Source organism: Scaptodrosophila lebanonensis, unplaced genomic scaffold (assembly GCF_003285725.1).
Source record: "Scaptodrosophila lebanonensis strain 11010-0011.00,11010-0021.00 unplaced genomic scaffold, SlebRS2 tig00000122-arrow-arrow-pilon, whole genome shotgun sequence".
In the NCBI taxonomy this organism is placed as follows: domain Eukaryota; kingdom Metazoa; phylum Arthropoda; class Insecta; order Diptera; family Drosophilidae; genus Scaptodrosophila; species Scaptodrosophila lebanonensis.
In genome coordinates this window covers 7297-295654 of record NW_022060580.1, presented here as the reverse complement: position 1 = coordinate 295654, position 288358 = coordinate 7297, and the positions used below count along the sequence as shown (strand labels likewise).

The 288358-nt window shown below is 41.1% G+C and overlaps 1 protein-coding gene across 3 annotated transcripts; it reads right to left on the bottom strand.

Moving 5' to 3' along the window:
- Window positions 1-123334: 123334 nt before the first annotated feature.
- LOC115628660 (eIF-2-alpha kinase activator GCN1) lies at window positions 123335-240768 on the bottom strand. 3 transcript variants are annotated; one of them, XM_030524827.1, is made up of 4 exons: window positions 240715-240768; window positions 240554-240656; window positions 143398-144365; window positions 123335-130315 (listed from the first exon to the last, which is right to left on the bottom strand). In XM_030524827.1, the coding sequence occupies exons 1-4, from the start codon at window positions 240727-240729 to the stop codon at window positions 123452-123454; spliced, it is 7950 nt and encodes a 2649-aa protein (XP_030380687.1). In that variant the 5' UTR covers window positions 240730-240768; the 3' UTR covers window positions 123335-123451. The 3 variants fall into 3 exon arrangements, with proteins under 3 accessions (XP_030380687.1, XP_030380689.1, XP_030380688.1); XM_030524828.1 differs by lacking the exon at window positions 123335-130315 and adding an exon at window positions 142762-142890; XM_030524829.1 differs by lacking the exon at window positions 143398-144365 and having other exon boundaries at window positions 130141-130315.
- Between the last annotated feature and the right edge of the window lie 47590 nt (window positions 240769-288358).

Genomic DNA, 288358 nt, shown 5'->3' with positions numbered 1-288358 from the left:
GTCTACCAGAATTTGAATACTGGTGGATAAATGGAGTCAGCGCTTGAAAGCCTGGCTGAAGAAGATGACCCTTCTTTAATTTTGCAAACACTTCTGAAAATTCAGAGCGCTGCACCAGCTCGAATAATTTAAGCGTTGCGAAGTTTAACTCCTTAACGCTTAGTTGCAAAGTACTGCGTTTCTCAGCTGACCGAATAATGAATCTATATACATAAGCGAACACTCTGACAAGTTTGCGATGCGAGGAAAAACGATTGAGTACATACGAAAAGTCATCCTGGCTGGAAGCTAAGAAGACTTGAGCAGATTTTTTCGTCTCGCTATTTTTAATTTCCTGAGATAATGAAAAATTAGCATTTTGAGGCCAAACTGACTCATCTTCATACAAAAACTTAGGCCCTTCAAGCCAAATTGAATTAACCAGCTCTCTTATATCAGAGCCACGCGACGCAATGTCTGCGGGATTCGAAAGAGAAGGAACATGACGCCATAGAACATTTTCAGACATTTCTTGAATTCCAGCTACTCGATTTGCCACAAACGTTGTAAGCGTGGAAGGAGACGAATTTATCCAATGTAGTGTGATTTCAGAGTCGGTCCAAAAATACACACTCTCGATTCTGCATTTGGCAAGCATTTCTTTAACTTGAGACCATAGTTGGGTCAGTAAGTATGCTGCGCACAATTCGACCCTGGGTATGGATTTTGTCTTTAACGGTGCAACCTTTGCCTTTTCTGTAAGCAAACGGCAGGAAATGTTGTCATTGTGGATAGCCCGAATATAGAGGCAACATCCATATGCGTGACTAGACGCATCAGCGAGACCATGCACTTGAGCTGCCACAGGCAAAAGAATATCGAGGGATGGAGACCCACGCTTCCCATTTGGTAGCCAATTCCATTGGGACTGCCTTATCCCAAATCAAGCTTATTGCGCCAAAGCTCTTGCAGAATAATTTTCGCCTTTATGCTTATTGGACATAAAAGGCCAAGGGGATCAAACATACGTGCTGTCACTAACAAAATGTTGAGTTTGGTAGGACTTAGATCAGCGAAACTGTCATCCAAATGATATCGAAACTGATCTGTATTTGGCGTCCACCTCATACCCAAGGTCTTAGTTGAATCGGTATCATTGAAGGTCAGCGACTTTTCAGATTCTTTAGCATTTGTAATGTTTGGATGGTTTGTGTACCATTTTGCTAACTGAAAACCGCCTTATTCTAAAATTTGAGACACCTGAGTGCAAATCGTCTTTACCGTGTCTGAATCGTCGGCTCCAGTGAGCATATCGTCGACATAGAAGTCGTTGCAAACAACTTCGGCACCTATTGGGAGAGCGTCTTTGCGTGCAGAAGCTGTGCCGTAGGTGACCATGTTCAACCGAAAAACTTTAAGCTCATCAGATGGGCTTTCACGCCAAACAATAAGTTGGAACCAGCGGTCTTTTTTGGATATGCTCACTTGTCTATACATTTTGGTTATATCTGCCGTAATGGCAAAGCGATTTAAACGAAATCGAATGAGCGACAAAAATAATTCCCTCTGTATAGTCGTTCCCACCATAAGAACATCATTTAGTGAATTGCCAGAAGTTGTTTTGCACGAAGCGTCAAAAACAACTCTCAGTTTGGTGGAACTACTATCAGGCCTCAGAACACACTGATTCCTATGGCAGTCATATGGCCAAGCTCGATGTATTCGTTCATAAAATCGACATACATCTTTTGGAGAGAGGGGGATTTTAGAATTCTGCGTTCTAGCGATAGAAATCGTCGTTTGGCAATGTCAAATGGTGAGCTTACGACCTGAGGATCGGTCTTAAATGGCAAACTGACTTCCAAACGACCTGATGGCAACGTGTGTCAATTCTTTAGGGCTTGTAAAACTCGGGGTTGGCTAGTTCGAGATTGGCTGGGATTTTCCACTGATTGCTTGACAAATCGCAATCGGGCTGCTTTTAGAAATTTAACTAAGCACCTGCTTTACCTGTCCCTAAGGCTTCATCGGACAGACAAGAGAGAAGATGGTTAAACTTCTCAATATTTGATAGTGAGCGGTCAGAATCTACCAAAAATTTAAAAAGGCTTATAAACTGTTTATAGTCTGCATGTTTGCCACTAAATCTTGATAGTTCATTTTTGGTAAATGAGAATGTTGCACAGCAGGAGGCAATGTGTCAACTGCCGGCGGTGCCTTGGTCACTAAGGCAGCCAGGAGTTGACAAAGTGTCGTCTACTTTTTGGTCGACATATTTGCGAAGTAATTATTTAAAGTTTAATTAATTATGTTGCGAGTTTTCTAATGGCACAGCCCACTGTGCATATATAAGAGCAAATGCAGCTCGAACATGTTTCAGCTATCAGCTGAGTTTATTATCTAGTTCGTCGAAGAGAGTTTTCAAAACAGAGTCGGCTTGCCTATCGTACGCGATAAGCGACGGCCAATTTAAGCAATGCAAGCAAGGGAAGCAATTACCTTACTCTTACGCAAGCCGAATTGTTGCAGAAAAAACAACTAACGAAGAGAATCACTGCACTCAGCGTTTAAGTGTAAAGATAAAACGACAAGAGGGCAAAGGGCACGAAATGAGCGGTCTAAGTGTGTACTGGCGCGCACCCACGCATAAGCCGTTGCTGTAAGCGTAGGCTGTACGAACGAAATCGAAAGGGGAATGTAGGAGCACGCACAGCACTAACTCGATACCGCGGTCAGCAAAGAATCATGAGCAGAAACTGGTGGTCGGTCAATGAACTTGGGAACGAACAATTTTCAATTTCCGATTTTTAATCACAATTAATAATTGCTTCAAATTGCCGTTTTACACTTGACACAAATATTTCCTGTGCCAAACCAGATGCATGCGCCACTATATGCGAAAATTGATTGTATGTGCTGAGAACTGTATGTATGTAATTAGCAGCAGATTAATGTGCATACATATGTGTATCTTGAGCAGTTCTAACAATGCACATATATGTCCGTATGCATAGGCTATGACACGGTTACCTGGTCATCAGATGGAGATTCATCGACTTTCCTTGTATCCATTCCAGGTCCAGCGGCGTTCACAAGCGAATAACCAAAGCGAGCAGCCAACTAATTGTCGCGAAAATATGTTTAAATTATATCAAAATATTGTATTTAAACCGAAACCAAACTTTCCCTAAGTCCCTGCTCGGGCGCCATGTAAATTTTATAAACAAAACGAAATAAATGCAGCTATCAATTTACGTTAAATAACTTGCATACAAATGGAACTGCGGAAAAGTAGAAAAAAAACGTCCGCTGTGGTGGTCACAAGAGAAGAAGCTCATGTTTATTTTCGGCAACATGAAAGCGCGATTGCTTAGGTTAACAGCTGGATTAATACCGTTTTACATTAAACCACTCATTTGTACAGTGGCGCAAGCTACGACAACATTGACTTCAATTACTTAAGCTTAAATTAACAATTTAATTTTACATCTATTAACTTAAATAACTAACAATTCAATTTCAACAATTCATATATGACAACTTAAATATAACAAGATAGAACGCTACAGTCGAGCAAGCCCGACAGTAAAATAGCCTGTACTCTCCACAAAAAGGAAAAATTAAAAAAAAAAAAATTAAAAAAAAATTAAATTATTAAAAAAAATGAATGAATTAATTAATTAAAATAATTAATTAAATTAAATTAGAATACATGTTTATGTGCAGTTTAAACAGCATACATTTACATCACGTACCTATGCGTGTTCATATGCGTGTATGTATGCAGCACAAAGTTGAACAAAAGCAGCAACAACAACAACAGCTGCGGGCAGCGCTGCCGACAGAGCTGCAGGCAGCGCATGAGCAGCATTTTACTTATGGCTATAACTTTCTTCAGAATTGACCTATCATGATGAAATTTGGCACACGGACACATTAGTACTAACTGGATGTACCTACCAAAATTGATTTTTAAATTCCGAGAATTACGGAAGTTATAAGAAAAAATACGAATTGCGGGGGAGTGGGGGGGTGTATCAGAAAAAATAAACAAACTCGTTCTGCCTAGGGCTTATAGGAACCTTGATACCAATTTTGGTTATCCTAGCTCTTGTACTTACTGAGATCCTTGCGCTCATACAGACAGACGGACAGACGGTCAGACGGACAGACGGACATGGCTATATCGACTCGTCTTCTCATCCTGATCAAGAATATATATACTTTGTGGGGTCTGCCACGCCTCCTTCTGTGTGTTACATACATGCGCACAAAACTAGTATAGCCTTTCACCCTTTGGGTACAGGCTATAAAAATACAAAATATAATAATATAAACAAACAGATTCCATTCTTTTTTGCAAATATATCCAGTAGATTCGGAGCATTTTCAATTCAAACAAACAAACAGACATACAAACAAACAATTAAGTCTTTCCTCTTTATAATATTAGTATAGATTGATCAGGATGACAAGGTGAGCCGATATAGCTATGTCCGTCTGTCGGTCCGTCAATCCGACCGTCCGTCCGTCTGTCTGTATGAGCGCAACGATCTCAGCAAGTACAATAGCTCGGATAACCAAACTTGGCATTCAGGTTCCCCTAAGCCCTAGGCAGATCGAGTTTGCGTTTTTTTCTGATACACCCACACATGAAGAAATTATAGCCATAAATAAAATCGCTGCCCATCCTCTGCTTGCAGCTGTTGTTGTTGTTGCTGCTTTGGTTCAACTTTATGCTGCATACATACACGCATATAAACACGCAGAGACAAGATTCTGATGTAAATCTATGCTGTTGAAACTGTACATGAACATGTCTCCACTATCGTATATATGTATTGAATAATTTGTATTTAATTTAATTAAATAATTTAATTAATATAATTTTAAAATTTTTTCCGTTGAGCTCGCTCGACTTCAGCATTGCTTTCTTGTTGCTTTTGGTTTATCACCTTCCAAACGTTTCTGTGCTCTAGTAGTTACTCTGTTTATCTTGGCTTTGGTAATGTTTTTATACTCTGTACATAAAATGTACAAGAGTATATTAGGTTTGCGGGAGCATAAAATTTAAGGTAGAAGGAGGCGTGGCAGGCCCCAGCATGACGAGACGAGTCGATCTAGCCCTGTCTGTCTGTCTGTCTGTCAGTCTGTCCGTCTGTCCGTATGAACACCTGGATCTCAGAGACTATAAGAGGTAGAGACACCAAACTTTGCACAAAGATGCGTTATGTGTGTACGCTGTGCAAGTTTGTTTTATTTTTTTTTTCCTGATTATCCCCCACTTTCCCCTATGGGGGTTTTCACGATTTTCTATTCGTATAATCGCCTATATCTCGGACACTATAAGACCTAGGGACACCAAATTTTAGTCCAAGATGCCTTATATGAATACGCCCACATTATATGAATTTCCCTCTCTCCCCCCTCTTCCCAGCAAATCGTAACTCCCGTAATTCTTGGTTTTTCGAACTTAAACTTGGCAAATACATCCAATAGTTATTATAAGTCCAAGTTTCATCATGATAGACCGATTTAACAGGAAGTTATAGCCATATATGTACATAAGACCAAGTAGTGCCCGCAGCTGTTGTTGTTGTTACTGCTTTGCTCAGGCACACAAGACATACACAGACACACACAAATACACAAATACACGCATAATTATTCTACACATATGTACAGAGTATTTCAAAGTCGGGATACCCGACTTTAGCGCCTCTACTTGTTTATATCTTCAAACTCTACTCTAGACAATGCATCGGCTACCTTGTTGTCTTTACCCTTAATGTATTCAATCACAAAGTCACACTCCTCTAAATCTAACCGAATTCTAGTTAACCTTGATGAGGGATATTTTAGTGCAAACAGATGTGATAATGGTTTATGGTCACTTTGGACTATTAATTTTCTACCGTACACGTGCTCGCGTAATTATTGGGCACAGCAGACCAAGTGGTTGGTATAGTTTCGAAATAAACGACAGTATCGCACGTTTAGTAGGCGATATCTGAACAGAAAGGTTTTCGACAAAGTACTTAAACGCATCATCACGAGGACTCCAAACTAGTCCTAGCGTTTTGGTATCCTCCTGATGGCCTAGAACAAGGTCATCAGAAGGCTGAATTTGAAACTGTGCGCAATTTGATGACCATTTGGTGAGCATAAATCCAAATGGCTTTAAAACTGAGTTTTGTTCAATATATAGCAACTGCAACTCCTCCACAGTTTCTGCACCAGAGACTTAGACGCCAATGGATGCGAATCTGCGTGCAGCTCACTTAAGTATTTAAGGCATCGAATAGCCAAAAACGGTGCCGAACTGGTACCATATGTTACGTGTTCAAACGGTATTTTTTAAGTTGTTCTGTGGTATCTTTTCTCCAAATAATCAATTGGAAGATGCGTTGTGATTCCATGACTTCGATTTGCCAATAGATTTTGGCAATGTCAGCGGATAAAGCAAATGGTCGAAGTCGGAACCGCAACAAAGTTGAATATACGCATGGCTGGATAGTCGGTCCAACCATGAGTGTGTCATTTAACGACACTTGGGACGACGTCGACGCGTCGAATACAACTCGCAACTTTGTTGAGGTGCTTTGCGGTCTTAGCACGCACTGATACGGAATAAAATAGTGCGGCTCTCTCGGGACCGTGTTGTCGATTGCGTTCATATGTCCCAAAGATATGTATTCAGTCATGAGACCTATGTACATGGCATGTACGTCTGGCTGCTTGGAAAATCTCCTTTCTAAGTATAACAAAGTACAGATGAGTCAGCAGATCGGGCTGATATGACGAAATAGTGCTCAGTACACCGAACTCAGTCATCAAATCAAAATTGCTACTACGAGACGCAATTGACGTCTGCACAATGTGACGCACTGCAGACTTGCGTTTACCAATGCCAAGCAAATTAATATATTTTTTTTTAAGTTGCAAAGTTTTGGTTAGCTCCTCTGTCATAAAATTGATTTGGGACCCTGAGTCGAGCAAAGCCCTAGCAAATTGGTAGGAGCCCGATTGATCCATTACACGGACCACTGCCGTAGCCAATATCACTTGGTCAGAAACGCTCGTGGCGTGATTAACAGCCGAAGTTTGGGCTGGCGTTTCAGCTTGCGCCACAAATGATTGACTGGCAGTTGCAGCTTGCGCTGAGTCGACAGAATATTTATGCAAAAGTGTGTGATGTGGTTTCGAACACACTTTGCATGTAGTCGATTTGCATGCCTTTGTTGTGTGACCTTTCCTTAGGCAGTTTATGCACAAAGGGCACATTTTCACGAACTTAAATCGTTCGACGCGGTTAAGTGCTGCGAATTGAGTACACGAATGTATAAAATGGTCAATCGCTTGGCAGAACAAACACTTCGGACTAGGTGGCGGACTGGCTTGCGCAACTGCCAGTGCTATTTTTCCACCTTTCTTTGACGCATCAATTTTGTTTTTGAGTCCGGGAGCGACTAGAAGATGATTCCTCAGCAGATAAGTGCTGGTAGCGTCTGTTGAGAGATGCCTCGCAGTCTTCCCAAGACGGAAGTTTGCTATAGTCGAGGCTCTCTTCCCACTTTGAAAGAGTATTGGAATCAACTTTACTCATGGTTTGTCATTGCCTAAGGATAGCAGTGATTCGTAGCTAGCGCAAACGTTATCAATCAACGAACGCAAAGAACTAGCAGACGAGCTTTGCATTTTCGGAAAGTCAAATAGTTTGGCAATGCTATCAAATACGATAAGACAGCTGTTATCGTAAACGCACTTCAAAGCTGCCAGTGCCTTTGGATAGTTCCTCGGTAACTTGATAAGCCTTGACCGTTCCTAGTGCTTCTTTCTCTAAGCATGACAGCAAATGATTAAACTTTTCAATATTTGAAAGTAATGCGTCATTGTCCACTAGATTTTCAAACAGCCCAATGAAGTTCTTATAGTCCGAATAGCTACCACCAAACCGCGGCAACTTCATTGAGGGCAACTGTTTCCTATGCGAGGATGCAAATATTGTGGAATTTACTACGCTGTCCCTATGAGGCTTTGGCCGTCCGCCTCATCAATAGCGCTTTAGTTGAGACGCAGAGAATCTCCAAGTCTGCCCCTGACACTAAGGCCGGATCAATTCTGTCTAATCCTTCCTGCAGGGCAAAGGCTTTATCAATGTACCGGGACAAAATTTCCAATCGGCACTCAACTTCAAAAGGCTCGATGCTGCCAGAAGTTGTCTGGAACTTTTTATTCGTTCGATATCGCGAACGACATTGGCATGTGACTGAAGCACGCAGTCAAATTTATTTGAGACAGAGTCGTCTAATGCCCTGCTTCGGTTTTGCTTGCTTCTTTTGCCAGGCATATTTACAAATAAAAGGTATGCAAAAGGCTGTAATAAAGTATTTAATTGTAGTACAGTGGTACTAAATTGCTAGCCTTTACTGTTCTGCTAAGCAAAAGTGTGTTTATGTTGTTGTTTACGTGTACACTGCAGCTGGCGCGCACAAAACGTACCAAACGCTAAAGTTACCAAACAGCGAACTGTTCAGCTGATTTCTACCAACGCCGACAGCGCAGTCGACGACGAATGCAAGCTACAAGATAGCAGCGAGCCAGTAGTGCACCAACGATATGGCACCGAAGCAAAGAGAGCGGGAGAGAATCAGCAATATGCGGACGAGCCAACGCTGCTGCAGTGTGATAGCAGCACAACAACAATAAAGAAACGAACAAATTAGCAGAACGGCAAGGCAAACCAAAACTGCCAAAATCATTGCACGCAAACGCAGTCTCGCCTGTTGCTTATGTACAACTGTAATTCTCCTACTGCACTTGTACCTAAGTATGTACCTATGTACAACGGACGCTAACGACGGCTTGACCAGTGCAGCAAGAAAGCAAGAACAGAAGAAATTAAGCAACGGCGACTTAGCGCAGTGCAGTGACCTTTTCCATACACTGATTTGGCGCGACAAATTTCTAGCTGTAAGGGGGTGTCAGGGGTCCCAATACAATATGCACACAATACAATGTATAATAAACGGTGTCTTCTTCTTTTCAATAGTAATACACTTTATTTCAACGGACTTTATTTATACATACTTTTTTGAACTACTTTTTGATCGCACGTCTGGCTTCTTACGCTGCTGAACCTAAGACTGAATACATCCTCTTTCTGACGCTATTCTTTTTAAACATGTGTGTTGCCAGATATCTCTTATTCTTTTAAGGATGCCATATAGGGTATTTTATGATTAGATTTAAATATTAACGTTCGCTTATGAATATTCGATATTTACATGTACGTATATACAGCTAATAGTAAGTAATTACATATATGCATCTTAAGTAGCTATTTACATATATACACATCTTACAGTTCGGCCTATCCTGACTCATAATCGTCCCGATTATAGAGTATGCTTTGTTTACTTCGGGTCTTATCTTTTTGTTTCGTTGTTTCATTCTCAACTTTGCAACTAGCAGTTCGTCCTCGATGTCTGAACTTATAATTTCACTGTCATTGTCTGAATTTTCAGCCTCAGTATTCAACCACTTTTTCATAAATGCAGCTTCCCAAATTCCTTTGTAGGGTGTTTGTAATAATTGAAAGCCTTCCACATCTACCACGAGGTATCTGTCATTTGGTAAAACTTTTTCTATTTTATAGGGTCCTTTAAACTTAGGTATAACTTTTTTACACACTCCTGGAGTACTAACAAAGTTTTTCAAAACAAAAAATCGCCTTCCTTGTACTTCATTTCAATTCTTCCTCTGTTTTTAATCCGTTGGCTATATCTCTGACTTTTCACAATAGCTTCTACCGCTTTTGATCTTATTTCTTGCAAATCATTTCTTTGTTCCATTTATTTTAAATTTTCTTTCAGATAGTCAATAACGGTACCTCTTTGATTTATACCAAACAATAGGTCACTCGGTGAAGTTCCTGTACTACTGTGGGAAGTATTATTGATGGCAAATTCTATCTCGGGCAAAATCGCGTCTAAAGACTTTTCTGTTCCGCCGCTAGTCAGTTTTGCTACCATTGGGCCGAGGCATCTGTTAACCCGTTCCACTTGACCGTTAGCCTGCGGTGATCCTGTCGCTACCTTAACATGTTTTACATTGTTGTTCTTTAAAAATTCCTCAAACTCCTTCGATGTAAATGCACTACCCCGATCGGATACTATTACCTCTGGTCTGCTATATGAAGTGAAATAATATTTTAAACAGTTTATCGAACTCTTTGTGTCTGTCGAGCTCGTTGCATATAATTTAATAAATTTCATAAATCCATCCACTGCTAGTAAAACATATTTTTTCTTAGCTTTCTTAAGTGTTATAGGGCCAAAATGATCGATGTAAACTGTCCGAAATGGTTTGTCTCCCTTTGGAATGCTATGCAGCAATCCCTCGTGCTTGCCGTGTTTCGGCGCAAAAGCTATACACTTCAAACAATTTGATATGTGTTTTTTAATTTTGTCTGTCATATTCGGAAACCAGTACGACTTTATAATAGCGTTATACACCTTCTCACAACCTCGGTGACCCATATCATCGTGGTATAACCGTAAAATATTGCTTTCCATAGATTTAGGTACATAAAATAAAATATTCCCCTTATGTTTTCTATAGACTAGTCCATTCCTCAATTCATAAAAACTGTCTTCCGTTTCTTCTAACTGCTTACGTTTCTTACATATATTTTCGTCCATATTTTGACACAACGAGAGATTTTGTTCAAATGTATTTTCTTCCAAAACTAAAATGTGTGGTATCCTACTTAATGCATCCACGTGCTGCATGCGGCTTCCTGGTCTTTGCTCGGCTACGTAATCATAATTCTCTAACTCTAACGACCATCGTGCAATTCTCGGACTCAGTGTTTTCTTACTCAATGTCAGTGCAAGTGAATTACAGTCTGTTACCCATTTGAATTTTTTTCCGTGTAAATATAATCTAAACCGTTCCAATGCATAAATCAAAGCAAGTGTTTCTAACTCGTAACCATCATATCTGGACTCACAATCGGTAGCTCTCCTTGAAAAATAGAAAATAGGGTGCATATGTCCGTTCTCTTTTTTTGTAATAATACAGCGCCGAATCCGCGTGCGCTCCCATCGGTATGTAGCTCAATTTCGGCCTTCGGATCATAAATTGCTAAAATTGGAGCACTTGTTAATTTTTTTTTTATCATTTCAAAGCACTGCATTTCTTCCTCATTAAACTGAAATTTCGCATTTTTTCTTACTAGGTTGTAAAGTGGTTTTGCTAACATTGAAAATTGCATTATAAACTTTCTAAAGTACGAACACAGACCTAAAAAACTTTGCACTTCCTTAACATTTTTGGGAACTGGGAAATTGGAAATTGACTCTATATTCTTTTGATCTGGTTGTATACCCTCCTTAGTTACATGATATCCTAAATATTGAACTTTGTCTTCCATAAATTTACATTTATCTAACCTCAGTTCTAATTTATTCCTTGTCAACCTTTGAAATACTTCCTTCAGAATTGCTAAATGCTCATCTACAGATTTTGTTGCAATCATAATGTCGTCCAGATATATCGCCAAACTGCCTTTCCTGTCATCAAAAACAGAATTCACAAACCGCTGAAATGTTGACGGTGCATTCCTCAGACCAAATGGCATTTTGCAAAACTCAAACTGACCCATTGGCGTTACAAATGACGTATATTTTATGGACTTCTAGTTAACGTCCACATGATAAAACGCACTTTTCAGATCTAATAACGTAAAAACTTCTTTGTTAGCTAATCTATCAATTAAATCTTCAATCAACGGTAATGGATAATTGTCCTTTAGCGTAACTTTATTTAATGTTCTGTAGTCGACGCATAATCGTATATCTCCTGTCTTTTTATAGCCTGTACCCAAAGGGTGAAAGGCTATACTAGTTTTGTGCGCATGTATGTAACACACAGAAGGAGGCGTGGCAGACCCCACAAAGTATATATATTCTTGATCAGGATGAGAAGACGAGTCGATATAGCCATGTCCGTCTGTCCGTCTGACCGTCTGTCCGTCTGTCTGTATGAGCGCAAGGATCTCAGTAAGTACAAGAGCTAGGATAACCAAAATTGGTATCAAGGTTCCTATAAGCCCTAGGCAGAACGAGTTTGTTTATTTTTTCTGGGGGGTGTCCACTCCCCCGCAATTCGTATTTTTTCTTATAACTTCCGTAATTCTCGGAATTTTAAAATCAATTTTGGTAGGTACATCCAGGTACATCCATTAGTTAGTACTAATGTGTCCGTGTGCCAAATTTCATCATGATAGGTCAATTCTGAAGAAAGTTATAGCCATAAGTAAAATCGCTGCCCATGCTCTGCTTGCAGCGCTGCCCGCAGCTGTTGTTGTTGTTGCTGCTTTTGTTCAACTTTGTGCTGCATACATACACGCATAGGTACGTGATGTAAATGTATGCTGTTTAAACTGAACATAAACATGTATTCTAATTTAATTTAATTAATTATTTTAATTAATTCATTCATTCATTTTTTTTAATAATTTAATTTTTTTTTTTAATTTTTCCTTTTTGTGGAGAGTACAGGCTATTTTACTTTCGGGCTTGCTCGACTGTAGCGTTCTCTCTTGTTTCTTACTTAAACAATGGGTGATGCGTACTCGGACTGACTTGGTCTAATTATTTTTTTTACTAAGAAGTTCATCCAAAATTACATGTACTTGCTCTTTTTCGTGAAATGATAACCTGCGAGGCGAACAGTGGAAGGGTTTTTCGGAATTCAAACTCAGCTTAATTTGACATTTCGTTTCAGGTTTATCGGAACGAACGCTGTACATATAATGTTGCTTAAATATGTTTTTGAATTTTGTTTTATCTGTTATCGAAATGTTAGTATTGTTAATAAATGGAAACTGATCAACATCGGTTGCATCTATAGCCATTAATTCTGAAATTTGTTCATCCATTTCATTTAATTCGCATTTAGGAGGACTTAAATTTATGCTTTCGTTCCTTATTTCTTCTGTTTGGCTTCCACATTCCTGACTTATTATTTTAGTTTGGTTTACTTTAATTAGTTCATAGTTAGCTTTTTCCAAAAAATCTGTTCCTAATATAGCTGCAAAACACATTGTGCTGTTGGGTACAACATAAAATTCTAGATTTATTTCTTCTTTTTCAAAATTAACATTACAGGTGATTTTTCCAATAATAATCAATTTGCTTCTGTTTATGCCGTAAACTTCCTGAACAAAAACTGGCGCTTCAATGCAGTTTAGTGGTACAAATTCTTCTTTTATCAACGAGACTGGACTTCCAGTGTCAATTAGGGTGTCTAATAAAATTGGGTCATTAGTATTGTTAGTTGAGAAATTACATAAAATTGATCTTACAAATTTATTCTGCTTCCTTTCGCTTGACGCAGTTGATTGCGATATGACCCATTTCAGCGCAAATAAAACAGGAACCCGGCTCCCGCTTTGCTTTACAGCAGTCTGCCGCAAAGTGCCCTTTGGAGTTGCAATTGTAGTATCAGATCACGGTATCTTCATTAAGTTTGCGGCTCCCGTAAATTGTGTATGTCTTAGTATTACTGCCGTTGCTGGTATTAGGTGTGATGCTGCCTTTGTAGTTGCTGCCTCTGATGACCTCTGGTTCTAAACAGATATCTTTAAACGCATCCAAAAGATCATCCGTCTTTTCGAACCGCTGCATCTGTGCCTGCGTACGCAGAATAGGGTTTGGTATTCCATTTATAAGATGTTCCAACAGCTCGACATTAGAAAAGCTTAGGTGACTCGACAATATCAATTTTTCATAAAAATATTCTCGAAACGACTCATTGGTGTGCCACTTTCTATTGGTGAATTCCTCTTTTTGAATAAGCTGACTCTTCGTGTTGTTAAATAAAGCTGACATTTCCATCAAGAGGTCGTCCACCGCAATAGTCATCAAATCTGGGCGATTTTGCAACCACTTCAATGCCTTGCCCTTTAATCGGTTTGCAATGATTGCACGAACACTGTGGTCATCCAATTCATATGCATTCTGCACGGACTTTATCTGCTTATGGAAGTGTGAGAAATTATTTTTATCTTCGTTAGGATCAAACTCAGTAATTAATTCTTTCAGGTGGGCGAACGATATCGAGTTCTTCGTAGGCGGACTGTTGTTTTTAACAAACTGCATTTTCTCTCTGTGCTCTAACTGTAGCTCTCTTTTTAGTAGATCTACTTCACGACGTAAAATTTGAATTTCTTTAAGATACAATTCTTCCATATGGTCATTTAAATGATTTATTTTATTGTTATTAGTGATGTCACTACTCACGCTGCTTCTGTTTTCGTTGTCCATAATTATGCTGCTGCTGTGCGCATCTCTGCCATTGCTGCCGCTGTAAATTTCTTTGCCGTTGTCAATCTCGCTGTCGCCGCTCACATCTCTGTCGTTGCTGCCGCTTTTACTGTCTCTGCCGCTGTTCACATTTCTGCCGTTGCTGCCGCTTATAATGTCTCTGCCGCTGTAAACTTTTCTGCCGGTGTTAAGATCTATGTCGTTGCTGCCACTGTAAACTTCTCTGCCGCTGTCAATCTCGCTGTCGCCGCTCACATCTCTGTCGTTGCTGCCGCTTTTACTGTCTCTGCCGCTGTTCACATTTCTGCCGTTGCTGCCGCTTATAATGTCTCTGCCGCTGTTAAGATCTATGTCGTTGCTGCCACTGTAAACTTCTCTGCCGCTGTTCACATTTCTGCCGTTGTTGCCGCTTATAATGTCTCTGCCGCTGTTAAGATCTATGTTGTTGCTGCCACTGTAAACTTCTCTGCCGCTGTTAATCTCGCTGTCGTTGCTGCCACTGTTAATTTCTCTGCCACTGTTAAGATCTATGTCGTTGCTGCCACTGTTCTCCAGGTTTACGACGCTATCCTCATATTCTTGTTTTTCCATAGTGCGTAGTAACTGAATTCCGTTTTCTGTCTTGCTCATACTTGCGTTTACCGTTAGTTGTGGCATCTGTATGACGGCGTCGTCTGCTGACATTGAAATTTCATCAATTCTTGTAAGGTAGCTCTTTCTATGGTTACTCAACTTTTGCATATCTAACAATCGTTTTATAAGTTGGTGTTTATGACCACTTGTTGGCTGATTTTTCTGTTTCAGCAATCGCTTCAAAGAATCCACTGTCAGTTTTTCAAATTGTTCCTCGTTCATTGTCCACTTTATAATTGTAGGCGCTTCCGAGCCACTTCTGATTATTGTAAGGGGGGTCAGGGGTCCCAATACAATATGCACACAATACAATGTATAATAAACGGTGTCTTCTTCTTTTCAATAGTAATACACTTTATTTCAACAGAATTTATTTAGACATACTTTTTCGAACTACTTTTTGATCGCACGTCTGGCTTCTTACGCTGCTGAACCTAAGACTGAATACATCCTCTTTCTGACGCTATTCTTTTTAAACATGTGTGTTGCCAGATATCTCTTATTCTTTTAAGGATGCCATATAGGGTATTTTATGATTAGATTTAAATATTAACGTTCGCTTATGAATATTCGATATTTACATGTACGCATATACAGCTAATAGTAAGTAATTACATATATGCATCTTAAATAGCTATTTACATATATACACATCTTACATAGCCAACGTTTGGTTATGTGCTTATGTATTCTGTATGTAAATTAAGAAGTTCCTGACGTTGGTGATTATTATGTTCGACCGACTAAGGATTTATCATTCAATTAACACAGTGCATTGTTGCACTAATAAAAGACAAGAGCTCGTGTATTCCAAACGGTTTAATATCCAAAAGTCAACTAACTGCTAAGAACATTTTTTCTTATAACTAAAGCTAGCCCTGTACCTCAAACATGCTGACACCGCGCCTCGTGCATCACGGAGCGTTGCACTCTGCAATGACGGTTTTCGGTGTGCAATATCCGCGGACGTTGCTGATATTGCACTATAATCACGCCAGCTCTGCTATGTCGATTTGGCAACTTCTTTGTCGCTGAGTGGTCGTGTTAACTCCTCCCCCACTTAAGTGAAGGACGTCCTCGAACTTCTTATAACCATCAATGACAGCCAGGATGTCTTGTTGACTTCGAAACGCCTGACGCTTCTTGTATAATTTGAAAGAGGCGTAGCAACAAACCAAAAAGGTAGTCACAGTCAATCCAGATATTATGGGCTGCTTTATCGATTTCGCCAATGTAATGCGTGTTTTCGAGACTCAGCCTTTGTAAGTATGGTAGGCTTAATATCTCCTGGTGGGCTGTTATGTTGACCAACGTTGACGCTGCTGGGCCAGGAGACTTGTTCACATAACTCTTCAGGTTACGGTATAAAGAACCATTCAAAAAGAAGGTAAGGAGGAACGTGCCGGTTACAATTTGCACTTCGTTCGTGATAGCCGCTGTTTCGTCGTTGATGATGATGACGCCGTCGTCGATGACCGTGAATGGCTCGAGATGGCTGGGTCGAGTGGTGCAATGGGCCGTGCCACCAGAGTGTAGTTGTTGAGCGCACGTAGCATAGGGCAATCTTCTACAGAAAGTTGTTGTGAGCGCAGCGCTGCAGTTTCCGATTGGAAATATTTCATTCCCGCAATCGGCTATGATGTTTTCGTCAGCTATGTTAAGGATGGTGTTATTGTGTTGTACAGGGTACAAGAGAATCTTCTTACATATTAAACTTGGCTTAGGGTATTTAATTAGAAAATGTAAAAAATCATTACTTAGTATAACTCTGATTTGGGCTACCTCCATCAAGTCAGTAATGGTTATGTTCGTAGAACGCTCATTGATTATGTTATTTAAATCGTTAGTGTCTAATATTGCTAGGTTAATAATTCCAATCTTTGGGAGTGTAACAGATAACATTAAAGTTTCAGTTTTATATTATATTTTTTGAGAGCAAAGTTTCGTATAAGTGTTCTGTGTTTATATGGCTATTCTTTGAATTCTTTATTAGCATGTTTACTGTGTCTGTTAACTTATTTAGCTGTCGTTGCGTTTTTGTATTAATATTTACCTGCCTATTTGCTAATTCAATGAGCTCCTGTTGTGTCAGTTTCAATTTTTGAAAGTCGTCAAAATCTGGAGTCCCAGCTACTACCTTTAAAACAGTGCCTAACATATTAATGCTTCTGGCGTGCCGATGGTGAATGACTATTGTTGCTAGGAGTGTTCTCGTGTGTCGTATGTCCGAGTCTAGTATCTGTCTCATGTGTGATTGAGGAAAATGATTCCTCAACTTCTCTGTTTCGCCCATCATTTCCGCGTACATTGTTAGATTAGTCGAGTGTTTTAAATATTGGAAATCTTTCCAAATTGTCGTGTCTCCGTCCACGATTGGTATGTAGTCCGCGTTCGAGTAGTCAGTCAGTTTAGCGTTTGTCATTGTGACAAGAAGTAGCATAGTCCAGATCCTAAGTAAGAAAGGAAACCCATATTATAGTTACCTTATATGTGGTCCCCAAGTCTGCTTCTACCGTTTCTTCGTTGTATAAGGATGTTAGTTTATTTCCCAGTCTCCCATTTGATCTTACGAGAACTCTGTCTCCCACTTGAAAATTTATATTTTGTCTTACTTCATTTAACCTTTGCATTTGTATATTCTGTGCTTTAAGGACTTTTTCTCTCATTTCTGCGTCAAGCTCTGGAGGAGAAGAATGAGTCACATCAATAGGTCGTTTGTCGGTAACTGAATGTATTGTCCGGTTGTATTCTATAGTTGCCTGAAGTATTAGTTCGGTTGTATCGGCAATATTTTTTCCAGCTCTCAGACATCTTGCGATTTCAACAAGAGTACTATGGAATCTCTCTACCTGTCCATTCGAAGTGCTATGAAGCGGTGGTGCGTTTACAACCTGAACGTTAAATCGATTATTTAGAAGTGATTTTATTGTTTCTGATTTTATGGAAGGTTCGTTATCGTAATATCCTGTTTAGTGTACTTATAGAAGTTCATGAGCCGCAAGATTGCCGACTGTATGTCTATTATTGTTCTGGAAGCGATAGGTTGGACAATCGAAAACTTTGAAAGCCTGTCTATACAAGTGAGGAAATATTTCTTGTCAGTTGAAAATATGTCGACGTGCAATATCTCGCCCACACGCAATGGAATAGGTGTCTCTCCAAGTACCTGCTTCTGAGGGTGCCGATCAAAATATCGGTTACCATATGTTTTGCATAACGGAATGTCGTCGTAGGGTATGTTTCTATTAGTTTATGTTGAATGAATGCTAGTGTTGGTAGTTCACAGAAAATTGCGTTTACTACGTCCTTCTTGACCACGTCACATACCCTCTGAATTAACGTTTCTCTACTTGAGAAATGTATGAGGTGACGAGTTTTCTTACCAAACATAATAACAGTCCTATTTGAGGCAGATCCACCTTCTTCTATTAATATTTGATTTCGAAAGCAGTTGACTGGTTTGTCTGTTGATTCAACAGTGAGTGACAACTCGCTATGCATCGTTGCAATATCGGACTGTGCATCTTCCTCCAAAGCGTGGATGCCTTGTCTTGACAATGCATCTGCAATGCAATTTTCCTTCCCTGGCTTGTAAAATATTTGAACATTATGCTCGTCTCGGTAGCAGGGAGTTGTGCCTAAAAAATTAACTTGGTCGTACACTACAAGGTCATCATTAATGTCATCTGCCTCTTGGTTTGCGTCAGTCTGGTATTCAAAAGTGTCTGGGTCCGACAGAGAGTCATCTTGGGTCAAATGATTCATTCTTTGGTGTTTTGGTCCATAAACCTTGCAGTTCCACTGTTTGGTCTTTTGTCAGCCTGTCCCTGAGTGTTAGTATTACCCTGGTTGTGATACTGCATGACTTGTCTAAACCTTGATGAATTATCTACTTCCATTGGTTGAGGTTGTTCTTGTCTCTGAGGAGGTCCGTTAGGAGGTGCCTGTCGTTTACTAAAATGGGGGTTTTTCCAATATGTGTTATTACCGTTTTCCCCTGCCGGCATTCTGTCTCTGGCTTGTTGCCTATGTTCGTTCCTTTGGGCCCTTTCCTCAATACTTCGAGCATAATTACTAATTAACGTGTAGCGTTCGTGATTAGATTCAACCTCTTGGGCCAGAGCCAAAGCGGAAAACAGAACGTTGCTCAATGATTTCTTAGTTCCTGAAATGAACACTCGTAAAGCGTCCATTCTATACTTTTCATTCAGTGCGACAGCTATGGTGCTGTCGTAAGTCATGATCGTTTTGTTCGTTAATAAGGTGAGTTTCTTTTCTACTTCGTCGTAGTACTGTAGAAGTGTCAAATTTCCCTAATGGAGTGTCGACATTTCTTGTACTATTAAATATATGGGGCGTTTGTCCGCATACGTAAAGTCGAGTCTATTTATAATCGCTTTAAAATTCAGGGGCGTGTCGAATGATGCAAGCACCATGTCCGCTGGTCCCTTAATCTTGTTCCTCATAATACCTAAAGCCTGGTAGTGCGTTGAACTACCGTCATATTTCTCGTAAGTGTTATAAGCGGTGTGTGTCGCTTTCCTCCATGAGACGTACGTCTCATGTTTTCCTTCGAAGTCCGGCAAAGATTTCACAATGTCTAATGTTTCACTGCACTTGATCATTGCACGAATTGTCGCGTCCCTGTATTTTTCTACTTCTGGAGCCCCAACACAGACACTGCCTAAACGTTGGTTCAGATCTTGTATCTGTGCATCAAAACTTCTTTTTTGAGCGGCAAGTGCATTGTTGACTGCCGCTTCTATTACTGTATGTAATTGCTCTGAAGACATAGCCATACCTAACTCTATTTCGTTTTGGTTTCTTACACGGACTTTACTATCAAGTTTTTTAAATTGGTCCAGAAAATCTTCTATGTCGCTATCACACATAAGTTCTGTCACTACGCAAAGATTGGTATTTTAACTTTCAATAGCGTTCACATTTCAAATGCTACCTAAACCAAACTTTGCACATAATTTATATACAATTGTCTACTGTTGTTCAAATATTTATTCCATTCGGTCAATTCTAAGAAAAGTTATTAGCAAAACAAATTCTCGCCAGAACAACCCCCCAAACTGCAGCAACAAGTTCGCTCTTCTTCTTCCTCTTTTTGCTGCTGCTTTGGGCGCATATAAGTCAGTGACGGAAGTTTACCTGGGTACAGGGTATTACACTGTCGGGCTTGCTCGACTGTAGCGTTCTCTTTGGCTTTCTTTTGCTGCTGCTGTCGATGGTGACGTTTTATGCTGGCGCAATTTGAGTGACTTTTGGGTTTTTTCACGTTGGGCGCCAATGAAGAAGTTCCTGACGTTGGTGATTATTATGTTCGACCGACTAAGGATTTATCATTCAACTAGCAGGTATTGCCCGTCTTAACCCGGCTCAATATAATGTTTCCAATTGTATTTATTTTGTGTGTGCATAACCTACCCATATGTTTTCACCTTATAAGTTACCAGTAGGAAGGCATTTAAGGTATTTTCTGTTCTTGAAAAAAAAATTATTCAGTAGTCCGTTACATTTTGGTTCTTGCCAAACTATTTCGTTAAACGAACATGACCACTATAACTAATATTTTTTTAAAGCTCGTTTTCCCCCCTTTGGAGCTAGAATTTTCCAAAAGCCTTTCTTAGTGTGCTGGCCGTCAGCCAATGGGTATCACAAGGGGATTCCGTGTAACCTCCAAGCCAGGGGTACGCGCCGTAATTGTGATACACCACTGGTAGTGCGACTATACTCTCCTCGCGAGGGCGGCTGGAAGCAGGCCCTTGGCAAGGTCATGTCTCTGTCAAGTGGTGCTGACGAATGGTAGTCGGGCGAGAGCTGAAAACTCTATAAAATTTTCCCCAGTCCAAGGCGGAACAGCTTAGGCCGATGGATGCGTGGCTGAGGGGGTGCTCAGTCTCTACTATGCGAACTCTGGATACCTGCCGACCTCCAGTTTTAACCAGGCTTCCCGTGGTACACGGGCTATGCCACGGGTGACCCACCCCTTCCCGCCTACCCGTGGGAACAAAAACTATGAAACCTTTTACAAACAAAAACAATAAAACAAAAATTGAGACCGGAACTCGCCATAAGCCGGACGGGACAACAAATCCCTCTTTACTATCGGTCATAGACCTGACCGTCAATAGGATGGGAGCCTCCAGCGCTCATCCCATCGCTGTCAGTGCAGGTGGAGACAATCCGACATGCCAATCGGTTGTCTCAGAATCTGCGGATAGTCAGACCCCCTCCACTTCGAAGGCAAAGCAGCTAAGCCAAGCTGCCAAGCCAGCAAGCGAAGTGGAGGTGGCTGGCAAACCCGTAGAGCCAGGCACTTCGGTGATGAAGCCACCAAAAATTAAAACAAAGTTTCAAGACAAGAAACGCGCAGCAGCCATACTGCAGAAGCACCATACCACTCCGGAGACGTCGCCAGACGGTCGAAGGATGGTAGAATGGGCCAAAGGAATTTTACCGGAATTCAAGCCAGCAATTCCGATAAAACGATATAGGAATGCCCCGAAAAGGCAGAGGTCGGCAGAAGAGACGCCGCCACAGCCAGCCAAACGAACGCGACCACAGCTCATGCATCGAACCTTCGCAGAAGTGGCGAAGGACAAGATCCTCATTGGCGTCCTAGACAAGGGCAACAAGGAGGGTCTGATCCCAAGGCACAGATGGTCAGGGGTTGAAAATGAGCTGCAAGGCCGCTTTTTGATGGACTTGGCCTCAAATGGTGGACCCCCACCGATCTGCGACGATGCAGGATGGCATCAAGGCAGGATAAAGGCCATCGCTTGCTACGATAAACGGTCGGCCGAGGCTTACAAAAAGTCAATTGCTGCACTTGGTGAGGTGTACCCAGGTGCCAAGCTAGTTGCAGTGGATTGGTGCGACGAACCCAATAGACCGCGAGCCAGGGTCAGGGTGTCGGCTAAGCCTGAAAAACCGGAGGAAATCCTGAAGGTTTTTCAGATATGCAATCCACAGCTAAAAACGGACGACTGGAGTGTGGCCAAGGTAGAGGAGGCAGAAGGTACCACACGCCAGGTCGTCCTCACAATAAACGAGGAATCTGCTGATGAACTTACAAGGATCGGTGGGCTGGTCAGGTATGGCTATAAGTCAGTAGCCATACGGGTCTACCGGTCCGACGCAGCACGTGGCAAGACAAACACGCAAGAAGCTGAGCTTAGCGATGCGGAGCCAGTCGTTTCAGAGACGGAAACGATGACTGACGAAGAGGATATCCTTGAGGGGTATTCCTCCGAGACATCAGAGCTTGTACGAGGGCTCGCCACGCTCGGCCAAGCGGATGAAGATTCCATCCTTGACGATGACGACGCCGACAAGACAGTGGTGGATATAGATGTAGATGCCTCTGAGGTTTCTACAAATTAATCTCTACTACTGCAAAGCAGCATCTGCTGCTCTACAACTTCGTCTAAGCCAGGACGAAGTCGATGTAGTCCTCATCCAGGAACCTTGGATCTGTAGAGGTAAAGTTTCTGGATTGAGGACGTCGGACTATAAGCTAATAATAGCGAACAACACAGGCAAGACCCGCACCTGCATTCTAACCAAGAAAAACATAAATATTTTTCTGCTACCCAATTTTAGCGATGGGGATAACACAGCAGCGTGCATAGAGGCAAAGCCAAAGTCTCTAAGAGTATGCTCGACCTATATGGCTTACGAAGAGGCGTATCCCCCTCCTCTGCTGACAAGACAAGTCATAGAAGATAGCCAATAGAAGAAAATTGATCTGCTCATCGGATGCGATGCCAACGCTCATCACACTCAGTGGGGAAGCACTGACACAAATATACGGGGTGAGTCACTTTTCAACTTCATCCTATCTACTAACATACTCTTATGTAACGTGGGATCAGATCCCACTTTCGTAATAAAGAATCGAAGCCAGGTTCTTGACCTCACACTGGCGTCAGATACGCTCCACAACCGAATTTCCAAGTGGAGAGTTCTATCGGAACACTCCTTTTCTGACCATAGATACATTCAATTCGAAGTATCTCTAAAGAATGAGCGATCAGTTACGACTAGAAACCCTAGACGTACAAACTGGTCCGCGTACACAAATCTTATTGGTAATTTATTATCAGACTATCCACCTCAGGGTCCTAACACAGTCGAGTTCACCTCGGCTCTAATAAAAAAGTTCACTGCAGCATGCGATATCGCGCTACAGAAGTCATGCCCCATTGGGAAACCAAGGGGTAAACTCAAACCCTCCTGGTGGACTCCACAAGTCAGTGAGTCAAGAAAAAAGGCCAGGACACTCTTCAAAGCAGCCAGATCCGAAGGAGGGGAGCAACACTGGTGTGCATACAAACAAGGTCTGTCAGAGTACAAGAAAGTACTCAGGCAAGCCAAAAGATCTTCTTGGCAGAACTTCTGCTCTGAGATCGAAAGCACTACCGATGCCGCAAAGCTACGAAAGGTGCTCTCTAAAACTCCGTCAACGCTAGGCTATCTACAGAAGCCGGATAAGTCATGGACGACTTCAAGCGAAGAGGCACTTGGTCTGCTTCTATGCACCCACTTCCCCAGCTCCACAAGCACTAAACCAACCAATGACACGTCAAGCGCTGGTCTATCTCAAACGCTCCCTGACTTATTATCTGAAAATAATATTAGATGGGCGATAAAAAGCTTCAAGCCCTACAAATCAGCAGGGCCGGATAATATCATCCCGGCGCAGCTACTGCACGCAGGAGATATTGCCATCAGATGGCTGGCAGATATCTTTAATAAGATTTTCTTAACAGGAAATATCTCAGAAACGTTGCTTAGATCAAAAGTGGTCTTCATACCCAAAGCGGGTAAAGCCTCGCATATCAACCCGAAGGACTTCCGACCTATTAGTCTCTCGTCCTTTCTACTAAAAACGTTTGAGAGACTATTAGGTCTCTATTTAAGAAGCAAAATCCCGCTCTCTGAGCTCTCACGCTCTCAACATGCCTATTGCAAAGGCAGATCGACAGAAACGGCACTTCACGCTGTTACTTCGAGTATTGAGAAATCTCTCAGTACCAAACACTACACCCTCACCGCCTTCTTAGACATAGAAGGCGCTTTCAACAATGTGTCCCCTGACGCTATTACCAACTCACTGATAGACCTGGGAGTGGACAGCTCCATCGTTGAACTGATAAGACAGCTTCTAACCAAGCGGTCCATCAAGCCAACGCTGGGGTCGTCCACGATTTCCAGATTCGTACGCTGCGGAACACCTCAGGGCGGCGTTCTTTCACCCTTCCTATGGAACGTAGCGGTAAACTCACTTCTACGATCCTTGGACGGAATAGGAGGATGCCGAGCTGTGGCCTACGCAGATGATGTGACTATCTCCTTCTCGGGTAAATTCCCCCAAACTCTGTGCGAACGCATGACCGATGCCTTAAGCACATTATCAACTTGGGCCAGTTTAAGTGGCCTGAGTGTAAACCCCAGCAAAACAAAGCTGGTGCTATTCACGCGGAAATATAAAATTCCGCCTCTTCGTCCCCCATTACTTAATCGGGTACCGTTATCATTCAGCAGCTCAGCCAAATATCTAGGTCTGATACTGGATAGGAAGCTGGACTGGAACCTGAACATTGAGGATAGGGTGAGGAAAGCCACAATCGCACTCTATACCTGCAGGAAATCCATTGGACTGAAATGGGGCATGGCCCCCTACGTGGTCCACTGGCTATACACCGCAATAATCAGACCCATACTCTTATATGGGGTCTCTATATGGTGGCCATCACTAACAAAAAACTCGTCTCTTCAGAGACTAAAGAAAGTTCAACGACAGGCTGAACTAACGATTTCGGGTGCACTACGCACTACTCCAACCGCCGCTCTAGATGCCATCCTGGGGAAGATGAATGCCACGCTAACGGCTCTTCGCATGAGAGAAACCAATCAATGGTCAGAGGAACACTTCGGCCATGCCAAAATTCTGAGACGAAACAACATCATCCCCTCAGTCACGGACTATTGCACCCCCAAGGAGTACCTCCATACTCCTTTTCACACCATCATTCCCTCAAGGGATGATTGGAATTATGGCCCACCGGGTCCCAGCAACTCCATAAAAATATACACAGACGGCTCTAAGCTAGAGAATCGCGTAGGCGGTCTACTGCGAAGAACTAGGTATCGAAAAATCGTTCAGACTTCCAGACCACTGCAGTGTGTTCCAGGCAGAAATCATAGCCATTCAAGAAGCCCTCCTTATGCCGTCATGTTCAGCCATAGGCATCAGAGAAACCTGCATATACACGGATAGCCAGGCGGCAATAAAATCCCTAAATGCCATTACATCGAACTCGATGTCAGTGCAGAACTGTCGCAAATCTCTTCACGAGATGGCTTCACAGTTCTCTATTTACCTCATCTGGGTCCCAGGCCATAGGGACATTGAGGGAAATTGTATAGCAGACGAGCTGGCAAGACACGGTACCACTACCTCTCTCCTTCCAGACAAGGAAAGTGTCGGTATACCGATGGCCAGCTGCAAACTCTCAGTTAGTAACCACTTTGAATTGATAGCAAATCAAATGTGGACCAACGAAACAGATTCCCACAAAATTACGCGTTTGACGTGGCCCTCTCGTGGCCCTCTGCAAACTCAGCAGAAATCAATGCTCAACTGTAATAAGAGCCATCACTGGGCACTGGTTGGTTGGCACCCATGCCACCAGACTAGGGCTCTATCATAACGACTTCTGCAGAAGTTGCAAAGACGTAGAAGTGGAGGAAACTGTAACCCACCTCTTCTGCGAATGCCCAGCCCTATTAAGGACAAGATATCGCTTTCTAGGGGCATGTTTCCTCCCAAACTTATCGGCACTATCCAAAAGGAAGCCGAGGGACATTTTTAAATTCATCCAGGCATCTGGATGGAGCTAGCAGATGCGAAGACCTGCAGATTACCACGGGACATGGCAAGTGGAACAGTCCACACGGTGCCACAATGGGCCAACTTCTAAGGCCTAAGTGAGCCAGGGTTCTGCACCCTGGCTGCCGCATCTACCTAACCTAACCTTCTTAGTGTGCTCCTACACTATGATGGATATTATGAAAGGATACTTGAGTCCAAATTTCATCTTTTACCGTTTGGGCTGTGCGTTGATCACCAATTAGTCAGGACAAACTGTTTTATATATAGAGATAACGCAACGTTTTAAGATAGGCTATGTACAAAAAAGGGGAATAATTATAAGGGTATATCCTAATTTTAAATTCATATTTGAGTCAATACGGTCACGCACAACCTCGGAATATGAAACACGGAACTCGTGTCAATGCCGTGCAGCGATGAGCCACGATCAAAAAGCACTGACAATTCTCATCTCAATTTGCTAGAGTAAAACTTTCGATAGTTGAAGCCACCGATACCATCAAAATATCGAAGTTTGAATGCAATAAGCAGAATATTTAAATAATAAAATCTAATTATTTATTGAGATCAATAAGAACAAAACATATACATACATACATCTGCCCGCAATGCGAAGCTACATGCTACATACATATACAGGCATACATACATATGCATGTACATATGTATGTATGCATGGGCACACATAGACACGAACTGTTGCTTGTTGTATGTATGTGTGAGTGTGTATATGTGATGTCCCCAACTATTTGATATTTGATATATGGTAAGTAAAAAACATATTGCTATATTTTAATCGTTGAATGCCAATTTGTGATATAGTTATATTGATTACGTTACCCAAATTTGAAATCGATCGGACAAAATTTATAACACAAACCAATAATAAAATTAAATGCGATATATCGAAAATATCGATACTTGTGTTGATATATCGTAATACATGTCGAATACAAATACATCGAAAAACATCGTTTGAGAGTTATTGATTATAATACTGTATTCGATTGTTCACGGTACACATACATACATACATACAAATGTATTTGTATGTGTACTGTAACTGTAAACTTTTGGCATTTTGCGTATGCAATTAACAGACGTAAATGATCAAAACGAAATAAGATTTGCGAGCCAATAACTTGAAGTTGTTGTTTTAAAAATTTTGATGTGAAACCATAGAACACTATTTATTACAATTAAACAACAGTGTTCGATGACCCACTGTTGTATATATGTATATAGGAATGTATGAACGTACATACATACTTATTGATACTATACATACAGACGTATGTACATATGTATGTACGTATGTAATACATATGGTGCTGGTGTAATTTATAATGCGAAATTCTTTCTAGGGGAAGCAATGTCCCCCCTGCCCAACCTGCGTACGCCCTTGTAGTCCGTTGTCCTAAAAACTCCTTATGCCAAATGTACTAAACAAAGAAAAAATAACATCAAAATGTTTATGTTATAATGTTAATAATTTTTAATTAATTAACATTTCTTGCCCTGTCAGTGCAAGACGAATGTACTTTTGTACATATGTATGTACATATGTATGTATGTATGTACATACATGTGTACAAATGAACATTCACACATTAGTGTCTCACATTTTGCTTTGGCTACTTCAACCGTTTGCACGCAACTACACGAACAGCTGCTTGTATGTATGTTTGTGTGTGTGTGTGTGTATGTATACTTAGTTGTCCCCAACTGTTTGATATTTTGTATTGTTTGTTCTGCCTGCATTTGTAAAATGCATATTTTAAAAATCGTTAAATGCAAAGTTGTAATTTTAGTTACGTAGGTTATATTACCCAAATTTGAAATCGATCGGACAAAATTTATAACACAAACTTTTCATTTGAAATAGTGAATAAATATTAAAACCCAAATAATTCAATCTCCAACACAGATTTCGAAAATCTAAGTATGCAGTTTTGTTTGTATTCTTTAATTGATTTTAGAAACTAAGTTTTAAGTCGATCGGTTGAAAAATGCGGATTTTTCATGCCTCAGGAAAAATGGTCAAAAACCATGTAGACAAGTACAGTTTTTCTTGTATTCTTTTTGAGAGTATACAAACTAAGTTTGAAGTTAATTGGATGAAAATTGTAGATTTTTCATACAAACGTTGGAGCCCGTTTTCCCCCCTTTGGCGTTCGAATTTTCCAAAACCGCTTCTTAGTGCTCACCTACACCACTGAAGACAACATGTGTCCAATTTTCAGCCTGATTGCAAATAGCTTTTCGTTTACCGAATTTTCCACCGGAAATTCATTATTATTCAGGCCGCAGGAAAAATATTGAAAATCCAAGTATACAGTTTTTTTTTTTATTCTTTGTGAGAGTATACAAACTAAGTTTGAAGTTAATCGGATAAAAATTGTAGATTTTTCATACAAACGTTGGAGCTCATTTTCCCCCCTTTGGAGCTCGAATTTTCCGAAACCCCTTCTTAGTGCTCACTTTCACTATAAGAGGGATCTTGTGTCCAAATTTCAGCTTCCTAGCTCTTACCGTTTGGGCTGTGCGTTGATTGCCAATCAGTCAGTCAGTCAGTCAGGACAAACTGTTTTATATATATAGAGATTAACACAGTGCATTGTTGCACTAATAAAAGACAAGAGCTCGTGTATTCCGAACGGTTTAATATCCAAAAGTCAACTAACTGCTAAGAACATTATTTCTTATAACTAAAGCTAGCCCTGTACCTCAAACATGCTGACACCGCGCCTCGTGCATGGTGTCTCATATCAGCTGCTTACATCACGGAGCGTTACACTCTGCAATGACGGTTTTCGGTGTGCAATATCCGCGGACGTTGCTGATCTTGCACTACAAGTATAATCACGCCAGCTCTGCTATGTCGATTTGGCAACTTCTTTGTCGCTGAGTGGTCGTGTTAACTTGTACATATGTATGTATGTATAAGATAGCAATAAATTCAATTCTCTACGCAAATATATGTATATGTACAAAAGCAAACCGCGTCAACAGCCCACAGCCCACACGGTAAAAGCTAGGATGCTGAAATTTGGGCTCAAGTATCCTATCATGGTGTAGATGCGCACTAAGAAGGGATTTTGGAAAATTCGAGCTCCAGAGGGGGGAAAAGTAGCTCCAAAGTTTGTTTGAAAAATCCGCATTTTTCAACCGATCGACTTAAAACTTAGTTTCTAAAATCAGTTAAAGAATACAAACAAAACTGCATACTCGGTTTTTTAAATTTTTTGTTGGAGCTTGAATTATTGGGGTTTTCTTGGGGCACAAAAGGAAACCGCGTCAACAGCCCACAGCCCAAACGGTAAGAGCTAGAAAGGTGAAATTTGGAATTAAGTATCCCTTTGAAAAATCCGCATTTTTCAACCGATCGACTTAAAACTGACTTTCTAAAATCAATTAAAGAATACAAACAAAACTGCATACTCGGATTTTCGAAATTTGTGTTGGACCTTGAATTATTGGGGTTTTAATATTTATTCACTATTTCAAATGAAAAGTTTGTGTTATAAATTTAGTCCGATCGATTTAAAATTTGGATAATGTAATCTACGTAACTAAATCTACAACTTTGCATTCAAGGATTTTCAAAATATGCATTTTACAAAAGCAGGCAGAACAAACAATACAAAATATCAAACAGTTGGGGACAACTAAGTATACATACACACACACACACACACATGCAAACAGCTGTTCGTGTAGTTGCGTGCAAACGATTGAAATAGCCAAAGCAAAATGTGAGACACTAATGTGTGAATGTCCATACATATCTATCTATGTCCATACATATCTATACATCTATGTATGTACATATGTATGTATGTACATTCGTCTTGCACTGACAGAGCAAGAAATGTTAATTAATTGAAAATTATATAACATTTTTAAAAGTAATTTTTTCTTTGTTTAGTGCATTTGGCATTCGGGTTTTCATTAATAACTTTATGCAGCAACAACAAATATCAAATAGTTGGGGACATCACATACACACACTCACACACACAACAAGCAACAGTTCGTGTCTATGTGTGCGGTTCTCTACGTACGGTTGAAAAAGTAAAGAGAAACATCCATATGTATGCCTGTGTATGAATATAGCATGTATGTTCATTCGTATTAATGTATACATTGGGCAATCGAGCACAGTTGTTTGATTGTAAAAAAAAAATAATGCTCTAAAAACAACAACAACTGAAAGTCATTAGCTCGCTCTTCTTCTTTCGTTTTTACCATTTTATGTTAATTGCAAAGGCAAAACGCCAAAAGTTTACAGTTACCGTCGCTAGGCAACGACTGCGTAAGCGATAGTAAAGCAGAAACCGAATAACGGAGCTACGCATATTCTGCTTCGCATTGCGGGCAGATGTATGTATGTATGTATATGATTTGTTCTTATTGATCTCAATAAATAATTCGATTTCATTATTTAAATATTCTGCTTATTGCATTCAAACTTCGATATTTTGATGGTATCGGTGCCAGTGCTTTTTGATCGTGGCTCATCGCTGCACGGCATTGACACGAGTGCCGTGTTTCATATTCCGAGTTTGTGCGTGGCCATATTGACTCAATATGGCACGAAAAGACTCAAATGTGAATTTAAATTTGGACTCCAGTATCGTTTCATAATATCCATCATAGTGTAGGAGCACAATAAGAAAGGCTTTTCGAAAATTCTAGCTCCAAAGGGGGGAAAACGAGCTTTAAAAAATATTAGTTATAGTGGTCATGTTCGTTTAACGAAATAGTTTGTCAAGAACAAAAATGTAACGGACTACTGAACAATTTTTTGTCAAGAACAGAAAATGTTCATTTAAATACCTTAAATGCCTTCCTACTGGTAACCTGTAAGGTGAAAACATATGGGTAGGTTATGCACACACAAAATAAATACAATTGGAAACATATTGAGCCGGGTTATATATATATATATTAGGTTTGCGGGAGCTGAAAAATGTAACAGTCAGAAGGGGGCGTGGCAGACCCCACAAAGTATATACACTGATAAATAATATCAGCATGACAAGACGAGTCGATCTAGCCCTGTCTGTCTGTCTACCCGTCTGTCCGCCCGTATGAACACCTGGATCTCAGAGACTATAAGAGATAGACACACCAAATTTTGCACAAAGATGCCTTATGTGTGTACGCTATACGAGTTTCTTTTAGTTTTTTGTTTTGTTGGATCACATGTACCGGCGTTTTGTCGGCAAATGTGAAATCCAATCTTGCAATTATGGCCTCAAAATTTAGCACGGTGTTGAAGGATGCAAGTACTGCATCTGCAGGTCCCCTTTTATTTCTAATAATAGCAACTGCCTGGTAATGCCTAAAGCTCCCGTTGTAGGGCTCGAAAACCTTATATGCCGAGGCAGCAGCTTGTCTCCAAGAGACGTAATTGTCCTGCTTCCCATCAAACTCGGGGATAGACTCGTCGCACCTTTGTCCTGGTACAATTTCTGTGGCCAGGTATACTTTCACCTCTGGCACGGTCCCCCTAAGGTTATTTAACTGATCTGTAACTACCGCGAGGTTTTGCTCGAAAAGCTGCGCCTGTTGTTCAAAGCAGCTTTTTGTTGCGCTCATACAGACAGACGGACAGACGGTCAGACGGACAGACGAACATGGCTATATCGACTCGTCTTCTCATCCTGATCAAGAATATATATACTTTGTGGGGTCTGCCACGCCTCCTTCTATGTGTTACATACATGCGCACAAAACTAGTATAGCCTTTCACCCTTTGGGTACAGGCTATAAAAACAGCGGTGAATTGAGGTTTTCAAAAATCTAAAAGTAAAAGGAATACCACTGCAAAATTGATTATCGTCCAGTTTCTTCTCTGTTTGTATTTTCATTAATAATTGCTTTGTAGACAAACGTCACTTAACGGGCACATTACGGGCGATGCTTCTATTAAAATATAATATTGGCAGTTAATGATATTATAAATAACAGTGTATCCAGACTAACTTCCGGCACTGAGCTTATGCGTCCCTAGCAAGCGCAAACTTGATGCTGCAGTTTGCCGATGTAGCACTGGAGTAAAATTGTTTCGGTAACTTTTCTTAGAATTGAACGATTTGCATAGAATTGGGAAAAACAAGAGAGAATGCTACAGTCGAGCAAGCCCGACAGTAAAATAGCCTGTACTCTCCACAAAAAAGGAAAATTAAAAAAAAATTAAATGATTAAAAAAAATTTAATTAATTAATTCAATTAAATTAGAAGACATGTTTATGTTCAGTTTTAACAGCATACATTTACATCACGTGCCTATGCGTGTATGTATGCAGCACAAAGTTGAACCAAAGCAGCAATAATAACAACAGCTGCGGGCAGCGCTGCAAGCAGAGCATGGGCAGCGATTTTACTTATGGCTATAACTTTCTTTATAATTGACCTATCATGATGACACTTGGCATACGGACAAATAACCACGAACTGGATGTATAAGTTAACCAACAACGCTCAGCCCCCCAACCAGCAAATGCTTGAGCAAATTCACCGCCAGACATTTGCACCCAAGTAGCTGACCCAGCATTCCCATGGGCAGCAGCTTGGTCAAAGACATCCGCCGCGGTAATGTGACACGCTGCACGCGGCGCAAGCTCAGCACATCGGCGGCGTAGGCAGCCGCATTTGGACTTTAGCTTGTAAGATTTATATTTTGTAATTTAGTTCTTAATATTCGCTTTTGACTGCCGCATCACTGCGCAGTAATAAATTCCGAAATAAAACTCACTCCGTGTTTATACTCTGTACATGAAATGTACAAGAGTATATTAGGTTTGCGGGAGCTGAAAAATGTAACAGGCAGAAGGAGGCGTGGCAGACCCCACAAAGTATATATATTCTTGATCAGCGTGACAAGACGAGTCGATCTAGCCCTGTCTGTCTGTCTGTCCGTCTGTCCGTCCGTATGAACCCCTGGATCTCAGAGACTATAAGAGATAGAGACACCAAATTTTGCACGAAGATGCGTTATGTGTGTATTCTATACGAGTTTGTTTTATTTTTTTGATTTTCCCACCAACTTCCCCCCTATGGGGGTTTTCCCGATTTTCCATTCGTATAATCGCCTATATCTCGGAGACCATAAGACCTAGGAACACCAAATTTTAGTCCAAGGTGCCTTGTGTGAATACGCAGAAAATGTATATTTTGGAATTTCCCTCCCTCCCCCCTCTTCCGTGCAAATCGCGATTTGTCTAACTCCCGTAATTCGTAGAATTTTGCAAATACCCCCAGTTAGTAATTATGCGTCCGTATACCAAGTTTCATCATGATAGACCGATTTAACAAGAAGTTATAGCCATAAATATATTTGCTGCTCAAGCGCTGCCCGCAGCTCTTGTTGATGTTGGTGCTTTGGTTGAGTGCAAAAATGTTTACACAGACACGAATAGATTCGCATAGGCATTCATACACTCACATAGATGCAATTGCTTTGTATAAGTAAACAAATCTCGGTTGGAGTAGGTTTCGATTAAATCTTTATTTAGCTCAACTGAGCATAGTGAGTTCCAAATTATAACTAACTTAAAATAAATATTCAGCGCCGGAGCACAGCCCATGGGCCGCGGCAGCGCAGGCAACAGAACGCTGACTTGGGGCATGCGGGTGTCAGGTTCCGCCGGCCGCTGTGTTGCAACGGCGTCCGGTCTGATGACTTGGTCAGCAGATATTGTCTTGCGCGTGTGGATTTGCATCTGTGTTGCAACGGCGTCCGGTCTAATGACTTGGCCAGCAGATTCTGCCTTACGCGTGTTAACTCCTCCCGGGGTTAAGTGAAAGCCGTCCTCGGGTTTTCCCAGATGTGCTGCGAGTTCAATTCGGCGTTTAAGGGCTCGATGTCGTCGGACCCTCAGGATGCCAACGTAACAAAGCAGGACAAGTGCGAGAGTAAGGCAGCTGCTTAGTAACGGCCTTGACTGTAGTTCGGATTGAAGGTCGCCAATGTGTTGAAGATTCTACAAGCTCAGATCGTGGAGGAAGGGCAAACTTAGGTGCTCTCGGTGGCTGGTCACGTCGATTTGTGACGAGGCGGACACCGCAGGTTTTTTCCCCAAGACGCCTCGATGGCATAGCGTCATATCTCAGACGACATATCTCCGCCGAACTGAAAGCGACATATCTCCGCGCGGAGATGGTTCTTGTTGAACGTTTAAACACAGATATATTTTTAGGTCCTTCCTACATAAATAATTGAAAAATATGCGATTTAAAACACAAATTAAAAGTAAATGATTTAAAAGTAATACAAACATAAAATAAAAACATACCTTTTTAAGCTATTGCTTTTTAAAATATGTCAAAAAGGAAGAAAATAGTTTTTCATCTATAGCAGTTGCTTGGCATTTCAAAAGATTAAAACCTTCGACAATTTTGTTGGCTGGCAAGAGCGGTAAATGCAGGAATTTCATAAAAACCATATATGCTAGTTTGTTGCTTTTTAGCATATGCTCAAAACCAATCATTTTTTTTGCATTTTTCTTGCATGCTTGGGTAAAATGAAACCAGCAAGCATAGAAATCCATGTTGGGATGTATGGTTTTCAAAGCGTTACGCATTTCCTTTTCATAATCCGAAATGAAAGATGCCCCATTTAGACAGCAAAGATTGGAGTCAATGTATGTGAACAAATGCTGATAGCAAAGCTCCGTTTTTTGCGTCATCAAAACAAATATAAATGGAATTATCTAAAAAGGAGTTTTTAATTATTAAATATTATTTGAAAAAAAAAAAACTTACCTTTTGCATATGTTTGATATAAATAATCAAAAGTTGCTTGAAGTCTCCAAAAGGGCATATTTTAAATGTAGCATCAATTAAAAAATTTCGAACTTGCTCCTGAATATTGCTTGCATCAAGGCGATTATCTTGTCATATGCAAAAATGCAGTATGCAAATGTGCTTGAAGAATAAACTTTTTTGAAAAAACGTTTCTGAGGATTTCCTTTCGTCATGCCAAAAAGCCTCATTATATTTTCATCGTCAAATGCCACGCGTACATTTTCTGGAGTAGTTGGAGATTTTGGCAGGAAAGGCTGACTCTTTCTTTGCAGGGTGCGTTTGACAGTGTCGTAGTTTATTTCAATCTCCGATTCTCCCTTTGTTTTCCTGAAGAATTAGAAAAACAATATAGAAAATCAAAGTGAATTGTTAATGCGTGTTTCTATGCACATATCAATGCATGTATGTATGTACATTTTATATTTGCACACACAAATTTATATGTATATATTATGTCTCTACTTACAGCATTCTCTTTTGTCTTTGACACCAAATTTGTTGAACATTGGGTCACTACCCAGGGTTTGAAAAAAATTTCAAAAATTTCACGCATAAGCAAACATATAGTATAGCCTTTCATTATTCATGTGCGTCAATTTTTGTAATTGTTATTTATACATACTAATTTGTTAAATTAGTGTTTAATATTTAAACTTGACAAAACCCCAATCCCTTACAATTGCTTCGTCCCACTGCATTCTAGAAGTTACTGCACTGACACGCGCCAAAAGTGCGCTTCTTTGGTTTTTCCCTTATTCCTTTATTTCGTCACCTCATTCTTTGTTTTCGGCGCCTCATAAATTGTAAATACACTGTGAGAAAAATGTATAAAATCTATTTGGATCCATTTCTTTATTTATTCAGAGCATCAACTTGAGTGCTTACAAATGAGGACTGTAACGCTTGTCTATCTAGGAAAGTTGTAAAATAGGGCTCTAGTATAAATCATGGTTGCACAGATCCTACCAGATAAACTACATAGCTCATTTGTTTGCCTTTCTTGCACATTGATTTAATCAGGTGGCTTTTGTCATGTTGCTTTCTCTAACATACATATAAATATACAATTTTTACTGTGTATTTGGCGAATAGCTGACATTCGCGCGCCAAATATGTATGTATGTGATGCAATGAACTGATCTTTAGTTCTGCATAGCAATTATCATTTGATTTCGAGACCTCAAAATGCCCAGTTGGTTTAGCTTAAATTTAAAGAATGGAAAAGATAGAATTTGAGTTAAGAGAAGGCAGTCGCGCCGGTCGCTCACTCCTGCTATTTTCACTAAGTGAGCAACAAATTTATTTAAAAAATAAGGAACTTAAATGTGGTCATACGGCATATGTATGCCGTATGGCCGGTTGTAAAGCCAGAGTGTATTTGAGCTCAGACCAAGCTGAAGCCTATTCAAAACCAGAAAACATAATGCATAGCCATGGTTCCCAGATTGTTGAAATGGAAAAGTTAATTGCCTTAAGTGAAATGAAAAAAAAGTGCCAAAATAATGAAAACACCGACACTAAACAAATATTCAATGATGTCCTTGCTGAGTAAGTAGCCATATTCAATTGAAATACACGTACATACATATGTATGTATGTGCATATACATATGTACATAACGCAATTTTAGGCGCGCATATGCATACATATGTACATATAAAACTACATATGTACATAACGCAATTTTAGGCGCGCATATGCCTACATATGTACATATAAATATATGTACATACATACTATATGCTCATTGCATGTATGTATGTATGTAGATGTATAGGGAGACTATTTGATACATATGTACAATGTGCGCGCCTAAAATTGTTGTTTTATTCAGTTGTGACATGTGCATGTGTGCATGTGTGCAAATATAAAATGTACATACATACATGCATTGATATGTGCATAGAAACACGCATTAACAATTCACTTTGATTTTCTATATTGTTTTTCTAATTCTTCAGGAAAACAAAGGGAGAATCGGAGATTGAAATAAACTACGACACTGTCAAACGCACCCTGCAAAGAAAGAGTCAGCCTTTCCTGCCAAAATCTCCAACTACTCCAGAAAATGTACGCGTGGCATTTGACGATGAAAATATAATGAGGCTTTTTGGCATGACGAAAGGAAATCCTCAGAAACGTTTTTTCAAAAAAGTTTATTCTTCAAGCACATTTGCATACTGCATTTTTGCATATGACAAGATAATCGCCTTGATGCAAGCAATATTCAGGAGCAAGTTCGAAATTTTTTAATTGATGCTACATTTAAAATATGCCCTTTTGGAGACTTCAAGCAACTTTTGATTATTTATATCAAACATATGCAAAAGGTAAGTTTTTTTTTTTCAAATAATATTTAATAATTAAAAACTCCTTTTTAGATAATTCCATTTATATTTGTTTTGATGACGCGAAAAACGGAGCTTTGCTATCAGCATTTGTTCACATACATTGACTCCAATCTTTGCTGTCTAAATAGGGCATCTTTCATTTCGGATTATGAAAAGGAAATGCGTAACGCTTTGAAAACCATACATCCCAACATGGATTTCTATGCTTGCTGGTTTCATTTTACCCAAGCATGCAAGAAAAATGCAAAAAAAATGATTGGTTTTGAGCATATGCTAAAAAGCAACAAACTAGCATATATGGTTTTTATGAAATTCCTGCATTTACCGCTCTTGCCAGCCAACAAAATTGTCGAAGGTTTTAATCTTTTGAAATGCCAAGCAACTGCTATAGATGAAAAACTATTTTCTTCCTTTTTGACATATTTTAAAAAGCAATAGCTTAAAAAGATATGTTTTTATTTTATGTTTGTATTACTTTTAAATCATTTACTTTTAATTTGTGTTTTAAATCGCATATTTTTCAATTATTTATGTAGGAAGGACCTAAAAATATATCTGTGTTTAAACGTTCAACAAGAACCATCTCCGCGCGGAGATATGTCGCTTTCAGTTCGGCGGAGATATGTCGTCTGAGATATGACGCTATGCCATCGAGGCGTCTTGGGGAAAAAACCTGCGGTGTCCGCCTCGTCACAAATCGACGTGACCAGCCACCGAGAGCACCTAAGTTTGCCCTTCCTCCACGATCTGAGCTTGTAGAATCTTCAACACATTGGCGACCTTCAATCCGAACTACAGTCAAGGCCGTTACTAAGCAGCTGCCTTACTCTCGCACTTGTCCTGCTTTGTTACGTTGGCATCCTGAGGGTCCGACGACATCGAGCCCTTAAACGCCGAATTGAACTCGCAGCACATCTGGGAAAACCCGAGGACGGCTTTCACTTAACCCCGGGAGGAGTTAACACGCGTAAGGCAGAATCTGCTGGCCAAGTCATTAGACCGGACGCCGTTGCAACACAGATGCAAATCCACACGCGCAAGACAATATCTGCTGACCAAGTCATCAGACCGGACGCCGTTGCAACACAGCGGCCGGCGGAACCTGACACCCGCATGCCCCAAGTCAGCGTTCTGTTGCCTGCGCTGCCGCGGCCCATGGGCTGTGCTCCGGCGCTGCCTCGGGCCATAGGCTATGTGGCCTGCCTTGAATATTTATTTTAAGTTAGTTATAATTTGGAACTCACTATGCTCAGTTGAGCTAAATAAAGATTTAATCGAAACCTACTCCAACCGAGATTTGTTTACTTATACAAAGCAATTGCATCTATGTGAGTGTATGAATGCCTATGCGCATCTATTCGTGTCTGTGTAAACATTTTTGCACTCAACCAAAGCACCAACTTCAACAAGAGCTGCGGGCAGCGCTTGAGCAGCAAATATATTTATGGCTATAACTTCTTGGTATATCGGTCTATCATAGTGAAACTTGGCATACGGACACATAATTACTAACTGGGGGTATTTGCGATTTGCACGGAAGAGGGGGGAGGGAGGGAAATTCCAAAATATACATTTTCTGCGTATTTACACACCTTGGACTAAAATTTGGTGTTCCTAGGTCTTATGGTCTCCCAGATATAGGCGATTATACGAATGGAAAATCGGGAAAACCCCCATAGGGGGGAAGTGGGGGGGGAAAATCAAAAAAATAAAACAAACTCGTATAGAATACACACATAACGCATCTTTGTGCAAAATTTGGTGTCTCTATCTCTTATAGTCTCTGAGATCCAGGTGTTCATACGGACGGACAGACGGACAGACAGGGCTAGATCGACTCGTCTTGTCACGCTGATCAAGAATATATATACTTTGTGGGGTCTGCCACGCCTCCTTCTGCCTGTTACATTTTTCAGCTCCCGCAAACCTAATATACTCTTGTACATTTCATGTACAGAGTATAAAAACCCCAGCAATTATTGCTGAGCGAGTAAAAATAACAAAGAAGGAAAAAAAACAACTCTGAAGTTCACAACAGTGCTAAACCAAGCAGCAGCCCCAGCAACTACACGAAGAAGATTCTGCATTCTACAGACACATCGCTACACGCATCGGCCACCAGCAACTGTAGTTTCGTAGCAATATGAAGTTCATGTAAGTGAAGTGTTTATATTGCCTTGTTTTAAATAAAGGAAAATAAAAGAAAAACGAAACCGCTTGTCCGGAATTAGGGTGAGCCAAGAAGGCTCTCTCGCTTGGCCGGAAATTTGTGTTGCGTAAAATTTTGAAAATAAAACAAGTAAAAAAGCTAAAGTCGGGTGTCCCGACTTTGAAATACTCTGTACATATGTTTACAATAATTATAGAAAATAAAAAAAATTAAGAAAATAAAAAAAAAAATTTGATCGATTTTACCTCTCTCGGTATTCGAACTCACGTAAAGGGTGTATAATTGCACATTTACATAGCAATTGCGTCTGTGTGAGTGTATGTATGCCTATGCGCATCAATTCGTGTCTGTGTAAGCATTTTCGCAGTCAACCAAACAGCAACATCAACAACAGCCGCGGGCAGCGCTTGAGCAGCGCTGCAGCAGCGCTGCATCAGCAAATATATTTATGGCTATAACTTCTTGTTAAATCGGTCTATCATAATGAAATTTGGCATACGGACACATAATAACTAACTGGGGGTATTTCCAAAATTTTAGTTCGAAATTCCAAGAATTACGGGAGTTACGATTTGCGGGGTAGAGGGGGGAGGGAGGGGAATTCCAAAATATACATTTTCTGCGTATTCACATAAGGCATCTGGGACTAAAATTTGGTGTTCCTAGGTCTTATAGTCTCCGAGATATAGGCGATTATACGAATGGAAAATCGGGAAAACCCCCATAGGGGGGAAGTGGGGGGGAAAATCAAAAAAATAAAACAAACTCGTATAGAATACACACATAACGCATCTTCGTGCAAAATTTGGTGTCTCTATCTCTTATAGTCTCTGAGATCCAGGTGTTCATACGGACGGACAGACGGACAGACAGACAGACAGGGCTAGATCGACTCGTCTTGTCACGCTGATCAAGAATATATATACTTTGTGGGGTCTGCCACGCCTCCTTCTGCCTGTTACATTTTTCAGCTCCCGCAAACCTAATATACTCTTGTACATTTCATGTACAGAGTATAAAACAAGATAGAACGCTACAGTCGAGCAAGCCCGACAGTAAAATAGCCTGTACTCTCCACAAAAAAAGAAAAATTAAAAAAAAAAAAATTAAAAAAAAAATTAAATTATTAAAAAAAATTAATGAATTAATTAATTAAATTAAATTAGAATATATGTTTATGTTTAGTTTTAACAGCATACATTTACATCACGTACCTATGCGTGTTTATATGCGTGTATGTATGCAGCACAAAGTTGAACCAAAGCAGCAACAACAACAACAGCTGCGGGCAGCGCTGCCGACAGAGCTGCAGGCAGCGCATGAGCAGCGATTTTACTTATGGCTATAACTTTCTTCAGAATTGACCTATCATGATGAAATTTGGCACACGGACACATTAGTACTAACTGGATGTACCTACCAAAATTGATTTCAAAATTCCGAGAATTACGGAAGTTATAAGAAAAAACACGAATTGCGGGGGAGTGGGGGGGTGCATCGAAAAAAAACTCAAACTCGTACTTTCTCGGTCTTAGGAGAATATGGAAACCAAGTTTGGTTATTCTAGCTCTTATACTTTCTGAGATCCTTGCGTTCATACGGACAGACGGACAGACAGACGGACAGACGGACAGACGGACAGACGGACGGACGGACAAGGCTATATCGACTCGGCTTCTCATCCTGATCAAGAATATATATACTTTGTGGGGTCTGCCACGCCTCCTTCTGTGTGTTACATACATGCGCACAAAACTAGTATAGCCTTTCACCCTTTGGGTACAGGCTATAAAAAAAGGGTGAAAAATATCTTTTTTTATTTTTTCACACAAATTTTTGCAGTAGAATTTTTTTTTCACTTGCCGGAGGTTTGTGCTGCTGAGGTTTAAAATTTTTTCATATTCTTCTATGCAAGTTGTGACAACAAATTGACCGTTGTCGAATATAAAATTTTTTATATTATTTTTATTATATATTTTTTTTATATTATTAAAACAAACCCCTATACAATTTTTATAAACTTACCACAAATTCATTCTACGGAGATTTGTGTCATAATTGTTCCATTTTTCTATTTAAATTGTTATATGCAAGTTTTGTTACTAACAAATCCAAAAGGAGTAGATTAGAGACTCATATCTCGATGTACAGAACCGATAAACGAACGGACAGTAGTGACGAAGAGTTAATACCTTCATACAGGGCTATAAGTACAATTAACAGCATGAGTGAACAACAAGTGGCAAATCGAGCAAAAGCTCGCGGTAGTTACAGATCAGTTAAATAACCTTAGGGGGACCGTGCCAGAGATGAAAGTATACCTGGCCACAGAAATTGTACCAGGACAAAGGTGCGACGAGCCCTTAGATATAATGAAGTCTATCCCCGAGTTTGATGGGAAGCAGGACAATTACGTCTCTTGGAGACAAGCTGCTGCCTCGGCATATAAGGTTTTCGAGCCCTACAACGGGAGCTTTAGGCATTACCAGGCAGTTGCTATTATTAGAAATAAAAGGGGACCTGCAGATGCAGTACTTGCATCCTTCAACACCGTGCTAAATTTTGAGGCCATAATTGCAAGATTGGATTTCACATTTGCCGACAAAACGCCGGTACATGTGATCCAACAAAACCTGAATATTCTGAGACAGGGCGACTTGCCCTTGTTAAAATACTACGATGAAGTAGAGAAAAACTTGACACTAATTATAAATAAAACTCTTATGACTTATGATTCGGCTGCAGCAGCCGTTTTGAATGAAAAATATAGTGCTGACGCGCTTCACACTTTCGTTTCTTGATTGAAAAAATCAATCAAATGGGCTGTTTTCCCAGCTCAGCCGCGTGATCTGCCAACCGCCCTGGCACTTGCACAGGAGGCAGAATCAAGCAATGAAGGGGGCATTTTCATGGCAAATTTTTCCAAAGATACTGAGGAAAAAACTCAGAAGCCTATTGGTCGGCGGCCTGAAAGCTGGCGCCAAAGCGGCCAGCCGGAAAATGAGGGCAATTTTCAACAAAAGAGCCCATTCTTCCAAAAGGGGCATAGGGAACATCAGGGACAGCCAAAGGTGGATAGTTCGAAGCAACGCTTCCAGACCCAAAAGCCACAAGGGCAGCGTCCCGAGCCGATGGAAGTTGATACTTCATCGCGTTTTAGGCAAAACACGCAATCACAGGGAAATGGGAGGTTTCAAAGTTATGGCGACCAATCAATGCGAAGCCGCCAAAGATTGAACCACTTGCCTCACGAACATGACGGAGAAAATTATGAAGCCCGATCACAATCGGAAGCAGCAGCGTTTGAAGACGAATTGTCGGAAGCTGAAAACTGCAATTTTTTAGGGGTAGCTCCCTGCTCCTCTACGTCACATGTACAGTAGCGGGGCAAACTATCAAGTTGCTTATTAACACGGGAGCATCCAAAAGTTTTATTAAACCTCTTTCAGTACTGAAGTACTTTGTGCCTGTTGAAAAAACATTTCAAGTAAGGTCAATACATGGGCACACAAAAATCGAGCAGAAATGCCCGATTCATTTATTCAATATAAAAACATATTTCTTTGTTTTGGAAAACCTTGGGAAATTCGATGGCATAATTGGTTTCGACCTGTTAAGGCAGGTCAATGAAAAATTAGACTTCACAAAAAATTTTATCAAATATAATGACGGCTCAGAACCGATTCACGTTGTTAAATGCCAGAATGGAAATTACATACAAATCGATGACGCGGATGTTCCCACCGTAGTAAAAAAAACTTTTGATAAAATGATTGACCAAACGGTCAAAGCATTTGCGGACGTGAACTTGTCACTACCTTACAACATCAACACTGTTGCCACTATTCGCACAACAGATGGAGAACCTGTGTACTCCAAGTTGTATCCCTATCCGATGGGCGTGTCCGAATTTGTCAACGCAGAGGTTAAACAACTTCTAGCGAATGGCATCATAAGACCGTCAAAATCGCCCTATAATAACCCTATATGGGTCGTCGACAAAAAAGGTGTCCACGAATCAGGGCACAAATTAAAGCGGTTGGTTATCGACTTTCGAAAACTAAACCAGAAGACGATTGATGATAAGTACCCGATCCCAACTATTTCTGCAATATTAGCAAATATGGGAGAGGCACAATATTTTACAACATTGGACCTCAAATCGGGCTTCTACCAAATAGAATTGGCGGAAAAGGACAGAGAAAAAACTACTTTTTCTGTCAATAACGGAAAGTATGAATTTTGCAGACTTCCCTTTGGGCTGAAAAATGCTCCAAGCATGTTCCAGAGGGCAATTGATGATGTTCTCCGGGATCAAATAGGAAGGACTTGTTACGTGTATGTAGATGACGTGATAATTTTTTCCAAGACCAAGGAAGATCATGTCAAGCATATTGAATGGGTTTTAAAAAGCCTTCGAGCCCCTGGAAGACTCTGCGCATTCTGATGCTGCCACAGTGCATAGTGAGGAATCCCTCACTTACACTGTGGAGGCGACAGAAAAACCGGTAAACTGTTACCGAAATCAGATAGTTATTGAGGAGAATAGCACCCCTTCGGTGAGAACTTTCATTTTCTTTAAAGAAAAAGTTAGGCACATTGTCCGGTTCTCTGACCGAAACACTCTCTTGCAAACTTTGCAAGACGTGGTAAGAGCGGACTTAGTCAACGCAATACATTGCGATTTGCCTATTTTGGCCTTTATTCAGCACAAGTTGGTAGAAGCTTTCCCCTCAACCGTGTTCAGATATTCCAAGAATATTGTAACGGACATAACTATTCATTCACGTGCAATCGTGGACATAAAAGCTCCGATTTTACAGCTTATAAACCTGTTTCCAAAAACAAAAACAATTTATTGCGATAACGAGAAGTCCATAAGATCATTCTCCTTGCAACCGTACAGTACAATAGATCAATTCATTCAGTGACAGACAGAAAGCCTATAGTAGTTATTCATTCAATTCCGGTGGAACTTGCAACGCAAGTTGAAAACAGAATTAACGAAACGAAACGAAAAGACCTTAGACCTATTTACTAAAGACCATATGAGGAATTTACTCAGCACGGACACAGAATAATTATCAATAATCTTGAGGATCTAATATTTTCCATAACCCTAGCAAAAATCAATTTAATAAGCCCTCTAATTCTAGACAGCGTCGATATTAATGAACTAGCAAATGAACACTTCACAAATGTTAGCATATCAGACATTTTGTCAGTATCTAGTATTAAGGCATTTTAAAATATCAATATGTTATATTTTCTCATTAAACATCCAAAACCAAAATTAGTTTGTAAAAAAAATAATGTTTTTCCAGTTCAAAAGAACAACCTAATTTTAGATTTGGAAGACAGTAGCACGGTGGCCGATTGCGGATATATATATATACTAGCAGGTATTGCCCGTCTTAACCCGGCTCAATATAATGTTTCCAATTGTATTTATTTTGTGTGTGCATAACCTACCCATATGTTTTCACCTTATAAGTTACCAGTAGGAAGGCATTTAAGGTATTTAAATGAACATTTTCTGTTCTTGACAAAAAATTGTTCAGTAGTCCGTTACATTTTTGTTCTTGCCAAACTATTTCGTTCAACGAACATGACCACTATAACTAATATTTTTTAAAGCTCGTTTTCCCCCCGTTGGAGCTAGAATTTTCCAAAAGCCTTTCTTAGTGTGCTCCTACACTATGATGGATACTATGAAAAGATACTTGAGTCCAAATTTCATCTTTTACCGTTTGGGCTGTGCGTTGATCACCAATTAGTCAGGACAAACTGTTTTATATATAGAGATAACGCAACGTTTTAAGATAGACGATTTGCAAAAAAGGGGGAATAATTATAAGGGTATATCCTAATTTGAAATTCACATTTGAGCCTTTTCGTGTCATATTGAGTCAATACGGTCACGCACAAACTCGGAATATGAAACACGGCACTCGTGTCAATGCCGTGCAGCGATGAGCCACGATCAAAAAGCACTGACAATTCTCATCTCAATTTGCTAGAGTAAAACTTTCGATAGTTGAAGCCACCGATACCATCAAAATATCGAAGTTTGAATGCAATAAGCAGAATATTTAAATAATAAAATCTAATTATTTATTGAGATCAATAAGAACAAATCATATACATACATACATACATCTGCCCGCAATGCGAAGCAGAATATGCGTAGCTCCGTTATTCGGTTTCTGCTTTACTATCGCTTACGCAGTCGTTGCTTAGCGACGGTAACTGTAAACTTTTGGCGTTTTGCCTTTGCAATTAACATTAAATGGTCAAAACGAAAGAAGATGAGCGAGCCAACAACTTGAAGTTGTTGTTGTTGTTTTGTATTTACATGCTTCATACATATACAGGCATAGATACATATGCTTGTACATATGTATGTATGCATGGGCACACATAGACACGAACTGTTCCCAACTATTTGATATATGGCAAGTAAAAAACATATTGCTATATTTTAATCGTTCAATGCCAATTTGTTGATATAGTTATGTTGATTACATTACCCAAATTTGAAATCGATCGGACAAAATTTATAACACAAACTATTCATTTGAAAAAGTGAATAAATATTAAAACCCCAATAATAAAATTAAATGCGATATATCGAAAATATCGATACTTGTGTTGATATATCGTAATACATGTCGAATACAAATACATCGAAAAACATCGTTTGAGAGTTATTGATTATAATACTGTATTCGATTGTTCACTGTACACATATGTACATACATACATACAAATGTATTTGTATGTGTACGGTAACTGTAAACTTTTGGCATTTTTCGTATGCAATTAACAGCCGTAAATTATCAAAACGAAAGAAGTTTTGCGAGCCAATAACTTGTTGTTGTTGTTTTAAAAATTTTGATTTGTTCGATGGCCCACTGCATACATACAAACCTATATATGTATATAAGAATGTATGTACGTACATACATACTTATTGATGTACATATGTACATACTATACATACAGACGTATGTATATATGTATGTACGTATGTAATACATATGGTGCTGGTGTAATTCATAATGCGAAATTCTTTCTAAGGGGAGCAATGTCCCCCCTGCCCAACCTGCGTACGCCCTTGTAGTCCGTTGTCCTAAAATCCCTTATGCCAAATGTACTAAACAAAGAAAAAATAACATAAAAATGTTTATGTTATAATGTTAATAATTTTTAATTAATTAACATTTCTTGCCCTGTCAGTGCAAGACGAATGTACTTTTATACATATGTATGTATGTATATATGTACATACATTTGTACAAATGAACATTCACACATTAGTGTCTCACATTTTGCTTTGGCTACTTCAACCGTTTGCACGCAACTACACGAACAGCTGCTTGTATATATGTATGTCTGTGTGTATGTATACTTAGTTGTCCCCAACTGTTTGATATTTTGTATTGTTTGTTCTGCCTGCATTTGTAAAATGCATATTTTAAAAATCGTTAAATGCAAATTTGTATATATATATATATATATATATATATATATATATATACATATATGGGTATGTGCCTTAGTTGTTATTTCAAATTTATCATTTCAAAGCTGGGCACAGCGTATTTTGTTTTTTTACCTTTCTTTCAAATTTTTTAATCAAATCAAAGTAGTTCTTATTTCAAATTTATCATTTCAAAACTGGGCACAGCGTATTTTGTTTTTTACCTTTCTTTCAAATTTTTTAATCAAATCAAAGTACAAAGCTAATTAACATATATTTTATTTATTAATATACTTCCAATATACCTGTTTTTTTTTTGTTTTAGGTATATTTACTCAAATACATTTTTATGTATAAATGAAAAGATTGCGAATTGCTTCATTTACTTCTTGTTTACATGTTGGACATTTAAGCTTAGGATTTTCATTATCTTGTTCATGGTGGGCAACAATTTGATCCCAACAAGAACCACAAATATTTACATGGTTACATGGCCGCAATAAAACGGTCTTTGGTTTCATAAGGCATACATTGCAGGGATTTGATAATACGAATTCATTATTAGATAGCTGGATTAAATTAGAATCGTCCGACGAAAGCGATGATGTCGATGACTTCATTTCAGGCGACATTCCAGACAAATTTGTCACACTGTCGAGCAAGTCCTGTTTTGAAAATCGATCGTTAAGGGAAATAGTACGTGTTAAAAGTCCCTGTATGTCGATTTCTCCCTTGTCGAAGAGTTCCATAGCGTCCATGATTTTACGAGCGTGGTCCTGAGTATAATAATAATTGTTTTAATATTTCATATAAATAAATTGAATTTTCAATTATCTTACCCGTATTTTTTTCGACTGTGGTTGGTATCCAACACCACCGTTTTGAAACAGCAGAGCAAATTCGCGACTTTTTTCATATTCGGCATCTATACGACATTGGACAAATTTAAAAAAATGCCCTTTTGTCCGAATTTTATTTCCCAAATTCAAGTTATATGCCTCAACAGAGCTCGTGGTTCTTGTTGAACGTTTAAACACAGATATGTTTTTAGGTCCTTCCTACATAAATAATTGAAAAATATGCGATTTAAAACACAAATTAAAAGTAAATGATTTAAAAGTAATACAAACATAAAATAAAAACATACTTTTTTAAGCTATTGCTTTTTAAAATATGTCAAAAACGAAGAAAATAGTTTTTCATCTATAGCAGTTGCTTGGCATTTCAAAAGATTAAAACCTTCGACAATTTTGTTGGCTGGCAAGAGCGGTAAATGCAGGAATTTCATAAAAACCATATATGCTAGTTTGTTGCTTTTTAGCATATGCTCAAAACCAATCATTTTTTTTGCATTTTTCTTGCATGCTTGGGTAAAATGAAACCAGCAAGCATAGAAATCCATGTTGGGATGTATGGTTTTCAAAGCGTTACGCATTTCCTTTTCATAATCCGAAATGAAAGATGCCCCATTTAGACAGCAAAGATTGGAGTCAATGTATGTGAACAAATGCTGATAGCAAAGCTCCGTTTTTCGCGTCATCAAAACAAATATAAATGGAATTATCTAAAAAGGAGTTTTTAATTATTAAATATTATTTGAAAAAAAAAAACTTACCTTTTGCATATGTTTGATATAAATAATCAAAAGTTGCTTGAAGTCTCCAAAAGGGCATATTTTAAATGTAGCATCAATTAAAAAATTTCGAACTTGCTCCTGAATATTGCTTGCATCAAGGCGATTATCTTGTCATATGCAAAAATGCAGTATGCAAATGTGCTTGAAGAATAAACTTTTTTGAAAAAACGTTTCTGAGGATTTCCTTTCGTCATGCCAAAAAGCCTCATTATATTTTCATCGTCAAATGCCACGCGTACATTTTCTGGAGTAGTTGGAGATTTTGGCAGGAAAGGCTGACTCTTTCTTTGCAGGGTGCGTTTGACAGTGTCGTAGTTTATTTCAATCTTTCATACATATGCCGTATGACCACATTTAAGTTCCTTATTTTTTAAATAAATTTGTTGCTCACTTAGTGAAAATAGCAGGAGTGAGCGACCGGCGCGACTGCCTTCTCTTAACTCAAATTCCATCTTTTCCATTCTTTAAATTTAAGCTAAACCAACTGGGCATTTTGAGGTCTCGAAATCAAATGATAATTGCTATGCAGAACTAAAGATCAGTTCATTGCATCACATACATACATATTTGGCGCGCGAATGTCAGCTATTCGCCAAATACACAGTAAAAATTGTATATTTATATGTATGTTAGAGAAAGCAACATGACAAAAGCCACCTGATTAAATCAATGTGCAAGAAAGGCAAACAAATGATCTATGTAGTTTATCTGGTAGGATCTGTGCAACCATGATTTATACTAGAGCCCTATTTTACAACTTTCCTAGATAGACAAGCGTTACAGTCCTCATTTGTAAGCACTCAAGTTGATGCTCTGAATAAATAAAGAAATGGATCCAAATAGATTTTATACATTTTTCTCACAGTGTATTTACAATTTATGAGGCGCCGAAAACAAAGAATGAGGTGACGAAATAAAGGAATAAGGGAAAAACCAAAGAAGCGCACTTTTGGCGCGTGTCAGTGCAGTAACTTCTAGAATGCAGTGGGACGAAACAATTGTAAGGGATTGGGGTTTTGTCAAGTTTAAATATTAAACACTAATTTAACAAATTAGTATGTATAAGTCGTTGCTTTCACAAAGGAAATTTTTCTTTGCTTAATGAACTTATTTTAGCAACTAATTGGTCTTTTCTGTATAGTGCGGTTGATATCAACATAGCCGTTAAGTTTTTCTATGACACTATTAACGCTCTTTTTGATGTCTGTATCCCAAATTGTGTCATATCGTCTGCGTCATCAAAACCTCCGTGGTTTTCGCCAAGACTTTCAAACTTAAAAAATGTTAAATCTAGATGCTTTAAAAAGTATAAGCGGTCGGGCCTATCTATTGACTTCTATAAATACTCTATAGCGAAATCCAATTTTGTCCTTCTTAATATATATCTTAATGTCCTTCTTATAATAATTACCTTGCCCGATGTAAGATACAATTTGCACAGGACCCTAAAAAGTTCTATAAGTTCGTTAACTCTAAACGTAAAACTGCTTCGCTACCTTCATCATTTTTCCTTGGTGACAAGAAAGCCAGCAATGATTCTGAAGCTGCTGACTTGTTCGCCAACTTCTTCCAATCAACATATTCCTCTGTCTCTATTAGTAATACCTCTTATCCTTATAGCATTTCATCTTCCCACACTATTTACGCTCCCATAATTACTGATAGTTGTCTACTTTCTGCTATCAAATCCTTGAAGTCTTCGTACTCTCCTGGAGCAGACAACATTCCTAGTTGTGTACTCAAGGAATGTTCTAGTTCTCTTTTACAACCATTGCTTAAACTTTTTAATCTGTCGCTTAGTTCTTCAATCTTTCCAGCTATTTGGAGAGAATCTTTTATAATTCCTTTATATAAAAAGGGTGGTAAGTCTGATATTTCGAATTACAGAGGTATTGCAAAGTTGTCCGCTATACCAAAATTATTTGAAAAAATAGTTTGCGGCACTTTGCAGCATCTCTGCAAATCTGTCATATCTCCTGCTCAACATGGTTTTATTAAGAGACGGTCTACTACGACCAATTTGCTGGAATTTACTTCTTTGGTAAATGAGGCATTTATTCTAAAAATGCAGACTGATGTCGTTTACACTGACTTCAGTAAAGCATTTGACTCTGTTAACCATGACCTTCTGCTCTTTAAGCTTAGCCGCATAGGATTTCCTGCCGATTTGTTGCGTTGGATTTCGTCCTATTTAAAAAATAGGACCCAACGAATTTTGCTCAGGTCGCATATCTCTAAGCCCGTTTATGCATCATCAGGTGTGCCTCAAGGTAGTCATCTTGGCCCTTTACTTTTTACATTATTTATTAATGACCTCCCCTCTATCTTGTCACACTCTTATATACTTATGTATGCTGATGATGTGAAACTTATTCTATCTTACAAAAACCCTCTTCATTTTCAACGCCTGCAGGATGATCTGAACTGCATGCAATCTTGGTGCATAGTAAACCGCTTGTACCTCAATTGCTCTAAATGTAAGTTCATGACCTTTCATCGAACTTTGCCCCTCTTAGTCACATATACGATTGACAATGTGCCATTGCAGCGTATATCGACTGTTGAAGACCTTGGGGTTCTTTTTGATTCCAAATTGAACTTCAATCTTCACATTTCTAGCATTGTAAATAAAGCTAAGGGTGTACTTGGATTCATTAAACGATGGTCCAAGGAATTTACTGATCCTTATACTACCAAACTTCTGTACACGTCTCTAGTACGCCCTGTGCTTGAATACTGCTCTTGTGTCTGGTGTCCACAGTATAGAAAGTATCAGGAGCGTATTGAATCTGTTCAGAAGCAATTCTTGCTTTTTGCTTTACGCGGACTTAACTGGGATCCTAATGTTTTGATGCCATCGTATTCAAGTAGACTATTACTTATAAACCTTCCATCTTTAGAAAATCGTAGGACTGTTCTTGGAATAGTTTTTCTCCACAAGTTAGTTATCGGTGAGGTTGACTCCTCTGCCCTCTTAGGTCGCCTTAATTTTTCAGTTCCTTGTAGACCAACAAGGAATTATTTGCCGTTCATATTGGCTAGAAGCACAACCGATTACGCTTTGCACAATCGTTTTCGGGTCATTTGCAGTAATTATAATGATCTTTCACATTTACTTTCGACAGAACTCTCTCTCTGTTCGGTAAAGATTATTCTTTATAATTATCTTCGGGAAAATCTCTGACTACTTCTGCTGTGAGTCGGGGCATAGCTAGCCGGACTGGCATTTAAATTTTCCCCCACCGGGTTGGAGATTTACCTCTTTCTCTTTCTCTGTCTTTGTATCTCTCTTTCCCTCTTATTTTTTTCTTTTTCCTCTTCCTCTTTCTACACCTTACTTTTTCTAATTAGTTCTTAAGTAGAATTAATTCTTCTCTTCTACTTGCTATTTGTTTAGTTTGTTAGGTCTATAATGTCTCTGACCACATTTGGCTGTGAATCGGGGCATAGCTGGCCAACTGGCAAATAAAATTCCCCCAACGTGTCGGAGGCATTAATAGACGTCATTGTATAGCTCTCCCTTAGGCTTTCTTATCTTTTAAGTTTAACTTATAATGTAATACTATAAATATTTTTATTTTACTTTCTAATATTACCAATTATTTATTGACAGTAAATTTGTTGATTTTTATAAATAAATAAATAAATAAATTACACACAAATAACAATTACAAAAATTGACGCACATGAATAATGAAAGGCTATACTATATGTTTGCTTATGCGTGAAATTTTTGAAATTTTTTTCAAACCCTGGGTAGTGACCCAATGTTCAACAAATTTGGTGTCAAAGACAAAAGAGAATGCTGTAAGTAGAGACATAATATATACATATAAATTTGTGTGTGCAAATATAAAATGTACATACATACATGCATTGATATGTGCATAGAAACACGCATTAACAATTCACTTTGATGTTCTATATTGTTTTTCTAATTCTTCAGGAAAACAAAGGGAGAATCGGAGATTGAAATAAACTACGACACTGTCAAACGCACCCTGCAAAGAAAGAGACAACCTTTCCTGCCAAAATCTCCAACTACTCCAGAAAATGTACGCGTGGCATTTGACGATGAAAATATAATGAGGCGCTGCCGCGGGCCATAGGCTATGTGGCCTGCCTTGAATATTTATTTTAAGTTAGTTATAATTTGGATCTCACTATGCTCAGTTGAGCTAAATAAAGATTTAATCGAAACCTACTCCAACCGAGATTTGTTTACTTATACAAAGCAATTGCATCTATGTGAGTGTATGAATGCCTATGCGCATCTATTCGTGTCTGTGTAAACATTTTTGCACTCAACCAAAGCACCAACTTCAACAACAGCTGCGGGCAGCGCTTGAGCAGCAAATATATTTATGGCTATAACTTCTTGTTAAATCAGTCTATCATGATGAAACTTGGTATACGGACGCATAATTACTAACTGGGGGTATTTGCAAAATTCTAAGAATTACGGGACTTAGTCACATCGCGATTTGCACGGAAGAGGGGGGAGAGAGGGAAATTCCAAAATACACATTTTCTGGGTATTCACGCAAGGCATCTTGGACTAAAATTTGGTGTCCCTAGGTCTTATAGTCGCCGAGATATAGGCGATTATACGAATGGAAAATCGGGAAAACCCCCATAGGGGGGAAGTGGGAGGAAAATCAAAAAAATAAAACAAACTCGTATAGCGTACACACATAAGGCATCTTTGTGCAAAATTTTGTGCCTCTATCTCTTATAGTCTCCGAGATCCAAGTCTTCATACAGACTGACAGACGAACAGACAGGGCTATATCGACTCGTCTCGTCTGCTGATCAAGAATATATATAGTTTGTGAGGTCTGTCGCTCCTGCTTTCAAGTTCAGGTTTTGGTCAGCTTCGTATATTTTAAGAGCATTTTATCTTTTCCATTTACGGTTCTAAGAGTTAAGTGCAACTGCGATTTTTTGCAAAAAGCTACCTACAACAACAACAAACCTTCAGATAAATGCAGTCGGGCAAACCAATATCAATCAACGGTCAAATTTTTTATTTTAACGTCACGTCGGAAAAATAAGTATAAGTAAATATGTATTCTCATTATCTCTATGCTGATGATCGCAAGTGCGTGAAAATTTGAAATTAAACAAAGTTTAATACAGTTTATTAGTTGTAATAAAAATATCAGCAGTTAAGCAAATAAGTACTTTTATTGTGATTTTCAAAAGTGTATAAAGTCACGTCAGATGGTAAATAATTTCATTGCATGGTATTTTCCATTTACTTTAAATTGCGACTTAAGCAGGTGGAATCATCAAATAAAAGCAAAATTATTTAAGTATAAGTTAATTGCACAAAATTTTCCTGATTTTGCTTAATTTTTTTTTTTTTTTTTTTGTTTTGCAAGGTTTTTGACTGGAATTACTTTCCACGGCAAAAATGAGTTCAAATGGGTAATGTGGCATAGCCACGGTTCACCAATACCCACTATCACAAGCGACGAACGCGAAAGAAAGGTTTAGGATTACAGCCCGCTGACCTACTGACAAGGCAAGTGTCAACGCTCTAAGTGCGCCACATAACTTGCAGCGTCAGCGCTGGCTCTGACCCAACAACCAATCATAGTAGCGAACGAAACAGACCTATTGACGATCGGTGCATAGGGAAAAGAATAGGAACAACCAAGGGTCGTGTGCCACTCCACTTACACAGTTTATCTACTTACACACATTAGACATTAAGCAAATATTGTTAATATATAAGACATTATACAAGGTGTGTTCCAAAGTAAACAGGACTTAAAAAAAAAACAGAACAAATGGTTTTTTTGGCAAAATCAATTTATTTTATTCAAAATAGTCTCCTTCTGCTTCAATATAGCTTTTTGCACGATCCAAAAGCATGTCGAACGAGTATTTTAGCTCGTTGGCCGGTATGGCCGCCAGTATACCGGTGCAAGCCTTTTGAATGGCCTCAACGTCTGCATAACGCTTTCCTTTCATGGGCAAATGCATTTTTCCGAAAAGATAGAAGTCGCACGGTGCCATATCAGGTGAATATGGCGAGTGGTTAATGGTTAAAATGTGATTTTTGGTCAAATAATCGGTCACAAGCGTCGATTGTCTGAGAAATTTTTGGTCGTCAGTCAATTTGTGCAGAACAAACCGTGCACACACCTTTCGTAATCCCAAATGTTCGGTCAAAATGCGATAAATCGATGTTTTGGAGACGGTCAATTCCATTTCCATCAATTTCAATGATGATTTCGGCTGATTTTTGATGAATTCACGCACAGTTTCGATGGAATTTTCGGTGATCACGAATTTTGATTGGCCCACATGTTGATCGTCATTTATGTCCTCACGACCACTTTGAAAACGTTGAAACCACTCCTGCACTCTGCTACGGGATAGGCAATTATCGTCATAGACTTGTTCCATCAATTGAAACGTTTCGGTAAAAGTTTTACCAATTTTAAAACAAAATTTAATGGTTGCTCTTTGTTCGAAACTAATTTTCGCACCGATAACACAAACATACTGACACTTAAAACGCAATTGGAAGTGAAGTCCAATCGATGAAATGTCATGAAATTCTCACTGGACAATCGATAAAGATAGCAGATTCTAACGCACCAGTCGACATATAGGTAGCGCAACCAGTGGACGCTAGATTCAAAAAGTCCTGTTAATTTGGAACGCACCTTGTATACATAATTAGTACATAAGCCGCATTTTATATAAAAAGAGCTAAATAATGTAATGACGCGTTGCGTAGCGGGCAGCCGCGCGTCATTACGATGCTAAGTAGTTGTAAGTTAAGAAGTAATTGTAAGTAGCAGTAAGCCATGAAGGCGAGTAATTTTAAGTTCTGTTTTAGTTTTAGTTTTCCCCTGCCCAACACGCACTGAAGCGCTCTTTGTTATTTTGTATAGAAAACTCTATGAATTAAAGACACGTGGAGAAGATTTTTGGCATACCGCCCTCTTTATTTTGGTGGACACCTCGGCACTTTGGGGTGCCTAATTTATTCCAGCAAACTCTGGCCGGCGAGCATACCCGCGGCAGAGTAACAACGTTACAAGTGGCGCCCGAGCAGGGACTCCAAAGAAGTTTGAGGTTAGATCCGACCAAGTAGGGAAGAGAGCGTGGACCTACGATGCTACGAACAAGCTGGATACGTGTGCTGCGGAAGGAAGAGCTCAGCGCGGTGCTGCCGAGTTCGAAATCGAGGAGACCGGCAACGTGGAGGCGTTGCGGTCGCGGCTGTCCACGTTCGTGAAGTCGGCCAAAGAAGAGTACCGACCCCACCTGGAAGAACTAGCGGCATATTACGAAAACATGTCGTCGCGTACCGCGGCGACAGGCCAGTTGAGCCCGGTGCCCGGCGGACGGCTGGGAGTCCGGAGGGGCTGCTCGTCGTGACAGAGGAAAACACGACACCAGCCGTGGTCCCGGTGCGAGCTGCATCGCCGACCCCGGCGTGGACGACACCGCTAACTCCTGCGACAGTGCCGACCATTTCGGTAGCGGTCGCGGCCTCGCACCACAACCGAGCCCACGGCAGCCTCAGCGACGCCAACAGTGGCTCCAGTGCTCTCAACGGCGGACCTGGCACAAGCGATTGCCGATTCGGTGACAGTTGCGTTGGCACAGTACACCCACCGGTTGGCCCAGGCTATGGAGGATGGTTTCCAGAAACTGTCGAGCCAGGTCTGCGCTTCCACCGCGTCTGCTGCGCCTGCTGGTAATGCGCCTGACGAAGATGACCCAACAGCACCGACTCCAGCGCCGCCGCTCGCGAGCACTCAGGCGGTGGCAGAACAACAGGCGCCAACATCAGCCGAACGAGACAGACGAGCCCCGCTGCGGACACAGGTAGCCCAGTGGGGCGTCCGATTTGACGGCAGCGGGGACCCAAGAACGTTCCTCCGGGATCTGGAAGATAAGGCAGAGATGAGCAACGTGCGATTAGATGAGTTGGTGACCGTGTTACCGGAAGTCTTGGTTGGCGAGGCGAAGGAGTGGGAGTGGTCAAGGCGCAATTTGGCACAACGGTGGGTCGAGTTCCGCCAAGACCTACTAAAGGAGTATCCAGCGGGTCCCCACATAGAAGAGCGCCAGCGGGAAGCATACAGCCGGGTCCAGGGCGCATCAGAGGGCCCTATCGAGTATGTCCGAGCGATGCAACGACTGATGCGCGGCGCGGAGATGACTGCAGAGGTGCAGCTGAGACTTGTCCACGCCAACGGGCTACCTGAAATACGCGCCAATCTCCGCCTGGCGGGCGAAGAAGTGAGCTCACTCGATGGGTACGTACAGGCGGCACAGGGAGTGTACCAAGCAGTCTTAGCACGGTCACAGGCGGCCGGCAACGATGAGACGAACGCCACACACCCTACGCTGATCCCACAGCCGGTGGCGGTTGGCCCAGCGGACACGCATCGTCGCCCACCCATCTGCAGACGTTGCGGGATGGGAGGGCACAGTATGGACGCGTTCCCAAACTCTCAACAGCTCTACTGTTGGGACTGTGGTAAGATGGGGGTGCGTGCGAACGAATGCTGCCGACGCGCGACGGGAAACGCCAGGGGGGCTCGTCCCACCTCAACAGCCGACGAGCCCACGCAGGCAAATTCCAATTAATAACGACACGCAAGGTAGCGGCCGCGCTATCAGTAGACTGTGATGGTGTACTGGTAGAGGCGGTCGTGGACACCGGAGCGACACGCAGCTCCGCGAGTCCGAGGCTGGCGCAACGCCTGCGGGCGCCAGACGGAGAAAATGTACGGTCCGTGAGCGTGACTGTGTCCATGGCTGACGGGACACAGAAGACGGTCCGTGAAGAAACGAAGGCAACGGTCACGGTGGGCGACAGTCGCGTAGTACTGCCGCTGCTCACACTCCCCGGATGCATAGATGAGCTCACATTGGGACTGGATTACGTCCAAATGGCCAACGGGGCGGTGACTGTGGGCGGCCAAACTGTAGAACTGCGAATGAACGATCAACGGCCACGCAGGCGGCGGAGGCGAAATCGCAGAGCCCGACATGCAGCCTTGGTGACAAGCGAACAGGTGGGGCTCACTATAGCCGCCCACCTAACGGAGCAGCAGACCCAGACGGCCGCCAGGTTCTTCGAGGGGGAACTGGCAAGCTTCGAGAGCATCACAGGAGTCTCGTCGGCGGCGGTGCACACAATCCGGATGAAAGACGAGCGTCCCATCAAACAGCGGTACTACCCCCGGAATCCGGCCATGCAGGCAGTGATCAATCAAGAAGTCGACGAATTGCTGGCAAAGGGCTGCATCGAGCGCTCCGATAGTGCCTACAGCGCACCCATCGTGTTGGTGCGCAAGAAGACAGGCGCCTGGAGGATGTGCATCGACTATCGACAGCTGAACGAACGCTCAGAACCAGATGCGTACCCAATTCCGCGGATCCAGCACATTTTGGAGCAGCTGCGCCAGGCTAAATACATAAGCAGCATCGATTTGCGGAATGGGTACTGGCAGATTCCGATGGAGCGCGAAAGCCAGCGATATACAGCGTTCACGGTGCCAAGACGCGGGCTGTTCCAGTGGCGTGTGATGCCGTTCGGCCTGCACTCTGCGCCTGCGACATTCCAGAGGGCGTTGAGCAGCGTCATCGGCCCGGACATGGCACCGCACGCGTTTGCATACCTTGATGACATAGTGGTGGTCGGCAGGACGTTCGAGGAACACATGAGCAACTTGCGCGAGGTGTTCCGGCGACTGCGAGCGGCCAATCTGCGAATAAATCGAGATAAGTGCGAATTCTTTCGTAAATCCATTAGGTACCTGGGGCATCTAGTGACGGAGGCGGGCATCCAAACGGATCCGGAGAAGGTAGCGGCCATCCACGAGCTGAAGCCGCCAGCAAATCTAAAACAATTGCGGCAGTACATTGGAATGGCCTCGTGGTATCGACGCTACGTACCGAATTTTGCCACAACGGTTGGGCCCCTCACCGAACTGTTGAAGAAAGGCCACAAGTGGAGTTGGGGAATGCAGCAGCAGGAGGCATTCGAGTGTATCCAGAGACAGTTGATGGAAGCTCCGGTGTTGGCGTGCCCCGATTTCTCTCGACGTTTCTGCCTACAGACGGACGCCAGCGAGTGTGGGCTGGGCGCGGTTCTGACGCAAGACATAGACGGCCACGAACACGTAATTTCCTACGCCAGTAGGAAGCTGTAGAAAGCGGAGGTCAACTACAGCGCCACGGAGAAGGAGTGCCTCGCAATTGTTTGGGGAATCCGAAAGCTGCGACACTATCTGGAAGGCTACCATTTCACTGTCGTGACGGATCACTTGGCGTTGCGTTGGCTCAACTCGATCGAGAGTCCCACCGGCCGCATCGCACGCTGGGCTTTGGAGCTACAGCAGTACACCTTCGATGTCCAGTACCGGAAAGGATCCTTGAACGTGGTGGCCGACGCGCTGTCACGACAGCCGCGCGAGGTGGCCGGCCGTGCACACGTGGAGTCAGAGGCAGCGCCAACTTGTAAATGGTTACAGCGGCTGACGGCAGCGGTGTTGGAGAGTCCCAGCAAGTACCCAGATTACGCCATACAGAATGACAGGCTGTACCGCCGCATCGCCCACGTGCTCGGAGAAGATGAGGTGTCACCATGGAGGCTATGCGTGGCCGCGCCTCTACGACAGGAGGTGTTGAGAGAATGCCACGACGACGCAACGGCGGGCCATATGGTAGTACGCCGAACCTGTGCACGCGTTGCAGACCGATACCACTGGCCTGGTCTGTATCGCGACGTAGCGAAGTATGTGCACCAGTGCCTGGTGTGCCAACGCTACAAAGCCCAACAGCAACTGACGGCAGGCAAGATGCATTTTAAACCGGCGGAGGCAGCGTGGGACGTCGTATGTGCCGATTTTGTGGGGCCGCTGCCGCGGTCCAAACGAGGCAACGTGTATCTACTGGTCCTGGTGGACAAGTTCAGCAAATGGGCAGAATTGGTCCCCATCCGCAAAGCGACGGCAGCGGCGGTGAAGCTGGCCTTACGGGAACGGATTCTGGCACGTTTTGGTACACCGAAAAAGCTCATTACGGACAACGGAGCCCAGTTCACGAGCCGCGCGTTGAAACAGTTCCTCGCCGAAGCAGGCATACAACAACAGCTGACGGCACCATATACGCCGCAGGAGAATCCCACGGAGCGGACCAATAGAACCAACAAAACGCTGATCGCGCAGCTGGCAAACGGGCAACACAACATGTGGGACGAGCATCTGCCGGAAGCACAATTGGCCATTAATACAGTACAGCGGCCCCACAAAGCCCCTCGCCTGGGAGATGTTCTCGCAGGCGGAGGCGCATGGCTTGCGGCGGATGGCAGAAGAGGGAAGGCTCCCGATGGTGGCGTTGGCGGCCACCCACGCCAACCGGATCGTGCTCCGCTCAGGAAGGGGGGACGTGTAATGACGCGTTGCGTAGCGGGCAGCCGCGCGTCATTACGATGCTAAGTAGTTGTAAGTTAAGAAGTAATTGTAAGTAGCAGTAAGCCATGAAGGCGAGTAATTTTAAGTTCTGTTTTAGTTTTAGTTTTCCCCTGCCCAACACGCACTGAAGCGCTCTTTGTTATTTTGTATAGAAAACTCTATGAATTAAAAACACGTGGAGAAGATTTTTGGCATACCGCCCTCTTTATTTTGGTGGACACCTCGGCACTTTGGGGTGCCTAATTTATTTCAGCAAACTCTGGCCGGCGAGCATACCCGCGGCAGAGTAACAACGTTACAAGTGGCGCCCGAGCAGGGACTCCAAAGAAGTTTGAGGTTAGATCCGACCAAGTAGGGAAGAGAGCGTGGACCTACGATGCTACGAACGAGCTGGATACGTGTGCTGCGGAAGGAAGAGCTCAGCGCGGTGCTGCCGAGTTCGAAATCGAGGAGACCGGCAACGTGGAGGCGTTGCGGTCGCGGCTGTCCACGTTCGTGAAGTCGGCCAAAGAAGAGTACCGACCCCACCTGGAAGAACTAGCGGCATATCACGAAAATATGTCGTCGCGTACCGCGGCGGCAGGCCAGTTGAGCCCGGTGCCCGGCGGACGGCTGGGAGTCCGGAGGGGCTGCTCGTCGTGACAGAGGAAAACACGACACCAGCCGTGGTCCCGGTGCGAGCTGCATCGCCGACCCCGGCGTGGACGACACCGCTAACTCCTGCGACAGTGCCGACCATTTCGGTAGCGGTCGCGGCCTCGCACCACAACCGAGCCCACGGCAGCCTCAGCGACGCCAACAGTGGCTCCAGTGCTCTCAACGGCGGACCTGGCACAAGCGATTGCCGATTCGGTGACAGTTGCGTTGGCACAGTACACCCACCGGTTGGCCCAGGCTATGGAGGATGGTTTCCAGAAACTGTCGAGCCAGGTCTGCGCTTCCACCGCGTCTGCTGCGCCTGCTGGTAATGCGCCTGACGAAGATGACCCAACAGCACCGACTCCAGCGCCGCCGCTCGCGAGCACGCAGGCGGTGGCAGAACAACAGGCGCCAACATCAGCCGAACGAGACAGACGAGCCCCGCTGCGGACACAGGTAGCCCAGTGGAGCGTCCGATTTGACGGCAGCGGGGACCCAAGAACGTTCCTCCGGGATCTGGAAGATGAGGCAGAGATGAGCAACGTGCGATTAGATGAGTTGGTGACCGTGTTACCGGAAGTCTTGGTTGGCGAGGCGAAGGAGTGGGAGTGGTCAAGGCGCAATTTGGCACAACGGTGGGTCGAGTTCCGCCAAGACCTACTAAAGGAGTATCCAGCGGGTCCCCACATAGAAGAGCGCCAGCGGGAAGCATACAGCCGGATCCAGGGCGCATCAGAGGGCCCTGTCGAGTATGTCCGAGCGATGCCCAAACACTCAACAGCTCTACTGTTGCGACTGTGGTAAGATGGGGGTGCGTGCGAACGAATGCTGCCGACGCACGACGGGAAATGCCCCCAGGCTCGTCCCACATCAACAGCCGGCGAGCCCACGCAGGCAAATTCCAATTAACAACGACACGCAGGTTAGCGGCCGCGCTATCAGTAGACTGCGGTGGTGTACTAGTAGAGGCGGTCGAGGACACCGGAGCGACACGCAGCTTCGCGAGTCCGAGGCTGGCGCAACGCCTGCGGGCGCCAGACGGAGAAAATGTACGGTCCGTGAGCGTGACTGTGTCCATGGCTGACAGGACACAGAAGACGGTCCGTGAAGAAACGAAGGCAACGGTCACGGTGGGCGACAGTCGCGTAGTACTGCCGCTGCTCACACTCCCCGGATGCATAGATGAGCTCACATTGGGACTGGATTACGTCCAAATGGCCAACGGGGCGGTGACTGTGGGCGGCCAAACTGTAGAACTGCGAATGAACGATCAACGGCCACGCAGGCGGCGGAGGCGAAATCGCAGAGCCCGACATGCAGCCTTGGTGACAAGCGAACAGGCGGGGCTCACTATAGCCGCCCACCTAACGGAGCAGCAGACCCAGACGGCCGCCAGGTTCTTCGAGGGGGAACTGGCAAGCTTCGAGAGCATCACAGGAGTCTCGTCGGCGGCGGTGCACACAATCCGGATGAAAGACGAGCGTCCCATCAAACAGCGGTACTACCCCCGGAATCCGGCCATGCAGGCAGTGATCAATCAAGAAGTCGACGAATTGCTGGCAAAGGGCTGCATCGAGCGCTCCGATAGTGCCTACAGCGCACCCATCGTGTTGGTGCGCAAGAAGACAGGCGCCTGGAGGATGTGCATCGACTATCGACAGCTGAACGAACGCTCAGAACCAGATGCGTACCCAATTCCGCGGATCCAGCACATTTTGGAGCAGCTGCGCCAGGCTAAATACATAAGCAGCATCGATTTGCGGAATGGGTACTGGCAGATTCCGATGGAGCGCGAAAGCCAGCGATATACAGCGTTCACGGTGCCAGGACGCGGGCTGTTTCAGTGGCGTGTGATGCCGTTCGGCCTGCACTCTGCGCCCGCGACATTCCAGAGGGCGTTGAGCAGCGTCATCGGCCCGGACATGGCACCGCACGCGTTTGCATACCTTGATGACATAGTGGTGGTCGGCAGGACGTTCGAGGAACACTTGAGCAACTTGCGCGAGGTGTTCCGGCGACTGCGAGCGGCCAATCTGCGAATAAATCGAGATAAGTGCGAATTCTTTCGTAAATCCATTAGGTACCTGGGGCATCTAGTGACGGAGGCGGGCATCCAAACGGATCCGGAGAAGGTAGCGGCCATCCACGAGCTGAAGCCGCCAGCAAATCTAAAACAATTGCGGCAGTACATTGGAATGGCCTCGTGGTATCGACGCTACGTACCGAATTTTGCCACAACGGTTGGGCCCCTCACCGAACTGTTGAAGAAAGGCCACAAGTGGAATTGGGGAATGCAGCAGCAGGAGGCATTCGAGTGTATCCAGAGACAGTTGATGGAAGCTCCGGTGTTGGCGTGCCCCGATTTCTCTCGACGTTTCTGCCTACAGACGGACGCCAGCGAGTGTGGGCTGGGCGCGGTTCTGACGCAAGACATAGACGGCCACGAACACGTAATTTCCTACGCCAGTAGGAAGCTGCAGAAAGCGGAGGTCAACTACAGCGCCACGGAGAAGGAGTGCCTCGCAATTGTTTGGGGAATCCGAAAGCTGCGACACTATCTGGAAGGCTACCATTTCACTGTCGTGACGGATCACTTGGCGTTGCGTTGGCTCAACTCGATCGAGAGTCCCACCGGCCGCATCGCACGCTGGGCTTTGGAGCTACAGCAGTACACCTTCGATGTCCAGTACCGGAAAGGATCCTTGAACGTGGTGGCCGACGCGCTGTCACGACAGCCGCGCGAGGTGGCCGGCCGTGCACACGTGGAGCCAGAGGCAGCGCCAACTTGTAAATGGTTACAGCGGCTGACGGCAGCGGTGTTGGAGAGTCCCAGCAAGTACCCAGATTACGCCATACAGAATGACAGGCTGTACCGCCGCATCGCCCACGTGCTCGGAGAAGATGAGGTGTCACCATGGAGGCTATGCGTGGCCGCGCCTCTACGACAGGAGGTGTTGAGAGAATGCCACGACGACGCAACGGCGGGCCATATGGTAGTACGCCGAACCTGTGCACGCGTTGCAGACCGATACCACTGGCCTGGTCTGTATCGCGACGTAGCGAAGTATGTGCACCAGTGCCTGGTGTGCCAACGCTACAAAGCCCAACAGCAACTGACGGCAGGCAAGATGCATTTTAAACCGGCGGAGGCAGCGTGGGACGTCGTATGTGCCGATTTTGTGGGGCCGCTGCCGCGGTCCAAACGAGGCAACGTGTATCTACTGGTCCTGGTGGACAAGTTCAGCAAATGGGCAGAATTGGTCCCCATCCGCAAAGCGACGGCAGCGGCGGTGAAGCTGGCCTTACGGGAACGGATTCTGGCACGTTTTGGTACACCGAAAAAGCTCATTACGGACAACGGAGCCCAGTTCACGAGCCGCGCGTTGAAACAGTTCCTCGTCGAAGCAGGCATACAACAACAGCTGACGGCACCATATACGCCGCAGGAGAATCCCACGGAGCGGACCAATAGAACCAACAAAACGCTGATCGCGTAGCTGGCAAACGGGCAACACAACATGTGGGACGAGCATCTGCCGGAAGTACAATTGGCCATTAATACAGCACGGTCAGACGCGACAGGCTACTCACCTGCTTTCGTCCTATTTGGGAGAGAACCAAGGCGGCCACGCACACTGTTCGGCGAAGACCCGGACGGCCCCGAGGCAACACCAGGTAGCCCAGATTCACACGCGGCGCTGCTACAGTTCGTTGCCCGAGTCGCAAAAAGGAACCAAGCGATGGCCAGCGAGGATCAGGCACGCCAGTACAACCTGCGAAGACGCGAGTGGCGACCCAAACTGGGCGACAGCAAGGCGGCCGTTCTGGCCGAAGAAGATGCCCATGTAAGCCTAAAACATAATTAGACGAAGCTTGTTGTTACGTTTCAGGCCTCATGAAGCGACATAAATTACCACACCAGCCGAGATACCCAAACAGCGCTGGACAAACGCGACAAGAAGGAGGTTGGGCACAACGCAGGAAAATAGCCCAGGACCGGAAGCCAATCACAACATAAACATGTGGGCGGTGATGTCGAGTTGCCAGAGCGGCAGGTGGCCGTCGATAATGTGTTATCGTGGGGATTCGATAAGTGGCAGCACCGGCCACTATCGCATAAGTCTGCGAGTGGTAACACCGACGATAGACCGCCAGGCATGGGTAGCACTGGCGGACCGCGAGAGTGAGAGGTGGCAGCGCTAACAAAACAGCTGGCACAACCATAATACACGTGGAAACCGGCGCGTCGCAAATTTTTGGGGAAAAAAAAAAAATTCAAAAAAGTGACAAGACATGGCTACGTGGACCTGGCGGAGTGGCGCCGGACCCAGAAGCAGATCAAATTCGATCGGGCAGGCAGGCAACCGACGTCGCCGCCGTGGGCACCGCGGGGGCCGTCGAGCGCAAGAGCGGCGCCAACGGGCGCAACAGGCGCGGCTGGAGGAGCAGCAGCGAAATGAGAGGCTGCGGCGTCAGGAGCAGCGACAACACGAGCGGCAGGAGAAGGAGCGGGAGCGGCGCGAAGGGCAGCAGCGGCTGGAAGGGGCCCTGCGGAGCGTGGAGGCGCGCCTGGCGTACGCCAGATGCCTGCAGGAGCTGCATAGGTGGTCGCAAGTGGTACAGCCGCGGGTCCCCTGGCCAGTGTTTGTGGCGTGGGGCAGAGAGCCCGATGGCACGGTTAGCGAGCAGCCAATGGTCGTGCTGGAGAGGTGCGGCGGCCCCACAAAGCCCCTCGCCTGGGCGATGTTCTCGCAGACGGAGGCGCATGGCTTGCGGCGGATGGCAGAAGAGGGAAGGCTCCCGATGGTGGCGTTGGCGGCCACCCACGCCAACCGGATCGTGCTCCGCTCAGGAAGGGGGGACGTGTAATGACGCGTTGCGTAGCGGGCAGCCGCGCGTCATTACGATGCTAAGTAGTTGTAAGTTAAGAAGTAATTGTAAGTAGCAGTAAGCCATGAAGCCATGAAGTAATTTTAAGTTCTGTTTTAGTTTTCCCTTGGCTTCTGCCCAACACGCACTGAAGCGCTCTTTGTTATTTTGTATAGAAAACTCTATGAATTAAAGACACATGGAGAAGATTTTTGGCATACCGCCCTCTTTATTTTGGTGGACACCTCGGCACTTTGGGGTGCCTAATTTATTCCAGCAAACTCTGGCCGGCGAGCATACCCGGGGCAGAATAACAACGTTACAATAAAACACGTGAGATACAGTTCTGATTTGAAGCTAAACGAACCAGCTCCTTTCATTTATTACATGGCGATCCTGCCAGGAATCTATGTCTTTTTGCATATGTTTCCAATAATAGTATTTTTTAATCTTTCTATATAGACGTGTGCTACCCATGTGTCCTCCTAATAAGGGTTCGTTATGAAATTTACTAATAATTTTCATTTTTTCTGATCATCACAAAAATAATTTTGTTACTTGTGCTATTGCTATTTTTAAATGCATTAAACATTTGTTGCCCATTTCTTTAAATTCACTGATTGCAATCTTTTTGAATATTTTCTCACAAAGTTACATTTTTAATTTATTTATTTTGTAATCACCGGCTATTTTTTCAAACCTAGGAAAGAACTGTCCTAAGTAAATTTTTCCTTTAGTGACTAAGTCCTTTAATGGGATGTCAACAATTACATTTTTCCCTTTTATAGTTGCTTGCTCATTTGGCCACCTGAGGGTTGCATATTTTACAGTTTCTTCAACTGTTAGGACTTCGTATACATTGGGCTCCTTGATGTTAGCTTTCTGGGTGCTTTCGTTGCTTATTTTTATAGCCTGTACCCAAAGGGTAAAACGCTATATTAGTTATGTGCTAATGTATGTAACACATAGAAGGAGGCTTGGCAGACCCCACTAAGAATATATATTCTTGATCAGGAAAACAAGGCGAGTCGATATAGCCATGTCCGTCTGTCCGTCCATCCGACCGTCTGTATGAACGCAAGGATCTCAGGAAGTACAAGAGCATGAATAATTAGCTCTGCACGCAGCGCTGCCCGCAGCTGTTGTTGTTGTTGCTGCTTTGGTTCAATTTTTTGCTGCATACATACACGCATAGGCACTTGATGTAAATGTATACTGTTAATACTGAACCATAAATAAAATCGCTGTATGCTGTATGTATTAAACAAGTAAAAAAAATACATGCAAAGTTACTAGCATGTATCGATGTAAAAAGGATTAGAGAAATCGGGATATTGCAACAAAGTTGGCTTGATTAGTGTTTTCTTTAAGTATTGGAAGGCTTCTTCGCATGCATCAGTCCATTTAAATTTTGTATTTTTCTTACATAATTGTTGACATGGCAGCACTGCTAGTAGCCTGCATGGCAGGCTGGCAACGTTTGCTAGCAACATTCGCTAGCAACATCTGCTAGCACAGCGCGGCTGACGTCAGCGCCCTCTCTCTCCCACACGCTAGTTAAGGACCAGAGCACTGTAACTAGGTTAAGTTAGTTCGAAATTGTCTTTATATGAAGCGAATACATACGTGCAGAAGAGCACTTTGACAAGTGAAAATCCCGCCATCTTGTTCTTTTTTCTGGAGTTTGGATTATTTTATCCCCGACGCCCCCCGACTTTTACATGGTCCTTCGAGCCGGATCTTGCTGACGCACCTCCATCCATACGCACCCTCGTTTTGTGCCAGCCATCCGTTCGCCCCAGCTTGTTCCTGGCGTTGGACTCCTATAAGGGAAAACAGCTAAGTAAAAAGTTACTTTTGGCTCAGTACTTACGCCATATTGGTTTTTTCTGTCGGTCTGTCCGCCGACTTCCAAAAACGGAATCCGCATCCCGCTTTCCGTCCCTGATCCAAGGGCCCCATTCGTATACGGCTGATACCGCGCCGGTCAGCTCAACCAAAAATACATAAAGTGCACGAATTAGCAGTATAGAACCAATCTGTCCGTACGCGATTGCATACCGGCATACTTGGGACGTGTTCATTCATATGTGCAACAAGTGTCCAGTGAAAAACACAACTGGACTTGCCGCCCTAACGCACTATCACTGCATAATCACCGTCGCTTACAACAAACGTATTTGTTAATGCTTGCATTTTCCACATCCGACAAACATATTTGTTTTGATGCTTGCATATTCCACAAACATACATATTTCCTAATGCTTGCAGATTCCACAAACATACATATTTGTTAATGCTTGTATGTCCCACAAACCACAAACATATTTTCTAAGCGCTTGCATGTTTCCGCGCACAATAAATATACGTTTTTATACATCTGCTTAAATATTTATACACTTGCACTCTACACATCATCCATATACTTGCACATATATATTCCGAATCTACCCAATAACCATAGTTCCACACATGCTTATATACAAATATACATATTAAATCCATATTAAACATACATTCACAATCATATGTTTACATTTATTTCGATAATTAAGGGAAAACCGATTGCTACTGGCAGCAGTGATTTTGTCACAACAAAGATTTAATAAAATTAAAAATAAATTAAATATCGGTGGCATTTGTTTCCTTTGGAGTCACATTGCATATTTCAGCGCTTCCAGCTGTCTCGTCTCGTCGTTAAGTGCATATATATTTTGTGGCTGCGCTTTCCCTTCAACTTTAGTCAAACGAAGATTGGATTCTTTATTTTTCTCTGGCTGGCTGCGTTTGATCCTTCTGGCTTTCATCGCAATATTTCAGCGCATCCTGAGGAGTTATTAACAATTTAATAAGGATTTATTGTCGCCGTTGAACTGCCGCCGTCTAATTGTCGCCGTTGCTGCCATTATTATTATTGCTGTTACCTCGCAATTGTTCAGCGTATCCAGCTGTATTATCGGAATTTACTAAGAGCCAAACCATACTTCCAGGTGCTTTTTGTTACGAGCCATTCGGTTCGTAAGCCACATTGGGACACACAGCGAAGCCGAATATATGTATATAGATTCTGCCGCCTCCTCCTCTTTTCTTTGGTCGTGTCCTGTTTTATATTGCCAACAAGCAAGGCGCAGTCCTAAACGCCACTTGTTGCTTTCGGCGCGCATCCGTCCGTGTCCATCCGAAACGCCTATAGCGCGCCCACTTCTACTTCTTGCTTGTCAGGCCTGTGTGGAAGCTCAAAATGCCGAGCGACAATGAGAAGGACTCATTGGAAGTTCCCGTTGTAACGAGAACTAGTCCAGGTACACGTTCAGCTGTTCATATCGCGGCTCAGAAAATCCAAATGGCATTAGAGAACTTTATTTCCGTTAGCGATAGCCTGTGCCAATTCGAGGCGCTTTTGGCCTCCTCATCCGCCTCAGATCCGCTTGTCATGCTCAAGACTCGTTTAGACCAAGTCAAGGTCCTTTGGGAAAGGGTTGAGCAAGAACAGCGGTCGTGTTCCAGGGCTCTAACCCAGTTAGAGGCCGGTGTTCCTGACAAGCAGGCGATGCAATCTAGACACGAAAATTGCTATCGCGTCTACGAGCGGTGTGTTTGTCTGGTATCCGGGCAGATTGAACAGGCATCCGCCTCACACGATCCCTCGGCGCCTGCTGTCGAAGCTCGGGGCTTCAATGTTCCACCAGTGGATACCGAGGTGTTGTCTGGCGATTATTTGAAATGGCCTACGTTCCGGGATCTCTTTACGGCCGTGTACATTCGCAATTCGCGTCTGTCCGAGGTCGAGAAAATGTTCCACCTTAACGAGAAAACTAGTGGAGAAGCGAAGGCTATCGTTTCGAGATCGCCACTCACTAATAGCGGTTTCGCTACTGCGTGGAAGGACCTGACTGACCGTTTTGAAAACAAACGGCTCCTCGTCAATAGTCAATTAAAGGTCCTTGCCAACATACAACCAATTTCGTCAGAGTGTGGCGCCTCCATTAATTAACTTCAGAGCACCATTCAAGGTTGCTTAACAGCTGTGGAAAACGCGAAGATTGGGATTGCGGCTTAGTCTTTTTCTGCGCCACCAGACTCCCACAGCAGACCTTTTCTTTATGGGGACAGTCCGTTAAAGACAAGACTGAGATTCCTCCCTGGTCCGCGTGCCAAAGTCAGCTCAAAAGGAGCCGGCTGCGAGGAGAGTCAACTCGTTTGAGGCAAAGGTCAGAGTAAAGACGCAGACCTGCAACCTCTGTTCCAGAGAAAACCACCCAATTCGTCTGTGCCCGCGTTTCCTCGCAATGACGGTCAAGGAGCGTTCCGGTGTTATTAAGAAGCAAAAGCTGTGCCTGAACTGCTTCGCCAGAGGGCACCAGCTGAAAGACTGCACGAGTCAGTATTCGTGCTCCACGTGTAAGGGACGCCATCACACGTTATTGCACCGCGGTGCCCCAACTCCACTCGTGCCTCCCACATCAGCTCCCCAGTCGTCACTCCACGATATACAGTCCACTCCTCATAATGTACAGACATACTTTTCCTCGCACACCCGAGGCGTGCTTTTAAGCACAGCCATGGTCAACATTCGTCACGTGGGCACAATTTACACAGCGCGTGCTCTGATTGATTCAGGTTCCGAGGGAACATTTATTTCAGAGCGCTTACGCAGCAGGCTCCAGCTGCCTTTCAAGAGAATTCGTGCCCAGGTTTCCGGGCTCAATAGAACGGTCTCAGGCCATACCACCAAAGTATGCGCCTTCAAGTTGGTCTCGCCCACTCAGCCGATGGTCGAGATAGAGACATCGGCTTTTGTCTTACCACACTTGGCTGGGGATATCCCATCGTGCTCGTTCCCTCAAGAGGCACTGAGAAATCTGCCAGATTTGCCATTGGCGGACCCCACGTTCTACATCAGTTCGCCGGTAGACATGCTCATCAGGGCTGATATATTTCCGGCTATATTTTTGGCTGGATCCAAGTCCAATATATGTGGCTCCCTACGCGCTCAGGAGACCGTGTTCGGCTGGATCCTGACTGGTCCGGTGGCAGCCGCTGAACAAACTTCCATCTCATCGTTTGCGACCCGTGTGACTGTGGACAATGAGCCAGCGATTGAGCAATTGCTCAACAAGTTTTGGAAGGTGGAGGATGTCCCAGCCAGCCGGTCCAAGGCAGAAGATCTGGTGTGCTGTTCCAGAGCACGACCAAGAGACAGGCGGATGGAAGATACGTAGTCTCGCTTCCTTTCAAGGATCCGCAAAACATCGAATTGGGCCATTCGAGGTCGATCGCGTTGGCGCAGCTCTTGAGGAACGAGGCGCGTTTACAGCGGAATGCGCCATTGAAGGCGCAATATGACGCGGTCATTAATGAGTACCTGGATTTGGGCCACATGCACCAAGTCCCTCCGCCCACGAGCCGCTGCAATTATTATCTCCCTCACCACGCAGTCATCAAGCCAGACAGCAGCACGACCAAGCTCCGCGTGGTGTTTAATGCTTCCAGTCCCTCATCTAATGGGAAAAGTTTAAACGATGTCCTACATCCTGGACCGGTCCTTCAGTCTGACCTGATCCTGCAGGTACTGAAGTGGCGGTTCTTTCGTTATGTGTTCAGTAGCGACATCACCAAAATGTATCGGCAAATACGAGTCGATCCTGAACACACTCCGTTTCAAAGAATCCTGTTTCGCAATCCAGACGGGGTTTTATGCGATTACGAATTAGGAACAGTCACTGTACAATCATAAGCCTTTTTATGATTCCAAATATGCGAAATTATGTTGGCGAAATAATTGCAAAATAAGCGAAAACGAAATTGTTCAATTTAAAAGAGGTTCATAAATGTTTATTTTGCATAGGTAGCGATCGCCGAGATTTACAAAGTTTATGCTGGTAGACGGAAAGCTAAGCTTCTCCATACCAGATGCGATAACGAAAACGAACTTGACTTGCAGAGTTAGCGACAATAACTAGTACATATGTGGCGGCTGCGCAGCAGCCTATGCAAATTTATGGCAAGCAACAAAAGGAAACGTTAAGTGCTCAGCTTGCTATGCAAAGCAAATGACAAGAAAACGAGCACTTTGTATTGAGTTATTTACGTTACTTATTAACTATGATGTGCTGCTGGTTTTGGCTGTTTTTGGCCGGATGACCAAACAGTCACCTTTGGGGTAAACTGTGCGCCTTTCCTGGCCATCCGAGTCCTTCAGCAGCTCGCAGAAGACTCACAAGCGCAGTACCCATTAGCCAGCCAAATCATGAAGGAGTTCATGTACGTGGACGATGTCCTGGCTGGAGCGCATTCAAGGCAGGACACGCTGGCGTCGATTGGGGAACTCCAAAAGGCTTTCGAAGCTGCCGGTTTTTAGGATTGGGGGGTTAGAAGCTTGGCTTTGCTACTAACCCAGAAGCTAAGGCAACCGATGGGCTTTTCGGATTACCTCCGCATAATAGCAATGGTCAGGTCAATGACCATTTAATTTGAGGGATTTCGTCCCATCCGGAAGTGGGCGAGCTCCGGTCTCTAGGATTGGGGGATTAGCAGCTTGGCTTTGCTGCTAACCCAGAAGCTGATGCAACCGATGGGCTTGTCGGATTACTTCTACCTGTTCCGATAGCAATGGTCAGATGTAAAAGTCGGGGGGCGTCGGGGATAAAATAATCCAAACTCCAGAAAAAAGAACAAGATGGCGGGATTTTCACTTGTCAAAGTGCTCTTCTGCACGTATGTATTCGCTTCATATAAAGACAATTTCGAACTAACTTAACCTAGTTACAGTGCTCTGGTCCTTAACTAGCGTGTGGGAGAGAGAGGGCGCTGACGTCAGCCGCGCGTTGCCAGCCTGCCATGCAGGCTACTAGCAGTGCTGCCACGTCAACATCCTCCCCCCCCCTGCAGGATGCAAATTAGTGCCTCCTAGGGTAGCGCGCCAGCGAGGACCCAGCCCAGCTGGGTCTGGAAAGCTGCGGGGACTCCGTGGCTTGCCGGCAGAACGCCCAGCAAGAGGTCCTCTTGGTAGATCTCTGCCCCGAGCACGATGGATACCGTGCTTGGGGTGTGCCAGCGCTCGTCCGCCAGGCGCACATTGCCGTATTGGCCATCTACTGGCTCTGTGATGCGCCGCTGGGGGGTGCGATGTGCAAGGTCCGTCACGACTGCTAGCGCTAAGTCATGACGCCAGCTGGATGCCCTGGATTGGATCTCGGCACGGCACACCTCGGTCCCGTCCGAGGAGAATGACGTCCAGCCGAGTGCCCGTATGAGTGACCGGCAGATGGTGCTGGTCGGGGAGCAGGCGTTGAGCAGAGCCTTCACCTCCCATCGCTTACTCCTGCTCGTCATAAAAACCGTGGCGGTGGGCAGGACACTGGTGCCCCATAAGGTTGGGCGCGGGACCTGCGCTTGAACGCGTCGCGGGGCGCGATCCAGTGATGGCGTGCGGGGATGAGCCAAAGCGCGTGGAGGCGACGGCGAGCTGGAGTAAGCCAAAGCACGTGGAGGCGACGGCGAGCTGGTGTATGGTGACGCTGCCCCACAGATCTTGCACCGGGCTCCACTGCGACAGACGCTGCCCGCGTGCTCGTGTGCGAGGCAGTTCGAGCAGTACTGGTTAATGCCTACTGCACGCGCACGTTTGACGGGAGGCAGGTTCAGGAACCGCGGGCACTTCTTTAGGGCGTGCACACCACGACACATCCTGCACCGGTAGGAGTTCAGCCCCCTTGGCTGACGAGTGGCAGAGGAACGGACTAGGCGATGAGATGGCATATTGAGATCCTATGGAAATAAATAACTTGTGAGTGCTTTGTCAGAAACGGGAAGGAAAGTGGCAAGCAGTGTGTTAGTGGGATTTAGGAGAGCATAGGGAGTAGGACGAGTTTGGCGACGGGTCGTTGGATGACGCCGCGCGCAGTTCGGACGTCGACCACCCGGACCTTGCCATCCGGACCTGGGTGCGCCGCTTGAATCCTACCAAGGCGGCATTCATTTGCAGGGATATTGTCCTCCTTGACAATGACCATGGCGCCCGGTTTGAGGTCCTCCTGTGGCTGCTGCCATTTGTGGCGCTTCTGCAATTCCTCCTGTACTCCTCCTTCCAGCGGAGGCATAGCTGCTGGTTGAGCGCTTTAAGGCGCTGCCACCGATTAATAATGGATGGCGCACTCTGCGTTATTTCCGGCTCAGCAATGGAGAGGAGAGGCCCGCCGGTGAGAAAGTGGTCTGGCGTTAGCGCCTGGACGTCTTCGGCATCTTCTGACATGGGCGCGATTGGACGTGAATTAAGAACCGCCTCTTTTTTGCACAGGAGCGTGGAGAGCTCTTCAAATGTGTACTTGAAGTTTAAGGCGGCCTTGTAAAAAAGCGCCTTGAAACTTTTTACGCCGGCTTCCCATAAGCCGCCCATGTGGGGTGCACCTGGCGGGATAAAACGCCATGACACTATTTGGTGGCCGTAGGATCCGACTATCCGCGCCCGGGCTGCTTCCAGAAAATCGCGCTCCAACGCTTTTGCTGCTCCAACGAATGTTGTCCCATTGTCAGAATGAATTTGTTGGGGACACCGCCGCCGGGCGACGAAGCGCGCGAAAGCCGCCAGAAACTTCTCGGTGGTCAAGTCGAAAGTTGCTTCTAAGTGGATAGCCTTCGTGCTGAAACACACGAAGACACACACGTAGCCCTTCGTGATGAGGCAGGCGCGGCCCGTATAATTTTTAATTTCAAACGGGCCCGCGTAATCAACGCCTGTATGAGTGAACGGAGGAGAAAAGGTACTACGTGTAGCCGGATCAGCTGAGTCTGCAGCCGCTTTTTAAACACGACGCAGACCTTGCATGAGTTGATGGTGGCTTTGACCAAATTCCGCAGTTTGGGGATCCAAAACTTCGCTCGGACGAGGCTGACGGTCAGCTGGTTCCCGCTGTGAAGGGATAGCCAATGGACGAAACGGACTAGGAGCCGCGAATAGGCACAGCTGTAAGGCAGGACGATTGGATGTCGCTCGTCGTAGGTGAGCGAGTCGGAGGAAGACAATCGTCCGCATGCCCGGATGACACCTAGATCATCCATAAACGGATTCAAGTTTTGGAGGGAGCTGCCGGAGTATATCCTCTTCTGATTCGACAAGGCGCCGTATTCCTGGGGATACTCCTTCTTTTGGGCGCAAATCGTCAAGATCCGCTGGGTCCGGACCAGTTCCTGGTGTGTCAGCTCCTTGGTCGACGGAGTGGGGGCCTTCTGGCAGCGCTGCACAAAACGCTGGATATACGCCATGACCCTGAGCGCTCTCCCAAAGTCGGAGAACCGCTCAAGAAAGTCTGGAGCTGAAGGCAGTGTGGCGACATGCGTTTGGACGCGGCGTTGTTCCATGTCCGTCTCCTGTGGGGGCTGCTCTTGAGCAGGCCAATTCTCTTTCGGGGTCACGAGCCAGGCCGGCCCATACCACCACAAGTCGCTGTCTCTTAAGTCCTGCGGAGAGACTCCTCGGCTCGCGAGGTCGGCGGGGTTATGCTCAGAGCGAACGTGGAGCCAATCATCTTTGTTTGTGGCTTGGACAATTTTAGCCACTCGATTGGCCACAAAGGTGGTCCAGTTGCACGCGGGCTTGCGCAACCAGGCTAGCACAATGGTGGAATCAGTCCAACACTGAATCGGAAGGCTACTGAGCGGAAGGTGTGGCAGGATTGAAGCGCACATATCAGCTAGTAGGACTGCGCCACATAACTCCAGGCGTGGCAGCGACACTGTTTTGGGTGGAGCCACTCTTGTTTTGGCTGTAAGGAGGTGGACTCGGATTTCCTGGCGAAACTCTACTCGGACGTAGAGTGCGGCTCCGTACGCCCGCTGTGACGCGTCGCAGAAACCATGGTACTGGAAGAGGCATTCAGGGCGGAAATCTACCCATCTCGGAATCCGGATCTGGTCAAGCTCTGGGTAGCTCTGTAGAAACTCGTACCACCGTTGCAGGAGTTCAGAGGGGAGCGGATCGTCCCATCCTATTCCGCTTAACCAAATCTCCTGCATGAATATTTTTGACTGTAAGATGAACGGGGCCAGCCAGCCTGCCGGATCGAACAGTTTTGAAATTTGCGACAGGACTTTGCGCTTCGTAAAAAGGACCTCCTTCTCCATGCCATTCACAACGAATAGGAAATCGTCGGTGGTGGCCTTCCAGCGAATGCCCAGTGTTTTTGTCAAGCTGGCTTCTTCCAGGTCCAAAAAGTCGGCCCGCAACAGGTGCTCTGCCGGGAGACTCCGCAAAAGCCCCTTCTCGTTCGCCGTCCATTTCCGTAGCGGAAAACCGTATGTAATGTATGTAATGAATATTTGGCAAAGTTTTTTATAAATCTCCTATAATATTTGCAAAATGCTATGAAACGTTTTGCTTCCTCTGCGTCTTTGGGTTTGGGATAATCCCTAACATATTTGCGATACCTTTGTCTGTGCATTTGGGACCAAGGTATGTAACCTCCTGACTAAAGAATGTGCACTTATCTGAGTGTAGCTTTACATTTTCTGCATAAGTTCATCTGTAAGATTATTAATCATGTGCGACTCAGAGCCTCAGAGTCGTTCATGTAGAGGAAAGCTTGAGAGGGTTTTAGGCCAGCAAACGCTAGCGTCATCATTCGTTGGAATGAATTGGGTGCTATCTTTAACCCATAAGATAATCGTTTGAATTGATATGCTCCCTTGTCTGTCGAGAATGAAGTTGAATGTCTTGAGTCTTTATCTAGTTCAATCTGGTGGAATCCGGACATAAGGTCGAGTATCGACAAAAATTTCGCCCTTCCTAGCTGATCAAGAATATCGTCTATGCGTGGTAATGGGAATTTATATGCCATTAATTTTTTGTTTAACTGTCTACAAGTATAGTCTATTACCAACCTCCATCTTTTTCCCTCTTTCCCTGGCAAGGATTTTTTCGGTACTAGTAAGATTGGACTGTTGTATTTTGATAGTGACGGTTCTATTATCTTATCCTTTATTAATTTGTCGATTTGTTTATTAATTTCCTGTTTGTGTACTTCTGGTATTCTATAGTTTTTTATGTATACCGGTTCTTTTTCGTGGAGATAAAGTTTTTATTTGTAAAAATTGTTGTGTTATCGTTTCTTCTTCTTCTCCCGAATATATCTGTGTACTTTTTACATAATTTAATTAGTTTATCTTTGTAGGCTTCGGGGAAATTCTGTTTTAATCTATTTATAATTTTTGTTTTTCTAGCTTCTTTATCCGAATTGTGCTGTAGAATGTTGTAATTTTTTAATGATTCGAATGGTATGCGCTCTGTAGGTTGAAAGGTTCTCTATTTCGTTGGCATATGCGGAAACTGTCTTATGGGCTTGCTTGAAAGCTTTTACCCTGGCGTCGATTGCAAATTATGTCTCTGTTTTGATGTTTTTCTTTAATGTGTCTCTTATTGCTGTTATGGAGCTCTCATCGGTTATGAGTTCTCTTGCATGGCCTTTAAGCTTTATTTTTATTATCTCTATTGCGGTTTCCTTGAATTCTCCTTTTATTTTGTCTAGGAAAGTTAAAGAATCGAGAAAGCGTTTTAGTTCATCAGGTGGCCCTGAGAAGTCTGGCAAAATTTTTAGTGCTGTGTTTATTAATTTGTCTACGTCTTCCATTTTAATGTTTATTTTTCCTTGTTAACTGCCTTATCAGACTTTCTGCTTGTTGATTCTGTTCCCTGGTGAACGAAGTTTTGTACCTATTTATTATTTTAATTATTTTATTCTGTTCCGTCCTTAGTATTTCTAGATGGTTTTCTATTGTTTCTGTCTTAGTACGTCTACTCGTGCTTAAACATTTGTATGATTTGTCGAAATTCTCTTTTCTTTTCTTCAATTCTTTGTACATACGTGGTATGCCAGTCCAATTATGTGATTAATTAATATGATTTTTTTTTATTATTCATTTTTCCAAGATTATTATTATTATTATTTTTTCATTCATTTTTCTAAGAGACAATTTGGTTAAGGTATTTTTTCTAAGATCTACGTGTGGGCATATTGTAAGCCTTAATTACTACTAGAATTATGCTAACAATTGTTATTATATATAGTAACTAGCAGGTATTGCCCGTCTTAACCCGGCTCAATATAATGTTTCCAATTGTATTTATTTTGTGTGTGCATAACCTACCCATATGTTTTCACCTTATAAGTTACCAGTAGGAAGGCATTTAAGGTATTTAAATGAACATTTTCTGTTCTTGACAAAAAATTGTTCAGTAGTCCGTTACATTTTTGTTCTTGCCAAACTATTTCGTTAAACGAACATGACCACTATAACTAATATTTTTTTAAACCTCCCCCCTTTGGAGTTAGAATTTTCCAAAAGCCTTTCTTAGTGTGCTCCTACACTATGATGGATACTATGAAAGGATACTTGAGTCCAAATTTCATCTTTTACCGTTTGGGCTGTGCGTTGATCACCAATTAGTCAGGACAAACTGTTTTATATATAGAGATAACGCAACGTTTTAAGATAGACTATGTGCAAAAAAGGGGAATAATTATAAGGGTATATCCTAATTTTAAATTCACATTTGAGTCAATACGGTCACACACAAACTCGGAATATGAAACACGGCACTCGTGTCAATGCCGTGCAGCGATGAGCCACGATCAAAAAGCACTGACAATTCTCATCTCAATTTGCTAGAGTAAAACTTTCGATAGTTGAAGCCACCGATACCATCAAAATATCGAAGTTTGAATGCAATAAGCAGAATATTTAAATAATAAAATCTAATTATTTATTGAGATCGATAAGAACAAATCATATACATACATACATCTGCCCGCAATGCGAAGCAGAATATGCGTAGCTCCGTTATTCGGTTTCTGCTTTACTATCGCATACGCAGTCGTTGCTTAGCGACGGTAACTGTAAACTTTTGGCGTTTTGCCTTTGCAATTAACATTAAATGGTCAAAACGAAAGAAGATGAGCGAGCCAACAACTTGAAGTTGTTGTTGTTGTTTTGTATTTACATGCTTCATACATATACAGGCATAGATACATATGCTTGTACATATGTATGTATGCATGGGCACACATAGACACGAACTGTTCCCAACTATTTGATATTTGATATATGGGAAGTAAAAAACATATTGCTATATTTTAATCGTTGAATGCCAATTTGTTGATATAGTTATGTTGATTACATTACCCAAATTTGAAATCGATCGGACAAAATTTATAACACAAACTATTCATTTGAAAAAGTGAATAAATATTAAAACCCCAATAATAAAATTAAATGCGATATATCGAAAATATCGATACTTGTGTTGATATATCGTAATACATGTCGAATACAAATACATCGAAAAACATCGTTTGAGAGTTATTGATTATAATACTGTACTCGATTGTACACTGTACACATACATACATACAAATTTATTTGTATGTGTACTGTAACTGTAAACTTTTGGCATTTTGCGTATGTAATGAACAGGCGTAAATGATCAAAACGAAAGAAGATTTGCGAGCCAATAACTTGAAGTTGTTGTTGTTGTTTTAAAAATTTTGATTTGAAACCATAGAAAACTATTTTTTACAATTAAACAACAGTGTTCGATAGCCCACTGCATACTTGTACATACAAACCTATATATGTATATAGGAATGTATGAACGTACATACATACTTATTGATGTACATACATACATATGTACATGCTATACATACAGACGTATGTACGTATGTAATGCATATGGTGCTGGCGTAATTCATAATGCGAAATTCTTTCTAAGGGGAGAAATGTCCCCCCTGCCCAACCTGCGTACGCCCTTGTAGTCCGTTGTCCTAAAAACTCCTTATGCCAAATGTACTAAACAAAGAAAAAATAGCATAAAAATGTTTATGTTATAATGTTAATAATTTTTAATTAATTAACATTTCTTGCCCTGTCAGTGCAAGACGAATGTACTTTTGTACATACATATGTGTGTATGTATGTACATACATGTGTACAAATTAACATTCACACATTAGTGTCTCACATTTTGCTTTGGCTACTTCAACCGTTTGCACGCAACTACACGAACAGCTGCTTGTATGTATGTTTGTGTGTGTGTATGTATACTTAGTTGTCCCCAACTGTTTGATATTTTGTATTGTTTGTTCTACCTGCATTTGTAAAATGCATATTTTAAAAATCGTTAAATGCAAAGTTGTAATTTTAGTTACGTAGGTTATATTACCCAAATTTGAAATCGATCTGACAAAATTTATAACACAAACTTTTCATTTGAAAAAATGAATAAATATTAAAACCCCAATAATTCAAGCTCCAACACAAATTTTGAAAAACCGAGTATGCAGTTTTGTTTGTATTCTTTTATAGATTATAAAACCTAAATTTAAAGTTGATCGATTCAAAAATGCAGAATTTTCAAACAAACTTTGGAGCTACTTTTCCCCCCTTTGGAGCTCGAATTTTCCAAAATCCCTTCTTAGTGCGCATCTACACCATGATAGGATACTTGAGCCCAAATTTCAGTTTCCTAGCTTTTACCGTTTGGGCTGTGGGGTGTTGATTGTGTTTCAATTTTTCCACGGAAAACCCCCCTTTTTTCATGCCCCAGGAAAAATGGTGAAAAACCAAGTATACAGTTTTTCTTGTATTCTTTTTGAGAGTATACAAACTAAGTTTGAAGTTAATTGGATGAAAATTGTAGATTTTTCATACAAACGTTGGAGCCCGTTTTCCCCACTTTGGCGTTCGAATTTACCAAAACCGCTTCTTAGTGCTCACCTACACCACTGAAGACAACATGTGTCCAATTTTCAACCTCTTAGCTCTTACCGTTTGGGCTGTGCGTTGATTGCACATAGCTTTTCGTTTACCGAATTTTCCACCGGAAAATCATTATTATTCAGGCCGCAGGAAAAATATTGAAAATCCAAGTATACAGTTTTTTTTGTATTCTTTTTGAGAATATACAAACTAAGTTTGAAGTTAATCGGATAAAAATTGTAGATTTTTCATACAAACGTTGGAGCTCGTTTTCCCCCCTTTGGAGCTCGAATTTTCCGAAACCCCTTCTTAGTGCTCACTTTCACTATAAGAGGGATCTTGTGTCCAAATTTCAGCTTCCTAGCTCTTACCGTTTGGGCTGTGCGTTGATTGCCAATCAGTCAGTCAGTCAGTCAGTCAGTCAGTCAGGACAAACTGTTTTATATATATAGAGATATTTTAATGTCTTCTATTGTATTTTGGTTCCCGTTTACTATTTCGTTATCTACTATTACGTTAGCTTGGGTGTGCTCTATCTTCTCCTCGTTTTTGCTGAGCCCATTTTAGTTGTGTTTTCTATCCACTATTTCTATATGTATATATATATAATTATACCCTGTACCCGTAGGGTAAAAAGGGTATATTAGGTTTGTGCAAAGTATGTAACATGCAGAAGGAAGCATCTCCGACCCCATAAAGTATATATATTCTTGATCAGCATGACGAGAGAAATCGATCTAGACATGTTCGTCCGTCTGTCCGTCTGTCCGTCCGTCTGTCCGTCCGTCTGAATGAACGCGAGGATCTCAGAAACTATAAAAGCTAGAATAACCAAAGTTGGCATCCAGATTCTCCTAGGTCCGAGTAAGGACGAGTTTATGTTTTTTTTTTAATTTTCCCCCCCTTCCCCCGCTACAGAATTTCGTCAATAGTGTCCACATTTCAAATGCTACCTAAACCAAACTTTGCACACATAATTTATATATAATTGTCTACTGTTGTATAAAATTTTATTCAATTCGGTTAATTCTAAGAAAAGTTATTAGCAAAACAAATTCTCGCCAGTACAACCCCCACAAACTGCAGCAACAAGCTCACTCTTCTTCTTCCTCTTTTTGCTGCTGCTATGGGCGCATATAACTCAGTGACGGAAGTTTACCTGGGTACAGGGTATTACACTGTCGGGCTTGCTCGACTGTAGCGTTCTCTCTTGTTTTATATATATATTTTCATGTGGCATTGGCGAATATCGCTGTGTTGCCGAGGTGCTTGAAAGCACTCTCTTTTAGTTATTTTATTTGGTTATTATTTATTGCTGCTGCTGTCGCCTCCTCTGGTCACGCCGTTGCTTATCCAGTTCCAGCTCTTCTTCGATGTTGTCGATTTCTATTCAAATTTTCGATGCTTCGGCCCAGGTTGGCGGCTTCTCCCTGTTTAAGATTTCTAGGAGTGCAGCTCGTTCCCGCAGCAGTTTAACCCGACGTCCTCCACGTCGTTTCGGTATACTTACTACTGGGATCCTAGTGAGGTCTTCCTCCGTGCAGTCCTTCTTTGGGGCTTTAGCTCGTCTAGCCTTGTACTGCTCGATGGACAGAGGCTTTGGTCCTGCTGCAGGACATGCAGCGATGGCCAGGATGGTTAGGGGCATCTGACGTTGCTGCTGTTTTTATAAGCAGGACTTCGTGTTCGGAGGCGTGATCTTGCTGTTGATAAGCAGGATTTTCCAAGACTGGCCAATATTTTACGAGCTGTTCAAGGAGGTCATACACGAAAGGAAAGATCTCAGCAACGCAAGGAAACTTAATTAAAGACTTGGCTCAAGGGAGAGGCGAAGATGGTAGTTGGCCACCTGCTGAACGGATCAGCAGCAAACTATGATTCAGCATGGGAGCTAATTTGCAAGCGATATGAAAATAACCGCAAAGTATTCGCTGATCGTCGACGCACTATTTTAGAGCTGGAACCCCTGAATCACGAGTCTGATGAAAGCATACGCAAGTTTTTTGATACAGCAATGGAAAGTATCCATATTATCAAAGAAAATGGTAATATTGGGCAGGACGCAGACGTAATTTTTGCCCAAATATTTGTAACGTTGTTGCTCTGCCGCGGGTATGCTCGCCGGCCAGAGTATGCTGTAATAAATTAGGCACCACAAAGTGCCGAGGTGTCCAACAAATAAAAGCGGGCGGTGCGCCAAAACTTCTCCACGTGTTTCTTTTATTCCTAAAAAAAACCAACAAAATTCAAACTGCCCGCGCTTCAGTGCGTGTGGGCCGAAAGCCAAGAACAAACTAAACTTAGAAAGAACTTAAAATTACTTGCCTTCATGGCTTACTGTACTTATAATTACTTGTACTTAACTACTCGTAATGACGCGCGGCTGCCCGCTATGCAACGCGTCATTACACGTCCCCCCTTCCTGAGCGGGGCACGTTCCTCCTTCCTGCGCGGAACACGATCCGGTCGAGGGGGGTGGCTGCCAACGCCACCATCGGAAGCCTTCCTTCTTCCGTCATCCGTCGTAAGCCATGCGCCTCCGCCGGTGTAAACAACGCCCACGCAAGGGACTTGGTGGAGCCGTCGCACCTCTCCAGCACCACCATCGGCTGCTCGCACGCTGTGCCATCGGGCTCTCGGCTCCACGCCATGAACACTGGCCAATGGACATGCGACTGTACCACCTGCGGCCCCACTGCATGCAGCCGTTTCAGCTCCTGCAAGCATCTGGCGTACATTAGACGCGCCTCCACAGCTCGCATGGCTACTTCCACCCGCGGCTGCTCCTCGCGCTGCTCGCGTTGTCGCTGTTCCCGCCGCCGCAGCCTCTCAACGCGCTGCTGCTCCTCCAGCCGCGCCTGTTGTGCCCGTTGGCGTTGCTCTCGCTGCTGTTCATCTAGTTGTGCCTGCTGCATCCGTTGGCGTCGCTCTCTCACTCGACGGCCCCCCCGGTGCCCACGGCGGCGACGTCGGTTGTCTGCCGGCGTTGGTGAGCTTGCGGGCGCCCGAAACTGGCAGTTCCGGGGGTCCCGGTCGAATGCCATCTGCTCCTGCAGCCTACACCACTCTTCCAGGTCCTCATAACCCTTTGTCGCGTCCATGTTTCGTTTCTTTTTTCTTTTAGCCTTATGTTGTTTTCTCCATATTTTGTCGTTCGACACGCCGGTCCCCTCGTGCAATGCTGTTGTGCCAGCTGTTTGATTAGCGCTGCCACCTCTCGCGGTTTGCCAGTGCTACCCATGCCCGACGGTCTATCGTCGGTGTTACCACTCGCAGCGATAGTGGTCAGTGCTGCCACTTATCGCATCTCCACGATAACTCGTTATCGACGGCCACCTGTCGCTCTGGTAACTCGACATAACCGCCATGCTTATGCTATGCTTGATTTCCGGTCCTGGGCTATTTCAGGCCTGAAACGTAACAACAAGTTTTGTCTAATTATGTCTTATGCTCACATGGGTGTCCTCCTCGGCCAGAACGGCCACTTTGCCGCTCCCGCTTAAGTGGACGCCCGTTGCATTGCTGTTGTTGCTGTCTGTGTGACCAATAGGGCCCTGGCTGCTGTAACTGCTGTCTTGGCTGTCGTGCGGCTGTTGCGACCGCGGCTGCTTTCGTCGTGTTCGTTGACATGGCCGATCTAGTTGCCCGGACTGCCGCTGCGTCTGCGGAGATTGGTGTTGGGGCTGCTGCGAAGCTGTCGGTGGCGTGGTCCCGGTGACCATACTAACGCTGCCTCTGTCGTCGCTGCCCTCGTCGGCTTCGCTGTCTTCTGCATTCACCGCTTTTAGATCCCGCACGTGTGCCGTTCTACCTCTGCCGCCCGCTACTGGTCGCACACGCACTATAACTGGGGATATGAATGCCCGCACTGTGAATGGTCCATCGAAGCGAGGCGCCAGCTTGGCCGCAAACTGCTCGGCTGCATTGGACAGGTGATGTTGTCGCACAAGCACCTCGTCGCCCAGTTTGGGTCGCCACTCGCGTCTCCGCAGATTGTACTGACGCGCCTGATCTTCGCTGGCCACCCCTTGGTTTCTTCTTGCTATGCGGGCAACAAACTGCAACAGCGTTGCGAGTGTTTCTGGGCTACCTGGTGCTGCCTCAGGGGCATCAGGATCCCTGCCGTACAGTGTGTGTGGACGCCGTGGTTCTCTCCCAAATAGGATGAAAGCCCGTTGCGTCTGAAATTGCTGTATTAATGGCCAATTGTGCTTCCGGCAGTTGTTCGTCCCACGTGTTGTGCTGCCCGTCCGGCAGCTGAGCAATCAATGTTTTGACCGTTCTATTGGTCCGCTCAGTGGGATTCTCCTGAGGTGTGTATGGCGCCGTGAGCTGTTGCTGTATGCCTGCCTCGGCGAGGAACTGTTTCAGCGCGCGGCTCGTAAACTGGGCTCCGTTGTCTGCAATGAGCTTTCTTGGTGTGCCAAACCGTGCCAGAATCCGCTCTCGCAAGGCCAGCTTCACTGACGCTGCCGTCGCCTTGCGGATGGGGACCAGTTCTGCCCATTTACTGAACTTATCGACCAGGACCAGTAGATACGCGTTGCCTCGTTTGGACCGCGGCAGCGGCCCCACAAAATCGGCGCAGACGACGTCCCACGCAGCCTCCGCTGGTTTGAAGTGCATCTTGCCTGCCGTCAGCTGTTGCTGGGCCTTATAGCGTTGGCACAACAGGCACTGGTGCACATACTTCGCTACGTCGCGATACAGACCAGGCCAGTGGTATCGGTCTGCAACGCGTGCACAGGTTCGGCGTACTCCCATATGGCCCGCTGTTGCGTCGTCGTGGCATTCTCTCAACACCTCCAGTCATAGAGGCGCGGCCACGCATAGCCTCCATGGTGACACCTCATCTTCTCCTAGCACTTGGGCGATGCGGCGGTACAGCCTGTCGTTCTGTATGGCGTAATCTGGGTACTTGCTGGGACTCTCCAACACCGCTGCCGTCAGCCGCTGTAACCATTTACAAGTTGGTGCTGCCCCTGACTCCACGTGTGCACGGCCGATCACCTCGCGTGGTTGTCGTGACAGTGCGTCGGCCACCACATTCAAGGCTCCTTTTCGGTACTGGACATCGAAAGTGTACTGCTGCAGCTCCAAAGCCCAGCGTGCGATGCGGCCGGTGGGGCTCTCAATCGAGTTGAGCCAACGCAACGCCAAGTGATCAGTCACGACAGTGAAATGGTAGCCTTCCAAATAGTGTCGCAGTTTTCGGATTCCCCACACAATTGCGAGGCACTCCTTCTCCGTGGCGCTGTAGTTGACCTCCGCTTTCTGCAGCTTCCTACTGGCGTAGGAAATTACGTGTTCGTGGCCGTCTATGTATTGCGTCAGAACCGCGCCCAGCCCACACTCGCTGGCGTCCGTCTGTAGGCAGAAACGTCGAGAGAAATCGGGGCACGCCAACACCGGAGCTTCCATCAGCTGCTTCTGGATACACTGGAATGCCCCCTGCTGCTGCTTTCCCCAACTCCACTTGTGGCCCTTCTTCAACAGTTCGGTAAGGGGCCCAACCGTTGTGGCGAAATTTGGTACGAAGCGTCGATACCACGAGGCCATTCCAATGTACTGCCGCAATTGTTTTAGATTTGATGGCGGCTTCAGCTCGTGGATGGCTGCTACCTTCTCCGGATCCGTCTGGATGCCCGCCTCCGTCACCAGATGCCCCAGGTACCTAATGGATTTACGAAAGAATTCGCACTTATCTCGATTTATTCGCAGATTGGCCGCTCGCAGTCGCCGGAACACCTCGCGCAAGTTGCTCAAGTGCTCCTCGAACGTCCTACCGACCACCACTATGTCGTCGAGGTATGCAAACGCATGCGGTGCCATGTCCGGGCCAATGACGCTGTCCAACGCCCTCTGGAATGTTGCGGGCGCAGAATGCAGGCCGAACGGCATCACACGCCACTGGAACAGCCCGCGTCCTGGCACCGTGAACGCTGTATATCGCTGGCTTTCCGCAAATCGATGCTACTTATGTATTTGGCCTGGCGCAGCTGCTCCAAAATGTGCTGGATCCGCGGAATTGGGTACGCATCTGGTTCTGAGCGTTCGTTCAGCTGCCGATAGTCGATGCACATCCTCCAGGCGCCTGTCTTCTTGCGCACCAACACGATGGGTGCGCTGTAGGCACTGTCGGATTGCTCGATGCAGCCCTTTGCCAGCAATTCGTCGACTTCTTGGTTGATCACTGCCTGCATGGCCGGATTCCGGGGGTAGTACCGCTGTTTGATGGGACGCTCGTCTTTCATCCGGATTGTGTGCACCGCCGCCGACGAGACTCCTGTGATGCTCTCAAAGCTTGCCAGCTCTCCCTCGAGGAATCTGGCGGCCGTCTGGGTCTGCTGCTCCGTTAGGTGGGCGGCTATAGTGAGCCCCGCCTGTTCGCCTGTCACCAAGGCTGCATGTCGGGCTCTGCGATTTCGCCTCCGCCGCCTGCGTGGCCGTGGATCGTTCGTTCGCAATTCTACAGCTTGGCCGCCCACAGTCACCGCCCCGTTGGCCATTTGGACATAATCCAGTCCCAAAGTGAGCTCATCTATGCATCCGGGGAGTGTGAGTAGCGGCAGTACTACGCGACTGTCGCCCACCGTGACCGTCGCCTTCGTTTCTTCACGGACCGTCTTCTGTGTCCCGTCAGCCATGGACACAGTCACGCTCACGGACCGTACATTTCCTCCGTCTGGCGCCCGCAGGCGCTGCGCCAGCCTCGGACTCACGAAGCTGCGTGTCGCTCCGGTGTCCACGACCGCCTCTACCAGTACACCATCACAGTCTACTGGTAGCGCGGCCGCTACCCTGCGTGTCGTTGTTAGTTGGAATTTGCCAGCGTGGGCTCGCCGACTGTTGATGTGGGACGAGCCCCCCTGGCGTTTCCCGTCGCGCGTCGGCAGCATTCGTTCGCACGCACCCCCATCTTACCACAGTCCCAACAGTAGAGCTGTTGAGAGTTTGGGCACGCGTCCATACTGTGCCCTCCCATCCCGCAACGTCTGCAGATGGATGGGCGACGATGCGTGTCCGCTGGGCCAACTGCCACCGGCTGTGGGATCGGCGTAGGGTGTGGGGTGTTCGTCTCATCATTGCCGGCCGCCTGCGACCGTGCTAAGATTGCTTGGTGCACGCCCTGTGCCGCCTGTACATACCCATCGATTGAGCTCACTTCTTCGCCTGCCAGGCGGAGATTGGCGCGTATTTCTGGTAGCCCGTTGGCGTGGACAAGTCTCAGCTGCTCCTCTGCAGTCATCCCCGCGCCGCGCATCAGTCGTTGCATCGCTCGGACATACTCGATAGGGCCCTCTGATGCGCCCTGGACCCGGCTGTATGCTTCCCGCCGGCGCTCTTCTATGTGGGGACCCGCTGGATACTCTTTTAGTAGGTCTTGGCGGAACTCGGCCCACCGTTGTACCAAATTGCGCCTTGACCACTCCCACTCCTTCGCCTCGCCAACCAGGACTTCCGGTAACACGGTCACCAACTCATCTAATCGCACGTTCCTCATCTCTGCCCTATCTTCCAAATCCCGGAGGAACGTTCTTGGGTCCCCGCTGCCGTCAAATCGGACGCCCCACTGGGCTACCTGTGTCGACAGTGCGGCTCGTCTGTCTCGTTCGGCTGATGTTGGCGCCTGTGGTTCTGCCACCGCCTGCGCGCTTGCGAGCGGTGACGCTGGAGTCGGTGCTGTTGGGTCATCTTCGTTAGGCGCATTACCAGCAGGCGCGGTGGAACCGCAGACCTGGCTCGACAGCTTCTGGAAACCATCCTCCATAGCCTGGGCCAACCGGTGGGTGTACTGAGCCAACTCGGCAATCGCTTGTGTCAGGTCCGCCGTTGAGAGCACTGGAGCCACTGTTGGCGTCGCTGAGGCTGCCGTGGGCTCGGTTGTGGTAGCTCCCGGCGAGGCCGCGACCGCTACCGAAATGGTCGGCACTGTCGCAGGAGTTAGCGGTGTCGTGTTTGCCTCTGTCACGACGAGCAGCCCCTCCGGTACGTCCTCTTGTTTCGGGACTCCCAGCCGTCCGCCAGGCACCGGGCTCAACTGACCTGTCGCCGCGGTACGCGATGACATGTTCTCGTAATATGCCGCTAGTTCTTCAAGGCGGGGTCGGTACTCTTCTTGGGCCGACTTCACGAACGTTGCCAGCCGTACCCGCAACGCCTCCACGGTGCCGGTCTCCTCGATGTCGAACTCGCGCAGCACCGTGCTGAGCTCTTCCTTCCGCAGCACACGTATCCAGCTCGTTCGTAGCATTGTAGGTCCACGCTCTCTTCCCTACTTGGTCGGATCTAACCTCAAACTTCTTTGGGGTCCCTGCTCGGGCGCCACTTGTAACGTTGTTGCTCTGCCGCGGGTATGCTCGCCGGCCAGAGTATGCTGTAATAAATTAGGCACCCCAAAGTGCCGAGGTGTCCAACAAATAAAAGCGGGCGGTGCGCCAAAACTTCTCCACGTGTTTCTTTTATTCCTAAAAAAAACCAACAAAATTCAAACTGCCCGCGCTTCAGTGCGTGTGGGCCGAAAGCCAAGAACAAACTAAACTTAGAAAGAACTTAAAATTACTTGCCTTCATGGCTTACTGTACTTATAATTACTTGTACTTAACTACTCGTAATGACGCGCGGCTGCCCGCTATGCAACGCGTCATTACATATTGCTGGGCCGATTTTCACAAGAGTCGTTACAATTATATGAACACAAAAGGACGTCAAAAAAGCGATGTCAAGCCAGCAACAAAAGGAATGCCGCTACTGTGGCATTACTGGACACGACATAGCAATATGTCAACCGTTTAAGGCAAGGATGGAGCTTACCTCAAATCAACATCTTTGCTTCCGATGCTTTGGGAATCATAATATCAGGAATTGTGAGAAAGAATGGAAATGTCAATTCTGTGATAAAGGTCACAACACCTTGTTGCATGAAGAAGTGAAGAAGGAATGTGTCAACTACATGACCAAAACAAATGGTCAAGAGACAATTTTTGCCACAGCTCTAATGAAAGTAAATGCAAGGGGAAACTATGAACTGCTTAGAGCTCTTATGGATGGATGATCGCAAAGAACTTTCATCGCCAAAGAAGCAGCACGACTCCTACGACTTCCAAGAGTAAAGCAAGTTGTAGAAATAGAAGAAATTTGTACAGGTGGCACGGAAATATTGAGAAACACCATACAGTTAAAGATAAAACCCACATTTGAAAGAAAATTCGAGACACGAACTAAGGCATTGGTAATGCCAAAGTTACAGAGAGTGCTACCAGAATAAGGTTTTGATATGGGCATAGGAAAATAGATAGACTGGAAGAAGTGCATTCTGGCATATCCAAACTTGAACAAGCCAAAATTGACATGATTATAGGAGCAGACCTATTTCCATTTATAATTATGGGAAATGTGAAAACCGTCAAACGAATATTAGGTCAAAAGACAAAGTTCGGTTGGATAATGTCTGGAAATATAACTGTAAAACCGCGCAGTAAAGTAATCACTGCCGCAACAACAGTACGTCAGCATGAACTGGAACACTTTTTGGGACAGTAAATCACCTGATCCAAAGATATATATGCAACGCAAAATGGCTAAATTCTCAGAAGCGGAAGCTATTCAGAAGGGCTTAATCGCATCTTATAAAACCGCTGACAACGAGATCGAGCTGGAAGAGTCACGCCTATTCATTCAGCAATCCAATTCTGATGTTATTCAGATTTTCATTGACAACAACACAGACCAGGTAAAGACTGATACAACGCACAGCATGGTTGCTACAAACATTAAGGTTCGCCGACAGAGCGATTTGGAAAATGTGTGGCATAAGGGCGGCTGACTGGAGAGAGAGAAGCGAAAGCCTCGGAGGAAATCAGTCATATTGGACCAGCAGCTCACTGGAAAAGAGTCCAATTAAAACAAAGACCAGGACCAATTTGGATTGACTTCCACGATGTGGACAAAGCTGATAATGTCGTGAATCGGAGCCTGAAGCGGAGCCAGAAGCCACCCATGCTCAACAAAGTAGCTGCTGGCGACTATAATAAATGATGGGCCGTCTATCATTAATTATAGTAATAATACTATAATTATAACAATTTATGCTAGAATAAGATGTATGCAATATAGGCAATGTTTAGCAGATACTATTTTTGCCCCCCGAAGAATGTTCAGGCATGAACATACGGCATCGTTGAAGGACTAGCTCAAGTGTCCCAAGACTGCCTATTATTCAATTCAAGGTGTAAAAGTATCTACAACAATACTAACTACAAATTTTCCATCGGAAATTATGTAACGTCACGTCAGACCATAATTAAAATTTAAAAAAAAAGAGCACCGGATTATAAATTATATAACTTGAATAATAAATGCAATTTTGTAGTTCGGGTCACGCCAGGGCCTTGGAGATCGAATCCTAAAGTTTTTAAAACTGTTACTTTTTTATTTATTTATTTAATATTTTCTCGTACGAATGTCACATCACGTCAGATTGGAAATGCCCATATGCAAAATATTTCTGATGTAGATTGTTCAGATAAACTATAAGGTTTATCTTCCAATCCTTTTTTTTGTTGAAAAATGTTGTTGTTAGTGTTTTTAATCAAATCTCCAGGCAAAACATACGAAAAATCCTCTGAAACCTCCCAGAGGAATCACCGAGAATTGGTTTTGAGGCGAAACTTGGGTGGAAGAGATTTCTGTGGCGAGCTGGGGTAAAGCATACCAGCTCGTGATTAAGAGGATCGGCCGCAGCGCCTCAACGCTACCATCAGATGCTCCGTCCGTAACACACATAGTGGAGGTGCTCTCCCCACTCTGGCCAAGTGTTACATCAAGTGCGGCCCTGTATGGATGCGGTGGCCCACCCTTCTCCATCGAAATGATAACGTCTCATGAACTGCTAGCAATTGCCCGCAACCTTAAGTCGTCCAAAGCGCCAGGCTCAGACTCGATACCCAACTGGCCTAAGACTAGCCATGGCACTCCACCCAGCCGTATTCGTGGAACTGTACAACCAGTGACTTAGGGAAGGAGTGTTCCCAGACAAGTGGAAGCGGCAGAGGCTTATTCTACTGCCAAATGCCTTCAACAAAGTAGTAAACATCGCTACTGAAGCGGGATCGCACTAAAGGGATGGCTTAAAAAGGTATTATCTAGTAACAACGTTGGACATCCGCAGCGAATTCAATAGAGCAGATTGGAACCGCATCTTAATGCCGCTAAAAGGTTTTTCCGTCCTTGGATATGCTGGACCCAGAGTCAGCGTTCGGGAGTTACTATAGTACGCCAACCGGAAGGCAGCTGAGTCTTGAATAGCGCTCGCACGGATAATGCTGAATTCAAGAAGTCCAAAACAAAACTACAGAGCACTGCTTACAAGGGTAATGAGCTCTGTCATGCTTTACGCAATCTGGGCCCACGCAATGGACGTGGCCCCGATGCCACATACCGCCTAAGCGCAATAAGGATTTTCAGTGGATTCAGTACAATCTCGGACGAAGAAGCACTTGTGCTAGCAGTCATGATACCTCTCGAGGAGCTATATATATATAAAAATATATATGTTTGTGTGTGCCTGTGTATGTCTCGTATGCCTGTGCAAAGCAGTAAGAACAACAAAAGTTGCGGGCACTGATTGGTCATGTATACATACTTGTATATGGCTATAACTTCCTATTAAATCGGTATATCATGTGAGTTATGGAATAGCTAATTGCGGGGGAGGGAAATACCAAAATACACATTTTCTGCCTATTCATATAAGGCATCTGGGACTAATATTTTGCGTTCCTAGCTTTTATAGTCTCTGAGATATAGGCGATTATACGGATGGAAAATCGGGAAATCCCCCATAGGGGAAAGTGGGGGATAATCAGGAAAAAAATAAAACAAACTTGCACAGCATACATAAGGCATCTTTGTGCAAAATGTGGTGTCTCTAGCTCTTATAGTATCTAAGACGAGCAGGTATTGCCCGTCTTAACCCTGCTCAATATAATGTTTCCAATTGTATTTATTTTGTGTGTGCATAACCTACCCATATGTTTTCACCTTATAAGTTATCAGTAGGAAGGCATTTAAGGTATTTAAATGAACATTTTCTGTTCTTGACAAAAAATTGTTCAGTAGTCCGTACATTTTTGTTCTTGCCAAACTATTTCGTTAAACGAACATGACCACTATAACTAATATTTTTTAAAGCTCCTTTTCCCCCCTTTGGAGCTGGAATTTTCCAAAAGCCTTTCTTAGTGTGCTCCTACACTATGATGGATACTATGAAAGGATACTTGAGTCCAAATTTCATCTTTTACCGTTTGGGCTGTGCGTTAATCACCAATTAGTCAGGACAAACTGTTTTATATATAGAGATAACGCAACGTTTTAAAATAGACTATGTGCAAAAAAGGGGAATAATTATAAGGGTATATCCTAATTTTAAATTCACATTTGAGTCTTTTCGTGCCAATTGAGTCAATACGGTCACGCACAAACTCGGAATATGAAACACGGCACTCGTGTCAATGCCGTGCAGCGATGAGCCACGATCAAAAAGCACTGACAATTCTCATCTCAATTTGCTAGAGTAAAACTATTCGGTTTCTGCTTTACTATCGCTTACGCAGTCGTTGCCTAGCGACGGTAACTGTAAACTTTTGGCGTTTTGCCTTTGCAATTAACATTAAATGGTCAAAACGAAAGAAGAAGAGCGAGCCAATGACTTGCAGTTGTTGTTGTTTTTAGAGCATTATTTTTTTTACAATCAAACAACTGTGTTCGATAGCTCAATGTATACATTAATACGAATGTACATACATGATATATTCATACACAGGCATACATATGTATGTATGTGATGTCCCCAACTATTTGATATTTGTTGTTGCTGCATAAAGCTATTAATGAAAACCCTAATGCCAAATGCACTAAACAAAGAAAAAATTACTTTTAAAAATGTTATATAATTTTCAATTAATTAACATTGCTTGCTCTGTCAGTGCAAGACGAATGTACATACATACATATGTAGATACATATGTACATACATAGATGTGCACATATGACATTCACACATTAGTGTCTCACATGTTGCTTTGGCTATTTCAATCGTTTGCACGCAACTACACGAACAGCTGCTTGTATGTATGTTTGTGTGTGTGTATGTATACTTAGTTGTCCCCAACTGTTTGATATTTTGTATTGTTTGTTCTACCTGCATTTGTAAAATGCATATTTTAAAAATCGTTAAATGCAAAGTTGTAATTTTAGTTACGTAGGTTATATTACCCAAATTTGAAATCGATCTGACAAAATTTATAACACAAACTTTTCATTTGAAAAAATGAATAAATATTAAAACCCCAATAATTCAAGCTCCAACACAAATTTTGAAAAACCGAGTATGCAGTTTTGTTTGTATTCTTTTATAGATTATAAAACCTAAATTTAAAGTTGATCGATTCAAAAATGCAGAATTTTCAAACAAACTTTGGAGCTACTTTTCCCCCCTTTGGAGCTCGAATTTTCCAAAATCCCTTCTTAGTGCGCATCTACACCATGATAGGATACTTGAGCCCAAATTTCAGTTTCCTAGCTTTTACCGTTTGGGCTGTGGGGTGTTGATTGTGTTTCAATTTTTCCACGGAAAACCCCCCTTTTTTCATGCCCCAGGAAAAATGGTGAAAAACCAAGTATACAGTTTTTCTTGTATTCTTTTTGAGAGTATACAAACTAAGTTTGAAGTTAATTGGATGAAAATTGTAGATTTTTCATACAAACGTTGGAGCCCGTTTTCCCCACTTTGGCGTTCGAATTTACCAAAACCGCTTCTTAGTGCTCACCTACACCACTGAAGACAACATGTGTCCAATTTTCAACCTCTTAGCTCTTACCGTTTGGGCTGTGCGTTGATTGCACATAGCTTTTCGTTTACCGAATTTTCCACCGGAAAATCATTATTATTCAGGCCGCAGGAAAAATATTGAAAATCCAAGTATACAGTTTTTTTTGTATTCTTTTTGAGAATATACAAACTAAGTTTGAAGTTAATCGGATAAAAATTGTAGATTTTTCATACAAACGTTGGAGCTCGTTTTCCCCCCTTTGGAGCTCGAATTTTCCGAAACCCCTTCTTAGTGCTCACTTTCACTATAAGAGGGATCTTGTGTCCAAATTTCAGCTTCCTAGCTCTTACCGTTTGGGCTGTGCGTTGATTGCCAATCAGTCAGTCAGTCAGTCAGTCAGTCAGTCAGTCAGTCAGGACAAACTGTTTTATATATATAGAGATATTTTAATGTCTTCTATTGTATTTTGGTTCCCGTTTACTATTTCGTTATCTACTATTACGTTAGCTTGGGTGTGCTCTATCTTCTCCTCGTTTTTGCTGAGCCCATTTTAGTTGTGTTTTCTATCCACTATTTCTATATGTATATATATATAATTATACCCTGTACCCGTAGGGTAAAAAGGGTATATTAGGTTTGTGCAAAGTATGTAACATGCAGAAGGAAGCATCTCCGACCCCATAAAGTATATATATTCTTGATCAGCATGACGAGAGAAATCGATCTAGACATGTTCGTCCGTCTGTCCGTCTGTCCGTCCGTCTGTCCGTCCGTCTGAATGAACGCGAGGATCTCAGAAACTATAAAAGCTAGAATAACCAAAGTTGGCATCCAGATTCTCCTAGGTCCGAGTAAGGACGAGTTTATGTTTTTTTTTTAATTTTCCCCCCCTTCCCCCGCTACAGAATTTCGTCAATAGTGTCCACATTTCAAATGCTACCTAAACCAAACTTTGCACACATAATTTATATATAATTGTCTACTGTTGTATAAAATTTTATTCAATTCGGTTAATTCTAAGAAAAGTTATTAGCAAAACAAATTCTCGCCAGTACAACCCCCACAAACTGCAGCAACAAGCTCACTCTTCTTCTTCCTCTTTTTGCTGCTGCTATGGGCGCATATAACTCAGTGACGGAAGTTTACCTGGGTACAGGGTATTACACTGTCGGGCTTGCTCGACTGTAGCGTTCTCTCTTGTTTTATATATATATTTTCATGTGGCATTGGCGAATATCGCTGTGTTGCCGAGGTGCTTGAAAGCACTCTCTTTTAGTTATTTTATTTGGTTATTATTTATTGCTGCTGCTGTCGCCTCCTCTGGTCACGCCGTTGCTTATCCAGTTCCAGCTCTTCTTCGATGTTGTCGATTTCTATTCAAATTTTCGATGCTTCGGCCCAGGTTGGCGGCTTCTCCCTGTTTAAGATTTCTAGGAGTGCAGCTCGTTCCCGCAGCAGTTTAACCCGACGTCCTCCACGTCGTTTCGGTATACTTACTACTGGGATCCTAGTGAGGTCTTCCTCCGTGCAGTCCTTCTTTGGGGCTTTAGCTCGTCTAGCCTTGTACTGCTCGATGGACAGAGGCTTTGGTCCTGCTGCAGGACATGCAGCGATGGCCAGGATGGTTAGGGGCATCTGACGTTGCTGCTGTTTTTATAAGCAGGACTTCGTGTTCGGAGGCGTGATCTTGCTGTTGATAAGCAGGATTTTCCAAGACTGGCCAATATTTTACGAGCTGTTCAAGGAGGTCATACACGAAAGGAAAGATCTCAGCAACGCAAGGAAACTTAATTAAAGACTTGGCTCAAGGGAGAGGCGAAGATGGTAGTTGGCCACCTGCTGAACGGATCAGCAGCAAACTATGATTCAGCATGGGAGCTAATTTGCAAGCGATATGAAAATAACCGCAAAGTATTCGCTGATCGTCGACGCACTATTTTAGAGCTGGAACCCCTGAATCACGAGTCTGATGAAAGCATACGCAAGTTTTTTGATACAGCAATGGAAAGTATCCATATTATCAAAGAAAATGGTAATATTGGGCAGGACGCAGACGTAATTTTTGCCCAAATATTTGTAACGTTGTTGCTCTGCCGCGGGTATGCTCGCCGGCCAGAGTATGCTGTAATAAATTAGGCACCACAAAGTGCCGAGGTGTCCAACAAATAAAAGCGGGCGGTGCGCCAAAACTTCTCCACGTGTTTCTTTTATTCCTAAAAAAAACCAACAAAATTCAAACTGCCCGCGCTTCAGTGCGTGTGGGCCGAAAGCCAAGAACAAACTAAACTTAGAAAGAACTTAAAATTACTTGCCTTCATGGCTTACTGTACTTATAATTACTTGTACTTAACTACTCGTAATGACGCGCGGCTGCCCGCTATGCAACGCGTCATTACACGTCCCCCCTTCCTGAGCGGGGCACGTTCCTCCTTCCTGCGCGGAACACGATCCGGTCGAGGGGGGTGGCTGCCAACGCCACCATCGGAAGCCTTCCTTCTTCCGTCATCCGTCGTAAGCCATGCGCCTCCGCCGGTGTAAACAACGCCCACGCAAGGGACTTGGTGGAGCCGTCGCACCTCTCCAGCACCACCATCGGCTGCTCGCACGCTGTGCCATCGGGCTCTCGGCTCCACGCCATGAACACTGGCCAATGGACATGCGACTGTACCACCTGCGGCCCCACTGCATGCAGCCGTTTCAGCTCCTGCAAGCATCTGGCGTACATTAGACGCGCCTCCACAGCTCGCATGGCTACTTCCACCCGCGGCTGCTCCTCGCGCTGCTCGCGTTGTCGCTGTTCCCGCCGCCGCAGCCTCTCAACGCGCTGCTGCTCCTCCAGCCGCGCCTGTTGTGCCCGTTGGCGTTGCTCTCGCTGCTGTTCATCTAGTTGTGCCTGCTGCATCCGTTGGCGTCGCTCTCTCACTCGACGGCCCCCCCGGTGCCCACGGCGGCGACGTCGGTTGTCTGCCGGCGTTGGTGAGCTTGCGGGCGCCCGAAACTGGCAGTTCCGGGGGTCCCGGTCGAATGCCATCTGCTCCTGCAGCCTACACCACTCTTCCAGGTCCTCATAACCCTTTGTCGCGTCCATGTTTCGTTTCTTTTTTCTTTTAGCCTTATGTTGTTTTCTCCATATTTTGTCGTTCGACACGCCGGTCCCCTCGTGCAATGCTGTTGTGCCAGCTGTTTGATTAGCGCTGCCACCTCTCGCGGTTTGCCAGTGCTACCCATGCCCGACGGTCTATCGTCGGTGTTACCACTCGCAGCGATAGTGGTCAGTGCTGCCACTTATCGCATCTCCACGATAACTCGTTATCGACGGCCACCTGTCGCTCTGGTAACTCGACATAACCGCCATGCTTATGCTATGCTTGATTTCCGGTCCTGGGCTATTTCAGGCCTGAAACGTAACAACAAGTTTTGTCTAATTATGTCTTATGCTCACATGGGTGTCCTCCTCGGCCAGAACGGCCACTTTGCCGCTCCCGCTTAAGTGGACGCCCGTTGCATTGCTGTTGTTGCTGTCTGTGTGACCAATAGGGCCCTGGCTGCTGTAACTGCTGTCTTGGCTGTCGTGCGGCTGTTGCGACCGCGGCTGCTTTCGTCGTGTTCGTTGACATGGCCGATCTAGTTGCCCGGACTGCCGCTGCGTCTGCGGAGATTGGTGTTGGGGCTGCTGCGAAGCTGTCGGTGGCGTGGTCCCGGTGACCATACTAACGCTGCCTCTGTCGTCGCTGCCCTCGTCGGCTTCGCTGTCTTCTGCATTCACCGCTTTTAGATCCCGCACGTGTGCCGTTCTACCTCTGCCGCCCGCTACTGGTCGCACACGCACTATAACTGGGGATATGAATGCCCGCACTGTGAATGGTCCATCGAAGCGAGGCGCCAGCTTGGCCGCAAACTGCTCGGCTGCATTGGACAGGTGATGTTGTCGCACAAGCACCTCGTCGCCCAGTTTGGGTCGCCACTCGCGTCTCCGCAGATTGTACTGACGCGCCTGATCTTCGCTGGCCACCCCTTGGTTTCTTCTTGCTATGCGGGCAACAAACTGCAACAGCGTTGCGAGTGTTTCTGGGCTACCTGGTGCTGCCTCAGGGGCATCAGGATCCCTGCCGTACAGTGTGTGTGGACGCCGTGGTTCTCTCCCAAATAGGATGAAAGCCCGTTGCGTCTGAAATTGCTGTATTAATGGCCAATTGTGCTTCCGGCAGTTGTTCGTCCCACGTGTTGTGCTGCCCGTCCGGCAGCTGAGCAATCAATGTTTTGACCGTTCTATTGGTCCGCTCAGTGGGATTCTCCTGAGGTGTGTATGGCGCCGTGAGCTGTTGCTGTATGCCTGCCTCGGCGAGGAACTGTTTCAGCGCGCGGCTCGTAAACTGGGCTCCGTTGTCTGCAATGAGCTTTCTTGGTGTGCCAAACCGTGCCAGAATCCGCTCTCGCAAGGCCAGCTTCACTGACGCTGCCGTCGCCTTGCGGATGGGGACCAGTTCTGCCCATTTACTGAACTTATCGACCAGGACCAGTAGATACGCGTTGCCTCGTTTGGACCGCGGCAGCGGCCCCACAAAATCGGCGCAGACGACGTCCCACGCAGCCTCCGCTGGTTTGAAGTGCATCTTGCCTGCCGTCAGCTGTTGCTGGGCCTTATAGCGTTGGCACAACAGGCACTGGTGCACATACTTCGCTACGTCGCGATACAGACCAGGCCAGTGGTATCGGTCTGCAACGCGTGCACAGGTTCGGCGTACTCCCATATGGCCCGCTGTTGCGTCGTCGTGGCATTCTCTCAACACCTCCAGTCATAGAGGCGCGGCCACGCATAGCCTCCATGGTGACACCTCATCTTCTCCTAGCACTTGGGCGATGCGGCGGTACAGCCTGTCGTTCTGTATGGCGTAATCTGGGTACTTGCTGGGACTCTCCAACACCGCTGCCGTCAGCCGCTGTAACCATTTACAAGTTGGTGCTGCCCCTGACTCCACGTGTGCACGGCCGATCACCTCGCGTGGTTGTCGTGACAGTGCGTCGGCCACCACATTCAAGGCTCCTTTTCGGTACTGGACATCGAAAGTGTACTGCTGCAGCTCCAAAGCCCAGCGTGCGATGCGGCCGGTGGGGCTCTCAATCGAGTTGAGCCAACGCAACGCCAAGTGATCAGTCACGACAGTGAAATGGTAGCCTTCCAAATAGTGTCGCAGTTTTCGGATTCCCCACACAATTGCGAGGCACTCCTTCTCCGTGGCGCTGTAGTTGACCTCCGCTTTCTGCAGCTTCCTACTGGCGTAGGAAATTACGTGTTCGTGGCCGTCTATGTATTGCGTCAGAACCGCGCCCAGCCCACACTCGCTGGCGTCCGTCTGTAGGCAGAAACGTCGAGAGAAATCGGGGCACGCCAACACCGGAGCTTCCATCAGCTGCTTCTGGATACACTGGAATGCCCCCTGCTGCTGCTTTCCCCAACTCCACTTGTGGCCCTTCTTCAACAGTTCGGTAAGGGGCCCAACCGTTGTGGCGAAATTTGGTACGAAGCGTCGATACCACGAGGCCATTCCAATGTACTGCCGCAATTGTTTTAGATTTGATGGCGGCTTCAGCTCGTGGATGGCTGCTACCTTCTCCGGATCCGTCTGGATGCCCGCCTCCGTCACCAGATGCCCCAGGTACCTAATGGATTTACGAAAGAATTCGCACTTATCTCGATTTATTCGCAGATTGGCCGCTCGCAGTCGCCGGAACACCTCGCGCAAGTTGCTCAAGTGCTCCTCGAACGTCCTACCGACCACCACTATGTCGTCGAGGTATGCAAACGCATGCGGTGCCATGTCCGGGCCAATGACGCTGTCCAACGCCCTCTGGAATGTTGCGGGCGCAGAATGCAGGCCGAACGGCATCACACGCCACTGGAACAGCCCGCGTCCTGGCACCGTGAACGCTGTATATCGCTGGCTTTCGCGCTCTATCGGAATCTGCCAGTACCCATTCCGCAAATCGATGCTACTTATGTATTTGGCCTGGCGCAGCTGCTCCAAAATGTGCTGGATCCGCGGAATTGGGTACGCATCTGGTTCTGAGCGTTCGTTCAGCTGCCGATAGTCGATGCACATCCTCCAGGCGCCTGTCTTCTTGCGCACCAACACGATGGGTGCGCTGTAGGCACTGTCGGATTGCTCGATGCAGCCCTTTGCCAGCAATTCGTCGACTTCTTGGTTGATCACTGCCTGCATGGCCGGATTCCGGGGGTAGTACCGCTGTTTGATGGGACGCTCGTCTTTCATCCGGATTGTGTGCACCGCCGCCGACGAGACTCCTGTGATGCTCTCAAAGCTTGCCAGCTCTCCCTCGAGGAATCTGGCGGCCGTCTGGGTCTGCTGCTCCGTTAGGTGGGCGGCTATAGTGAGCCCCGCCTGTTCGCCTGTCACCAAGGCTGCATGTCGGGCTCTGCGATTTCGCCTCCGCCGCCTGCGTGGCCGTGGATCGTTCGTTCGCAATTCTACAGCTTGGCCGCCCACAGTCACCGCCCCGTTGGCCATTTGGACATAATCCAGTCCCAAAGTGAGCTCATCTATGCATCCGGGGAGTGTGAGTAGCGGCAGTACTACGCGACTGTCGCCCACCGTGACCGTCGCCTTCGTTTCTTCACGGACCGTCTTCTGTGTCCCGTCAGCCATGGACACAGTCACGCTCACGGACCGTACATTTCCTCCGTCTGGCGCCCGCAGGCGCTGCGCCAGCCTCGGACTCACGAAGCTGCGTGTCGCTCCGGTGTCCACGACCGCCTCTACCAGTACACCATCACAGTCTACTGGTAGCGCGGCCGCTACCCTGCGTGTCGTTGTTAGTTGGAATTTGCCAGCGTGGGCTCGCCGACTGTTGATGTGGGACGAGCCCCCCTGGCGTTTCCCGTCGCGCGTCGGCAGCATTCGTTCGCACGCACCCCCATCTTACCACAGTCCCAACAGTAGAGCTGTTGAGAGTTTGGGCACGCGTCCATACTGTGCCCTCCCATCCCGCAACGTCTGCAGATGGATGGGCGACGATGCGTGTCCGCTGGGCCAACTGCCACCGGCTGTGGGATCGGCGTAGGGTGTGGGGTGTTCGTCTCATCATTGCCGGCCGCCTGCGACCGTGCTAAGATTGCTTGGTGCACGCCCTGTGCCGCCTGTACATACCCATCGATTGAGCTCACTTCTTCGCCTGCCAGGCGGAGATTGGCGCGTATTTCTGGTAGCCCGTTGGCGTGGACAAGTCTCAGCTGCTCCTCTGCAGTCATCCCCGCGCCGCGCATCAGTCGTTGCATCGCTCGGACATACTCGATAGGGCCCTCTGATGCGCCCTGGACCCGGCTGTATGCTTCCCGCCGGCGCTCTTCTATGTGGGGACCCGCTGGATACTCTTTTAGTAGGTCTTGGCGGAACTCGGCCCACCGTTGTACCAAATTGCGCCTTGACCACTCCCACTCCTTCGCCTCGCCAACCAGGACTTCCGGTAACACGGTCACCAACTCATCTAATCGCACGTTCCTCATCTCTGCCCTATCTTCCAAATCCCGGAGGAACGTTCTTGGGTCCCCGCTGCCGTCAAATCGGACGCCCCACTGGGCTACCTGTGTCGACAGTGCGGCTCGTCTGTCTCGTTCGGCTGATGTTGGCGCCTGTGGTTCTGCCACCGCCTGCGCGCTTGCGAGCGGTGACGCTGGAGTCGGTGCTGTTGGGTCATCTTCGTTAGGCGCATTACCAGCAGGCGCGGTGGAACCGCAGACCTGGCTCGACAGCTTCTGGAAACCATCCTCCATAGCCTGGGCCAACCGGTGGGTGTACTGAGCCAACTCGGCAATCGCTTGTGTCAGGTCCGCCGTTGAGAGCACTGGAGCCACTGTTGGCGTCGCTGAGGCTGCCGTGGGCTCGGTTGTGGTAGCTCCCGGCGAGGCCGCGACCGCTACCGAAATGGTCGGCACTGTCGCAGGAGTTAGCGGTGTCGTGTTTGCCTCTGTCACGACGAGCAGCCCCTCCGGTACGTCCTCTTGTTTCGGGACTCCCAGCCGTCCGCCAGGCACCGGGCTCAACTGACCTGTCGCCGCGGTACGCGATGACATGTTCTCGTAATATGCCGCTAGTTCTTCAAGGCGGGGTCGGTACTCTTCTTGGGCCGACTTCACGAACGTTGCCAGCCGTACCCGCAACGCCTCCACGGTGCCGGTCTCCTCGATGTCGAACTCGCGCAGCACCGTGCTGAGCTCTTCCTTCCGCAGCACACGTATCCAGCTCGTTCGTAGCATTGTAGGTCCACGCTCTCTTCCCTACTTGGTCGGATCTAACCTCAAACTTCTTTGGGGTCCCTGCTCGGGCGCCACTTGTAACGTTGTTGCTCTGCCGCGGGTATGCTCGCCGGCCAGAGTATGCTGTAATAAATTAGGCACCCCAAAGTGCCGAGGTGTCCAACAAATAAAAGCGGGCGGTGCGCCAAAACTTCTCCACGTGTTTCTTTTATTCCTAAAAAAAACCAACAAAATTCAAACTGCCCGCGCTTCAGTGCGTGTGGGCCGAAAGCCAAGAACAAACTAAACTTAGAAAGAACTTAAAATTACTTGCCTTCATGGCTTACTGTACTTATAATTACTTGTACTTAACTACTCGTAATGACGCGCGGCTGCCCGCTATGCAACGCGTCATTACATATTGCTGGGCCGATTTTCACAAGAGTCGTTACAATTATATGAACACAAAAGGACGTCAAAAAAGCGATGTCAAGCCAGCAACAAAAGGAATGCCGCTACTGTGGCATTACTGGACACGACATAGCAATATGTCAACCGTTTAAGGCAAGGATGGAGCTTACCTCAAATCAACATCTTTGCTTCCGATGCTTTGGGAATCATAATATCAGGAATTGTGAGAAAGAATGGAAATGTCAATTCTGTGATAAAGGTCACAACACCTTGTTGCATGAAGAAGTGAAGAAGGAATGTGTCAACTACATGACCAAAACAAATGGTCAAGAGACAATTTTTGCCACAGCTCTAATGAAAGTAAATGCAAGGGGAAACTATGAACTGCTTAGAGCTCTTATGGATGGATGATCGCAAAGAACTTTCATCGCCAAAGAAGCAGCACGACTCCTACGACTTCCAAGAGTAAAGCAAGTTGTAGAAATAGAAGAAATTTGTACAGGTGGCACGGAAATATTGAGAAACACCATACAGTTAAAGATAAAACCCACATTTGAAAGAAAATTCGAGACACGAACTAAGGCATTGGTAATGCCAAAGTTACAGAGAGTGCTACCAGAATAAGGTTTTGATATGGGCATAGGAAAATAGATAGACTGGAAGAAGTGCATTCTGGCATATCCAAACTTGAACAAGCCAAAATTGACATGATTATAGGAGCAGACCTATTTCCATTTATAATTATGGGAAATGTGAAAACCGTCAAACGAATATTAGGTCAAAAGACAAAGTTCGGTTGGATAATGTCTGGAAATATAACTGTAAAACCGCGCAGTAAAGTAATCACTGCCGCAACAACAGTACGTCAGCATGAACTGGAACACTTTTTGGGACAGTAAATCACCTGATCCAAAGATATATATGCAACGCAAAATGGCTAAATTCTCAGAAGCGGAAGCTATTCAGAAGGGCTTAATCGCATCTTATAAAACCGCTGACAACGAGATCGAGCTGGAAGAGTCACGCCTATTCATTCAGCAATCCAATTCTGATGTTATTCAGATTTTCATTGACAACAACACAGACCAGGTAAAGACTGATACAACGCACAGCATGGTTGCTACAAACATTAAGGTTCGCCGACAGAGCGATTTGGAAAATGTGTGGCATAAGGGCGGCTGACTGGAGAGAGAGAAGCGAAAGCCTCGGAGGAAATCAGTCATATTGGACCAGCAGCTCACTGGAAAAGAGTCCAATTAAAACAAAGACCAGGACCAATTTGGATTGACTTCCACGATGTGGACAAAGCTGATAATGTCGTGAATCGGAGCCTGAAGCGGAGCCAGAAGCCACCCATGCTCAACAAAGTAGCTGCTGGCGACTATAATAAATGATGGGCCGTCTATCATTAATTATAGTAATAATACTATAATTATAACAATTTATGCTAGAATAAGATGTATGCAATATAGGCAATGTTTAGCAGATACTATTTTTGCCCCCCGAAGAATGTTCAGGCATGAACATACGGCATCGTTGAAGGACTAGCTCAAGTGTCCCAAGACTGCCTATTATTCAATTCAAGGTGTAAAAGTATCTACAACAATACTAACTACAAATTTTCCATCGGAAATTATGTAACGTCACGTCAGACCATAATTAAAATTTAAAAAAAAAGAGCACCGGATTATAAATTATATAACTTGAATAATAAATGCAATTTTGTAGTTCGGGTCACGCCAGGGCCTTGGAGATCGAATCCTAAAGTTTTTAAAACTGTTACTTTTTTATTTATTTATTTAATATTTTCTCGTACGAATGTCACATCACGTCAGATTGGAAATGCCCATATGCAAAATATTTCTGATGTAGATTGTTCAGATAAACTATAAGGTTTATCTTCCAATCCTTTTTTTTGTTGAAAAATGTTGTTGTTAGTGTTTTTAATCAAATCTCCAGGCAAAACATACGAAAAATCCTCTGAAACCTCCCAGAGGAATCACCGAGAATTGGTTTTGAGGCGAAACTTGGGTGGAAGAGATTTCTGTGGCGAGCTGGGGTAAAGCATACCAGCTCGTGATTAAGAGGATCGGCCGCAGCGCCTCAACGCTACCATCAGATGCTCCGTCCGTAACACACATAGTGGAGGTGCTCTCCCCACTCTGGCCAAGTGTTACATCAAGTGCGGCCCTGTATGGATGCGGTGGCCCACCCTTCTCCATCGAAATGATAACGTCTCATGAACTGCTAGCAATTGCCCGCAACCTTAAGTCGTCCAAAGCGCCAGGCTCAGACTCGATACCCAACTGGCCTAAGACTAGCCATGGCACTCCACCCAGCCGTATTCGTGGAACTGTACAACCAGTGACTTAGGGAAGGAGTGTTCCCAGACAAGTGGAAGCGGCAGAGGCTTATTCTACTGCCAAATGCCTTCAACAAAGTAGTAAACATCGCTACTGAAGCGGGATCGCACTAAAGGGATGGCTTAAAAAGGTATTATCTAGTAACAACGTTGGACATCCGCAGCGAATTCAATAGAGCAGATTGGAACCGCATCTTAATGCCGCTAAAAGGTTTTTCCGTCCTTGGATATGCTGGACCCAGAGTCAGCGTTCGGGAGTTACTATAGTACGCCAACCGGAAGGCAGCTGAGTCTTGAATAGCGCTCGCACGGATAATGCTGAATTCAAGAAGTCCAAAACAAAACTACAGAGCACTGCTTACAAGGGTAATGAGCTCTGTCATGCTTTACGCAATCTGGGCCCACGCAATGGACGTGGCCCCGATGCCACATACCGCCTAAGCGCAATAAGGATTTTCAGTGGATTCAGTACAATCTCGGACGAAGAAGCACTTGTGCTAGCAGTCATGATACCTCTCGAGGAGCTATATATATATAAAAATATATATGTTTGTGTGTGCCTGTGTATGTCTCGTATGCCTGTGCAAAGCAGTAAGAACAACAAAAGTTGCGGGCACTGATTGGTCATGTATACATACTTGTATATGGCTATAACTTCCTATTAAATCGGTATATCATGTGAGTTATGGAATAGCTAATTGCGGGGGAGGGAAATACCAAAATACACATTTTCTGCCTATTCATATAAGGCATCTGGGACTAATATTTTGCGTTCCTAGCTTTTATAGTCTCTGAGATATAGGCGATTATACGGATGGAAAATCGGGAAATCCCCCATAGGGGAAAGTGGGGGATAATCAGGAAAAAAATAAAACAAACTTGCACAGCATACATAAGGCATCTTTGTGCAAAATGTGGTGTCTCTAGCTCTTATAGTATCTAAGACGAGCAGGTATTGCCCGTCTTAACCCTGCTCAATATAATGTTTCCAATTGTATTTATTTTGTGTGTGCATAACCTACCCATATGTTTTCACCTTATAAGTTATCAGTAGGAAGGCATTTAAGGTATTTAAATGAACATTTTCTGTTCTTGACAAAAAATTGTTCAGTAGTCCGTACATTTTTGTTCTTGCCAAACTATTTCGTTAAACGAACATGACCACTATAACTAATATTTTTTAAAGCTCGTTTTCCCCCCTTTGGAGCTGGAATTTTCCAAAAGCCTTTCTTAGTGTGCTCCTACACTATGATGGATACTATGAAAGGATACTTGAGTCCAAATTTCATCTTTTACCGTTTGGGCTGTGCGTTAATCACCAATTAGTCAGGACAAACTGTTTTATATATAGAGATAACGCAACGTTTTAAAATAGACTATGTGCAAAAAAGGGGAATAATTATAAGGGTATATCCTAATTTTAAATTCACATTTGAGTCTTTTCGTGCCAATTGAGTCAATACGGTCACGCACAAACTCGGAATATGAAACACGGCACTCGTGTCAATGCCGTGCAGCGATGAGCCACGATCAAAAAGCACTGACAATTCTCATCTCAATTTGCTAGAGTAAAACTATTCGGTTTCTGCTTTACTATCGCTTACGCAGTCGTTGCCTAGCGACGGTAACTGTAAACTTTTGGCGTTTTGCCTTTGCAATTAACATTAAATGGTCAAAACGAAAGAAGAAGAGCGAGCCAATGACTTGCAGTTGTTGTTGTTTTTAGAGCATTATTTTTTTTACAATCAAACAACTGTGTTCGATAGCTCAATGTATACATTAATACGAATGTACATACATGATATATTCATACACAGGCATACATATGTATGTATGTGATGTCCCCAACTATTTGATATTTGTTGTTGCTGCATAAAGCTATTAATGAAAACCCTAATGCCAAATGCACTAAACAAAGAAAAAATTACTTTTAAAAATGTTATATAATTTTCAATTAATTAACATTGCTTGCTCTGTCAGTGCAAGACGAATGTACATACATACATATGTAGATACATATGTACATACATAGATGTGCACATATGACATTCACACATTAGTGTCTCACATGTTGCTTTGGCTATTTCAATCGTTTGCACGCAACTACACGAACAGCTGTTTGCATGTGTGTGTGTGTGTATGTATACTTAGTTGTCCCCAACTGTTTGATATTTTGTATTGTTTGTTCTGCCTGCTTTTGTAAAATGCATATTTTGAAAATCCTTGAATGCAAAGTTGTAGATTTAGTTACGTAGATTACATTACCCAAATTTTAAATCGATCGGACTAAATTTATAACACAAACTTTTAATTTGAAATAGTGAATAAATATTAAAACCCTAATAATTCAAGCTCCAACAAAAAATGTAAAAAACCGAGTATGCAGTTTTCTTTATATTCCTTTATTGATTTTAGAAACTAAGTTTTAAGTCGATCGGTTGAAAAATGCGGATTTTTCAAACAAACTTTGGAGCTAGAGTTTTCCAAAATCCCTTCTTAGTGGAGACCTAGACTTCGAAAGGATACTTGAGTCCAAATTTCAGCTTCCTAGCCTTTACCGTTTGGGCTGTGCGTTGATCACCAATCAGTCAGTCAGTCAATCAGTCAGTCAGTCAGTCAGTCAGTCAGGACAAACTGTTTTATATATATAGATTGTCCGGTATAGGTGAGGGAACAACCAATTCCAAAGGATCGGCAATGATAGAACTCCTATCAACATGCTATGACTTTCATATAGTAGATTCAGACTTTCCGATTCCATGTGATGGAATAATAGGTTTAGATTTTATGAAGAAATATAATTGTCAAATAGACTTAAATCAGGAGAGTGCTTGGCTCATACTGAGACCTAATAATATTGATCACTCAATAAAAATCATACACTTCAAAATAGTTTCACAATGCCAGCAAGATCCGAAGTCGTCCGAAAAATGTCCATAAAGACTACAAGCAAGTATATATTCATACCAAATCAAGAAATTCAAAACGGAGTATACATTGGAAACTCCATTGCAGACTCTAAAAATATTTTTGTTCGAATTTTGAATACCACAGATAAAAATGCAATCATTCAGTTAAACGAAGTAAATTTTGAACCATTGAGTGATTATGAAATAATAGAAACAAATACGAACAGCAGTCATATTGAGGTCTTGGATAGACTAAGTAAAAATTTCACATCACAGTTTGAACACGCTCTTACGGAGTTATGCACCAAGTACATTGACGTATTCGGAATAGAAACCGAATCGATATCAACCAATAATTTATACAAACAAAAGATAAGAATGAAAGATGATGAACCAGTTTATATTAAGAACTATAGAATTCCACATAGCCAAAAAGAAGAGGTAGAAAAGCAAGTCGAGAATAATAAGAATAATAAGAGACAAAATAGTAGAACCGTCAGTCTCAGAATATAAAAGCCCATTATTGATAGTTCCAAAGAAGTCATTGCCGGGTTCTGATAGTAAAAGATGGCGTTTGGTGATTGACTATCGCCAGATCAATAAATAATCTTGTCCGACAAATTTCCATTGCCCAGAATTGATGATATTCTCGATCAATTGGGTAGAGCTAAGTACTTCTCATGTTTGGATCTGATGTCAGGATTTCATCAGATAGAGCTTGAGGAAAGCTCCAGAAACATTATGTTTCTTTTTCTTCTTTTTCCACGAGCAATGGCTCTTATCGCTTCACGCGATTACCATATGGCTTAAAGATAGCACCAAATTCCTTTCAAAGAATGATGACAATCGCATTTTCGGGTATAGAACCCACTCAGGCATTCTTATATATGGATGACCTGATTGTCATCGGGTGTTCAGAAAAACATATGATTAAGAATCTTACAAGCGTTTTTGATTTGTGTAGAAAACACCAAACCTTAAATTGCACCCCGAAAAGTGCTCATTCTTTAGGCACGAGGTAACCTTTTTGGGCCATAAGTGTACTGATAAGGGTATTTTGCCAGACAGCAAGAAATATGATGTCATAGAAAGGTTCCCAGTCCCAACGGACGCTGATAGCGCTAGAAGATTCGTTGCATTCTGCAATTATTATAAACGTTTTATAAAAAATTTCGCCGAATATTCGCGGCACATAACAAGATTATGTAGAAAGAATGTTAAGTTTGAGTGGACAGATGAATGCCAAAAAGCATTCGAATATTTGAAAGTCCAGTTGATGAAGCCTACGTTATTGCAGTACCCAGATTTAAGCAAAGAATTTTGCATAACGACAGATGCGAGTAAACAAGCTTGTGGAGCTGTATTGACCCAAAATCATAATGGGACACAGCTGCCAGTAGCGTATGCATCAAGATCGTTTACAAAAGGGGAAAGTAACAAAAATACAACAGAGCAAGAACTGGCAGCCATCCATTGGGCAATAAACCATTTTCGACCATATATTTATGGCAGACACTTTACAGTCAGAACCGATCATAGGCCCTTAACTTACTTGTTTTCAATGACGAACCCGAGCTCAAAACTGACGAGCATGAGACTTGACTTAGAGGAGTATGATTTCACAGTTGAATACCTCAAGGGGAAAGACAACCATATAGCAGATGCGTTGTCGAGAATAACTATAACAGACTTAAAAGATATACATAAAGGAAACAAAATACTAAAAGTCACTACAAGAAATCAAAGTAAACAGAAAAATCTCTGCATAGAGAAAGATAAAGTAGATTTGCATAAGCACACTAAAAATAAAGCTTCAAAGCCCAACGTATACGAAGTCATTATAAATGACGAGGTACGAAAAGTAGTGACCTTGCGTACGACAGATTGTTATGTGCGGCGCGGCAGTATTGGGAAACCACAAATGTCGTCGGACAAAAGGAGTGGCAACTCGCGCGATTGACAGCTGGAGCGGGCCGATAACAAGTACTCGTGCGTGAGGGGTGAGGACCAGTGCTACCAATTAGGAGGGTTGCAAAGTGGGGAAAGTAGCATCGGGTAGAAGGGAAATTATCGGTTCCTTGGGAATGGCAATAAGTAGTTTCCGGCAAGGGCAAAGGCACAGTTTTGGCAAGTGAAAAAAGAGACGTGCACGTGGTAGTGGGAACGCAGAGGAAGGTGACTAAAAACGCTAATCATATAACAGAGTGACGAAAAGGGGACTGGAGAGTACACTAGCGGGATTTCGTATGCTGAGGTAAGGGTTTTAGAAGAGGCCAGTATGCCAATGGCTAATCTCTTACCGTTTGTGATAGGAGTAGCAGTATCAAAGAGCGGCCGGTAAAGTGGGCTGTGCGCGGGTTGGCGCCGAGCGTCGGAGGAAATTTTTATACCTGCTGCGGAAGGCACCGACCGTCGATACTGTCTCCTGGGAAGGACCTCGGCCATAGCGGGAGCCAGACCATCTGTCATTTCTTTGGAATCCGGGCTAAGTACCCCTTTTTGACGCACCGTCTACATATAAGCACAATTTAAGCACAGACACAATAATTATATACAGCCCACACACATACATCCGTCATTTTCATAGTACAATTTAAACACATACACAATAATTATATACAGCCCACACACATACATCCGTCATTTTCATAGTACAATTTAAACACATACACAAAATTTATATACAGCCCACACACATACATAATCCATTTAAACATACACCACAGAAGTTATATGCACCACACACTCCTTTATATACACTCCATACATGTTCACATACACCATATTCAAACACACACCGAATTTCCATAGCACTCACATTCATCCCATAGCCACATAATATAAAATACAAAACAAAAAGCAACACCCAAACAAGTAACCATATTGTAAACAAAAATTCAAATGTATACTTAAGAAAAAAGAACATAAAAAAAAAAAGTAAAAGAAAAATGTATAAAATCTAATATAAGCAAAGGAGGTTGTAATGTGTATTGGAGCGGCGCAGTTTTTTTTATTTATCTCCTGTTAATTATATCCCTCATAACCACATACTCGAGTATAGGTAGGTTAGGAGGTTGGGAATTCAAATAAGTTAAATAGGCACAAAGAGCCAACGAACTGCAGCGTCCCAAAACTCAATGGCTTGAATATTAAAGTTTATTTTTATTGTAATAAAATTTAAAATTTGAAAATGAATCTGGAGTAGAATCCATTTATGGGGTGAGATGGGGTGACTAAAGTCCCGGAGCAGAAGGAAAACCAAACCAAGCATGTTGAAGGGAGCCGGCAACAAAATGCCAAAACTGGCTCAAGGTAGGGAGGGCCACGCGGCTACATGACACCAAAGTAGCCACAACTCCACCCAAATTCCACAGGCGTCCCTCAGCCGACAATATGAGTAGGTGTGTTTGATAAAAATATAAATTCATTGTTGGTCTGCCGCACCCCTGTCGCGGTCGAATCTGACCCTGAGCCGATGGCTAGCCGGCGTAACGACAGGGGATGCACTGGCAAAGGCAGACATAACAAGATTCAACATGTTTACTAAAGCATGGAAAAAAAGTCATAGCAAGAATTGATGTTAGCGATATGTACTCCAATGGAATTCTCGACTTAGGTCAGTTCTTCCAAAGGCTTGAAAGGCAAGCCGGTGTGCTTAATATCAGCCGACTCAAAGTGGCACCGAGCGAAAAGATCTTTGAAACAACTTCAATAGAATCTTTTAAAGAAATGGGCAATAAAATATTGAAATCATTAAGAGTAGCGCTACTCAAGCCGGTGACCCAAATAAATAAAGAAAAAGAAGCAATACTGTTTACATTCCATGACGATCCAATACAAGGAGGCCATACGGGTATAGCCAGAACAATGGCAAAAATAAAAAGGCATTATTACTGGAAAAATATAACAAGAGACATTACAAATTATATAAAAAAATGTCCAAAATGCCAAAAGTCGAAATCGACTAAACATACCAGAGCCCCATTAATAATAACAGATACGCCAATAAAGGCTTTCGATAGGGTAATTGTGGATACGATCGGTCCACTACCTAGGTCCGAAAAAGGAAATGAATACGCAGTAACTTTAATCTGCGATTTAACAAAATACCTTGTAGCCATACCAATAGAGAACAAAAGTGCAAAGACAGTAGCCAAGGCTATATTTGAAAATTGTTTTCTGAAGTACGGTCCAATGAAGACGTTCATTACGGACATGGGAACAGAGTATAAGAATTCAATAATTGAAGATTTATGTAAAAATCTAAATATTAAAAACATAACATCTACTGCACATCATCACCAGACTGTAGGAACCGTGGAGCGAAGCCACAGAACATTTAATGAGTTCATCAGGTCATACTTGTACATCTCAGTCGACAAATCAGATTGGGATGTGTGGTTACAGTACTTCGTATATTCTTTTAATACTACACCCTCAATGGCACATGATTATTGTCCATATGAGCTAGTTTTTGGTAGAACCTCAAATTTACCAGAGTATTTCAATAGCATAGATAGAATAGAACCACTTTACAATATAGAAGATTATGCTAAGGAATCTAAGTTTAGGATAGAACAAGCTTTGAAAAGAGCAAGATTAATGCTAGAGTCAAATAAACATAAACAGAAAATTAGTTATGACAAGAATAGTTTAGATCTGAAGTTAAAAATAGGAGACCAGGTTCTATTAAAAAATGAAACAGGTCACAAGATAGATTTTAAATATAAAAGACCATATAAGGTAGAAAAAGTAGAAGAAAATAATAACATAACAATATCAAATAATAAAGACAAAAAACAAACAGTACATAAGGATAGGTTAAAGATTTTTAATTCGTAACTTGAAGTATGGCCATACACAAGCATAAATATATATAAATATCAATAAATAAATAAAAAGAAAATATACATAAATTTTCTATGATTCCATCGAAAAAAAAAAATTATATATATATTTATAAATCAATAAAATAAAAATAAGATAAAAATAAAAATTTATACATACAAATAAGTATATACATACATATATCAATTTTCTCTTTGGAAACATTATTAAACAAACAAAACAAATAGATTAATAAGAAACGAATCATAAACATATAAACATATTTCATAACTAGATATACATGAAATTAATAGATAAATAATTTAGAAAATAACTTCATAATATTACGTTATTTTTCAAAAGGAGGGAGATGTAGTGTGCATACATAAGGAGTACACACTGTACGCAGTGCACTCTTAAGAACACACACTGTAACACTTTATTGCAGTGAATAAATTAATTCAAAAAGCCAAGCATAATTCGGACGCGATGTAATATGATCGCACATGCATTGGGCGACATAAGTGCAGCGTCAGTGCAACTAGTGTCAGCCACCTCAAGTGCACAAAACATTCTCCCTCGCGCTCTCGCTGCCAACAGCGCTGAGTACAAGTACATAAGTAAAATACATAATGCGGCCGCTCCGCTGCCGGCGTCTCTGGCAGCGCAGCTACGAGGCCTTAGCTAAATTCACTTTAAGTCAAAATGTATGAATTCAGTCTAAGTTTTCAGTTTTTAAGTTTGAGTGTTGGAACAAAGCAATAAAAAGAATAAAAACCAAATTGGAAACAGCGCATATTATTACAATAGGACCAGAAGCGGTGAAATCAATCCGCAGTCAGATTAGGTCTGCTTTGATGGCCAATTACGTGCGTGAGATGACTTAACTCAATACAAATGATATATTATACAAATAAGTTTCTTTATTGTATATTATATATTTATACCCTGTACCCAAAGGGTACAAGGGTATATTAGTTTTGTGCGAGTGCACATGGAACACACAGAAGGAGGCTTGGTAGACCCCACAAAGTATATATATTCTTGATCAGCATGACAAGCCGAGTCGATATAGCCATGTCCGTCTGTCTGTCCGTCTGTCTGTCTGTATGAACGCAAGGATCTCCGAAAGTATAAGAGCTAGAATAACCAAACTTGGTATACAGATTCTCCTGAGACCGAGAAAGGACGAGTTTGTTCATTTTTTCTGATCCGACCCCCCACTCCCCCCCTATTAAGGATTGTCTATAACTCCCGTAATTCTTGGAATTTGAAACTAACTAATTTTGGTTGACACATTCAGTTAGTGATTATATATCCGTATACCAAGTTTCATTATGATAGAATGATCGGAAAGAAAGTTATAGCCATAGCCATCAAGCGCTGCTGCAGCGCTGCCCGCGGCTGTTGTTGATGTTGCTGTTTGGTTGACTGCGAAAATGCTTACACAGACACGAATAGATGCGCATAGTCATACATACACTCACACAGACGCAATTGCTATGTAAACTTTAGCTTTTTTACTAGTTTAGTTTAGCTTTAGCTTTTTTACTTGTTTAGTTTCGTTTTGTTTGTGATACATCATTATTTAATATAGTCTTACGCATGTACGATATTAGAAAATAATGTTTACCTTAGAAAATGTAATCATGTCAGCAATGTATCATCTAACTCTTCTTCTTTAATAACTGATTGTACTATACAACCACTTTTTTTGAAATTTTCATAATAACTTCATTTAATGAATCTTTAGCTCCAGATTCTAAAGCTTCAGAAGTCTTTATATAAGTTGTATCGTCAGTTCTTAATCTTAACAAAGAAATCAGAGCCAATTCTGAATTCGATTTTACGTATCCATTCTTTTCTTTGGTGCCGTTAACCTACATGGGTATTAAATATTTCATTACATCAAGATTTATTTGATAAGCCGTTAAATTTTTTGACAAATGACTGCAACTTTTTGCTACTAATTGTTTTACATCATTGCTACTATGATTCATTGCTCTAGCAAGTGCTACAATAATATTATTAGGGGTTTCATTTTCATTTTTTAGGCTATATTCCAAAAAGTATGTTGCTGCTCTTATTGCATTACAAGCAATTGGGACTTTCTCAGATGTAATATTATTTAAAATGTAAGTTTTTACCTTATCATAAAAAAGTGATGAAAGTATTTCTTTTGGACTTTCTTTGAGTGCAACAAAAATAACTACTGTGCGACCATGTTTTAGAAGATAATCTTCAGAATCTTCCGTAAAAATGTGATTATTGAGCAATTCATTAATTTGCTCAGGTAGCAAGTATTTTAACATTGCTCCTAAACATCCGCCTGCAGCATTTCGAGTAACATCTTCTTGGTGGCTAACCAAGCAGAGCAAGGTAACTAAGATTTGTTTTTTTATTACTTGAGACATTTTTTCTCCAGAAGGGCCAAGTATACTACGAAGGGCATGTAGCATTGTTTCTTGTACTGCAGATTCATCAGAGTTTTTAATACCATTGTGAATATCATTAAACAAAGGATCGGCTCTCGAGTGTATAGATACCAGTTCAGATAGTGCGTGTCCTGCTTTCATGCGGACATTTCTATTTTGGTCATGCAACGCCTTCAGAAATGTTGTTTGGAGCTGAGGTAAAAATTGTTTTAATAGGACACCAACTTTATGAAGCAAAATTGCTAATGTTTCTAAAACTGCAGCCTTTACTCCAGAGTTGAACCGGTCCCCTAATATCCGAATCAGTGGACCAGTAATATGTACAACAGATGGTTGTAAGGATTGAGTACTTGTTAAAAAAATCACCTCACCAAGACCTTGAGCTGCATTTTCTTTTTCATCGGGCAAACCATTTAAAATAGCCTCCCGAAAAACGGGTAATAAGGGAGTTATTCCCTTAGGTAAACAAAAGCCTGGAAGTTCAGACTCTTTTAATTCACTAGCAGCAAATCTAACAGCTTGTCGAACATCAGCTACGTGGGCAATTTGTTGAGTTGGATTCAATCCTTTTATCACTGCGTTTAGTGCCTCCCAAGACTTTTGTAAAATATCTTTGTCATTCTCAGCCATTAATCTTAGCAAGCACCGAAGAAGTTGAGGAACATATTGTGAATAGTCTCCCGGCGAATGAATACAGAAAGCACAAAGCAAATTTGCTGAAGATTTCCGCGTGCTCAAATTATCATTTCTCGCAGAACTCATTAATATGTTCATAATTGTTCTAATGTCCACTTCATCGGTGACTGATAATATAACAGTTTGACAATATTCGAGCTCGCGATGTTCATTAACCGTACCTTGGGACTGTGATAAAGCTTCTAGCAATGCCGATAATATTTTAGGCAAATATTTGGTTAAGGCTTCACCAGCCACTGAGACTAAAATGGAGAGAGCTTTTGTATTTACTGGTGGTGACGTTAATTGCGGCACAAGGTACGGCAGCACAACTTTAGATTTGATAGTCATAACTTGCCGCAATCCATCCAAAGTGTTTTCAGCCACTAAAGGATCGGGATTGGATAGTTCTTCTAACATAAAAGGAAGGATATCATCAAGGGCCCGATGACCAACTGTACTGTGTAAAGATTCAAATGTTTTAGCTGCTGCTTCTCTTACTTCAGGTAAAGGATCCGACAAGGCTTTACGTACAGTCGGAACCAAACTATGAACAAATGTGAGAACCATTTCCTTTGAGGTAGATGCCATTATCTCTGACAAACCAATACAAACGCCTTGTCTTTGATCAGAGTGGTTTGAATCTAATCCCTTTTTAAGTATAGGTATTATTTCAGGCAATACTCTTTCACCTAGTTTGCGTACTAAATCACCTAAAGTACGAGCTGCAACTTGCCGTTTATCGTAGCTCGTACTAGCCAAACAGCCTAGTAACAATCCAAATAGAGTCGGCAAAATTTCCCGCAAAGTTCTGGGAGTATTAGTAACAACAACTTTCCACACATGTAAAGCTGCTTGTCTTACCATTAAAGACACATCACTACGCCCCATATAAAGTCCTGACAAAACTCGGTTTCTACGTTCATCACCCAGGAACCGAATTATTGCTGTATGTGACTGCTCTGTACCAAAGTTGTCATCCTCACTAGCGGTTTCTGTAGTCATTTTTCCGGACACTCCAGATATGCGATATAGCAAGTCTCCCAGTAGTTGCACTGAACTATATCTTATTCGCCAATTGTCATGAAATAAACCCTTTTCAAGCTCTGGAAGTAGAAGAGCAACTGCTGATTCTGCATATAAGTTGACAATTCGTTGATCTGCTGTGAGTGCTGTATCACGTACATATTCACTTTCGTCTGCTAATGCTTTTAGTATTGGATTAATGATTTGGCCGATATACGGTGTAAATTCATCTGGAAAAGCACCAGGCATATATATAAACATCATTATATATCCGTCTTTTACATGCGGTGCAATATCATTTCTTTCAACTCCAAGACCTCCAACTACTTCAGAAAATCCTTGCGCTGCACCACTGCGATCAACACTACTTGACTCTGATGTTAAAGTTTCCAGCAACCATGGAAGTAAGTCTTCGAATGAAGTCTCACCCATGCCTTTAACCATGGCACCTAAAGCACGGGCAGATACAGCCCTTACATCAGGAACTGGGTCGAGCAATGATGACTTTAAGCCAGGTATTATGTTTGGAAGATAAGGAGTTAAGTGTTTTTGATCTGTTAGAGAATACATATTTCCAATAATTTGTTTTATGTCGATCGGCTAAAAAATGCGGATTTTTCAAACAAACTTTGGAGCTCGAATTTTCCAAAATCCCTTCTTAGTGCGCATCTACACCATGATAGGATACTTGAGCCCAAATTTCAGCATCCTAGCTTTTACCGTGTGGGCTGTGGGCTGTTGACGCGGTTTGCTTTTGTGCCCCAATATTTTTTTACAGGAAAACTCCCATATTTTAGGCCCCAAAAAAATATCAAAAAACCAAGTATACAGTTTTTCTGAGAGTTCTGAGAGTATACAAACTAAGTTTGAAGTTAATCAGATGAAAACTGTAGATTTTTCATACAAACGTTGGAGCCTGTTTTCCCCCTTTGGAGCTGGAGTTTTCCAAAATCCCTTCTTAGTGGGCACCTAGACTATGAAAGGATACTTGAGTCCAAATTTCAGCTTCCTAGCCTTTACCGTTTGAGCTGTGCGTTGATCACCAATCAGTCAGTTAGTCAATCAGTCAGGACAAACTGTTTTATATACATATATAGATTTAGGTATTCATACGGACAGACAGACAGGCATAGATCGACTCGTCTTGCCATGCTGATCAAAAAACTATACAAGTATATTGTACTTTGTGAGGTCTGCAATGCCTCCTTTTGCCTGTTTGCCTCTCGCAAACCTCTCGTATAAAAAAAACACATACACAGATAACAGCATTGGTCAAGCAATGGAAAGAAGCCCTGGCCAAAACCATCTAACCACCCCAAAATGGGCACCCCTAAAAGGCTCAGAGACCCCAAGAACAACCAACGCCAATCACGCCACCAAAAAACCTAAAACACACGACCAACGACCGCAATCGCACTGCAAAGACCGCGGGATCTGGTCCCTGACACCCAGCCACAGACTTTGCGCAGGTAGTGATTGGATATCCGTGACCTGGATGAGCTGGCCTCCAAGGAGTAGATACTCAACGCAATAAGATCGAGCGTTAATGATCTGAAAATAGGACCAGAAGCGGTGAAATCAATCCGCAGTCAGATTAGGTCTGCTTTGATGGCCAATTACGTGCGTGAGATGACTTAACTCAATACAAATGAAATATTATACAAATAAGTTTCTTTATTGTATATTATATATTTTTTAGTTTCGTTTTGTTTGTGATACATCATTATTTAATATAGTCTTACGCATGTACGATATTAGAAACCTTAGAAAATGTAATCATGTCAGCAATGTATCATCTAACTCTTCTTCTTTAATAACTGATTGTACTATACAACCACTTTTTTTGAAATTTTCATAATAACTTCATTTAATGAATCTTTAGCTCCAGATTCTAAAGCTTCAGAAGTCTTTATATAAGTTGTATCGTCAGTTCTTAATCTTAACAAAGAAATCAGAGCCAATTCTGAATTCGATTTTACGTATCCATTCTTTTCTTTGGTGCCGTTAGCTAACATGGGTATTAAATATTTCATTACATCAAGATTTATTTGATAAGCCGTTAAATTTTTTGACAAATGACTGCAACTTTTTGCTACTAATTGTTTTACATCATTGCTACTATGATTCATTGCTCTAGCAAGTGCTACAATAATATTATTAGGGGTTTCATTTTCATTTTTTAGGCTATATTCCAAAAAGTATGTTGCTGCTCTTATTGCATTACAAGCAATTGGGACTTTCTCAGATGTAATATTATTTAAAATGTAAGTTTTTACCTTATCATAAAAAAGTGATGAAAGTATTTCTTTTGGACTTTCTTTGAGTGCAACAAAAATAACTACTGTGCGACCATGTTTTAGAAGATAATCTTCAGAATCTTCCGTAAAAATGTGATTATTGAGCAATTCATTAATTTGCTCAGGTAGCAAGTATTTTAACATTGCTCCTAAACATCCGCCTGCAGCATTTCGAGTAACATCTTCTTAGTGGCTAACCAAGCAGAGCAAGGTAACTAAGATTTGTTTTTTATAACCTGTACTCAAAGGGTACAAGGGTATATTAGTTTTGTGCGAGTGCACATGGAACACACAGAAGGAGGCTTGGTAGACCCCACAAAGTATATATATTCTTGATCAGCATGACAAGCCGAGTCGATATAGCCATGTCCGTCTGTCTGTCCGTCTGTGCGTCTGTCTGTCTGTCTGTATGAACGCAAGGATTTCCGAAAGTATAAGAGCTAGAATAACCAAACTTGGTATACAGATTTTCCTGAGACCGAGAAAGGACGAGTTTGTTCATTTTTTCTGATCCACCCCCCCACTCCCCCCCTATTAACGATTTTCTATAACTCCCGTAATTTTTGGAATTTTGAACTAAAATTTGGTAGTCACATTAGTAATTATATATCCGTATACCAAGTTTCATTATGATAGAATGATCGGAAAGAAAGTTATAGCCATATAACCAGGCCCAATGCACACATACATACATATGTACAAGTACACAAACACGCATAAGGCACGATTCTGATTTAAATGTAAATGTATGTATGCATGCATGGAATATTTTATATTTAATTTAGTTAATTAATTAAATTAATTTAGTTAAGAGTTGAGCCTGCTCGACTTTAGCATTCCTTTCTTGTTTATTACTTGAGACATTTTTTCTCCAGAAGGGCCAAGTATACTACGAAGGGCATGTAGCATTGTTTCTCGTACTGCAGATTCATCAGAGTTTTTAATACCATTGTGAATATCATTAAACAAAGGATCGGCTCTCGAGTGTATAGCTACCAGTTCAGATAGTGCGCGTCCTGCTTTCATGCGGACATTTCTATTTTGGTCATGCAACGCCTTCAGAAATGTTGTTTGGAGCTGAGGTAAAAATTGTTTTAATAGGACACCAACTTTATGAAGCAAAATTGCTAATGTTTCTAAAACTGCAGCCTTTACTCCAGAGTTGAACCGGTCCCCTAATATCAGAATCAGTGGACCAGTAATATGTACAACAGATGATTGTAAGGATTGAGTACTTGTTAAAAAAATCACCTCACCAAAACCTTGAGCTGCATTTTCTTTTTCATCGGGCAGGGAGTTATTCCCTTAGGTAAACAAAAGCCTGGAAGTTCAGACTCTTTTAATTCACTAGCAGCAAATCTAACAGCTTGTCGAACATCAGCTACGTGGGCAATTTGTTGAGTTGGATTCAATCCTTTTATCACTGCGTTTAGTGCCTCCCAAGACTTTTGTAAAATATCTTTGTCATTCTCAGCCATTAATCTTAGCAAGCACCGAAGAAGTTGAGGAACATATTGTGAATAGTTTCCCGGCGAATGAATACAGAAAGCACAAAGCAAATTTGCTGAAGATTTCCGCGTGCTCAAATTATCATTTCTCGCAGAACTCATTAATATGTCCATAATTGTTCTAATGCCCACTTCATAGGTGACTGATAATATAACAGTTTGACAATATTCGAGCTCGCGATGTTCATTAACCGTACCTTGGGACTGTGATAAAGCTTCTAGCAATGCCGATAATATTTTAGGCAAATATTTGGTTAAGGCTTCACCAGCCACTGAGACTAAAATGGAGAGAGCTTTTGTATTTACTGATGGTGACGTTAATTGCGGCACGAGGTACGGCAGCACAACTTTAGATTTGATAGTCATAACTTGCCGCAATCCATCTAAAGTGTTTTCAGCCACTAAAGGATCGGGATTGGATAGTTCTTCTAACATAAAAGGAAGGATATCATCAAGGGCCCGAAGACCAACTGTACTGTGTAAAGATTCAAATGTTTTAGCTGCTGCTTCTCTTACTTCAGGTAAAGGATCCGACAAGGCTTTACGTACAGTCGGAACCAAACTATGAACAAATGTGAGAACCATTTCCTTTGAGGTAGATGCCATTATCTCTGACAAACCAATACAAACGCCTTGTCTTTGATCAGAGTGGTTTGAATCTAATCCCTTTTTAAGTATAGGTATTATTTCAGGCAATACTCTTTCACCTAGTTTGCGTACTAAATCACCTAAAGTACGAGCTGCAACTTGCCGTTTATCGTAGCTCGTACTAGCCAAACAGCCTAGTAACAATCCAAATAGAGTCGGCAAAATTTCCCGCAAAGTTCTGGGAGTATTGGTAACAACAACTTTCCACACATGTAAAGCTGCTTGTCTTACCATTAAAGACACATCACTACGCCCCATGTAAAGTCCTGACAAAACTCGGTTTCTACGTTCATCACCCAGGAACCGAATTATTGCTGTATGTGACTGCTCTGTACCAAAGTTGTCATCCTCACTAGCGGTTTCTGTAGTCATTTTTCCGGACACTCCAGATATGCGATATAGTCTCCCAGTCTCCCAGTAGTTGCACTGAACTATATCTTATTCGCCAATTGTCATGAAATAAACCCTTTTCAAGCTCTGGAAGTAGAAGAGCAACTGCTGATTCTGCATATAAGTTGACAATTCGTTGACCTGCTTTGAGTGCTGTATCACGTACATATTCACTTTCGTCTGCTAATGCTTTTAGTATTGGATTAATGATTTGGCCGATATACGGTGTAAATTCATCTGGAAAAGCACCAGGCATATATATATAAACATCATTATATATCCGTCTTTTACATGCGGTGCAATATCATTTCTTTCTGCTGTGGCAATTATTTCTGGCATAAGTTTGTGCATTTTTTCAACTCCAAGACCTCCAACTACTTCAGAAAGTCCTTGCGCTGCACCACTGCGATCAACACTACTTGACTCTGATGTTAAAGTTTCCATCAACCATGGAAGTAAGTCTACGAATGAAGTCTCACCCATGCCTTTAACCATGGCACCTAAAGCACGGGCAGATACAGCCCTTACATCAGGAACTGGGTCGAGCAATGATGACTTTAAACCAGGTATTATGTTTGGAAGATAAGGAGTTAAGTCTTTTTGATCTGTTAGAGAATACATATTTCCAATAATTTGTTTTATGTCGATCGGCTAAAAAATGCGGATTTTTCAAACAAACTTTGGAGCTCGAATTTTCCAAAATCCCTTCTTAGTGCGCATCTACACCATGATAGGATACTTGAGCCCAAATTTCAGCATCCTAGCTTTTACCGTGTGGGCTGTGGGCTGTTGACGCGGTTTGCTTTTGTGCCCCAATATTTTTTTACAGGAAAACTCCCATATTTTAGGCCCCAAAAAAATATCAAAAAACCAAGTATACAGTTTTTCTGAGAGTTCTGAGAGTATACAAACTAAGTTTGAAGTTAATCAGATGAAAACTGTAGATTTTTCATACAAACGTTGGAGCCTGTTTTCCCCCCTTTGGAGCTGGAGTTTTCCAAAATCCCTTCTTAGTGGGCACCTAGACTATGAAAGGATACTTGAGTCCAAATTTCAGCTTCCTAGCCTTTACCGTTAGGGCTGTGCGTTGATCACCAATCAGTCAGTCAGTCAATCAGTCAGGACAAACTGTTTTATATACATATATAGATTTAGGTATTCATACGGACAGACAGACAGGCATAGATCGACTCGTCTTGTCATGCTGATCAAAAATCTATACAAGTATATTGTACATTGTGAGGTCTGCAATGCCTCCTTTTGCCTGTTTGCCTCTCGCAAACCTCTCGTATAAAAAAAACACATACACACATAACAGCTCGATATGCAGCAAGCTGGAGTGGTCAAGCAATGGAAAGAAGCCCTGGCCAAAACCATCTAACCACCCCAAAATGGGCACCCCTAAAAGGCTCAGAGACCCCAAGAACAACCAACGCCAATCACGCCACCAAAAATCCTAAAACACACGACCAACGATCGCAATCGCACTGCAAAGACCGCGGGATCTGGTCCCTGACACCCAGCCACAGACTTTGCGCAGGTAGTGATTGGATATCCGTGACCTGGATGAGCTGGCCTCCAAGGAGTAGATACTCAACGCAATAAGATCGAGTGTTAATGATCTGAAAATAGGACCAGAAGCGGTGAAATCAATCCGCAGTCAGATTAGGTCTGCTTTGATGGCCAATTACGTGCGTGAGATGACTTAACACAATACAAATGAAATATTATACAAATAAGTTTCTTTATTGTATATTATATATTTTTTAGTTTCGTTTTGTTTGTGATACATCATTATTTAATATAGTCTTACGCATGTACGATATTAGAAAATAATGTTTACCTTAGAAAATGTAATCATGTCAGCAATGTATCATCTAACTCTTCTTCTTTAATAACTGATTGTACAACCACTTTTTTTGAAATTTTCATAATAACTTCATTTAATGAATCTTTAGCTCCAGATTCTAAAGCTTCAGAAGTCTTTATATAAGTTGTATCATCAGTTCTTAATCTTAACAAAGAAATCAGAGCCAATTCTGAATTCGATTTTACGTATCCATTCTTTTCTTTGGTGCCGTTAACTAACATGGGTATTAAATATTTCATTACATCAAGATTTATTTGATAAGCCGTTAAATTTTTTGACAAATGACTGCAACTTTTTGCTACTAATTGTTTTACATCATTGCTACTATGATTCATTGCTCTAGCAAGTGCTACAATAATATTATTAGGGGTTTCATTTTCATTTTTTAGGCTATATTCCAAAAAGTATGTTGCTGCTCTTATTGCATTACAAGCAATTGGGACTTTCTCAGATGTAATATTATTTAAAATGTAAGTTTTTACCTTATCATAAAAAAGTGATGAAAGTATTTCTTTTGGACTTTCTTTGAGTGCAACAAAAATAACTACTGTGCGACCATGTTTTAGAAGATAATCTTCAGAATCTTCCGTAAAAATGTGATTATTGAGCAATTCATTAATTTGCTCAGGTAGCAAGTATTTTAACATTGCTCCTAAACATCCGCCTGCAGCATTTCGAGTAACATCTTCTTGGTGGCTAACCAAGCAGAGCAAGGTAACTAAGATTTGTTTTTTTATTACTTGAGACATTTTTTCTCCAGAAGGGCCAAGTATACTACGAAGGGCATGTAGCATTGTTTCTCGTACTGCAGATTCATCAGAGTTTTTAATACCATTGTGAATATCATTAAACAAAGGATCGGCTCTCGAGTGTATAGCTACCAGTTCAGATAGTGCGCGTCCTGCTTTCATGCGGACATTTCTATTTTGGTCATGCAACGCCTTCAGAAATGTTGTTTGGAGCTGAGGTAAAAATTGTTTTAATAGGACACCAACTTTATGAAGCAAAATTGCTAATGTTTCTAAAACTGCAGCCTTTACTCCAGAGTTGAACCGGTCCCCTAATATCCGAATCAGTGGACCAGTAATATGTACAACAGATGGTTGTAAGGATTGAGTACTTGTTAAAAAAATCACCTCACCAAGACCTTGAGCTGCATTTTCTTTTTCATCGGGCAAACCATTTAAAATAGCCTCCCGAAAAACGGGTAATAAGGGAGTTATTCCCTTAGGTAAACAAAAGCCTGGAAGTTCAGACTCTTTTAATTCACTAGCAGCAAATCTAACAGCTTGTCGAACATCAGCTACGTGGGCAATTTGTTGAGTTGGATTCAATCCTTTTATCACTGCGTTTAGTGCCTCCCAAGACTTTTGTAAAATATCTTTGTCATTCTCAGCCATTAATCTTAGCAAGCACCGAAGAAGTTGAGGAACATATTGTGAATAGTCTCCCGGCGAATGAATACAGAAAGCACAAAGCAAATTTGCTGAAGATTTCCGCGTGCTCAAATTATCATTTCTCGCAGAACTCATTAATATGTCCATAATTGTTCTAATGCCCACTTCATCGGTGACTGATAATATAACAGTTTGACAATATTCGAGCTCGCGATGTTCATTAACCGTACCTTGGGACTGTGATAAAGCTTCTAGCAATGCCGATAATATTTTAGGCAAATATTTGGTTAAGGCTTCACCAGCCACTGAGACTAAAATGGAGAGAGCTTTTGTATTTACTGGTGGTGACGTTAATTGCGGCACGAGGTACGGCAGCACAACTTTAGATTTGATAGTCATAACTTGCCGCAATCCATCTAAAGTGTTTTCAGCCACTAAAGGATCGGGATTGGATAGTTCTTCTAACATAAAAGGAAGGATATCATCAAGGGCCCGATGACCAACTGTACTGTGTAAAGATTCAAATGTTTTAGCTGCTGCTTCTCTTACTTCAGGTAAAGGATCCGACAAGGCTTTACGTACAGTCGGAACCAAACTATGAACAAATGTGAGAACCATTTCCTTTGAGGTAGATGCCATTATCTCTGACAAACCAATACAAACGCCTTGTCTTTGATCAGAGTGGTTTGAATCTAATCCCTTTTCAAGTATAGGTATTATTTCAGGCAATACTCTTTCACCTAGTTTGCGTACTAAATCACCTAAAGTACGAGCTGCAACTTGCCGTTTATCGTAGCTCGTACTAGCCAAACAGCCTAGTAACAATCCAAATAGAGTCGGCAAAATTTCCCGCAAAGTTCTGGGAGTATTGGTAACAACAACTTTCCATACATGTAAAGCTGCTTGTCTTACCATTAAAGACACATCACTACGCCCCATGTAAAGTCCTGACAAAACTCGGTTTCTACGTTCATCACCCAGGAACCGAATTATTGCTGTATGTGACTGCTCTGTACCAAAGTTGTCATCCTCACTAGCGGTTTCTGTAGTCATTTTTCCGGACACTCCAGATATGCGATATAGCAAGTCTCCCAGTAGTTGCACTGAACTATATCTTATTCGCCAATTGTCATGAAATAAACCCTTTTCAAGCTCTGGAAGTAGAAGAGCAACTGCTGATTCTGCATATAAGTTGACAATTCGTTGACCTGCTTTGAGTGCTGTATCACGTACATATTCACTTTCGTCTGCTAATGCTTTTAGTATTGGATTAATGATTTGGCCGATATACGGTGTAAATTCATCTGGAAAAGCACCAGGCATATATATAAACATCATTATATATCCGTCTTTTACATGCGGTGCAATATCATTTCTTTCTGCTGTGGCAATTATTTCTGGCATAAGTTTGTGCATTTTTTCAACTCCAAGACCTCCAACTACTTCAGAAAGTCCTTGCGCTGCACCACTGCGATCAACACTACTTGACTCTGATGTTAAAGTTTCCATCAACCATGGAAGTAAGTCTTCGAATGAAGTCTCACCCATGCCTTTAACCATGGCACCTAAAGCACGGGCAGATACAGCCCTTACATCAGGAACTGGGTCGAGCAATGATGACTTTAAACCAGGTATTATGTTTGGAAGATAAGGAGTTAAGTCTTTTTGATCTGTTAGAGAATACATATTTCCAATAATTTGTGCAGCCATTTTTCTTGTCTCCGTAGATCGATCCATAAATGCTCTTTGAACAACTGGCATAATTAGAGCCAAAGAAGGCGCATCAATAAAGTGAACAAATTTAGTTTTTAACAATGACTGAAGACAAGCTGAAGTGTTGTTAGAGGGATCTTCTAATGCCCTTAATAAAACCGGAACTAGTGCTTGTATTTCTGGATTTTTTATAACCGATCCTATTACTCTTAGAGCATCAGCACCAGCTTCTTGCACTTTTGTGTGAGAGTCGCCAAGAACTTCGATTAATTTTGGAACGATGCTGGGCAAACATGATGATAGTTGTTTTGGAGCACAAAATGCCATAGCTCCCAAAAGTTCAACTGAAGCTGTTTTTGTGCGCCAAGAATCTTCATCAAGAGCGTCTAGAAGAGATGGAAGCACCAATTTTACTCCATGAGCTGATAATTTTCCCATAACAACTCTTGCAGTATCATCAGCAGCTTGTCGAACATATTGAGATGAATCACCAAAACACTGTAGTAAGTGTGGTAATACATGAACAATATAGGGTTCAAACAAACGTCCTAGAGTAGTACATAACACTTCAAACGCAAAAAGAGCACCCTCGCGATATCTATAGTTCTTCTTTTCTTGAATATACATGGTAAGTTTGGACATTATATCTAACTGTTTGAGCGATAAAATTCCAAGCCCTTTGACAATTCCAGCTATACCATATGCAGCGCCACGTCTCTCGCCATATTTTTCAGACTTCGTTAAAGAGTGTAATAACTTTTTTATTATCGCAGGAGCATCGTCTTTTACAGAGGTCATAAGATGCGGTAAACAGTTCGCAACCGCTTCTTGTACTTGCTGAGATGGCGTAGACAAAGCTTCCAGTAATCGTTTAACAATTGGTTCAATTCGTTTATCATGTTTTTCGAAATGACGCGCCAAGGATCCCATTAATATAACAACTGCTTGTCGTGTGTTGTCAAAACTTTGTGATTTGGGCGCCTTATCCAGAAATCCTTCAAATACAGGTAATAAACTAACAATGGTTTCTTTTCCATGTATGTCAACTATTTTTAAAGCAGCAGCTAACATTTCCTTGTGTACAACTTCATTACGATCGCCAAGTCCTTGAGACACCATAAACTGCATTACATTGTTTATGTCTTCAATAGATAAAAATTCGCCAATATTTAAAATTGCAATTGCAACGCCTCTTCGTGGCTTCCACTGATCAACAGCAGGTTCAATTTCTCGCTCAAACTGATCCAATTTAGGAGGAATCATTATCAGCTTCTCGTTGTAAATTGTTAGCATTTGTTTCAAGGCGTGTATAATTAACTTATTATCACTCACTATCAATGGTGCTAGAGACGCCGCAGAAGCTTTTTGAATACAGAGTTCTGAGTGTGTAATGTTACAAATAATTCTGTCGAATTCTGGATATGAAAAGTTCGTTGCATTCCAAAGGTCAATTGCTAATCTTTGATTTTCATGACACACGTCAAATTTTGCAATCCAAAAGCTAGCAACAATTCTTTTATGCAAGTCACTGTCAGGCTCTAGATCATTAATAATTATAGAAACCATTATTTTTAACGCACGTAATGTTATATCCCTAACAGCCTCCGATTCATTTTGTAAAGCTTTCAAAAATAGTTCAATAGTTTTATGATCAGGTCCAGAACTGGAATTAACTCCGGAAGAAATTGTCGCAACATCTAAGAGTGCGCATCCTGCCTGAGTCTGAACACTTCCTTTACAATTTCTTATCAAATAAAATAATATTTTAAACATTCCATATCTTGGCATTGAATTAAGATCATACTTGTCAGCAGTCGAATTTTTTTTTAATTGAGCATGACTTTCAATAAAATGTATTCCCATTAAAACAATGTCTTCATTTGTAGCAATATTTAAATGAGTAATAGCGCGTTGAACAAATTCGAATGCATACGAAAATGACGGCGCATCAAGAAGGTTGGCAAACGTTTCTTGCTCATTAGAATTTGAACTATTATCTACGTATTTGTTTAGAGCTGATATAATTTCAGCAATACTTTCGTCCAAGTTTCTTGCAAGCCATTCCTTTTTTAAATCACAGGATGGGTTCTGAAGCCTTATTGTAGCAATCGAAATTTCACTGCATAAGTCTTTTTGATTATGAAAGCACATTTTATGTAGAAAATAGTATAGTTCGGTTAGAACTTCAGCAGACAGTGGACTTTTTGAAGCTCTAAGAATCGAATGTAATATATTTTGGAAATGTAAAGCAACACATTTTCCATTTCCAACGCACGCAGATTTAAATAAGCTTATGATTCCCATTAGTTTTTCTCTCAATTGATTAATGCGATATTTAATGCGAAACTCTTTCTCTGTTTGATTTTTAATCAACTCTTGTTGTTTCTGTGTGAGCCTAATGGTTTTCGATTTTCCTTCTTTTTGACGTTTTTCATCAATTTCCCGTCGGAGCTGTATTTCTTCCATTTGTTCCTTATAACTATACACTTTATTCTCTCTTCGCACACCAACAGTTACATATTGCGACTCAATATTTGGTATTACGCTTTTGTCATATAATTCTCCGTCTGGTGTCAAATATGTACGATATTCGTCTTCGGAGACATGGACATTGCTGTGATCATCAAGATGTAATTTAGTTCGCATAATAATAATAGGCAAAACCACATTAGGACTTAGGCGAGCTAATGTTGAAATTGTATTTTCATACACTGCACAAACGTTGAAATTATCAATGAATATATCTTTTATACTATTTATATTAGTGGAAATAAAATGTTCAATATCTAACCCAAAATTATCTTGAAGAGCTGTTTCCCAGAATTTATGGTTAGTATTAACTATTGCAGGATGATGAGCAACGTATAAGAGCAGCATAGCTAGTTCTACAGCATCTTCATAAGGAACATTTGATAATTTACATAAAGTTTGGAGAGCTGTTACAAAAATATGAGATGGAATATAGGACTGATCAATTGGGATATCTGTGTCATAACTAATCTTAGACATATTTATATGGGTTTTATATTCATTGAGAGCAAGTTTTACAAAAGCTACACCTTCAGCGCCTGATATAATTTGTGTAACCTGATTTATTGTATATTCACGTACTTTCCACGAGTTGTTACACATGTTTAATATGAGTGTACGGTATAATGGTTCTATTGGTCCCTTCAATTTATCTGCATATGATGTTAATAGAAATTTGGCTATCAAAGAAATGTGGCATAGTGTTTCGGGTGTTCCTGCCATTAAGAATTTTTCACCAAAGAAAAGCAACTTATTCATATCAAATAAAGAACTCCAAAAGATGGAGTATTTTTCAGTTGGATTCTCTAGTATTAATAATATACATGCAATACAAGCAGCTTCCGAAATTTGTGATAGTTGGGTTGAGCTTTGTAGAGCATTTACATACAAAGATATTAAAGCTGGCACAACATCACTGTCCTTGTTCATTTCCGCATTTTGTATAGAAGAAAGTAACCATTCAAGATAAGCCTGTCGAATTGCCTGACTAGCATTTTTTTGGTCGAGACCCATTTTAAATATCTTAATAAGCACATTGGGAATCTCTGTGGTAAACTTTCCTGTCCACAATGCAAACATTTCTAAAGTACAACATATAACTTTTTCTTGTGATTCATACTCAAGCGTCTTCCAGAATAAATTTACAGCAACATTTAAAAGGTTGAGATTATTTTTCTCTGGTACGATATTATAGCTTAGACATCCAGCACCCTGCAAATAAAAATGGAATTTAATAAGCAATAACAAATGCAAATAACACAATTTTATATAAAAGGCTTAGGTAAAAGGTAAAAAGCTTAATAGGTAAAAGGCTTATACAAGGTGTGTTCCAAAGTAAACAGGACTTAAAAAAAAAACAGAACAAATGGTTTTTTTTGGCAAAATCAATTTATTTTATTCAAAATAGTCTCCTTCTGCTTCAATATAGCTTTTTGCACGATCCAAAAGCATGTCGAACGAGTGTTTTAGTTCGTTGGCCGGTATGGCCGACAGCATGCCGGTGCAAGCCTTTTGAATGGCCTCTACGTCTGCATAACGCTTTCCTTTCATGGGCAAATGCATTTTTCCGAAAAGGTAGAAGTCGCACGGTGCCATATCAGGTGAATACGGTGAGTGGTTATTGGTTAAAATGTGATTTTTGGTCAAATAATCGGTCACAAGCGTCGATCGAATATTGGATTCTGAGCAATTTTTGGTCGTCAGTCAATTTGTGCGGAACAAACCGTGCACACACCTTTCGTAAGCCCAAATGTTCGGTCAAAATGCGATAAATCGGTGTTTTGGAGATGTTCAATTCCATTTCCATCAATTGCATCGATGATTTCGGCTGATTTTTGATGAATTCACGCACAGTTTCGATGGAATTTTCGGTGATCACGAATTTTGATTGGCCCACATGTTGATCGTCATTTATGTCCTCATGACCACTTTGAAAACGTTTAAATCACTCGTGCACTCTTCTACGGGATAGGCAATCATCGCCATAAACTTGTTCCATCAATTGAAACGTTTCGGTAAAAGTTTTACCAATTTTAAAACAAAATTTAATGCTGACTCTTTGTTTGAAGCTCATTTTCGCACCGATAACACAAACATACTGACACTTAAAACGCAATAACATCACTTATAATTGATGAAATGTCATGAAATTCTCACTGGACAATCGATAAAGATAGCAGATTCTAACGCACCAGTCGACATATAGATAGCGCCACCAGGGGGCGCTAGATTCAAAAAGTCCTGTTTACTTTCGAAAGCACCTTGCAGAATAACCAAACTTGGTATCGAGGTTCCCCTAGGTCCTAGGCAGGTCAAGATTATTTTTTTTTATTCTGATACACCCCCCCACTCCCGCGCTATTCGTCGTTTTTTTTTTATAAATTCCGTAATTCTTGGAATTTTGAAATCAATTTTAGTAGTTACATCCAGTTAATACTTATGTGTCCGTGTGCTGCCTGCAGCTCTGCCCGCAGCTGTTGTTGTTGTTGCTGCTTCGGTTCAACTTTGTGCTGCATACATACACGCATAGACACGATGATGTAAATGTATGCTGTTAAAACTGTGCATAAACATGTCTTCTATGTATGTATTAAATAAATTTTCTTTATTAATTTAATTATTTAATTCAATTTTTTTTAATAATTTTTTTTTTTTTAATTTTCATTTTTTGTGGAGAGTAAATAATACCGTGAAATAATAAAATGTCAGCATAAATGTAAATTCTTTATTCAGTGAGTTTGTTACAATGTTTAATAATTTAGTATTAAACATGTATTTGGATATACAACTACAACGACGGCAACGACTGACTGCGGATCTACAACCGGGACGTATGACTGCAACTGCGACTGATGATTGCTGAACTAAATCTGCGACTGATGACTGCTGAACTACAACTGCAAGTGAACGAACTAGGAGAGGCAGGACTTCCAATTCCGCTGTATATCGCCTGTTTACATTCGGTTATCCTGCTCATCTTGATTCCATTCAACGTATTTTCAAAGTTTAAAATCTCTGCGCAAGTTGATGTTACGTTTGGGCCTTCGATTTGGGCAGCTTTTTTACCTTATATCGTCCGATCCGTTTGACTTTAACCGCTTCTTATGGTCTTAGAACCGAGCTAACCAGCTTTCTGCCTCCGATGAACTGCGTTCGTTTCACAGCAACTACGTCTCTTTCATTATAAACGCGATCGCCTTTGCGGGCTTCTTGACGAGTTTCTTGTCTTGCCCTATTGAAGTCATCTATCATTTCGTGTTCCAACGCAGCTGCAAATCGTCGGAGATCTTGCTGTGCTCTTTGGTTTCAAGCATTATTTCAAACGACGATTTTTGTGTGGACACATGAATATGGGAGTTGATTGCCTTTTGAACTTGTGGGACGAACTTATACCATTTCAAAGTATCGTCTGCAGAAAGCTTGCTAACTATGGACTCTGTTTATTTCCATTTTCCAGCCCAAAAACGCTCGACCATTCCTCCAGCTTTTTTATGCCTTCTTCAGCAGCAGTGGATTTTGTCGTATAGATCCATACAAACTTCTAGAACCCTTCAATCATGGTAAATATAAACTTATACTGTTTTGCCCTGGAGTCCATTGGGCCTAAATGATCGACGTATAGAGATTGTAAGGGACAACTGCATTTGTCTATGCAATAAAGATATCGCTCCTGCTTGCCAAGTTCTCAGAATCTCATGATGCATTTTATGCAGGCCGAAATGATTTGTGCCAGCTTACGTTTTAGGTGTGGGATATAAAACTGTTGCTTCAATTGATTTGGGGACCACGAGAAGATCAAGGCCATTCACGTACTTATAAAGAATATCTCCTTTCATCTTAAAACCTTGATACGGATAGTCTTTGAAAATGGTCAACACTGCATTAACGAAGCTATATTTTCGCAGCTCGTGTTTTAGGCGCGCTGCAACTTCAGATCCAACAACGAATACGTTCGAGAGACGACTTAAGAAACCAACATGCTTCAATAGATCTGCACTACGATGTTCAACCACAAAGGAATAATCCCGAAGTACTAGAATCCATTGGGCAACTTCACGAGGTATATCCTTTTTCTGTACAGTTTGGGTAAATGCAGCGCAATCTGTGACGAACTTAAAGGTATTGCCCAGCAGGTAGTGTCTAAATTTCTGGATCGCCAGATAAGCAGCCTTCACCTCAAGTATATAGCTAGGGCATTTGGAATCACTAAGTATCGTCTTCTTACTCCAAAAAAATATTGGGTGAAGCTCGTAGCCAAATCGTCGTAGCAACGCTGCCCCAAAACCATCCTTAGATGCATCTTCATAAAAATTCGATGTCCGGTACTTTTCGATTTTTTTTAAATATTTTTTCAAAACTAAAGTGAGTTTTCGTTGTTTTTGCTTGTTAGAACACATTTTTATTCAATTCGATTATTAAAAGGTTCTCAATCATGGGTAATGACAGAAGTTGTACGCCATTCATGAACAAATCAATCCTTAAACTTCAAAAGAATGGTATGACGATTCAGGCTATTGCAACTCAAATATTTTGATGTAGGAAAATTGTTTTTACTGTTTTTAACCAATACCGAAAAATAAAAGAAGCAATAGAAATATCTTGTCAAACTTCGAAACGTTCGGATAGTATGAATGGGTAATTTGGATCTCCGTAGGCGATTTGTAGACATCCAGCTTAAACTGTGGTATCAAAACGATGCAACAACATCTGAAGGAACTGTCGCTGGTCGTTTGCTTGAGGCAGTGGTCCATTAGCGAAACTTACGCATCAAACAAAAGGTGACAATTACGTAAAAACGACGACGCTAAAACCCATGTTGATTGAACTCTCAACAAATGGAAAAACATAGTACGAACTGCTGAAATAATGATTGACCGATTTGGTCTTTATGGTAGAAAATAAATGCGAAGCCAAAAAGTATTAAAACTTAATCCTAAATGTGTGTCAACTGTCGTCAAGTATGGTCCAGACAAAATAAATATTTAACAGTGTTTCTCATGGAACGGAGTTGGTCATATATTCCGCATCGAGAGATTTCTGACATGGGAGAAGTAAGTGGATATATTGAGGGATATTTTGATAGCATAGGCGAATAAAACAAGTAAAAAATTTATGTCGGGTGTCCCGACTTTGAAATACTCTGCACATATGTTTAGAATAATTAAAGAAATTAAAAAAAGAGAATAAAAAATTATTTTTTTGATCGATTTTACCTCTTTTGGTATTTGTACTCACGTAAAGGCTGTATAATTGCACATATACAAAGCAATTGCATCTATGTGAGTGTATGTATGCTTATGCTCATATATTCGTGTCTGTGTAAGCATGTTCGCAGTCAACCCAAGCACCAGCATCAAAAACAGCCGCGGGCAGCGCTTGAGCAGCACTGCAGCAGCAAATATATTTATGGCTATAACTTCTTGTTAAATCGGTCTATCATGATGAAACGTGGCATACGGACACATAGCTGGGTATTTGCAAAATTTGAATTCGAAATTCCAAGAATTACGGGATTACGATTTGCATGGGAGGGGGGGGAGAGAGGGAAATTCCAAAATACACACTTTCTGCGTATTCACATAAGGCATGTGGGACTAAAATATGGTGTACGTAGGTCTTATAGTCTCCGAGATATAGGCGATTATAAGAATGGAAAATTGGGAATACCCCCATAGGGGGGAAATGAAGGGGAAAATCAAAAATATAAAACAAACTTGCACAGCGTACACACATAACGCATCTTTGTGCAAAGTTTGGTGTCTCTACCTCTTATAGTCTCTGAGATCCAGGTGTTCATACGGACAGACAGACACACAGGGCTAGATCGACTCGTCTCGTCATGCTGATAAAGAATATATATACATTGGGTTGCAGAGATGGCTATTGAAAAACCCTAACAGAACTTGTGTCTAAAAATTATTTCGTTAGACGCGCCGAATGTTTTGGGTCATTATCTTGCTTACAGGCCCAAACAGCCGTAATTTAGTTCAGGAGAACTAAATCCCATTGCGCACTTATGGAATGACATTAAAAAAGTCATTCCTTAATAGAACATAGGGAATTTAGATACGGTTTTCAACGAAATTAAGAAAGTATGGTCGACAGGGGTGCTAGCACCTTATAAAGTCAATAAATCTTTGATGCCGCGATGTTCTAAAACAGAAATGCTTTCCTACGAAATGTTAAAGATATTTGCATAAATAGTTTATGTTTTTTGGTTATAATGTTTGCATTTTGCAATTTCTGTTGTGTACATTTTTGATGTTTCAAATTAGTTGTCTCAGTCAAAACTGATACTCAAACAAAAAACACTTAAAAATAAAATATTTAAGCTACTGACTTGAACTCAATGATGCTTTTTGTTAAGTTTATATGTCTAAGTTATATGTCTCCACAAAAAGGAAAAATTAAAAAAAAAAAAATTTTTAAATTAAATTATTAAAAAAATGAATGAATTAATTAATTAAATTAAATTAGAATACATGTTTATGTTCAGTTTTAACAGCATAGATTTACATCACGTACCTATGCGTGTTTATATGCGTGTATGTATGCAGCACAAAGTTGAACCAAAGCAGCAACATCAACAACAGCTGCGGGCAGCGCTGCCGACAGAGCTGCAGGCAGCGCATGAGCAGCGATTTTACTTATGGCTATAACTTTCTTCAGAATTGACCTATCATGATGAAATTTGGCACACGGACACTGGATGTACCTCCAGGTTTTCATACGAACAGACTGACAGACATAGATCGATTCGTCTTGACATGCTGATCAAGAATATGCATACCTTGTGGGGTATGCCACGCCTCCTTCTGCCTGTTACATTTTTGGCTCGCGCAAACCTACTGTTGGCGCAGATGCTGTTTTAGATTAGGATAGTTTAAGAGAAATATTTGAATTTTAGTTTAGGGCGAAAAGAGAGCGTGAGAGCGGCCGTTTGCGGACGTCGCCTCCTTAGGCTTAGTTTAGCATGTAAGCCGAATTTTGAAGTTAGTTGTAAAATAGAACTAAATAGAAGCACAAACGCCACCGCATCGTGTCGTAATTTTCGATATTAAAAAAAGTTAAAAGCAAGCGTCCCATTCTTCTTTGTTGTTATAAAATTTATATAAAATAATATAAATTTTCATTGGCGCCCGAGCAGGGACTTGCTTGTTTTTTTTAAATTAAAACTTTAATTTGTGCGGAACCGCGTCGGTCGTGTTGTTGCTGCACTGGGGATTGTGTTGTGTTGCTGCCACGTCAACTGGATTTGGAGGATGAGTCAAGTCGACCAAAGGGAAGTTCCTGAGCCAAAGTCGACTTCACAGGTACTGTGCTAAAGTTTGAAAGTGAAATTTAACCAGCGAATTGCTTATTTCGGTCTTCAACTTTCAACGTTTGGCACATACGTGACCATAATATAATACGGTAGATAGTTGAGCATAATTAACACAGATATAAATCGCATGTCGTACTAATACTAAATAAAAGTGAACCGCTATAGGCAATTATTTAAAGTGCCAAATTATGATTTGTTATACATACATACATACATAAATATACATAGCCACTTTTACATACGGCATCCCCCCCCCCCCCCCCCCCCCCCCCCCCCCACGTCAATCTCAGCCAACCGTCGGCAGTTTTCGTTTGTTGCTTGCTCTCGTTGTTCTCATCAAATTCGCCGTTGTCGTTATTACATATGTACATATATACCGACATACTCGCATACATAACTTAGCTAATACATTGCTGTCGTGTTCGCGCTTAAGCTGCTGCATTTTTTGTTTGCCTGCGCTTCGCATAATACATGCATAAGAATTAGCTGTTCTGCTAACGCACACAAGGCATTTGTATTAGAATTATTCTTTTCGTTTGTCGCCACTTTCGCTGCTGCTCCCAAAAGTATTGCCTTCGACGGTCAGTCAACTGCAGTTATTCTCGTTTTCGTTCGCACTGCTAGACGACCATCTGTTGCGCTCCCCTACACTTGCTGAGAACAGCATATTATTTTCGATTACTCGCTTGTCACTTGACAATTTTCGTTCGATCAAAGTTTAAAACCTTAAATCAATATGAGTAAGGACTTGATCGAAGAACTTAAAAGGAAGCGCGAGGGCTGTATGACGAGTATATGTCGTATGCAACGGCAATTAAAAGAAGGCTCGATTTCGTTAGAGCCAATCGAGTTAGAATGCAGGTTAGAGCTTCTAACAACTCATATAGAAACTGCAAATATATTGCAAAGCAAAATTGAAGCAAAAGATACAGAAGATGACTACCATGAAGAGCTGGAAGAAACTTGCATTATGACCAAATCCTTATTAAAAGGCCAGCTGGAAAAACTAAGAAGAAAAAGCATCGACAATTCAAGTTCGGCAAACGGTATTGCACCGTCTACTTCAAAAAAGCCAAGGTGTCGATTGCCAGCGGTCGCTCTTCCAACTTTTAGCGGCAAGCATTCTGAATTTAAAAATTTCATGAGTCTTTTTGAAACTTTTGTTCACAATGATGACACACTGCATGATATTGAAAAATTCAATCACTTAATATCATGTTTGGCTGGTGACGCTTTAGGCACAGTTCGCGCCTTCCAAGTGACGGAAGACAATTATAGCAAAGCCATTGAAAGTCTAAAGCGGGTGTACGAAAATGACTGCCTAATATTTTTCGATAACATATCGACACTTTTCAATCAGCAAAAGATTTCCCAGCCATCTGCGTCAGCTTTGAGAAGCCTGATCGACACAGTGTCGGCCACCTATGACTCACTTCTGTCAATTGGTGACGACAAGAAAATCGCTAATGCCATTTTAATTTATTTAGTTATGGGCAAAGTCGATCCTACCACAAAAAAGAAGTGGGAAGAGCAGCTCGACTACACAACGCTCCCACTATGGCGAGATTGTGAGACTGCTCTTAACAGACGCTACCAGCATATTGTTGCTGAAGAAGCTAGTAAAGCTCAAGCGAAGGGCAGCCAGTCGAGCAATAACACTCAGACTCAAAAAGTCAAAAATGCTAGCAGGATAAATCATTCGTTCGTTGCTGCCAAAAACGAACAGAATAACCTTTGTCAGTTTTGCAATTCAGCTGACCATTCGATTGGCAATTGCCAGGCATATATTGCCTTGTCAGTGCAGCAAAGGTTTGACTTCGCTAAAGGTGCGCCTTTGTGCATAAACTGTCTTCGACGAGGCCACACAGTAGCGAAGTGTAAGGCAAAGAAATGTAGCGTGTGCCAACGTTCTCATCACACACTGCTACATATTTATACTGCTAGCACAAATCTTGCGTTACCACCACCCTCTCAGCCACCACATCTTCAAGATAGCTCTTCCACTTCGCATGCCATGCATGCGACTGCTTCGGATAGAGTGGTTCTTGCAACAGCAGTCGTTAAAACGAAAAGTGGCGATTGGAGAATTCATACAGTGGTGAAGTCGCGTGTCAATTGTAGCGAGTTTTCCGCAGATTTTTGGATCTTGGGATCGATTTCTGGTTATCATCCCGATCAAGCGGTGAACACCAGCGGGTGGAGGGTCCCCAAAAATATTCAATTGGCCGATCCTCAATTCCATAAACCGCAAAAAATTGATATGTTAATTGGAGCAGTCATTCTTCGACTTATTGTCGGTAGGCCAAATAAAGCAAGGCCCTGAGTCTCCCACATTACAAAAAACGCTTCTCGGCTGGATAGTGTCAGGCAGATGCTCTACTCAACCTAAAACGAGTATAGAAGGAGCAGTGAATTTAAGTTGCCAAGAAGAACAATTACTTTCGATAGACTCAACGATACAAAAGTTTTGGTCCATTGAGGACTTGCCTAATAATTCGAAAGTTCTTTCACCTGAGCAACAGTTTTGTGAACAACACTTTGTTGATAATACAAAAATCTTGTCGTCTGGTCGATTTCAGGTACGGTTACCTTTTAAATCTGACCCAAAAAATCTTGGCTCGTCGTATGAAATTGCGAAACGTCGTTTTTTGTCGCTTGAAAGGAGGTTGTCAAAAGACCCTCAAATGAAAAGCATGTATCTGGAATTTATGGACGAGTATGTTTCGCTCGGTCACATGTCCTCAACGCACAACAAAATTCCAGATACTCCACACTATTTTATTCCGCATCATTGTGTCCTGCGGCCTCAAAGCACGTCGACCAAGTTGCGTGTCGTTTTCGATGCCTCTTGCCGCACGTCCACTCAGATTGCGTTGAATGATACCTTAATGGTCGGTCCAACAATTCAGGAGGAGCTTTATTCTACGCTGCTTCGTTTTCGTTTGCGAAAGTTCGCCTTAGCGGCAGACATTAAAAAAATGTACCGTCAGGTGATGGTGCACGAAGCAGATAGAAACTATCAGCTCATAGTGTGGCGAAGAGATCCGTCTGAGTCTTTGAAAATCTTCAGGTTAAACACTGTAACATATGGCACGTCGCCAGCTCCGTTCTTGGCGGTGCGGTGTTTAACAAGGCTGAGTGAAATGGTCCGTTCCTCACATCCAACAGCTGCTGAAGTTATTCGGAGCGACTTTTATGTCGACGATATGTTAACTGGTGCTGAAAGCGTTGAACAGCTAAAAAAGCTTCGAGCAGAAGTGTCGCACGTTCTTCAAAGTGCAGGCTTCGAATTGGCAAATCGGTTTTCGAACTGCTCGGAACTGTCCGCATTTGATAGCACAGTTATTCCAGTAGCCACAGTCGACTCAAACCCAACCAAAACGCTCGGCGTTATGTGGTTGCCGAAGGAAGATGTATTTCAGTTTCAGTTGGAAAATTCCTTCCTAGATCTCCACTCGACAAAACGGAACATATTATCGGTGACTGCCAGGCTTTTCGATCCTCTGGGCCTTCTTTGCCCGCTGATCACCAAAGCAAAAATGTTGCTGCAAGATTTGTGGCTACAAAAACTAGATTGGGACGAATCCATCCCTGAGAATCTTCATACAGTTTGGGACTCATTTAAGCAGAATTTCTTGAACCTCAGCGGTATTCAAGTCCCTAGATTCGTCCATATAGATACGCAGTCACCCATTCAAATACATGCGTTCGCCGATGCCTCAATGCGAGCTTATGGCGCCTGTATTTATGTTCGTGTTTCGACTGCGAATGGTTGGAAAGTGTCACTTTTGACCTCAAAATCCAAAGTAGCTCCACTCAAGACGAAAACTTTGCCTCGTCTTGAGCTGTGTGCAGCTCACCTTCTCGCAGATCTTTTTCGTCAAGTCCGCCCGTTGCTTAATTTTCCAATAGACAAGATAGTTATGTGGACTGACTCGGAAATAACGCTCCACTGGATCAAGTCACATCCGTCGGCATGGTCAGTTTTCGTTTCAAACAGGGTTTCTCAAATCCAAGAGTGGTTCGAGAATGCAACGTGGCGACATGTCCCAACGAAATCCAACCCAGCAGACATCGTGTCCAGAGGATGTAATGTAGACGAGTTGCGAAGCTCCATTTGGTTTACAGGGCCAGCCTTCCTCATGGAATCGGAAGAAAATTGGCCTGTGAATGCTCACTTCGAGCCGCCTAAAAATTCAGCTGCCCTAGAAATTCGTAAGGCTGCTGTAGTTTTACTCGCAGATCGGCAAGCCAATTATAGTCTCGAAGTTATCGAAAGCTACTCGTCACATTCAAAATTGCTGAGGGTGTTCGTTTGGGTTTTTGGATTTATACAAAGGTGCAGAAAGGTCTCGAAGCCCTTTGACCCTATAGCCAAGCCAAGCGAACTCAATTTGGTATTCAACAAAATTGTTCAAGTCATCCAGAACAATGAGTTCGGTGACGAAATCGACAAGGTTCGAAAAAAGAGAACACTTAACGCTAACTTACAGCGTCTGAGTCCATTTCTACATGAGTTTAGAGAAGACGGTTTATTGTTTTCCTTGCTGAGAGTGGGGGGAAGATTATTAAATGCTCCTATCCCGTACGAAGCCAAGTTTCCGTTGTTGCTTTCTAAAAAGTCGCAATTCATAAGATCGTACGTATCTTATTTGCATGTGTCAAATTGCCATGCTGGCCCTAGATCGCTGGTGAGCCTGCTTCGTGAGCGAGTTTGGCTGGTTAACGCTCAGGAAGTGTGTCGCCGAACAGTACGTTCGTGCATCCTCTGCTTCAAATGGAAGCCCCGGTTGGCCTCCCAAGTAATGGGAAATCTTCCGACAGACAGGCTCCAGCCGTTCCACCCGTTCGAAGTATGTGGTGTTGATTTTTGTGGCCCTATAAGCACAACGCTCCGCATCCGTGGCAAGCCACCGCACAAGTCGTACGTGGCTCTTTTCGTTTGTTTTGCCTCGAAAGCGGTTCACTTAGAGCTTGTGTCAGATCTAACCACTGATGCTTTTCTCTTGGCTTTTGAAAGGTTCGTCGGCAGGAGAGGCATCCCTCGCAAAGTTTACTGCGACAACGCAACGAACTTCGTGGGAGCCGACAGGAAGCTGCAGGAGTTCCGAGCGAGATGGGAGAAGGAGGCGGAAGGCGTACGCGAATTCGCATCAAGAAAAGGATGCGAGTTTGCGTACATACCACCCAGAGCGCCTCACTTCGGCGGTCTATGGGAGGCAGGCGTCAAGTCTGCAAAGCACCTGTTCCTACGGACGGTGGGCAATGCGCTCCTGACCGCAGAAGAGCTCGGAACACTCCTGGCGAGCGTCGAGGCGGTGCTGAACTCTCGGCCACTGGGACCACTCAGAGCGGACCCCAGCGACGGCGAGGCGCTAGCCCCGGGCCACTTTCTAATCGGGCGGCCTCTTCTGGCGACTCCAGCTCCACCGCTCCCGGACATCGACAGCCAAACCTGCTTAAGGCGATGGCGCAATGCCTCGTGTCTCAAGCACAGGTTTTGGCAGCGATGGTCCCGGGAGTACATTTCGAGCCTCCAGGTGCGAGCGAAGTGGTTCCAGGAGGAACCCAACGTCGTCGTGGGACAACTCGTCGTGGTGGCCGAAGACAACGTGCCGCCACAAAAGTGGGTACTTGGCAGGGTCACCACAACTCACGTCGGGACAGACGGGAAGGTGCGGGTGGCCGACGTCGCCACGAGTAGCGGCAATCTCCGAAGGGCGATTCACCGGCTGGCGCCATTGCCCGTTGAAGGACGATGTCCCTCCAAGGGGGCCGGTGTTGGCGCAGATGCTGTTTTAGATTAGGATAGTTTAAGAGAAATATTTGAATTTTAGTTTAGGGCGAAAAGAGAGCGTGAGAGCGGCCGTTTGCGGACGTCGCCTTGCGCCCTTTTTTCGCCGCCTTAGGCTTAGTTTAGCATGTAAGCCGAATTTTGAAGTTAGTTGTAAAATAGAACTAAATAGAAGCACAAACGCCACCGCATCGTGTTGTAATTTTCGATATTAAAAAAAGTTAAGTTATTTGTTGTTATACAATTTATATAAAATAATATAAATTTTCACCTACTATGTACTTTTGTACATTTCATGTACAGAGTATAATAACAAGTAAAGAAGCTAAAGTCGGGTGTATCGACTTTGAAATACCCTGTATGTACATATGTTTAGATCAAAAATATAAAAACAAGAAAGGAATTCTAAAGTCGAGCGAGCTCATCTCTTAAATATCCTGTACCTCCCACCAAAAAGACAAAATTAAAAAAAAAACATTTTTCAGTAATTTTAAAAAATTATATTAATTAAATTAAATACAAAATATTCAATACATATATACAAAAGTGGAGACATGTTCATGTACAGTTTCAACAGCATACATTTCCATCAGAATCGTGTCTATGAGTGTTTATGTGCGTGTATGCTTGCAGTACAGAATTGAGCCAAAACAGCATCAACAAAGACAACTGCGGGTAGAGAATGAACAGAGATTAAATTTATGGATATAACTTCCTTTTAAAGTCACCTATCCATATGGATACATAAGCAAGAAAGGAATGATTTTCAAAATTCCAAGAAGAACGGGAGATATGGAAAATCGCCAAAAGCGGGAGATTGGGGACTTAAGAGAATCTGTATATCAAGTTTGGATATCAAGAATCAAGAATATATATACTTTGTGCCAGAATTCATTTACTTTCCGCCATGCCTTACATACAGGGTGCGCCATCTTTTATGTCGGTATGTAAACATTGAATATCATACATTCGCACAAAATTAGTATTTACCCTTTTACCCTTTAGGTACAGAGCATAAATATGTATTAATGTAGTTCAAGGAGTAACTATACTGCTTTTGTTTTTAAAATTGGACTTAATATGAATCTTATCAAATTTAATGTTTATTATTTTACTATCTTAATGTAAATTATGTATACATAAATACATTCAGAATATGTATGAAAAAACACGTACCTGTAGTAAGTTGAGCCTATATTCAACAACATTTATTTTGCCATCAGATCCACTCAAAATTGAAAATATTTGTTCTAATAAAACCTTGATAACGTCTTCATCTGAGCACTTCTGGGACAATGTCTTCAACGACTCTAAAGATTCACGTCGGGCCACTTCATCTTTGGAATACAAATTTTGAATTAAAATTTTTCCAATTTGGGTACCGTAGCGGCTGCAATTTATATTTATTGCGTCAATAATAAGACCCAGACTTTCTAGGGTATTTTCAGGACTTCGGAGAAGATTTCTTTGCAGGGGGGGGTATATATGTAATTCAAACTCGGAGTCGGTAATTGTTTTCAAAAATGGATAGCAAGCTACGATGAATGCCTTTTGTGGCTTAGTTTTCGACAAAATCATACTTTTCACAAAATATTCTATAATTTGATCTTTGTTGTTTTTTAAAACTGTGGTAGCTTGATTTAGTTGATTTTCATATTGGACCATTAGCATTATAAGAATTGTTACATTGGAGTTTGGATCCAACTGTAAAAGTGTTTGTACGGTATCACTAAAAATATTGTCGTCTTCCCACAATTCATATAGCACTTTTCTGGCAGCATCTGTAACTCGTTGTTGTGAAGCTAGTAAGGTCATTTGGTATAATAGTGACTGGTATTCAAAAAGCCTCCGTTTCTCCGTTTTATAAATATTTGATTCAGCATTTCCGTTTTTTAGTAGCAATGCAATCCAACTTAAAGCAATAACAGATGATTTTGAAGACTTTTGTACAGGTGCTAAAGGCAGTTCTTTTAATGTGAGCGTTTTTAGCACAGATAACATGTATTCAAAAGTTATGTCATGATGCTCTTTTGCCAAATCGGAAATAAGACGCCGGACTAATTGTTGTGATGATGGATCTTTGTACTTTGTTAGTGTAGTTCCAATCACTTTGCATATTCCACGAATTATTGCTGAATTAATACCTGAAATTCAGAAAATATTTTCCATGAGAAACAATAGAGAACACTACAGTCGAGCAAGCCCGACAGTGTAATACCCTGTACCCAGGTAAACTTCTGTCACTGAGTTATATGCGCCCATAGCAGCAGCAAAAAGAGGAAGAAGAAGAGCGAACTTGTTGCTGCAGTTTGGGGAGGTTGTACTGGCGAGAATTTGTTTCGCTAATAACTTTTCTTAGAATTGACCGAATTGAATAAAAAACAACAGTAGACAATTATATATAAATTATGTGTGCAAAGTTTGGTTTAGGTAGTATTTGAAATGTGGACGCTATTGACGAAATTCTGTAGCGGGGGAAGGGGGGGAAAATTCCAAAAAATAAAATAAACTCGTCCTTTCTCGGACCTAGGAGAATCTGGATGCCAACTTTGGTTATTCTAGCTTTTATAGTTTCTGAGATCCTCGCGTTCATCCTCGCGTTCATCCAGACGGACGGACGGACGGACATGTCTAGATCGATTTCTCTCGTCATGCTGATTCAGAATATATATACTTTATGGGGTCGGAGATGCTTCCTTCTGCATGTTACATACTTTGCACAAACCTAATATACCCTTTTTACCCTACGGGTACAGGGTATAAACATTGTACATGTATTAAGTAAATTAAATTAAAGCAAGTGGAGAACCTAACGGCGGATGTCAAAACTTTGAAATACTATGTACATATGTGTAGAATATTTATGCGTGCCTAAGTGTGTTTGTGTGTCATAATTACTAACTGAGGCATTTGCCAAATTTACGTCAAAAATTCCAAGAATTTCGGGAATTATGGATAATCACGAATGGCGGTGGTGAGGGGGAGGGCGAGAATTTTCTAAAAAATAAAACAAAATCGCATAGCGTACACACATAAGGCATCTTTGTGCAAAATTTGGTGTATCTAGCTCTTATAGTCTTTCAGATCCAGGTGCTCATACGGACGGACGGACAGACAGACAGGGCTGGATGGACTCGTCTTGTCTTGCTGATCAAGAATATATATATTTGTGGGGTCTGCCACGCCTCCTTCTGCGTGTTACATTTTTCACCTCTCGCAAACCTAATATACTCCTGCACATTCCATTTGCAGAGTATAAAACAAGAAAGGAATGCTAGACTTGAGCTGGCTCAATTCTTAACTCTTAACTCGAAATTCTGTAGTGGGGAAAGGAGGGGAAATTCCACAAAAAAAAATAAACTCGTCCTTTCCCGGAGAATCTGGATACTAACATTGGTTATTCTAGCTTTTATAGTTTCTGAGATCGTTGCGTTCATCCAGACAGACGGACATGTCTAGATCGATTTATCTCGTCCTGCTGATCAAGAATATGTATACTTTATGGGGTCGGAGATGCTTCCTTCTGCCTGTTACATACTTTGCACAAACCTAATATACTCTTTTTACCCTACGGGTACAGGGTATAAACATTTTATTAATATACCAAATTTAATATAAACTATTCAACACAATTTCATTTATATATAAGATGTGCGAAATAATTAACTAGGACACTACGTTTCATTGTATAACAACTGAACCGTTGAATATATTTTCAAATAACAAACTATTGCTTAATCTTAATAATATTATCAAAATACTTAAAGTAATATAAAGCACATAAAACTTAAGAAAATATAATTACAAAATTAAGCAAAATATTTTCAAACGAAATATTTAACTAGGACAAATTTACTCTTTATTCTATGTTAAAACTAAACAAGAAAGGAATCCTAAAGTCGAACGGGCTCAACTCTTAAATACCCTGTACCACCCCACAAAAAAAAAAAAACAAAATAAAGTAATTTAAAAATTTTTAATTAATTTACTTTCTATATAGTATATAAAACAAAATCTACAATTTTCATCCGATTAACTTCAAACTTAGTTTGTATACTCTCATAAAGAATACAAGAAAAACTGCATACATACTTGGTTTTCGCTATTTTTCATGGGGCTAGAATTTTAGGGATTTTCCCGTGGAATAATCGGGACACGAAAAGCTATACGCAATCAACGCACAGCCCAAACGGTAAGAGCTAGGAAGCTGAAATTTGAGCTCAAGTATCCCATCATAGTGTAGCTGAGCACTAAGAAGGAATTTTGGTAAATTCGAGCTCCAAGTGGGGGAAAACGAACTCCAAAGTTTGTTTATTAAAATCCGTATTTTTCCACCAATAATTATTATTATATGAGTGCGTTTGTTCTCTTTCGCAAAAGAGTTGAGTGAAAACATAAGCAAACAAGAAACGTAAATAAAGTTGCCAGATGGGCTGCTTAACTAAAGCGAGTGACGTTACTTTACATATCAAATAGCGCTTATGTTATTGTGTTGTCCTCCAACAATATTCAACACATGCATATAATAAATTTACATCAGAATCGTATCTCTGTCTGTTTATATGCGTGTATGTATGCAGCACAAAGTTGAACCAAACTGCAAGAACAACAGCTACGGGCAGAGCTGCCGGCATGTATGCGATTTTATTTATGGATATAACTTTCTTCATAATTCATGATGAAACTTGGTATACGGATATATAATAACTAACTGGGTGTGACTACCAAAAAAGAACAAACTCGCTTTTCTCGGGCTCAGCAGAATCTGGATACCAAGTTTGGTTATTCTAGCTCTTATACTTTCTGAGATCCTTGCGTTCATACAGACAGACAGACGGTCAGGCAGACGGAAATGGCTATATCGACTCGGCTTGTCATCCTGATCAAGAATATATATAAGTACTTTGTGGGGTCTGCCTTCTGTGTTTTCCATGTACCCTCGCACAAAACTAATATACCCTTTTACCCTTTCGGTGCAGGGTATAAAAACTGCATACTCGGTTTTTCGAAATTTGTGTTGTAGTCTGAATTATTGGGTTTATAATATTTAATCACTTGTTCAAATGAAAAGTGTGTGTTATAAATTTTGTTCGGTCGATTTGAAATTTGGGTAATGTGATCTACGTAACTAAATCTACAACTTTGCATTCAAGGATTTTCAAAATATAGAAATACTGGTTTCCCTTTACAAATGCAGGCAGAAACAAGTAAAAAAGCTAAAGTCGGGGGTCCCGACTTTGAAATACTCTGTACATATGTTTACAATAATTATAGAAAATAAAAAAAATTAAGAAAATAAAAAAAAAATTTGTTCGATTTTACCTTTCTCGGTATTCGAACTCACGTAAAGGGTGTATAATTGCACATTTACATAGCAATTGCGGTTGTGTGAGAGTATGTATGTCTATGCGCATCTATTCGTGTCTGTGTAAACATGTGTGCAGTCAACCAAAGCACCAGCATCAACAACAGCCGCGGGCAGCGCTTGAGCAGCGCTGCAGCAGCAAATATATTTATGGCTATAGCTTCTCGTTAAATCGGTCTATACATAACCTAATATACTTCTGTACATTTCATGTACAGAGTATAAAAACAGAACAAATGGTTTTATCGGCAAAATCAATTTATTTTATTCAAAACTAGCAGGTATTGCCCGTCTTAACCCGGCTCAATATAATGTTTCCAATTGTATTTATTTTGTGTGTGCATAACCTACCCATATGTTTTCACCTTATAAGTTATCAGTAGGAAGGCATTTAAGGTATTTAAATGAACATTTTCTGTTCTTGACAAAAAATTGTTCAGTAGTCCGTACATTTTTGTTCTTGCCAAACTATTTCGTTAAACGAACATGACCACTATAACTAATATTTTTTAAAGCTCGTTTTCCCCCCTTTGGAGCTGGAATTTTCCAAAAGCCTTTCTTAGTGTGCTCCTACACTATGATGGATACTATGAAAGGATACTTGAGTCCAAATTTCATCTTTTACCGTTTGGGCTGTGCGTTGATCACCAATTAGTCAGGACAAACTGTTTTATATATAGAGATAACGCAACGTTTTAAGATAGACTATGTGCAAGAAAGGGGAATAATTATAAGGGTATATCCTAATTTTAAATTCACATTTGAGTCTTTTTTGGTGCCATATTGAGTCAATACGGTCACGCACAAACTCGGAACAATTCTGACAATTCTCATCTCAATTTGCTAGAGTAAAACTTTCGATAGTTGAAGCCACCGATACCATCAAAATATCGAAGTTTGAATGCAATAAGCAGAATATTTAAATAATAAAATCTAATTATTTATTGAGATCAATAAGAACAAATCATATACATACATACATCTGCCCGCAATGCGAAGCAGAATATGCGTAGCTCCGTTATTCGGTTTCTGCTTTACTATCGCTTACGCAGTCATTGCCTAGCGACGGTAACTGTAAACTTTTGGCGTTTTGCCTTTGCAATTAACATTAAATGGTCAAAACGAAAGAAGAAGAGCGAGCCAATGACTTGCAGTTGTTAATGTTTTTAGAGCATTATTTTTTTTACAATCAAACAACTGTGTTCGATTGCCCAAATTATACATTAATACGAATGTACATACATGCTATATTCATACACAGGCATACATACATACATACATATGTATGTTTCTCTTTCCTTTTTCAACCGTACGTACAGAACCGCACACATAGACACGAACTATTGCTTGTTGTGTGTGTGAGTGTGTGTATGTGATGTCCCCAACTATTTGATATTTGTTGTTGCTGCATAAAGTTATTAATGAAAACCCTAATGCCAAATGCACTAAACAAAGAAAAAATTACTTTTAAAAATGTTATATAATTTTCAATTAATTAACATTTCTTGCTCTGTCAGTGCAAGACGAATGTACATACATACATATGTACATACATAGATGTATAGATATGTATGGACATAGATAGTTATGTATGGACATTCACACATTAGTGTCTCACATTTTGCTTTGGCTATTTCAATCGTTGAAAAATGCGGATTTTTCAAACAAACTTTGGAGCTACTTTTCCCCCCTTTGGAGCTTGAATTTTCCAAAATCCCTTCTTAATGCACATTTACACTATGATAGGATACTTGACCCCAAATTTCAGCATCCTAACTTTTACCGTGTGGGGTGTGGGCTGTTGACGCGGTTTCCTTTTGTGCCCCAAGAAAACCCCAATAATTCAAGCTCCAACAAAAAATGTAAAAAACCGAGTATGCAGTTTTCTTTGTATTCTTTTATTGATTTTAGAAACCAAGTTTTATGTCGATCGGCTAAAAAATGCGGATTTTTCAAACAAACTTTGGAGCTACTTTTCCCCCCTTTGGAGCTTGAATTTTCCAAAATCCCTTCTTAGTGCGCATCTACACCATGATAGGATACTTGAGCCCAAATTTCAGCATCCTAACTTTTACCGTGTGGGCTGTTGACGCGGTTTCCTTTGGGCCCCAAGAAAACCCCAATAATTCAAGCTCCAACAAAAAATTTAAAAAACCGAGTATGCAGTTTTCTTTGTATTCTTTTATTGATTTTAGAAACCAAGTTTTATGTCGATCGGCTAAAAAATGCGGATTTTTCTAACAAACTTTGGAGCTCGTTTTCCTCCCTTTGGAGCTCGAATTTTCCAAAATCCCTTCTTAGTGCGCATCTACACCATGATAGGATACTTGAGCCCAAATTTCAGCATCCTAGCTTTTACCGTGTGGGCTGTGGGCTGTTGACGCGGTTTGCTTTTGCGCCCCAACATTTTTTTACAGGAAAACTCCCATATTTTAGGCTCCAAAAAAATATCAAAAAACCAAGCATACAGTTTTTCTTGGAATTGTTCTGAGAGTATACAAACTAAGTTTGAAGTTAATCAGATGCAAACTGTAGATTCTTCATACAAACGTTGGAGCCTGTTTTCCCCCCTTTGGAGCTAGAGTTTTCCAAAATCCCTTCTTAGTGGGCACCTAGAAAGGATACTTGAGTCCAAATTTCGGCTTTACCTTTTGGGCTGTGCGTTGATCACCAATCAGTCAGTCAGTCAGTCAGGACAAACTGTTTTATATATATATAGATACAAGGTGCATTCCAAAGTAAACGGTGCAAAAATGAGCTTCGAACAAAGATCCAACATTAAATTTTGTTTTAAAATTGGTAAAACTTTTATCGAAACGTTTCAATTGAGGGAACAAGCTTATGGCGATGATTGCCTATCCCGTAGCAGAGTGCACGAGTGGTTTTCAAACGTTTCCAAAGTGGTCGTGAGGACATAAATGACGATCAACTTGTACGCCAATCAAAATTCGTGATCACCGAAAATTCCATCGAAACTGTGCGAGAATTCATCAAAAATCAGCCGAAATCATCATTGAAATTGATGGAAATTGAATTGAACATCTCCAAAACATAGATTTATCGCATTTTGACCGAACATTTGGGCTTACGAAAGGTGTGTGCACGGTTTGTTCCGCACAAATTGACTGACGACCAAAAATTGCTCAGAATCCAACATTCGATCGACGCTTGTGACCGATTATTTGACCAAAAATCACATTTCAACCATTAACCACTCGCCGTATTCACCTGATATGGCACCGTGCGACTTCTACCTTTTCGGAAAAATGCATTTGCCCATGAAAGGCAAACGTTATGCAGTCGTAAAGGCTTGCACCGGCACAATGGCGGCCATACCGGCCAACGAGCTAAACCACTCGTTCGACATGCTTTTGGATCGTGCAAAAAGCTATATTGAAGCAGAAGGAGACTATTTTGAATAAAATAAATTGATTTTGCTGAAAAAACCATTTGTTCTGTTTTTTTTTTAAAGTCCTGTTTACTTTGGAACACACCTTGTATATACAAACATATTCATATACAGTGGCGGTCACATGTGGATACATGTTTATCACTTTTCGTCTATTATGCCTATGAAATCTTTAAAAATGGATCAGTATTAGGTTTGGCAAAGTATGTAACAAGCAGAAGGAAGCATCTCCGACCCCATAAAGTATATATATTCTGAATCAGCATGACGAGAGAAATCGATCTAGACATGTCCGTCCGTCCGTCCGTCTGTCCGTTTGGATGAACGAAGGATCTCAGAAACTATAAAAGCTAGAATAACCAAAGTTGGCATCCAGATTCTCCTAGGTCCGAGAAAGGACGAGTTTATTTTATTTTTTTTTAATTTTCCCCCCTTCCCCCGCTACAGAATTTCGTCAATAGCGTCCACATTTCAAATGCTACCTAAACCAAACTTTGCACACATAATTTATATATAATTGTCTACTGTTGTTTAAAATTTTATTCAAAAATCAAACATAAGCAAGATAGAACGCTACAATCGAGCAAGCCCGACAGTAAAATAGCCTGTACTCTCCATAAAAAATTAAAAAAATATTTTAAAAAATTAAATTATTTAAAAAAAATTTAATTAATTTATTAAATTAATTAAGAAAATTTATTTAATACATACATAGAAGACATGTTTATGTACAGTTTTACATTTATATCACGTGTCTATGCGTGTTTATATGCGTGTATGTATGTAGCACAAAGTTGAACCAAAGCAGCAACAACAACAACAGCTGCGGGCAGCACTGCAAGCAGAGCATGGGCAGCGATTTTATTTATTTTATTTATTTATAATGAAATTGCCAGCACTTACAAAGTGCGGACAATTTATGGTTTGTGTTAAGCAATAGCTGCGATGGCCTTCTGCTTACATTCTTTGTTGTAATATAGTAAGTAACAATATTGATTTAACATTTGATATTATGACTTAAATAGGTGATATTTATTAGCTATTGTATATGCAAGGCAACGAGTATACAAATATATAGGTCTACAGATTCTAGTTACTAATTAAGATTCTACTTATATGCTATTGTAAAGGTTTATGGATTTAAGAAATTGGATTGTTGTGACTATGTTTTTGGGATCTACTATTTCTTCTAGGGTTTTTTGGAGGAATTTCTGTCTGTGCTCAACATAAAGAGGACATTCTAGGAATATGTGGGATAGTGTTAGGTTATGATTGCATTGTTGGCATGTAGGATGGGGTGTTTTGTCAAATAGGTGGCTGTGTGTTAGTTTAGTGTGCCCGATTCGAAGTCTCATAAATTTAATGGTGTCCATTCGAGAGATTGTTGTGTTTAGAGATACAATATGGTTCTGCTTTTTTGAGTTAATAAGTTTGTAATGTGGAGATGTGTTGTTCCAGATACTATCGTATTGGGTTTTCATATGTTTACTGATGTATTTAAGTGTATCTGATATGTTGAGGTTTCTTTCTAATATTAATGGTAATGTGAGTGCTTGCTTAGCTGCTTGGTCTGCAAGTTCGTTTCCAATAATGCCGCAGTGTCCTGGGACCCATATCAGAGTGAATTTGTGTTTGTATTTTAAAATGATTTTCCTAATTTCTAATGTGTAGTAGTTATAGTTGTTTAAGTTTTCTAGGGCTGTAAGGGCTGAGAGTGAGTCGGTGCATACGGCAAATTTTCCTTTTTGTTTTTCCGCATATCTGCATGCGTAGAGAATTGCTGCTATTTCAGCAGTGAAAATGGAGGAATAAGATGGGAGTATCTGCTGGGTTATGATGTGTTCTGTGGAGGTTACACTGTAGGCTACTCCGGTATCGGACTTTGAGCCGTCTGTATATAGGAACGTGTGTTGTTTGAGGGTATCTTTAATTTCTAGGAAGAGTTGGGAGTAAACAATCGTTGGTGTGTTGGGTTTTGATGAGGTGTGAAGGGATTTATTTATCCTAGAAAAGTTAAATGACCACGGTGGGGTGGTTTCTTTTTTATTTATTATGGGTACAGGCTGTAGCAGTATCATTTTACAGTTTTCAATGGTATCCTTTATTGTTGATGACAATTTTGGGACCCGCTTCGCTTTCGAAATTTTTTTACAAATGTGTTCTAGTGGAGTATTTTTTGCGGAGGATATAATTTTAAAGTTTTTTAATATAGCGTGCTCGGTTCTGTGTTCTATTGGCCTAATGTTAGATTCGTATATTAGATTGTTTATTGGTGAGGAGCGAAAGGCACCGAGGGTCATTCTAACAGCTGAGTGGTATATGGTTTTTAATTTGTTAATTTTTGATTTGGGAGCTCTTCCGTATAGGAATAACCCATAGTCAATTTTTGACATGATTATTGAGTTTATTACATAAAGAATGGTTTTCATGTGGCAGTTAAAACTAGTACTGCAGAGGCATTTAATAATGTTTAGCCTTTTAGCTAATTGTATTACTAATTCTTCTATGTGTGCATCCCATTTATATTTATTAGTTATAGTAATGCCTAGTATTTTTAATGATTTTTCATTTTTTAAGTTGAGATCGCTAAGTATTCTGAAGTTGCATTTTTTTTTTCGACAGATGTGTAGATGTTTTGATTTTGGCATGGAGAGACTGGCTCCAGAGTAATTGCACCATTTTCGGATGTCTGAGATTAGTGGGTTTATGTTTAAGGTTGTATCTATCTTTTTGTGTCTTTTTATTATTGTATAATCGTCTGCGTATGCAGTAAATTCGAATGATTTATGTAGACCTATGGTTTTATTAAGTTTATTATAGGCGATTGCAAAAAGGATTACCGATAGTGGTGATCCTTGTGGGATTCCATTTTCTAGTGGCAAGGGTTGGGATTGTATGTTTTGAGTCTGGACACAAATTTTTCGGTTGGTTAAGAAGTTTATTATGTAATTTATCATTTTTGGTCCTAATTTCCAGTCAACGAGCTCGTCGATTATTGTATGTATTCCGATTTTGTCAAATGCCTTTGAGAAGTCTAGTGAAATGATAGAAAGGTGGCTCTTTCTGGATAGGGTCGTGGTAGTCAGGTAGTCTAGCATTGCTAGAGAATCTGATACCGATTTTCCCTTTCTAAATCCCATTTGACGACTATCGAGTAGCTGGCTGTTATTAACTAGCCACCATAGTCGTTTGGATATGATTTTATCCATGACTTTGGATAGGCAGCTATTTAATGAAATGGGTCTATAAGATGATATTGCTGTTTTGTTTGAGTCAGGTTTTAATATTGGTATTATGTTACTTATTTTAAATTGTTGTGGAATATATGCGTTAAGGATACTGTTGTAGAGGTTGAGGAGCCTTTGCATTACTGAATCTGGCAGGTTTTTTATCATTGGGTAGCTGATGCGGTCCCTACCTGGGGTTTTGCCTTTAAGTTGGTTAATGGCGCTTTTTAGTTCTATAAGAGAAATGTCGCATTCTAAGGGTTGGGTAAGGGTGGATGTGTTGTGAGTGAAATTGTAGTTTAAGTTTTCTTTGTGTGACCTGAAGGTGGAATGGAAGTTATAATTAAGTGATGCGTCTGACCAGAACTCGCACAGGGCTTTTGATATATCATGTTTGTTTGTATAAGTGTCAGATGGGTTCCTGGGGTTAACAAGACAATGAATTTGGCTGTGGGTTTTGAGGCCACAGAATCTGTTGATTTTTTTCCATATTATTGGAATTGGGGTTTGTGAGTTTATGTCTGAGGTGAATTCGTATAGGGCTTTGCGTTTTTTTGATTTTATTTCTCGTTTTAGTATTGCGTTAGCTTTTTTATAAGCGATTATGTTAGTTGTGTTTATATTTTCGCACATGTGTCTCCAGGCTAATTTTTTATTGGTTTTTAGTACTTTCAGATCGTTGTCCCACCAGGGGACCTGTTTGGATACATGTATGTGGTATTGTGGTATGGATAAATGTGCGCTATGCCTAATTATAGAGCAGACGTGTGCTGTTTCTTGGTTTATATGTGTGCTGGGTGGTCTCTCGTCGGAAGATTGCTTACTAATTTTTTGGTACAGAGGCCAGTTGGCTTTATCTATATTAAACTTTGGTTTGGCGACGGGGGAGTCAGTTGTTTCGCTTTTAAAAAGTTCGATTGAAATCGGGAAGTGATCGCTTACTGAGAGTTGATTGTCAATTGTCCATTTCGAGTGTAAGGCTAATTCAGGTGAGGCAAGGGATAGGTCAATGTGTGTGAAGGTGTGGTGTGTAGTGAAGTGGGTGGGTGAGCCATTGTTTAGTGTTGTTAGCAAGGATTGGTTGATGAATTTAAACAGTAGGTTACCTCGTGGGTTATTACTCTGTGATCCCCAGCTTTTGTGCCAGCTGTTGAAATCACCAGTTATAAGAAGAGGGGTATCAATATAGTTGTAAGTATATTTTAATTCTTGTAAGGTAAATGGTTTTTTGGGGGGTATATAACTAGAAATTATAGTAAATTTGATTTTTGATTGTATAGTAACGGCGATTGAATCGAAGCTTGTATTGCGTATTTGAATTTGTTGTTGTTGCAAGGAGTTATGAAGTAGAAGAGCTACTCCGCCATAAGGGTTTCTCGAGTTGTTTATGTGGTAAAGAGTAAAGTTTATTGGGATGGGAATATTATTAGTAGAGTGGAGGTGAGTGTCTTGAATGGAAATTATTTTAGGAATTTTGGTTTTTATGAGTATTTGAAGGTGATTATAATTATTGAGGTAGCCATTTATATTAAGTTGTAATATTTTAAGCATGTTAAGAATAATAATATAAGGTAAAGCTTACTTAGAATTAGATTAATATATATATATATATATATATTTGATTTTATAAGTCGGATTCTTCACCTGTACTCATTGCACTCTTGTGATCGAATATATTGTTTTTGTTTTTCTTTTCTGTTTTAGTTGTTTGGTTGTTTTTTCCTTTTGATTTCAGAAGAGTTCCTAATTTATTTGATTTAGCTGTAAATATTTTAAGTTTTAGATCGTCGGAGATTTCAGGGCGTGCTGAGTATTTTGAGGATGATGCAGTGATGTCCATGGGTTCTTCCGGGGAGTCTTCATAGGTGATAATTTGTCTAGTAGTAGGATTCGGTGTTGATGAGGTTGTTTTCGATGTATTAGTTGTGTGCGTTGTTGTTTCTGTAGCTGGTGGTATAAGTGCTGGCAGTGCTGCTTTCAGGGCGTAAGACGTTGGTGGGTGAATGTGACGTGTGTTGTAAATATAGCGGGCTGTCTTATGGTCCACTTTTTGCAGTGTCTTGATGGCAATCAGTTCCTTTTGTTTCGTGAAGGCAGGGCAGGATTTGTCCATTGCGTTGTGGTGCTTAATTTCATCAGCCTCGTATTTGCAGTTGATGCAGGTTTGTGTGTTGGTGCATGTCTCATTTTCTTTTGTATGGTCTTTTTCGGAGCAGTTGGCGCATGTTTTTGGGCTTTTGCAATAGGCGGAAGGGTGTCCAAACCTAAGGCAGTTAAAGCATCTCATTGGGGGTGGGAGGTATGCACGTACTTTAATTATTTCATATCCTATCCACACTTTGTCAGGTAGGGTGATTGATGCGAAGGTAAGTATAATTAAGCCTGTCTCTGTCTTTTTGTTGTTATCATTGTTGTCTTTTTTTAGAATTTTTCGGACCTCAACAACGTTTTGCACTTTGAGTTCTTCCAGAATTTCATCTTCATTTATATTCCGTAAGTCGTTGCAGTAGATGACGCCTTTAGATGTGTTTAGATATTTGTGTTCTTCGGCGCGCACTGGGAAGTCGTGAAACGTTTGCAATTTAAGCAGCTTTTGGGCTTGTAGATGGTTTTTTGTTTTGATGAGAAGGGTTCCCGATCTCGTTTTTTTGCAAGTTTCAATTGTTCCATTGCAAGCAAAATCTACAACTTTTTTAATTAGAAATGGTGATACGTTTTCAAATGTTTTGTTGTCTGTTCTACTAATTATAACGTATTTTGGTTCATTTGTGGTCATGTTGATCGTTGGCCAGGGTCGGTCGGGTGGTCGATTCATTGCAGTGCCGTTGGGCGCAGGCCCGCAACACGTGAGTTTAGTATTGTTGTTCTTTGTGTGTTTGTTGTTTATGTCTTTTTTTGGATTCTGTTTTATGCACTTATTTGTTTTTCTGATAAGCTGGTGGGAGCTGCTGTTGGCAGTTTGCACTACGGTAACTCAAGAGTAACACGTCTTATCTCAGAGAGGTTTAAGATGATACTGGCGATTTTATTTATGGCTATAACTTTCTTCAGAATTGACCTATCATGATGAAACTTGGCACACGGACACATAAGCACTAACTGGATGTAACGACCGACGGACAGACGGACATGGCTATATCGACTTGTCTTGTCATCCTGATTAATAATATATATACTTTGTGGGGTCTGCCACGCCTCCTTCTGTGTGTTACATACATGCGCACAAAACTAGTATAGCCTTTCACCCTTTGGGTACAGGCTATAAAAATAGTAACTGCTTTTTCAAAACATAATTTTAATAAAAAAAATTAACTTAACTGGAAAAAGTCAATGTATCGAACTTTAATTGCCTTATTTTTGCGATTGGGCATACTATTACCTAGATTATGTATGTGGTCGCGTGGAACCATGCACCACTCCGTCGGCACGCGGCTCCATAGGTCATCCAATCCTTTTGGTCGAGAATCGTACATGGTCAACTATATCTTCAGCAGAGGGTATAAATTTTCGACGAGGCTCAAATCTGGGCTCTTACAGGGCACTGCATAAGGTTAAAATTTTGGACATGAAGCCCACTTTACATTATTTTTGCCGTATGCTTCAGCCCCCCGTCTTGTTGGAAAGTGAAGTCTGAGACGGGGTAGGCACATTTGTCCACAAAATCTGGTAAAATATGAGTGCGGGGGAGTGGGGGGTTGTATCAAAATAAAAAAAACAAACTTGAACTGCCTAGGGCTCAGGGGAACCTGGATACCAAGTTTGGTCATTTTAGCTCTTGTACCTTCTGAGATCCTTGCGCTCATACAGACGGACGGACATGGCTAAATCGACTCGGCTTGTCACCCTGATCAAGAATATATATGCTTTGTGGGGTCTGCCACGCCTCCTTTTGTGTGTTACATACATTCGCACAAAACTAGTATAGCATTTTACTCTTTGGTACAGGCGAAGTCAGCCCAAAAAAAGATAGATTTCCGGATACGGGCTGAAGCAATTTTAACAAGTAAAAAAGCTAAAGTCGGGTGACCCGACTTTGAAATACTCTGTACATATGTTTACAATAATTATAGAAAATAAAAAAAAATTTGATCGATTGTACCTCTCTCGGTATTCGAACTCACGTAAAGGGTTTATAATTGCACATTTACATAGCAATTGCGTCTGTGTGAGTGTATGTATGCCTATGCGCATCTATTCGTGTCTGTGTAAGCATTTTCGCAGTCAACCAAACAGCAACATCAGCAACAGCCGCGGGCAGCGCTTGAGCAGCGCTGCAGCAGCAAATATATTTATGGCTATAACTTCTCGTTAAATCGGTCTATACATAACCTAATATACTTCTGTACATTTCATGTACAGAGTATAAAAACAGAACAAATGGTTTTATCGGCAAAATCAATTTATTTTATTCAAAACTAGCAGGTATTGTGCGCCTTAACCCGGCTCAATATAATGTTTCCAATTGTATTTATTTTGTGTGTGCATAACCTACCCATATGTTTTCACCTTATAAGTTATCAGTAGGAAGGCATTTAAGGTATTTAAATGAACATTTTCTGTTCTTGACAAAAAATTGTTCAGTAGTCCGTACATTTTTGTTCTTGCCAAACTATTTCGTTAAACGAACATGACCACTATAACTAATATTTTTTAAAGCTCGTTTTCCCCCCTTTGGAGCTGGAATTTTCCAAAAGCCTTTCTTAGTGTGCTCCTACACTATAATGGATACTATAAAAGGATACTTGAGTCCAAATTTCATCTTTTACCGTTTGGGCTGTGCGTTGATCACCAATTAGTCAGGACAAACTGTTTTATATATAGAGATAACGCAACGTTTTAAGATAGACTATGTGCAAGAAAGGGGAATAATTATAAGGGTATATCCTAATTTTAAATTCACATTTGAGTCTTTTCGTGCCATATTGAGTCAATACGGTCACGCACAAACTCGGAACAATTCTGACAATTCTCATCTCAATTTGCTAGAGTAAAACTTTCGATAGTTGAACCCACCGATACCATCAAAATATCGAAGTTTGAATGCAATAAGCAGAATATTTAAATAATAAAATCTAATTATTTATTGAGATCAATAAGAACAAATCATATACATACATACATCTGCGAAGCAGAATATGCGTAGCTCCGTTATTCGGTTTCTGCTTTACTATCGCTTACGCAGTCATTGCCTAGCGACGGTAACTGTAAACTTTTGGCGTTTTGCCTTTGCAATTAACATTAAATGGTCAAAACGAAAGAAGAAGAGCGAGCCAATGACTTGCAGTTGTTAATGTTTTTAGAGCATTATTTTTTTTACAATCAAACAACTGTGTTCGATTGCCCAAATTATACATTAATACGAATGTACATACATGCTATATTCATACACAGGCATACATACATACATACATATGTATGTTTCTCTTTCCTTTTTCAACCGTACGTACAGAACCGCACACATAGACACGAACTATTGCTTGTTGTGTGTGTGAGTGTGTGTATGTGATGTCCCCAACTATTTGATATTTGTTGTTGCTGCATAAAGTTATTAATGAAAACCCTAATGCCAAATGCACTAAACAAAGAAAAAATTACTTTTAAAAATGTTATATAATTTTCAATTAATTAACATTTCTTGCTCTGTCAGTGCAAGACGAATGTACATACATACATATGTACATACATAGATGTATAGATATGTATGGACATAGATAGATATGTATGGACATTCACACATTAGTGTCTCACATTTTGCTTTGGCTATTTCAATCGTTGAAAAATGCGGATTTTTCAAACAAACTTTGGAGCTACTCTTCCCCCCTTTGGAGCTTGAATTTTCCAAAATCCCTTCTTAATGCACATTTACACTATGATAGGATACTTGACCCCAAATTTCAGCATCCTAACTTTTACCGTGTGGGGTGTGGGCTGTTGACGCGGTTTCCTTTTGTGCCCCAAGAAAACCCCAATAATTCAAGCTCCAACAAAAAATGTAAAAAACCGAGTATGCAGTTTTCTTTGTATTCTTTTATTGATTTTAGAAACCAAGTTTTATGTCGATCGGCTAAAAAATGCGGATTTTTCAAACAAACTTTGGAGCTACTTTCCCCCCCTTTGGAGCTTGAATTTTCCAAAATCCCTTCTTAGTGCGCATCTACACCATGATAGGATACTTGAGCCCAAATTTCAGCATCCTAACTTTTACCGTGTGGGCTGTTGACGCGGTTTCCTTTGGGCCCCAAGAAAACCCCAATAATTCAAGCTCCAACAAAAAATTTAAAAAACCGAGTATGCAGTTTTCTTTGTATTCTTTTATTGATTTTAGAAACCAAGTTTTATGTCGATCGGCTAAAAAATGCGGATTTTTCTAACAAACTTTGGAGCTCGTTTTCCTCCCTTTGGAGCTCGAATTTTCCAAAATCCCTTCTTAGTGCGCATCTACACCATGATAGGATACTTGAGCCCAAATTTCAGCATCCTAGCTTTTACCGTGTGGGCTGTGGGCTGTTGACGCGGTTTGCTTTTGCGCCCCAACATTTTTTTACAGGAAAACTCCCATATTTTAGGCCCCAAAAAAATATCAAAAAACCAAGCATACAGTTTTTCTTGGAATTGTTCTGAGAGTATACAAACTAAGTTTGAAGTTAATCAGATGCAAACTGTAGATTCTTCATACAAACGTTGGAGCCTGTTTTCCCCCCTTTGGAGCTAGAGTTTTCCAAAATCCCTTCTTAGTGGGCACCTAGAAAGGATACTTGAGTCCAAATTTCGGCTTTACCTTTTGGGCTGTGCGTTGATCACCAATCAGTCAGTCAGTCAGTCAGGACAAACTGTTTTATATATATATAGATACAAGGTGCATTCCAAAGTAAACGGTGCAAAAATGAGCTTCGAACAAAGATCCAACATTAAATTTTGTTTTAAAATTGGTAAAACTTTTATCGAAACGTTTCAATTGAGGGAACAAGCTTATGGCGATGATTGCCTATCCCGTAGCAGAGTGCACGAGTGGTTTTCAAACGTTTCCAAAGTGGTCGTGAGGACATAAATGACGATCAACTTGTACGCCAATCAAAATTCGTGATCACCGAAAATTCCATCGAAACTGTGCGAGAATTCATCAAAAATCAGCCGAAATCATCATTGAAATTGATGGAAATTGAATTGAACATCTCCAAAACATAGATTTATCGCATTTTGACCGAACATTTGGGCTTACGAAAGGTGTGTGCACGGTTTGTTCCGCACAAATTGACTGACGACCAAAAATTGCTCAGAATCCAACATTCGATCGACGCTTGTGACCGATTATTTGACCAAAAATCACATTTCAACCATTAACCACTCGCCGTATTCACCTGATATGGCACCGTGCGACTTCTACCTTTTCGGAAAAATGCATTTGCCCATGAAAGGCAAACGTTATGCAGTCGTAAAGGCTTGCACCGGCACAATGGCGGCCATACCGGCCAACGAGCTAAACCACTCGTTCGACATGCTTTTGGATCGTGCAAAAAGCTATATTGAAGCAGAAGGAGACTATTTTGAATAAAATAAATTGATTTTGCTGAAAAAACCATTTGTTCTGTTTTTTTTTTTTAAAGTCCTGTTTACTTTGGAACACACCTTGTATATACAAACATATTCATATACAGTGGCGGTCACATGTGGATACATGTTTATCACTTTTCGTCTATTATGCCTATGAAATCTTTAAAAATGGATCAGTATTAGGTTTGGCAAAGTATGTAACAAGCAGAAGGAAGCATCTCCGACCCCATAAAGTATATATATTCTGAATCAGCATGACGAGAGAAATCGATCTAGACATGTCCGTCCGTCCGTCCGTCTGTCCGTTTGGATGAACGAAGGATCTCAGAAACTATAAAAGCTAGAATAACCAAAGTTGGCATCCAGATTCTCCTAGGTCCGAGAAAGGACGAGTTTATTTTATTTTTTTTTAATTTTCCCCCCTTCCCCCGCTACAGAATTTCGTCAATAGCGTCCACATTTCAAATGCTACCTAAACCAAACTTTGCACACATAATTTATATATAATTGTCTACTGTTGTTTAAAATTTTATTCAAAAATCAAACATAAGCAAGATAGAACGCTACAATCGAGCAAGCCCGACAGTAAAATAGCCTGTACTCTCCATAAAAAATTAAAAAAATATTTTAAAAAATTAAATTATTTAAAAAAAATTTAATTAATTTATTAAATTAATTAAGAAAATTTATTTAATACATACATAGAAGACATGTTTATGTACAGTTTTACATTTATATCACGTGTCTATGCGTGTTTATATGCGTGTATGTATGTAGCACAAAGTTGAACCAAAGCAGCAACAACAACAACAGCTGCGGGCAGCACTGCAAGCAGAGCATGGGCAGCGATTTTATTTATGGCTATAACTTTCTTCAGAATTGACCTATCATGATGAAACTTGGCACACGGACACATAAGCACTAACTGGATGTAACGACCGACGGACAGACGGACATGGCTATATCGACTTGTCTTGTCATCCTGATTAATAATATATATACTTTGTGGGGTCTGCCACGCCTCCTTCTGTGTGTTACATACATGCGCACAAAACTAGTATAGCCTTTCACCCTTTGGGTACAGGCTATAAAAATAGTAACTGCTTTTTCAAAACATAATTTTAATAAAAAAAATTAACTTAACTGGAAAAAGTCAATGTATCGAACTTTAATTGCCTTATTTTTGCGATTGGGCATACTATTACCTAGATTATGTATGTGGTCGCGTGGAACCATGCACCACTCCGTCGGCACGCGGCTCCATAGGTCATCCAATCCTTTTGGTCGAGAATCGTACATGGTCAACTATATCTTCAGCAGAGGGTATAAATTTTCGACGAGGCTCAAATCTGGGCTCTTACAGGGCACTGCATAAGGTTAAAATTTTGGACATGAAGCCCACTTTACATTATTTTTGCCGTATGCTTCAGCCCCCCGTCTTGTTGGAAAGTGAAGTCTGAGACGGGGTAGGCACATTTGTCCACAAAATCTGGTAAAATATGAGTGCGGGGGAGTGGGGGGTTGTATCAAAATAAAAAAAACAAACTTGAACTGCCTAGGGCTCAGGGGAACCTGGATACCAAGTTTGGTCATTTTAGCTCTTGTACCTTCTGAGATCCTTGCGCTCATACAGACGGACGGACATGGCTAAATCGACTCGGCTTGTCACCCTGATCAAGAATATATATGCTTTGTGGGGTCTGCCACGCCTCCTTTTGTGTGTTACATACATTCGCACAAAACTAGTATAGCATTTTACTCTTTGGTACAGGCGAAGTCAGCCCAAAAAAAGATAGATTTCCGGATACGGGCTGAAGCAATTTTAACAAGTAAAAAAGCTAAAGTCGGGTGACCCGACTTTGAAATACTCTGTACATATGTTTACAATAATTATAGAAAATAAAAAAAAATTTGATCGATTGTACCTCTCTCGGTATTCGAACTCACGTAAAGGGTTTATAATTGCACATTTACATAGCAATTGCGTCTGTGTGAGTGTATGTATGCCTATGCGCATCTATTCGTGTCTGTGTAAGCATTTTCGCAGTCAACCAAACAGCAACATCAGCAACAGCCGCGGGCAGCGCTTGAGCAGCGCTGCAGCAGCAAATATATTTATGGCTATAACTTCTCGTTAAATCGGTCTATACATAACCTAATATACTTCTGTACATTTCATGTACAGAGTATAAAAACAGAACAAATGGTTTTATCGGCAAAATCAATTTATTTTATTCAAAACTAGCAGGTATTGTGCGCCTTAACCCGGCTCAATATAATGTTTCCAATTGTATTTATTTTGTGTGTGCATAACCTACCCATATGTTTTCACCTTATAAGTTATCAGTAGGAAGGCATTTAAGGTATTTAAATGAACATTTTCTGTTCTTGACAAAAAATTGTTCAGTAGTCCGTACATTTTTGTTCTTGCCAAACTATTTCGTTAAACGAACATGACCACTATAACTAATATTTTTTAAAGCTCGTTTTCCCCCCTTTGGAGCTGGAATTTTCCAAAAGCCTTTCTTAGTGTGCTCCTACACTATAATGGATACTATAAAAGGATACTTGAGTCCAAATTTCATCTTTTACCGTTTGGGCTGTGCGTTGATCACCAATTAGTCAGGACAAACTGTTTTATATATAGAGATAACGCAACGTTTTAAGATAGACTATGTGCAAGAAAGGGGAATAATTATAAGGGTATATCCTAATTTTAAATTCACATTTGAGTCTTTTCGTGCCATATTGAGTCAATACGGTCACGCACAAACTCGGAACAATTCTGACAATTCTCATCTCAATTTGCTAGAGTAAAACTTTCGATAGTTGAACCCACCGATACCATCAAAATATCGAAGTTTGAATGCAATAAGCAGAATATTTAAATAATAAAATCTAATTATTTATTGAGATCAATAAGAACAAATCATATACATACATACATCTGCGAAGCAGAATATGCGTAGCTCCGTTATTCGGTTTCTGCTTTACTATCGCTTACGCAGTCATTGCCTAGCGACGGTAACTGTAAACTTTTGGCGTTTTGCCTTTGCAATTAACATTAAATGGTCAAAACGAAAGAAGAAGAGCGAGCCAATGACTTGCAGTTGTTAATGTTTTTAGAGCATTATTTTTTTTACAATCAAACAACTGTGTTCGATTGCCCAAATTATACATTAATACGAATGTACATACATGCTATATTCATACACAGGCATACATACATACATACATATGTATGTTTCTCTTTCCTTTTTCAACCGTACGTACAGAACCGCACACATAGACACGAACTATTGCTTGTTGTGTGTGTGAGTGTGTGTATGTGATGTCCCCAACTATTTGATATTTGTTGTTGCTGCATAAAGTTATTAATGAAAACCCTAATGCCAAATGCACTAAACAAAGAAAAAATTACTTTTAAAAATGTTATATAATTTTCAATTAATTAACATTTCTTGCTCTGTCAGTGCAAGACGAATGTACATACATACATATGTACATACATAGATGTATAGATATGTATGGACATAGATAGATATGTATGGACATTCACACATTAGTGTCTCACATTTTGCTTTGGCTATTTCAATCGTTGAAAAATGCGGATTTTTCAAACAAACTTTGGAGCTACTCTTCCCCCCTTTGGAGCTTGAATTTTCCAAAATCCCTTCTTAATGCACATTTACACTATGATAGGATACTTGACCCCAAATTTCAGCATCCTAACTTTTACCGTGTGGGGTGTGGGCTGTTGACGCGGTTTCCTTTTGTGCCCCAAGAAAACCCCAATAATTCAAGCTCCAACAAAAAATGTAAAAAACCGAGTATGCAGTTTTCTTTGTATTCTTTTATTGATTTTAGAAACCAAGTTTTATGTCGATCGGCTAAAAAATGCGGATTTTTCAAACAAACTTTGGAGCTACTTTCCCCCCCTTTGGAGCTTGAATTTTCCAAAATCCCTTCTTAGTGCGCATCTACACCATGATAGGATACTTGAGCCCAAATTTCAGCATCCTAGCTTTTACCGTGTGGGCTGTGGGCTGTTGACGCGGTTTGCTTTTGCGCCCCAACATTTTTTTACAGGAAAACTCCCATATTTTAGGCCCCAAAAAAATATCAAAAAACCAAGCATACAGTTTTTCTTGGAATTGTTCTGAGAGTATACAAACTAAGTTTGAAGTTAATCAGATGCAAACTGTAGATTCTTCATACAAACGTTGGAGCCTGTTTTCCCCCCTTTGGAGCTAGAGTTTTCCAAAATCCCTTCTTAGTGGGCACCTAGAAAGGATACTTGAGTCCAAATTTCGGCTTTACCTTTTGGGCTGTGCGTTGATCACCAATCAGTCAGTCAGTCAGTCAGGACAAACTGTTTTATATATATATAGATACAAGGTGCATTCCAAAGTAAACGGTGCAAAAATGAGCTTCGAACAAAGATCCAACATTAAATTTTGTTTTAAAATTGGTAAAACTTTTATCGAAACGTTTCAATTGAGGGAACAAGCTTATGGCGATGATTGCCTATCCCGTAGCAGAGTGCACGAGTGGTTTTCAAACGTTTCCAAAGTGGTCGTGAGGACATAAATGACGATCAACTTGTACGCCAATCAAAATTCGTGATCACCGAAAATTCCATCGAAACTGTGCGAGAATTCATCAAAAATCAGCCGAAATCATCATTGAAATTGATGGAAATTGAATTGAACATCTCCAAAACATAGATTTATCGCATTTTGACCGAACATTTGGGCTTACGAAAGGTGTGTGCACGGTTTGTTCCGCACAAATTGACTGACGACCAAAAATTGCTCAGAATCCAACATTCGATCGACGCTTGTGACCGATTATTTGACCAAAAATCACATTTCAACCATTAACCACTCGCCGTATTCACCTGATATGGCACCGTGCGACTTCTACCTTTTCGGAAAAATGCATTTGCCCATGAAAGGCAAACGTTATGCAGTCGTAAAGGCTTGCACCGGCACAATGGCGGCCATACCGGCCAACGAGCTAAACCACTCGTTCGACATGCTTTTGGATCGTGCAAAAAGCTATATTGAAGCAGAAGGAGACTATTTTGAATAAAATAAATTGATTTTGCTGAAAAAAACCATTTGTTCTGTTTTTTTTTTTAAAGTCCTGTTTACTTTGGAACACACCTTGTATATACAAACATATTCATATACAGCGGCGGTCACATGTGGATACATGTTTATCACTTTTCGTCTATTATGCCTATGAAATCTTTAAAAATGGATCAGTATTAGGTTTGGCAAAGTATGTAACAAGCAGAAGGAAGCATCTCCGACCCCATAAAGTATATATATTCTGAATCAGCATGACGAGAGAAATCGATCTAGACATGTCCGTCCGTCCGTCCGTCTGTCCGTTTGGATGAACGAAGGATCTCAGAAACTATAAAAGCTAGAATAACCAAAGTTGGCATCCAGATTCTCCTAGGTCCGAGAAAGGACGAGTTTATTTTATTTTTTTTTAATTTTCCCCCCTTCCCCCGCTACAGAATTTCGTCAATAGCGTCCACATTTCAAATGCTACCTAAACCAAACTTTGCACACATAATTTATATATAATTGTCTACTGTTGTTTAAAATTTTATTCAAAAATCAAACATAAGCAAGATAGAACGCTACAATCGAGCAAGCCCGACAGTAAAATAGCCTGTACTCTCCATAAAAAATTAAAAAAATATTTTAAAAAATTAAATTATTTAAAAAAAATTTAATTAATTTATTAAATTAATTAAGAAAATTTATTTAATACATACATAGAAGACATGTTTATGTACAGTTTTACATTTATATCACGTGTCTATGCGTGTTTATATGCGTGTATGTATGTAGCACAAAGTTGAACCAAAGCAGCAACAACAACAACAGCTGCGGGCAGCACTGCAAGCAGAGCATGGGCAGCGATTTTATTTATGGCTATAACTTTCTTCAGAATTGACCTATCATGATGAAACTTGGCACACGGACACATAAGCACTAACTGGATGTAACGACCGACGGACAGACGGACATGGCTATATCGACTTGTCTTGTCATCCTGATTAATAATATATATACTTTGTGGGGTCTGCCACGCCTCCTTCTGTGTGTTACATACATGCGCACAAAACTAGTATAGCCTTTCACCCTTTGGGTACAGGCTATAAAAATAGTAACTGCTTTTTCAAAACATAATTTTAATAAAAAAAATTAACTTAACTGGAAAAAGTCAATGTATCGAACTTTAATTGCCTTATTTTTGCGATTGGGCATACTATTACCTAGATTATGTATGTGGTCGCGTGGAACCATGCACCACTCCGTCGGCACGCGGCTCCATAGGTCATCCAATCCTTTTGGTCGAGAATCGTACATGGTCAACTATATCTTCAGCAGAGGGTATAAATTTTCGACGAGGCTCAAATCTGGGCTCTTACAGGGCACTGCATAAGGTTAAAATTTTGGACATGAAGCCCACTTTACATTATTTTTGCCGTATGCTTCAGCCCCCCGTCTTGTTGGAAAGTGAAGTCTGAGACGGGGTAGGCACATTTGTCCACAAAATCTGGTAAAATATGAGTGCGGGGGAGTGGGGGGTTGTATCAAAATAAAAAAAACAAACTTGAACTGCCTAGGGCTCAGGGGAACCTGGATACCAAGTTTGGTCATTTTAGCTCTTGTACCTTCTGAGATCCTTGCGCTCATACAGACGGACGGACATGGCTAAATCGACTCGGCTTGTCACCCTGATCAAGAATATATATGCTTTGTGGGGTCTGCCACGCCTCCTTTTGTGTGTTACATACATTCGCACAAAACTAGTATAGCATTTTACTCTTGGGTACAGGCGAAGTCAGCCCAAAAAAAGATAGATTTCCGGATACGGGCTGAAGCAATTTTAACAAGTAAAAAAGCTAAAGTCGGGTGACCCGACTTTGAAATACTCTGTACATATGTTTACAATAATTATAGAAAATAAAAAAAAATTTGATCGATTGTACCTCTCTCGGTATTCGAACTCACGTAAAGGGTTTATAATTGCACATTTACATAGCAATTGCGTCTGTGTGAGTGTATGTATGCCTATGCGCATCTATTCGTGTCTGTGTAAGCATTTTCGCAGTCAACCAAACAGCAACATCAGCAACAGCCGCGGGCAGCGCTTGAGCAGCGCTGCAGCAGCAAATATATTTATGGCTATAACTTCTCGTTAAATCGGTCTATACATAACCTAATATACTTCTGTACATTTCATGTACAGAGTATAAAAACAGAACAAATGGTTTTATCGGCAAAATCAATTTATTTTATTCAAAACTAGCAGGTATTGTGCGCCTTAACCCGGCTCAATATAATGTTTCCAATTGTATTTATTTTGTGTGTGCATAACCTACCCATATGTTTTCACCTTATAAGTTATCAGTAGGAAGGCATTTAAGGTATTTAAATGAACATTTTCTGTTCTTGACAAAAAATTGTTCAGTAGTCCGTACATTTTTGTTCTTGCCAAACTATTTCGTTAAACGAACATGACCACTATAACTAATATTTTTTAAAGCTCGTTTTCCCCCCTTTGGAGCTGGAATTTTCCAAAAGCCTTTCTTAGTGTGCTCCTACACTATAATGGATACTATAAAAGGATACTTGAGTCCAAATTTCATCTTTTACCGTTTGGGCTGTGCGTTGATCACCAATTAGTCAGGACAAACTGTTTTATATATAGAGATAACGCAACGTTTTAAGATAGACTATGTGCAAGAAAGGGGAATAATTATAAGGGTATATCCTAATTTTAAATTCACATTTGAGTCTTTTCGTGCCATATTGAGTCAATACGGTCACGCACAAACTCGGAACAATTCTGACAATTCTCATCTCAATTTGCTAGAGTAAAACTTTCGATAGTTGAACCCACCGATACCATCAAAATATCGAAGTTTGAATGCAATAAGCAGAATATTTAAATAATAAAATCTAATTATTTATTGAGATCAATAAGAACAAATCATATACATACATACATCTGCCCGCAATGCGAAGCAGAATATGCGTAGCTCCGTTATTCGGTTTCTGCTTTACTATCGCTTACGCAGTCATTGCCTAGCGACGGTAACTGTAAACTTTTGGCGTTTTGCCTTTGCAATTAACATTAAATGGTCAAAACGAAAGAAGAAGAGCGAGCCAATGACTTGCAGTTGTTGATGTTTTTAGAGCATTATTTTTTTTACAATCAAACAACTGTGTTCGATTGCCCAAATTATACATTAATACGAATGTACATACAGGCTATATTCATACACAGGCATACATACATACATACATATGTATGTTTCTCTTTCCTTTTTCAACCGTACGTAGAGAACCGCACACATAGACACGAACTGTTGCTTGTTGTGTGTGTGAGTGTGTGTATGTGATGTCCCCAACTATTTGATATTTGTTGTTGCTGCATAAAGTTATTAATGAAAACCCTAATTCCAAATGCACTAAACAAAGAAAAAATTACTTTTAAAAATGTTATATAATTTTCAATTAATTAACATTTCTTGCTCTGTCAGTGCAAGACGAATGTACATACATACATATGTACATACATAGATGTATAGATATGTATGGACATAGATAGATATGTATGGACATTCACACATTAGTGTCTCACATTTTGCTTTGGCTATTTCAATCGTTGAAAAATGCGGATTTTTCAAACAAACTTTGGAGCTACTTTTCCCCCCTTTGGAGCTTGAATTTTCCAAAATCCCTTCTTAATGCACATTTACACTATGATAGGATACTTGACCCCAAATTTCAGCATCCTAACTTTTACCGTGTGGGGTGTGGGCTGTTGACGCGGTTTCCTTTTGTGCCCCAAGAAAACCCCAATAATTCAAGCTCCAACAAAAAATGTAAAAAACCGAGTATGCAGTTTTCTTTGTATTCTTTTATTGATTTTAGAAACCAAGTTTTATGTCGATCGGCTAAAAAATGCGGATTTTTCAAACAAACTTTGGAGCTACTTTTCCCCCCTTTGGAGCTTGAATTTTCCAAAATCCCTTCTTAGTGCGCATCTACACCATGATAGGATACTTGAGCCCAAATTTCAGCATCCTAACTTTTACCGTGTGGGCTGTTGACGCGGTTTCCTTTGGGCCCCAAGAAAACCCCAATAATTCAAGCTCCAACAAAAAATTTAAAAAACCGAGTATGCAGTTTTCTTTGTATTCTTTTATTGATTTTAGAAACCAAGTTTTATGTCGATCGGCTAAAAAATGCGGATTTTTCTAACAAACTTTGGAGCTCGTTTTCCTCCCTTTGGAGCTCGAATTTTCCAAAATCCCTTCTTAGTGCGCATCTACACCATGATAGGATACTTGAGCCCAAATTTCAGCATCCTAGCTTTTACCGTGTGGGCTGTGGGCTGTTGACGCGGTTTGCTTTTGCGCCCCAACATTTTTTTACAGGAAAACTCCCATATTTTAGGCTCCAAAAAAATATCAAAAAACCAAGCATACAGTTTTTCTTGGAATTGTTCTGAGAGTATACAAACTAAGTTTGAAGTTAATCAGATGCAAACTGTAGATTCTTCATACAAACGTTGGAGCCTGTTTTCCCCCCTTTGGAGCTAGAGTTTTCCAAAATCCCTTCTTAGTGGGCACCTAGAAAGGATACTTGAGTCCAAATTTCGGCTTTACCTTTTGGGCTGTGCGTTGATCACCAATCAGTCAGTCAGTCAGTCAGGACAAACTGTTTTATATATATATAGATACAAGGTGCATTCCAAAGTAAACGGTGCAAAAATGAGCTTCGAACAAAGATCCAACATTAAATTTTGTTTTAAAATTGGTAAAACTTTTATCGAAACGTTTCAATTGAGGGAACAAGCTTATGGCGATGATTGCCTATCCCGTAGCAGAGTGCACGAGTGGTTTTCAAACGTTTCCAAAGTGGTCGTGAGGACATAAATGACGATCAACTTGTACGCCAATCAAAATTCGTGATCACCGAAAATTCCATCGAAACTGTGCGAGAATTCATCAAAAATCAGCCGAAATCATCATTGAAATTGATGGAAATTGAATTGAACATCTCCAAAACATAGATTTATCGCATTTTGACCGAACATTTGGGCTTACGAAAGGTGTGTGCACGGTTTGTTCCGCACAAATTGACTGACGACCAAAAATTGCTCAGAATCCAACATTCGATCGACGCTTGTGACCGATTATTTGACCAAAAATCACATTTCAACCATTAACCACTCGCCGTATTCACCTGATATGGCACCGTGCGACTTCTACCTTTTCGGAAAAATGCATTTGCCCATGAAAGGCAAACGTTATGCAGTCGTAAAGGCTTGCACCGGCACAATGGCGGCCATACCGGCCAACGAGCTAAACCACTCGTTCGACATGCTTTTGGATCGTGCAAAAAGCTATATTGAAGCAGAAGGAGACTATTTTGAATAAAATAAATTGATTTTGCTGAAAAAACCATTTGTTCTGTTTTTTTTTTTAAAGTCCTGTTTACTTTGGAACACACCTTGTATATACAAACATATTCATATACAGTGGCGGTCACATGTGGATACATGTTTATCACTTTTCGTCTATTATGCCTATGAAATCTTTAAAAATGGATCAGTATTAGGTTTGGCAAAGTATGTAACAAGCAGAAGGAAGCATCTCCGACCCCATAAAGTATATATATTCTGAATCAGCATGACGAGAGAAATCGATCTAGACATGTCCGTCCGTCCGTCCGTCTGTCCGTTTGGATGAACGAAGGATCTCAGAAACTATAAAAGCTAGAATAACCAAAGTTGGCATCCAGATTCTCCTAGGTCCGAGAAAGGACGAGTTTATTTTATTTTTTTTTAATTTTCCCCCCTTCCCCCGCTACAGAATTTCGTCAATAGCGTCCACATTTCAAATGCTACCTAAACCAAACTTTGCACACATAATTTATATATAATTGTCTACTGTTGTTTAAAATTTTATTCAAAAATCAAACATAAGCAAGATAGAACGCTACAATCGAGCAAGCCCGACAGTAAAATAGCCTGTACTCTCCATAAAAAATTAAAAAAATATTTTAAAAAATTAAATTATTTAAAAAAAATTTAATTAATTTATTAAATTAATTAAGAAAATTTATTTAATACATACATAGAAGACATGTTTATGTACAGTTTTACATTTATATCACGTGTCTATGCGTGTTTATATGCGTGTATGTATGTAGCACAAAGTTGAACCAAAGCAGCAACAACAACAACAGCTGCGGGCAGCACTGCAAGCAGAGCATGGGCAGCGATTTTATTTATGGCTATAACTTTCTTCAGAATTGACCTATCATGATGAAACTTGGCACACGGACACATAAGCACTAACTGGATGTAACGACCGACGGACAGACGGACATGGCTATATCGACTTGTCTTGTCATCCTGATTAATAATATATATACTTTGTGGGGTCTGCCACGCCTCCTTCTGTGTGTTACATACATGCGCACAAAACTAGTATAGCCTTTCACCCTTTGGGTACAGGCTATAAAAATAGTAACTGCTTTTTCAAAACATAATTTTAATAAAAAAAATTAACTTAACTGGAAAAAGTCAATGTATCGAACTTTAATTGCCTTATTTTTGCGATTGGGCATACTATTACCTAGATTATGTATGTGGTCGCGTGGAACCATGCACCACTCCGTCGGCACGCGGCTCCATAGGTCATCCAATCCTTTTGGTCGAGAATCGTACATGGTCAACTATATCTTCAGCAGAGGGTATAAATTTTCGACGAGGCTCAAATCTGGGCTCTTACAGGGCACTGCATAAGGTTAAAATTTTGGACATGAAGCCCACTTTACATTATTTTTGCCGTATGCTTCAGCCCCCCGTCTTGTTGGAAAGTGAAGTCTGAGACGGGGTAGGCACATTTGTCCACAAAATCTGGTAAAATATGAGTGCGGGGGAGTGGGGGGTTGTATCAAAATAAAAAAAACAAACTTGAACTGCCTAGGGCTCAGGGGAACCTGGATACCAAGTTTGGTCATTTTAGCTCTTGTACCTTCTGAGATCCTTGCGCTCATACAGACGGACGGACATGGCTAAATCGACTCGGCTTGTCACCCTGATCAAGAATATATATGCTTTGTGGGGTCTGCCACGCCTCCTTTTGTGTGTTACATACATTCGCACAAAACTAGTATAGCATTTTACTCTTTGGTACAGGCGAAGTCAGCCCAAAAAAAGATAGATTTCCGGATACGGGCTGAAGCAATTTTAACAAGTAAAAAAGCTAAAGTCGGGTGACCCGACTTTGAAATACTCTGTACATATGTTTACAATAATTATAGAAAATAAAAAAAAATTTGATCGATTGTACCTCTCTCGGTATTCGAACTCACGTAAAGGGTTTATAATTGCACATTTACATAGCAATTGCGTCTGTGTGAGTGTATGTATGCCTATGCGCATCTATTCGTGTCTGTGTAAGCATTTTCGCAGTCAACCAAACAGCAACATCAGCAACAGCCGCGGGCAGCGCTTGAGCAGCGCTGCAGCAGCAAATATATTTATGGCTATAACTTCTCGTTAAATCGGTCTATACATAACCTAATATACTTCTGTACATTTCATGTACAGAGTATAAAAACAGAACAAATGGTTTTATCGGCAAAATCAATTTATTTTATTCAAAACTAGCAGGTATTGTGCGCCTTAACCCGGCTCAATATAATGTTTCCAATTGTATTTATTTTGTGTGTGCATAACCTACCCATATGTTTTCACCTTATAAGTTATCAGTAGGAAGGCATTTAAGGTATTTAAATGAACATTTTCTGTTCTTGACAAAAAATTGTTCAGTAGTCCGTACATTTTTGTTCTTGCCAAACTATTTCGTTAAACGAACATGACCACTATAACTAATATTTTTTAAAGCTCGTTTTCCCCCCTTTGGAGCTGGAATTTTCCAAAAGCCTTTCTTAGTGTGCTCCTACACTATAATGGATACTATAAAAGGATACTTGAGTCCAAATTTCATCTTTTACCGTTTGGGCTGTGCGTTGATCACCAATTAGTCAGGACAAACTGTTTTATATATAGAGATAACGCAACGTTTTAAGATAGACTATGTGCAAGAAAGGGGAATAATTATAAGGGTATATCCTAATTTTAAATTCACATTTGAGTCTTTTCGTGCCATATTGAGTCAATACGGTCACGCACAAACTCGGAACAATTCTGACAATTCTCATCTCAATTTGCTAGAGTAAAACTTTCGATAGTTGAACCCACCGATACCATCAAAATATCGAAGTTTGAATGCAATAAGCAGAATATTTAAATAATAAAATCTAATTATTTATTGAGATCAATAAGAACAAATCATATACATACATACATCTGCCCGCAATGCGAAGCAGAATATGCGTAGCTCCGTTATTCGGTTTCTGCTTTACTATCGCTTACGCAGTCATTGCCTAGCGACGGTAACTGTAAACTTTTGGCGTTTTGCCTTTGCAATTAACATTAAATGGTCAAAACGAAAGAAGAAGAGCGAGCCAATGACTTGCAGTTGTTGATGTTTTTAGAGCATTATTTTTTTTACAATCAAACAACTGTGTTCGATTGCCCAAATTATACATTAATACGAATGTACATACAGGCTATATTCATACACAGGCATACATACATACATACATATGTATGTTTCTCTTTCCTTTTTCAACCGTACGTAGAGAACCGCACACATAGACACGAACTGTTGCTTGTTGTGTGTGTGAGTGTGTGTATGTGATGTCCCCAACTATTTGATATTTGTTGTTGCTGCATAAAGTTATTAATGAAAACCCTAATTCCAAATGCACTAAACAAAGAAAAAATTACTTTTAAAAATGTTATATAATTTTCAATTAATTAACATTTCTTGCTCTGTCAGTGCAAGACGAATGTACATACATACATATGTACATACATAGATGTATAGATATGTATGGACATAGATAGATATGTATGGACATTCACACATTAGTGTCTCACATTTTGCTTTGGCTATTTCAATCGTTGAAAAATGCGGATTTTTCAAACAAACTTTGGAGCTACTTTTCCCCCCTTTGGAGCTTGAATTTTCCAAAATCCCTTCTTAATGCACATTTACACTATGATAGGATACTTGACCCCAAATTTCAGCATCCTAACTTTTACCGTGTGGGGTGTGGGCTGTTGACGCGGTTTCCTTTTGTGCCCCAAGAAAACCCCAATAATTCAAGCTCCAACAAAAAATGTAAAAAACCGAGTATGCAGTTTTCTTTGTATTCTTTTATTGATTTTAGAAACCAAGTTTTATGTCGATCGGCTAAAAAATGCGGATTTTTCAAACAAACTTTGGAGCTACTTTTCCCCCCTTTGGAGCTTGAATTTTCCAAAATCCCTTCTTAGTGCGCATCTACACCATGATAGGATACTTGAGCCCAAATTTCAGCATCCTAACTTTTACCGTGTGGGCTGTTGACGCGGTTTCCTTTGGGCCCCAAGAAAACCCCAATAATTCAAGCTCCAACAAAAAATTTAAAAAACCGAGTATGCAGTTTTCTTTGTATTCTTTTATTGATTTTAGAAACCAAGTTTTATGTCGATCGGCTAAAAAATGCGGATTTTTCTAACAAACTTTGGAGCTCGTTTTCCTCCCTTTGGAGCTCGAATTTTCCAAAATCCCTTCTTAGTGCGCATCTACACCATGATAGGATACTTGAGCCCAAATTTCAGCATCCTAGCTTTTACCGTGTGGGCTGTGGGCTGTTGACGCGGTTTGCTTTTGCGCCCCAACATTTTTTTACAGGAAAACTCCCATATTTTAGGCTCCAAAAAAATATCAAAAAACCAAGCATACAGTTTTTCTTGGAATTGTTCTGAGAGTATACAAACTAAGTTTGAAGTTAATCAGATGCAAACTGTAGATTCTTCATACAAACGTTGGAGCCTGTTTTCCCCCCTTTGGAGCTAGAGTTTTCCAAAATCCCTTCTTAGTGGGCACCTAGAAAGGATACTTGAGTCCAAATTTCGGCTTTACCTTTTGGGCTGTGCGTTGATCACCAATCAGTCAGTCAGTCAGTCAGGACAAACTGTTTTATATATATATAGATACAAGGTGCATTCCAAAGTAAACGGTGCAAAAATGAGCTTCGAACAAAGATCCAACATTAAATTTTGTTTTAAAATTGGTAAAACTTTTATCGAAACGTTTCAATTGAGGGAACAAGCTTATGGCGATGATTGCCTATCCCGTAGCAGAGTGCACGAGTGGTTTTCAAACGTTTCCAAAGTGGTCGTGAGGACATAAATGACGATCAACTTGTACGCCAATCAAAATTCGTGATCACCGAAAATTCCATCGAAACTGTGCGAGAATTCATCAAAAATCAGCCGAAATCATCATTGAAATTGATGGAAATTGAATTGAACATCTCCAAAACATAGATTTATCGCATTTTGACCGAACATTTGGGCTTACGAAAGGTGTGTGCACGGTTTGTTCCGCACAAATTGACTGACGACCAAAAATTGCTCAGAATCCAACATTCGATCGACGCTTGTGACCGATTATTTGACCAAAAATCACATTTCAACCATTAACCACTCGCCGTATTCACCTGATATGGCACCGTGCGACTTCTACCTTTTCGGAAAAATGCATTTGCCCATGAAAGGCAAACGTTATGCAGTCGTAAAGGCTTGCACCGGCACAATGGCGGCCATACCGGTCAACGAGCTAAACCACTCGTTCGACATGCTTTTGGATCGTGCAAAAAGCTATATTGAAGCAGAAGGAGACTATTTTGAATAAAATAAATTGATTTTGCTGAAAAAACCATTTGTTCTGTTTTTTTTTTAAAGTCCTGTTTACTTTGGAACACACCTTGTATATACAAACATATTCATATACAGTGGCGGTCACATGTGGATACATGTTTATCACTTTTCGTCTATTATGCCTATGAAATCTTTAAAAATGGATCAGTATTAGGTTTGGCAAAGTATGTAACAAGCAGAAGGAAGCATCTCCGACCCCATAAAGTATATATATTCTGAATCAGCATGACGAGAGAAATCGATCTAGACATGTCCGTCCGTCCGTCCGTTTGGATGAACGAAGGATCTCAGAAACTATAAAAGCTAGAATAACCAAAGTTGGCATCCAGATTCTCCTAGGTCCGAGAAAGGACGAGTTTATTTTATTTTTTTTTAATTTTCCCCCCTTCCCCCGCTACAGAATTTCGTCAATAGCGTCCACATTTCAAATGCTACCTAAACCAAACTTTGCACACATAATTTATATATAATTGTCTACTGTTGTTTAAAATTTTATTTAAAAATCAAACATAAACAAGATAGAACGCTACAATCGAGCAAGCCCGACAGTAAAATAGCCTGTACTCTCCATAAAAAATAAAAAAAAATATTTTAAAAAATTAAATTATTTAAAAAAAATTTAATTAATTTATTAAATTAATTAAGAAAATTTATTTAATACATACATAGAAGACATGTTTATGTACAGTTTTACATTTACATCACGTGTCTATGCGTGTTTATATGCGTGTATGTATGTAGCACAAAGTTGAACCAAAGCAGCAACAACAACAACAGCTGCGGGCAGCGCTGCAAGCAGAGCATGGGCAGCGATTTTATTTATGGCTATAACTTTCTTCAGAATTGACCTATCATGATGAAACTTGGCACACGGACACATAAGCACTAACTGGATGTAACGACCGACGGACAGACGGACATGGCTATATCGACTTGTCTTGTCATCCTGATTAATAATATATATACTTTGTGGGGTCTGCCACGCCTCCTTCTGTGTGTTACATACATGCGCACAAAACTAGTATAGCCTTTCACCCTTTGGGTACAGGCTATAAAAATAGTAACTGCTTTTTCAAAACATAATTTTAATAAAAAAAATTAACTTAACTGGAAAAAGTCAATGTATCGAACTTTAATTGCCTTATTTTTGCGATTGGGCATACTATTACCTAGATTATGTATGTGGTCGCGTGGAACCATGCACCACTCCGTCGGCACGCGGCTCCATAGGTCATCCAATCCTTTTGGTCGAGAATCGTACATGGTCAACTATATCTTCAGCAGAGGGTATAAATTTTCGACGAGGCTCAAATCTGGGCTCTTACAGGGCACTGCATAAGGTTAAAATTTTGGACATGAAGCCCACTTTACATTATTTTTGCCGTATGCTTCAGCCCCCCGTCTTGTTGGAAAGTGAAGTCTGAGACGGGGTAGGCACATTTGTCCACAAAATCTGGTAAATTATGAGTGCGGGGGAGTGGGGGGTTGTATCAAAATAAAAAAAACAAACTTGAACTGCCTAGGGCTCAGGGGAACCTGGATACCAAGTTTGGTCATTTTAGCTCTTGTACCTTCTGAGATCCTTGCGCTCATACAGACGGACGGACATGGCTAAATCGACTCGGCTTGTCACCCAGATCAAGAATATATATGCTTTGTGGGGTCTGCCACGCCTCCTTTTGTGTGTTACATACATTCGCACAAAACTAGTATAGCATTTTACTCTTGGGTACAGGCGAAGTCAGCCCAAAAAAAATAAAACAAACTCGTACAGAATACACACATAACGCATCTTTGTGCAAAATTTGGTGTCTCCATCTCTTATAGTCTCTGAGATCCAGTTGTTCATACGGACGGACAGACAGGGCTAGATCGACTCGTCTCGTCATGTTGATCAAGAATATATATACTTTGTGGGGTCTGCCACGCCTCCTTCTGCCTGTTACATTTTTAAGCTCCCGCAAACGTAATATACTTCTGTACATTTCATATACAGAGTATAAAAAGCTAAAGTCGGGTGTCCCGACTTTGAAATACTCTGTACATATGTTTACAATAATTATAGAAAATAAAAAAAATTAAGAAAATAAAAAAAAAATTTGATCGATTTTACCTATCTCGGTATTCGAACTCACGTAAAGGGTTTATAATTGCACATTTACATAGCAATTGCGTCTGTGCGAGTGTATGTATGCCTATGCGCATCTATTCGTGTCTGTGTAAACATGTGTGCAGTGAACCAAATCACCAGCATCAACAACAGTCGCGGGCAACAGTCGCGCTTGAGCAGCGCTGCAGCAGCAAATATATTTATGGCTATAACTTCTTGTTAAATCGGTCTATCATAGTGAAACTTGGCATACGGACACATAATTACTAACTGGGGGTATTTGCAAAATTTTAGTTCGAAATTCGAAAATTACGGGAGTTAGAGAAAATTGCGATTTGCATTGGAGAGGGGGGAGGGAGGGAAATTCCAAAATGCACAATTTCTGCGTATTCACACAAGGCATCTTGGACTAAAATTTGGTGTTCCTAGGTCTTATAGTCTCCGAGATATAGGCGATTATACGAATGGAAAATCGGGAAAACCCCCATAGGGGGGAAGTGGGGGGGGGGGGGGGGGGAATCAAAAAAATAAAACAAACTCGTATAGAATACACACATAAGGCATCTTTGTGCAAAATTTGGTGTCTCTATTTCTTATAGTCTCTGAGATCCAGGTGTTCATACGGACGGACAGACGGACAGTCTCTGAGATCCAGTTGTTCATACGGACAGACAGACAGGGCTAGATCGACTCGTCTCGTCATGCTGATCAAGAATATATATACTTTGTGGGGTCTGCCACGCCTCCTTCTGCCTGTTGCATTTTTCAGCTCCCGCAAACCTAATATACTTCTGTACATTTCATGTACAGAGTATAAAAAGGACAGATCTATCCTGAAAAAGGCTGAAATGGCAACACTGGTGTGTATGTATACTAAGTTGTAAAGCGAAACCAGTATTTCTATATTTTGAAAATCTTTGAATGTTGTAGATTTAGTTACGTAGATTACATTACCCAAATTTTAAATCGATTGCAAAAATTTACTTTCATTTGAAAAAGTGAATAAATATTAAAACGCCAATAATTCAGGTTCCTTTATAGATTCTAAAAACCAAATTTTAAGTTGGAACAAGAGTGAACGCTACAGTCGAGCAAGCCCTACAGTGAAATACCCTGTACCCAGGTAAACTTCCGTCACTGAGTTATATGCGCCCATGCGCAAAAAGAGGAAGAAAAGCGAACTTGTTGCTGCAGTTTGAGGGGGTAGTACTGTACTGAACAGACCGAAATTGATAAAATTTAAAACTAAAGTAGATAACTGTACATAGATTGCGTGTGCAAACTAGTCCTTTCTCGGACCTAGGAGAATCTGGATACCAACTTTGGTTATTCCAGCTTTCTGAGATCCTTGCGTTCATCCAGACAGACGGACGGCCATGTCTAGATCGATATCTCTCGTCATGGTGATTCAGAATATATATACTTTATGGGGTCGGAGATGCATGCTTCTGCATGTTACATACTTTGCACAAACCCTTTTTACCTAACGGATACAGGGTATAAAAATGCAGATTTTCCAAACAAATTTTGGAGCTTGTTTTCCCCACTTGGAGCTCGAACTAGGTCCGGGAAAGGACTTTTTATAGCCCAAGGGGTGAAAGGCTATACTAGTTTTGTGCGAATGTATGTAACACACAAAAGGAGGCGTGGCAGACCCCACAAAGTATATATATTCTTGATCAGGGTGACAAGCCGAGTCGATTTAGTCATGTCCGTCTGTCCGTCCGTCTGTATGAGCGCAAGGATCTCAGAAGGTATAAGAGCTAGAATTACCAAACTTGGTATCCAGATTCCCCTAAGCCCTAGGCAGGTCAAGTTTATTTTTTTATTCTGATACAACCCCCCCCCCCCCCCCACTCCCCCGCAATGCGTGTTTTTTTTATAACTTCCGTAATTCTTGGAATTTTGAAATCAGTTTTAGTAGTTACGTCCGGTTAGTGCTTATGTGTCCGCATGCCGAATTTCATCATGATAGGTTTTTTTTTTTTTTTTTTTTTTTTTTTTTTTTTGTGAATTGAATATTGAATTTGGAATACAAATTTTATCGCTTTTACTTTGTGAGAAAACACTCAAATACCGTTAGCATTTAAAAGTAAATTGACAAATGTGAATTTTATCCTTTTACATTTTAAGTGTAAACCACTTATTGTCTCCAGAAAAAAAATTTAAAAATTTAATTCTTAAGAAGATTTATTGGAGGCTTATTAAAAGACGTATCGTTTTGCTTTGGTGAACTTAGAATTAATAATTAAATAAACAAGTAAAAGGGCTAAAGTCGGGTGTCCCGGCTTTGAAATACTCTGTACATATGTTTACAATAATTATAGAAAATAAAAAAAATTAAGAAAATAAAAAAAAAAAATTATCGATTTTACCTCTCTTGGTATTCAAACTCACGTAAAGGGTTTATAATTGCACATTTATATAGCAATTGTGTATGTATGCCTATGCGCATCTATTCGTGTCTGTGTAAACATATGTGCAGTCAACCAAAGCACCAGCATCAACAACAGCCGCGGGCAGCGCTTGAGCAGCGCTGCAGCAGCAAATATATTTATGGCTATAACTTCTTGTTAAATCGGTCTATCATAGTGATCGACTCGTCTCGTCATGCTGATCAAGAATATATATACTTTGTGGGGCCTGCCACGCCTCCTTCTGCCTGTTACATTTTTCAGCACCCGCAAACCTAATATACTTCTGTACATTTCATGTACAGAGTATAAAAACCCCGAGAAAACGAGTTAAGCACTGAAAATAAAATAAAAATGAAAACTATGGCTAATTATGGCATTAAAGTCTGTTATTGCTAAAGCAATAAACAAGCATCGGAATACCATCTCAAACTTTTCAAAATTTCACAAAAATAAGCTCAAAACAACCGAAAAAGGGCAGTTCCCAATGTTGGTGACCGCACTTAACGGCGTATTCGAGCTTTGGCAACCGCCAAAGTAATGAGCTCAGCTGAAAGCAGGATTAAAGATGCAAATAAATGGGCTACAGTTGCAAAAAATTTGAAGAAAGGAAATGGGTCTCCAATATGACGCCAAGGTGCATAAACCAAAGCTATTGCACCGACATAAAATGACCCGTCTTGCATTTTACGAAAAATACAAATTTTGGGACTCAAAAGGGTCATCTTCAGTTATGAACAAGAGAGAACGCTACAGTCGAGCAAGCCCGACCGTAAAATAGCCTGTACTCTCCACAAAAAAGGAAAATTAAAAAAAAAATGTTTTTAAAATTAAATGATTAAAAAAATAGAATTAATTAATTAATTCAATTAAATTAGAAAACATGTTTATGTTCAGTTTTAACAGCATACATTTACATCACGTGCCTATGCGTGTTTATATGCGTGTATGTATGCAGCACAAAGTTGAACCAAAGCAGCAACAACAGCAACGCTGCAAGCAGACCATGGGCAGCGATTTTATTTATGGATATAACTTTCTTCATAATTGACCTATCATGATGACACTTGGCATACAGACAAATAACCACGAAGTGGATGTGTATATACCAAATTTGAGTTCAAAGTGTTCAAAGAGTGGGGTCTGCCACGCATCCTTCTGTGTGTTACATACATTCGCACAAAACTAATATAGCATTTTACCCTTTGGGTACAGGCTATAAAAAAAATGTTTTTTTTATTTATTTTATTTTATTATTATTTATTTATAAACAGCTTAATAGGTAATTAAAATTACAGATAAGCTATGGAATAAGCTATAGCGACGAGGCCCTAAGCTTAACTTAACAAGAGAGAACGCTACAGTCGAGCAAGCCCGACAGTGTAATACCCTGTACCCAGGTAAACTTCCGTCACAACGTTATATGCGCCCATAGCAGCAGCAAAAAGAGGAAGAAGAAGAGCGAACTTGTTGCTGCAGTTTGGGGGGGTTGTACTGGCGAGAATTTGTTTTGCTAATAACTTTTTTTAGAATTGACCGAATTGACTAATTGACTAATTTTGAACAACAGTAGACAATTAAATATAAATTATGTGTGCAAAGTTTGGTTTATGTAGCATTTGAAATGTGGACGCTATTGACGAAATTCTGTAGCGGGGGAAGGGGGGCAAAATTAAAAAAAAAAAAAAATAAACTCGTCCTTACCCGAGTAAGGTCTCCTAGGTCCGACCTAGGAGAATCTGGATGCCAACTTTGGTTATTCTAGCTTTTATAGTTTCTGAGATCCTTGCGTTCATCCAGACGGACGGACAGACGGACATGTCTAGATCGATTTCTCTCGTCATGCTGATTCAGAATATATATACTTTATGGGGTCGGAGATGCTTCCTTCTGCATGTTACATACTTTGCACAAGCCTAATATACCCTTTTTACCCTACGGGTACAGGGTATAACAAGTAAAAAAGCTAAAGTCGGGTGTCCCGACTTCGAAATACTCTGTACATATGTTTACAATAATTATAGAAAATAAAAAAAATTAAGAAAATAAAAAAAAAAATTTGATCGATTTTACCTCTCTCGGTATTCGAACTCACGTAAAGGGTGTATAATTGCACATTTACATAGCAATTGCGTTTGTGTGAGTGTATGTATGCCTATGCGCATCGATTCGTGTCTGTGTAAGCATTTTCGCAGTCAACCAAACAGCAACATCAACAACAGCCGCGGGCAGCGCTTGAGCAGCGCTGCAGCAGCGCTGCATCAGCAAATATATTTATGGCTATAACTTCTTGTTAAATCGGTCTATCATAATGAAATTTGGCATACGGACACATAATAACCAACTGGGGGTATTTCCAAAATTTTAGTTCGAAATTCCAAGAATTACGGGAGTTACGATTTGCGGGGTAGAGGGGGGAGGGAGGGGAATTCCAAAATATACATTTTCTGCGTATTCACATAAGGCATCTGGGACTAAAATTTGGTGTTCCTAGGTCTTATAGTCTCCGAGATATAGGCGATTATACGAATGGAAAATCGGGAAAACCCCCATAGGGGGGAAGTGGGGGGGAAAATCAAAAAAATAAAACAAACTCGTATAGAATACACACATAACGCATCTTTGTGCAAAATTTGGTGTCTCTATCTCTTATAGTCTCTGAGATCCAGGTGTTCATACGGACGGACAGACAGACAGACAGGGCTAGATCGACTCGTCTCGTCATGCTGATCAAGAATATATATACTTTGTGGGGTCTGCCACGCCTCCTTCTGCCTGTTACATTTTTCAGCTCCCGCAAACCTAATATACTCTTGTACATTTCATGTACAGAGTATAACAAGTAAAAAAGCTAAAGTCGGGTGTCCCGACTTTGAAATACTCTGTACATATGTTTACAATAATTATAAAAAATAAAAAAAATAAGAAAATAAAAAAAAAATGTGATCGATTTTACCTCTCTCGGTATTCGAACTCACGTAAAGGGTGTATAATTGCACATTTACATAGCAATTGCGTCTGTGTGAGTGTATGTATGCCTATGCGCATCTATTCGTGTCTGTGTAAGCATTTTCGCAATCAACCAAACAGCAACATCAACAACAGCCGCGGGCAGCGCTGCAGCAGCGCTGCATCAGCAAATATATTTATGGCTATAACTTCTTGTTAAATCGGTCTATCATAATGAAATTTGGCATACGGACACATAATAACCAACTGGGGGTATTTCCAAAATTTTAGTTCGAAATTCGAAGAATTACGGGAGTTACGATTTGCGGGGTAGAGGGGGGAGGGAGGGGAATTCCAAAATATACATTTTCTGCGTATTCACATAAGGCATCTGGGACTAAAATTTGGTGTTCCTAGGTCTTATAGTCTCCGAGATATAGGCGATTATACGAATGGAAAATCGGGAAAACCCCCATAGGGGGGAAGTGGGGGGGGAAAATCAAAAAAATAAAACAAACTCGTATAGAATACACACATAACGCATCTTTGTGCAAAATTTGGTGTCTCTATCTCTTATAGTCTCTGAGATCCAGGTGTTCATACGGACGGACAGACGGACAGACAGACAGACAGGGCTAGATCGACTCGTCTCGTCATGCTGATCAAGAATATATATACTTTGTGGGGTCTGCCACGCCTCCTTCTGCCTGTTGCATTTTTCAGCTCCCGCAAACCTAATATACTTCTGTACATTTCATGTACAGAGTATAAAAAGGACAGATCTATCCTGAAAAAGGCTGAAATGGCAACACTGGTGTGTATGTATACTAAGTTGTAAAGCGAAACCAGTATTTCTATATTTTGAAAATCTTTGAATGTTGTAGATTTAGTTACGTAGATTACATTACCCAAATTTTAAATCGATTGCAAAAATTTACTTTCATTTGAAAAAGTGAATAAATATTAAAACGCCAATAATTCAGGTTCCTTTATAGATTCTAAAAACCAAATTTTAAGTTGGAACAAGAGTGAACGCTACAGTCGAGCAAGCCCTACAGTGAAATACCCTGTACCCAGGTAAACTTCCGTCACTGAGTTATATGCGCCCATGCGCAAAAAGAGGAAGAAAAGCGAACTTGTTGCTGCAGTTTGAGGGGGTAGTACTGTACTGAACAGACCGAAATTGATAAAATTTAAAACTAAAGTAGATAACTGTACATAGATTGCGTGTGCAAACTAGTCCTTTCTCGGACCTAGGAGAATCTGGATACCAACTTTGGTTATTCCAGCTTTCTGAGATCCTTGCGTTCATCCAGACAGACGGACGGCCATGTCTAGATCGATATCTCTCGTCATGGTGATTCAGAATATATATACTTTATGGGGTCGGAGATGCATGCTTCTGCATGTTACATACTTTGCACAAACCCTTTTTACCTAACGGATACAGGGTATAAAAATGCAGATTTTCCAAACAAATTTTGGAGCTTGTTTTCCCCACTTGGAGCTCGAACTAGGTCCGGGAAAGGACTTTTTATAGCCCAAGGGGTGAAAGGCTATACTAGTTTTGTGCGAATGTATGTAACACACAAAAGGAGGCGTGGCAGACCCCACAAAGTATATATATTCTTGATCAGGGTGACAAGCCGAGTCGATTTAGTCATGTCCGTCTGTCCGTCCGTCTGTATGAGCGCAAGGATCTCAGAAGGTATAAGAGCTAGAATTACCAAACTTGGTATCCAGATTCCCCTAAGCCCTAGGCAGGTCAAGTTTATTTTTTTTTTCTGATACAACCCCCCCCCCCCCCCACTCCCCCGCAATGCGTGTTTTTTTTATAACTTCCGTAATTCTTGGAATTTTGAAATCAGTTTTAGTAGTTACGTCCGGTTAGTGCTTATGTGTCCGCATGCCGAATTTCATCATGATAGGTTTTTTTTTTTTTTTTTTTTTTTTTTTTTTTTTTTGTGAATTGAATATTGAATTTGGAATACAAATTTTATCGCTTTTACTTTGTGAGAAAACACTCAAATACCGTTAGCATTTAAAAGTAAATTGACAAATGTGAATTTTATCCTTTTACATTTTAAGTGTAAACCACTTATTGTCTCCAGAAAAAAAATTTAAAAATTTAATTCTTAAGAAGATTTATTGGAGGCTTATTAAAAGACGTATCGTTTTGCTTTGGTGAACTTAGAATTAATAATTAAATAAACAAGTAAAAGGGCTAAAGTCGGGTGTCCCGGCTTTGAAATACTCTGTACATATGTTTACAATAATTATAGAAAATAAAAAAAATTAAGAAAATAAAAAAAAAAAATTATCGATTTTACCTCTCTTGGTATTCAAACTCACGTAAAGGGTTTATAATTGCACATTTATATAGCAATTGTGTATGTATGCCTATGCGCATCTATTCGTGTCTGTGTAAACATATGTGCAGTCAACCAAAGCACCAGCATCAACAACAGCCGCGGGCAGCGCTTGAGCAGCGCTGCAGCAGCAAATATATTTATGGCTATAACTTCTTGTTAAATCGGTCTATCATAGTGATCGACTCGTCTCGTCATGCTGATCAAGAATATATATACTTTGTGGGGCCTGCCACGCCTCCTTCTGCCTGTTACATTTTTCAGCACCCGCAAACCTAATATACTTCTGTACATTTCATGTACAGAGTATAAAAACCCCGAGAAAACGAGTTAAGCACTGAAAATAAAATAAAAATGAAAACTATGGCTAATTATGGCATCGGAATACCATCTCAAACTTTTCAAAATTTCACAAAAATAAGCTCAAAACAACCGAAAAAGGGCAGTTCCCAATGTTGGTGACCGCACTTAACGGCGTATTCGAGCTTTGGCAACCGCCAAAGTAATGAGCTCAGCTGAAAGCAGGATTAAAGATGCAAATAAATGGGCTACAGTTGCAAAAAATTTGAAGAAAGGAAATGGGTCTCCAATATGACGCCAAGGTGCATAAACCAAAGCTATTGCACCGACATAAAATGACCCGTCTTGCATTTTACGAAAAATACAAATTTTGGGACTCAAAAGGGTCATCTTCAGTTATGAACAAGAGAGAACGCTACAGTCGAGCAAGCCCGACCGTAAAATAGCCTGTACTCTCCACAAAAAAGGAAAATTAAAAAAAAAATGTTTTTAAAATTAAATGATTAAAAAAATAGAATTAATTAATTAATTCAATTAAATTAGAAAACATGTTTATGTTCAGTTTTAACAGCATACATTTACATCACGTGCCTATGCGTGTTTATATGCGTGTATGTATGCAGCACAAAGTTGAACCAAAGCAGCAACAACAGCAACGCTGCAAGCAGACCATGGGCAGCGATTTTATTTATGGATATAACTTTCTTCATAATTGACCTATCATGATGACACTTGGCATACAGACAAATAACCACGAAGTGGATGTGTATATACCAAATTTGAGTTCAAAGTGTTCAAAGAGTGGGGTCTGCCACGCATCCTTCTGTGTGTTACATACATTCGCACAAAACTAATATAGCATTTTACCCTTTGGGTACAGGCTATAAAAAAAATGTTTTTTTTATTTATTTTATTTTATTATTATTTATTTATAAACAGCTTAATAGGTAATTAAAATTACAGATAAGCTATGGAATAAGCTATAGCGACGAGGCCCTAAGCTTAACTTAACAAGAGAGAACGCTACAGTCGAGCAAGCCCGACAGTGTAATACCCTGTACCCAGGTAAACTTCCGTCACAACGTTATATGCGCCCATAGCAGCAGCAAAAAGAGGAAGAAGAAGAGCGAACTTGTTGCTGCAGTTTGGGGGGGTTGTACTGGCGAGAATTTGTTTTGCTAATAACTTTTTTTAGAATTGACCGAATTGACTAATTGACTAATTTTGAACAACAGTAGACAATTAAATATAAATTATGTGTGCAAAGTTTGGTTTATGTAGCATTTGAAATGTGGACGCTATTGACGAAATTCTGTAGCGGGGGAAGGGGGGCAAAATTAAAAAAAAAAAAAAATAAACTCGTCCTTACCCGAGTAAGGTCTCCTAGGTCCGACCTAGGAGAATCTGGATGCCAACTTTGGTTATTCTAGCTTTTATAGTTTCTGAGATCCTTGCGTTCATCCAGACGGACGGACAGACGGACATGTCTAGATCGATTTCTCTCGTCATGCTGATTCAGAATATATATACTTTATGGGGTCGGAGATGCTTCCTTCTGCATGTTACATACTTTGCACAAGCCTAATATACCCTTTTTACCCTACGGGTACAGGGTATAACAAGTAAAAAAGCTAAAGTCGGGTGTCCCGACTTCGAAATACTCTGTACATATGTTTACAATAATTATAGAAAATAAAAAAAATTAAGAAAATAAAAAAAAAAATTTGATCGATTTTACCTCTCTCGGTATTCGAACTCACGTAAAGGGTGTATAATTGCACATTTACATAGCAATTGCGTTTGTGTGAGTGTATGTATGCCTATGCGCATCGATTCGTGTCTGTGTAAGCATTTTCGCAGTCAACCAAACAGCAACATCAACAACAGCCGCGGGCAGCGCTTGAGCAGCGCTGCAGCAGCGCTGCATCAGCAAATATATTTATGGCTATAACTTCTTGTTAAATCGGTCTATCATAATGAAATTTGGCATACGGACACATAATAACCAACTGGGGGTATTTCCAAAATTTTAGTTCGAAATTCCAAGAATTACGGGAGTTACGATTTGCGGGGTAGAGGGGGGAGGGAGGGGAATTCCAAAATATACATTTTCTGCGTATTCACATAAGGCATCTGGGACTAAAATTTGGTGTTCCTAGGTCTTATAGTCTCCGAGATATAGGCGATTATACGAATGGAAAATCGGGAAAACCCCCATAGGGGGGAAGTGGGGGGGAAAATCAAAAAAATAAAACAAACTCGTATAGAATACACACATAACGCATCTTTGTGCAAAATTTGGTGTCTCTATCTCTTATAGTCTCTGAGATCCAGGTGTTCATACGGACGGACAGACAGACAGACAGGGCTAGATCGACTCGTCTCGTCATGCTGATCAAGAATATATATACTTTGTGGGGTCTGCCACGCCTCCTTCTGCCTGTTACATTTTTCAGCTCCCGCAAACCTAATATACTCTTGTACATTTCATGTACAGAGTATAACAAGTAAAAAAGCTAAAGTCGGGTGTCCCGACTTTGAAATACTCTGTACATATGTTTACAATAATTATAAAAAATAAAAAAAATAAGAAAATAAAAAAAAAATGTGATCGATTTTACCTCTCTCGGTATTCGAACTCACGTAAAGGGTGTATAATTGCACATTTACATAGCAATTGCGTCTGTGTGAGTGTATGTATGCCTATGCGCATCTATTCGTGTCTGTGTAAGCATTTTCGCAATCAACCAAACAGCAACATCAACAACAGCCGCGGGCAGCGCTGCAGCAGCGCTGCATCAGCAAATATATTTATGGCTATAACTTCTTGTTAAATCGGTCTATCATCATTTGGCATACGGACACATAATAACCAACTGGGGGTATTTCCAAAATTTTAGTTCGAAATTCGAAGAATTACGGGAGTTACGATTTGCGGGGTAGAGGGGGGAGGGAGGGGAATTCCAAAATATACATTTTCTGCGTATTCACATAAGGCATCTGGGACTAAAATTTGGTGTTCCTAGGTCTTATAGTCTCCGAGATATAGGCGATTATACGAATGGAAAATCGGGAAAACCCCCATAGGGGGGAAGTGGGGGGGGAAAATCAAAAAAATAAAACAAACTCGTATAGAATACACACATAACGCATCTTTGTGCAAAATTTGGTGTCTCTATCTCTTATAGTCTCTGAGATCCAGGTGTTCATACGGACGGACAGACGGACAGACAGACAGACAGGGCTAGATCGACTCGTCTCGTCATGCTGATCAAGAATATATATACTTTGTGGGGTCTGCCACGCCTCCTTCTGCCTGTTACATTTTTCAGCTCCCGCAAACCTAATATACTCTTGTACATTTCATGTACAGAGTATAAAAAGCTAAAGTCGGGTGTCCCGACTTTGAAATACTCTGTACATATGTTTACAATAATTATAGAAAATAAAAAAAATTAAGAAAATAAAAAAAAAATTTGATCGATTTTACCTATCTCGGTATTCGAACTCACGTAAAGGGTTTATAATTGCACATTTACATAGCAATTGCGTCTGTGCGAGTGTATGTATGCCTATGCGCATCTATTCGTGTCTGTGTAAACATGTGTGCAGTGAACCAAATCACCAGCATCAACAACAGTCGCGGGCAACAGTCGCGCTTGAGCAGCGCTGCAGCAGCAAATATATTTATGGCTATAACTTCTTGTTAAATCGGTCTATCATAGTGAAACTTGGCATACGGACACATAATTACTAACTGGGGGTATTTGCAAAATTTTAGTTCGAAATTCGAAAATTACGGGAGTTAGAGAAAATTGCGATTTGCATTGGAGAGGGGGGAGGGAGGGAAATTCCAAAATGCACAATTTCTGCGTATTCACACAAGGCATCTTGGACTAAAATTTGGTGTTCCTAGGTCTTATAGTCTCCGAGATATAGGCGATTATACGAATGGAAAATCGGGAAAACCCCCATAGGGGGGAAGTGGGGGGGGGGGGGGAATCAAAAAAATAAAACAAACTCGTATAGAATACACACATAAGGCATCTTTGTGCAAAATTTGGTGTCTCTATTTCTTATAGTCTCTGAGATCCAGGTGTTCATACGGACGGACAGACGGACAGTCGGACAGACAGACAGACAGACAGGGCTAGATCGACTCGTCTCGTCATGCTGATCAAGAATATATATACTTTGTGGGGTCTGCCACGCCTCCTTCTGCCTGTTGCATTTTTCAGCTCCCGCAAACCTAATATACTTCTGTACATTTCATGTACAGAGTATAAAAAGGACAGATCTATCCTGAAAAAGGCTGAAATGGCAACACTGGTGTGTATGTATACTAAGTTGTAAAGCGAAACCAGTATTTCTATATTTTGAAAATCTTTGAATGTTGTAGATTTAGTTACGTAGATTACATTACCCAAATTTTAAATCGATTGCAAAAATTTACTTTCATTTGAAAAAGTGAATAAATATTAAAACGCCAATAATTCAGGTTCCTTTATAGATTCTAAAAACCAAATTTTAAGTTGGAACAAGAGTGAACGCTACAGTCGAGCAAGCCCTACAGTGAAATACCCTGTACCCAGGTAAACTTCCGTCACTGAGTTATATGCGCCCATGCGCAAAAAGAGGAAGAAAAGCGAACTTGTTGCTGCAGTTTGAGGGGGTAGTACTGTACTGAACAGACCGAAATTGATAAAATTTAAAACTAAAGTAGATAACTGTACATAGATTGCGTGTGCAAACTAGTCCTTTCTCGGACCTAGGAGAATCTGGATACCAACTTTGGTTATTCCAGCTTTCTGAGATCCTTGCGTTCATCCAGACAGACGGACGGCCATGTCTAGATCGATATCTCTCGTCATGGTGATTCAGAATATATATACTTTATGGGGTCGGAGATGCATGCTTCTGCATGTTACATACTTTGCACAAACCCTTTTTACCTAACGGATACAGGGTATAAAAATGCAGATTTTCCAAACAAATTTTGGAGCTTGTTTTCCCCACTTGGAGCTCGAACTAGGTCCGGGAAAGGACTTTTTATAGCCCAAGGGGTGAAAGGCTATACTAGTTTTGTGCGAATGTATGTAACACACAAAAGGAGGCGTGGCAGACCCCACAAAGTATATATATTCTTGATCAGGGTGACAAGCCGAGTCGATTTAGTCATGTCCGTCTGTCCGTCCGTCTGTATGAGCGCAAGGATCTCAGAAGGTATAAGAGCTAGAATTACCAAACTTGGTATCCAGATTCCCCTAAGCCCTAGGCAGGTCAAGTTTATTTTTTTATTCTGATACAACCCCCCCCCCCCCCACTCCCCCGCAATGCGTGTTTTTTTTATAACTTCCGTAATTCTTGGAATTTTGAAATCAGTTTTAGTAGTTACGTCCGGTTAGTGCTTATGTGTCCGCATGCCGAATTTCATCATGATAGGTTTTTTTTTTTTTTTTTTTTTTTTTTTTTTTTGTGAATTGAATATTGAATTTGGAATACAAATTTTATCGCTTTTACTTTGTGAGAAAACACTCAAATACCGTTAGCATTTAAAAGTAAATTGACAAATGTGAATTTTATCCTTTTACATTTTAAGTGTAAACCACTTATTGTCTCCAGAAAAAAAATTTAAAAATTTAATTCTTAAGAAGATTTATTGGAGGCTTATTAAAAGACGTATCGTTTTGCTTTGGTGAACTTAGAATTAATAATTATTTAAACAAGTAAAAGGGCTAAAGTCGGGTGTCCCGGCTTTGAAATACTCTGTACATATGTTTACAATAATTATAGAAAATAAAAAAAATTAAGAAAATAAAAAAAACAAGTAAAAAAGCTAAAGTCGGGTGTCCCGACTTTGAAATACTCTGTACATATGTTTACAATAATTATAGAAAATAAAAAAAATTAAGAAAAAAAAAAAGAAAAATTTGATCGATTTTACCTCTCTCGGTATTCGAACTCACGTAAAGGGTGTATAATTGCACATTTACATAGCAATTGCGTCTGTGTGAGTGTATGTATGCCTATGCGCATCAATTCGTGTCTGTGTAAGCATTTTCGCAGTCAACCAAACAGCAACATCAACAGCCGCGGGCAGCGCTTGAGCAGCGCTGCAGCAGCGCTGCATCAGCAAATATATTTATGGCTATAACTTCTTGTTAAATCGGTCTATCATAATGAAATTTGGCATACGGACACATAATAACTAACTGGGGGTATTTCCAAAATTTTAGTTCGAAATTCCAAGAATTACGGGAGTTACGATTTGCGGGGTAGAGGGGGGAGGGAGGGGAATTCCAAAATATACATTTTCTGCGTATTCACATAAGGCATCTGGGACTAAAATTTGGTGTTCCTAGGTCTTATAGTCTCCGAGATATAGGCGATTATACGAATGGAAAATCGGGAAAACCCCCATAGGGGGGAAGTGGGGGGGAAAATCAAAAAAATAAAACAAACTCGTATAGAATACACACATAACGCATCTTCGTGCAAAATTTGGTGTCTCTATCTCTTATAGTCTCTGAGATCCAGGTGTTCATACGGACGGACAGACGGACAGACGGACAGACGGACAGACAGACAGACAGGGCTAGATCGACTCGTCTCGTCATGCTGATCAAGAATATATATACTTTGTGGGGTCTGCCACGCCTCCTTCTGCCTGTTACATTTTTCAGCTCCCGCAAACCTAATATACTCTTGTACATTTCATGTACAGAGTATAAAAATTATCGATTTTACCTCTCTTGGTATTCAAACTCACGTAAAGGGTTTATAATTGCACATTTATATAGCAATTGTGTATGTATGCCTATGCGCATCTATTCGTGTCTGTGTAAACATATGTGCAGTCAACCAAAGCACCAGCATCAACAACAGCCGCGGGCAGCGCTTGAGCAGCGCTGCAGCAGCAAATATATTTATGGCTATAACTTCTTGTTAAATCGGTCTATCATAGTGATCGACTCGTCTCGTCATGCTGATCAAGAATATATATACTTTGTGGGGCCTGCCACGCCTCCTTCTGCCTGTTACATTTTTCAGCACCCGCAAACCTAATATACTTCTGTACATTTCATGTACAGAGTATAAAAACCCCGAGAAAACGAGTTAAGCACTGAAAATAAAATAAAAATGAAAACTATGGCTAATTATGGCATTAAAGTCTGTTATTGCTAAAGCAATAAACAAGCATCGGAATACCATCTCAAACTTTTCAAAATTTCACAAAAATAAGCTCAAAACAACCGAAAAAGGGCAGTTCCCAATGTTGGTGACCGCACTTAACGGCGTATTCGAGCTTTGGCAACCGCCAAAGTAATGAGCTCAGCTGAAAGCAGGATTAAAGATGCAAATAAATGGGCTACAGTTGCAAAAAATTTGAAGAAAGGAAATGGGTCTCCAATATGACGCCAAGGTGCATAAACCAAAGCTATTGCACCGACATAAAATGACCCGTCTTGCATTTTACGAAAAATACAAATTTTGGGACTCAAAAGGGTCATCTTCAGTTATGAACAAGAGAGAACGCTACAGTCGAGCAAGCCCGACCGTAAAATAGCCTGTACTCTCCACAAAAAAGGAAAATTAAAAAAAAAATGTTTTTAAAATTAAATGATTAAAAAAATAGAATTAATTAATTAATTCAATTAAATTAGAAAACATGTTTATGTTCAGTTTTAACAGCATACATTTACATCACGTGCCTATGCGTGTTTATATGCGTGTATGTATGCAGCACAAAGTTGAACCAAAGCAGCAACAACAGCAACGCTGCAAGCAGACCATGGGCAGCGATTTTATTTATGGATATAACTTTCTTCATAATTGACCTATCATGATGACACTTGGCATACAGACAAATAACCACGAAGTGGATGTGTATATACCAAATTTGAGTTCAAAGTGTTCAAAGAGTGGGGTCTGCCACGCATCCTTCTGTGTGTTACATACATTCGCACAAAACTAATATAGCATTTTACCCTTTGGGTACAGGCTATAAAAAAAATGTTTTTTTTATTTATTTTATTTTATTATTATTTATTTATAAACAGCTTAATAGGTAATTAAAATTACAGATAAGCTATGGAATAAGCTATAGCGACGACGCCCTAAGCTTAACTTAACAAGAGAGAACGCTACAGTCGAGCAAGCCCGACAGTGTAATACCCTGTACCCAGGTAAACTTCCGTCACAACGTTATATGCGCCCATAGCAGCAGCAAAAAGAGGAAGAAGAAGAGCGAACTTGTTGCTGCAGTTTGGGGGGGTTGTACTGGCGAGAATTTGTTTTGCTAATAACTTTTTTTAGAATTGACCGAATTGACTAATTGACTAATTTTGAACAACAGTAGACAATTAAATATAAATTATGTGTGCAAAGTTTGGTTTATGTAGCATTTGAAATGTGGACGCTATTGACGAAATTCTGTAGCGGGGGAAGGGGGGCAAAATTAAAAAAAAAAAAAAATAAACTCGTCCTTACCCGAGTAAGGTCTCCTAGGTCCGACCTAGGAGAATCTGGATGCCAACTTTGGTTATTCTAGCTTTTATAGTTTCTGAGATCCTTGCGTTCATCCAGACGGACGGACAGACGGACATGTCTAGATCGATTTCTCTCGTCATGCTGATTCAGAATATATATACTTTATGGGGTCGGAGATGCTTCCTTCTGCATGTTACATACTTTGCACAAGCCTAATATACCCTTTTTACCCTACGGGTACAGGGTATAACAAGTAAAAAAGCTAAAGTCGGGTGTCCCGACTTCGAAATACTCTGTACATATGTTTACAATAATTATAGAAAATAAAAAAAATTAAGAAAATAAAAAAAAAAATTTGATCGATTTTACCTCTCTCGGTATTCGAACTCACGTAAAGGGTGTATAATTGCACATTTACATAGCAATTGCGTTTGTGTGAGTGTATGTATGCCTATGCGCATCGATTCGTGTCTGTGTAAGCATTTTCGCAGTCAACCAAACAGCAACATCAACAACAGCCGCGGGCAGCGCTTGAGCAGCGCTGCAGCAGCGCTGCATCAGCAAATATATTTATGGCTATAACTTCTTGTTAAATCGGTCTATCATAATGAAATTTGGCATACGGACACATAATAACCAACTGGGGGATTTCCAAAATTTTAGTTCGAAATTCCAAGAATTACGGGAGTTACGATTTGCGGGGTAGAGGGGGGAGGGAGGGGAATTCCAAAATATACATTTTCTGCGTATTCACATAAGGCATCTGGGACTAAAATTTGGTGTTCCTAGGTCTTATAGTCTCCGAGATATAGGCGATTATACGAATGGAAAATCGGGAAAACCCCCATAGGGGGGAAGTGGGGGGGAAAATCAAAAAAATAAAACAAACTCGTATAGAATACACACATAACGCATCTTTGTGCAAAATTTGGTGTCTCTATCTCTTATAGTCTCTGAGATCCAGGTGTTCATACGGACGGACAGACGGACAGACAGACAGACAGGGCTAGATCGACTCGTCTCGTCATGCTGATCAAGAATATATATACTTTGTGGGGTCTGCCACGCCTCCTTCTGCCTGTTACATTTTTCAGCTCCCGCAAACCTAATATACTCTTGTACATTTCATGTACAGAGTATAAAAAGCTAAAGTCGGGTGTCCCGACTTTGAAATACTCTGTACATATGTTTACAATAATTATAGAAAATAAAAAAAATTAAGAAAATAAAAAAAAAATTTGATCGATTTTACCTATCTCGGTATTCGAACTCACGTAAAGGGTTTATAATTGCACATTTACATAGCAATTGCGTCTGTGCGAGTGTATGTATGCCTATGCGCATCTATTCGTGTCTGTGTAAACATGTGTGCAGTGAACCAAATCACCAGCATCAACAACAGTCGCGGGCAACAGTCGCGCTTGAGCAGCGCTGCAGCAGCAAATATATTTATGGCTATAACTTCTTGTTAAATCGGTCTATCATAGTGAAACTTGGCATACGGACACATAATTACTAACTGGGGGTATTTGCAAAATTTTAGTTCGAAATTCGAAAATTACGGGAGTTAGAGAAAATTGCGATTTGCATTGGAGAGGGGGGAGGGAGGGAAATTCCAAAATGCACAATTTCTGCGTATTCACACAAGGCATCTTGGACTAAAATTTGGTGTTCCTAGGTCTTATAGTCTCCGAGATATAGGCGATTATACGAATGGAAAATCGGGAAAACCCCCATAGGGGGGAAGTGGGGGGGGGGGGGGGGAATCAAAAAAATAAAACAAACTCGTATAGAATACATACATAAGGCATCTTTGTGCAAAATTTGGTGTCTCTATCTCTTATAGTCTCTGAGATCCAGGTGTTCATACGGACGGACAGACAGACAGACAGGGCTAGATCGACTCGTCTCGTCATGCTGATCAAGAATATATATACTTTGTGGGGTCTGCCACGCCTCCTTCTGCCTGTTACATTTTTCAGCTCCCGCAAACCTAATATACTCTTGTACATTTCATGTACAGAGTATAACAAGTAAAAAAGCTAAAGTCGGGTGTCCCGACTTTGAAATACTCTGTACATATGTTTACAATAATTATAAAAAATAAAAAAAATAAGAAAATAAAAAAAAAATGTGATCGATTTTACCTCTCTCGGTATTCGAACTCACGTAAAGGGTGTATAATTGCACATTTACATAGCAATTGCGTCTGTGTGAGTGTATGTATGCCTATGCGCATCTATTCGTGTCTGTGTAAGCATTTTCGCAATCAACCAAACAGCAACATCAACAACAGCCGCGGGCAGCGCTTGAGCAGCGCTGCAGCAGCGCTGCATCAGCAAATATATTTATGGCTATAACTTCTTGTTAAATCGGTCTATCATAATGAAATTTGGCATACGGACACATAATAACCAACTGGGGGTATTGAATTTTGAACAACAGTAGACAATTAAATATAAATTATGTGTGCAAAGTTTGGTTTATGTAGCATTTGAAATGTGGACGCTATTGAAGAAATTCTGTAGCGGGGGAAGGGGGGCAAAATTTAAAAAAAAAAAAAATAAACTCGTCCTTACCCGAGTAAGGTCTCCTAGGTCCGACCTAGGAGAATCTGGATGCCAACTTTGGTTATTCTAGCTTTTATAGTTTCTGAGATCCTTGCGTTCATCCAGACGGACGGACAGACGGACATGTCTAGATCGATTTCTCTCGTCATGCTGATTCAGAATATATATACTTTATGGGGTCGGAGATGCTTCCTTCTGCATGTTACATACTTTGCACAAGCCTAATATACCCTTTTTACCCTACGGGTACAGGGTATAACAAGTAAAAAAGCTAAAGTCGGGTGTCCCGACTTCGAAATACTCTGTACATATGTTTACAATAATTATAGAAAATAAAAAAAATAAGAAAATAAAAAAAAATGTGATCGATTTTACCTCTCTCGGTATTCGAACTCACGTAAAGGGTGTATAATTGCACATTTACATAGCAATTGCGTCTGTGTGAGTGTATGTATGCCTATGCGCATCTATTCGTGTCTGTGTAAGCATTTTCGCAATCAACCAAACAGCAACATCAACAACAGCCGCGGGCAGCGCTTGAGCAGCGCTGCATCAGCAAATATATTTATGGCTATAACTTCTTGTTAAATCGGTCTATCATAATGAAATTTGGCATACGGACACATAATAACCAACTGGGGGTATTTCCAAAATTTTAGTTCGAAATTCCAAGAATTACGGGAGTTACGATTTGCGGGGTAGAGGGGGGAGGGAGGGGAATTCCAAAATATACATTTTCTGCGTATTCACATAAGGCATCTGGGACTAAAATTTGGTGTTCCTAGGTCTTATAGTCTCCGAGATATAGGCGATTATACGAATGGAAAATCGGGAAAACCCCCATAGGGGGGAAGTGGGGGGGGAAAATCAAAAAAATAAAACAAACTCGTATAGAATACACACATAACGCATCTTTGTGCAAAATTTGGTGTCTCTATCTCTTATAGTCTCTGAGATCCAGGTGTTCATACGGACGGACAGACGGACAGACAGACAGACAGGGCTAGATCGACTCGTCTCGTCATGCTGATCAAGAATATATATACTTTGTGGGGTCTGCCACGCCTCCTTCTGCCTGTTACATTTTTCAGCTCCCGCAAACCTAATATACTCTTGTACATTTCATGTACAGAGTATAAAAAGCTAAAGTCGGGTGTCCCGACTTTGAAATACTCTGTACATATGTTTACAATAATTATAGAAAATAAAAAAAATTAAGAAAATAAAAAAAAAATTTGATCGATTTTACCTCTCTCGGTATTCGAACTCACGTAAAGGGTGTATAATTGCACATTTACATAGCAATTGCGTCTGTGTGAGTGTATGTATGCCTATGCGCATCTATTCGTGTCTGTGTAAGCATTTTCGCAATCAACCAAACAGCAACATCAACAACAGCCGCGGGCAGCGCTTGAGCAGCGCTGCATCAGCAAATATATTTATGGCTATAACTTCTTGTTAAATCGGTCTATCATAATGAAATTTGGCATACGGACACATAATAACCAACTGGGGGTATTTCCAAAATTTTAGTTCGAAATTCCAAGAATTACGGGAGTTACGATTTGCGGGGTAGAGGGGGGAGGGAGGGGAATTCCAAAATATACATTTTCTGCGTATTCACATAAGGCATCTGGGACTAAAATTTGGTGTTCCTAGGTCTTATAGTCTCCGAGATATAGGCGATTATACGAATGGAAAATCGGGAAAACCCCCATAGGGGGGAAGTGGGGGGGGGGAATCAAAAAAATAAAACAAACTCGTATAGAATACACACATAAGGCATCTTTGTGCAAAATTTGGTGTCTCTATTTCTTATAGTCTCTGAGATCCAGGTGTTCATACGGACGGACAGACGGACAGTCGGACAGACAGACAGACAGACAGGGCTAGATCGACTCGTCTCGTCATGCTGATCAAGAATATATATACTTTGTGGGGTCTGCCACGCCTCCTTCTGCCTGTTGCATTTTTCAGCTCCCGCAAACCTAATATACTTCTGTACATTTCATGTACAGAGTATAAAAAGGACAGATCTATCCTGAAAAAGGCTGAAATGGCAACACTGGTGTGTATGTATACTAAGTTGTAAAGCGAAACCAGTATTTCTATATTTTGAAAATCTTTGAATGTTGTAGATTTAGTTACGTAGATTACATTACCCAAATTTTAAATCGATTGCAAAAATTTACTTTCATTTGAAAAAGTGAATAAATATTAAAACGCCAATAATTCAGGTTCCTTTATAGATTCTAAAAACCAAATTTTAAGTTGGAACAAGAGTGAACGCTACAGTCGAGCAAGCCCTACAGTGAAATACCCTGCACCCAGGTAAACTTCCGTCACTGAGTTATATGCGCCCATGCGCAAAAAGAGGAAGAAAAGCGAACTTGTTGCTGCAGTTTGAGGGGGTAGTACTGTACTGAACAGACCGAAATTGATAAAATTTAAAACTAAAGTAGATAACTGTACATAGATTGCGTGTGCAAACTAGTCCTTTCTCGGACCTAGGAGAATCTGGATACCAACTTTGGTTATTCCAGCTTTCTGAGATCCTTGCGTTCATCCAGACAGACGGACGGCCATGTCTAGATCGATATCTCTCGTCATGGTGATTCAGAATATATATACTTTATGGGGTCGGAGATGCATGCTTCTGCATGTTACATACTTTGCACAAACCCTTTTTACCTAACGGATACAGGGTATAAAAATGCAGATTTTCCAAACAAATTTTGGAGCTTGTTTTCCCCACTTGGAGCTCGAACTAGGTCCGGGAAAGGACTTTTTATAGCCCAAGGGGTGAAAGGCTATACTAGTTTTGTGCGAATGTATGTAACACACAAAAGGAGGCGTGGCAGACCCCACAAAGTATATATATTCTTGATCAGGGTGACAAGCCGAGTCGATTTAGTCATGTCCGTCTGTCCGTCCGTCTGTATGAGCGCAAGGATCTCAGAAGGTATAAGAGCTAGAATTACCAAACTTGGTATCCAGATTCCCCTAAGCCCTAGGCAGGTCAAGTTTATTTTTTTATTCTGATACAACCCCCCCCCCCACTCCCCCGCAATGCGTGTTTTTTTTATAACTTCCGTAATTCTTGGAATTTTGAAATCAGTTTTAGTAGTTACGTCCGGTTAGTGCTTATGTGTCCGCATGCCGAATTTCATCATGATAGGTTTTTTTTTTTTTTTTTTTTTTTTTTTTTGTGAATTGAATATTGAATTTGGAATACAAATTTTATCGCTTTTACTTTGTGAGAAAACACTCAAATACCGTTAGCATTTAAAAGTAAATTGACAAATGTGAATTTTATCCTTTTACATTTTAAGTGTAAACCACTTATTGTCTCCAGAAAAAAAATTTAAAAATTTAATTCTTAAGAAGATTTATTGGAGGCTTATTAAAAGACGTATCGTTTTGCTTTGGTGAACTTAGAATTAATAATTATTTAAACAAGTAAAAGGGCTAAAGTCGGGTGTCCCGGCTTTGAAATACTCTGTACATATGTTTACAATAATTATAGAAAATAAAAAAAATTAAGAAAATAAAAAAAAAAAATTATCGATTTTACCTCTCTTGGTATTCAAACTCACGTAAAGGGTTTATAATTGCACATTTATATAGCAATTGTGTATGTATGCCTATGCGCATCTATTCGTGTCTGTGTAAACATATGTGCAGTCAACCAAAGCACCAGCATCAACAACAGCCGCGGGCAGCGCTTGAGCAGCGCTGCAGCAGCAAATATATTTATGGCTATAACTTCTTGTTAAATCGGTCTATCATAGTGATCGACTCGTCTCGTCATGCTGATCAAGAATATATATACTTTGTGGGGCCTGCCACGCCTCCTTCTGCCTGTTACATTTTTCAGCACCCGCAAACCTAATATACTTCTGTACATTTCATGTACAGAGTATAAAAACCCCGAGAAAACGAGTTAAGCACTGAAAATAAAATAAAAATGAAAACTATGGCTAATTATGGCATTAAAGTCTGTTATTGCTAAAGCAATAAACAAGCATCGGAATACCATCTCAAACTTTTCAAAATTTCACAAAAATAAGCTCAAAACAACCGAAAAAGGGCAGTTCCCAATGTTGGTGACCGCACTTAACGGCGTATTCGAGCTTTGGCAACCGCCAAAGTAATGAGCTCAGCTGAAAGCAGGATTAAAGATGCAAATAAATGGGCTACAGTTGCAAAAAATTTGAAGAAAGGAAATGGGTCTCCAATATGACGCCAAGGTGCATAAACCAAAGCTATTGCACCGACATAAAATGACCCGTCTTGCATTTTACGAAAAATACAAATTTTGGGACTCAAAAGGGTCATCTTCAGTTATGAACAAGAGAGAACGCTACAGTCGAGCAAGCCCGACCGTAAAATAGCCTGTACTCTCCACAAAAAAGGAAAATTAAAAAAAAAATGTTTTTAAAATTAAATGATTAAAAAAATAGAATTAATTAATTAATTAAATTAAATTAGAAAACATGTTTATGTTCAGTTTTAACAGCATACATTTACATCACGTGCCTATGCGTGTTTATATGCGTGTATGTATGCAGCACAAAGTTGAACCAAAGCAGCAACAACAGCAACGCTGCAAGCAGACCATGGGCAGCGATTTTATTTATGGATATAACTTTCTTCATAATTGACCTATCATGATGACACTTGGCATACAGACAAATAACCACGAAGTGGATGTGTATATACCAAATTTGAGTTCAAAGTGTTCAAAGAGTGGGGTCTGCCACGCATCCTTCTGTGTGTTACATACATTCGCACAAAACTAATATAGCATTTTACCCTTTGGGTACAGGCTATAAAAAAAATGTTTTTTTTATTTATTTTATTTTATTATTATTTATTTATAAACAGCTTAATAGGTAATTAAAATTACAGATAAGCTATGGAATAAGCTATAGCGACGAGGCCCTAAGCTTAACTTAACAAGAGAGAACGCTACAGTCGAGCAAGCCCGACAGTGTAATACCCTGTACCCAGGTAAACTTCCGTCACAACGTTATATGCGCCCATAGCAGCAGCAAAAAGAGGAAGAAGAAGAGCGAACTTGTTGCTGCAGTTTGGGGGGGTTGTACTGGCGAGAATTTGTTTTGCTAATAACTTTTTTTAGAATTGACCGAATTGACTAATTGACTAATTTTGAACAACAGTAGACAATTAAATATAAATTATGTGTGCAAAGTTTGGTTTATGTAGCATTTGAAATGTGGACGCTATTGACGAAATTCTGTAGCGGGGGAAGGGGGGCAAAATTTAAAAAAAAAATAAATAAACTCGTCCTTACCCGAGTAAGGTCTCCTAGGTCCGACCTAGGAGAATCTGGATGCCAACTTTGGTTATTCTAGCTTTTATAGTTTCTGAGATCCTTGCGTTCATCCAGACGGACGGACAGACGGACATGTCTAGATCGATTTCTCTCGTCATGCTGATTCAGAATATATATACTTTATGGGGTCGGAGATGCTTCCTTCTGCATGTTACATACTTTGCACAAGCCTAATATACCCTTTTTACCCTACGGGTACAGGGTATAACAAGTAAAAAAGCTAAAGTCGGGTGTCCCGACTTCGAAATACTCTGTACATATGTTTACAATAATTATAGAAAATAAAAAAAATTAAGAAAATAAAAAAAAAAATTTGATCGATTTTACCTCTCTCGGTATTCGAACTCACGTAAAGGGTGTATAATTGCACATTTACATAGCAATTGCGTTTGTGTGAGTGTATGTATGCCTATGCGCATCGATTCGTGTCTGTGTAAGCATTTTCGCAGTCAACCAAACAGCAACATCAACAACAGCCGCGGGCAGCGCTTGAGCAGCGCTGCAGCAGCGCTGCATCAGCAAATATATTTATGGCTATAACTTCTTGTTAAATCGGTCTATCATAATGAAATTTGGCATACGGACACATAATAACCAACTGGGGGTATTTCCAAAATTTTAGTTCGAAATTCCAAGAATTACGGGAGTTACGATTTGCGGGGTAGAGGGGGGAGGGAGGGGAATTCCAAAATATACATTTTCTGCGTATTCACATAAGGCATCTGGGACTAAAATTTGGTGTTCCTAGGTCTTATAGTCTCCGAGATATAGGCGATTATACGAATGGAAAATCGGGAAAACCCCCATAGGGGGGAAGTGGGGGGAAAATCAAAAAAATAAAACAAACTCGTATAGAATACACACATAACGCATCTTTGTGCAAAATTTGGTGTCTCTATCTCTTATAGTCTCTGAGATCCAGGTGTTCATACGGACGGACAGACGGACAGACAGACAGACAGGGCTAGATCGACTCGTCTCGTCATGCTGATCAAGAATATATATACTTTGTGGGGTCTGCCACGCCTCCTTCTGCCTGTTACATTTTTCAGCTCCCGCAAACCTAATATACTCTTGTACATTTCATGTACAGAGTATAACAAGTAAAAAAGCTAAAGTCGGGTGTCCCGACTTTGAAATACTCTGTACATATGTTTACAATAATTATAAAAAATAAAAAAAATAAGAAAATAAAAAAAAAATGTGATCGATTTTACCTCTCTCGGTATTCGAACTCACGTAAAGGGTGTATAATTGCACATTTACATAGCAATTGCGTCTGTGTGAGTGTATGTATGCCTATGCGCATCTATTCGTGTCTGTGTAAGCATTTTCGCAATCAACCAAACAGCAACATCAACAACAGCCGCGGGCAGCGCTTGAGCAGCGCTGCAGCAGCGCTGCATCAGCAAATATATTTATGGCTATAACTTCTTGTTAAATCGGTCTATCATAATGAAATTTGGCATACGGACACATAATAACCAACTGGGGGTATTGAATTTTGAACAACAGTAGACAATTAAATATAAATTATGTGTGCAAAGTTTGGTTTATGTAGCATTTGAAATGTGGACGCTATTGAAGAAATTCTGTAGCGGGGGAAGGGGGGCAAAATTTAAAAAAAAAAAAAATAAACTCGTCCTTACCCGAGTAAGGTCTCCTAGGTCCGACCTAGGAGAATCTGGATGCCAACTTTGGTTATTCTAGCTTTTATAGTTTCTGAGATCCTTGCGTTCATCCAGACGGACGGACAGACGGACATGTCTAGATCGATTTCTCTCGTCATGCTGATTCAGAATATATATACTTTATGGGGTCGGAGATGCTTCCTTCTGCATGTTACATACTTTGCACAAGCCTAATATACCCTTTTTACCCTACGGGTACAGGGTATAACAAGTAAAAAAGCTAAAGTCGGGTGTCCCGACTTCGAAATACTCTGTACATATGTTTACAATAATTATAGAAAATAAAAAAAATAAGAAAATAAAAAAAAAATGTGATCGATTTTACCTCTCTCGGTATTCGAACTCACGTAAAGGGTGTATAATTGCACATTTACATAGCAATTGCGTCTGTGTGAGTGTATGTATGCCTATGCGCATCTATTCGTGTCTGTGTAAGCATTTTCGCAATCAACCAAACAGCAACATCAACAACAGCCGCGGGCAGCGCTTGAGCAGCGCTGCATCAGCAAATATATTTATGGCTATAACTTCTTGTTAAATCGGTCTATCATAATGAAATTTGGCATACGGACACATAATAACCAACTGGGGGTATTTCCAAAATTTTAGTTCGAAATTCCAAGAATTACGGGAGTTACGATTTGCGGGGTAGAGGGGGGAGGGAGGGGAATTCCAAAATATACATTTTCTGCGTATTCACATAAGGCATCTGGGACTAAAATTTGGTGTTCCTAGGTCTTATAGTCTCCGAGATATAGGCGATTATACGAATGGAAAATCGGGAAAACCCCCATAGGGGGGAAGTGGGGGGGAAAATCAAAAAAATAAAACAAACTCGTATAGAATACACACATAACGCATCTTTGTGCAAAATTTGGTGTCTCTATCTCTTATAGTCTCTGAGATCCAGGTGTTCATACGGACGGACGGACGGACAGACGGACAGACAGACAGACAGGGCTAGATCGACTCGTCTCGTCATGCTGATCAAGAATATATATACTTTGTGGGGTCTGCCACGCCTCCTTCTGCCTGTTACATTTTTCAGCTCCCGCAAACCTAATATACTCTTGTACATTTCATGTACAGAGTATAAAAAGCTAAAGTCGGGTGTCCCGACTTTGAAATACTCTGTACATATGTTTACAATAATTATAGAAAATAAAAAAAATTAAGAAAATAAAAAAAAAATTTGATCGATTTTACCTATCTCGGTATTCGAACTCACGTAAAGGGTTTATAATTGCACATTTACATAGCAATTGCGTCTGTGCGAGTGTATGTATGCCTATGCGCATCTATTCGTGTCTGTGTAAACATGTGTGCAGTGAACCAAATCACCAGCATCAACAACAGTCGCGGGCAACAGTCGCGCTTGAGCAGCGCTGCAGCAGCAAATATATTTATGGCTATAACTTCTTGTTAAATCGGTCTATCATAGTGAAACTTGGCATACGGACACATAATTACTAACTGGGGGTATTTGCAAAATTTTAGTTCGAAATTCGAAAATTACGGGAGTTAGAGAAAATTGCGATTTGCATTGGAGAGGGGGGAGGGAGGGAAATTCCAAAATGCACAATTTCTGCGTATTCACACAAGGCATCTTGGACTAAAATTTGGTGTTCCTAGGTCTTATAGTCTCCGAGATATAGGCGATTATACGAATGGAAAATCGGGAAAACCCCCATAGGGGGGAAGTGGGGGGGGGGGGGGGGGGGGGGGGGAATAAAAAAAATAAAACAAACTCGTATAGAATACACACATAAGGCATCTTTGTGCAAAATTTGGTGTCTCTATTTCTTATAGTCTCTGAGATCCAGGTGTTCATACGGACGGACAGACGGACAGACAGACAGACAGGGCTAGATCGACTCGTCTCGTCATGCTGATCAAGAATATATATACTTTGTGGGGTCTGCCACGCCTCCTTCTGCCTGTTGCATTTTTCAGCTCCCGCAAACCTAATATACTTCTGTACATTTCATGTACAGAGTATAAAAAGGACAGATCTATCCTGAAAAAGGCTGAAATGGCAACACTGGTGTGTATGTATACTAAGTTGTAAAGCGAAACCAGTATTTCTATATTTTGAAAATCTTTGAATGTTGTAGATTTAGTTACGTAGATTACATTACCCAAATTTTAAATCGATTGCAAAAATTTACTTTCATTTGAAAAAGTGAATAAATATTAAAACGCCAATAATTCAGGTTCCTTTATAGATTCTAAAAACCAAATTTTAAGTTGGAACAAGAGTGAACGCTACAGTCGAGCAAGCCCTACAGTGAAATACCCTGTACCCAGGTAAACTTCCGTCACTGAGTTATATGCGCCCATGCGCAAAAAGAGGAAGAAAAGCGAACTTGTTGCTGCAGTTTGAGGGGGTAGTACTGTACTGAACAGACCGAAATTGATAAAATTTAAAACTAAAGTAGATAACTGTACATAGATTGCGTGTGCAAACTAGTCCTTTCTCGGACCTAGGAGAATCTGGATACCAACTTTGGTTATTCCAGCTTTCTGAGATCCTTGCGTTCATCCAGACAGACGGACGGCCATGTCTAGATCGATATCTCTCGTCATGGTGATTCAGAATATATATACTTTATGGGGTCGGAGATGCATGCTTCTGCATGTTACATACTTTGCACAAACCCTTTTTACCTAACGGATACAGGGTATAAAAATGCAGATTTTCCAAACAAATTTTGGAGCTTGTTTTCCCCACTTGGAGCTCGAACTAGGTCCGGGAAAGGACTTTTTATAGCCCAAGGGGTGAAAGGCTATACTAGTTTTGTGCGAATGTATGTAACACACAAAAGGAGGCGTGGCAGACCCCACAAAGTATATATATTCTTGATCAGGGTGACAAGCCGAGTCGATTTAGTCATGTCCGTCTGTCCGTCCGTCTGTATGAGCGCAAGGATCTCAGAAGGTATAAGAGCTAGAATTACCAAACTTGGTATCCAGATTCCCCTAAGCCCTAGGCAGGTCAAGTTTATTTTTTTATTCTGATACAACCCCCCCCCCCCCCACTCCCCCGCAATGCGTGTTTTTTTTATAACTTCCGTAATTCTTGGAATTTTGAAATCAGTTTTAGTAGTTACGTCCGGTTAGTGCTTATGTGTCCGCATGCCGAATTTCATCATGATAGGTTTTTTTTTTTTTTTTTTTTTTTTTTTTTTTTTGTGAATTGAATATTGAATTTGGAATACAAATTTTATCGCTTTTACTTTGTGAGAAAACACTCAAATACCGTTAGCATTTAAAAGTAAATTGACAAATGTGAATTTTATCCTTTTACATTTTAAGTGTAAACTACTTATTGTCTCCAGAAAAAAAATTTAAAAATTTAATTCTTAAGAAGATTTATTGGAGGCTTATTAAAAGACGTATCGTTTTGCTTTGGTGAACTTAGAATTAATAATTATTTAAACAAGTAAAAGGGCTAAAGTCGGGTGTCCCGGCTTTGAAATACTCTGTACATATGTTTACAATAATTATAGAAAATAAAAAAAATTAAGAAAATAAAAAAAAAAAATTATCGATTTTACCTCTCTTGGTATTCAAACTCACGTAAAGGGTTTATAATTGCACATTTATATAGCAATTGTGTATGTATGCCTATGCGCATCTATTCGTGTCTGTGTAAACATATGTGCAGTCAACCAAAGCACCAGCATCAACAACAGCCGCGGGCAGCGCTTGAGCAGCGCTGCAGCAGCAAATATATTTATGGCTATAACTTCTTGTTAAATCGGTCTATCATAGTGATCGACTCGTCTCGTCATGCTGATCAAGAATATATATACTTTGTGGGGCCTGCCACGCCTCCTTCTGCCTGTTACATTTTTCAGCACCCGCAAACCTAATATACTTCTGTACATTTCATGTACAGAGTATAAAAACCCCGAGAAAACGAGTTAAGCACTGAAAATAAAATAAAAATGAAAACTATGGCTAATTATGGCATTAAAGTCTGTTATTGCTAAAGCAATAAACAAGCATCGGAATACCATCTCAAACTTTTCAAAATTTCACAAAAATAAGCTCAAAACAACCGAAAAAGGGCAGTTCCCAATGTTGGTGACCGCACTTAACGGCGTATTCGAGCTTTGGCAACCGCCAAAGTAATGAGCTCAGCTGAAAGCAGGATTAAAGATGCAAATAAATGGGCTACAGTTGCAAAAAATTTGAAGAAAGGAAATGGGTCTCCAATATGACGCCAAGGTGCATAAACCAAAGCTATTGCACCGACATAAAATGACCCGTCTTGCATTTTACGAAAAATACAAATTTTGGGACTCAAAAGGGTCATCTTCAGTTATGAACAAGAGAGAACGCTACAGTCGAGCAAGCCCGACCGTAAAATAGCCTGTACTCTCCACAAAAAAGGAAAATTAAAAAAAAAATGTTTTTAAAATTAAATGATTAAAAAAATAGAATTAATTAATTAATTCAATTAAATTAGAAAACATGTTTATGTTCAGTTTTAACAGCATACATTTACATCACGTGCCTATGCGTGTTTATATGCGTGTATGTATGCAGCACAAAGTTGAACCAAAGCAGCAACAACAGCAACGCTGCAAGCAGACCATGGGCAGCGATTTTATTTATGGATATAACTTTCTTCATAATTGACCTATCATGATGACACTTGGCATACAGACAAATAACCACGAAGTGGATGTGTATATACCAAATTTGAGTTCAAAGTGTTCAAAGAGTGGGGTCTGCCACGCATCCTTCTGTGTGTTACATACATTCGCACAAAACTAATATAGCATTTTACCCTTTGGGTACAGGCTATAAAAAAAATGTTTTTTTTATTTATTTTATTTTATTATTATTTATTTATAAACAGCTTAATAGGTAATTAAAATTACAGATAAGCTATGGAATAAGCTATAGCGACGACGCCCTAAGCTTAACTTAACAAGAGAGAACGCTACAGTCGAGCAAGCCCGACAGTGTAATACCCTGTACCCAGGTAAACTTCCGTCACAACGTTATATGCGCCCATAGCAGCAGCAAAAAGAGGAAGAAGAAGAGCGAACTTGTTGCTGCAGTTTGGGGGGGTTGTACTGGCGAGAATTTGTTTTGCTAATAACTTTTTTTAGAATTGACCGAATTGACTAATTGACTAATTTTGAACAACAGTAGACAATTAAATATAAATTATGTGTGCAAAGTTTGGTTTATGTAGCATTTGAAATGTGGACGCTATTGACGAAATTCTGTAGCGGGGGAAGGGGGGCAAAATTTAAAAAAAAAATAAATAAACTCGTCCTTACCCGAGTAAGGTCTCCTAGGTCCGACCTAGGAGAATCTGGATGCCAACTTTGGTTATTCTAGCTTTTATAGTTTCTGAGATCCTTGCGTTCATCCAGACGGACGGACAGACGGACATGTCTAGATCGATTTCTCTCGTCATGCTGATTCAGAATATATATACTTTATGGGGTCGGAGATGCTTCCTTCTGCATGTTACATACTTTGCACAAGCCTAATATACCCTTTTTACCCTACGGGTACAGGGTATAACAAGTAAAAAAGCTAAAGTCGGGTGTCCCGACTTCGAAATACTCTGTACATATGTTTACAATAATTATAGAAAATAAAAAAAATTAAGAAAATAAAAAAAAAAATTTGATCGATTTTACCTCTCTCGGTATTCGAACTCACGTAAAGGGTGTATAATTGCACATTTACATAGCAATTGCGTTTGTGTGAGTGTATGTATGCCTATGCGCATCGATTCGTGTCTGTGTAAGCATTTTCGCAGTCAACCAAACAGCAACATCAACAACAGCCGCGGGCAGCGCTTGAGCAGCGCTGCAGCAGCGCTGCATCAGCAAATATATTTATGGCTATAACTTCTTGTTAAATCGGTCTATCATAATGAAATTTGGCATACGGACACATAATAACCAACTGGGGGTATTTCCAAAATTTTAGTTCGAAATTCCAAGAATTACGGGAGTTACGATTTGCGGGGTAGAGGGGGGAGGGAGGGGAATTCCAAAATATACATTTTCTGCGTATTCACATAAGGCATCTGGGACTAAAATTTGGTGTTCCTAGGTCTTATAGTCTCCGAGATATAGGCGATTATACGAATGGAAAATCGGGAAAACCCCCATAGGGGGGAAGTGGGGGGAAAATCAAAAAAATAAAACAAACTCGTATAGAATACACACATAACGCATCTTTGTGCAAAATTTGGTGTCTCTATCTCTTATAGTCTCTGAGATCCAGGTGTTCATACGGACGGACAGACGGACAGACAGACAGACAGGGCTAGATCGACTCGTCTCGTCATGCTGATCAAGAATATATATACTTTGTGGGGTCTGCCACGCCTCCTTCTGCCTGTTACATTTTTCAGCTCCCGCAAACCTAATATACTCTTGTACATTTCATGTACAGAGTATAACAAGTAAAAAAGCTAAAGTCGGGTGTCCCGACTTTGAAATACTCTGTACATATGTTTACAATAATTATAAAAAATAAAAAAAATAAGAAAATAAAAAAAAAATGTGATCGATTTTACCTCTCTCGGTATTCGAACTCACGTAAAGGGTGTATAATTGCACATTTACATAGCAATTGCGTCTGTGTGAGTGTATGTATGCCTATGCGCATCTATTCGTGTCTGTGTAAGCATTTTCGCAATCAACCAAACAGCAACATCAACAACAGCCGCGGGCAGCGCTTGAGCAGCGCTGCAGCAGCGCTGCATCAGCAAATATATTTATGGCTATAACTTCTTGTTAAATCGGTCTATCATAATGAAATTTGGCATACGGACACATAATAACCAACTGGGGGTATTGAATTTTGAACAACAGTAGACAATTAAATATAAATTATGTGTGCAAAGTTTGGTTTATGTAGCATTTGAAATGTGGACGCTATTGAAGAAATTCTGTAGCGGGGGAAGGGGGGCAAAATTTAAAAAAAAAAAAAATAAACTCGTCCTTACCCGAGTAAGGTCTCCTAGGTCCGACCTAGGAGAATCTGGATGCCAACTTTGGTTATTCTAGCTTTTATAGTTTCTGAGATCCTTGCGTTCATCCAGACGGACGGACAGACGGACATGTCTAGATCGATTTCTCTCGTCATGCTGATTCAGAATATATATACTTTATGGGGTCGGAGATGCTTCCTTCTGCATGTTACATACTTTGCACAAGCCTAATATACCCTTTTTACCCTACGGGTACAGGGTATAACAAGTAAAAAAGCTAAAGTCGGGTGTCCCGACTTCGAAATACTCTGTACATATGTTTACAATAATTATAGAAAATAAAAAAAATAAGAAAATAAAAAAAAATGTGATCGATTTTACCTCTCTCGGTATTCGAACTCACGTAAAGGGTGTATAATTGCACATTTACATAGCAATTGCGTCTGTGTGAGTGTATGTATGCCTATGCGCATCTATTCGTGTCTGTGTAAGCATTTTCGCAATCAACCAAACAGCAACATCAACAACAGCCGCGGGCAGCGCTTGAGCAGCGCTGCATCAGCAAATATATTTATGGCTATAACTTCTTGTTAAATCGGTCTATCATAATGAAATTTGGCATACGGACACATAATAACCAACTGGGGGTATTTCCAAAATTTTAGTTCGAAATTCCAAGAATTACGGGAGTTACGATTTGCTGGGTAGAGGGGGGAGGGAGGGGAATTCCAAAATATACATTTTCTGCGTATTCACATAAGGCATCTGGGACTAAAATTTGGTGTTCCTAGGTCTTATAGTCTCCGAGATATAGGCGATTATACGAATGGAAAATCGGGAAAACCCCCATAGGGGGGAAGTGGGGGGAAAATCAAAAAAATAAAACAAACTCGTATAGAATACACACATAACGCATCTTTGTGCAAAATTTGGTGTCTCTATCTCTTATAGTCTCTGAGATCCAGGTGTTCATACGGACGGACAGACGGACAGACAGACAGACAGGGCTAGATCGACTCGTCTCGTCATGCTGATCAAGAATATATATACTTTGTGGGGTCTGCCACGCCTCCTTCTGCCTGTTACATTTTTCAGCTCCCGCAAACCTAATATACTCTTGTACATTTCATGTACAGAGTATAAAAAGCTAAAGTCGGGTGTCCCGACTTTGAAATACTCTGTACATATGTTTACAATAATTATAGAAAATAAAAAAAATTAAGAAAATAAAAAAAAAATTTGATCGATTTTACCTATCTCGGTATTCGAACTCACGTAAAGGGTTTATAATTGCACATTTACATAGCAATTGCGTCTGTGCGAGTGTATGTATGCCTATGCGCATCTATTCGTGTCTGTGTAAACATGTGTGCAGTGAACCAAATCACCAGCATCAACAACAGTCGCGGGCAACAGTCGCGCTTGAGCAGCGCTGCAGCAGCAAATATATTTATGGCTATAACTTCTTGTTAAATCGGTCTATCATAGTGAAACTTGGCATACGGACACATAATTACTAACTGGGGGTATTTGCAAAATTTTAGTTCGAAATTCGAAAATTACGGGAGTTAGAGAAAATTGCGATTTGCATTGGAGAGGGGGGAGGGAGGGAAATTCCAAAATGCACAATTTCTGCGTATTCACACAAGGCATCTTGGACTAAAATTTGGTGTTCCTAGGTCTTATAGTCTCCGAGATATAGGCGATTATACGAATGGAAAATCGGGAAAACCCCCATAGGGGGGAAGTGGGGGGGGGGGGGGGGAATAAAAAAAATAAAACAAACTCGTATAGAATACACACATAAGGCATCTTTGTGCAAAATTTGGTGTCTCTATTTCTTATAGTCTCTGAGATCCAGGTGTTCATACGGACGGACAGACGGACAGACAGACAGACAGGGCTAGATCGACTCGTCTCGTCATGCTGATCAAGAATATATATACTTTGTGGGGTCTGCCACGCCTCCTTCTGCCTGTTGCATTTTTCAGCTCCCGCAAACCTAATATACTTCTGTACATTTCATGTACAGAGTATAAAAAGGACAGATCTATCCTGAAAAAGGCTGAAATGGCAACACTGGTGTGTATGTATACTAAGTTGTAAAGCGAAACCAGTATTTCTATATTTTGAAAATCTTTGAATGTTGTAGATTTAGTTACGTAGATTACATTACCCAAATTTTAAATCGATTGCAAAAATTTACTTTCATTTGAAAAAGTGAATAAATATTAAAACGCCAATAATTCAGGTTCCTTTATAGATTCTAAAAACCAAATTTTAAGTTGGAACAAGAGTGAACGCTACAGTCGAGCAAGCCCTACAGTGAAATACCCTGTACCCAGGTAAACTTCCGTCACTGAGTTATATGCGCCCATGCGCAAAAAGAGGAAGAAAAGCGAACTTGTTGCTGCAGTTTGAGGGGGTAGTACTGTACTGAACAGACCGAAATTGATAAAATTTAAAACTAAAGTAGATAACTGTACATAGATTGCGTGTGCAAACTAGTCCTTTCTCGGACCTAGGAGAATCTGGATACCAACTTTGGTTATTCCAGCTTTCTGAGATCCTTGCGTTCATCCAGACAGACGGACGGCCATGTCTAGATCGATATCTCTCGTCATGGTGATTCAGAATATATATACTTTATGGGGTCGGAGATGCATGCTTCTGCATGTTACATACTTTGCACAAACCCTTTTTACCTAACGGATACAGGGTATAAAAATGCAGATTTTCCAAACAAATTTTGGAGCTTGTTTTCCCCACTTGGAGCTCGAACTAGGTCCGGGAAAGGACTTTTTATAGCCCAAGGGGTGAAAGGCTATACTAGTTTTGTGCGAATGTATGTAACACACAAAAGGAGGCGTGGCAGACCCCACAAAGTATATATATTCTTGATCAGGGTGACAAGCCGAGTCGATTTAGTCATGTCCGTCTGTCCGTCCGTCTGTATGAGCGCAAGGATCTCAGAAGGTATAAGAGCTAGAATTACCAAACTTGGTATCCAGATTCCCCTAAGCCCTAGGCAGGTCAAGTTTATTTTTTTATTCTGATACAACCCCCCCCCCCCCCACTCCCCCGCAATGCGTGTTTTTTTTATAACTTCCGTAATTCTTGGAATTTTGAAATCAGTTTTAGTAGTTACGTCCGGTTAGTGCTTATGTGTCCCCATGCCGAATTTCATCATGATAGGTTTTTTTTTTTTTTTTTTTTTTTTTTTTTGTGAATTGAATATTGAATTTGGAATACAAATTTTATCGCTTTTACTTTGTGAGAAAACACTCAAATACCGTTAGCATTTAAAAGTAAATTGACAAATGTGAATTTTATCCTTTTACATTTTAAGTGTAAACTACTTATTGTCTCCAGAAAAAAAATTTAAAAATTTAATTCTTAAGAAGATTTATTGGAGGCTTATTAAAAGACGTATCGTTTTGCTTTGGTGAACTTAGAATTAATAATTATTTAAACAAGTAAAAGGGCTAAAGTCGGGTGTCCCGGCTTTGAAATACTCTGTACATATGTTTACAATAATTATAGAAAATAAAAAAAATTAAGAAAATAAAAAAAAAAAATTATCGATTTTACCTCTCTTGGTATTCAAACTCACGTAAAGGGTTTATAATTGCACATTTATATAGCAATTGTGTATGTATGCCTATGCGCATCTATTCGTGTCTGTGTAAACATATGTGCAGTCAACCAAAGCACCAGCATCAACAACAGCCGCGGGCAGCGCTTGAGCAGCGCTGCAGCAGCAAATATATTTATGGCTATAACTTCTTGTTAAATCGGTCTATCATAGTGATCGACTCGTCTCGTCATGCTGATCAAGAATATATATACTTTGTGGGGCCTGCCACGCCTCCTTCTGCCTGTTACATTTTTCAGCACCCGCAAACCTAATATACTTCTGTACATTTCATGTACAGAGTATAAAAACCCCGAGAAAACGAGTTAAGCACTGAAAATAAAATAAAAATGAAAACTATGGCTAATTATGGCATTAAAGTCTGTTATTGCTAAAGCAATAAACAAGCATCGGAATACCATCTCAAACTTTTCAAAATTTCACAAAAATAAGCTCAAAACAACCGAAAAAGGGCAGTTCCCAATGTTGGTGACCGCACTTAACGGCGTATTCGAGCTTTGGCAACCGCCAAAGTAATGAGCTCAGCTGAAAGCAGGATTAAAGATGCAAATAAATGGGCTACAGTTGCAAAAAATTTGAAGAAAGGAAATGGGTCTCCTATATGACGCCAAGGTGCATAAACCAAAGCTATTGCACCGACATAAAATGACCCGTCTTGCATTTTACGAAAAATACAAATTTTGGGACTCAAAAGGGTCATCTTCAGTTATGAACAAGAGAGAACGCTACAGTCGAGCAAGCCCGACCGTAAAATAGCCTGTACTCTCCACAAAAAAGGAAAATTAAAAAAAAAATGTTTTTAAAATTAAATGATTAAAAAAATAGAATTAATTAATTAATTAAATTAAATTAGAAAACATGTTTATGTTCAGTTTTAACAGCATACATTTACATCACGTGCCTATGCGTGTTTATATGCGTGTATGTATGCAGCACAAAGTTGAACCAAAGCAGCAACAACAGCAACGCTGCAAGCAGACCATGGGCAGCGATTTTATTTATGGATATAACTTTCTTCATAATTGACCTATCATGATGACACTTGGCATACAGACAAATAACCACGAAGTGGATGTGTATATACCAAATTTGAGTTCAAAGTGTTCAAAGAGTGGGGTCTGCCACGCATCCTTCTGTGTGTTACATACATTCGCACAAAACTAATATAGCATTTTACCCTTTGGGTACAGGCTATAAAAAAAATGTTTTTTTTATTTATTTTATTTTATTATTATTTATTTATAAACAGCTTAATAGGTAATTAAAATTACAGATAAGCAATGGAATAAGCTATAGCGACGAGGTCCTAAGCTTGACTTAACAAGAGAGAACGCTACAGTCGAGCAAACCCGACAGTGTAATACCCTGTACCCAGGTAAACTTCCGTCACAACGTTATATGCGCCCATAGCAGCAGCAAAAAGAGGAAGAAGAAGAGCGAACTTGTTGCTGCAGTTTGGGGGGGTTGTACTGGCGAGAATTTGTTTTGCTAATAACTTTTTTTAGAATTGACCGAATTGACTAATTGACTAATTTTGAACAACAGTAGACAATTAAATATAAATTATGTGTGCAAAGTTTGGTTTATGTAGCATTTGAAATGTGGACGCTATTGACGAAATTCTGTAGCGGGGGAAGGGGGGCAAAATTTAAAAAAAAAAAAATAAACTCGTCCTTACCCGAGTAAGGTCTCCTAGGTCCGACCTAGGAGAATCTGGATGCCAACTTTGGTTATTCTAGCTTTTATAGTTTCTGAGATCCTTGCGTTCATCCAGACGGACGGACAGACGGACATGTCTAGATCGATTTCTCTCGTCATGCTGATTCAGAATATATATACTTTATGGGGTCGGAGATGCTTCCTTCTGCCTGTTACATTTTTCAGCTCCCGCAAACCTAATATACTCTTGTACATTTCATGTACAGAGTATAACAAGTAAAAAAGCTAAAGTCGGGTGTCCCGACTTTGAAATACTCTGTACATATGTTTACAATAATTATAAAAAATAAAAAAAATAAGAAAATAAAAAAAAAATGTGATCGATTTTACCTCTCTCGGTATTCGAACTCACGTAAAGGGTGTATAATTGCACATTTACATAGCAATTGCGTCTGTGTGAGTGTATGTATGCCTATGCGCATCTATTCGTGTCTGTGTAAGCATTTTCGCAATCAACCAAACAGCAACATCAACAACAGCCGCGGGCAGCGCTTGAGCAGCGCTGCAGCAGCGCTGCATCAGCAAATATATTTATGGCTATAACTTCTTGTTAAATCGGTCTATCATAATGAAATTTGGCATACGGACACATAATAACCAACTGGGGGTATTTCCAAAATTTTAGTTCGAAATTCCAAGAATTACGGGAGTTACGATTTGCTGGGTAGAGGGGGGAGGGAGGGGAATTCCAAAATATACATTTTCTGCGTATTCACATAAGGCATCTGGGACTAAAATTTGGTGTTCCTAGGTCTTATAGTCTCCGAGATATAGGCGATTATACGAATGGAAAATCGGGAAAACCCCCATAGGGGGGAAGTGGGGGGGAAAATCAAAAAAATAAAACAAACTCGTATAGAATACACACATAACGCATCTTTGTGCAAAATTTGGTGTCTCTATCTCTTATAGTCTCTGAGATCCAGGTGTTCATACGGACGGACAGACGGACAGACAGACAGACAGGGCTAGATCGACTCGTCTCGTCATGCTGATCAAGAATATATATACTTTGTGGGGTCTGCCACGCCTCCTTCTGCCTGTTACATTTTTCAGCTCCCGCAAACCTAATATACTCTTGTACATTTCATGTACAGAGTATAAAAATAGTATGATTTATTGTAGTGAAATTGATTTTTTATACAAAAGTTGAAGACAATAAGAAGACTTTGTGTGTGGAATTGTAATTGCTATATTGCTATAATTTATGAATTAAATTTGATTTTTTAAGTAAGTATAAGTATTTTATAATTGTCTTTAGATGGACAAAAAAGAGAAGTGGATGGGTCGACGGATGGGAAATAAATCTGTCGGTAGATATTAAAATCTGGGCATTCCGATAAAATGTGTTTTACTGAGGTAGGAGAACTGGTGTTGCAGAGTTGGCATATGTTACTGCTGGTGGCTGGGTCAAAGAGGTACTTGTGGGTTAAATTAGTGTGGCCCAGGCGCAATCGTACGAGTTTTGAGAAATCGTGCCTGTTCAGTTTCAGATCTTGCTGGAACTTACCATACTCATAGATGGTAGTCCTGTGGGTATTTAGGGAGTGGTAGTGGAGGTTGGTTTTTGTGAAAAGATTAAGGAATTTTTGTAGAAAGTGGGATTTAATGAATATAATGATGTCAGGGATGTGGAAATTATTTTCGAAAACTAAGGGGTATTTAACTGCTTCTTTAGCTGCAGCATCGGCTTTTTCATTGCCTTTAATGTTGCAATGGCCGGGGACCCAAATTAATCTTATACGGGGGAAACGTGATGACAGTAACTGTCTGGCTTGTAGGGGATAGTATGATATATTTGAAGGATTTTTTATTGCTTCTAAAGCAGAAAGAGAATCAGTGCATATAGCGACCGGGATGGAGTAAGAAGAAGCAGTTTGTATAGTTTGAACAATCGCTATTAGTTCGGCTCCAAATATTGAACTTTAGTGTGGGAGTAGAAAGGGTTTGCTTATGTTGTTGAAGTAAATTCCAAAAGAGGTGGAGTCGTATGATTTGGAACCATCAGTGTATATAAAGGAGTGGGAAGGTAATAATTCTGTGATGTGGAGAAACATTTGTTGGTATTGTGTTGATGAGGTCGATGATTTAAGTGCCTCATGCAATGTGGTGTCAGTTTTAGTTTTTTCTTGCCAAGGCGGGACCTTGACCTTGGAAATTGGGATGGGATTGGTAGGAAGGCTGAGCTCTCGAGAGATTTGAAGTGATCGGTACAAAGATGATGTAATTTTTGGTATTTTCTTTATAACTTTAAATGTTCAACAGGAGAGTCTTTAGAGAGCAATATTGTTTTAATTACTTTGGCTGTGTTTAATTCTCTTCTAATTTCAAACGGCAATAATTTAGATTCAAATAGCATGTTGTTTATTGGTATGGATCTAAAAGCCCCAAGAGCAAAGCGTAATGCAGAGTGGTAGATGGTTTTGATTTTATTGGTTTGAGAAACAGGAGAGTAGCCGTAAATGTGAATTCCAAAGTCAATTTTCGACATTATTAAGAGATTTGTGGCTATGATTATGGAGAGATGGTTGCAGTTGTATCTATTGTTTGAGAGACATTTAATAATATTTGAATTTTTGTTTAATTTTTTTACTGGGAAATACCCCCAGTTAGTAATTATGTGTCCGTATGCCATGTTTCACTATGATAGACCGATTTAACAAGAAGTTATAGCCATAAATATATTTGCTGCTGCAGCGCTGCTCAAGCGCGACTGTTGCCCGCGACTGTTGTTGATGCTGGTTGACTGCACACATGTTTACACAGACACGAATAGATGCGCATAGGCATACATACACTCACACAGACGCAATTGCTATGTAAATGTGCAATTATAACCCTTTACGTGAGTTCGAATACCGAGAAAGGTAAAATCGATCAATTTTTTTTTTTTAATTTTCTTAATTTTTTTATTTTCTATAATTATTCTAAACATATGTACAGAGTATTTCAAAGTCGGGCCACCCGACTTTAGCTTTTTTACTTGTTTAATTTTTTTACTGTGTGGTAATCATCTGCATACGCGAAAAAGTTAAATTCTTTGTGCATGCTTATTGTTCTATTTAATTTATTATAGGCAATAAGAAAGAGTATGACAGAAAGGGGTGAACCTTGAGGAATGCCATTGTGCAGAGGTTTAGTCGAGGAAAACTGGTTATTGGCATATACCACTATTTTCCTGGAAGACATGAAGCTTACGATATAGTTTAATATTTTCGGACCGATATTCCAGGATTTAAGTTCATCGATTATTGAATGTAGCCCAACTTTATCGAATGCTTTCGTGAAATCCAGTGAAATGATGGAGATGTGGTTTTTAGTTGAAAGGGATGATAATATCAAGTAGTCTAAGGGTAGTAGACTATCTGATATTGATTTCCCTTTCCTAAATCCCGTTTGTCGACTATCTATTGATTTGTTATTAGAAACAAACCACCATAGTCGATTGGCTATGATTTTGTCAAGGGTTTTGGCGCAGCAAGAATTTAACGAGATGGGGCGGTAGGAATTAAGGCTTGTTTTGTCACAATTTGGTTTATTTAATGGGACTATTTTGCTTAATTTGTAGTTTTGGGGAATGTATGTATTAAATATGCAGTTGAAGTGGCTAAGCAGACGAGATTTAACTGACGGATGTAGGTTTTTTAACATTGGATAAGAGATTCGATCTAAGCCTGCCGATTGCCCTTTTAATTTGGAAAGTGCCAAATTAAGTTCGATAAGGGTAATGGGCATTTCAAGCTTTTCTGATGACGTAGTAAGAGATTGGTGGTGAGTGTTTAAGTTAAGATTACGTTTGTGGAAGCGGAAGCAGTCGGAGAAGTTCGAGTCGTTAGAAGCGTTAGACCAATGAGAACGTAGTACCTCGGCTATCAAGCGATCATCGGTTATTGAGAACTGGGAACTTAGATCTGTCAAGCAGTGGATTTTATGACGTGGCTTAAGACCGCAGAAGGTTCTGATGTTATGCCATATTTTAGTTGTGGATGTGGTTGGGTTGATTTGACCCGTAAAGGAGTTAATTGATATTCGTTTCGCTAATTTGATCTCACGCTTTAGAAGTGCGTTTGCTTTCCTGTAATTCAGAATGTTTTGAGAGTTAACAAACAGTGAGACTGTTTGTTTTTTTTAAGGTTTTCTAGATGACTATTCCACCAGGGGACTATTTGTTTTTTTTTTTTGGGGTTGAAAAAGGATTGAGGAATGGAGATGTTGGCGCTTTCTCTGATAATTTTATTAATGTTGGCTGACTCTTTGTTAATGTTATTGCTTGTAGGACGGACTATGTGAAAGTTGTATGACGCTTCTTTAAATTTCTTCCAGTTGGCTTTGTCAGTGATAAATTTTGGTGTTATTATTGGAGGATCGTTGTTGTTGAATAGAGTGATTAAGATGGGGAAGTGGTCGCTACCGTAAGTATCGATATTCCATGAGGAGTGAATTGCTAGTGATGGGGTCGAGAATGTGAGGTCTATGTGAGTGAATGTGTTGTGTGTGCTAAAGTGGGTGGGGGATCCATTATTAATATTAACGGGAAAACACTAAGAAATTTAAATACATGATAGAACGCTACAGTCGAGCAAGCCCGACAGTAAAATAGCCTGTACTCTCCACAAAAAAAGAAAATTAAAAAAAAAATATTTTTAAAATTAAATTATAAAAAAAAAATGGAATTAATTAATTAAATTAATAAAGAAAATTTATTTAATAGATACATAGAAGACATGTTTATGTTCAGTTTTAACAGCATACATTTCCATCAGGCAGTTTATATGCGTGTGTGTATGTAGCACAACGTTGAACCAAAGCAGCAACAACAACAACAGCTGCGGGCAGCGCATGAGCAGCGATTTTACTTATGGCTATAACTTTCTTCAGAATTGACATATCATAATGAAATTTGGCACACGGACACATTAGTACTAACTGGATGTACCTACCAAAATTGATTTCAAAATTCCGAATTACGGAAGTTATAAGAAACAAGATAGAACGCTACAGTCGAGCAAGCCCGACAGTAAAATAGCCTGTACTCTCCACAAAAAAGAAAAATTAAAAAAAAAAAATTAAAAAAAAAAATTAAATTATTAAAAACAAGATAGAACGCTACAGTCGAGCAAGCCCGACAGTAAAATAGCCTGTACTCTCCACAAAAAGAGAAAAATTAAAAAAAAAAAATTTAAAAAAAAAATTAAATTATTAAAAAAATTAATGAATTAATTAATTAAATTAAATTAGAATATATGTTTATGTTTAGTTTTAACAGCATACATTTACATCACGTACCTATGCGTGTTTATATGCGTGTATGTATGCAGCACAAAGTTGAACCAAAGCAGCAACAACAACAGCTGCGGGCAGCGCTGCCGACAGAGCTGAAGGCAGCGCATGAGCAGCGATTTTACTTATGGCTATAACTTTCTTCAGAATTGACCTATCATGATGAAATTTGGCACACGGACACATTAGTACTAACTGGATGTACCTACCAAAATTGATTTCAAAATTCCGAGAATTACGGAAGTTATAAGAAAAAACACGAATTGCGGGGGAGTGGGGGGGTGCATCGAAAAAAAACTCAAACTCGTACTTTCTCGGTCTTAGGAGAATATGGAAACCAAGTTTGGTTATTCTAGCTCTTATACTTTCTGAGATCCTTGCGTTCATACGGACAGACGGACGGACGGACAAGGCTATATCGACTCGGCTTCTCATCCTGATCAAGAATATATATACTTTGTGGGGTCTGCCACGCCTCCTTCTGTGTGTTACATACATGCGCACAAAACTAGTATAGCATTTCACCCTTTGGGTACAGGCTATAAAAATGAATGAATTAATTAATTAAATTAAATTAGAATATATGTTTATGTTTAGTTTTAACATCATACATTTACATCACGTACCTATGCGTGTTTATATGCGTGTATGTATGCAGCACAAAGTTGAACCAAAGCAGCAACAACAACAACAGCTGCGGGCAGCGCTGCCGACAGAGCTGCAGGCAGCGCATGAGCAGCGATTTTACTTATGGCTATAACTTTCTTCAGAATTGACCTATCATGATGAAATTTGGCACACGGACACATTAGTACTAACTGGATGTACCTACCAAAATTGATTTCAAAATTTCGAGAATTACGGAAGTTATAAGAAAAAACACGAATTGCGGGGGAGTGGGGGGGTGCATCGAAAAAAAACTCAAACTCGTACTTTCTCGGTCTTAGGAGAATATGGAAACCAAGTTTGGTTATTCTAGCTCTTATACTTTCTGAGATCCTTGCGTTCATACGGACAGACGGACAGACAGACGGACGGACGGACAAGGCTATATCTACTCGTCTTCTCATCCTGATCAAGAATATATATACTTTGTGGGGTCTGCCACGCCTCCTTCTGTGTGTTACATACATGCGCACAAAACTAGTATAGCCTTTCACCCTTTGGGTACAGGCTATAAAAACACGAATTGCGGGGGAGTGGAGGGGTGCATCAGAAAAAAACACAAACTCGTCCTTTCTCGGACTTAGGAGAACCTGGATACCAAGTTTGGTTATTCTAGCTCTTATACTTTCTGAGATCCTTGCGTTCATACAGACGGACGGACGGACAGACGGACATGGCTATATCGACTTGTCTTCGCATCCTGATCAAGAATATATATACTTTGTGGGGTGTGCCACGCCTCCTTCTGTGTGTTACATACATGCGCACAAAACTACTATAGCCTTTCACCCTTTGGGTACAGGCTATAATGATGTTGCCTTTTTTATTACTAGATGGTGATCCCCACAAAGGATGCCAACTGTTGAAGTCTCCGGTAATCAAAGAGGGAAAAGATAGGTTATGGAAAACGTTATGAAGTTGAACAAGGGAAAAAGATTTGTTTGGTGGAATGTAGGAGCGATGGAGTTGTGAATGAGCAGCGCAACTCCTCCCGATGACACTTGGGATGAATTTTTTAAATAGAGGCAGTAGTTTAAGGGTTTAGGAATGTTTGAATTAGAGTGTAAGTGTGTTTCTTGTAATGAAATAATTATACCCTGTACCCAAAGGGTGCAAGGGTATATTAGTTTTGTGCGAGTGCACATGGAACACACAGAAGGAGGCTTGGTAGACCCCACAAAGTATATATATTCTTGATCAGCATGACAAGCCGAGTCGATATAGCCATGTCCGTCTGTCCGTCTGTCCGTCTGTCTGTCTGTCTGTATGAACGCAAGGATCTCCGAAAGTATAAGAGCTAGAATAACCAAACTTGGTGTACAGATTCTCCTGAGACCGAGAAAGGACGAGTTTGTTAATTTTTTCTGATCCGCCCCCCCACTCCCCCCCTATTACTGATTTTCTATAACTCCCGTAATTCTTGGAATTTTGAGCTAAAATTTGGTAGTCACATTAGGTTAGTAATTATATATCCGTATACCAAGTTTCATTATGATAAAATGATCGGAAAGAAAGTTATAGCCATATAACCAGGCCCAATGCACACATACATACATATGTACAAGTACACAAACACGCATAAGGCACGATTCTGATGTAAATGTAAATGTATGTATGCATGCATGGAATATTTTATATTTAATTAGTTAATATTTAGTTAATTAATTAAATTAATTTAGTTAATTAATTTAATTTAATTTAATTAATTAATTAATTAAATTACTTTTTTGTGGGGTGGTACAGGGTATTTAAGAGTTGAGCCTGCTCGACTTTAGCATTCCTTTCTTGTTTTTGGTTGAAATTTGTTGATCAATATCTGTAAGTGTTCATTGTTGTTCAAGTAGCCATTACAATTCCATTGTAGTACTTTTAACATATTTCAGGATTGGGTATAAAACAAATGATATTACTTATAAATATTATGAAAAGTAAAGCTTTAAGGAGACATCAAGATGTCGTCATCAGAGGGAGGGTATACAGGGCTGGAGTTTGAGGCGCTAGTAGTGGAAGTAGTTTTGGCTTTTTTTAAAGTATTAGAATTAAGGGATGGCTTAAAAGATTTTTTATTTATAATATTGCTAGTTGCGGAGGGAGCTGTAGCTATTTTGATTTTAGAGGCTGATAAAATTTTGGACTCTAGCGAGGGCGTTGATGAGGGCGTCGGGTGTGATGGGGGCGGTGAAGTCGCAGTGGAGGCAATTTCGGTTGATGCAGTGACGGTGTCGGCGTATGATACTGGCTGGCGAGAGTTGTGAGGAGTGGTAATGTGTGTAGTGTGTCTAGAAAGTGATGTGGATGGGTTGGTGGAGTGATAACGCTCATTGTATATTTTTTGGGCGTTTTTCATGTCAGTTTTTTCCAACGTTTTGATGGCCTGCAGTTCCTTTTGTTTTATAAAAATAGGGCAGTTGCGATCCAAGGGGCTGTGGTGGTAGTTGTTTATGTTGCTTTCCTTACAGTTAATGCAGCATTTCAGGTTGAGGCATGTTTCACCAAGGTCGGTGTGGGCAGCATTGCTGCAATCGAGGAAGAGTTTTGTGCTTCTACAGTTGGGTGTTGGGTGGCCGAAGCGGCCACAATTTTTGCATCTGAGAGGTTGGGGAATGTATGGGCGGATTGAGACTTTTTGGTAGCCGATGTTAATATTAGAAGGGAGTTCTAATAAGCCGAATGTGAGGAGATAAGGCCGGTTTCTTTAAGGGAGTTGTTTTCTTTTTTTTTAGGATTTTTTTACACTCGATGACATTTTGGTTTTTAAGCTCAGTGAGAATTTCAGTCTCGGGTATGTCACGCAAATCGTTGCAGTAAATAACACCTTTGGTGGAGTTTAGCGATTGATGTTCGTTGATGAGGCCGGTTAATTGGATGAGTTTTGCTGCTTGCATTAAGGTTTTGGTTTTTAGCAAGATTGTGCCGTTACGCAGTTTTTGCATTCACTGATTTCACCTCCACACACGTTGTCAATAACTTTTTTAATTAGAAAAGGCGAGACGTCAGTTAGTGTATTATTATCGTCGGTTCTTTTCATAATAAGAAACTTAGGACCAGCTGTTTGCCTGGACAGCATAATGGTTTTGTCGAGATTAAATGCTAGACGTTTCACAGGGTCAACGGCCGAAATACTGCGATCGGGTGGGTCTGCCATGCTCTTCGTAGACGCTAATCTATAAATAGATTTGGGAGGCGAGATTTCAGCTAAAGTTGCTGTAATTGTTGTTGTAAGCCGAATTGAATTGTTTGCACTGTAACTGTTTCACGTATAGAATTGTTTTTGGTAGTTAGTTGTCGGTTTTGCTTTTAGAAACGAACGAAGACTGATGCAGTCAAGCGCGTAAGGTTTAGGCACGCCTGGACTCTATGAATGCAGATTTGTGAAAAAATGTTATTTAGACGTTTGAAATGGAAACCAAAAGTATTGGCGCGATTTAAGCAATACCCGGCAGATTTGCCACAGATTCAACCATGGCGGTATGGGCTTTAAAGCTTTAAGCTCCCTTAGGAAGCTACCAATATGCTCAAGGGCGTAAAATGATGCTGGTGCTTTGGTTGACTGCGAACATGCTTACACAGACACGAATAGATGCGCATAGGCATACATACACTCACACAGACGCAATTGCTATGTAAATGTGCAATTATACACCCTTTACGTGAGTTCGAATACCAAAAGAGGTAAAATCTATCAAAAATTTTTTTTTAATTTTTTTATTTTCTATAATTATTGTAAACATATATATACATATATAGAGTGTTTCAATGTCGGGACACCCGACTTTAGCTTTTTTACTTGTTAAATCTTGCAGCCAATGGAAATATCAGCGCATCACAATTAAGATGCAAATTGTCTCTGCAGATATCCATGAGACGTGTACAATAAATTTGTAAAAGATCGGAGGATATTTCATATGAAAACAATTACCTAAACCGGTGCTACTGCCTAAGTAATGTAGCCAGCGAGACACATGCGCACCTTTTGCGTTTCATAAATCGACTGACTTTATTTTAGTTCTAGTTTATTCTATGTCATGTGTTGCATTATGATATATACATGCTTATGATTAAGATGTTGCTTATGGCTAATATGTACATGTTGCTTATATTCTACTTTGCTTACTACAATTCGGCCTATCCTGACTGGAGTGCTCCTGAACTCCTCCAGCCTTTTCATTTTCTTTCGTTTTGTTGTTACCTAGCCATGGCTTCATATTTGCAATTGCCCATACTCCTTTATAAGGTATTCGTGTTTGTTGGAAACCATCAACATCTTCTAGCACATATCTATCATTTCTTAATACTCTCGTGATCTTGTATGGTCCTTTGAATCTGGGTGTTAGTTTTTTACACGTTCCTATATGGGTGTCAAAATTCCTAATCATCACCAAATCTCCCTCTTCATATTTATGAGCGTCTTGCCGTTTTGAGTCAACCCTCTTCTTGTTGTAGTCTTGTGTTTTCTTTAATTACTGCGTTATCTCGTATCTCTTCTATATCTGTATATTCAACGCTATCATTAATTTTTCTTAATTCTTCACATAGTACGTCTATGTATCTGTTTTCCTCTTTGTGAAACTCCAAACAGTAATTTACTTGGATGTTGATTTACCGATCTTTGGTTCGTATTATTTATCGTATATTCAACTGTCTCACATACTGTATCTCAATACACGTCTTCCTCTGGATCTATTAGTTTAGCTATCATTGGTCCTAATATTCTGTTGGAAACAACCTGACAAACTTCGTAAACGCATCTATTACAACAAATATGTGTTTATTTGCTCTACCTTTGTCAACGGGCCCAAAGTGATCTACATGTATTACGTCAAAAGGGGCTGTCTCTTTTGGAATATTATGTAGCATCCCTTCCTGCTTTCCATTTTTCCCAGCATATGCAATACATTTCAAACAGTTATCTATGTGTCTATTTCTTTGACTTTGGGAAACCAAAAACTTTTCAGTATACAAGAGTATATTAGGTTTGCGGGAGCTGAAAATGTAACAGGCAGAAGGAGGCGTGGCAGACCCCACAAAGTATATATATTCTTGATCAGCATGACGAGACGAGTCGATCTAGCCCTGTCTGTTTGTCTGCTGTCCGTATGAACACCTGGATCTCAGAGACTATAAGAGCTAGAGACACCAAACTTTGCACAATCGTATAATCGCCTATATCTCGGAGACTATAAGACCTAGGGACACAAAATTTTAGTCCTAGATGCCTTATGTGAATACAAAGAAAATGTGTATTTTGCAATTTCCCTCTCTCCCCCCTCTTCAGTGCAAATCGCGATTTTCTCTAACTCCCGTAATTCTTAGAATTTTGCAAATACCCCTGTTAGTAATTATGTGTCCGTATACCAAGCTTCAAGCGCTGCCCGCCGCTGTTGTTGATGCTGGTGCTTGGGTTAACTGCGAACATGCTTACACAGACACGAATATACGAGCATAAACATACATACACTCACACAGACGCAATTGCTTTGTATATGTGCAATTATACACCCTTTACGTGAGTTCGAATACCAAAAGAGGTAAAATTAATCGACATTTTTTTTAAATTCTCTTTTTTTAATTTCTATTATTATTCTAAACATATGTACAGAGTATTTCAAAGCTGGGACACCCGACTTTTTTTACTTGTTTTCTTCTAACTCTTCTTTAAATTGGTATCTCTATTCTGACAAATAATTAAGTTTTCTTCAAATGTGTTTGTATCTAACGTCAATATCTGTGTATTTCTGCTAAGAGCGTCGACATGTTGCATTCGGATTCCCAGTCTGTGTTCTGGTGTAAAATCGTAAGTTTGCAATTCCAGTATCCACCTATCTATTGCAGGGCTTAAGGCTTTTTTGCTAAATGCCAGATTAAGTGAATTGCAATCGGTTACCAATTTAAAATGTATTCTTTGCAAATAAATTCGAAACCGTTGTACCGCGTACACTATCGCCAGCATTTCTAACTTTCTAAGCTTTCATATCTTGATTTAACTTCCGTTGTCCTTTTCGCAAAATAAAAAATCGGATGTAACTTGTTATCCGCTTTCCTTTGCATTAGAATTGCCCCAAATCCTAAAGCACTGGCATCGCAATGAAGCTCTGCCTCATCCTTCGGGCTATACAATGCTAGTATTGGCGACTCTAACAAGCTATTTTTCAACGACTCGAAACATTCTAGCTTCGCCAAACTTGAATTCCTTTTCTTTTTTAACTAAATCGCTAAGTGGTTTGGCCTTTGTTGAAAAGTTTTGTACAATAGAGGGAATTCCGGATAAACATCTTCGTTGCCAAACTCGTATGCAGTGTTTTGGTGAGGTATCACATCTGTTACGAGCTTTTGGAAAAATTCGCCTACCTAGCAAGGCAGCACCCCAGAAGACAAGGAGCTTAGCTGGGCTAAAAAACTGTAACTCAACTGTAACTCAATGGACCATTTTACAGCAGAATGTCGCAAACCGAAGCGTGATCGTGGGGCCTGCTATGGTTGTGGAAGCTTGGAGCACAAAATTTTAACCTGTACCGAGAGAAAGAACCCAACAAATGATTACGTAAGATTCTTTGAATTAAAATTGATAGAAAATAGTAAACCAATTTTCCCAACAGAATGCCTAATCGACTTAGGAAGCCCAATACTTGTAAGTTTCTTGAAAGTATCCAGTTTAATGAAAAGCTTAGCTTATAGTGAAACAATGTATGAAAAGGTTAAATGTAATGAACAATGCAGTTTTTATTTGAAAAAACTAATTAGATGTAACTGTGAATTAAATAACAATGAATGTTATGTTGGTTTATATTATACCAACCTTCAAATTTTGAAAAAATTAACATGTTCTGTATTAGTTAACAATAATATTGAGTTTGAAATATGTTTAGTACCAAATGAGTCGATGGGCTTCGAAGTTGTGTTGGGTAGGAATTTTCTGAATACATTTAAATTTAAGCTTACTTCTGAATTAATGCAAATTGAATGTTCCAGCCATGGCTTAGTCAAAGAAAACGGCAACACAAGAAGTCAAATAGACAATAGTGATCATATGAGTTTAGAAAATGATAGAAAAATGAGCTTTCGATTGGAAAAGAATGAGTGTCAACTTAGCGTATTGCCAATAGAATATCAAAAGACAATGAGTGAAGTAACTTGAAAGTAGGAGAAGGCTGCGATTAAAGAACATGTTCGGAAAATATTATATTAATGCGAAAAGACCAGAAGTACCTCAAGTTAAATGTGAAATAAAACTTTGATAAAGTGAAACCTTTTCACTACCCGCCGAGGAGACTCTCGCACCCAGAAAATGAAGAAGTGCAGAAACTATTAAATGAATATATGGAAAAGAAAGCGAGTCAGAGTATGCGTCGGCAATAGTGTTGACCAAAAAAAAAAAGCAGGGGAGCTTAGAATGTGTATTGATTACAGAACTTTAAACAAGAATTTGTTAAAAGACAACTATCCTACGCCTCTGATAGATGAGCTTATTTATAAATTATCGGGAAAGAAATTATTTAGCAAGTTGGACCTAAAGAATGGATTTGTTCATGTTTTATGAGTGAGGGAACTAGAAAATATACTTTGTTTACGACACCTATGGGACAGTTGCACCAGCAGTAATTCAAAGGTTTGTGAACAAAATTTTTTCGGATATGATTCGGACCGATAAATTATTGATTTATATGGACGATATATTAATAGCAACAGAGGACAGAGAAACTCATATGGAAGATTTAAAGGAGATATTCTTATAAATAAGCTAGAGCTAAGGTTAGACAAGTGCGAATTTTTACAAAGGGAAGTAAAGTACTTAGGGTATGTAGTGGCAGGAAATGAAATTAAGCCAGATGATAAGGGAATGCAAGCAGTAAAAGAATTTCCAATTCCCCAGAAGGTAAAAGATGTTCAAAGTTTTTTGGGGCTGTGCTCTATTTTTAGGCGGCTTGTACAAAACTGTTCAACAAAGGCCAAACCACTTAGCGATTTATTATTATTATTATTTCCTAGTGCAACAAGAAATAAATTCTTATAAATTAATGCACTAGTCACTAGAAACATACAATTTTCATTAAACAAATTTAAGACGGTTTGATTAACCTGCTTAACCTATTTTATAAAATTGAAGTTAAATCTAATAGACTATATTATGTTGTAGATATTTTAGTTAAAAAAGAAAAGGAATTCAAGTTTGGCGGAGTTAGAATGTTTTGAGTCGTTGAAAAATAGCTTCTTAGAGTCGCCAGTACTAGCATTGTATAGCCCGAAGGATGAGGCAGAGCTTCAATGCGATGCCAGTGCTTTAGGGTTTGGGGCAATTCTAATGCAAAAGAAAGCGGATAACTAGTTACATCCGATTTTTTATTTTGCGAAAAGGACAACGGAAGTTAAATCAAGATATGAAAGCTTAGAAAGTTAGAAATGCTGGCGATAGTGTACGCGGTACAACGGTTTCGAATTTATTTGCAAGGAATACATTTTAAATTGGTAACCGATTGCAATTCACTTAATCTGGCATTTAGCAAAAAAGCCTTAAGCCCTGCAATAGATAGGTGGATACTGGAATTACAAACTTACGATTTTACACCAGAACACAGACTGGGAATCCGAATGCAACATGTCGACGCTCTTAGCAGAAATACACAGATATTGAAATTGAAATTTGGGCTCAAGGATCCTATAATAGTGAAGGTGTCCACTAAGAAGGGATTTTGGAAAATTCAAGCTCCAAAGGGGGGAAAACGAGCTCCAAAGTTTGTTTGAAAATTCTGAATTTCTGCACCGATCAACTTTAAATTTGATTTTTATAATCTATAAAAGAATACAAACAAAACCGCATACTCGGATTTTCGAAATTTGTGGTGGAGCTTGAATTATTGGGGTTTTAATATTTATTCACATTTTCAAATGAAAAGTTTGTGTTATAAATTTTTTCCGATCGAATTTTGGCGGGACGTCCCGATTTATAAATCATAATTAAATGTCCCGCGTCGGACTTTTCGGGGATAACTCGACCGTGCGTACAACGTGCTGAGGAAGCACACAGTTTAGTGAGGACTGGCAGTCCGCCCGGTCAGTAACGAAGATATGTACATATGTATGTATGTACGTATAACCATACATAGTACTTATTGTACTATATTTGCTATTTGGAAAATGAACTCTTTAAAAACTTTAGAGAGCGTCGAAAGAAGAATATCATTTAGTAAATAAACTTATAATTATAAGCACATTTTACTTAGCCCAGCAAAGACGGGCAAGACAATAAAACAATTAGAAAACGCAATCCCTCAAGGCTCCCCATTGTCGGTAATACTCTTTGCAATAGCTTTCAACAAATTAAACAAAACAATAGCCAAACATAAAACATTCCAGTTCTCCGCCTACGCCGACGACAATAGTGAACAAAATGAATAGAACCCAATACTCACTCAACATTGACAACCTCTTAGAGAATATATAAGAAAATGGTGCAACTACTCAGGCGCATCACTATCAATACCTAAATGCAAACATCTCCACATCTGTCGGAAAAAAGGATGCACTTTTCAACTGCATTCCAACAATTTTACATTAAAAACTGAGAACTCCCTCAAAATACTCGAAGTCACATTCACCAATAACTACAGATGGAACCAACACATAGAAAATTTCACACTAAAGCTTACAAAAAGACTGAACATTATTAAATGCTTATCAAGCAAACCACCAAACACCAATACACTAATAAATATAGTTAAATCCATGATTTTGTCTAAAATAGATTACTGCCTTCATCTTTATGGAAAATCACCAATATCAGCACTTAGTAAAATAACAATATACCACTCGGCACCTCGTTTAGCAATGGGAGCATTTCCAACTACTCCGATAAATAACTTACTGTACGAAGCTAACATACAACCAATTGAAACCAGAACAATCCACGCCACACCTAAAAACTGTAAAACAGCCAAACACTCCCCTATAAAAAAAATATACCAAAAATTAAAAATAAGTCAAAAACAGCCCAAAATATCATCATCGTTAAGAGATACAATTACCCAATGCAAAAGTTTACAAGTCGAAATTTCACCTTTAAGAACATTTAAACAAACAACTCCACCCTGTTCCTTTAATCACAATCTCATTAACATGTCGCTTCACAACATCAAACAAGAAAGGAATGCTAAAGTCGAGCAGGCTCAACTCTTAAATACCCTGTACCACCCCACAAAAAAAGAAATTAAATTAATCTAATTATTTAATTAAATTAACTTTATTAATTAACTAAATTATATATAAAATATTCCATACATGCATACATACGTTTACATCAGAATCGTGTTTGTGTACATATGTATGTACATATGTGTGCATTGGGCCTGGTTATATGTCTATAACTTTCTTTTTGATCAACCTATCATAATGAAACTTGGTATACGGATATATAATCAAAACTGGATGTGTCTACCAAATTTCAAAATTCCAAGAATTACGGGAGTTATAGAAAATAACGAATAGGGCGGAGGGGGGGAGGGGTGCATCAGAAAAATGAACCAACTCGTCCTTTCTCGGGCTCAGGAGAATCTAGATACCAAGTTTGGTTATTCTAGCTCGAATGCTTTCTGAGATCCTTGCGTTCATATAGACAGACAGACAGACGGACATGGCTAAATCGACTCAGTTGTCATGCTGATCACGAATATATATACTTTATACTATATATACTTTGTGGGGTCTACCACGCCTCCTTCTGTGTGTTACATGTACACTCGCACAAAACTAATATACCCTTATACCATTTATATACCCTTTGGGTACAGGGTATAAAAAGACACCCCTCCAATTGAGTACCAACAGAAATTTTATAAGCTCAAAGAAACACTCAGTTATCGACATTTCTTATATACCGACGGTTCAAAATCGAATGCCGGAGTATCACAACGTCAACAGAAATCACCTACCAGCAACTACCCTATTTCACATCCGTCTTTACTGCCGAAATCTCAACCATACTTGCAGCATGCAAATATGCAACCAAACATATAGGCAAATTTGCAATTTGCTCCGACTCCATATCATCCTTAAATGCAATAGACAACATCAACAACCACAGCTACTACCCCTCCCCCCCTCCGCCCTATTCGTTATTTTCTATAACTCCCGTAATTCTTGGAATTTTGAAATTTGGTAGACACATCCAGTTTTGATTATATATCCGTATACCAAGTTTCATTATGATAGGTTGATCAAAAAGAAAGTTATAGACATATAACCAGGCCCAATGCACACATATGTACATACATATGTACACAAACACGATTCTGATGTAAACGTATGTATGCATGTATGGAATATTTTATATATAATTTAGTTAATTAATAAAGTTAATTTAATTAAATAATTAGATTAATTTAATTTCTTTTTTTGTGGGGTGGTACAGGGTATTTAAGAGTTGAGCCTGCTCGACTTTAGCATTCCTTTCTTGTTTGATGTTGTGAAGCGACATGTTAATGAGATTGTGATTAAAGGAACAGGGTGGAGTTGTTTGTTTAAATGTTCTTAAAGGTGAAATTTCGACTTGTAAACTTTTGCATTGGGTAATTGTATCTCTTAACGATGATGATATTTTGGGCTGTTTTTGACTTATTTTTAATTTTTGGTATATTTTTTTTATAGGGGAGTGTTTGGCTGTTTTACAGTTTTTAGGTGTGGCGTGGATTGTTCTGGTTTCAATTGGTTGTATGTTAGCTTCGTACAGTAAGTTATTTATCGGAGTAGTTGGAAATGCTCCCATTGCTAAACGAGGTGCCGAGTGGTATATTGTTATTTTACGAAGTGCTGATATTGGTGATTTTCCATACAGATGAAGGCATAAGAAACCTAGTAAACTCCTACCGAAATAAATTTTTACTCATCTGGGTTCCAGGACATTGTCAAATACCAGGAAACAAAATGGCAGACAAAGCAGCAAAAAATGCTCTAAAACATCCCCTCAAGATAGAACAGAACTACAACTTAGCAGACATACAAAGACAATTTAAACTAGAACTCAATAAGCAGAGTAACGCTTTATGGAATAACACCTCTCATTATTATAAAATTGTCAACTCCAAACAAACTGCAAACAACAATGTACCAAGTTCGAACTTAACAAGACTATACATAATAAAATTTACACGACTTCGACTCGGACATATCAACCTCATACACAACTTTATCTTAAACAAATCTGCACCACCCACATGCCCAAAATGCAACACCACAATTACCTTGAAGCACATACTTTTAGACTGTTCCAAATATCAACAAGAAAGATCAAGATACCTAGAATCAACAATACATGAAATCACTTTACCCAAAAACATCTATCAGACTATTACATTCCTGAAATCTACAAACCTCTTTCACCTCATATAAAAATAAATAAATAATAATAATAAGTTTTTGTTTGTGTTCTTTTTCTTTTCTTTTGTCTTCAATAAAATAATCGAAATCACCACTATGTAATAAATCTATGTATCGAACTGTAAATAAGTGTAAATAACCGTAATTGTAAACAAGCATAAGCTTAAGGTCTAGTAGCTAATAGCTTACTCCATAAGCTGCTTGCAATTTGTAATTGTAAGTGGAATTTTAATAATAATACTAAACAAGAAAAGAATGCTAGAGCAAGCTCACTCTTAAATACCCTGTACCTCCCACCAACAAGTCAAAAATTTTTTTTAAATAATTAAAAAAAAGTATACACTGCGCGACAACCGATTAGCACACTCTATGCTTCTTGTTTTTAAAGCTTAATATCAGCTTATCCTATAAAGTTTTTAAAATAAACTTTTTAGCTAATAAAAGTTCATTAAATTATACACTAGAAAATGTAATAGTTATTGTATTAGCTTTATAAATAATATTTTAATGGAATTTTTACAAATTTAATACAAAAAATTCACTTTTATTTTTGCGACATTTGATTAGCACACCTTCATGTAAATATCGAATAACATAAAAAGAGGGAGACTTTAGACCCCCAAATCAAATTTTAATGTGAAATTCTGCATTTTCTTAACATATTTAAGAAGGATTAATAATGAGTTGAGCCGCCACGGTTAACTATGACCTCATACATCCTGTTGGGTAAGGAGTCATATAACTTTTTTATATAATTTAGTGAAATGGTCTCCCACGCACTTTTTATTCCTTGAATTAGTTCCAACTCAGTTGAGTATTGCTTTCCAGACTCGTATACTTTGCGTGCTAACCATCCCCAAACATTTTCTATAATGTTCAGGTCGGGCGAGTATGGCGGCCAGGTCAGTAAAGGCACGTTTTGACGCTCAATCCAAGTCTTTACGACTCTTGCAGTGTGGATAGGTGCGTTATCCTGCTGGAACTTCCATTCCATGGACCCAAATATATCAGTTATTGCAGGAAAAGCTGCTTTCAATACTTCTGTGTATGATGTGGTATTCATACGACTTGTAAGAAATTGCAGTTTTATGGTCCCATAGTACGTAACTGCTCCCCATACCATCACACCACCGGCACGGCTGTGCAGTCGATCTAAAGTATGATCTTCCTTTCTTAGATCATGAAAGTAGTAAGCATAGCCATCTGGACCCTCCAAATTAAATTTTTTTCATCTGAAAAGACAACACGCTCCCATTCCTTGGTCCAGGTCATATTCGATCGGCAGAAATCGAGTCGTTGCGCCTTTCGGATCTGGTTTAGAGTTGTTTTTTTTTATTTTTAGGAGCTTTAAGTGTTCTGCATTTGAAATAACTCTTTGTACAGTCCGAACACACGCCTTAACAGCTGTTTTTTCTTTAATTTTGGAGGCTGAGTCGTGTGAATTGGACGCGAGCCTCAATATAATTCGCTTGTCAGCTGCTGTTATCACAGAAGAGGGACGACCTTTCATATTTCATAGGCATACTCATTACTTAAAAATGAGGAAATAACTTTACGGCTGCGCTTCATTATTTTTGAAATTTTTAGAATCGAGTGGCCACACTCTTTATACGTCTTTATTTTTGCCTTTTCGGTATCATTCAACGCTTTGGCTTTCCCCATATTAAGTCAATTTAATTGAAAATTGGTTAAATTTATAGAACAATAACTTTAATAAGTCAAATACGACAACGCACTCGCAAAAATTAATACTGAAGCGTAAGTGTGCTAATCGGCTGTCGCAGAAAAAACCATGCATTTTTTCTGTCGCTTCAAAGAAAACAGCATAGCAAACTAACGGTACACTTCCAGAGCATAACAGTTCTTTTCCCAAGAGTGTAAATAATGAAGAATGAAAGAAAAAACTATTGAGCATGATACATATTCAGAGTACTGAGTTATTCACATTTGCACTGCAAGGTTAGAGAGTGTTCTAATCGGTTGTCGCGCAGTGTATTAATTAAATTATTTAATTAAATTAAAGACATGTTCATGTACAGTTTCAACAGCATACATTTACATCAGAATCGTGTCTCAGCGTGTTTATATGCGTGTATGTATGCAGCACAAAGTTGAACGCAAGCAGCAACAACAACAACAGCTGCAGGCAGCGCTACAAGCAGAGCATGGGCAGCGATTTTATTTATGGCTATAGCTCTCTTCAGAATTGACCTGTTATGATGAAATTTGGCATACAGACACATAATCACTAACGGGATGTAGCTACGTAATTTTAGTTCGAAATTCCCAGAACTACGGGAGTTATGGAAAAAAACAGGAATTGCGGGGGAGTGGGGGGTGTATCAGAATAAAAAAAAATAAACTTGACCTGCCTAGAGCTTATGGGAATCTGGATACCGAGTTTGGTTATTCTAGCTCTTGTACTTCCTGAGATCCTTGCGCTCATACAGACAGACGGACGGACAGACGGACATGGCTATATCGACTCGTCTTGTCATCCTGATCAATAATATATATACTTTGTGGGGTCTGCCACGCCTCCTTCTGTGTGTTACATACATGCGCACAAAACTAGTATAGCCTTTCACCCTTTGGGTACAGGCTATAAAAAGTAGAATCAACAACAGGTGTGGGCAGCGCTTGGGCAGAGATTAAGTATATGGCTATAACTTCCATCATAACTAACCTATCGTAATGAAACTTGGCATATGGGCTCGTTTTCATTAACTAGGGGTATTTGCTAAATCTGAGTACAAAATTCCACTAATTACGGGATTTATAGTTTTTTCCATTTTCTCAGTTAAGCTTTAATTTATGTGCTTATACCATGTACCAGTAGGGTAAAAAGGGTACATTGGGCTTGTGCAAAATTTTATTTATAATATATGCCTGCCTGCCTCGAACGAGTGCTCGTCTTCTGCAGGCCGGTACGTACGACTCTCTGCTGCTGTCGGCAGGGACCCACGGCAAACCACGGCCGACCCGCACGATCTATGGCCTCTGCCAGACAACTCAGACGACACTCTGCTTCAGTCGGCAGCGACCCGCTGCAGAATTTCTCGTGTGTCCGAATGAGACTTGCTCGCATTTTACGAATCCTGTTTTATACATACATATGTATAACATACATATGTATGAATAACTCACCGCCCGAAGTTTTATACATACATACATGCATACATATGTACAACATACATACATACATATGTATGTATGAATAACTCACCGCCCCACGTTTTTCTGGGTACAAGATTGTGGCTTGCTTGACTGAAGCATTCACTCTTGTTATTATATAAATAGGTATGGATTATTTCAAAATCGGGACACCCAACTTTGTCTTTCGACTTGTTTATTTTTGATATTTTTTAAATATTTGTTGCTTGGGTGGGTTATCCAAATTAGATTGAGTTCCTGTGCCTCGTTCCTTGACATAATTGCGACTGTGCGTTAAGCTAATCTTAAGTAAAGTGAACACTAGGAAAGTAGGTACATATTTCCCTTTTTGGTTTTTGGCTCTCTTGTTCCTCCTTCTATTCCTAATCGTAAAGATTTAAAAATTCCTCGTAATCCTTAGAACTGCATACCTGCATGCTTGTGTCTTCATGGTTTTAAGTTTCATAGCAATAAGTCAATTGTAAGATGCGTTCTAGATGTAAATGTAATCTCTGACCACGCTCTGGTAGGAGCTGTAGTTTTGGCACGCCCATACATACATACATATGTACATATTTACGCAATACCGATGCAAATGTACATATATACATACATACATATGTATGTCTAACATTTACGTATGTATGTACATACATACATATATACATATTATAATTTTTTTTTTTAACTAGATAAGGTTATTTAAGACTTTTGTACTTCTGTACTTCTGTATTTTGGCGCTCTTATTTATTTTATTTAATTTGTGGAGGATAAAATTCTAAAGCTATTTAAGAATATGAAATTCACAAATATGTATCTTACCAGGATTTGTAAGCACTGCGGACACGTTAGCAAATAACGCCGGACGTTCTTCCATCCCGACATTAATAACTCTATTTGGAAAATCGCGGAGAGCATTAGACAGCTATATTTCAAAAAGAACTAAATTAGAATGTATATAAAAATAAGTACTCTTAATTTACCTCAGCATTGGCCATGATTTCAACACAATAAGTTTTAAAAATGTGATATAAAAAACCTCTTGGTAATAGAGATGAGCGATGAAAACTGACCGGGACAATGTCACGAGTAATTCAATATCACATATCACAAAACTTAAAAAAAAAACAAAAAGGATAGCTCTGACAACATTTTGGTGTATTCACAATCTGTTCTTCGGATTATTTATACTTGTATAAAACAATTTACGCAATTTTTTTAGGTAACACTGTTAGTTATGTCAGGAGCAGGGCTGCCGTCCAAGTTTCGCCTCAAAACCAATTCTCGGTGCCACTTTTGGTAGGTTTCAAATCGTATCTTTGCCATAAAAATAATTATTGGAGTATAAACCTTGTAGTTTTTTTGACCAATCTGAATTACAAATATTTTGCATATCCTACGTAAACATTATTAAATTAGGAAATTACTAAATGTATACTGATAACACAAGCATTCACACACAGCATCCAAAACAACCAATGCCCCCTTGGCACAAATAGAAAATTACATTCTTCGAACATCACATTTTGATGAGTTAGGTCTTGTTTTGTGAGCCAAACGAAAGTCAAAGATAAAATATATATTTGACGCAATTCTTGTTTCAAATAAGTATCAAATAACTGGGTATTAATGAAAAAAACATGGCGAAAATTGTGTCGCCGATTGGGCAGGTCTGTTTGTTAGCGAAAATGTGAATGGTAATTAACTGCCACTTAAATTTATAATACGGACCAGGAAAACAAAGTGTATGTACATTTTTGTAATTTGTAGGTCGCCAGAACAGGGCACACCCCGTAATTGCGCTAAATTTCAAATGATGTTTATAAAAATAAAATAAAATTTCATTTTAGTAAGCCACATAAGTGGAATTCATTAGTGGGATCAGATGCGTTTCTCAAACATTTGCGATATTTTTTCAACAATTAATTGGCGTTTTCGAAAATTCTCGCGGTCTAATATTAATGCAAATGGCATATTTGTTTTTTATTTAACATAGTACGTTAAAGACTTTAAACACAATTAGTTAATCAAATGTAATCGTCGACATTCAGCAGTTGCTGACAGCTGAGTGCGTTACAGCATTTTTCCAGAATTCCAATGCGTGGGTCGACATTCAGCTGATGCTGACAGCTGACTTGGAGGTGAAGTTCGAAAAAAAAAATCTCTCGATGTTCTGTGGCACCGACGGATTTTTTGGAGGTTTCAATCACAACTGTTGCCGAAACCTCAGGCTATTTGTGTGGAACACCTGATATAAAGAAAAAGCGTTTGAAGCTTTAAATAGAAAATTACAAAAGACATTGTACTTGTATGTACTTGTTTGTGATATAATATAATTGGGATTATTCAATTGCGTTTGATACACACATGGCATGTTATCGGATTGAAGTATGAAACAATAGGCCAAGCTGCTCCGCAGCTCTTGAAAACAAACAGAACATGTGACGAAACTTTAACACGAATTACACGAGGGTAATTGAAATCATATTTTTATGCGACTTTCAGGAAACCAGTACGGGTTAATCTCTATATATTTAAAACAGTTTGTCATGACTGACTGATTTAAACTTAAGATTCCTTTCACAGTGAAAGTGAGCAATAAGAAGCTGTTTGGAAAATTCTAACTCCAAAGGCGGGCAAACGGGCTCCAACGTTCGTATGGAAAATCTGTATAACTTTAAACTTGGTTTGTATACTCTCAGAAAGAATAAAAAACATGAAAGGAGTCGAGCGAGCTCCTGTGCCTCCCAAAAAAAGTTTTTTTTTTAATTAATTTAAAAAAAAATTAATTAAATTATGTAATTAAATGAAATACAAATTAATCAATACATACATACAAAATGGAGACGTGTTCATGTACAGTTTCAACAGCTTACGTGCTTATATGCGTGTATGTATGCAGCACAAAGTTGAACCAAAGCAGAATAAATAAACAAACTTGACATGCCTATGGAACCTGTATACTAGGGATGGATATCGACAAGATAATGCCGATATTTATATCGGACAAAATACCTTCTAGGATATCATATCGAAAATGTCAAATATCGGCGATTTCGCATGAATATATAAATATCGATATTCAACAGCTAAATTTTTTTAAATGAAGAAATAAAATATATTTTTAATAAATATGTTGTTTTAGCAACAAATGTTAGGTGTTTATAGTAAAAACAAATGTATGTATATAAATGAAGGCAAAAGTTTAACAAATTAATTATTTGATTAAATTACAAAAATAGTAAGGAACATAAAATATTTGTAATGAAAAAATTTCAGTAGTGATCAAATTCAAACTAGTATAGCCTTTTACCTTTTGGGCCCAGGCTATAAAAAGGAACTGTTTTCACTTCGGTGCAGTCAAATTTAATAAATTTTGAAACACAAATATCCCGCATATCAATTTATGCATTTTTGGTTAAAAGGTAAAATTAAAATTTCCAATCACTTTTCGGCAAGCTGCCAAGGAAAAGTGCTTGTGATAGCTTTTCGGGGCTTAAGCGGTTTCGGATCGGGGTCACACGGTACGGACGTGACGACAATAGGCAAAACCCACAGGCCAGTTTGAAAAGGCTTGGATATGTATCCTTATCATAATTCCATATTTTTAAGGAATTGCATTTATGGTCTGCCAATGGTGAAGCGAGATAATGCGGCACTTCGTCCCTACCATTCATGCTTGGAGTTTGTTGTTTCTGTAGATAGCCAACATTTTCCAAAAAGTTCTTGGATCACCACCAACAACGTCTTCATAATATGATTCAGCATCCAAAAGGTCAATGTTACTGGTATTATCCGAGAATCCCGTACTTGGCAGCTTTTTTTTTATAGCTGCAGCTACGACAAGCTTGTTTTTAAAAAAATACTTTTTGAAGCGCGGATCCAAAATTGTAGCCGTTGCCAATATTGAGACCTGAAATTCAGAGATTATACTTTTAAACATTTTCTTATTTCATTTCGAAATCAGATTTATAAGAAAGTCGAAGCCGAGTGTCTGTTAAGAAGTTTTTCTTTACCTGCTCCATTTGCCCAAATCGCTTTTGGATTTCCAACAGTATAGTCCGACGACATTGCTGTGCTATTTGGTCTGCTAAAATTAAGTTATCAATGTCGTCCTGCATTTTATTGATTATCCGATTACTAAACTGGCAGTACAGTAGTTCTGACCCGAAAAGTCCCTTGTGGCGGATTCCAGTGGGCGTAGCAAGAGTAAAACGTTTTTCTGCTGTTGTCAACTCAATAGCGTTGAGCATTTGTAATTATTGGCTGGACAGATTCAATACTCAATGCACATTTTGCTACAAGGTTGAGCGTGTGCGCTACGCAGGGCAAGTGCATTTGCTTTCCGAAAAGGTCACCCAGAGCTTTTGTCATGTTTGCTACGTTGTCTGTCACCACAGCCGTAACATTATGGAGCTGAATGCCCCACTCTACGCAAATAAATATATTTGCAGCTGTATGCTGCTCTGTTAATTCGGTCACACCAATATTAATGGAAACGAGCTCCAAATCTCTTTCAAAGTGGACCGTAACTCCCAAAAATCTTTTCACATTTATTGTTTCCGTCCATATGTCAGTAGTAAGGGTTACTTTCTTACTACTCAAATAGGATTTCCATTTAGCTGATGTATCTTAGAATGTTTTGTTCATCATCCAAAATTTTTTTGCAACCTGTTAGTCAGTACCGCAGAAAAACTTTTCAATTGCTGCACTTTCAATCGTTTCGCCTTTGTGATTCGTTTTCACATGTGCGTTTAGGTTGGTTGTGTTACCAGCCGTTTTCACTATTTTTTGCAAAAGTTGCACCGAATCAATTTTTGTGAAAAATTGCCAAAATTTGGCTTGCTTTTGGGTGATTCTGTAAGAAACCAACAAAAAGGTATCAATAAATATTTAAGTATATACATAAAGGTTTAAAATGTACATACTTTGGCATAATTTGAAGTGCGCAATCAAAAAAGCTTCACGAAGTACATATGTACATAAAAAGTGGGGAAAATAATGTAACAGATGAGAAGATATATCGTAATAAAAATCGATTCATTCGATATATACCGCATTGAATATCATATCGGATTTTACTTAAATTTTCCATCATCAAATCGATATTATATCGATATTCCCATATCGATGCCCATCCCTACTGTATACCAAGTTTGGTTATTCTAGCTTTTGTGTTACGATCGCGCTTTTTCTCATTGGGCAACGCCGGCTGGCTCATCGGATCCTCTCCTTGGTCCCAACCACTAACCATACAACATATAGATGCGTCATTTCATACAACGAAAACGTCCCATCAAAATTGTTAGCGACAGCTCCCATAGCTGTTCGGGTATTTGCCAAATGGGAGCTGTCGCACTTCGGCTAACCTGACTGGGAGCTGTCGCATTCGTGCTCTCTGTGAGCGAATTTCATTTCATTCGCAGAGAGGCAGTCAACAGAGACGGTCGGTTCACGCCGCTTATGCTCTTTGTATGTGTGCGTGCACATATATACATGTATATGTTTATATGTATTTGAGCATTTGGTCTTTTGCTGTTTGCGAGCAGCAGCTTCAATTTCGTTTTCAGATTTTACCTGCTACATGGGCATGAGAATTTCATACACTATTGCCATATTTCTGTCGCATTGTATTTTGGGATGCGTATGCAAGTGAAGTTTGTCAATAGTGTATGGGTTTCTCATAATGCCTATAAAAGCACACATACATACAATTACATACATATGTATGTGTGCAAATGTTGTGTTCATATGCAGACACTTCATATATGAACGCGTGGCAGTAGCCTTGACATTGTCATGACCTGCCTCAACCTATATTTATGCACAAGCAATTTTGTTGATAGACTATTTCTTATTTTTGTTTGACTTGCATATTAATTACAAAATATTTGGTAAAAATGTCAGTTGGCATTTAAATCAAATTAATTCAAAAATATTAGTTTAAAAATATTTTATTTTATTTATGTTCTTGGTAAAAATGTCGGTTGGCAAATTAGCCGATATTTATTATGAAAATAAGTACATTTAAGGGTCGCAAAATGTGGTAAAATTTGTAAAACAAGTGTAATTAAATAAATAAAAATACATATATGTTTATATGTATGTAGGTACATCTTTTGATAATTTAATATATATTGTTTTTTTTTTTTTTTTTAATCCGCCGCTCAAATTTGTTACCGATCTAATATTGTATATGTATGAGCAAACATATTACATCGGTATCCAGGGAACACCACGTGGAGGCCATCAACATTTGAATGGGGTCGTAAATTAATAGGACCTTTGAGTCGACTTGAAATGACTTAATTTCAAAAATGCATAACATTTTAATTACTATTTATAAGTGTTTGAAATTAAGTCAAATCCATGTTCCCCACTTAATATTACCTTATTTGGTGTATTAAAGCTACCCTGGAGTTGTTACTACCAGCAATCCCATCTGTTATCCATTTACAATTTTTTCTAATTAAAATCAAAATGAACTCATTAAGCAATTGAGTTTTGTGATTATAACACGGACCAGACTCTGAAAACCAGCATGCGTATTTATCTAACTTAGATGTGATGAATACGCATTTTTGAACTATTGTTTTTTTCAAATGGAATCTGTGAGACTTTGTCTCGAAATACCGTTTAAAAACATCAAAGTGTATTTTAATTAAAGTAAAAAAATCATCGGATGGAGCTTTAAGTTTAAGGTTACTATTAACGTAACCGAAGTTTTTATTTAGTATTAAATACTCGGAAGTGCATTGGACTTCATCGGACGGTTTCAACAGATTTGAACACACTTTGCAGTCGTGTTTCTTCAAGAGCTTATTCAAGAGATACCCTGCAAAATAACGCAAAGCATTCTCATTGAAAGCGTCTTGAATATTCAAATCTGTTGCTTCTATAGCCAATTCTAATTCTAATTCGTCATCACTGAAAATCAAATCATCATCTTCAGAAGATGTTAGCACTGGTGATGATTGATTTGACCCACAGTCTTGTATAATGGTAATCAACATAGTATCTTCATCGGGGGCACAGTTCCCAGATACTGTTGTTGATGTCAAGACTTTCATGGACAACATTTTGGACATGATGAGATTAAACTCATACAGAGTGGGATTGCTGTTAGTGACTCCACGTGATCTAATCGCTGCTGCACTCTGCACAATGATAAATTGTGGTGCATTTTTAAATTGCATAGAGACTGCAGAAGCGACAGCCACATTTATTGAATAGTCATGTTTTATATGACAAAAATCCTTATAGATGTGCCTTAAAACAAAACAATATAGTTCATCAAACCCTGCTGGATATGCGAACATACTTACAAGAATGTAAGTATCCACAGGAAGTATATTGTTTAAAAGGAATGATATTATCCATATCTTCCATTATTAATTAGGCTGAAAAAGTTTGAAGCGAATCTGCAGAAGTTTTTTTTATTGCTACGTCAAAATTCAATCAAGACCCATTAGAAAATTTATTTTATTTAATTAGATCACGTGGAGTCACTAACAGCAATCCCACTCTGTATGAGTTTAATCTCATCATGTCCAAAATGTTGTCCATGAGAGTCTTGACATCAACAACAGTATCTGGGAACTGTGCCCCCGATGAAGATACTATGTTGATTAACATTATACAAGACTGTGGGTCAAATCAATCATCACCAGTGCTAACATCTTCTGAAGATGATGATTTGATTTTCAGTGATGACGAATTAGAATTAGAATTGGCTATAGAAGCAACAGATTTGAATATTCAAGACGCTTTCAATGAGAATGCTTTGCGTTATTTTGCAGGGTATCTCTTGAATAAGCTCTTGAAGAAACACGACTGCAAAGTGTGTTCAAATCTGTTGAAACCGTCCGATGAAGTCCAATGCACTTCCGAGTATTTAATACTAAATAAAAACTTCGGTTACGTTAATAGTAACCTTAAACTTAAAGCTCCATCCGATGATTTTTTACTTTAATTAAAATACACTTTGATGTTTTTAAACGGTATTTCGAGACAAAGTCTCACAGATTCCATTTGAAAAAAACAATAGTTCAAAAATGCGTATTCATCACATCTAAGTTAGATAAATACGCATGCTGGTTTTCAGAGTCTGGTCCGTGTTATAATCACAAAACTCAATTGCTTAATGAGTTCATTTTGATTTTAATTAGAAAAAATTGTAAATGGATAACAGATGGGATTGCTGGTAGTAACAACTCCAGGGTAGCTTTAATACACCAAATAAGGTAATATTAAGTGGGGAACATGGATTTGACTTAATTTCAAACACTTATAAATAGTAATTAAAATGTTATGCATTTTTGAAATTAAGTCATTTCAAGTCGACTCAAAGGTCCTATTAATTTACGACCCCATTCAAATGTTGATGGCCTCCACGTGGTGTTCCCTGGATACCGATGTAATATGTTTGCTCATACATATACAATATTAGATCGGTAACAAATTTGAGCGGCGGATTAAAAAAAAAAAAAAAAAACAATATATATTAAATTATCAAAAGATGTACCTACATACATATAAACATATATGTATTTTTATTTATTTAATTACACTTGTTTTACAAATTTTACCACATTTTGCGACCCTTAAATGTACTTATTTTCATAATAAATATCGGCTAATTTGCCAACCGACATTTTTACCAAGAACATAAATAAAATAAAATATTTTTAAACTAATATTTTTGAATTAATTTGATTTAAATGCCAACTGACATTTTTACCAAATATTTTGTAATTAATATGCAAGTCAAACAAAAATAAGAAATAGTCTATCAACAAAATTGCTTGTGCATAAATATAGGTTGAGGCAGGTCATGACAATGTCAAGGCTACTGCCACGCGTTCATATATGAAGTGTCTGCATATGAACACAACATTTGCACACATACATATGTATGTAATTGTATGTATGTGTGCTTTTATAGGCATTATGAGAAACCCATACACTATTGACAAACTTCACTTGCATACGCATCCCAAAATACAATGCGACAGAAATATGGCAATAGTGTATGAAATTCTCATGCCCATGTAGCAGGTAAAATCTGAAAACGAAATTGAAGCTGCTGCTCGCAAACAGCAAAAGACCAAATGCTCAAATACATATAAACATATACATGTATATATGTGCACGCACACATACAAAGAGCATAAGCGGCGTGAACCGACCGTCTCTGTTGACTGCCTCTCTGCGAATGAAATGAAATTCGCTCACAGAGAGCACGAATGCGACAGCTTCCAGTCGGGTTAGCCGAAGTGCGACAGCTCCCATTTGGCAAATACCCGAACAGCTATGGGAGCTGTCGCTAACAATTTTCATGGGACGTTTTCGTTGTATGAAATGACGCATCTATATGTTGTATGGTTAGTGTCCCAACCCTATGCCCGCGTGAGTCGCACAATAACCGATAACACGGTTTTGCCATCGATTGCAGACAAAACGCCATCACTACAATTAATTCGACGCGCAATATACAAAACCTAATTCAAACGTAAACAAACCCAAAATAACTAAAATCAAATAAACTCACGTATTGCGGGAAAAAGTAAACGGATAGGGACTTCAAAAAAAAAAAAAACAAAAAGGACCTACATATGTGCAGACTTACAGAAATTGTGGCATCGGGCATCGGATTATATGGGATGTAGCTGTCTGTATCCAAAGGCAAGATTTCTTTTGGATACCCAATATTGGGCCGTGTTTGGGCTACAAGGTGTGTGCCAAAGTAAACAGGACTTAAAAAAAAAACAGAACGAATGGTTTTTTCGGCAAAATCAATTTATTTTATTCCTTCTGCTTCAATATAGCTTTTTGCAGGATCCAAAAGCATGTGGAACGAGTGTTTTAGCTCGTTGGCCGGTATGGCCGACAGCATGCCGGTGCAAGCCTTTTGAATGGCCTCTACGTCTGCATAACGCTTTCCTTTCATGGGCAAATGCATTTTTCCGAAAAGGTAGAAGTCGCACGGTGCCATATCAGGTGAATACGGCGAGTGGTTAATGGTTGAAATGTGATTTTTGGTCAAATAATCGGTCACAAGCGTCGATCGAATGTTGGATTCTGAGCAATTTTTGGTCGTCAGTCACCGCTCGTGCACTCTGCTACGGGATAGACAATCATCGCCATAATCTTGTTCCATCAATTGAAACGTTTCGGTAAAAGTTTTACAAATTTTAAAACAAAATTTAATGTTGGCCCTTTGTTCTAAGCTCATTTTCGCACCGATAACACAAACATACTGACACTTCAAACGCAATAACTTCACTTCCAATCAATGAAATGTCATAAAATTCTCACTGGACAATCGATAAAGATAGCAGATTCTAATGCACCAGTCGACATATAGATAGCGCCACCAGGGTGCGCTAGATTCAAAAAGTCCTTTTTACTTTGGAACGCACCTTGTATTCCATGACACTGTTGTCAGTTGCACCAATGAGCACCACAATCCAATAAAGGTCCAGTTTTGTCAAGTAATAAGGTTAAGTAGGTTAGGGTAGGTTTTATTTCCTAATAAATATACAAGTTTTAGCTTTTTTCCTCAAAATTCACAATGAACTTACGCTTCTTTTCTATCTCGGTCTCAACAATCGACTGACCAAAGAAGCCATATTTCTATCTTATCAGTGTTACAAATCAGTTACAAATCGGTGTTAGTAAACGCGAATTCTAGCAGTTATCGTAATTCGTTAATTATTCGTTATTTTTAAATTAGCGCATTCTCTGCGCAACATCCCCGCTACCGTGAATCGAGCTCATCTCTGATTCACCAAGGTCCAACCTAGCCAACATGCACGCTGGGCGACACCATTCTCACGAACCAGTCTTCACACTCGCAGAGCGAACTTGTCCATCCTTTCCGGTGATTACGGTTGTAATCCTGCCCATCCTCCAGTTTGCCTGGTGTATTGCGGCGCCACAAATCAGTACGACATCTCCTACAGCCAGTGGTTTTACCGGGCGGAACCATTTGGTGCGTCGACACAAATCTGGCAAATACTCATTAAGCTACTTGCGCCAGAATGAATGAGCGAGCTGTTGCGTAACACATCACTCCTTCTGCGTTGGTTGGTATTTCTCCTCACATGGATGCGGTGTTTGTCTCGAGTTTTCTGTACCTAAGAGAAAATGATTTGGGGTAATAGGATTGTCTGTTGGGCTATCAATGGCAATGTGCGTGAGCGGACGGGAATTAACTATATTTTCAGTCTCGCACATCAAACTGTACAGCACATCTTCTTTGAGATTTGTATGTAGCGTGTCCCATGGCTCGTTTGACACTTCGTACCAGGCGTTCCCAACATCCGCCTTCATGTCGGTTTAGTGGACAGTGTTTTCTGTAGCAAGGCCCGCTGCAATCTTTTCGTAAAGATCTTGCCTAATCTTGCGTTCGGCCCCTACAATATTCGTGCCGTTGTCTGAACGAATCCTTACGGGTACTCCTCGCCTGTTCATGAAGTTGCGTATTACCCTGATGCATGTGTCGGTAGGCAAATCACGAGCAATTTCCAGGTGTATGGCGCGCACGGTTAGACATGTGAAAATACACATCCAGCGTTTTTCAGTTCCTCTGCTTCTAATCACTTCGAATGGGCCCATGTAATCAATTCCGGTATAGGTGAATGGCCTCACATATGTTAATCTATCTTCAGGTAATTGTCCCATAAGAGGGGGCGATGGGCGTGCTCTCTCTTTAATACACACTGGGCACAATCTAGCTGTTTGGCGCACTTTTTCTCGCAAATGTGGAATCCAAAATTGTCGCTGTCTTTCTGCAATAATTGTATTTTCATTTTGATGCTTCCACTGCTCGTGGTATTATTATTATTATTATTAGCTTTGTGACATGGTGCTTCTGTGACAATATTATTGGCCGTCTCGTGCATTCGTCCACTGTGGATGTCTATACGTCCGCTTAGCCGATTGATAGTTGATTGTATCAACTTGTGGTATTGAGCCGCGTATTCTGTATCGCGCGTGAATTTCCTTTCGAAAGCCAGCTGCCTTTTCAAAGCCATTTCTTTAGAGTCAGGTGTAGTTATGTCATCCACTGCCCATAACAAACCCGTTTGAAATCTCCGATCCGCTTGGTTGTTCTGTCCAGTAGTACGTTTGAACGTTCCAGTTCGCGCCCTTGTACTTGATTCTTGACATCACACACTCCCATTTCTGCATCTGCGATGTAATCTCGCACCACCTTGTCAATGCAATCCTCGTGGTTTATCAAGTACACTCCATTGGTGCTATTCTTTTTTTCATCAGAGCATTTTGCGTAGACGATCCATCAGAGTTTGGTTTTCACAACCGCAGGCCCGTTCCAACCTTGAGATCGCACCTTCCTAGGCATTCCCAAGTGCACATTGTCAATTCCGAGCAATAGCTGTGGCTCCACGTTGTCATACTCTTCCGTTGCGATGTCTTTAAGATGACGATGTTTCATCTGCAGCTCATCCATATTAATAGTCTGCTTAGGCAATTTGAAATTCCGGACTGTCCTTATGCCTTTCAGGTCATAAATTGTGTACCCTTTTATGGCCGATATACCAATGTCATAGCGGCTCATTGGTTCGGTTACCTTTTTATTGCCAAACCACTGCAATGTCAAGCTTTCTTTGGGTCCCTTTAGGTCTAATGCCTCAGCCAATTGCTCATTCATCAAGGATACAGCAGATCCTTCATCGAAGAATACGCAGCATTCTACCGTTTTCCAATTTGCATGCAGCCTTACCGGTAGAATTTTAAAGAGTATTGACGAAGCCTTTGCTTGCGTTGCCGTGCCTGAGAGCTCGCCATGTCGTCTCAATTTTCTCCGTAATTTTTTCTTTTTCTTTGTGAAGCAAGTTGTGCATATTCTTACGGCAGCCATTTGTTTAGATGCGTCATCCGCATGAAAAAATGACGATCTTTCCCTTTTCAGCTTCGCTGCGGCATCGTCGCCGATGTTTATACAAGCTCCGTGTATAACTCTAGCCAGTTGTTTGAGCCATACGCAAAAATTCTTTATTGTGGATTCCCTTTGCAATGTCATTGCGTACGTTGACCAATTAATCCGTTGCTGCACTGGTAGTTTCATTACCAGTACTTCCATCAGAGATGGATTTGACAAATGTTGACCCGCATTTGCTGCTTCCAAGAACGATACTAAGCTTTGTACCCTTGTAGCAAATTCAACCAAATTATCCAGATTGTCTTCTGAAATATTAGCAAACAATTTTACGCGCTTGATTTGACTCTTTACCAATTGATCCGGCCTTCCGAATCTCTCTTTTAGTGTCTCCATGACGTCAGGAACATTCTGACTATGGATAAGCAACAACTTCTCTTGCCTTGCCTTTAATTGACTTCTGCAAGCGAAGAAGATTCTGCCTATCACTATACCCATATTTTTCCGTAGTCATAATAAAGGCTTCTTTAAACATCGGCCATGCTTCTGGCTTGCCGTCAAACTCTGGCAAGTCATACAATTTTCTACTATCAACAATTGGTGTCGACGTTATTACTGGCGAGATGGCCGGCTGCGCCTCATTAGATGGCGCCAATGCCGTTGTACGCCCAGAATGCTCCTGCGTGCATTCGCCGCATACGTCGCCGAACCTCTGCGTTGTACCAACAACAGCACTCACAATCGTGTTTGTTTTTTCCAAGCCAGTTTGGATCATTTTCATTTGAAACTCATTTAATTTCATCATTTCCATCTGAAATGCTTGCATTTGCTATTTATGAGCTTCCAGCGTGTTCAATTGTAGTTGTTGCATTTGGTTCATCATAAGGGTCATTTGTCATTGACGCCGTCTTTTGCAATGCCTGTAATCAATGCCTATAATTCTTGTAATTCCTCCCCGACCGGCTTCTCCGGTTCTAACGATTCCATTGCAGCTTTGCCCCTTGTCAGCACCATCTAACAGAAAATCCCACCCAATCAACCACTCTTTCGGTACTCACCCAATTACATGTACCTTTACAACAACATCAGCTTCATCAGAAGCGAAATAAAAGATGTTGGAGCCGTTTCAATAGAGCGAGAGATATGCGCATAAAACCGTCAGTTGCACCAATGAGCACCATGGGCACCAAATAAGGTTAAGTAGGTTAGGGTAGGTTTTATTTCCTAATAAATATACAAGTTTTAGCTTTTTTCCTCAAAATTCACAATGAACTCACGCTTCTTTTCTCTCTCGGTCTCAACAATCGACTGACCAAAGAAGCCATATTTCTATCTTATCAGTGTTACAAATCGGTGTTAGTAAACGCGAATTCTAACAGTTATCGTAATTCGTTATTTTTAAATTAGCGCATTCTCTGCGCAACAGCATCATTATGCGCGGTGCAAACAAAAAAAAAAGCAATTGGTGCAGTTTATAGTTATAAATGCATGTGTAAAGGCATTTCACTTAGTTTTAAGATAACTTCAGAGAAAAATAATGAAATTAACGCACTAGCCCTAAGAGAAAATTGTCATACACTGCAGCTGTCTACGAACAGCATAATTGCAAGCCGCTCTTTTGTTCGTGCTTACGGCGGCCGTTTGTCTGTAGCGTCGCGATAATTAAATCACTTGTAAAATCGAAGTCTAGCTGTGCATACGTTTGTTTCTTTGAGCTAATAAATCGTGCATAGGAAGACACCAGTCTTTCTTGATTCAAACTAAAATTCGTGAACCATTTTGCTTTTGCCATACCGGCAAGTTACCGGCTTAAAGCCGTACATTTTGGCGCCCCCGGGTGGACTACTGGAGTCTACTCCCTCGTTGGACCTCACATCGGCTTTCGACTTGCGATTACCGTCGTGGTGGTGTCTACTGGTCCTACTGGTATCTTCGATTTGCGCGAGATTATTGGCGGTACTTTCCTGGACAATTGGACATTTGGCATACGCTCCCAATCGATGAATTGCCCCAATTTTCAGGGAAGTTTACATCAGGTAACGAGTGCGAAAAATAAATTGCGGCCACAATCGTCAACTTGCGTGTATATTTAAACGCCAAGTTTGTACATACATACAAGTGTAATTCACAAACTAACTTATAAGCACAAATTTATATGCAAATACTCATTTGTAAATTTAGCAAAGAGTGGACCGTGATTTATTTGGCAGTCGGCATCTTACTTAAAGAAATATAGTTACTAACGCATAGCTATTGGAGCTTTATAAAATAAATAAAGTGAAAAACATACGCACATATATTTGCGTAGACAATTGCATTTATTTATTTCTTGCTTTCTTGTACATACATACATACATATGTACATGCTCGTACATATGTATAAATACTTACGCACATAACCAAACGTTGGTTAGAATTTGTCGCGCCAAATCAGTGTATGTAAAAGGTCACTGCACTGCGCTAAATCGCCGTTGCTTAATTTCTTCGTACTTGCTTTCTCACTGCACTGGTCAAGCCGTTGCTAGCGGCCGTTGTACATAGGTACATACAGGTACAAGTGCAGTAGGAAAATTACAGTTGTATGTACATATATAAGCAACAGGCGAGACTGCGTTTGCGTGCACTGATTTAGGCAGTTTTGGTTTTGCCTTTCCGTTCTGCTAATTTGTTCGTTTCGATATTGTTGTTGTGCTGCTGTCACACTGCAGCAGCGTTGGCTCGTTGGTTGGCTTGCTTCGGTGCCCATATCGTTGGTGCACTACTGGCTCGCTGCTATCGTGTAGCTTGCATTCGTCGTCGACTGCGCTGTCGGCGTTGGTAGAGATCAGCTGGACAGTTCGCTGTTTTGGTAACTTAAGCGTTTGGTACGCTATTTGTTTGTACGCGCCAGCTGCAGTGTACACATAAACAACAACATAAACACTTTCGTTTAGCAGAACAGCAAAGGCTAGCAATATAGTACCACTGTACTACAATTGAAATACTTTCTTACAGTCTTTTGCATACCTTTTATTTTTAAATATGCCTGGCAAAAGAAGCAAGCAAAACCGAAGCAGGGCATTAGATGACTCTGTCCCAAATAAATTTGACTGCTTGCTTCAGTCACATGCCAATGTCGTTCGCGATATCGAACGAATAAAAAGTTATATTCAGACAACTTCTGGTAGTATCGAGCCTTTTGAAGTTGAGTGCCGATTGGAAATTTTGTCCCGGTACATTGATAAAGCCTTTGACCTACAGGAAGAATTATATAGAATTGTTCCGGCCTTAGTCTCAAGGGCAGATTTGGAGATTATCTGCGTCTCAACTAAGGCGCTTTTGATGAGCAAAGGCGGACGGCCAAAGCCTCATAGGGACATTCCACAATATTTGGATCCTCGCATAGCAAACAGTTGCCTTCAATGAAGTTGCCACGGTTTGGTGGTAGCTATTCGGATTATAAGAATTTCATTGGGCTGTTTGAAAATTTAGTGGATAGTGACGCATCACTTTCAAATATTGAAAAGTTTAATCATTTGCTGTCATGCTTAGAGAAAGAAGCACTAGGAACGGTCAAGGCTTTTCAAGTTACCGAGGAAAATTATCCAAAGGCACTGGCAGCTTTGAAGCGCGTTTACGATAACAGCTGTCTTATCGTATTTGATAGCATTGCCAAACTATTTGACTTTCCGAAAATGCAAGGCTCATCTGCTAGTTCTTTGCGTTCGTTGATTGATAACGTTCGCGCTAGCTACGAGTCACTGCTCTCCTTAGGCAATGACAAACAAATTTCTAACGTCATGCTCATACACTTGGTCATGAGTAAAGTTGATCCCAATACTCGTTCAAAGTGGGAAGAGAGCCTCGACTATAGCAAACTTCCGTCTTGGGAAGATTGCGAGGCATCTCTCAACAGACGCTACCAGCATTTATCTGCTGAGGAATCATCTTCTGGTCGCTCCCGGACTCAAAAACAAAATTTTGATGCGTCAAAGAAAGGTGGCAAAATAGCACTGGCAGTTGCACAAGCCAGTCCGCCACCGAGTCCGAAGTGTTTGTTCTGTCAAGCGATTGACCATTTTATACATTCGTGTACTCAATTCGCAGCACTTAACCGCGACGAACGATTTAAGTTCGTGAAAATGTGCCCTTTGTGCATAAACTGCCTAAGGAAAGGTCACACAACAAAGGCATGCAAATCGACTACATGCAGAGTGTGTTCGAAACCACATCACACACTTTTGCATAAATATTCTGTCGACTCAGCGCAAGCTGCAACTGCCAGCCAATCATTTGTGGCGCAAGCTGACTTCGGCTGTTAATCACGCCACGAGCGTTTCTGACCAAGTCATACTGGCTACGGCAGTGGTCCGTATAATGGATCAATCGGGCTCCTACCATTTTGCCAGGGCTTTACTCGACTCAGGGTCCCAAATTAATTTCATGACAGAGGAGCTAGCCAAAACTTTGCAGCTTAAAAAGGAGCGCAAAGATATTAATTTGCTTGGCATTGGTAAACGCAAGTTTGCAGTGCGTCACATTGTGCAGACGTCAATTGCGTCTCGTAGTAGCAATTTTGATTTGATGACTGAGTTCGGTGTACTGAGCACTATTTCGTCATACCAGCCTGAAAAGGTAATTGTCAACGTTGACGTGCCAAAAGATCTGGAACTAGCAGATCCTCAGTTTCACAGGCCGCAACGCATTGATTTGCTTCTTGGCGCAGATGTATTCTTTGACCTATTAAGAGAAGGCCAAATTAAAGGAACCAGTGAGTCGCCGACTTTGCAAGCTACAGCACTCGGCTGGATTGTAGCTGGGCGTTGTCGGTCTGCTGACTCATCTGCTCTTTGTTCACTCATTAGTTTGAATCAAAGTGGTCCGCTTGATAATGAACAAAGTTCCTTAGATACTCCAGAACAAATGCTTTGCGAGAAGTCATTTGTGAACTCGATCACTCGCTTGCCCTCGGGCCGTCTTAGTGTATCGTTGCCGTTTAAGTCCAGTCCGCAGTCACTTGGCAGCTCCTATGAAACAGCTAAAAGGCGCTTTCTAGCCTTAGAAAGGAGATTGTCCAAGCAGCCAGACGTACATGCGATGTACATAAGGTTCATGACTGAATACATATCTTTGGGACATATGAACGCAATCGACAACACGGTCCCGAGAGAGCCGCACTATTTTATTCCGTATCAGTGCGTGCTAAGACCGCAAAGCACCTCAACAAAATTGCGAGTTTTATTCGACGCGTCGAGCAAGACGTCGTCCCAAGTGTCGTTAAATGACATACTCCTGGTTGGACCGACTATCCAGCCATGTTTATATTCAACTTTGTTGAGGTTCCGACTTCGACCATTTGCTTTGTCCGCTGACATTGCCAAAATGTATCGGCAGGTCGAAGTCATGGAAGCACAACGCAACTTCCAATTGATTATTTGGAAAAAAGATACCACAGAGCCACTTAAAGTATACCGTCTAAATACGGTAACATATGGTACTGCTTCGGCACCGTTTTTGGCTATTCGATGCCTTAAATACTTAAGTGAGCTGCACGCAGATTCGCATCCATTGGCTTCTAAATCTCTGGCCAGCGATTTTTATGCTCACCAAATGGTCATCAAATTGCGAACAGTTTCCAATTCAGCCTGCTGACGACCTTCTCATAGGCCAACAGGAGGATACCAAAACGCTAGGACTAGTTTGGAGTCCTCGTGATGATGCGTTTAGGTACTGTGTCGAACACCTTTCTGTTCAGATATCGCCTACTAAACGTTCGATACTTTCGTTTACTTCGAAACTATACGACCCACTTGGTCTGCTGTGCCCAATAATTACGCGAGCAAAAATTTTAATGCAGGAGCTTTGGCTTCAAAAATTTTCTTGGGACGACCAAATTCCCAGTTATCTATTAAAAGACTTAAATTCTATTACTAGTTCTTTTGATGCACTGGAGTCGATTCGCATACCCCGATACGTCGGCGTCTCCAAAAATAAAAAATGCCAAATCCATGGCTTTGCTGACGCCTCAACGAGAGCGTATGGGTGCTGTCTCTACGTGCGAGTAGAACAGGAGCAGAACGTAGCTGTTTATTTGTTGACAGCTAAGTCCAAAGTCGCGCCGTTAAAAACCAAGTCGGTTCCGCGATTGGAACTTTGTGCTGCACAGCTGCTAGCGACGCTGTGGGACAAAGTTAGGCAACTTCTGCATATGCCAATAGAGCGAGTCGTTTTTTGGTCCGATTCGGAAGTAGTTTTGCACTGGCTGCAAACGCACCCGGCTCATTTGAATACTTTTGTGGCAAATAGAGTTGCAAATATTCAAGAGCAAAGAGCAGTCAACGCTGGAGAAGTGGAAGAACGCGACGGCTCTCATCGTGGCCGATGAGTGCTCAAATCCCTTTATGGATCTTATTGAAAATTCGTCGTCGTACCTTAAGATTATCCGCATTATATGCTATGTATTCCGGTTCATCAACGGAAAAACGAATACAAACTCGTCACTTGTGCCAACAGCAGCTGAATTAGAGTTCGCATTTTTGGCAGTTGTCCACATAGTACAACACACAGCTTTTGCAGACGAGATCTCAAAGCTAAACAGGTGCTCGATCCTGCAGCCTTCGTACCAAAAATTAAATCCATTTATTTGTCCATTTCGAACGGGAAATCGTCAGTTGAATTTGGTACGAGTTGGCGGTCGCTTGCTTAAGGCACCATTGCCTCATAATGCTAAATTTCCATTGCTTATACCAAAGGGATGCCGATTCGTGATGCTATACTTGCAGTATTTACATCGCACTAATTGCCACGCTGGTCCTCGTGCGCTCGTTAGCATTCTTCGCCAACAAGTTTGGCTTGTCAATGCGCGACAAGCGTGTAGCGCAGTGGTGCGACAGTGTGTGCATTGCTTTAGGTATAAACCAATCCTAGCAATCCAAATAATGGGAAATTTGCCCGCTGACCGATTACATGGCTGTAGGCCATTTGAGGTGAGCGGAGTGGACTTTTGTGGTCCAATACCTGTCTCGATGGGAATTCGTGGCAGAGCCCCGGTCAAGATGTATGTCGCGGTTTTTGTATGTTTTGCCTCCAAAGCTGTGCACATTGATGTTGTGACAGACCTGACTGCTAACTCGTTTATAATGTGTCTGTCTAGGTTTGTCGGCCGCCATGGACCTGTCAAGCGAATATATTCGGACAATGCCACCAATTTCGTGGGTGCTGCACGCATTTTGGAGGACCTCCGCAACAGCTTCAACACCAGCAACGATGCCATTGCCACATTTGCTGCCACAAAGGGAATAACGTTCCAGTTCATCCCGCCCCGCGCGCCGCATTTCGGCGGCCTATGGGAGGCGGCCGTAAAGTCCGCCAAGACGTTGCTGCTAAAGGCCATTGGAAGCGCAACGCTGCGGCAGGACGAGCTGGTAACCGTGCTGGTCGAAGTGGAGGCGATCCTCAACTCGCGACCGATCGTGGCAGACAGCGCCAGCCCAAACGACGGAGAGGCCGTCACTCCAGCGCATCTACTCGTTGGAGGAACGCTGGTAGCGCTGCCTACAGGGTTAACGCAGCCCGTAACAGACGTCAAACTGACATACTTAAAACGCTGGCAGCTGATCTCAGGCATCAAGCAGCGGTTTTGGGCCGATTGGTCCAAAGATTACCTGCTGAGCCTGCAGCAGCGCCAGAAGTGGTCAGTGGAGCGTCCAAATCTGGAGAAAGGAGTCGTCGTAGTCGTCCACGAGGACAACGCTCCTCCTCAGCAATGGATGCTGGGAGTCGTCGAGGAGACGACAAAAGGCGCCGATGGCAAAGTGCGCGTGGCGACCGTCAGGACGGAGGCGGGGCTATTTAATAGAGCGATACACCGCCTTGCGCCATTGCCCACCGATGTTCTTTGAAGCACTTCGTGCCTTCAACGTGGCCGATGTAAAGGCATTTCACTTAGTTTTAAGATAACTTAAGAGAAAAATAATGAAATTAACGCACTAGCCCTAAGAGAAAATTGTCATACACTGCAGCTGTCTACGAACAGCATAATTGCAAGCCGCTCTTTTGTTCGTGCTTACGGCGGCCGTTTGTCTGTAGCATCGCGATAATTAAATCACTTGTAAAATCGAAGTCTAGCTGTGAATACGTTTGTTTCTTTGAGCTAATAAATCGTGCATAGGAAGACACCAGTCTTTCTTGATTCAAACTAAAATTCGTGAACCATTTTGCTTTTGCCATACCGGCAAGTTACCGGCTTAAAGCCGTACAGCATGTATGTAACAAAATTTAATAATGTGTTTGATCTAGCGTGCAAATAGTACAAATAGTTTACAGGTTATGTTTTAAATAATATAAATATGATGTCATGCGCAAATATGGGTGAGTTCGAATAAACATACAAGTATATATCAGAAGTCGTGATATTAACCAAAAACTCGCTACCCTCATAAAAGTGGTTTTCTAATCATGCTAACATGCGACAACAAAACAAGATGACTGAATCTTTTGGGGACGCCCTGAACCTGTGTTTTTAATGTTCATTTTTTTGTTCTTGCAGATTAATAAGTATATTCGGCGTGTGGGATCTCTGCCTGGTGTAGCTCAAACAAAAATAACAGGACGAAAGGCGCGTGGAATCTCTGCCTGATTGTTGCTGCTACACCGTTCCCACGCGGACCGTGTATCTGATGTAAAGCAATTATCCCTACACCATTGAACCATTAAGAGCTTTAAACATCCGGTAGGTTTTCATATTCATATATGTATATATATATTTGCATATTCATATATGTATATGTATTTACATATTTATATATGTATATATATTTGCATATTTGCATTACCTATATGCATATATCATTTTTTGGTCGTGCTCACTGATCGCTCAAATCAAGCAAAATTGCCGGTAGGCAAAAGTGAAGGGTTCCCTCGTTGCAACTAAGTAAGTTATACAGCGAACGCAGTAACTTGCACTGAATAACACGCGGGAAAGAATAGACCAAACAAATCGACTTTCAATTTTTAAGTGTTTATTGCTAGCCATGCAAGGCTTAGCATACGCATAACAAATTTGTGGAGAGAACTAACAGCGAGAGAGAACTAATTTACAGCAAATGACTTAAAGCTATAATTCAAATTTCTTAATCTATAATTCAAATATTTTCCAACAAACTAGGAAATGACCAAACATCGGCCGCGTTGAAGCAATTCGCTTCAAGAAAGCTCGACAGGCAGAGGCGCCAAGTGATGATTGCCCTCTTAAAGTCTCCCGCCTTGGTCATTACTATTGCCACGCGCACTTTTCCATCTGCGCCATTTATCGTCTCTTGGACGACTCCCGGCAACCACTTCTGAGGCGGCGCGTGGTCCTCGTGGACGAACACGACTGCTCCGGTCTCCAGATTTGGCCGACCTATTTCCCACTTTTGGCGCTGCTGTTGCGCCGTCGTTGGGATTCGCTCCGTCCACCACGATTGTCCGCGATTTGAGGATGGCCTCCACCTCTACCAGCTCGTCCTGCCATAACTTGGGGCTTCCTTTGCCTTGAGGAGGAGTCCCTTTGCCGACTTTATGGCTGCTTCCTATAGGCCACCGAAATGCGGCGCTCGAGGGGGAATAAACTCGAAAGTTATTCCCTTGGTGGCAGCATACGACGTGCTTGCATCCTGGTTGCTGATAAAAGTGTCCCGGAACTCCTTCAGCAAGCGCGCTGCACCCACAAAGTTGGTGGCATTGTCGCAGTAGAACCACTGCGTTGCAGGCTTACCTAGGCTTGATTAGCGCTCGAAGGCCTGCATGGCAATTGGTAAGGTGCAAGTTCCGCAGATATAAATTACCAAATCGCCATCCTTTTGGCATGAGTAATGGGAATTTCGCATTGTGGGGCAACGACGCTTTGAGTAAACGGCTGCCAACTCAAAGTTCGCTTTTCATACTGATAAGGACTCAGAAATGGATTAAGCTTCTGGTACGACGGTTGCAGGATCCCCGACTTGTCCAATTTTACTATTTCGGCTGCAAAAGCCGTATGCTGAACTACGTGCACAATGGCCAAAAAGGCGAAGTGCAATTCAACCGAAGTTGGTACAAGTGATTTGTGTCCGGACCCCTTTCCGTTTATAAATCGGAACATGTATGACACTATGCGGAGAATTTTCAAATACGACGAAGGCTGGTACGAAGAAATATTATTCAAAATTGCAAATTCTGCCGTCAGCTCAAATTTGTCAATTCGAGTCTAAAAGTGCCCTGGCTAATTGGTACGACCCTGACTGGTGCATTACCTTAACAATTACAGTTGCCAAAATTACTTGGTCGGTCACTGTCGTGGCGTGGTTCACCGCCGACTAGAAGCCACTGCTTGCGAAGTGTTTGTACTATATTCGTACTTGTGCAAGAGCGTGTGATGCGGCTTCGAACAGACTCTGCAACAACCAGACTTCCAGGGCTTAGCTGTATGACCTTTTCGCAAACAGTTAATGCACAACTGGACTCTTTTTACAAATATCAAACGCTCGTCTCTAGCGATCGCTGAGAATTAAAGACATACTTGTATGTAGTGGTCATTCGACTGACAAAACGGACACTTAGGGGTCAATGGCTGACTTGGCTGTGCTACTGCCAACGCCGTTTTACCATTCCTTTTTGACCCATCGGAACTTGGCTTCTTGGGCCGGCCAGACGATGCCTTCTCAGCAGATAGAAGCTGGTAGTGTTTATTAAGAGTGGCCTCGCATTCTTCCCAAGATGGAAGTTGACTGTAGTCGAGGCCCTCTTCCCATTTGGATCGAGTGATGGAGTCTACCCATAACCAAATGTATGAGTATGACGCTTGCTAGTTGCTCCTCATCACCCAATGACATTAGCGATTCATAAATTGCCCTTACATTATCTATTAAGGAGCGCAAAGATGAAGCAGAAGGCCCTTGCATTTTGAGCAAGTCGAACAGCTTGCAAACGCTGTCGAAAACAATTAGGCAACTATTGTCATAAACTCATTTTAATGCAGCTAGCGCCTTTGGATAATTGGCGTCAGTCACTTGATAAGCTTTGACTGTGCCAAGTGGTTCTTTGTCCAAACAAGATAGTAAGTGATTAAATTTCTCTATATTTGTCAGAGATGCGTCATGGTCAACCAAGTTTTCGAACAGACCAATGAAATTTTTGTACTCCGAATAGTCGCCACTAAATTGTTGAAGTTTCATCGACGGCAGCTGCTTGCTATGACAACCTGATCGAAACATTGTAGAGTTTGCCAGGCTGTCCCTCTGAGGCTTATGCCGAACACCCTTACTCAGGAGCAGCGTTTCCGTCTTGACGCACAAATTTTCTAAATCTGCTGTTGAGGCTAAGGCCGGATCAATTTGATCCAAATCTTCCTGCAGATTGAACGCTCTGTCAATATACCTGGTTAAAATTTTCAACCGACACTCCATTTCAACTGACTCAATGGGCTTAGTGGCATTTTGCACGGAATCTTTTATGCGTTATATGTCTCTGACAACATTTGTATGTGATTGCAGTTATGCATCGAACCTGCTTGACTCAAAATCATCCGACAGCTTGCTTGCTGCGTTTTGACGGCATGTTTGTAGCGAATCTTTAAATGTTTGGACAAGACTAAAAGTGTATAAATGTATAATTGGACTATGTCCAGAAAAATATATACACAAAAATATATACACTGTATACTATTGAAGAAAGCGCAGGCGCAAAGGTTTAACTTTGTATGTTAATTGAAATGTAACGTCTACAGTTGTGGCCAGCACTGTACGCACGTATAATACTGATGTATGTACGCAACTATGTTAACAGCAGCTGGAAAAAACTAGCAGAGGCGATACGGAAATACGGAAACTGCACGATAGCAGCGAGTCCACGCAACAACAATATGTGCGTAAGGGAAACGAAATGATGTCGACGCTAGCTGAGTGACGCACGTCAACGGCTGAACTTGCAAGCAACGCAAGCACCACAAGAAACAATCAGAAATTATCGCAGCAACAATAATGCAGAAGCAAGCGATATTGACTCTAGCTTGCAGTTGCTAGACCAGTGCGGCAACAACGAAGAAAGCGCAAAAGGCAGAGCCCGAATCAAACGGCACAGAAGAAAGGCGCGCTGAACTCTAACTTTTGGAGCTTTCAGATTCTTGCGGTACTTTGGTATAGCAAATGTCCAAAGTACAGCAGTTATATGTACAAGCACAAATGTATATATGTATGTATGTTGGCAAATATATAAGTTTATGTATGTATGTGGATAAATTGCATATACAAGTATTCTTGTATGTTCGACCAAATGAAATTATGCACTCATGTACCCACAAATATGTATTCAACTTTATTTATTCAAAGGGTTTACTCTATGTACATACATATATGGTATATGGTAACAACAAATCGAATGCCAACGTTTAAATTGCGGCCCAGTTATGCGAAAGCATTGAACGCATACACTCACATACATATGTGCCTTTATAGATAATTAACATATGGATGTACATATGTATGTGCCAAGTCCAATCATACAGATTTGGCCGCTATTTAATTTGCACTTGTTACCTGTGTATAACTTCCCTGCGTGTTGCTGCAATGCATCGCCAATTAGCCTTAAGAGAGTCCAAACCCAATATCCAGAACACTCGTATCTCTGCTGCACAACCAGATGGCAGCAATGACTCCAGACCCAATGTCCAGTGTCCAACACCTTCAACGATAGGTCCACCCGGGCGCGCCAAAATGATCGCTCAGATCAAGCAAAGTTGCAGGTAGGCAAAAGTATATATGGTCCCTCGTCGCGACGGTCCAACAAAAATGAATATAAGGCGTCACACTCGGATATCATTTGCGTGAAATACACCCAGCGGGTTCCCCTGCATGTCCTCCAACTCGTACGCGTTGGTCCCGATGGATTTCTTCACGCGGGCTTTAAGAAACTTTCGCGCGAATTTCCCAATGAACGCGCGGCTGAAATCGCTCAGTACGAAGTTCCACCGGTATACCACCTGACCGGGCGGGAGTCGTAGACGCCGCGCACGCCGGTTATAGCGAAGGCTACTGCGCTCATATGCCGTGAGGAGTTGTGCCTGGACTTTTTGTTGCACAAGGCATTGCCTGTATGCTGCGCCCAACGGCGTGAATTCGTGCTCGCCCAGGGACCTCAGTTTCCTAGCCAATTCGTATTGCGAACCATGCAGCATCATATGCCGGCCATATAACGCGAACGCGAAGGCGTTACTCCGGTGGCGGAATGCACGCAATTCCTGATTGCCACCTCAATTTCTGGGAGGTGGAAATCCCACTCGCGGTTTTCCTGCTCGAAACACGCAAGTATAGCGGCCACTACCGTACGGTTCACCCTTTCGGACGCGTTGCTTTGTGGCGCATACACTGGTGTCCGCTTTATACTGTAGCCCTTCATTATGTCAGCAAATTGCTTGGACGTGAACTGCCGTCCATTGTCGGAATGTATGACTTCTGGTACGCCGAACGTATGGAACACCTCGTTCACTTAGAAGTCGACTACGCTCCGTACAGTGGCCTCCCGTATCGCCTTCAGGAACATGAATTTAGTGAAGTGGTCTACCACTATGAAGATGAATGCGTGCCCCTTCCTTGATCGCGGATATTTGCCCAGGAAATCTATGTATAACTTCTGGAACGGCCTCTCCGTGATGACTTCGGCACCGCTTCCCACCTGCATTCCGTGATTGGTGGCTTTCGTCTCCTTGCAGACCATGCATTTTTGGACCACTTCAGCAATTCTTTGGCCATTCCCGGTCAATAAAACTGCCGCCGCAACCAGGACAACGTCTTCACCACTCCTTCATGTGTTGACGCTTTGGTATGGGCCTTCGCTATCAGCATGCCGGTCAGCGCCCGCGGGACCCACAGTTTCCACACACTGCCTTCGAGCTGATCTTCTAGTCGATTGAATGATGCCTTCTTATAGATCACGCCGTTTTCAATTTTCAAGTCAGGTAATTTCTCTTTTTGATTTTGAATTTCGCTAATCAGCTCTTGATATTCCTCTGTCTCACGCTACGTGGTTTCTATCACCAACAGGTCTCCTGGAAAGAAATCTAACTCCTCTAACGCTTTGGCTTCGGTGCTCCTGGTTAACATATCGTTGTCGGAGCCTTTTCGGTGCATAATTTCAAAGTCGAAGCCTTGGAGCAGCAACAACCAGCGCGCCAAACGCCCGGACAAATCTTTCATCGACATCAACCACTTCAGACTGGCGTGATCGGTTATTAGCGTGAACGGTATCATTTCGAGGTATGGCCTGAACTTCTGTATCACAAATACCGCCGGCAAGCATTCCTTCTCGGTCACCGAGTAATTCACCTGGTGCTTGTTCATCTTCGCCGAGAAGAATGCGATGGGCCTCTCGTTCCCTCCCAATCCACTTGGAATACGAAAAACGGGCATGAAAAATCCGGGTGTACTAACACCGGCGCAGATGTGAGCGCCTTTTCAATGCCTCAAATGCCTCAACGGCTTCGCCACTGATTGAGAAACGGCCTCCAGATCGCTTTTTCAGTGCCTCAGTAAGCGGAGCTGCTAATGTGGCGAAGTCCCTCATAAATCGCCTATACCATCCGGCTGTTCCTAAGAAGGCTCAAACCTCCTTTATGGACCTTGGTACCTGTATGTGCTGTACCCACCCACCCGTTCCGGATCTGTTCGAAGTAGGCCGCCGCCCATGATAAATTCCAGGTATTTCAACGTTTTGAAACAAAATTTCGATTTCTGTAACCCTATTGTGAGATTCGTATTTTCAGGCATTCGGCGACTTTACGACTTTACAATCTTTGAGCGGATTCCCTACACGCATGGTAGCGGATATGCGTCTTTTACTGTCAGCCTGCTTAACTTGCGGGCATCGAGGCAAAAGCGGTTCTTGCCCGTCCGTCGCACTATGGTGGTGCGGTTACTCCACGGACTATCGCTTACCTCGATGACACCAAGCGCAAGCATGCTGTTCACATCATCCCTCACAAACTCCTGCATCGCGGGTGAGAGAGGGTAGTGTCTTTCACTGGCTCGGCTCCACTGACTAATTCGATACAGTGACTCTCCAAAGTTGTTTTTCCTAGCCCAACTTCTTCGAAAGTTAAAAATTCATTTTTTACTTGCTCCAATTTCAGCTTTTGGTGTTCATCCAATTCACTCTATCAGCTAGCAATTCTTCGAGGAGGAATTACTAGTGGAGCCAAATTGAACAGCCGCCAAAAATCGATGCCAAAATACGCGTTATGCTCCAGCGATGGGCATACGTAAATCTTCACTTCTTTGGTATGCTCTCGATACTCCACTGGTATACGCACAAGCCCGATTATGGCTCGATCTTCATCGCCTGCTGTTTTAATCATCGAAATATACTTTCGGGGCTCCACCGTGGGGTGGGGCATTTTTAACTTTGACTGTCACCATCCTCATGCCGTCTAACTGATGTTGAGCGAAAATTCTATTGCGCGCCTCCAGATATGCCCGCATCTTTTCATCGTATGGTATGAATCGCATCTTATCTCTAACTGGGGGTTAGATTTTAATAATAATTTTACATTCATTATAAATTTATATTTAATAGAATTAAACTATTTCTAAAAGTATCAAAAACTTTTGTGCATCATACACCAAAATATAAAAAGATAAGCTAATCAAGCTAATGGGTTCATACCCCATTTATAAAGGTTTTTAATCCTTTTCTTTTTAATTTTTAATAATTCTTCTAAAATTTTATTTATAATAATAATAATAATTGGGACAATTTACGAAGATACCATTATTATTACTAACAAATTTTCTTTCTAGGGCGGTCCGCTGCCATCCTGGTGGGCACCTGTGTCGAGCGAGTTACCGTATCTTCCAGCGAGGGTATCCCAGAGTCGATACCGCCACTTAAGCCACCAAGAAGCGGATAAAGTTACGTCTCCGCCGCCTCAGCACCTCGCCACACAGCTGAAAGGGCATTGGCACATTGTGGCGGTTGTGTATACAATGCCAAAAGTCCGAGTAAGCATTTTAAGAGGATGTGGCTACACTTCTGGCTGCACCGAAACAGCCGCAACAGCATAATTTTAAGAATTCATTATAAACATGAGGTTAGCAAAAGATTTGAGAATAAATGGATATTCAGTCTGGATATTCAAGAAACCAAATTGACTAGTTGTTCATTGTGAAGAAAAAGAAAACTCCGTTTCAGGGACCGCAAATATTCTTTGACTTTTATTTTTTTGATCAAAAATAAAACTCAAGCTGAAATTGTGTCTATTCCATGAGGATTAAGGACATAATTTATATATGTCCTTAATCAGTGAGTCAGGGCGAACATTTTGAATTAATTAATTTTTAATTAATTAAAAAATTAATTCATTAATTAACAGACAGAAGGAGGCGTGGCAGATCCGACAAAGTATATATATTCTTGATCAGCGTGACAAGACGAGTCGATTTAGCCATGTCTGTCTGTCCGTTGTCTGTCTGTCTGTTCGTCTGTACAAACAAAATGAACTCACAAAAGCAAGAATAATGATTATTCTTTGAGTTTTATTTTTGATCAAAAATATAAATTAAGCGTGACAAGACGAGTCGATTTAGCCATGTCTGTCTGTCCGTTGTCTGTCTGTCTGTTCGTCTGTACAAACAAAATGAACTCACAAAAGCAAGAATAATGATTATTCTTTGAGTTTTATTTTTGATCAAAAATATAAAACTCAAAGAATAATCATTATTCTTGCTTTTGTGAGTTCATTTTGTTTGTACAGACGAACAGACAGACAGACAACGGACAGACAGACATGGCTAAATCGACTCGTCTTGTCACGCTGATCAAGAATATATATACTTTGTCGGATCTGCCACGCCTCCTTCTGTCTGTTACATACATTCGCATTTGAGATTTAAAAAATAGTTAATTAATGAATTAATTTTTTAATTAATTAAAAATTAATTAATTCAAAATGTTCGCCCTGACTCACTGATTAAGGACATATATAAATTATGTCCTTAATCCTCATAGAATAGACACAATTTCAGCTTGAGTTTTATTTTTGATCAAAAAAATAAAAGTCAAAGAATATTTGCGGTCCCTGAAACGGAGTTTTCTTTTTCTTCACAATGAACAACTAGTCAATTTGGTTTCTTGAATATCCAGACTGAATATCCATTTATTCTCAAATCTTTTGCTAACCTCATGTTTATAATGAATTCTTAAAATTATGCTGTTGCGGCTGTTTCGGTGCAGCCAGAAGTGTAGCCACATCCTCTTAAAATGCTTACTCGGACTTTTGGCATTGTATACACAACCGCCACAATGTGCCAATGCCCTTTCAGCTGTGTGGCGAGGTGCTGAGGCGGCGGAGACGTAACTTTATCCGCTTCTTGGTGGCTTAAGTGGCGGTATCGACTCTGGGATACCCTCGCTGGAAGATACGGTAACTCGCTCGACACAGGTGCCCACCAGGATGGCAGCGGACCGCCCTAGAAAGAAAATTTGTTAGTAATAATAATGGTATCTTCGTAAATTGTCCCAATTATTATTATTATTATAAATAAAATTTTAGAAGAATTATTAAAAATTAAAAAGAAAAGGATTAAAAACCTTTATAAATGGGGTATGAACCCATTAGCTTGATTAGCTTATCTTTTTATATTTTGGTGTATGACGCACAAAAGTTTTTGATACTTTTAGAAATAGTTTAATTCTATTAAATATAAATTTATAATGAATGTAAAATTATTATTAAAATCTAACCCCCAGTTAGAGATAAGATGCGATTCATACCATACGATGAAAAGATGCGGGCATATCTGGAGGCGCGCAATAGAATTTTCGCTCAACATCAGTTAGACGGCATGAGGATGGTGACAGTCAAAGTTAAAAATGCCCCACCCCACGGTGGAGCCCCGAAAGTATATTTCGATGATTAAAACAGCAGGCGATGAAGATCGAGCCATAATCGGGCTTGTGCGTATACCAGTGGAGTATCGAGAGCATACCAAAGAAGTGAAGATTTACGTATGCCCATCGCTGGAGCATAACGCGTATTTTGGCATCGATTTTTGGCGGCTGTTCAATTTGGCTCCACTAGTAATTCCTCCTCGAAGAATTGCTAGCTGATAGAGTGAATTGGATGAACACCAAAAGCTGAAATTGGAGCAAGTAAAAAATGAATTTTTAACTTTCGAAGAAGTTGGGCTAGGAAAAACAACTTTGGAGAGTCACTGTATCGAATTAGTCAGTGGAGCCGAGCCAGTGAAAGACACTACCCTCTCTCACCCGCGATGCAGGAGTTTGTGAGGGATGATGTGAACAGCATGCTTGCGCTTGGTGTCATCGAGGTAAGCGATAGTCCGTGGAGTAACCGCACCACCATAGTGCGACGGACGGGCAAGAACCGCTTTTGCCTCGATGTCCGCAAGTTAAGCAGGCTGACAGTAAAAGACGCATATCCGCTACCATGCGTGTAGGGAATCCGCTCAAAGATTGTAAAGTCGTAAAGTCGCCGAATGCCTGAAAATACGAATCTCACAATAGGGTTACAGAAATCGAAATTTTGTTTCAAAACGTTGAAATACCTGGAATTTATCATGGGCGGCGGCCTACTTCGAACAGATCCGGAACGGGTGGGTGGGTACAGCACATACAGGTACCAAGGTCCATAAAGGAGGTTTGAGCCTTCTTAGGAACAGCCGGATGGTATAGGCGATTTATGAGGGACTTCGCCACATTAGCAGCTCCGCTTACTGAGGCACTGAAAAAGCGATCTGGAGGCCGTTTCTCAATCAGTGGCGAAGCCGTTGAGGCATTTGAGGCATTGAAAAGGCGCTCACATCTGCGCCGGTGTTAGTACACCCGGATTTTTCATGCCCGTTTTTCGTATTCCAAGTGGATTGGGAGGGAACGAGAGGCCCATCGCATTCTTCTCGGCGAAGATGAACAAGCACCAGGTGAATTACTCGGTGACCGAGAAGGAATGCTTGCCGGCGGTATTTGTGATACAGAAGTTCAGGCCATACCTCGAAATGATACCGTTCACGCTAATAACCGATCACGCCAGTCTGAAGTGGTTGATGTCGATGAAAGATTTGCCCGGGCGTTTGGCGCGCTGGTTGTTGCTGCTCCAAGGCTTCGACTTTGAAATTATGCACCGAAAAGGCTCCGACAACGATATGTTAACCAGGAGCACCGAAGCCAAAGCGTTAGAGGAGTTAGATTTCTTTCCAGGAGACCTGTTGGTGATAGAAACCACGTAGCGTGAGACAGAGGAATATCAAGAGCTGATTAGCGAAATTCAAAATCAAAAAGAGAAATTACCTGACTTGAAAATTGAAAACGGCGTGATCTATAAGAAGGCATCATTCAATCGACTAGAAGATCAGCTCGAAGGCAGTGTGTGGAAACTGTGGGTCCCGCGGGCGCTGACCGGCATGCTGATAGCGAAGGCCCATACCAAAGCGTCAACACATGAAGGAGTGGTGAAGACGTTGTCCTGGTTGCGGCGGCAGTTTTATTGACCGGGAATGGCCAAAGAATTGCTGAAGTGGTCCAAAAATGCATGGTCTGCAAGGAGACGAAAGCCACCAATCACGGAATGCAGGTGGGAAGCGGTGCCGAAGTCATCACGGAGAGGCCGTTCCAGAAGTTATACATAGACTTCCTGGGCAAATATCCGCGATCAAGGAAGGGGCACGCATTCATCTTCATAGTGGTAGACCACTTCACTAAATTCATGTTCCTGAAGGCGATACGAGAGGCCACTGTACGGAGCGTAGTCGACTTCTAAGTGAACGAGGTGTTCCATACGTTCGGCGTACCAGAAGTCATACATTCCGACAATGGACGGCAGTTCACGTCCAAGCAATTTGCTGACATAATGAAGGGCTACAGTATAAAGCGGACACCAGTGTATGCGCCACAAAGCAACGCGTCCGAAAGGGTGAACCGTACGGTAGTGGCCGCTATACTTGCGTGTTTCGAGCAGGAAAACCGCGAGTGGGATTTCCACCTCCCAGAAATTGAGGTGGCAATCAGGAATTGCGTGCATTCCGCCACCGGAGTAACGCCTTCGCGTTCGCGTTATATGGCCGGCATATGATGCTGCATGGTTCGCAATACGAATTGGCTAGGAAACTGAGGTCCCTGGGCGAGCACGAATTCACGCCGTTGGGCGCAGCATACAGGCAATGCCTTGTGCAACAAAAAGTCCAGGCACAACTCCTCACGGCATATGAGCGCAGTAGCCTTCGCTATAACCGGCGTGCGCGGCGTCTACGACTCCCGCCCGGTCAGGTGGTATACCGGTGGAACTTCGTACTGAGCGATTTCAGCCGCGCGTTCATTGGGAAATTCGCGCGAAAGTTTCTTAAAGCCCGCGTGAAGAAATCCATCGGGACCAACGCGTACGAGTTGGAGGACATGCAGGGGAACCCGCTGGGTGTATTTCACGCAAATGATATCCGAGTGTGACGCCTTATATTCATTTTTGTTGGACCGTCGCGACGAGGGACCATATATACTTTTGCCTACCTGCAACTTTGCTTGATCTGAGCGATCATTTTGGCGCGCCCGGGTGGACCTATCGTTGAAGGTGTTGGACACTGGACATTGGGTCTGGAGTCATTGCTGCCATCTGGTTGTGCAGCAGAGATACGAGTGTTCTGGATATTGGGTTTGGACTCTCTTAAGGCTAATTGGCGATGCATTGCAGCAACACGCAGGGAAGTTATACACAGGTAACAAGTGCAAATTAAATAGCGGCCAAATCTGTATGATTGGACTTGGCACATACATATGTACATCCATATGTTAATTGTCTATAAAGGCACATATGTATGTGAGTGTATGCGTTCAATGCTTTCGCATAACTGGGCCGCAATTTAAACGTTGGCATTCGATTTGTTGTTACCATATACCATATATGTATGTACATAGAGTAAACCCTTTGAATAAATAAAGTTGAATACATATTTGTGGGTACATGAGTGCATAATTTCATTTGGTCGAACATACAAGAATACTTGTATATGCAATTTATCCACATACATACATAAACTTATATATTTGCCAACATACATACATATATACATTTGTGCTTGTACATATAACTGCTGTACTTTGGACATTTGCTATACCAAAGTACCGCAAGAATCTGAAAGCTCCAAAAGTTAGAGTTCAGCGCGCCTTTCTTCTGTGCCGTTTGATTCGGGCTCTGCCTTTTGCGCTTTCTTCGTTGTTGCCGCACTGGTCTAGCAACTGCAAGCTAGAGTCAATATCGCTTGCTTCTGCATTATTGTTGCTGCGATAATTTCTGATTGTTTCTTGTGGTGCTTGCGTTGCTTGCAAGTTCAGCCGTTGACGTGCGTCACTCAGCTAGCGTCGACATCATTTCGTTTCCCTTACGCACATATTGTTGTTGCGTGGACTCGCTGCTATCGTGCAGTTTCCGTATTTCCGTATCGCCTCTGCTAGTTTTTTCCAGCTGCTGTTAACATAGTTGCGTACATACATCAGTATTATACGTGCGTACAGTGCTGGCCACAACTGTAGACGTTACATTTCAATTAACATACAAAGTTAAACCTTTGCGCCTGCGCTTTCTTCAATAGTATACAGTGTATATATTTTTGTGTATATATTTTTCTGGACATAGTCCAATTATACATTTATACACTTTTAGTCTTGTCCAAACATTTAAAGATTCGCTACAAACATGCCGTCAAAACGCAGCAAGCAAGCTGTCGGATGATTTTGAGTCAAGCAGGTTCGATGCATAACTGCAATCACATACAAATGTTGTCAGAGACATATAACGCATAAAAGATTCCGTGCAAAATGCCACTAAGCCCATTGAGTCAGTTGAAATGGAGTGTCGGTTGAAAATTTTAACCAGGTATATTGACAGAGAGTTCAATCTGCAGGAAGATTTGGATCAAATTGATCTGGCCTTAGCCTCAACAGCAGATTTAAAAAATTTGTGCGTCAAGACGGAAACGCTGCTCCTGAGTAAGGGTGTTCGGCATAAGCCTCAGAGGGACAGCCTGGCAAGCTCTACAATGTTTCGATCAGGTTGTCTGTCTGTTCGTCTGCACAAACAAAATGAACTCACAAAAGCAAGAATAATGATTATTCTTTGAGTTTTATATTTTTGATCAAAAATAAAACTCAAAGAATAATCATTATTTTATAAGTTTTATTTTTTTGCTCATCAATAATGATTATTGGATAAGTTTTAAAGTAAAACTCAAAATTAATCATTAAATTGTGAGCGAATGAATAAAATTAAAAAATAGTCATTATTTTGTAATTTTTTTAATAACACTTATAATGATTACAGTCCCTGCTCCGTTTATAAGTGACTAGCAGGTATTGCCCGTCCTAACCCGGCTCAATATAATGTTTCCAATTGTATTTATTTTGTTTTCACCTTATAAGTTACCAATAGGAAGGCATTTAAGGTATTTAAATGAACATTTTCTGTTCTTGACAAAAAATTGTTCAGTAGTCCGTTACATTTTTGTTCTTGCCAAACTATTTCGATAAACGAACATGACCACTATAACTAATATTTTTTAAAGCTCGTTTTCCCCCCTTTGGAGCTAGAGTTTTCCAAAAGCCTTTCTTAGTGTGCTCCTACACTATAATGGATACTATGAAAGGATACTTGAGTCCAAATTGCATCTTTTACCGTTTGGGCTGTGCGTTGATCACCAATTAGTCAGGACAAACTGTTTTATATATAGAGATAACGCAACGTTTTAAGATAATATCCTAATTTTAAATTCACATTTGAGCCTTTTCGTGCCATATTGAGTCAATACGGTCACGCACAACCTCGGAATATGAAACACGGCACTCGTGTCAATGCCGTGCCGCGATGAGCCACGATCAAAAAGCACTGACAATTCTCATCTCAATTTGCTAGAGTAAAACTTTCGATAGTTGAAGCCACCGATACCATCAAAATATCGAAGTTTGAATGCAATAAGCAGAATATTTAAATAATAAAATCTAATTATTTATTGAGATCAATAAGAACAAATCATATACATACATACATCTGCCCGCAATGCGAAGCAGAATATGCGTAGCTCCGTTATTCGGTTTCTGCTTTACTATCGCTTACGCAGTCGTTGCCTAGCGACGGTAACTGTAAACTTTTGGCGTTTTGCCTTTGCAATTAACATTAAATGGTCAAAAAGAAAGAAGAGGAGCGAGCCAATGACTTGCAGTTGTTGTTGTTTTTAGAGCATTATTTTTTTACAATCAAACAACTGTGTCCGATTGCCCAATGTATACATTAATACGAATGTACATACATACTATATTCATACGCAGGCATACATACATATGTATGTTTCTCTTTACTTTTTCAACAGTACGTAGAGAACCGCCTGCTTTTGTGAAATGCATATTTTGAAAATCCTTGAATGCAAAGTTGTAGATTTAGTTACGTAGATTACATTATCCAAATTTTAAATCGATTGGACTAAATTTATAACACAAACTCTTCATTTGAAATAGTGAATAAATATTAAAACCCCAATAATTCAAGCTCCAACAAAAAATTTAAAAAACCGAGTATGCAGTTTTCTTTGTATTCTTTTATTGATTTGAGAAACTAAGTTTTAAGTCGATCGGTTGAAAAATGCGGATTTTTCAAACAAACTTTGGAGCTCGTTTCCCCCCTTTGGAGCTCGAATTTTCCAAAATCCCTTCTTAGTGCGCATCTATACCATGATAGGATAATTGAGCCCAAATTTCAGCATCCTAGCTTTTAACGTGTGGGCTGTGGGCTGTTGACACGGTTTGCTTTTGTGCCCCAACATTTTGTTACAGGAAAACTCCCATATTTTAGGCCCAAAAAAAAAAATATCAAAAAACCAAGTATACAGTTTTTCTTGGAATTGTTCTGAGAGTATACAAACTACGTTTGTAGTTAATCAGATGAAAACTGTAGATTTTTCATACAAACGTTAGAGCCTGTTTTCCCCCCTTTGGAGCTCGAGTTTTCCAAAATCCCTTCTTAGTGGGCACCTAGACTATAAAAGGATACTTGAGTCCAAATTTCAGCTTCTTAGCCTTTACCGTTTGGGCTGTGCGTTGATCACCAATCAGTCAGTCAGTTAGTCAGTCAGGACAAACTGTTTTATATATATAGATAAAAGCCCAAACTAGTTACTCTTCGGGACTGAAACTGAAATAACAGAGAAGGGCTTTATCACGCCAAAGAAAGCTAAGTAATGGACCTAAATACCACAGAAATAAAAACAGAGGACAAACCATCTTAGCATACGGATAGACCATCTTAATTTAGAGGAACGTACCAAAATCATAAAATTATGTAATAAATTCCCATTTTTATTATATAATAGTCAGGAAAAATTAATATTTACCAACCTCATAAAGCACAACATTCCGACAACGGACGATATACCTATATATACCAAACCATTTAGATACGGATATTTCGAAAGAGCAGAAGTCAGAAAACATAAACCAGTTATTAGACCAAGACATTATTAGAAACAGTCACTCACCTTGGAGTGCTCCAGTTTGGTTAATACCAAAAAAACAAGATGCATCCCAAGAGAAAAAATGGAGATTGGTTGTAGACTTTAGGAAACCGAACAACAAAATAATTAAAGACAAACACCCCATGCCCAACATTAACGACGTACTTGACAATATAGGAAGAGCGCAATATTTTTCGATTCTTGACCTAGCAAGCGGATACCATCAAATAGAGATGGCACTACAAGACACAGCAAAGACAGCATTTTCCGCCGAAAGCGGACACTATGAATGCACTAGGTTTGGTTTAACAAATGCACCAGCGAATCAAAGAATCATGGACAGTATTTTACAGGACGTAGTAGGGAAATTTTGTCTAGTATATCTGGATGATATTATTATATTCTCACCATCGCTTCAAGAGAACATTGAACACCTAAAGCAGGTATTCAACAAACTTACGGTGGCAAGATTAAAACTACAACCGGACAAATCTGAGTTCCTAAAGAAAGAAATAGAATATCTAGGACACATAGTGACTAGTGACGGTATTAAACCTAACCCAAGAAAGATAGACGCAATTAAAAAATTCCCCATGCCTAAAACACGAAAGGAAATAAAATCCTTTTTAGGGTTACTGGGGTACTACAGGAAATTCATTAGGGACTTTTCAAGAATTACAAAACCTCTTACGGCCCAATTAAAAGTGAAAAAACAAGTAATTATTAACCTAGAATTCATAGATACTTTTGAAGCTTGCAAAACACTATTATGCAATTACCCAATTCTTCAATACCCAGATTTTTCAAAACAGTTTATTCTAACTACCGATGCCAGCAATGTTGGCGGTTGGAGCAGTCCTTTCACTGGGCACATTAGGGAAAGATAAACCAGTTTCATTCGCCAGTAGAACTTTGTCCGAAACGGAACAAAATTATTCAACAGTGAAGAAAGAAATGCTCGCAATAATTTGGGCAACTAAATACTATAGACCATACCACTATGGCAATAGATTCAAAATTATAACAGACCATAGACCACTAACTTGGCTGATGAGTTTTAAAGAACCAAATTCAAAATTAGTTCGTTGGAAACTCCAACTACTAGAGTACGATTTCGAAGTAATGCATTAAGCAGGATTTAAGTAGAAACTCATATGAATGAATCGATAATTGCCCACACAGGGCATACAATACACTCAAATATAGAAGAGTTAAATGACCACATATATATATATATATATATATATATATATATATATATATATATATATATATATATATATATATATATATATATATATAAATGACCATAATATTCAGTTAATATTTTCAATAGGCAGTAACCCTACTATGCTCACGACGAAACTATTTAAAAACAAAATTAGGCGAAATATTTTAAAACCTGAATTTAATGAAGAGAACACGATAGAAACATTATTAAATGTATTAAGACCAAATAAGGTATGTGCAATTTAGGCACCGGATGAGATTTTTAAGATAATTCAAAAATGTTATGCGAAATTCTTTGCACACAGTAACATTTATAAAGTCGTTAGATGTACAAACCAACTAACAGACCTGACAACAACGGACACTCAAGAAAACGAAATCCGCGAACAACATATTTCGTCTAGAGGCATCGATGAGGTAACAGCTCAGTTAAAGAGACGATATTTTTTCTTAAACATGAAGGCAAAAGTCAAACAAAAAATCAATAACTGTGACATTTGCAAAACATTGAAGTACGATAGGCACGCACCAAAAATACATTACCAAGAGACGGAAAAACCTGAAAGACCACTAGATATACTGCACATAGACCTACACTGCCGCTCAACTGAATAGGTTCAAAGAATGCTGCCTTAATTTCGTCCAATATTTCAGCTTGTACTGCACATAAATTTTTTAAAATTATATGTTGTGAACCTTTATTTTTTACATTTAATATAGCATAAACAAGTAACGTGATTTTTCAAACGGTAGTTAAGGAAATTTTCTTTCGTTTTACATTGCCTAAAAACGCTGAATTTTTTTGGCTCATCAGAATAGGTTCAATTACTTCAGTTTTACTTTGTGATCGACAGCGTTAATGGTGTCAACATTTTTTCTAATTGTAATTAGAAGTATTTACCATTGTTTTTTGGTGGAATGGGTCGCGAGAAACAATTGAATGACTTTGAAAAAGGTCAAATAAAAGGATATCTCAATTCCGGCCTAAATCAGCGAGAAATTGCACTGATAATTGGAATAAGTCAAAATGTTGTTGGTAATTTTGTGCGCAATGAAGAATTTTACGGGAAAAATATGAAAGGAGGGTCTCCGCATGCGACGGTGTAACCGCAAGTTTGGCAACGGTAAAACGGATTATTCGGAGTGCCAAGCATTTGAAGAGACTAAAAATAAAAAGAAAACCACCTCTCAATGACACACGTGAGGCGACATGCTTACGATTTGCCAGAAAGCACATGTCCTGGGACAATCAATGGTAGAAGGTAGTTTAAACGATGAAAAAAAATTCAGCCTGGAAGTACCGGATGGCTATAACTTCTACTATCACGACTTATGAAAGGAAGAATGTGTTTTGAGTCGAAATCACAGTTGTATAGGCGGCGTAATGGTGTGGGGTGCGATTTCGTACTATGAGACGTGTGAGCTTCAGTTTGTGTCAACAAAAATGAATGCAAATGGGTACAAAACTGTGATCCAAAAGGCATTTCCACATTTTTCTAATATTTTTGGACCGATTCCATGGTTGTTTCAATAAGACAACGGTCCCATTCAAACCGCAAAATTGGTAAAACAGTGAATCAAGGACCAAAATGTTGAGTTGCTCGAGTGGTCGCCATATTCACCTGACCTAAACACTATCGAAAACGCTTGGGGATTGTTGTCTCGAAAAGTATACGAAGGCGGGCGACAATTTAACGACACTGAGAGCCTAATTGACGCCATACTAAAATCCTGCGCTACTATATCGATTACAGTACTAGAAAATTATTACAAGTCCTTAAGAGATCGAATCTTTGAAGATATTACAACCAAAGATGGTTGTACTAAATACTAATTTACTCGTAATTAGTTTATTTTTATGTTTTAAGTTATTAAAGCCATGAAAAACGCGTTTATTATTTACTTTTTTAGTTTTTAAGTTACTGAACCTATTCAATTGAGCCAAAAAAAATAGGCATTTAATGTTATGTTTTTGAAAAAATTTAAAAAAATAATGGAAAACAAATTGCCTTAAGCCCCAAACTTTGCTGTTTTATTAACAATAAACTATTCTTCCTACAAAATTTTATGTGATCAAAATCGACGATTTGGTTGAAAAGATATAACCATTTGAACTTTTGAGAATCGTTGAACCTATTCAGTTGAGCGGCAGTGTATATACAATAAATGGGAAATATGTAGTTACAATAATTGATAAATTTTCACGATTTGCAATAAGGTCAACAATCCCAAAACGGGATAGTACAAATGTTGTAAAATCAATCCATAATTTTATACAATTGTTCGGCATACCAAAAAAAATTATTTGCGATCAAGGAGCGGAATAATCTTCAAATCTTTTTAAAGATTTTTGTAAGCAGTACAACATACAACTCCACGTAATATCATTTCAGCTGTAATGGCGCGTTGCATAGCGGGCAGCCGCGCGTCATTACGAGTAGTTATAAGTACAAGTAATTATAAGTACAGTAAGCCATGAAGGCAAGTAATTTTAAGTTCGTTCTAAGTTTAGTTTGTTCTTGGCTTTCGGCCCACACGCACTGAAGCGCGGGCAGTTGGAGTTTTGTTGTTTTAGGAATTAAAGAAACACGTGGAGAAGTTTTGGCGCACCGCCCTCTTTTATTTGTTGGACACCTCGGCACTTTGGGGTGCCTAATTTATTACAGCATACTCTGGCCGGCGAGCATACCCGCGGCAGAGTAACAACGTTACAAGTGGCGCCCGAGCAGGGACCCCAAAGAAGTGTGAGGTTAGATACGACCAAGTAGGGGAGAGAGCGTGGACCTACGATGCTACGAACGAGCTGGATTCGTGTGCTGCGGAAGGAAGAGCTCAGCACGGTGCTGCGCGAGTTCGACATCGAGGAGACCGGCACCGTGGAGGCTTTGCGGGGGCGGCTGGCAACGTTCGTGAAGTCGGCCCAAGAAGAGTACCGACCCCGCCTGGAAGAACTAGCGGCGTATTACGAGAACATGTCGTCGCGTACCGCGACGACAGGTCAGTTGAGCCCGGTGCCCGGCGGACGGCTGGGAGTCCCGAAACAAGAGGACGTACCGGAGGGGCTGCTCGTCGTGACAGAGGCGAACACGACACCGCGAACTCCTGCGACAGTGCCGACCATTTCGGTAGCGGTCGCGGCCTCGCCGGGAGCTACCACAACGGAGCCCACGGCAGCTTCAGCGACGCCAATAGTGGCCCCAGTGCTCTCAACGGCGGACCTGACACAAGCGATTGCCGATTCGGTAACAGTTGCGTTGGCTCAGTACACCCACCGGTTGGCCCAGGCTATGGAGGATGGGTTCCAGAAACTGTCGAGCCAGGTCTGCGTTTCCACCGCGCCTACTGGTAATGCGCCTGACGAAGATGACCCAACAGCACCGACTCCAGCGTCACCGCTCGCAAGCGCGCAGGCGGTGGCAGAACCACAGGCGCCAACATCAGCCGTGTCAACCGCATCCGCGGCTGGTTCGGCCCACTCGACAATGCCACGAGCGGAGCGGAGAGCCCTGAGCACGGAGGTGGCACAGTGGGGAGTACGTTTCGACGGCAGCGGGGACCCACGGGCATTCTTGCGCAGGCTAGAAGAGAAAGCGGAAGTGAGTGGGGAGCCGGTAGATAATTTGGTGCCGATGTTACCAAACATTCTGGAGGGCGCGGCACTGACGTGGGACCGCACAAGGCGAAGCCCGACGCAGTCGTGGGCAGAGTTCCGCGCGGAACTGCTAGAAGCGTACCCGGCCGCTCCTCACATTGAGCGGTGGCGGCAGAATGCGCAACGACGCTTTCAGGGCGAGTCGGAGTCCACTGCGACCTACGTCCAAGCGATGCTGGAACTGATGCTCGATGCAGACATGCCCGGAGAGGAGCAGCTGAGTCTCATCTACCGCAACAGCCGACCAGCGATCAACATCAGGATACGGCATCAGGATGTCCATACTGTGGCCGAATTCAAACGGCAAGCAGCAGAGCTGGAGGAGTTGGGCCTGGTTCCGGCCTGTACCATTGGGGCAGGGCCATCCCAGCCAGCGTTCATGGGCCCACGGGGGCTTCCGATCCGACGTCCGGAGCCAACGGATACGCAGCCCATATCTGGTGGTGAGTTAAATCGGCGAGACTTTGTCCCTTTACAGACGACACCCGCGCGAACAACAGCAACCGGACCCGAGATGCAGAGCTCGTCGGCACACCAGGGTCGGTCTTGCAAACGCTGTGGTATGGCGGGGCACGACAACGACTGCTGCCCAAACCAACAACAACTATACTGCTGGGATTGCGGTAGGCTGGGCATACAAGCGAACGAATGCTGTCGCCGCAGAGCGGGAAACGCCAGGGGGGCTCGCCACATACCGCCAATGGGCGAGCCCACGCAGGAAAACTAGTGGCAGAACGCTCGCGAGTGATGGTGTTGAGGGTGGATTGCGGTGGTCTTGCCCTCGACGCGGTGGTGGATACGGGAGCCACTCGCAGCTTCGTGAGCCCGGCGCTGGCACGACGCTTGAGAAAGCCAGGTGGGGAGAATGTACGTAGTGTAGAGGTGTCGATGTCGATGGCCAACGGCTCGCGACAAACTGTTTGCGAGGAGACGATGACGGCGATAACAGCGGACGACAAATGCATCTCGATACCACTGTTAACACTGCCGGGCTGCGAGGACGAGCTCTCACTAGGGCTGGATTTCATCAGGAAGGCCTATGGTACGCTCACCGCCGGCGGCCACAAGCTGGAGATGCGAGATGTGCGTGAGCGACGACGGCGGAGAAGGCGTCAGGCGCGCCGCAGAGTACGATGTGCGGCATTGGTGACCACAGAGCCAATTGCTCCATCGGCGGCGACGCTGACAGATGAACAGGCTGCTCAGGCTGCCACGTTCCTTCAGGAGGAATTACCACGCTTTGAGAACAGTGTGGGCGTATCGTCGGTGGCGACACACACGATCCGCGTGAAAGACGACAGGCCCATTAAACAGCGCTATTATCCGAGGAATCCGGCGATGCAAGCGGTAATCGACAACGAGGTTGACGAGTTGCTGGCGAAGGGCTGCATCGAGCGGTCCGATAGCGCGTACAGCGCGCCCATAGTCTTGGTACACAAGAAGAATGGGGCGTGGCGAATGTGCATCGACTACCGCCAACTGAACGAGCGCTCGGAGCCAGACGCATACCCCATTCCGAGGATCCAACATATTCTCGAACAGCTACGACAGGCGAAGTACATCAGCAGCATCGACTTGCGAAACGGTTATTGGCAGATCCCCATGGAGCCCGACAGCCGTAAATACACCGCCTTCACAGTGCCCGGACGGGGCCTTTTCCAATGGCGAGTGATGCCATTTGGCCTGCACTCCGCCCCAGCCACCTTCCAGCGGGCGCTAGATAGCGTCATCGGCCCGGATATGGCTCCACACGCGTTTGCCTATCTGGACGACATAGTTCTGGTTGGGAAGACACTCGAAGAACACCTATGTAACCTGAGGGAGGTGTTTCGAAGACTGAGAGCAGCAAACCTACGGGTAAATCGAGATAAGTGTGAGTTTTTTCGCAGGTCCATACGCTACCTGGGGCACCTGGTGACAGAAGACGGGATACAGACGGATCCAGAAAAGGTGGCAGCCATAAGTGAACTGAAGCCCCCGGCCAATCTAAAACAGCTGCGGCAGTACATCGGGATGGCCTCGTGGTACCGCCGCTTTGTACCCAATTTCGCCACAACGGTAGGCCCACTCACCGAGCTGTTAAAGAAAGGCCACAAGTGGAGTTGGGGAACACCGCAGCAGGAGGCATTTGATTGTATCCAAAGACAGCTCATGGAAGCGCCGGTGTTAGCGTGCCCCGATTTCACACAACGCTTCTGCCTACAGACTGACGCCAGCGAGTATGGGCTGGGCGCGGTTTTGACACAGAACGTAGACGGCCAGGAGCACGTGATTTCCTACGCCAGTAGGAAACTGCAGAAAGCAGAGGTCAACTACAGCGCCACGGAGAAGGAGTGCCTGGCCATTGTTTGGGGAATCCGAAAGCTGCGACACTATCTGGAGGGCTATCACTTTACCGTCGTGACCGACCACTTGGCGTTGCGATGGCTTAACTCAATTGAGAGCCCCACCGGCCGCATCGCACGCTGGGCTTTGGAGCTGCAGCAGTACACCTTCGATGTCCAGTACCGAAAAGGAGCCTTGAATGTGGTGGCCGACGCACTGTCACGACAACCACGCGAGGTGATCGGCCGTGCACACGTGGAGTCAGAGGCAGCACCAATTTGTAAATGGTTACAGCGGCTGACGGCAGCGGTGATGGAGAGTCCCAGCAAGTACCCAGATTACGCCATACAGAACGACAGGCTGTACCGCTGCATCGCCCACGTGCTAGGAGAAGATGAGGTGTCACCATGGAGGCTATGCGTGGCCGCACCTCTACGACATGAGGTGTTGAGAGAATGCCACGACGACGCAACGGCGGGCCATATGGGAGTACGCCGAACCTGTGCACGCGTTGCAGACCGATACCACTGGCCTGGTCTGTATCGCGACGTAGCGAAGTATGTGCACCAGTGCCTGTTGTGCCAACGCTATAAAGCCCAGCAACAGCTGACGGCAGGCAAGATGCATTTCAAACCAGCGGAGGCAGCGTGGGACGTCCTCTGCGCCGATTTTGTATGGCCGCTGCCGCGGTCCAAACGAGGCAACGCGTTTCTACTGGTCCTGGTGGATAAGTTCAGTAAATGGGCAGAACTGGTCCCCATCCGCAAGGCGACGGCAGCGGCAGTGAAGCTGGCCTTGCGAGAGCGGATTCTGGCACGGTTTGGCACACCAAGAAAGCTCATTACAGACAACGGAGCCCAGTTTACGAGCCGCGCGCTGAAGCAGTTCCTCGCCGAGGCAGGCATACAGCAACAGCTGACAGCGCCATACACACCTCAGGAGAATCCCACTGAGCGGACCAATAGAACGGTCAAAACATTGATTGCTCAGCTGGCGGACGGGCAGCACAACACGTGGGACGAACAACTGCCGGAAGCACAATTGGCCATTAATACAGCAATTTCAGACGCAACGGGCTACTCACCGGCTTTCATCCTATTTGGGAGAGAACCACGGCGTCCACACACACTGTACGGCAGGGATCCTGATGCCCCTGAGGCAGCACCAGGTAGCCCAGAAACACACGCAACGCTGTTGCAGTTTGTTGCCCGCATAGCAAGAAGAAACCAAGGGGTGGCCAGCGAAGATCAGGCGCGCCAGTACAATCTGCGGAGACGCGAGTGGCGACCCAAACTGGGCGACGAGGTGCTTGTGCGACAACATCACCTGTCCAACGCAGCCGAGCAGTTTGCGGCCAAGCTGGCGCCTCGCTTCGATGGACCATTCACAGTGCGGGCATTCATATCCCCAGTTATAGTGCGTGTGCGACCAGTAGCGGGCGGCAGAGGTAGAACGGCACACGTGCGGGATCTAAAAGCGGTGAATGCAGAAGACAGCGAAGCCGACGAGGGCAGCGACAACAGAGGCAGCGTTAGTATGGTCACCGGGACCACGCCACCGACAGCTTCGCAGCAGCCACAACACCAATCTCCGCAGACGCAGCGGCAGTCCGGGCAACTAGATCGGCCATGTCAACGAACACGACGAAAGCAGCCGCGGTCGCAACAGCCGCACGACAGCCAAGACAGCAGTTACAGCAGCCAGGGCCCTATTGGTCACACAGACAGCAACAACAGCAATGCAACGGGCGTCCACTTAAGCGGGAGCGGCAAAGTGGCCGTTCTGGCCGAGGAGGACACCCATGTGAGCATAAGACATAATTAGACAAAACTTGTTGTTACGTTTCAGGCCTGAAATAGCCCAGGACCGGAAATCAAGCATAGCATAAACATGTGGGCGGTGATGTCGAGTTACCAGAGCGACAGGTGGCCGTCGATAACGAGTTATCGTGGAGATGCGATAAGTGGCAGCACTGACCACTATCGCTGCGAGTGGTAACACCGACGATAGACCGTCGGGCATGGGTAGCACTGGCAAACCGCGAGAGGTGGCAGCGCTAATCAAACAGCTGGCACAACAGCATTGCACGAGGGGACCGGCGTGTCGAACGACAAAATTGGAGAAAACAACATAAGGCTAAAAGGGGAAAAAAAAAACGAAACATGGACGCGACAAAGGGCTATGAGGACCTGGAAGAGTGGTGTAGGCTGCAGGAGCAGATGGCATTCGACCGGGACCCCCGGAACTGCCAGTTTCGGGCGCCCGCAAGCTCACCAACGCCGGCAGACAACCGACGTCGCCGCCGGGGGCACCGGGGGGGCCGTCGAGTGAGAGAGCGACGCCAACGGATGCAGCAGGCACAACTAGATGAACAGCAGCGAGAGCAACGCCAACGGGCACAACAGGCGCGGCTGGAGGAGCAGCAGCGCGTTGAGAGGCTGCGGCGGCGGGAACAGCGACAACGCGAGCAGCGCGAGGAGCAGCCGCGGGTGGAAGTAGCCATGCGAGTTGTGGAGGCGCGTCTAATATACGCCAGATGCCTGCAGGAGCTGAAACGGCTGCATGCAGTGGGGCCGCAGGTGGTACAGCCGCATGTCCATTGGCCAGTGTTCATGGCGTGGAGCCGAGAGCCCGATGGCACAGCGTGCGAGCAGCCGATGGTGGTGCTGGAGAGGTGCGACGGCTCCACCAAGCCCCTTGCGTGGGCGTTGTTTACACCGGCGGAGGCGCATGGCTTACGACGGATGACGGAAGAAGGAAGGCTTCCGATGGTGGCGTTGGCAGCCACCCCCCTCGACCGGATCGTGTTCCGCGCAGGAAGGAGGAACGTGCCCCGCTCAGGAAGTGGGGACGTGTAATGACGCGTTGCATAGCGGGCAGCCGCGCGTCATTACGAGTAGTTATAAGTACAAGTAATTATAAGTACAGTAAGCCATGAAGGCAAGTAATTTTAAGTTCGTTCTAAGTTTAGTTTGTTCTTGGCTTTCGGCCCACACGCACTGAAGCGCGGGCAGTTGGAGTTTTGTTGTTTTAGGAATTAAAGAAACACGTGGAGAAGTTTTGGCGCACCGCCCTCTTTTATTTGTTGGACACCTCGGCACTTTGGGGTGCCTAATTTATTACAGCATACTCTGGCCGGCGAGCATACCCGCGGCAGAGTAACAACGTTACACAGCAGTAACGCTCCGGTGAAAAGACTGCATTCAACATTGACAAAAATTTATAGAATCATATTAGATAAAAGAAAGAAAACCAACATGAGTATAGAGTATGAAACCATATTAGCAGAAACAATGACTACCTATAATAACGCTATTCATTTTGCCTTTCAACATACACTATTTGAACTCTTTACCGGACGTACGCATGTATTTAACAGAGACATACAATTCGACAAAGAACACGATTACCTTAAAAGACTAAACGAGTTTAGACAAGAAATTTACCCACAAGTTCAGGAACTCGTCGCACGAGAAAAGAATCTTAGATCAGAAAAATTAAATAGCAAACTATTATAAAAATACCTATATTAACCGATGAAGAATTTCAAATGTACCACATTATACCACCCATAAATGAAACACAATTTGTAATAACACCTAAATATGTAATTTACGATAGGACCAATATAAAACATGTAAAAAATCTAAAGTCGGGTGTCCCGACTTTGAAATACTCTGTACATATGTTTACAATAATTATAAAAAATAAAAAAAATTAAGAAAATTAAAAAAAAAATTTTTGATAGATTTTACCTTTCTCGGTATTCGAACTCACGTAAAGGGTGTATAATTGCACATTTACATAGCAATTGCGTCTGTGTGAGTGTATGTATGCCTATGCGCATCTATTCGTGTCTGTATAAACATGTGTGCAGTCAACCAAAGCACCAGCATTAACAACAGCCGCGGGCAGCGCTTGAGCAGCAGCAGCAAATATAGTTATGGCTATAACTTCTTGTTAAATCGGTCTATCATAGTGAAACTTGGCACACGGACACATAATAATCAACTGGGGGTATTAGA

Bases quoted from the DNA above. Each gene is read 5' to 3' on its own strand.
- LOC115628660 (XM_030524827.1), bottom strand. The intron at 144,366-240,553 runs GTAAGATACATA...TCTGAATTTCAG, and splicing joins CGCAGTGCTTACAAATCCTG to GTATTAATTCAGCAATAATT. The intron at 130,316-143,397 runs GTACGTGTTTTT...TTTTATTTGCAG, and splicing joins ATAGGCTCAACTTACTACAG to GGTGCTGGATGTCTAAGCTA.